Below are 254,028 nucleotides of genomic sequence, written 5' to 3' on the forward strand. Positions count from 1 at the left end.
GTCACAGTGCTCAGATATTCTGCCACAGTGTAATCTCTCTGTAGGGCTCGGTAACATTCTAATTTATTTTGTTTTTCGGTTGATTTTGTCCAATGTGTTAAATAGTTTTCTTTTTGTTTTTGAATCATTTGGTTGGTTCTGATTGGGTTTCTGTCTGAGGGCTCTGCTTGGGAGTACAGTCCCAGAACCAGGTGTCTGAGGGGGCAGCTCTCTGAAGACTCTCTGGAGGTCAGGGCTTTGTAATGGAGTGTGTCTCTCTCTCTCTCTCTCTCTCTCTCTCTCTCTCTCTCTCTCTCTCTCTCTCTCTCTCTCTCTCTATGTCTCTCGTGTTCTACTCTATCACTCCTTCCAACCCCAACTCAATCGAAGCAAATGGCTGTCTAACATGAGTCTGGTTCTGCTCAAGGTTTCTGCCTGTTAAATGGAAGTTTTTCCTTACCTAGCTAAATACTGCGAGGTGTAATGCTCATGATAAGGCTGAGTTATATATGTATGGAAGGCCTAAAAGGGCATGATTAAATCAATGTTATATTCTCTGTTTTCACAAAATAAGAAGCTAATTTAACTTTGTTTGTTTTTTCGAGATAAAGAGAAAAAAAGAAAGCATTTAATCATGTTCTTTTAGGGCTTCATACTAAACATTAGAGGAGCACATTTATACATATGGTAACCAAATAACTTCATGTAATATTAAATGCCTGTTAATCTATTTTTTTATCTAGTTACTTTATATAAATACATTCAGAGAAGTAAAACTAAATCAGAAGTTTAACATCATTTTAATGTAATTTAAAATCTAGAATACATTTATGAAAACAGTTGCTTATATGGTTTAAATTGGCTGTTTCATCCTGTGAAAATATTTTACTTAGCTTTATTTCCCGTTACACAACTGCATCACATGATTTTTGGGGAACTGCAAAACTTTGCCCATGTAATATGTGACAATATGGGGGTCGATTTCTCCATAAAAGAGCTGAATCTGACTGATGTGGGTGTGCATTTCATGTCATTTACGCAGGGAATGGTTTGAACCGTGGATTTTCAGTATGACAGATGTCACATCATCCATGGTTAACACAAACATGTTTACAGATTCCTTCATCAGAGTGACTGAAGACCTAAAATGACAACAGACAGTACCATTATCTCATGGCTGGTGATTGGGATAAATTGTCAATGCAAACATGCTAAACTTTAAGTTACATTCACATTACTCTATGCAACTGACAAAAAGTGTGGAAATGATCACATATGAATATCTGAAACATGCAAACTTAGCATTCCACTTCCTGCTACCTCCTGTACTCACTTTGTTAATCATCTACAGGACTCTTTGGGAAGTTCATTGTATGTGTGTAAGTTATGGATTATGTGTGAAGTAGTGTTTAAAGGCTTCCTTTTAAATATTATTGATCAATTATAAATCATATTCCTCAAAACAAACACTGCAAATGGAAATCACTGTTGAGCTACATTTTTGCAGATTGTGCATTTCTGCTTAAATAGCCTTGAGTCACGCCCTTGGTTAAGAAATGTGAGTTGGTGGTTTGTATGGATACATCAAGGGGATCTCCTCTGAGAGATTGCAACAGTCTTTTTATCAGCTGTTGCAAGACCTGAAATATTTGTATAAAAGCATCTGGACCAAAAAAAAACCTTGTGATTTTGCGTAGATAAGACTTAAGTGACCTCACGACTAATTGCTTTGACTTTAATATTCACAAACAGAATATGTTTTAGGTAAGTCAGGGGAGATCAGACTGTCATTTTTTCCATGACATGACAATTCTGGTATTCTGTGTCTCTTTCGTCAGCAGCTCTACTCAGGAAACAAGAAGTGAGAAGTTGCACCCAGCTGAGGGAAGTTAGGCAGATAGCACTTTGCAGTGATCGACTCCATATCAAGAGTTCAGGTAAGGACTTTTTATGAAAGGATATTGTCTTGTTTAAATAGTAAAGAGTCCTGTAAATGTAGATGATAATTACAAAAGAACACTGTGCTTCATATTTCAGGTAAAGTCAGCAGCATGGATTTGGATTATATTGAAGACCTGGATTACACTGCAGACAATGAAACTGAGAACGACACCAGCACAGTTAGAACTGTGATTTTCAGCAGTTCTCAGCCACGGACTTTGACTCATGTTCTGGTTGCAGTAAATATAATCATATCAGTTGTTGGCCTTGGAGGAAATTCCTTAGTGATCTGGATCTGTGGATGTAAAATGAAAAGAACTGTCATCACCACTTGGTACATCAGTTTGGCCATTTCAGACTTTCTGTTCTGCGCCATTTTGCCCCTTGAAGTTTTCTACATGATCACCTCACACTGGCCTTTTGGGCTGGCATTGTGCAAGCTCACATCCTCCGCCCTGTTTCTCAACATGTACAGCAGTGTGTTCCTGTTGGTCCTGATCAGCATGGACCGCTGTTTAATGATCTCCTTCCCTGTGTGGTCACATAACCATCGGACGGTGCGGAAAGCGTTTGGAGCCGTTCTCTTCATGTGGCTTCTTTCTGCGCTCCTGACAGTGCCTTCATTGATCTTCAGGCAGACCAGAGTCCATGGTACAGTCACTGAGTGCTACACGGGTTACATGGGCCAGTCCAGGCACAGAGCAGTGGTACTGACCCGGTTCATCTGCGGGTTTCTGATTCCTTTCCTTATGATCGTATTCTGCAGCTCTGTGCTTAGCTTCAAGCTGAACCGCCTGACTATGAGGTCCACAAAGCCCTACAAAGTCATGGCAGCACTCATCTTGACGTTTTTCTTCTGTTGGGTCCCCTATCACACTTTCATTCTTTTAGAGTTGGACCTGAACAGCCAAAGCTTGGAAGTGCTTCAGACTGGCCTGAAGGTGGGGACCACATTGGCCGCAGCAAACAGCTTCATATCCCCGGTTCTCTACATTTTCATTGGTAATGACTTTAAAAAAACACTAAAGCGCTCCTTGACATCGAGGATAGAGGAGGCAATGGCCGAGGATTTTCGCACAGGTGGTCTCAATCACTCAAGGTCCAAGTCAATGGAAGTAATCCACAATCAAATTAAACCTCTGACATAGAGGACGAGTGTCTCGCAATATAGACATTTTTGTGGAGCTGAGTGACTTAACCCTGTATCATCACATTTTATGTTTGACCTCAGTTTCCTATTTGAAACATACTATATTTTCATGTAACAGTTGAGGCAGATGGCTGTTCATCATGAGTCTGGTCCTGTTCATGGTTTCTGCCAGTTAAAAAGAAGCATATTCTTAGCAATTGTTGAAGTACTAAGGCTGAGTGCTGCAGGTGAATGAATGTTAGGTCAGGGTACATTCTAGACCTGCCTTGTAAATGAAAGTTGGTTGAGTGATCAATGTATCAATGAATAATTCATCATGATGAAAAGCAAACACAATATAAAACTTGCTTTCAATAAAAAAATCGTATTTAGTTAGTTGGACTGGGATGTGAGCGTTTGATTGGCCACCAACACCTGTCTTGTTTCTATCTTTACATCTTTTTAGTCATGTGTTATACTTGCGAATTAAATTTTTGTGTAATTTTGTGATGCTTTTTTTTTTTAAACATATCATTTTGGGCTTTTACACCTTTATTTTAAAGGACAGCTGAAGAGAGACAGGTAACATGGGGAGTAGCACTTTGGAAGCCGTTTGCTTAACGAGATAGAAAATGTAGGTTAGGCCTATATAAGCATTGTGCTTCTGCCTTTTCAGTCATCACTCACTAGTGAGTGATTACTGTTGCTTTCTTGAAAGTGTCTGTACTTTAAAAATGATTGTGTTGTATAATTAATGTTCCTTTAGTGGTTTTTTGTTTTTTTTTTTAAATAAAAGAAAACTTGTAAAACTTCAAGATGTATGTCATTTTTCTTTAAGTGTATATGTGATTGTTAGGGGAGTTGGTTACAATACAAGGGGCACCAGTTGAAATCTTGCCTAGGGCACCAAGTCAGTGAGGACCAGCTCTGTGTTAAAGCTGCTGTTGGTAGTCACGGAGTAAACATATTTTCAGAGAGAGGGACTTTAAATGTCAACACTACCCCTCCCAACCAGATTTCTGACTTTTTTTCTCAGAAATCTGACTTAAATCTCCGAATTCTGACTTTTTTCTCAGAATGCTGACTTTAATCCACTGGGGGGAAAAATTAAGGTCCAATATACTTTATTATTATTATTATCATTATTTTTCTGAGAAAAAAGTCAGAATTTTTACTTGAATCTCAGAATTCTGACTTTTTTCTTAGAACAATAATAATTAAAAAATATATATTGGACATTAATTTATCTATTTTTTCAGTGGCCCTAATCCTCCTCCGTAATCCGTCGCCTAAAAAGTGATTCATAAAAGTCAACAGAAATACCGACCACGGATCAGTGGAGCCCATGGATCGAGAGGCACCCTACTGCAGGCAAGATGGCGCCGCCACAACATCCACACCGGAAGTCCATACCGGATGTCCATACCGGAAGGGATTCTTTAACCCCCTCTCTACCCAATGCCGGATGCTTCGAACTGGAAGTTTCTTCTTCGTGTAGCGTATTGATTGCATTAGTCTGTCGCTGCTAAATCAATTAGCAGAAAGCTAGCGATAAAACAGCCTTCTCGAGACACGACACTCCAATAATTAAAGTGAACACACATGCACACTGCTCCTTCCATTGTGTGTACTTGTGCTTGCGTATTGAAATGTATATTTATTCCTTTCTTCCAGATGCATCCGTCGATTATTGAAGGAGACCAGGGGTTGGAGTACACAAGTGTGTCACCATCCCACTTTGGCTGTCCCCTCTGCCCCAGCTTCACCACACGGAGTGCAGGAGTCATCAAGAGGCACCTGGAAGCTCATGTGACAAATGCAGTGCATTTCATGGGTATGGCCTTAAAAATTATCTTTTTGAGATCATATACCTTCACATGTCATTTTTAACGATACCTTGGTTTCTGCATGTCTAAGGTCATACTTTAACCAGTGTTATATTGTAGTTGCACTCCTTTGCAACTGTTTATAAGCTTATCACATAAAGCAAGTTTCTTTCAAGTGATCCCTCACAGCACTCAGGGGAATTGTTTCACTTTTTGAAATAGACGTAACTGTTTATAGTAAGGAAAGATACATCTGTATATACTTTATTTATTTTTATATTTAAATATATGATGTTAAATGAAAATGTTTCTCTCAGATACTGGATGATTTTTAAAAACAATTACTCTCGCCCTTTATTTAGAAATGATGATCTGCAGATGCAATCTCCACTGCTCCAGATGAGCCAGATGTGGGTCAGTCAGCGCCGGCTACTGCTTCAGAGGAGCCCATTGCTTCAGAGCCCATTGCTTCAGAGGAGCCCATTGCCCCAACCCACATTAAGTGCCCGTACTGCCCAGTTGTCCTCTTTAAGAGGAATTTGGTTATACATGTTCAATGAAAACATGATAAAGAAAAAGACATCACGGAACTCAAGCTGTACACAGAGATCTATATTCACCACAAAAACAACAGAGGCTCCCCAGAAATGTGTACTGTACATCTATCATCAGTGGCTGACAGTGGTGCCTCAAGTTGAAATATATTAGTCCTAATATTTTATGTTGATTTGGAGTTTGTAATAGCAAAAGTGCATTGTTCTTTTTCAAGTACAACATTATCAATACAAAAGGGTTAAGACATCATACATATAACATTAAAAGAACATAAAATAAAGTATAATTCTACATTTCAAGTAGGGGTTGGATGGAAAGAAACAGTAGCTATGTATACATTTGCAGTTTTTCTAGTCATTCTAATTGAAGGTTCCAACTTCAATGTTTTCATGGACGCCACATAAAGTGATCTTGTTAAGACATTGGTGTACATGCATCAAGCATTCAATCTGAATAAAACTGTTTGACAAGCTCAGAGTGTTTACGCCCATCTAATGTCTCGAAATAGAAGGAGAAACCATTCCCTCCGTTTGTTCTTGTGGTTAATGAACACCCCTGTCACTGTGTCATTGTAACGTGTTACAAATTATGTTAAAAAAGAAACAGTCACCACACACCTCTACATTTTCCTCCTCCACTCGCCCCTGCACCATAGATAACATTCTGCTCTTCTCTCGTGACTGTGGATCTACTCTGGATCTGTATTTCATTCATTCATTAATCTATACATGTGATCACATAGGCAGACAGCATGCAAGGTAATTTAGAACAAACACTACAGCAAACTGTACTGAGGTACAGTCAGGCTAACACAACATAAAATAACATATGACCCAGACAAAACAAGAGAGGCATATGCAGATGTCATCACGGCAGCATCATAATCAGCTTTAAGTATTTCAACACACACTCGGAACAAAAGGCTGTGCATGGCTGAGACGTTAACACTATAACTTAGTGATTCGTGCAGGCTTCTAAGTAACTTGAATTCTCAACAGCCTATACACTTTTGGAGTCAATCAACTAGTCAATAATACTGATACGATTAAAATGTAAGTGCAAAAAAGTTCATAGAATTACGCGTAAACCTACGTGTTTTTGAAGGCTTTTATTTTGCGTTCACGTTCCTGTTTTTCAAGGCTTTTATTTTTGTAACTTCCGGTGTGGATGTTATTGCAACACTTTTAGCTTTGTAACTTCCGGTATGGACTTCCGGTATGGACTTCCGGTGTGGATGTTGTGGCGGCGCCATCTTGCCTGCAGTAGGGTACTCTTGCATGGATCGCCTGATCATAGATTGAGCCTGGCCTGATCCTGAAAGGCACTGCTGAGGGCGACACAATCCCATAGAGCACATTAGCCACGCCCCCTCATATACAGGATCTACTTCCGGTTAGTTCCTCCTGCAGCGGATGTGTGATGCAACCAGCTGTAAGGATATCGTCTTAACTTCTCTCACCAAGTTTTCATATTACATTTAGACAGCTTGGATTATATTTTCGTGTATTTTCATTCGTACTGAATTGATACGTGCGATAATTAAACTCTAATTATCTCCAGTCTGTTTCGCTCATAGGTTTCTCTTGCTAACGCTGCTCTGCTCCGTATCGACACTTTTCTACATGGCAGCTAGCTAACACCCCGTCCATGTTATTCAGTTTCACTCACTTTTAAATACTTTTATCTGTGAAGCTCGGTCCCTCGTCCTCTCCTCTTTTTGCCAGCGATCGACCCTTACCCACTGGGTCTCCCTATGCGCTTATTGTAAAGCGCTGGGTGCCAGTCGAGTCACCCGACCTGAACCTTGTTGTCGACTGGATCTATCTTTAAATGGCCACCGCAGCTCCCCCTCCAGCTTCTGGCTCCACTGCGGCCACTGAGAACCCGAACCCAAATCCCGGATCCAGCAGCTCGAACGCGGCCGAAAGTGGAAACCAGGACAGCACCTTTGAGTGTAATATATGTCTAGACACGGCCAAGGATGCAGTGATCAGCTTGTGTGGACACCTCTTTTGGTAAGAACTATCTCACTCTTTATGTTGTTTACATTAACAGTTCAGGTATTAAAACCCCAGGCATCTATAGGACAGACCTGATCCGGATCAGCCTGGATAATCTCATTTTCATGTGTTATTGAACAAGAGGTGACTTCGGTACAAACCTTATGGTATGCATCCTACTAGCAGTTTAGAAAACCTGAAGTTACAGTCAGCAGCTTGAATAATCATCCTTTATTGATTTTAATTCTACTCTTATCTTAATGATTAATAGATACGCTTTGTCTGTATTGCTGACCAAGTGTCATGCCTTTTGAAGTCGATCAGTTTGGCTTTAAAACAAAACTAAGCATTAAAGAAAGTATGGATCTAATTCTACTTCTAATTTTCAGTATGTTGTATGAACCACGAAGAGAGGTGTCAAAAGTATTCACATTCATTACTCAAGTAGAAGTATAGATACTAGGGTTTAAAAAGACTACTTAAAGTATAAAAGTAAAAGTAATGTAAGGGGAAAAAATGCCATTAAGGACAAAAGCTTAGGTTGCACCACAGGGGCCTAAAGTGCACTCTTCCACCTCCCAAAAATACATGTTTCTAAATGCCATAATGACTATAATGTTATATTAATATATTAATGGTGAAATATTTGGGTTGCACCTGTTTCAACTGAAAATGAACTCATTTTAGTACAATGCAAATACATTAAAGAATCATATATGTATACTATGAACATTAACGTGTTCATGGAGAGGAAGATATGATGACTAGTTGCCTATTAGTATTGTAATGGTGCAAAAAGTCAAATTTCAAAGGCATGTTATCAATAGCCTTTATTGGAATGTCGATGTACATAAATGTGTTTTTTTGAACAATGACAAGCCAGAATGAAAACAAGCCAAAGTGATATAGGAGTAATGAGGCTATTTTTAAAATGTAAGGAGTAGAAGTAAAAAGTCGGCTGAAAAAGAATTACTCCAGTAAAGTATAGATACCCAACATTTCTACTTAAAGTAAGGTAACAAAGTATTTGTACTTTGTTACTTGACACCTCTGACCACAAGCTTCCATTTTAAGGTGTTCTAGCTTGCATGTATTGACTTTTGTGATCTTCATCTCTTCCTCTGAAAGTTTCCAGTCTCTGTAGTCAAGTCCCCCTCCCTGTGTATGTAACCATAGCCAGCATGTCTTCAACACCTGGTCTGATATCAGTGTCTGCAGTACCAAAGTTGTTATTCATTCTCAAAAGAAGATGAATCCAAAGCCGGGGGGCTTTATTTCCCCTCTCCTGCGTAGCTAAGCTCACCCTGACTTTCACATTTAAAGGGATGAATGTATATATGTGATCACAGTGTATATGGACCTCCGATTTTTGAAACTGTAACTAATTACCTCTCTCTTATCATCCACTGCATATCCTCTCATCAGCTGGCCGTGCTTACACCAGGTAAGTGTAACTGATGTTCTCCCTTTGAGTGTTTTCAAACAGCAGAGCATTGCCATGGATAGTGTATAGCTGATGAAGACAGTCAGTCCTAACTATGTTTGTCCCTGCACAGTGGTTGGAGACGAGACCAAACAGACAAGTGTGCCCGGTGTGTAAAGCTGGCATCAGCAGAGACAAAGTTATTCCCTTATATGGGCGGGGAAGCACAGGTCAACAAGACCCCAGGTTGGTACTATTTAACAGAATTACTACAGGTCAGTTTACTCTGACATTCATGTATTTTGTAACCGCCATCCTCCTCTGGATTCTCAGCACAAAAGTCCATTAGGACCCGTGCCCACTAACGCCATTTTTTGCACTGGCAGCATCCACAACCTCAATTTCAGAGAACCCCTCACCTTCTCAGCTTCCCTTAGAAGTCCATGACCATAAAGTCTGATGGACTTTTACAAACACAAAAGTAATTGACAGAAATTGTGTTGTAGCTCTAGACCTGAGAATTTTACCCAGAAAAAGTTGATAGCATAACACAGGACTTCCACCAGATCCGTGTCCGGTCCGTCTTTGATCTGCTGCGGTCCGGCTCTGCGCTCTCTCATCCGTCAACGCCCACCGGTAGCGTTTTCGGAACACAGCGCAGGCAGGACTGCCGGAAAGCTGGAGTCATGTGACTGAGGTTCTTCCACATTAATCACTGAATCAATGATTATCCGACTCCTCTCTTTATCCTTATTCTCTTTATCAGCCTCTGAAACCTCTGACCTGTTGACTCCACGCCTGGCTCCATTCATCATGACGTTTGCAGTTGTAATTATGTGAAAAACGATCTGGTGACAACACTGTTTTTTAAAATATTATTTTCAATATTTACCAGATGTTTTAAATTTGTTTTGGTGCCTGACTTCCTGTCCCGCTCGACCTGCTGTGTGCAGATTGATGCGTCGTGCTCCGGTATCAGGCAAAAATAGAAGTCTTGCATATCTGATCCGTTGCATTCCGGCTGACGGATCAGAGACACAGCCGGAACGCAAAGGATGGGAGTTAACACATTGACTAGAATAAAAATCTATCAGATCAAATCTATCATAGCGTCTCCGATGCTATGATGTATCGGAGACAGACCGGACACGGATCTTGTAGAATTTGGCCATAAGTCCCACCTCTTCTTGACCTTGATTGGCCAGTGATGGATAAGTGACATTGAGGAGCACTGCAGTGTTCTAAAACATAATCTATTTTCAACTGAGAGTGCTGTAAGCAAAGAAAATAATACAAACAGCCGACACTGAGGAAGTTCTTGTGCTGAAGAATGAAACTACATGTTTTTGTGTGGTAATAGGAGCTGTCAGTGGATACAGGCTCTTACTGCTTTGTAGTGCAACATTTTACACCCTTTGTTAAGAGTGACATGTTAAAGTTTGTGTTCTCTAAAATGTTATTTATGTATTAACAGTATAAATGAGTGTAAATAAGGCTTTTACTGAATGTGGTGGTGTTTTACAGAGAAAGAACACCCCCTCGACCACAAGGACAAAGGCCGGAGCCAGAAAACCGTGGTGTAAGTACTTTGTACAAATCAACTTGCATTGAGACAACAAATGTCATGATTCTTTACGTATTAGCTGCACTGTATACTGAGTAACTTAACACTCTCATGATGAAACCTTTCGTCAGTATGATGAAGGTGTTGTAGCTCAAAAGAGAGCTTTATTCATGAACACAATGACAGATCCCTCTGGGATCTATTAGACGCCGAGCATTGAGGTGCTGACTAATCTCCTGAGAATGATCACAAATGTAACTGACTGTTGCATCACGTTTTACTTTGTGAATGAAAAACGACTTCAGATATTGATACTTGATTAAGGGTAGAAATACACACGTGTCCTGGTGTTACTAATGAACTGATGTCTCACAGGGTTTTCAAGGTTTTGGCTTTGGAGATGGAGGTTTCCAAATGTCTTTTGGAATCGGTGCCTTTCCATTTGGTATTTTTGCCACAGCTTTTAACATCAATGATGGAAGACCTCCTCCAGGTATTAATGTTTGACACATCATCATGACCACTCTGTGTTCTTTTAACAATAATGTATAACACTGTTACATTCATTTTTTGTTTTCTTTTAATTCCTCAACAGCTGCCCCAGGGACACCACAACACATGGATGAACAGTTTCTGTCACGTCTTTTCCTGTTTGTCGCTCTGGTGATTATGTTTTGGCTGCTGATTGCATAACTGTGATGGAAGGACAACATGTTTCGGTAACCCAAAAGACATCATCACAGCATGGTGTGCGTTCTGCCTTTCACACACGTGTGTTAAGCTGGTTTATTTTCTGTCTTTGACGCAGAGATCTGAGATTTTAGTTAAGGTTATTTTTTGTTCTAAAATAAAGCTACATGTTCTGCTGCAGGTGTAACACTTTTTAAGATTAACAACATGACACTGGTTGCTTAAAGGTTATTGTACAGTCACAATGTGTCTTTGTAATATCTCAAACCAAAAGTCTTCCTTATATTCTTCATCAACTCGTTGAGCTGAGAGTGTTAACCATCTGACTGTTTGATGTGACCTTCTGTGCATCTGTCTGTCTTTATCAGACACATGTTGGACACACAGGAGGTTTTAAAGGTGGAAAAAAGCTGAAGATATCATGTTTGGTTCATTTTTGATCAAACTGATTTTTTAAGAGTTGTTCTGTTAGCACTGCTAAAAATAGTCTGCTAACTTAAATAGATCATGAGTGTAACGTGTTCATCAAATTATTCATCTGTCAGTCCAACATAAATTTACTGTACAGCCTATTTCTGGTTCCCTACTTGATCCCTGCAGACGTCTTCATTGAATTGTCATGACAAAAAAAAGGCTTAAGTATAACTTAGAGCATTAACAATGGCCCTGTTGATTTGAGTTTCCTAATCTGCAGTCATCATGAATTTAGTTATTTCACCTCGGCCTGTTAAAATGTTTTCTATGAAAAGGCCCACTCATACAGGCAAACGCATTTCTTAATTGTTCCATTGAATCCTACAGAGGTAAACACTGATCACTGGCATAACCATGATGTTTTCATTTTTTTGGGGGAGTGGCATTTTCACCTTTAATGGATAGGACAGCTGAAGAGAGACAGGAAATGTGTGGAGTAGAGAGAGGGGAAAGACAAGCAGTAAATGGTAGAGGCTGGAATCAAACCTGTGACCTCTGCGACGAGCGATTAAGCCTCTGTATATGGGCCGTGCGCTAAGTCCGCTAGGCCAACGACGCCCCCAGATGATGTTTATCTGTTCACTAATGAATTGCAAGGTTTTTTGTTTCATTTTATTTAGCTGTATTTAATAAAACAAATCTGCATCTCATCTGCTACTTTACAAAAATCACACCTGAATCAAAACAATGTCATACATTGTTGTTTTATTTGACAGAAGTTGAAAAATACTTGTTGATGCATGTTAACAGTTGTACAATGAATCTCCGAAACAGTGTTCCTTCCCATCTTGTAAAGTTAGAAGTTTAATTTCTGTATTTTTACTGTAATTAAAATCTAAAATAATGTAGATTATTACAGAGAAACAAATGAACAATGGCTGATTGATTATTAAAGAGCTTTTCTAAGCGTGACAGTGGAGCTATGTAAATAAATGTTAATGCTATTCAGAGTCTGTATGTTGTCCTGTTGATATGTCATTCCAGAAGGGCTTCCTTCTTCAGCTCAGTCTGAACTTGGGTATAAAAAGCAAATAATAACCCGCTGAACAAGAGAGGTGTTAATAACTGTAACAACTTGCTTAATACTGAGATCCTTTGAAAAACAGTAAATGTAGACCGTACATTATTTCACATGAAAAAGGGGACGTACCTCAAACTCAACCACTTTCGGCAGTAAATAACAAAAATAGATTCTTTTTTTCACCTTTGTGTGGAAGAGTTTTTTTTAGAAAATTAAGTTAAAAGAGTCAGTTCAGTCTAATCCTGGGCGTCCGGTTCTGCTTGTTTCTCTTGAGGTTCTGGCTGTGGGACATTAAACTCTGCCTCGTACATTATCTGCTGGATCTTCATTTTTGTCTCGCATCTTTTCTGTGGAGCGAGTCGCTTCAGAGCGGGGACAAAGCTCAGCAGAAAGAGTTCGTCCTCATCCCTCGGCCTGTTTGTAAATGAGGCGCCATTGTCTTTCACCAGCCACTTGGTGGGGGGCATTTGAGAAGAATTCAGTGAATGTGAGTCGGGCATGAGATGCCGCTTTCTTTTGTTGGTGTTTGAGGAGCCTGATGGCGCCTTCGCTGCAGCAGCCAGCTGTGTGTGGGATGAGGGATCTTGAGGGAGCTGTGTCACATACGCTACCTGTGGCTTGACTTCCTGTTGACTCAAAGACCTCGCATGGGACTGCGATGTCTTCATCGTCTCTGATGATGCAGTTTCTCCTCCTGGGCTGACAGCTTCGTTGTCGAGATTGTCGTGGTCATCGTTGTTGCCAGAGATGTCTGGCTCTCCACTTCTCGATCCAGTGAAGGGTGCGATAAAGTTCATGAGTTGTCTGTACTTCCACCTGCTTTGAAAAATCTCCCCTTGCTTCTTGCTTTTGTTCTCCATTCGGACTTCCTTCAGGTACCGGTCCCTCATGTTCTTCCATTTCCTTTTGCAATCCTCAGCTGGAAAAGAAAAAGTGAAATAAGAAAAGAACTGAGGTCAAATTCTTCTGTCAACTCGCACTTCACTGAAAGGATGACAAATAATTAGGAAGACAAAGATGAAGCAATCGTAAGCAATCAAGGCTGGTGAGATTAGTGTTCTTCTGCCTTCACCCCACCAACACTGGTTCAAAAATAAGTAATAATTTCACATTCTGGCTGTACAGACCCTGGTACACAGCCCATATCTCCCTGAATTGCTGGGATTAGAGCAAATCTATAAACCTGCAGAAAACACCTAATAGCTCTATTTTATATAACACCTACATGTATTAAGTCTAGCTGGAAAAATCCAGTCCAAGTCTGTATTGAATTTACACTAATTTAGAAAAGCAGCAAACTATCGCTGTAGAAAAGCTGAAATACAGGAGGGCTTTTTTCACTCTTTAAAATGACTGCATTGTGTACTAAATATAGAGACTGATTCTCTAGTTTACTTTAATTTAGCAAATGAAGACTAATCTGGTGAATTCCGTTATTTAATAATAACAAAATCATCTTTCTTTGTATGGATGTTTACATTGTATTGCCTTTTATAGTAGGGGCGTCGTAGTGGGGGGAAAAGTGGGACTGGCTACCTAGGGCCCAAGTAGGGAGGAGGGCCATTAATGGGCCTGAAATAAAATGTGTTTTCTACTCAATTTCTTTTGTTTTGTTAAAACTGCAATAAGATAACTAGAATTGTATGAATAAATAAACAAACATTCAGGATTCCTCTCTGGAAAAAAGGGGAGTCTCTGTTTACATTTGGACTGCAGCTGTCTGTCAGCAGAAGGCAGCTCCTGTGGAACAGACCATGAGCCTTGATCAATCAATGTGGATGCGCGATTAATAAGTTAAAAGCACTTATACAATGAGCTATTACTATGATTTAAACAGCTGTCAATTTTTCATAGCATGTGGCTGAATCTGATTGAAAGTAAACTAAAGGTTTTTAGAGTTTTACATAAATACAATATAAACAATAATGCCCCCTTGTTATTCAACAAGTCATTTGGCTTCAAATAATCTTGTTTAAAGAGATGGACAGTCTGAAGGTCAATATTGTGCAGGTACATATGGAGAAATTATAAAAAATAATAATACTGATATGTAGCTTAGATTTGAGTCAGTTAACCAGGATAGTTTTAGGCATATATTTTTGTTTAATGTAAATAAACCAGTATTATAGCAGCAATGTTAGGAAACTCATCAGGTAGCCAGGGGGAGTATAACGCTTAGTAAACATGGTATATTATGAGACTTTTGAAGGGGAATGTGAGGGATTAGTTCAGTAAATATTAAAGCTTTCTGTTCCAGTATGAAAAAGTTACACGATAAAAAGATTATAATTTAACATTAAAACGACATTTAAATGGTGACTTTGTCCACGACATCTCCGGAGGTCATTCTAAGTTCAAGTGACAGTCCTAACGCCGCTCTGTCAGTCCCTGGTCCCTGGTCCAGCAGGCTGGGGGCCTCATGGGGGGCCTCCCTTCCCTCCGTCTCATGACTCTGACAGCTCAACCAAACAGGACGTGCTAAATCCACCGCGACGCTTCAACGAGACTTCGACAAGCTTTCCGTTTACCTGGAGCTCGCGCTGGTTAACGAACCAGCCGAAGAGCACGCGGCTTGATGAAGATAGCTGAGCGTGTCTCCTCTTCCTCAGCTCTGCCGTGTTGGTCACGCGGCTGGCGGCGCAGAGCCGGACCGTGCGGTGCAGCGCGGCCTACGGCGCGAGCTGCGGCTGCTACCGCTAGCACGGTGCGCGCGGCTGCATCCTCACCGCCATGATGTGCTCGCGCGGATGAAAACAAATAAAGGCGACTAATTTACCGAGCGAGACAAATTTAACTCAATTCAAAGCTGTTTTTGTCATTTATATCTGTTTATTACCACACATAAACATCCGCTACACGTTAAAGAAATGGCAATAAAGTTACAAAATAACAGATAAATACTCACATGTGAGTCCAAGTACCATAGAGATGTTTCTCCACGCATTTGCTCTACTTTCCGTGCAGCGGTAATTCGGTAAAGTGACATTGTACAGCTCCGGACAATTAAATACAGCTAATATCAACTTATCGTCCATTTTGCCCCAGTGATCTTCTGCCCGTGTTGCGCGGACGCGGAAGCGGCAGTCTTCTCCCGCCTTTTCCGCCCAGCTGCTGCTGACCAAACGCGCGAGTTATCGCGAGTGGCGAGCTGCTTGCCGCGCTGTGTCGCTCTGCTGCTTAGTGGTCGTTGTAGTCTTTTGTCACAGGGGGGCGCACGACTCTACATTGGCTTTCATTACAGCTCTGCCCTGCTTTTGTGTTCAGGTATAACCTATAACAACCTCTTACCCAGTCACAAAACTTGCCTTTGCTTTCAGTCCCCAGAGTGCGTCTTGAAATGGGTACAAAGAGTATTAGATACGCTGCTCCTGCAGCCTGGAACCTGGAACCGGTTTCAGGAGACACTTTCACACCCTACCCCAAAACACACACACTCACAAACACAACTACGCGTACATGCACACACACGCATGCACTCTCTCTTACACACACATACTCAATCACACTCAACCTAACACCCCTTGCATATACAAATTAAGGACTTGCTCTTCAACGTTTCTATTTAAGGAATTTATTGTTACTTTTTATTTATCGTTTTCGTACCCAAAACAACCTCTGCAAATTTATTTTTTGTCACTCCAGTATTCACTTCACACTGCTCTGCACTTTACCTTACCATAACTTCTTTGCACATTGGTAAATTATATATGTATATACTGTCGCCTGTAAATTCTGTTTTGTATAACTATTTTCTTTCTTTTTTACAATTTTTATAATCTAAGTGTCTGCTTCTTGTATTCAATGCTGCTCATACGTGCCTTAAATTGCCCCCAGGGACAAATTAAGCTTTTGAATTGAATTGGGTTTGAGTGAACTTGTCTCTTTAAATGTTATTAAAAGCAGACTGAAGGCTCTTGAGGAACATGCTTCAGTTTGTAGATGCTTTGACTGATTACTTTTGTTCTGAAACCCATGATATGTTGTAATGTTTTGGAGTTGTGTTGTTTGTCTGTAATTTTTCTGGAATGTGCTGCTGCTGATCTTGGCCAGGACACACTTGAAAAAGAGATTTTTAATCTCAATGTGGTTTTCTCCTGGTTAAATAAGATAACAGTTAAAATTAAATAAATAAATAAATCCCAGTGACAGGGGTCATGTCAGCTTTTTGGGGCAGAAACCAGAGCCCGAACATAAATCCTTTCAGCAGCGTATGGCTGCTGGAGGGAAAGGGGCAAAACTAAATAAAGAGGGCACCTCCTTTCAGACCCCTGATACTCAAGTTCACTTAAACATATTGGGGCAAAAGTAATAAGAGGGGAGTCTTGGGATCTTCTCCCAGTGAATATTTTTTTGACAATTTTCAGGGAAAGGTTATTGTGTAAAAGAAAAACACAATATTACTTATTCCCAATTATCACAAAAAAAACATTTCAACTTCCTCCATTAAGCTCACATTCTACTAGGATTTGATCTATTAACTTTTAAAAATTTCAAAACTGAGTTCATTGTAAATCAAACAATTGAATTAACCGTTTAAACACTTGAATTAAAAAAGACTTCCTGCAGTTTTACGCTTAACTCAACCTTGTGACAACCAAACATTCATAACAAGGCTAAGTTATAGAGCACTCATCATGTTTTATTCTCGTAGGGGCATCAATAAATCCCATTTTTATATTTATTTCACTGTAAGGGCATCCAGAGGGCACTTTTTTACATTTTAACCGGAAGAGCTTTTTTTTCTTGTTTTCCGCTGAAAGGGCACCAGAGAGTGCATTTTATAATCTTTAGCTACTACAGGGACATCCAAGAGGGCATTTCCGCAGAATTTCTTTCCAACACTGGGGCGCTAGGGGGGCGACCCCCCCTCTTTTGAGTACACCACTAAGCCCTCTATTGTGCCAGGCGCCAAAAATAGCATATAGACAAGGTGTGTGTGTTCTTCGTTTTCTACATTCTGTTATGTCCCTGGTCTCCTCTTCTTACTAACAGAAGAAAGAATTAGCAAAGGAGAGACTTTAGTGGAATAGAAAGGCTTGAAACGATTAATATGTTTTTTCTGTCCTTTGGTGTTACCTGGCTGCTGGAATCTGAATTTCCTGAGGGAACCTTCCCAAAGGATTAATCAAGTTCCTATCTATCTATCTATCTATCTATCTATCTATCTATCTATCTATCTATCTATCTATCTATCTATCTATCTATCTATCTATCTATCTATCTATCTATCTATCTATCTATCTATCTATCTATCTATCTACAAAAAAAGGATAATTTGAGCTATTCCTTTTTGATTAGTTAGAAGGTAAATATAGTTTACTCAAGTACTTTAAACCTTGCCTAATTTTATATTTCATATTTGCAACAGAGATTTCCATCGTCAGGATTCTGACGTTATTTTTGATGGATGAAAGAACTAAATGCTATTTTTTTGTTCACAAAGATTGTGTTTTTTTTGCGACTAAATGTATAGCTTTTTTCTTCTTTCCCTTATTTATTTCAGTCCTTTTACTTTTGCTGCAACCCATTGTGAACTGACAATGGACATCTTGCCTGTCAAAAATCAATGAAATGCTCTGAAAGATGATGGACAAACAGGTTTCTACATTGTCAGAAAATAGGACTGAGCACACTGCCATTCAAGAAACAACATTGGTTCCTCCTTGTGGTTATAAATTCTGAATTCCTTCTGCAAAATGTGCATCTCACAGCTCTTAAACATACTAACATAAAAATACCTCTTAATTCAGAACAGCACATCTGTTGCTCAGATGTCTGCAAGTTGACAGTGAAGCCTGAAAAAACACCAGATCCCAGAGCTCATTTTCAGATTTCAGCGAAAACATGTGAGCAAAGAAACATGATGTTTGTATTTACACGGATGTAAGACATGGAGATTCTGCAACCACACGGTGGTTTCCTTGATTTCCCCCCAGGTCCCAGGGGTCTTTTTCTTGCACTCAACATCCTGCACAAGCTTGCACACAAGCAGCTCTGCAAAGACACACAGAGAGGGTAAAGTGGTCCTCTGTGTTTCCTGGTCACAGCTGCAATGTTCCATTTCCCATGGGGCTTTGGGCTCTGGTCCAGCAGCAGACAGGGACACTTAGCTTTTTCTTGCATGAATAGTCTGATGCCTTGTAGGATTCTTCTTCTCATTGACCAACACTTTGTGTCTCCTGTGAATTATAGAGACTTTATTTATCTCCTTCTTTCTTCATGTTTGAATTCCTGCTCCCACAGCAAGCTTTTCATAAAATCAGAGCACACAAACTTGAGGTAAAAATTGTCAGAGATACAGAACTGAATCTCACATGTAAGCAACATCAGAAAAGTTCAAATAGCATAAAGTAGCAGAGCAACTCTCTTTTTGTACACCTTTCCCTTCTGTTTAAATGCTTTCCTTGTATCATTCTTCATCTCTTCTGCTATGTTGTTGGCTTTTGTTCTTGAGTAGTGACACTAATCTCTAAATTTCCAATATCTTGGTTGTGTATTTAAAGGATAGTGAGCCTTGCGATATCACACAAAGAGAGACGTTTTAATGGTGTGACATTTTGAGGTGAACTAAAACTCTGGATCGAAGCTCACAGCTACAAAAAAAAAAAAAATCACCAAAAGCTCCATCAGCTTTGGTGGCTTTTTTACTTCTCCTCTAATACCAAATATTGCTCTTACAACAACAAAATGAACCTTTATCATTCTAATCCCCAGTAATGAATTTTGAACTGCTTGAACTGATGTGGATGTGCTACAACTCCCTCTATTGAGAGCTACAATGAGAGCAGATAACAATCTCACATGCCCCACAAACTATACATCAAGAATCTGGCTGCTATTAAAGCCAGGTGAAAAGGATGGGATGGTGTTTATTGTTATCTGTTTTCAAAAGCCCTTATAAGAGGAGCTTAAGACAGATTGTGGAAATCCATTAATTCTCTGTGGAGGGAAAAAAAGGTGTATTCCGTTGTATGAAATCAAAGGATTTGTTGTGTGTGTGTGTGTGTGTGTGTGTGTGTGTGTGTGTGTGTGTGTGTGTGTGGGGGGGGGGGGGGGGGGGGGGGGGGTTGAATGTAACCTGTAATAGCTTTACCTCTGCTGTGAAAGACTGCAGCACACAGATAAGAGAAATGATGCATGATTGGGAATACAAGCCACATGCAGTGGAACATTTTTCCGTGTTTATGCGTGCAGTTTCTGTTGAGATATGCACACAAATCTATTAGTTTGACCAACACAAGTAACTTGCAAGATGAGTCATTCATCTACCTGATCACTGTGTATGATCATTTGCATTGTCGTCAGTGCACGCCACCTCAACTTGTCATTCACTGTACTCATTTGAGCAAGATGATTTGTTAACGCAGCCCAAAAAGGAAAGTGACATTATGAAGGAAATTTAAGAGCTAATCCTCAGATTCAGCATGCACAAGTCTCCGGCCACACCAAAAAAAAAACACGTTCATCGTTAAATCCAGGTTTCTAATACCAAGCAATCCCCTTTTCTCTAAAACCTCAACAATGAGGATCTTAGGGGCTCTCCACTTCTCATTTTATGCAGCGAAATCTGATTTCTTTGGGAGAAAAGGAATGAGGCAAGATTAACTGAATCTGCTGTCCTCCCTAACCTCTTCACAAAACTGCCCAGATTAGCTAGGAATTAAGTTTCAACCGTTTTATGTGTCTGGTCCATCGGGGGGATTATGGTTTTACTTTTTTTTTATGTGCCTCCCAATTTCACTATAAGGGCCTGACACGCTGTGGAAAGAGGAGAAGCAGAAGAGCAGCCGAGCTTGAACAATCTCAAAGTGTTTGTTGTTCATATCCCTTGGTTTTCACGGCTTGTGCTTTCTGGGAATTTCCTTAAAGATGGATGGACTGATCAGGATAGAGAGAGAAAAGTTTCCTTTCACTATCGAGAACATTTTGAGTAAATATCCAAACAGTAATGGAGACAGGCAACCATGTGGGACAAGTGGATTAAAAGAGAAGGTGGTGAGTGCTGGTGGAGGCCAGACAGAGATGGTTCATCACACCTGTATGTGCTGCTGCTGCTGCCCTCACTGTGGGGACATTTTCCAGACGGATTTCATCCATGAAGGTAAGAACATCTCCTGTTTGGACACCTTTTTTTAACTGTTTTTTCACTCTGGTGGTGCTCACTTCAGATCTCTTACACTTCAGCCTGTCAGTACAGATGGCCCCCAGCCATGCTCGGGGACACCTGCAGGCTTGGAGATGCTCGCAGGGAGGAGCAGTCTGCTGGTCAGGTGCAGAGGAGAACCAGGAGGCATCGCACTATTTTTACTGAAGAGCAGCTGGACGCGCTGGAGGAGCTGTTCCTGCAGAATCAGTATCCAGACGTGAACACAAGGGAGAGACTGGCACAGCAAACTCACCTGAGAGAAGAAAGAGTGGAGGTAAGCCAGGTGCATTTGGAAATATACCCATGGCCAATGAAATACTAAAGATGTGTGCATAATTTGAAACATTATGGGTTATTTTCAAACTTGATTAATCTCTGTTCTATCTGTTTTGTTTACCTGATATGTCTGACTATAACTTTTAAATTTAAATGCCATGAACAATAAAGGAACAATTGAATAAAATCACTTTTTTTTGCTGATAGGTTTGGTTTAAAAACCGAAGAGCGAAATGGAGGCGACAAAAAAGACTGTCATTTGGCGTTGGAAACACAGAAAACTAATCCTGTTATGTACATATGGACTATAGGATTGTAAAAAAGAGCGAGCTGTGTGTGTGTTTGTGTGTGTGTGTGTGCTTGGATTACATTAATACAAGGACTTTTCTTGCAATTGTTATAAAATATCATCCACCTTTTGTTTTTTGAACAAGCTTTTAATGCCGATCGAATCATGCGATTGAAGCCACTTTTAAAAACTATTTGTAAATGATCGGCTGAGAGCGAGATAGACAGAGATAATCAATATGCTAATTCTAATTTTGAGGGTTACATCTTGAATATGTAAATGGAATGAAATAGTCTGAACTTGTTGTGAAAAAAAAGTGTCCTTGAGAAGAAATAAAGTGGTTTTTGAAGAGATGAGGGGCTTTATTTTATATATAAGCCAATACAAAGAAAAGTTAAAGCATCATACAGTCTGTGGATCATACTTGAGCCGGCATGCAGAAAACAATTATATTTTATACGTACCTGCATCTTTTGTTTTAGCTAAAAGAAATACATACGTGTAGAAAAAAAGGTATATAACAAGCCAGAAATATTGTTTAATTTGTTGGGGGCAGTTTGTAAGTGGGGTGGGGTCAGTCATCAGGACAAGAGATAATAAGTGGGGTCACGATTACATTTCTGGATCATTATGCAAGAGGACAATACAATAATTGAGCATGAAAACTCTCTTGAATAAATAAGATAAAATAAAATGAAACAATTTTTTTTTGTATAATTAATTTAATTTAATTTAATTTAATTTAATTTAATTTAATTTAATTTAATTTAATTTAATTTAATTTAAAGCTGCTGTTGGTAGGAATGGTGTAAAAACGTTACTTTTTTCTGCTGGGTTGGGTGTAAAAGGCCATAATACCTATCAGTACTCATCAGTAGGTGAAGTAATTTGAGACTATTGTGAAATCTCTGCGTTTTCCAATGCCTCTGTATCAAGCAATGTTATTATTCCCCTCGTTCCCGTTATGACTGACCAATCATAGCTAATCGCCAATCCTCTGTCCTGATTGGTTAAGGGGCGGCCCCTACTACGTCCTCCGATCGGTTATGAGTCTGGCACTATAGTGACTACACCAACGATCTGTGTTGGGGTGCTAAGAGTAAATCTGGTTGGGAGGGAGTGTTGACATTCGAAGTTCCTCTCTCTGAACAGATGTTTAATCCGTGACTACCAACAGCAGATTTAATTTAATTTAATTTAATTTAATTTAATTTAATTTAATTTAATTTAATTTATTGCATTTTATTTTATTTTATTCTATTTTATTTGTATTATCTGAATGTAACATGGCTATAAATTCATGATAGCTTTTGATCTGTCTTGAATATTGTTTTGGCGGAATGCCGGAGCTGCACTTGAAATAACTCGCTTTGAATCTTCAGGTTAGTTTAAAACCATAGGTTAAAACCAGGTTAAAACAGGAAGTAGAATAATTTCCTGTGCGGCAGTAAACATCCAGTGACGTCACGAACAATCAGACTACGTCCTACGTAAGGTGTACGTAAGTTGTACGCGTACGCTGTGTCAAAGTTAGCTTACAGTTACGAGTTAGCTTTAACACTGACTGCTGGTTTTATCAGTCAGTCTTGAACACCCAGTTATCTGCTGTATCTCTACAATACGATATTATATTTCAAGTACCAAAGACTCTTTCTGTTTAGATTCCAATCCGCTTTTACAGGATCACTGTGAGCCGTTAGCCAGGCGAGCTAACAGGACCACCACAATGGAGGGCAGCGCCAGCGTGAGAAAGTCTCTGTCCGGGACTCTCGTTCCTTCTGCGGTCACCACAGTGGCTCTCTTACAACAACCAGAGGAGACAGACAATGAGAAACCGAAGAGGAAAGTCCTCGATGAAGAGGACTACATTGAGGTAACTATCTGATAGTTTAGCTGAGTGTCCGTCAGACAACACAGCAGCAGTGCTGTTTGGGTTAGCATGGTAAATGCTAGCAAACATTGTTGAAAGCCTTTTTAATTACAAAGGATGTTAGGGTGTTGTTTTTGGTGTAATTAGCTTAGTTAAGCGGAGGTTTAAAGCATTATATTTGACAGTATTCAATGACCCCCAAATTGAGGATCCATTTTACTGAGAGGTTGATCAGTGAAGTAGTATTAGATGTTGTAGGTACAGCTATATGTGGTCTCTGACAGATAAGTATTGAATTGATAAGCTTTGACACTTTTCTTATTAGTAATACACAGATAATGGATACAATACCTGTGTCATGCTCTATCACAGATCATCACATATGACTGATGTACTTGATTTCAGACCCATAGGTCCATATTGGCACATGAGTAATATAAAAGACTAAAAATTAGTAAAATACATGTCCAGCGAGAAATATAAAAAGCATAAAAAGGCATTTGTTCCAATGTTTCCAAAAGCAAGAAAAATACCCGGTGTCATTTAATGTGGACGGAATGAGCTCCCTTAGAATTTCATTTTCTGAATCAGCTAAGCAACACATAAATGTATACCTCAAATTTCTCAGTACAGCATGAAATGTAAGGACATTGTTTGATACAAACATAAAACTTGCACTGGCCCATCTTGGTAGTTTAAGGAAAATTCGATATGCATCATTATATGCTACGTGAAGCTTTTTCATTTTAGCTCTACTGTAACTGCACCACAAATGGGCAGTATAAAGAGGAGTACAGTGAGCTCTAAAAAGCTCTGTTTTAACATTATTGGTGCACATTTCAGTTTACTAAAGTCAAATTCCTTGTGTGTTCAAGCATACTTGGCGAATAAAGCTGATTCTGATATTAGAAATTTAAGTGCCAGCATATTTGCCTCTACATAAAGTTTACAGCAGTCACTGCAGATCATCATCATCATCACATAAGTCATTTCTGATAATGTGAACCAGATATTTGACTTTGTCCACCACACTAAGCACTTAGTCAGATATACAGAAAGAAAGGAAGTTTTGTTTCTGATCATCCAGCTGTAAGCGACTTTAATATCAACTAATGAATGGCAGATAAATTAAAGGCTACAGTATTATTAATCCAGTATTAGTTATTGTTAGTTTCTGCAATGTTTACAGCTCCACCTCGCTTGCTTTTGATCTGCCTGGTTGACAAAACAGAAATTAAAACCTTTTATTTGGACCCTAGTTGTGTTTTTTATATTTTCAGACCAACTCATTTGATGATAAGCCAGCAGCGGACAGACTTACCGGAGTTGTTCTTGTATTTTCACTAAGCCGTTTTGTTAAAGTTAAAGTTGATGTAACTACTTTTCCACCCTTCACAGAATTTAGAGAAGATCATCCAGAGAGATTTCTTCCCAGATGTGACCAAACTGCAGGCGCAGAAAGATTATCTTGATGCAGAGGAAACTGGTGACCTAGAGAGGATGAGAGAGATATCCATCCGATACGGGTCGTCTTTGACAAAATCAACACCACGCTCTTCTGCACCCTGTGAGTAACGCCCCCCATCTTCTCTTTACAAATCAAATTTGATTTCACCAAAAATGTGGGGAATATACTTGACACCTTTTTCCCCTTTGTTCTCTTTGTATGTTAGATGTGACACCAGCTAGCTTTGAGACACCAGTGGGCCGTACGGGGTCTCCCTCCTCAACTCATGGCGGTAAAGGATTAGATGGAGGTGAGTGTATCTGTTTTAGAGATGACGACACAACTTAATAATCTGCACTTTTTATGCGTTATCAATCTTTATTTGTGAAGCGCCAAATCACAACAAACGTTATCTCAAGACGCTTTTACAAACATAGCAGGTCTAGACCGTACTCTATGTTAAATAACTAACAAAGACCCAACATCAAGACCGGGTAAGACCAAGCGGCAACCTCCGGTCTAAAAATATAAGTCAATGCGGAAGTGTTAAAAGCTGCAGTTCATCGAGGATCCACTTGAGGCTGGCTCCGGAAGTACCCGAAGTCACATACACATGAATGGGGAAAAGACGATCTTTGCAGCATTAATAAACATGTTTACAGCCTGGTACAAAAGATGAGTGTAGTCTAAATAGCTAGTTTCTCGATGTCCTCTCACTGTGAGGGGGGTGAATTTTTTTCTAATTCGGCAATTTCGAAGATATTGAGATTACCAGTCTTCCAATGAGAGGCACAGCTGCCTGTGGGAACACTGCAGCTGTTGGCTAAGAGGCTCAAAGCCCGCCTCTTTACGTCACACTGGCTTGACAGAAGCAGTATGGCTGCCACAGCCGATTGGTCTCAAAACAGCTCTTCAGAAACAGATGTGTGACGTCAGGGATACTACGTCCATATTTTTTACAGTCTATGGGTAAGACTCAGTCTTTTCTCATCTTAATCCACCAGGAGCATTGCACCTCGCAGTATTTAGCAAGATAAAGCGGCGAGGAAAAACGTCTTTTTAACAGGCAGAAACCTCGAGTAGAACCAGACTCATGTTAGACAGCCATCTGACTTGACTGTGTAAATTCAAATAACTGTTTCTAACCAAAAAGAAAAACAATCAAATAAATGATTGATGTTATTTAGTAACACTGTAACATACAGAGACAGTGATTAATCATGTTTCTGTCAATCTTGCATTTATAGAAAGCAAAGAAGACGAAAAGGAAGAGAAAGAGCTTCCTTCTCTGGATCGCTTCCTCGCGAAAAACACAAGTGAGGATAACGCATCCTTTGAGCAGATAATGGAGCTGGCAAGAGACAAGGAGATGCTGAAGCATTCCTGGTTGTACGAGGCTGAGGATGAATACAAACAGGTATGTATGAACAGAGATCAAAGCATCAGTTCATGAACAACTAATAGATATAATGCTTTGACTTCAGGTTAGCTGATTGTAGAATTAGAAATCAAACATGAAGCATTAGTTTATTAGTTATAAAGAAAGTATTAAGTCTGACATATTTTCCAGCGTCATGAGGAGAACCTCGCCTTACCTTCAGCAGAGAAAGCAGCACTGGAATGTGTCAAAGCTGGACTTGAGACATGGGAGTACAAAGCAAAGAACGCCTTGATGTATTATCCAGAAGGTAGGAACCCCCAACATGGGCTAGACTTCCCTTTCTATTCCCTTCACAGAAATCCTCATTGAAGTTATGTAGCTGAATTTGCTGAGAGTGAATCATGAATGTCATATCCTGACTTGTCCTTTTTCTTGTGAATCAGGTGTTAAAGACGATGATGCTTTATTTAAGAAGCCGCGGGAGGTAATTCACAAGAACACGCGCTTTTCAAGTGACCCATTCAGCAAGGCGCTCAACAAGAGTCAGATTCAGCAGGCTGCAGCCCTCAATGCACAGGTACTATTTATCGTGCAGTATTTGAAGTCCAGAATTGTTGGATGATGTTGCATTGAGTCGCCTTTTACTTGTGAATGAGTGGTCTGAGCATGGTAGTCTTTTGTAACTTAATGTGATGCGTTATGTTAATGATGTAGTATCTTTTCTTTCTGTCCAGTTCAAACAAGGCAAAGTCGGGCCTGATGGGAAAGAGCTTATCCCACATGAATCCCCAACAGTGAATGGATATGGTTTTGAAACAATGCCTTCCCCTGCACCTGGTGAGTCAGTCTTCAAATTCTCAACAAAGCAACAACCCTTAAATTACCGATTCTACCACTTTACCTTTATTTGGATAGTTTTCTGAAGCTGTCTCTGTCTCTTTAGGCATCGCTGAGTCTCCTCTGATGACCTGGGGTGAGATTGAAAGCACCCCCTTCCGTCTGGATGGATCAGACACCCCATATGTTGAGAGAAATCACGGCCCTTCGTTTAAGGTAGTGAATCTTTGGTGGCAGTTGTGGTTAATTTGTGAATAATTCATTTTAATTATTTGTTGAAGTTGAACATGTTTTGTTTGTAAAAGATTCCAGAGCCAGGAAGACGAGAGAGGCTGGGTTTGAAGATGGCCAACGAAGCAGCCGCTAAGAATCGTGCAAAGAAACAGGAAGCCTTGCGGAAGGTTACAGAGAATCTTGCAAGGTACAGACTATTTGCACTCCTGGTTTTACCATCACAAGAAAATAGAGCTGTTAAATCCAAAATTGTTTGAGCTGCAAGTTGTCCAGAAAAGTTTAGGTATGAAAGATTTCTCGCCATAATTAACTGATCACAACAATCTTTGTGTTGCAGTCTTACGCCAAAAGGTCTGAGCCCCGCCCTCTCCCCCGCCCTGCAGAGACTCGTAAATCGAACATCAAACAAATACACGGACAAAGCGCTACGAGCGAGTTACACTCCATCACCCTCGCACAGAGCATCCGGCTGCAAGACCCCCTTAGGTGACCTGTCCACTCCGTCAGGAACACCAACACCGAACAAAGCCAAGACGCCGAGCTCTCAGGACCTCACATCACTCACAGACAATCTGCTCCAACTGCCCAAGAGACGAAAAGCCGCAGACTATTTCTGAGGAGCAGAAGCCGATCACTGCTGAGATTGTACAAAACAGACTCATTATGATGCGGAGAACTCGATTATGAACTCTACAGACCCAGATTTACTCAAATTATTGAGCACATCTTTCATCTGGAGGTCTGGATGAAGACTTGTACAAAGACTGAATTTCTGGATTTATTTGTTACATTTTTGTGAAGACAGATTTGTAAAGATTCATGTGAAATACAATTCAGTGTCCAAACTCTATTTAATAACTTTGTTTTATTTTTTTTTTATATTTCATTTTATGCCAAACATAAGGCTTTATAGACGTTGGTACAGCAGTACCCCTGCAGGGTATGCTTCATTATAATATCATTAAAATGCAAAAGCTGCTTCCAAGAAGCAAACATTCAAATGATGTCTCTACACAATATCCTGTATCTGTTGCCCACTTCTTAACACATGCTGCCATAGACTTTTAGTGACTTAATGTTACATGTTTGGTTAACTTGCAACAGATTCCCCCCTAATAACACCATATTGTTATTACAAATATTACAATCAGGGCATCATTTTGGAAGCTTGCAGTTGCCAACGTAAATGATGAATGTTGTTTTTTGCCCTACTGCCCAGACTTAATGTTCAAGATGTTCACAGAAAATTGAGCTAATTGGTCTTTAAAGCGTTAGATACTATGTATCACCTTGTCATAGTTCTTTTTGTCCTCCAGCTGATACACTAAAAAAGTAAGAACTTTATTATTTTCGTTTGTTTTTTTGAAAGGGTTCACATTTTCAGATGGAGTCTGACAGCCTTTCTTCGACAGCTAAACTCATCACTCTGTCTTCTGTTGTGTTATGTTCCTTTTTTTGAGCCCAAGAGGTCACAGGGTCCCCTAAGACCAGATTTATTAATAGATGAGCTCATCCTCGAGTAAACACAAAGTCAAAACAGGCGCAGCAGCTTGATTTACAACTTGACCTCTTCTGCAGGAGGGTCATAGGTCAGTGTGTTCATAACCAGGGATGTGATTCATAGGCTGGGTCAGACATCGATTTGATTTAGATTAGGTTATAACTCATCCAAAGCTTAGTTTCTACTGTATCACATTTTAGTATTATTTTTTAAATGGCATGTTTGTTTTTTGTAAGACAGTGTGACAACTTTTAAAGGCAGTTAAAACATGTTTCCATTTTAAAATTGTCAAACAGTCATAAGCACATCTGTTCATTACTTTAGTTGGTGTTCCCCACAGTGTGTGTTGTATACTGTACTTAAAGGTACTGTGTGGAATTATAAGCGGCATCTAGCAGAACAGACTTGGTCAAAGTGGAATATAATATATCTAGTATATTGGTTGGTTGGTGCATAATCACCTGAATATTAAACTGTTTGGTTTTTGTTAACCTTTAATGAGCCTTTTATATCTACATGGGAGCTGGACTCCGTCAACGCAAGGCTGCCATCTTTTTAACGTAGCAGAGAACAGACAAACTGATAACACACTTTTTTTAAGTGAGTGTTCATGCAAGATGCTCCAGTTACAAGATGAAGAGAGTGGCTGTTGTAAGCAGAATAACTTGTATGGATAGATTTTTTAATGGCAAAAACTTGAAAAATAGGATATCACACTTCTTCATCACAGGAAGAGGAATAACCCTTGAAGACCAAATAAAAGAGGGGCGAGCAGAGGGGCATTTCAGTCTAAAATCTGACTTCTAAATCTCGCTAAATATCCCCATTTCTACACACTGTACCTTTAAAACACCACAAACTGTTAAAACATTTGACAGATTTCCTAAAATGCCAACCAAACTAGACCATGAAGTTTTTAGGTAGCTCATTTAATTTCTGACAAGGTCAATAAGGTCCGGCTGTCCCAGAAAAGGAAGGAAGACCATTAAAAAGAGCAGATTGTGTAATAGAGAAGGAAAGCCCTAAGAGAACATGAATCTATACATTGTATTTACTCTGTTGTCCCGTGATAACAGGTCATTTCTGTTTGTTTTGAGGAGATCACCACTTCTGTTTTTCTGTTGTGATAAAAAAGCTTGTTTTCTCGTAAGCATGGGACCCAGTTAAGATGAACAACAAGCTTTGTTATTATTGAGATGAGTGAAAAATGAATCTGTAATGCTGGGAAACTAGGTAAAAATAGCTCAATGCCTGGAGTAAATCAAGTAAGTTGAGATCTTCTGTAAACAACTGAAATTAACTTCACAAGAAAACCAGGGTTGTTATCTCAAGATGAGATAAATAGGAGGAAACAAGGAAACAACTGAAACTAAGTAGTTATCACGGTCAAACAGTAAATATATGGATCCACGTCCACTTTGTCTCAAAGAAAACGCACTAAAGTGCCCACTTGGATTCCACTGTAGTTGTGTTTTCCTTCTTCATAATTCAATTTCCAGCACAAATGATCACATAAATATTTACCAGAATGCAGAATTAAGTGTTCCATCCGGCCTCCCCTCTTGTTAACGCTGCCTCAATACATGTGGATTCACCCTAAACTGTGAGTACCAGCAGCCTGTTGCACCAGCTGTGCGTAAGTTGTGTTCTAAGTTAGGCTGTAAAGTCCACACTAAACCACACGTTGAAACTTGTTAGTTTGTAACTTAAGTTGTGTCGTTGTTTGGTTGCACCACAAAGAGGTAAGGTTCATCTTAACTAGTTGACTGAAACATCCAAACTAACCAAAACATTGTCGCAGATATGACGTTTACACTTCCAGCAGCCAATCAGAGCCAATAACAGTGACATCGAGTGGTAAAATGATCAACTACAACATATGTTAATACTCAGGAGCGCAAATCTTGGTCATCATATTATTCCAAAGGATTTAATTTCCCGTGGATAACTAGTTAATATAGCTGGAACCCTCTGTATCTCCTCATCCTCCAAATCATCCCACCTTTCAAAACGACGCACCCTGCAGCAGATATACTATATGGAGGACTTTACACCTACTAGAAGCCAAGTGTAAGAATTACGTTGGAACTATCTCAGCTGGTGCAATGCCCAAAACGTTAGTAGAGTGTAAACTCCACCCTAAATTGCTTTCAAACTAGGCTACGTTTAAACTTACACCCAGTTGGTGCAACAGGCTGCAGGTTTTGATAAGAGGTGCCCTTTTTGGGGGGGCCCAAAAGTTTTTCTTTCTTTCTAATTAATACCCAAATGGAAAAAAAACAGTGGCATTTTAATATTTCTTTAAAAGTATATCTTTTAAAGAAGAGTAAATATTTGAAGTGTTGACGGGTCGTATTGCTTGATGTAACTTTGTGACCTTGATATAATTAATGATGTTGCATGTAATTTGCATTTTTAATTAGTGCAACCATCTTCATCGCTTCTAATACGAGTTACTAACGGACATTACACCGTCCTCTGTGCCAGCAGCTCGCATGATGCAGTGAGATTTAATGCGTCGTTACCATCCACTGAACAACCAGTGCTAATATTTTGGGTTAGATTCATCACGTAATAATAATCTTAAAGGGCACACACACACTCACACACACACTGGTTATCGTGTGTCACGCTGGGTGTAATCTGCTAAACTCCGCCCCGACGGCTCATCCAGCTGATAGCCTGTGTTCCATGTTTAGGATTGTTGTGATGGGAGGCCGCAGCCATCTTGGATCAGCGCCGCTCCGCACCGAGCAGCAGGAGAGGACGTTAGCCGCTCGGCCAGATTAACTCCAGTCTGTGTCGCTGCACGGTGCGAATATGTTTTACACACGGTGGTTCTCTTCCTTAATAGCTGCGTCGAGTGCACAGAAATGGGTTTAGAGTGTTCCAAGCGGGTAACGTTTTAACCCCGGAGAGGGCGGCGACGGTGCAGAACCTCGGTATATGTTTTAAATTTCTGAATAGAGGAGTTAACATGAATGGAGGATAAATGTTGCCAAAGGCTGACAGCAGCAGTTTCGTCCTCTTCTCTCTTCTCTTCGTCCTCACGTTAACGGACCCACCACGGACAGGTAAATAAATCTGTGTTTTTGTCTTTGCACACATTCTCCCGAGGGCACACGGGCTGTAAAGAGGGGGAAACAGAGATTACAGGAGGAGGCAGCACGGAGCGGCAGGTCAGGCGGAAAGGCCTGCTGGATAAACCGGGGACTCCGGTGGTTTCTAAACCGATACTGTGCTAAAGCTGGACAGGGTGCAGGACCACCTCAGTGTCGCTACTTCAGCTCTCATGTTTCTTCATGATAAGTGTTATCACAACCCTCTTTAGATACCGTTTACAACAATAACTTCAACATAATGAAAACACTTTAAGTAGAATATAACGAACGCCATTGTTCTCTGAATATACACCGTTTCTTTCTCTCTTTTGAATAAATAGACCGCTAGTTTGGACAGTTATGGATATGCATGTGTAAACTGTGTTATAAAATGTGTATTCATACATTATTAAAGGTATCTCGTGCAGGCTGATGAAGAGTTCATTTGCAAAAACAGATAACTCACTTTTAGAAAATTAAAGAAATGTTTCAAAAACATGTTTTTTCTATTACTAGCTTTAGGTATTATCAATCAATTGAAGTTGGGTGGCTTTGACTAAGTCAAAATGACATTATTAATTAGAGATATCTTAGAAATGTAACTTTATTAAAAATCTATATTATAAATACATTTTTTTCTAATATTTATAAAAACAGAGATATATGTTTTTGCAAAATGAACTCATGTGTTTTTATCAGAGTGCCTCCTTAACCGGAAAGCTTTAATTTGACATGCATATCAGAGATCCATGCTCCTGGATCACTTAGACTGCCTCACATTGATTCATGTATCAGCTACACATCATTATTGATAACACAGTCATTTGCTTGTCACGACAGCATCCCCCAAATTCCCAAGCCTTGGGACCACATTACCTAGAAATGCATAAATCATGATCAAAATGCATTTATACATTATATTTCCTGCTTTTGTAATAGGTGCAACTCATACTGTGGGTGATTCATGACTTTTTAAAACCCCTCACAAGGGGAAACACACTTTTAATGCTTAAAATAGCATCACACTGAAGTCCTCTGCAGGTAATCATGTTTGACATATAATGCCAGTGTTTTATGAACCAAACAAGGAAATAATTTTACCTCATTTGTCTCGATTGAAAGCCTGGGGCTTGTGCTGTGAATGCAAATGCTCCCTTAGCTCTTTGCTGGATACATTTTAAGCAGCAAGAAGACAATTGTGTGGACCGGAGAAACTGTTATCAATTCAAGTCATGGATAAACACGTTATTGTTTGGCCAAATCCAAAGAAGCAACCAGCAGTGCTGCCCAGAAAACGCATTACACACATCCCTCTTATTGTTTATGCTTGTCAAGGTTTGGGTCTGGGGCAGATATTGAGTTCATAGTAAGAGGCCTGCTGAGGTTCATTTGCACTTAATTGCAGGATGTAATCAAGTATAATCAGGTAGCTTTGTAAAGGTGGATTCATTCAATCCTCTAAGTGTGAGCACAAGGCCTGCGGTTCATTCATCTAAAGCATGAAGGCTATATGTGAGTCATGCATTGGAATAAAAAAGGTCAGTCTTCATTTTGCATACGCAAACTTTTTGTGAGAGGGATGTAGGGCTTCCACACATGGACTACCTGTATAATCCTGTACAGGCTGTGTCACAGAGACTCTCTTCTTGTAGAGCATGATTTTGCACATCAAGTTCGGGCTCCCAAAAGCTTGATGCTCTCATGACTTTGGCACAGAGCTCAAGAATAATCCGGCTTGCTGGCAGATAATTCAATTAAAAAAAAAGTTTGAGCAGCTGTGAACATGAAACACTTCCTGTCACACAAGTAGACAGGAGCCATCCCACTGAGTCTTACAGTATCTGCTAATTTAGACACAGAAACTTGCATCATTATAGTCTCGTCACAGGCCTCCTCTGAAGCTGTTGAAGTTGACATGTTGGCATTAATTGCACTCAACAGGCTGCACTCGGCCTTGATAAATTCCAGACTTTTATAATTGGCTTACCTGGTTTGCCACACTTGTTTCACATCAGGTTGTATCACGCAAGGAAGGTGTCTCCTGGGAGGTAAAGAGGTTGCTCAGCTGTGCTTGAGTCGCTTGTAGGTGACCAGAGTTTCTCACATGTCTAGAAGGCTCTTTGGCAAATCCATCTGTGTGGTTTCCACTTGATTCAGTGTCCCCGTTTGTCCAGGGGTTTTATCAGTCTTCTGTCCAAAGCTAATGCCAAAGTGCAGAATTTAGAGGTTTCAAAGTTTGAGTTTTGCAGCAAGCAGTTGATGTTCTGAACGTAGGGAGGTTTGAAGATATCCAATAATATACTCTGTGATATTGTATCAGTCCTCAAAAATGAGTTTGCTTTTGATTTATAGTTTGCAAGCAATGATTTTAGTGTTGTGCTAACTTTGTCTGGGTTGTAGATCTCACTGTCCTGATTGTATAAAAAGTAATATTTTTTAACCTAGATTTAATTTAGATGTGGATTTATCTCTCATGCCTCAACAATTAGATTAAAAAAACTACTTTCATTATCTCTATGCACTTCAATATCGGCTCCACTTGTACACACCCTATTTCTACATTTCTGTATTTTATCACCACATTCTTGCCAATACACAGCGTATTATCTGATTCAGAGACTGCACAGCAAATATGGGTCATCTAAAGGCCACAGACCTCAGGCTAGACTGAACTACTTGAATGTGGGCTTCAGATAGCTGTGAAGCACCAGATAAAGTAGCACTGTCTGGTTGTGCTCCTATAGTGCAGACATGCCAAAGACTCAAGAGATGGAAATACTTTGTATATACAGACATCGGCTCCAACAAGCAGTCAGCTGAACGCAGTTGTTTTCTGTGGGGCTTAGAAACACTGCAGCTGTTTTATCACTATTTAGTGGTCTACACTTGAACTCCTGACAGACATCATGCATCAGTGCTCTGTCAGATGACTGACGACACCACAGTTACAGTTGATGGTTACCTTGCAGTGAACTACATGTAGAAGACCTGAAATACAGCCAGAAGTTACACAGTGATGTCTTCAGAAGTTTCCATGAGCGAGTTATTGGTTTGTAATGGAAGAGAAGTTATATAACATTGACAGAGTTTAATTCGATTTTTTTCAATTTGTAAAATGAAACAGTTCTGGTGATGACAGTATTTTAGGAGTAATTATTTTTATCATCATTTTGCAGCCAATAGATGCATCATTTCCTGCTAACAGAGGTGGGTGAAACAGCGCAGACCTTTAACATATTTCTGTCGGGTGAAGAAAAAAAACTTTTCACCTTCATGTTTTGAAATATTTTGCAACCTCTTGCTCATGCTGCCTACCTCACCTCTATTGTCAAGCAGTTGAGAGGGCAAGTGAAGGAAATGAAAATGTTGAGAGGAGAGGATTGACAGCGAGGCACCATGGAGAGTGTTGACTGCAGAGTCACACACCTGCAGATATAGATGCTCTTCTTTTTCTGCCCTAGGTCAGGAGTAGGGCCGGGCGATAATTCGATAATGATAATTATCCTGATATAATTTTTCTTAAAATAAATATAACAAATGTTCGATGAAAATTCTATAGATTTAAACCTGCAATTACACCCCCCAACCAATGAGCCTTAAACGCTAGTTGCCACCATAGACTGTATAAAATATGGACGTAGTATCCGTGACGTCACCCATCTGTTTCTGAAGAGCTGCTTTGAGGACAATCGGCGGCGGCAGCCATATTGTTGCTGTTGAGCGATTGTGACGTAAAGAGGCGGGCTTTGAGCCTCCTAGTGGTTTCCGGTACTCCCGGAGCTAGCCTCAAGCCGAATGATGAACTGCAGTTTTTAGCACTTCCACATTGGACTCATATTTTTAGACCGATGGTTGCCGTTTGTTTTTCCACACAACATTACACAGAAGAAGAAGATGACATTCAACAGCCAATCATTTTGCAAGGTGAGAGGTAGGCAGGGCTTAAAGACGTTTGAAGCGGAATGTAAACACAGCTGAAACGAGCGACACGGAAGAAAAAGCAAAACCTAGCAGCTCAAAGCAGAGTCGTTAGTCTAACACTGTGTTGACTAGGCATTAACTATTAACTTAATACACTTGATAAAATCCGCTTTCAGGATGTGGGTAAATAAATCAGATTATGCAAATTCTCTCAAACTGAGAAAAATAAGAATCTACAAACTAAAACTTCTAAAAAATCTCATCTTATACAAAAGACCTGCTTCCTGTTAGAAATGATGGATTCAAGAAGCTTATCAGAAACTAAATCCAGATACAAGCTAACAAACCGTTTTCAACTTTCACTCAGGAGCAAAAATCTGCCATTTAGTTGAAATAATGATTTGTTTTTTATCGTGATAGTTATCGATATCGGCTGATATAAAAGAAATTATTGTAATAACATATTTTTTAATATTGCCCAGCACTAGGTGAAGAGAGATCATCATTTATATCACAGCTATGAATCCCTGTCTCTTAATGAAATACAAATCCACTTCTTTGATAGCAGACGTGACATAATGACTTCCTGACCCCATGCTGTTTTTTTTGTTTGTTTTTTCAACAGAACCAACTGGCCTTGTTTCATGTTCATCCGCACTGTGAAGGAAAATATATCAGTTTGAAATGTTGGCTTGCAAAAAGAATACCAGAGTGCCCGTACCCACTCACTGCTTTCACCAGCGAGCTCTCAGTGTTGATGTGAATCATCGGTGGCTGGAGATGAAGCAGTGTTTTCACAAGGCCAGCTCACTGTGCTGTTATACTTCAGTCGGACTGAGTCAGGGCAGTCTCATAGTCTTTATTGTATTTTCCTCTCCGTTATGTAAGACATGCAGAGGCTCACTTTTCTCGTTGTAGCCGGTGTTCACTCATTTGGAGACAAAATGTAACGCTTGTGAGAGGGATAGCCTCAATAAGAGATGGGTTTAATCCTGTTTTTTCACGGCCGTCACGCAGAAAAAACTCCATTATTCTCAAGCCATTACAAATACTCATTAATGCAGCGAATTCCCTGCACACGTGTCAAGCACGACCTCGTATCGGGCATGTTGTGGTTAATTAGAAGCCATTAGGGGTCTTAAAATCCTCCAAATCAAATGCGTGCTATAAAAATCTCTCTGAAATACAACCACCAAACAGGAAGGGAAAGATGAGCCCTCAACCGCAGTCCGTTTTGATACACTCCATCCTCTTCACCAGAGAGTTCCAGATAATGAAAGGAGAAGTGCATTTGAACTCAGCTGTTACAGATACAGGCTTCTCCTCTCATTCAATGTGTAGTATCTGATAACCCTCAAGTTGGAGGCCAAGCTAGCTGAATAAATTCTACATTTGAGCTTTTCTTCAGCAGCAGTTCTTAGAGAGACTGAATACTGATGAAGACTATGCAGGCGGCAGGGCTTTATGCAAACCACAGGCATCAGAAAGCACAAATCGAGCGTGTATTTTTGAGTCCTGAGCACATGCAGATACCGCTCCAACAGTGTAGTCAGCTATATTTAAATATACAGGGCCCCGGCTGGATTTTGGTTCGGTGATTCGCTGAATTTTCTTGGCAGAAATGTGCTGTCGAGGAAAAAGCTTGAAGATTTCCAACTCTCATCAAATAGTCTTATTCGGTATAGACATTTGGCACATGCATAAAGTACAAGAGTGAGTTAAAGATGATAGGAGTGTTATGGATTTTTAAGTCGTTTATGTCTCTCAAGGCAACAGAATCTGAGAGCCACACATTTTTAACCACAAACAATCACAAACAGCTTCTCTTTCTAAACATAATGCATTAATTATTAACATCACACATCCACTCTAATTTGTTTGGGACACATGGTCTCTAATGTTATCCATCAGTTTGACACTTACTCAAGCTCAGTGGGACCAATGATAATGGATTCAGTCCCAGGAGAGCGACACAGGCCTGTAATGCATCTCAATCCACTTAGCATTAACTAAGACGAGGTGACGTCGGCTTTTGGCAAAGTGTCTGCGACCCGCATTAAGGTCAGTCTTATTAGGTGGGTCAACTTCTTTCAAGAGATGTTTTTTTCACATGTTATCTTTTACTGCCATTGATAGACAACAAGTTTTCCCTCCTGATCACTCTGAAAAAACGAGGAGGCTCATAGATGGATAATATTTAACATAAAACAGGTACATAAACGATCATGTCTTAATCCTTGTTTTACTTGGCTCTATCTGGGTTGTAAAGTGAGCAATGACTGTATTTAAAGAAAGGCATGTGTTTCTACCTCCACCCGTTGAGCTAAAACGAAACCAAAATACTCACATACTTCGCATTTGCAGCCAGAGCTGCCTGTTCACAAGGGATCAGCTGTTGGAGTCGAAGTATTTATGTCCAGCTACTTCCGCCACACTAAATAAACAGAAAAATTCCCTCAGGTTGGCACAGTCCTACCCTAGTCTGTATAATGGATGTGGTCTCCACAAAGTGTTAAAAACCGCAGTTTCTCAAGTGTCCGCTTGAGGCTGGCTCAAGAAGTACTTTAAACCACATACACCTTCATTCATAGAAGCTGATCTTTACAGCAGAACTAAACATGTTTACAGCATGGTACAAGTCGAATAGCTAATTTCTCGATCAGCACACGGGGGTTGAATTTTTTCATAACACAGCAGCTTCAAAGGTATTAAGATTACAAGTTTTCCATCATGAGAGACACAGCCGACTTGATTGACAGGCAGGAACACTGTAGCTGTTGGCTAGGAGGCTCAAAGCCCGCCTCTTTACCTCACACTAGCTCGACAGATATTAGGTTGACTTCAGCATTTCCAATATGGCGCCCGCCGACGATTGGCTTCAAAACAGCGCTTCAGAAACAGATGGGTGACGTCACGGATGCTACGTCCATTATTTATACAGTCTATTGGAAAAACGTCCTTTTAACAGGCAGAAACCTCGAGCAGGACCAGACTCATGTTGGACAGCCATCTCCCTCGACCAAGTTGGTGTTGGAAAGAGGGATAGAGGAGATGAAAAGAAAGAGAGAGAGACTCTTCAAATGATAAGAAGTAACTCTGAAGATCAAAACCACCTCAGAGAAAACTCATTTGATTTTGGTTTTGACCTGATCAAGGATGGTTTGTGACCTTTGTTAGAAAACATAAGATGACCTCTGGGGTAATGTCAGACTTTTAGGAAAATCTTAAGCACAGTTCATAGAAAATACAAATGCTAAGGCTTGTTAATAATTGGGGACTTCTTGTTCTATCTAGTAGTAACGAATTGAATCTCTCATTAAAGCCTTTCCAGGCAACATGACCACCTCTTTCTTCATATGGATCATTAATTAGTGAAGCAGTCTGAGCTCTCGTAAGAAGACAGACAGGTTTTATTAACTGTCTTGTTGACATAGTGTAGGTGGGGGTCTTGGCTGTGTGGTATCATCACAGCTGACGGTCTAGTCTTCTGGTTCATGTCCCCTGCCTTTGTTGAACACACATGAAACAACAGTCCCTTGAAATAGCTCTTAGCCTCTTTTTTTTCTCTTCAAAGTAAAAATAGTGCCGCCATATTTGTCAGGTGAGTGGGTGGTCCAGCTCTATTGAAGGCAAACACTACCACCTTTATCCAAGAAACAGATGGTGGGATGGATGGACCCACTGGGGAAGCAACTGGGGAAATCAGTGAGCTCTGACAAATACCAGAGAAATGTTAACAGAGTAAATGATAGGGGAACATAATGAGCAGCACACACAGGACAGTCACTTTTATTGTTTCTATTCTTTTCAGGTCCGCGGGTAGCTCTGGCAAGATTATTGTCAGGTAAGGAAGCAGTGTACGTGTTAGTGTAGTGGCTGTGGTGTTTCTGTCCGAATATGTTAGCAGCTCCTTTAGTTTGAACCCTGACTGACTTTTAAATATTATCAGATGGTAATCAGAAGCCTTCCTTGAAAAAAACATAAAGCCTCAACTACGGCTGGGCGGTAATTCGATAACGATAATTATCGTGATAAGAATCTACAAACTAAAACTTCACAAAAATCTCATCTTACACAAAAGAACTGCCTCCTGTTGGCACCGTGAGAAATGATGGATTCAAGAAGCTTATCAGAGAAATGAATCCAGATACAAGTCTGGTTTCTTCAACTTTCACTCAGGACCCAAAATCTGCCTTTGAATTCAAGTGAAATAATGATTTGATATTTATCGTGATAATTACAGATATCGGCTGATATGAAATATTGTATCGTGACATCATTTTCAATATCACCCAGCTCTAGCCTGATCAGTTGTTTTATCTATTTATTAACTAAGAACAAAATAGAGATGGTGTATATGTAAATCACACCATATTACTCAAAATTAAAAGGACAAATTAAGTCAAAACTATTTGATTGAAAACAACTTTTCCACTTTATTGTTTTTGAAATACTGAAGTATTTTAGTTCCAACACGGCTAAAATATGATTTATTTATTTTTTTACAAAAACGATATTACGAGTTGAAATATCAATATTATATTGGAGGTCAAAGTATCGCAATATATTGCTGTATCGATATTTTCTCACACCTACTAAATGAACCATATTCTGTGATTATTGACATTGTGGGAATCTGAGTGTCCATATAGTCTTTCTTCACGTGAGAGAACCGGGACACAGCCAGCTTTGTTACAGAGGCATCTTTTATGTTAATCACACGTGGTTTGTAGACTAACTTAGCACAGTCTGTGCTGCTCTAGGACACACACAGACAAGAAGCCTATAGATGGAGTTAATGTGTATGTCTGCTGCAGGTCTAATGAGGATCCTTCTCTCCTCTTGCCTTCATAACTGAAGTGTTGCTTAAAGACATGCGCAAAACCCAGTGTTGTTTATTCAAAGTGGTGTGGTTTTGTTGGATATGGATATGTAATTTTCTCTGAATGAATCTACACATATTCACACACCAAGTGCTCCAGATTTCCCTTTTTTGAATTCTACCACTTCAATGTTTTGTCCTACTTTTACTGTCTCAGTGTATTGAAGCGGTGAGTAAGCTGACAGGCTGACAGACCGTGTCCAGTAGTCGATTTTAGTTTGTCTCAGTGGTGCAGTTGTAGTCCAGGTGTTGTGTAACTGTGATTTTTCTCAGTTTTTGCCCTAATGTTCCTCCTGAAAGATGGAAACTGTGAGGAAGAGAATTAAAAATCTGTCTGTTTCAGGTGTTTCAATATATTTCCTTCCTGATGCTGCAGACCTTAATTTATCAATCTGAATAGACTGAACTGCGTATTATTAATCATGATTTGATTTATGCCTGAAATGTCTTAGCGTGATATTTTGTCCCTTGCAGCACACTGTAGTTAAGCTGCCACAGTGTCTTACTGCTTCCTTCTGCTACCATGATGGCAAAATGACACTGCTGCTCTTTTGAATAAACTCCCTGACGGCTCAGTAAACAAATCAGAAGTAATATGCACTTTGTAGTAAACAGAATTAAAATGTCACTCAAGTACTTTGAGTTTAAGCTACCACCTACAAGCTAAAACAAACACAACACAAAAGCTGGGAGAGCTTTTGTGAATTAAACTAAATCAAAGAAGTGAACTACAGGGTTCACTGAGTGGATAGTAGTTGACTGTAGGCCAATCAACATGTGGAGGCCTTAAGCCTGATTTATACTTCTGCCTCGAAGCGACTGCGTAGCCAACATGCATAGGTCTGTGTAGCTCCTGTGCCGACGCTGAGGCCTGACGCGCACTTCCTCCAAATTGAATTATGCAACGAATTGAAGCAGACCGCAAGCCCTGTGATTGGTCCGCTTGTTGGCATTGTATTTCCTGCATTTACAGCACTTCCAGGATCCCCGCACATCAGCCATGTGTTTCATATCCTCCGGCGTGTCCTGTCTATTCTTCCCTGGATTCATCGCTGTATGATAAACAGCAACATGTATCAGCTGTAAAATAACATGATACATTCAGAATCGCTGTGCAAAAGTAAACTGAGAACAGGGGGAGGGGGCGGAAACGGGCAACTATCAGAGAGGCTACACTGCCCATTGCTGTGCGACACGGACACATCGACGCACAAGTATGTAGTGCTCAAGTCTGAGTCCACCATTGCTGTGTAGGGTCATCACAGAAGTGTAGACCAGCCTTTACTTGCACGAAAAACAATAGTTCCATGCATACAGGACCTATATGAAACAGAGAGCAACCAAACTCATAGAATTTAATTCATTTGATTCCCAAATCAAGACTGGTAAGAATTGCATTGCATCGTAAATATGGACTTAAAACCCGTTTTTAGGGGCATCTAGCGGTTAAGTCATGCACTCAATACAGAAGCTGTAGTCCTCAAGCAGGTGGTCCAGGTTCGACACCGACCTGCTGCCTCACTCTCTCTTAATTTCCTGCCCCGTCCACTTTTCCATCCTTTTTGAACAAAAGTCATTAAAGCCAGAAACATACAACTTTAAAAAAAAAAAAGGTTTTTAAATGCAAAATAATGGAGGTGTAAACATGTGATTATTAATGTGAACAATTGGGATTCAGAAGAACCCTAAACCTAAATTAAATATATAAGGTATAGGATTTTTTGACACATTTCTCTTTTCTGTGTGTCTGGGAAACAGTGTAGGGAGAGACTGATTTATAAAGTTACTCGACTTTGTTTTGTGGCTTTGTGGAAATTAAATTTCTGTGGACAATTTGGGTCCTTCCTCCTGTCAATGATGAACCCTGAGGGAACATCTCTGCTGGAGCTGATCCCAGTGGACGTTGGGCTAGGTTTGGGTACAGACTGGACCGGGCTACCTCATGTAGGAAGACAACCATTCACACTTACATTGAGCAGTTTGTAAAGTGGAGGAAAGATTTCAACCTCCCAAATATTCATCTGTATAAATAAAAACCATCTTCAGGTCTCACTCAGCCCCCCTGCTGGACTCTGAAAGTGTTTTCTCGTGTTTTTGAAAGAGCTTCGTCACGCACAGGTCTGACCACACATTCTCTCTCTTGTTGTGTGACAGAGCAGCGCTGCAGCCCCGGGCAGTTCGCCTGCCGCAGTGGGAAGATGCAGTGTATCCCCATGTCCTGGCAGTGTGACGGGTGGACAGCGTGCGAGGACAAGAGTGACGAGATGGACTGTCCCCGTGAGTATGAGTCACTTAAGCCTTTTTGCACCCACTCTGTTACCTAATAACCATAACAAGATGACTGCTGTAAAGAATAGCAACAACCAGGAGCGGTTTTGCTCTCAGACAATCCGATCATACCTGAACGGCTTTGAATCAAGGTGTGCTGAAAAGAAGAAGCGCTGTGAATCTGAAGGCCAAATTCCACCAGATCCATCTCCAGTCCGTCCCTGATCCGTCACGGCACCGGATCTGATAGGTTTCTATTCTAGTTAATCTGTTAACCCCCACTGGATCCGCTCTGTTGCGTTCCGGCTGCGTCTCTGATCCGGCAGATCGGAACACAACGGATCAGATACGCAAGATTTCTATTTTTGCCGGATGCCGAGGCACGACATATCAATTCAGCACAGAGCAGATAGAGTGGGACAGGAAGTCAGGCACAAAAACAAAATAAAAACCCTGTTAATTTTCAGAATATAACACTCTGAGTTATCGTTAGATCGTTTTTAACTTAACTACGACAACAAAATGTCATTTAGAGCGGCGGCAGGTCTGGAGTCAACAGGTCAGAGGTTTTCAGAGGACCATAAAGACAACATGGGCGAGGAGAGGAGGAGGAGAATTCTTGATTCAGTGATTGCCGTGGGGAAATGTGAGAGAGCCACATGACTCCAGCTGTCCGGCGGCCCTGCTTCATGCTGCATTCTGAAAACACAACCGGGAGGTGTTGACGGCATGAGAGCGCGGAGCCGGACCGCAGCGGATCGGAGACGGACCGGACACAGATCTGGTGGAAGTCCCGTGTAAGCGTGTTGACAGCATGTAAACATAAGATCAGCCTTGTCACATGTGTTGCACATAAACACAACAAAACCCTCAAACATGAGTCAATCCAGCTGATATGCTTAATGATGTGACGTTACTCCTGACTGATGACATCAGATGGCAAAGCGTGGTCCAGTTAAATTCTGAGTGGCTGCACATGTGTATCTGTTTTGTTTACTGCTTGTTGATCTCTTCAACACTGCATAAATGTTGCAGCAGCAGCTTATCCTTTGACTGAAATCCCATTGTTTGCCATCCTTAAGTCCACAGAGACCTTATCCCCAGATCTCTGACCGCATAATAGGAATTATTGAAAGGATTGAGTTCAGCATGTGACCTCCATACAGCCGTGGTCGTGCATGCTTTTGAGTAACTGCTGCAGGCCTGCTGGCAACACTGTATCCTGATTGAGGTTTCACACTGGACTTCATTCATCCCTCACTTTAAACCCGTTTTATAAAACAAGCATTAAAGGCAGGATGTGTTTGTTTAAAGATTACCACTAAGAGCTTGTTCCTTCAGTTAACTACAAATCTATGAAAAGGATAATCAATTTAAAAAAGCTTCCATGTCATGATTCTGCCTCTTTTATGAATGCTTAGTAGATGGAGTGTCTTAGAGAAATGAAAGATAAACCCATAAATAATCCCCGTGTCTCAGTGAGGGGTTTACTCTACACTGAATCAACAGCATACCTTGAAATCAGTGTTCCAGTGTGGGATAAGCTCTCTGTTGAATGCAGCGGAAAAGTGGAGCAATCTGTCACATGGACTCCAGCAAAACAAACGCTTCCACCTTATAACCTCACTGCAGGTTGGAGAGGAAAAGGTGTTACCTAAATTATTACCCAAGCATTGCAGACTGTACAAGAGTGACACAGGCTGCTAACAAACAGACCTGTCACATTAATGGAGTGGTCTTTGTTTTAGTTTCATTGTACTTCAAAGTTAAGTCTAAACCTACGAAAACAAGGTGAAGTTTAATGATAGAGATTCTGAGTTGGGTTTTCCACTCGCTAATGCAAAGTGAAGGAATCTGCTGACAGTGTTGTCCTTAACCACTTGAAGTTGAGTTGGTCAGCTTGTGGGTTATAACACAAACCTTCTGTTCCTTTTTTTATTGACTGACAGAGTCTTGGGTTATGCTTCCCTTTTCTTTGTTATGATCAGCTCTTGAGTTATTAGTAGTTGATTCTTTGAACAGAGAGACATTCAAAAGGTTAACAGATGGAGGAAGTGGAAGTTTGTCAGGCTGTTCTGTATTCTGTAAAACATAGATGTTATATCACAATCAAGCTCTGTAGCTCTACTTTTGTTATTTCAAGTTTCGCTCCTTCCTCCACTCATATCCTTGCATAATAGAGAGTAGGGCTGGGTGATAAATCGTTTGATAAATATCAAATCTGTCACTGGATCACTGGAAAAGGTGACAGTTTTACTTAATAAACTTAACTAATTATACTTTCATGCTGTGCATGTCTAACATATTTCCTGTCCACCGCGACTGTATAACAACTGAACACAGAATGAGCATGTTGCTTTCAATGCACTTTGGGACACATCATCACTTCGCCCGTAACTCTTAGTAATCCTCAAGGGGAGTGCACTATTCAAAACAATACTCAACTAAATTGATACACGGTATACAGTTTGATATTTCTTTGTGATAGATTATACAAATTATCTCAACCTGAGAAAAATTAAAACATCACAAAAATCTGATCTTACACAAAAGACCATCTTCTGTTAGCACCATCAAAATTAGGGATTCAAGAAGCTTATCAGAGTACTAAATCCAGGTACGAGCTAACAAACTGTCTGGATTCTTTAACTTTCACTCTGGACCAAAAATCTGCCTCTAAATTTAAACACATAACTTAACCATTAGGCTAAATCAGCACCCCTTGAAAATCAAGTTTTCAACCTCTAAAAGAAAAGTCTTGAATAAGCTGTGAGTATTTGTATTTGTATTTTAGATTCAGGTTCTTCTTTAGGACGGTAAATAAACTTGACTTATCCACTTGAATTCCTTTATTCACATCCCTATTAGCTGTGCATGAAGAAAGGCTTTGCTTCTGCTTTTATCTTCCTGTAATCATCATCTACTTCCTTTTTACTTTTGGAGAGACAAACAAATGTTTCATGTTTCTAAATTTGTGTCTTCAGTAGAGAACCTTGAAACAGGAAGACACTGATCCAAGGCTTATGAAGCAAAAAAACAACAACAAAAAAAACGAGAGATCTAGAAGTGTACCCAGAGGAATGCCAACATCAGCTATTAAAGTCTTAAGAGCATTTGTCTCTGTGAAATTGAATCTTAGCTATAGATATTTCATGGAAGAAGCATTTGTACACAAAGGATTCAGACTACAAAGGAAGGGGAACATTTGTCCACATGTTTACCTTGCTTGTTTTGTTTTGCAGCTATAAAGGAGGAGAGGTTTCGTTTCGGTAATGGATACGACCAGGTAGATGACGTCATTGGTGTGGCTCAGCCTGTGCGCTTCAACAGTAAGACTCTCACTTCATTTCAAGCTCTTTAAAAAGTCCTTGTGTCTGCATAATGACCCGGCTTTTTTATCAGTTTTTATCAGCATCTGGTTCTGCTCGAGGTTTCTGCCTGTTGAAGGAAGTTTAGCCTCAGTAACTTGCTGAAAGTTGCAAAGTGCTCTGCTCATGGTGGATTAAGATTAGATCAGACTGAGTCCTGTCTGTAAGATGGGACTGGATCTTATCCTGTCTTGATGTTGGGTCTTTGTTAATAACATAACATTGAGTGCAGTCTTGAGATAACGTTTGCTGTGATTTGGCACTAAATAAATAAAGATTGATCGATTGATCAGCTACATCCTGAACTCTTTTTTTTTTTTCATCTTACAGAGAAATGCCCGAGTGGGTGGCATCACTACGAGAAGACAGCCAGCTGCTACAAAGTGTACCTGAGGAACGAGAACTACTGGCAGGCGGTGGATACCTGTCAGAAAGTCAACGGCTCTTTGGCCACTTTCGGTACCAACGAGGAGCTGCAGTTCATTCTGAAGATCGAGGTGGACTTTGACGACAAAGTCTGCGAGCGCAGAGGACCAGTGCAAGTGAGTCCTTAATGTCTGTAGTTTTTAAAGTGTTGCAGAAGTCAAAGCTTCTGAGAGTTAACAAGGTCTGATTTACTGAAGTGCCTTTATTAAGTTAGATTCAGAGCACCCTCCAATAAACGGTAAAAACATCACTGAAAACGACTGTCAAAACTTTGAGTGCTGCTCTTTCTTGGCTGTTCATTTGGCCTTTATTAAGAGAGAAAATAGCTGTCTTAATGCATGCCTGATATCTGAGTTATGCTCATGTATCTACAGAAAAGTTGGCTCTGAAAACTCTACTTTACTCTAGAGATCAATAACTTCTCAAGTTGTGAGACCGCTTTAATTGTATTATTTTTACTTTGCTGTTGCTGACCAATTTAGTCTGACTGAAATCAGATCTACTGATTCAGGGCTCTCAGGGGGAGCGATCATGCTGTGTCAAGTGTTGCAGGCCCTCTAGTGGCCAGCAGCGGTAGTTTAAAGTGTTGAAAGAGTATTCCCAGGTCAATCTAAACATTTTGTTTTTTCTGTTTGTGTTTGCTTCAGGTTTTGGGTGGGGTACCAGTATGTGATCACCAATCAGAACCACTCCCTGGAGGGGCGCTGGGAGGTGGCATACAAAGGTGTCTTATCTGCTCTTTTAAAGAAAAACTCATATTTCTCCCTCAGTCCTGAAATGCTGAAAGGTGTTTCGTCTTGTTTTCCTCCATTAGGGTCCATGCAAGTGTTCCTTCCACCTGAGGGTCTTACCAATTTTGGGGAGGCGTCTCCCACTCAGGACAACGTCTTTTGTGCCCAGCTGCAGCGCTTTCAGATCAAAAGCATGAACGAACGAGGCCTGCACAGCTGGCACGCTGAAAACTGCTACAAGAAGTTTCCCTTTCTCTGCAAGAGGAGTGCGTGCTCATTCGTTCCTGTTTGTCAGAAATGTTAAAACTGTTACCGCTGTATTCTAAACTTGTTCTTGATGTCTTCCACCTGCAGGGCAAACGTGTGTGGATATAAAAGACAATGTAGTAAACGAGGGCTACTACTTCACCCCTAAAGGGGACGACCCGTGTCTGAGCTGCACGTGTCACGACGGAGAGCCTGAGATGTGTGTGGCAGCACTGTGCGAGCGTCCGCAGGGATGCCAGCACTTCCGTAAGGATCCCAAAGAGTGCTGCAAGTTCACCTGTCTGGACCCAGGTACTACCACACCTCATTTACTCGCTCAAATTTTGAACGTGGCTGAAATTAGTGTTCGGCATCTAATTTGTGGTAGCTGCTGAAGAAACTTTTACATGAGGAGAGTTTCCTGTCACAGAAATGAAAGAGATCTTCCTTAAAACCGTTTGTTAAATCTGTCACTAAAAAACTAGATCAAGAAAAATATGAATTAGCTTTTTCCAAGTGAGGAATATATGACTGTTACCTTAAATTAGCAAAGAAAAGGTGTCTTCAAATTATTCAGTCAGTACCTTGAGGTTGTTTTTCAGTATTGAATTTGCATTAAGATAGATGTTGCTTCTACCAAGCAGCAACCTGCGGTCTAAAGTTATGAGTCCAATGCAGAAGTGCTAAAAACTGCAGTTCATCCAGGATCCGCTTGAGGACATACACACCAATTCAAAAAAGCTGATCTTTACAGCAGAAATAAACATGTTTACAGTCTGGTACAAAAGACGAGTGGAGTCTGGATAGCTCATTTCTCCATCGGCACACACTGTACGGGGGGTGAATTCTTTTCTAACGTGGCAACGCGGAGATTACGAGTCTTCCACTGAGAGGCACAGCTGACTTGATTGACAGGTGGGAACACTGTAGGCTAGGAGGCTCAAAGCCCGCCTCTTTACGTCACAATCGACGATTGGCCTCACAACAGCACTTCAGAAACAGATGGGTGACGTAATGGATACTGCGTCCATATTTTATACAGTTCATGGCTTCTACACCTCCTCCTGTTGTTCAAAAGTGACGTCAGAACACCCCCCGCCACTGGTGCTGACATCTGGAGCCAGAGTCTCCACAGTAGCGAATGGGTGGAGCCTTGATGTTGACAATGTGCCACCTTCCAATACCTAGAGCACAGATTAACTCATTGATAAAACAACTGATATCCCTCAGATCGAAACAGTCCACAGGAAAGCCACTTATTGTTTCCATAACTTGCTGTTATGCCCGTCTATGACTTGTATATTTGTGTGCATTATGTTTCCTCTCGCTATTTTACTTCTACTCTGCTAACGCATTTTCATTTTATTGTTCAGTCCATGTCTCATCTGTTTACATGGAGGAAGTAAGCTTTATAACCTATGCTGCAGCCAGCCAGTAGAACACAATCCAAAGGTTTTGACTTTACTTTTGGGAAGCTGTCATGTCATCCATCTTTTTATACAGACTTTTTTTCAGAGCTTATCACATTTTTTTTCAATTCTTAAGAGCATAAATTCATTAGATTATTTTCAACAGATGACCTTGTATGTTGTTCAGCTTTTCTTCCCTTCTTTCCTCAGATGGAAACAGCCTGTTCGACTCGATGGCCAGCGGGATGAGGCTGATCGTCAGCTGCATCTCATCCTTCCTCATCCTCTCCCTGCTGCTCTTCATGGTGCACAGACTCCGACAGCGGAGACGTGAACGCATCGAAACTCTGATTGGAGGAAACTGTGAGTGTTGAGCCTGTTGAACACACACACACACCACACACACGCACACACACACACACACACACACACACACACACACACACACACACACACACACACACACACACACACACACACACACTCGCTCACTCTGTAAATCATGATCATTTGGTCACATAATGAGGCCTTCTTATCATAATTAGTCTCTGTGTAATTGACAGCAGTAATGAATTTCATGCCCTGTGATACACGGGGGCTCAATTCTAAATTACTTTTTCTCAGTGATTTCACGGTGTTGACCGCTGACACCACGCTGTTGCTCTTATTCAATAATGATTGCTTGTATAAGCGAATATTCAGACTCCCCTTGTTGCATAATGGTGTAAAAGAAAACATCTGTCTTTGTAGAAACAGAATCTTTCAATAAAATCCCTTTTCCTCGCTAATTCAATCTGTAAATCAGGATGTTCTTTAAAGTCTGGTTTTATGGCCGTGATGTGATCGCCGTCCATATCTGTTTTTCATTCAGTGCACCACTTTAACCTTGGAAGACGAGTCCCAGGCTTCGACTACGGCCCGGACGCCTTTGGCACCGGCCTCACTCCCCTGCATCTGTCCGATGATGGAGAGGGAGGCGCTTTCCATTTCCAAGAGCCTCCCCCGCCGTACGCAGCCTACAAATACCCCGACATCCAGCACCCTGATGACCCCCCTCCCCCTTACGAAGCCTCCATCAACCCAGACAGCCTCCTCTATGTAGACCTCGGTAAGCGCTGACCTTGTTTTATCAGATCTCAGTGCTTCCAGAGCCACACTCTGATATTTACGTCCCCTCTTTGCTGTTATCTCTAGGTCACAGCGGGGTTGCCATGGTGCCGAGCCAGATGAACACCATGGGAGACGGGCTGCGTGCCGATATTCCCATCGCCTCCGGTCCTGTGATGAACTCAGCACCGTCATCTCAGGAGAGGGAGGACTCCATAGATAGCAGCACCCTGCTTGTTGGGCCTGACACTCCGACAGATGGAAACGCCCCCGCCCCCATGCCTGCAGACTCCTCCCTCAGCACTGTGGTATAGGACTGTGGACATGGAGCTGTATTCGGACATAAACTGCAAGACGAGGAAGGCTGTGTGCACGCTCTGCAGCAAGAGAGGACGCAGCAGACTGTTGTGTAGTTAAAGTTTGTACAGACATATCAGAGGCAGGAGTTACAACGAAGCTAAGACGCCGTCTCTCTGGAGACTCTTCTGCAGTCGGCCTTCTGAGTGTTTGTTTTTTAAAGACAGCAGCTTCTGAGGGAGCACAGAGGACTGCTTCTGTACAGAGAAAGAAGCTGCTCTCTTACTTTTTTCTGCGTTGACTTAGTACAGCTTTTGAAACATCTCAAGGTTGGTCTGATTGGTGGAGAACCCTGATGTAAATACCACTCAGGTCTGTGCCGGTAAGATTTGTAAAACTGGTAAAACTGGAGCGTGGGAGTCCAGCACAAGGCGAAGAATGATGGACAGACGGTGAAGCCAGCCATCGTTCCTTGTGTGTTTTTTTTGTTAGCGTCATACTGTCGTTCAAACTGATCTGAATTATCTCCGGGCTTCAATAACCATCAAATCTGTCTCTCCTGGCATGTTCCAGATCACGACTTCTGTGCCCCCCCCCCCCCCCCCTCACTTTCTTAAGAGTCTGATACATGAAGCGGTCTTCCAGGTTTATAGCGCATATTTGCTGCAAAGACGTTTTGTAATACTGAGGTTTAACCTTACAGAGGGAGGGTACAGTTAGCTTCCTACTATAGGGTTTTTATTAGGTCGTGCTAACACAAGGACGTGCTCATGAGGATTGTGGTGGTACTTCTAAATATCTGAGTTAGGTCTTGTGTTCTTTTGGATTATAATTTATGACTGCAGGCTGTAATCTTGTTGTATGGGGGCATGGATGCAGTCTGAAGTGTCCACTGATCAGCGATGGGGTGCATGTGTGAAGGTGAAGAGTAGGGCTGATATCCTGTTAATGAATTTGAGAAAATCAATTTATTTAACACAACTGTTCCAATCATGAAGTGGTTAAATCATGCAGAAGCTCCCGTTGTCGTTGCTTTCTCATTAACTCTGCAGGATAGTTGTGTGTTTGCTAACTGAACCATGTTTAGTGACTCAAAGCTCAATGTTTTGAATGTTTTGCCCGCTAATCTTCTGATTCATTCAGGGTTTTTATTTTTTGTTTAAATTTTTGAAGATAAATCTGTCAGGTGTTCTATTTGGATGCTGCCCCCCCCTCCATCCCCGATGTGTTCCTTCCCACGTGTGATTCTGTTTTGCAGCTACTGATGAAGATAATGTCGCTGACTGTAGCTGTGTCTTCTTTCTGTGCGCTGTCGTTGATGGGTCAGTTACTTGTTCTGTTTCTCAGTGAGATCGCAGTGAAAGTTCTTGTAATAAAAAGAAAAGTGTAAACTTATGTAGACCCCTGTTATGATGACAATCGTCAAGGATTTCTTTGAAGAAGTTTTTTGATCAGTCGACCTACAACACCAGCATTTGACAGCTTTGTTCAGCCTAAAGACAGCCAGATGTTAAAGTGTGTGTATGACTGTGAACGTCCGTGTATCTCATGTTTGAATGTACATTCTTTGTTGTGCTGAAGCTTTTTTTCCCTATTTTATATTTTGTTTTTATTTTGGCTCTGACAATCCACAGAGGATTATCCAACCAACATCTCAAATTGTGGAAAGTGATAGTAAACAGTAACCTGTGCATGTGTGTAATGGAAGGAGATGAGTCCAGATCTGTTCTTTTCTTCTTTCTCCCATCAAGTTTGTTTGGCTTGATTTTTTTAAAATCTGCTTTTTGGACCTGAGGTGCATGTGTTTTTTTTTATTTGGCATGCTGAGAGATTTTTCTTTTGATGGAAACATTGTTAGCTCGACAGTCTGTCCTGTACAGTAGGTTCAAAGACTCTGTGTGCATTAAAACCCTGCCCATGACCCAAACAGCTGCATTGACACTGTAGTTTCTGTGTAGACTATGGTGGTGTTCAAACTAATTTTACTGGATTTGAAATGTTTTATGTATAATACAACAAATGCTACATTTCATTGTCTTTTATTTCGTAGCCTTTAAATTTAAAAAAAAATGCTTCATTTGCAGGGGGGCTTGTGTTTTTCTGAGGTAGATGTACATCTAATCAAATGCCAAATAAACTGCACCATGAAGGATGACTCATGTGTCAGTGAGTATGAACACAGCATCAATCATGACATTTACCTTCTCTGTGACTCCTTTGACTTTGTGGAGGAAATCCCTCCGTCTGCAGGGACCAAATGTCAGAGGATTAAGGTGGGATGCTGGGAAATCCCCTCTCCCCTCTCCGCTCCTTGAGTCCAAAGATTCAAATAATTTAAAGAAAGCGGATATATCGCACCTCGCCGTGACTCATAAGGCAGCAGTCGGAGCAGATACAGTGATACCCTGAGGGAGAGCACTGTCGCTGAAGAAAAGAAGCTTTGTTCACACGGACTGAGTAGTGACACAACCACATGATCTTTTTCCAGATGAGGGAGATGCAACAGTTTATGTTGAGCAGCTCAGTCAAGATAAATGTGTTTCTAAGACAGTGGTGGAAATCGTAAAATAAAATATATATCAGACTCAGTCGAGGCAGATGTGTGTCTAACATGAGTCTGGTTCTGCTCGTGGTTTCTGCCTGTTAAAGGAAGTTTTTCCTTGCTGCTGTAACTTGCTAAATACTGCAAGGTGCGATACTAGATGATATTAAGATGATATAAGACTGACTTATTCTGTCTTGGTGTTGGGTCTTTGGTAATAATTGAACATAGAGTACGGTCTAGACCTGCTAAGTTTGGAAAAAGCATCTTGAGATAACGTCTGTTGGGATTTGATGCTTTAGAAATAAAGATTGATTGATTTTGAATCAACAAGTTAGACGATCTGACTGGACAATAATGTGCTTTTTTTTATTAATGCAGCTTTGTTTGTTTTGATTTTTCTAAAAGCTTTGATTATTTCAGGTGGAATGCAACCTGAAAACATTTTACTTATGTCCACTGTTACTCTATACTTTATCAATTTGTTACAATATAAAGATTAATGTCTGATCACAGCCGATAAATAAGATACATAGGCATTTAACCGCCTCCCTTTATGAAGCCACATACATTCTGGTACTTTCTAATTCAGCGTGCTACACATCCTGGCTTTCTCATGAGATGAATGGGTCTTGTTACTGGTCACTGGGTATCTATGCTGGCAGCAGTGCAGAGGAAAGGGAGGGCGGAGGGGGGGTGGGGGTTGAAGCTGTCCTGCATCAATGAGCCTGTTGATCAGAAAAGACCACTAGACTGGTAATGACACGGATCACTGATCAGAGCAGGAGCATTAAAAAAAACAAACGTCAGCTTCCACCTCAGGCAGTATTTAAGCAGGACAACGTTCTCCCTGGTCTCCAGTCTACCTCACATCCTGACACCTGTGTGACACCTGTCTGGATTCATCGTCGTGTGTGGGATCGACCATGATTCAGACCGCTGCTCTCCTCATGACTGTTGTATCGTACGTTATTACAGGTGAGGGTGATGCTCCAGACTCAGAGGACAAAGAGCTGTATTTCATCTGCATATTTAATAAATAGAAGTTAATGAGTCTTTTATTTTGTGTTCCAGAGGACTACTGTTACACTGAACCACACTGTGGTGAGTAACTAATGAGCTGCTTTTTCATTTCAATACACACAGATTACAACTTTCACAAAATGTTTGATTTGTACCCTTGATATCAACAACATGTACCCCTAATAAGTGACTAACAAACTGTCGAATAGTAGAAATATTTAACTGAACTTTTTTTTTTCTTGTTACGCAATGTTTTTATCAATGCATCCAATTGTGCAGCTTTTGTTTGTTTGTTTATTTATTTGTTTGTTTATCGAGGCGGTCAAAGGGCATCTTATATTTGTGACCAAATTCTGCCCATCAAAACTTTTGGATTGTGTCATCACACAATTTTTTTAAGGCCTCACAGAAAATAAATTTATTTAGACATTTAAAATGATAAATCTTTAAAGATCAATAGCCTTCCAAACTATGTACAATTCAAAAAATGATCACAAACTACTGTGTATCATTCTGCAACTGTTGTAAGTGAATGTCTTGTTTTAACATGTGTTTTATGGGATTTCCTCCATTTTTATCATTGCAACTTCCTCTGTTTTCCCCTTGCATTTTGTATTTTGTTGTGTAATTGTGTTTGACTTATGTGTCACTCGATGTCACTATAAATGAGGGGAACCTCAGTAGAATTTCTTGAGTTTATTAATATATAAATAAATAAATAAATAAATAGAGTAAGAAGAAATTGGATACAAGTCAGACCATTTCAGTAACATTGTTTTTTTTTATTCTCAGGCAAACTGTCTTACCTAAAAGTCAGATTAGGATCTGTTCAGGAGATGTCGATCATATCATGTGGTCTACTTTTTTTTCTTGCTTAATCTCAAAAACAGTACAAGGGAGTGAAATCTGGTTAATAAACTATTCAATATACATGGCACAATATCAAGACTACCAGACAAAGGCTTTATTTTTATGATCCAAACCTCTGAAACAGCCACTGAATGGACTTCTGGGTGTGATTCTTTGGACACAAACAGTTTCCATCCTCAACTAAATATTGTCTGTTCAGATTTTACACCTATAACAACATAAATGTTTAAAAGTCTAATTCCATCACATCTGGCATTAGAACTCATCTTGAGGACCTTAATGTGTTGTCATCAAAAGCTCCAGAGCAGATACTAAATTGACATCAACCTGAATGTGCTGATTCAACATTTTTCCTCTCCCCTTATGATCTTATGATATGATCTTTTGAATAATCTTTGGACCCTGCGACCCTGAACAAGATAAGAAATAAAATAAGAAATGGGTGGATAATGGATTGGCCCAGTTTTGATGTATGTATTATTTATGTCTTGATCTCATGTGGTTCCTCAAATCCATAAGATCCCTATGCGTGGGGAGACCTGTTTCCGTCCTGCCATCCTTTACTTGAAGAGCATCACTCCCCCATCAATCTGGACCACCACATGGCCAGGAATGAGTCTCTGTATTCTCTGCACCTGGAGGGCTTCGATGAGATCCAAAAAGGCCACTGGACGCTTGAGAACGACGGTCACTCAGGTAAATATACTCCACATACACATAATGTATTTTATTCTGAGTCGTTGATGTTTCTCATGTGTCTGCTTGCTCCCAGTCGTGCTGCATGTTGGTAATGGCATGTCAGTGAGCGGTGGAGGTCTCCTAGATGTTTACCACACCATCCAGCTGCACTTCCACTGGGGAGGCCCGGCAACTAACGGCTCGGAGCACACGATGGACGGGCGCAGATACCCGATGGAGGTACAGTACGGTCAGTAGACAGAACCACACTGTCACCGAGCAACACTTTCAGCAGACTGATGCAGTGCAGACTTCCCTTAATGTCTGTTTCATGTTTTTCTAGATGCACATTGTCAACATGAAGTCAATCCATCCTAATTTGACAGCAGCCTTGAATGACCCAACAGGACTCTCTGTTCTTGGATTCTTCATTGATGTCAGTTTACGATGAAACATCTCTGTTCTGTGATTCTAACTCTGGTAGCTTCTCTCATCCTGATGTTTTCCCCCTCTTGCAGGTTGTTTACGCAGAAAATGTGCACTTTGGACACATATCACAGAAGCTGTCCTCCGTTGCTTACAAAGGTTAGAGGAGGAATATTCAGTCTGTATCCCTGTTTGTGTTGTTTTTAGCTCTGTTCTCATAATGGCTGTGAATCATTTCCCAAGGCCAAACTACTAAAGTCAAGCCATTTCCACTGATGAGCCTTCTGCCCAAGCACAACATGAGTCAGTATTTCCGTTATTATGGCAGCCTCACCACCCCGCCATGTTCTCAAGCAGTTGTATGGACTCTATATGAAGTTCCTATTTACATCTCATGGTCACAGGTGAGTCTTCTTAGACTCATTCAAAAACAAGGACATATAACTGGTCCCCTGAAGACTGTAAAATAAACACGTTGTGTATTTTTCTTCTCAGCTGGCTCAGTTTACCTCACAGATCTTCTCCACAGAAGAAGATGCAGAGCAGGTGACACCTCTGCAGAACAACTTCAGACACATCCACCCCACCTTCAGTCGAACCGTCTCTGTGTCCAAGAATGCCCATCTGCTCACAGGGGCGGCCGGTCTTATCCACAGGTCAGCAGTATCTCTGCTTCTGCTCCAAATCATTTTCCTGGTAGGCTTCATGTTTGGACTTTAGCACATGTTGAGTCCAAATCACTGAACACTTCAACACCAAACAAAGATGATGTACATTTGACATTTTGATTTAGAGTTTTCTCCAGTGGTGGAGCCAGACTTTCTGACTGGGAGGGCCAAATTGAGTCACTGACTGTTGTAGGGGTGGCCAGGTGTGGTAAACATTAGGGGCTTACCTCAAACCAAGGAGGGTTATCTGAACAAATCACATCAACTTCAACTTCTTGTGTGGAAGAATCTAAAAAAATGACATTCTTGTATATAATGTTAAGGTAACTCAACAGAGGCAACATATAATGCTGCTGAGCTTCTTTTAGGACCTTAAAAGAAGACTTGTGTCCAAAGTCTCCATTGAAGTACCAACAAAAGAAAATATTCCACATTTAAATGTATAGAAGCTACGAGCAGCCTTTTGAAACAAACCTGAAATAGTTGATTCAGTATATCAGTATAAGTACCACCTCTGACAAAGCAAATGGCCACCAATGGTTTGGGATTTCAGGGTGGCCAATCAGAGTTCAGGGTTGCCCACCCCCTGGCTCTGCCACTGGTTTACACATCTTTAAAAAAGCCCCAGCAAAGAGTGTAGAAAAACAAGCTGTGAAGATTAAGTACTGTAATATGTTAAATGTTTGAAGATTATGACCTGCTTCTCTGCAACATTAATTCAATAGGTGCATTTAAAACTGTGAAAAAAACATTGTTACTGACGGTTTGAAATAATGTGATTTAGGGCGAACTGTAGCACTGACATTATTCTTATTGCAGTGATGTATGTGAATAAGACTGCAGGCTTTTCACACATTTTGTTGATTCTCATAAATGTACAATCCTAATATATACGCCCTTTTTTATTTTATCTGTTTTTAACTTAGTTTTTTGTAGCTTATCAAATATTAAAATGTAACAGTGACAGGTGTAGAAAATGACAAAACAATTTAATCTACGGTTAAAGTAAGAAGTAACCACAAACACAAACACACAAACTGTTGTTGCTGGAGGCTCTGTGAGGTTGTAGATCACTGCTGATGCTGACACCTGCATGTTAATAAGCTGAGGCTACTTTATGTCATGCACGCCCACCAGCTATTTAATAATTTGCTCACTAAAGTTTTATTTTATTTCTATTTAAAGTTGCTGTTGGTAGGAATGGTGTTAAAAACGTTACATTTTTTCTGCTGGGTTTGGAGAAAAGGTCATAATACCCATCGGTACTCATCGGTAAGTAAAGTAATTTGAAACTATTGTGAAATCTCTGCGTTTTCCGATGTCTTTGTATCAAGCAATGTTATTATTCCCCTCTTTCCCATTATGACGGACCAATCATAGCTAATCTCCAATCCTCCGATTGGTTATGAGTCTGGTACTATCATGACTGCACATGCCGATCTGTGTTGGGGGCTAAGAAGAAATCTGGTTTGGAGGGATAGTGTTGACATTCGAAGACCCTCTCTCTGAACAGATGTTTACTCTGTAACTACCAACAGCAGCTTTAAACTAAAGTAAAGCTGGGACTTCGAGAGAAGGTATTAACAGATCTGACCACCAAACTAAAAAGAAAGTGTTAAAATGTAAACATTATGATGATGCTGAATACATTACGCAGCTAATATAGCAAAACAAAAGTCAGATTTAAGTGTTTACCAATAATGAAGAAGGCTTTTGTTCACATCAGATACTTTCAAAATGCAAATGATTTAGTATTTGTTTTTTAAAATGCAATTTTTTTGGAATACTTACTCACCTTGTAGAGTCTTGTGAGCAGGAATTTAAACTGTGTACACTGTTATTAAAATGATCATCTACTGCTCCAACTTAAAACACAAACTACCTTTCACAGAGATTTTGACATGACATGAAAACCTTTAGTATGACTCATATAATGAAAAAGACTGAAATCCATTCAGCTTCATCTGTTCAGGGTTAATAATTATATTTTACCTTGTGGCTGACCATTAGCCTAATGGCCCACTTGAATAGAGTAGAGCCATTGTTACTCATACATTATGTCACACCTGTGTTTTTCTGGCATATGTAAAAAAAAAAAAAAAGGCTTCATTTAAAAAGCAAAGTTGAGGTTATAGTCTGCCAATGAGCTAGCTCTCCTGTATTCAACATGAAAATTATTTTTTGTGTACGTGGTCATTATTTGCATATTAGCCACTAGCATCAATGTCACTTAGCAGCATGTAGCAAGGGACTAAAAGTATGTGAATAGGTTACAATACTGCCAGTAATGCTAAAATATGAAAATTATATATGTTGTAAATCCTGTTTTAACAATAAACATGTAATGTCTGATACTGTCTCATTTCTTGTTTTTATTTATCTGTTTTATTTCCTGTTTGTTGAGACAGTCGCCTTTTTTCAATCATTGTAATCTTAAAACTACTTTAATTTGTACTGTTAGTCATACTGGCTGTGTGTGTGTGATTGTTTGGAGGACAGTGAGTCACATGACCCTGTTCTCTGTAAAGTTAGCCTGACACAGAGCCATTGTTTGGTCAGCTGCTGCCAACTGTCTCCATTCATGAAAACTCCACGTTGGGAGAAAATATGTGTCGGCCACATTGAATGAATAAATCTGTTCTCAGTTGTTTTTTTTCTTTGTTTCTTTTAAAATGACGATGACTCCATGCTTCAGGAAAAACAACCAGCACTTAAGGATGTATGCAAAAATGCTTTATTTCCACTTTTACCTTTTTCATACATTTTTCGTGTAATAAATAGACATAAGAAACAGGCTGATATCTCAATCCTCTTCTCATGCCAATTCTGCACCTTATTTTTTTCTCCACACCGCAAACAATTTTTCATAGAATTTACAACAGAAAATAAAAAAACAAAGCTTGACACAAGCTGAATTTACCGCTACCAGCTCATCACTCACTTCATATCTTACATAGATCTCTGAGCCGAGTTTGTGTAGCAAATCCCAGGGAACAAAAATATATTTATATATATTTATATAGTATTCACAGTTACAGTATTTACAGATTCTAGGATTATAAAGCAAATGGGCAGAAAATGAAGACGTTTCCACAAGAAACAATCTTTCCAAAAGGGAGGTGGAGACTTTTCTGTGCACAGTGGACCTTTTTCTTTAAATAAACAACCTCTTAAATCCTCAGATTCCTTTTACAGATCCCTGATAACATTTTTAAATACTCAGTCTTTTGTTTTAAAAAAAGAGAAAGAGAGAGATAGATGCATCATAAAAAGTGTTACCCCTGTGTAGATCAAAAAAAAAGCTTTAGATCTTCTGTACAAGTAATCATATACAATATGAACATTACTGGTGAAAAAAAGTCAAACTGATGAAGCAACAACTGACTTGGTCTTGTTGTGGGCAGCTGATTGGCTAAGAGAGGGCGTTAAAGCAGAAGTGCAAGCATCATGTGTATTCATGTTTTAAAGAAAGGAGAACCCTGGCTATGTGCTGGGTCAGAGAAACACTTCTGTGGGAGGAAAACAAACACTGATAGAGTAATAAAGTGTTACAGATGAAGAAGAATCTATCAAAGACAGTCATCTGAGGCACAGATGAAGAACAAACATCGTCATCAAACACCCACAGCGCTGGGAACAAAATAGGCAGCACGTTTTTAGCGCAGGACTTTTAAATGTATCACCTGCTGCTCAGCTTAAACAAAGACAGTTACACATTCATATGGCACTTAAAAAGTGAGAGTTACAGTTCACTTCCATAACTTCCTTTGAACGCTGCCTGGTGATAGAAGACGGGTATGATTCTTTTTTCATTCTCTTCCTCTGCATGATTAGTCAGACTTTTGCTCAGCAGCCTACAGGGGGCAGTGCACTCACATTCACAGGGTGATCAACTCAGAACACATTCACACACAAACACACAAATCTAGTGTCTAAGCATAAGGGGACTACCTATACAAAAAGTGGAAAACACTGGAATAATATTAATTAGTACAAATTCTGCACTTTCATCTTCAATTTCTTTGCATAAAGTAATAGGAAGCAGCATGATCTGTTACTGGCTGGTGAAAGCAGCTGTGATATCGAATCATTCCAGATTTTGTGGCAGGATTTAACCATTTTTTGAAGCTTGACTTTTTACTTCCATCTGTTTGATTTATTCCAATGTAAAACTTGTGCAGAAGAGGCAGGAGCGATAAAGAGGGATAACCTCTGCCGTCTTCCCCCACAGAGAACGTATTTTCCTGGTGGGTTTTGTGCGTCTCAACAGTGTTAGAAAGCAGCTGAACATGTGAGTTTGTGTGTTTTTTTGTACCACATGTGGTGTAGGTAAAGCTTATGAATCAACTTGACAGGAGAAAAGTGTAAAAAAAAAACAAAGGCTGTACAAAATAAGGACTGGATGTGGAAGAAACCGTGCTGAAATACTGTCCTGTGTCGACAGGAGGGAGGGAAATGCTGCACCAGCAAGTCAAGAGTTTTAGTAAATTCTGGGTCACTGGCAGACGTAAAAAACTATGCATTTCAAGAGCACCATTAATCGTAAACAATCTAGATTTTAATATGCAAAGAGCGCCTTACAGGAGGTAAGGAAACTCCCTCTTCCCCTCCTCCTCATCCGGCTCTCCTCTGTGAATCTTCAGTTGAGTTTTAGGACAGAGCCCTGAAGAGGATCCACTTCAAACCGGCTTTAATTGAGCGTCCCTCTGCAGTTCTCCGCCCCGCACAAACATGGTATCTTCTCGTCCTCTATGGGGAACTTGTAGTCGTACGTGATCTCTTCGTTGACATTAATCGGCTGCCTGGAGTAGATCACGATCTTCTTTTGAGACTCCACTGTGATCACCTTCGCATAACAGTTAGGCTGAAAGACAAGTCAGAGAAAGTTAGAATATGTGACGCTGGAGCTGAGAAAGCTGAGGGGAACTCAGATGTAGTCTTACATTGCAGCTGTGGTTGATGAAACGGGCAAAGTTGCCACACTTGGTGGCGTCTATGATGGTGTCGTGGTCGACGCGGAACATGTAGCTGCTGCCGATGCCTTCCTCCTCGTAGCGCTTCTCCCGCATGTCAGCTATCACCTAGTGGAGGAAAAATTTAACTTACTGTAAGTTTGCCAGCTTTAAAATGAAATGATAGAGCTTACCTTGCTGATAGAAAACAAGTCAAAACATAATAAACCATCATGTTTGGTTGTAGGGAAAATATGGACATCATAGATCGCTCAGGCCCTGAGCTCTTTATTGGACGTAGGAGCTGTATAGTCTTTGCTATATAGCTACCTGTGTTACCGATTGGTTCTTATTATTCAGTAAGTTATTTACATTCTGCACTTTGACGCCTATAATGTCATGGGTTTTTTTAAGTTCTATTTTTTGGAGGACAGCTGAAGAGAAATGTGGGAGAGTAGAGACTGGGGGAAGATATGCAGAAATGGTGGCGGCTGAGAGTCGGACCCGCGTCAGACCGCGTCAGACCCCCGCGTTCGACCGGGTCAGACCGCCTCGACAAGGACAAGAGCCTCTATACATGGGGTGCACACTTAAACTACTAGACCAACAAGTACAGAGTTATTTTATAATTTAGAGTTTGTTGGGCACTCTTGCTTTTTATTTTTCCTTTATTGGTTCAGAGTTTGTTGGTGTCAATTTCCAGCTGCTCAATCAGAAGTTACTCTGCTTTAAAAAACTTGAACTCTACACACTCAGAAGTCTTTTAAATATCACATGTAACTGGAATATTATCAATTGGCTACCTGCGTGAGGATGCAAGGTGTGTAAAAAAAGTTCTTATTGTTCAAATTTTGGATGTAAAAAGTGTTTCTAATGTATTCCTTAACAAGTGAAATGCTTCCACATTTTGCATGCTACCAATCATCTTCCTCTCACCTGTCTGATGTTCTGCCCCACGTATTCAATCACCATCTCATCTGCAGCGATGGGCTCCATGGCGAACAGACCCCAGTCGTGGATGTGCGATTTGCAGAATCTGATCTTTTTCTTACGGAACTGAAGGAAAAGCGTTGAAAGAGGAGAGCTGATGTTAAAAAGAACTTCTTGACATGACTTTAATTTAAATGACAACCGTCTGCGTGTGTCAGTTGTGCCGTGTGTTACAGATCTGTGTTATGTACTTGTTGACTGAATGTCTATCTCACTGGAGCAAAGTTCTGTTTGTCTGTGTTTACCTTCAGCTGGTTGAACTTCAGCAGGTCACTGTCACACGCGAACGAGGACAACAAGCGCCGCTGCTCTGACCGCCGCTCTGAGCCGGCTCTGGTGGAGGCGTGGACTTGTGCGGGAATGCTCATCCCCTGCGTGGAGAAGAGGGAGTTAGATTTTTACACCCATATAAGGTAAACAAAAAGAAGAAACATCACTCTTTCTCTCCTGCTCACCTGTGTGTCCATCGGCGGCTCCTCATATTGCAGCTTCGTGCTCTGGAGGTACTTGATCTTGTCTTTCTTGTCGATCTTGTAGTAACCCTCGCTTCTTGCACAGCCGGTCATGTGATCCCTCATGCCGTCGTCTCTTCTTTTCTTCTTCACTCCAGGGATATTGGTAGGTGCACGGAAGTCAAGGAAGAAACTGTAAAGGCTTAAAAGCGGCTGGGATGATATCAGACAACTGGAGTTCTACAGACACTCAATAGAAGCCCAAACACTCCTCGTTTCCACCACCAGAGGGGGCTGCTGTGCACTCAAAATTCAAAACAACAGTGTTATTTAAGTTTTGAAGACTGTGTAGCATTACTTGGAAAAGTAAGAGACACACAGAGATCACAGTCAGTATATAAAGCAGTAAAGGATATAAGGGTGGTTGACCCACAGTGTGTCATTGAGCCAGTCGTTGCCGTTATCCTGCTGCAGCATCTTATCATAAGTGATCTTCAGCAGCCTCACGTCCTCCTCGTCGATCCCGTCGTTCCAGATGTCATACAGGATGGTCATCTCCTCAAACTCGGAGCGTGGAGTGAAGTAAGGCAGGGGCGGCGAGGTGACAGGGGACAGGCTCCCCAGCAGCAGCTCCTCCCAGCCTCGCCTCGTCCTCCTCGCAGGCTTCACCACAACAGGAGCCTCGTCTTCGTAGGACAGGAACCCATCTTCTGCAGGTAGGACTGTCTGAGGCTCCACTTTTCCTTCCCTGAAGTCCAGACTTGGATGATTGGGAGACTTGGCAGATATTTGCGTGGACAGGTCGCTGAGGTGTTGGTCTTGAGGCAGGAGGGTGGACTCTGATGAGAGCTCCAAAGAGTCCTCAGACGCAGAGAGAGCCGGGGTCTTTTTGCCTTTGGGTCGTCCAGGTTTCTTCTTTGATGACAGGGTATCTGATGGCACAGGGATATCTACAGTGAGACCAGGGGGCAGATCTTCAGGGACTCTGGCTGAATGCTCTGATCCAGCTGAGGGAGTTTGGTTAGGCAGGGCGCTGACAGGCGGCTCCTTAAAAACTGGTCTATCATCTATGCTCTCCGAGGAGACTTTCCTATTCAGAGTCAGTGCTGAGGGGTCAGGGAAGACAGGGGTGAAGGTTAAGTCTCTTCCTGGTGTTCGAGGGACTCCTGCGCTAAGGACAGGGGACTGTGCGGGGTAGGAGAAGGGGCTACCGGGGATGTGAGGGGAGCTGAGCAGGAGACTGCTGCCTGACAGCGGGGCGTCACTGCCGGGCGTGTTGGGCACCGTGTCCGTGCTCTGGGACTTGCCCAGACTCCGGGCGCGCTCCAGCAGGTCCCTGCCCGGCGTGCGGGGGATGTCCTCGTCTGTGGGGAGGCGGGGCCGCTGAGGGAGGTCAGGCAGGGGACCGGGGGGAGGGTGTAGGAGGGAGCGACCTTCTAGTGCCGGGTGAGGAGGGAGAGGGAGGTGCATTAAAGATGCAGAAGCAGATTTAGGGACGGGTGTGTTAGCGTCTATGTGAGAGGGGTCTGCTCGGCCTGGGGTGCAGGGGACTTCCTCAGGCTCTGCTTTACCTTTGGCTTTGGTCTCCTGGTCGCTGTCGGGGAGGGCACCTGTGGGAGTTGACGGCCGGAGGTTTACAACTCGCTCCTGAGGTTCAGACTTCACTTTGGGAATGTTGCCGTCTACACCGATGACGCTCCCTTTTTCTAAAAGAAAGAAAATAATTGTTATTCAACTTTAGTCTTTAAATGATTAAATAATCATGTTTCTAATTCTTATGTATCCATAGAAACTCACCTGGGAGTCCTTTGGGGGACAGTGGTTTCCTGTCCTCCATCACCTCCTCCTTGGGACTAGGTGGTCTGCGTTTCACCTTACTGCTAAGCTCCTCCAGGCTCCTCTGATCCTCTTTCTCCTCCTTGACCTGCCCCACAGGCGGGCTCGATGCTTTGGTTTCTGCCTCCTCCGCCTCTTCATCAGAAGACGACGAAGACGTGGATGATGAAGAGGATGAGGAAGTCACCGCCTTTTTGACATCGACATCGTCCACGTCACGTGAAGTCGCCTCCTGCTCCTCCTCCTCTTCTTCCGAGCTTAACTCGTACTCAGAGGAGGAGTCGGAGCTTTCTCCTGAGGAGTCCGAGCTGGCCTTGGAGGAAGCTGAACTCTCTGCTTCTGCAAGAAAGACGCCAAAGTCGTGATAAATAATTGGAAAGACGCATAAATCAGCAAGCTGTTGCAGCTGATATTCAACATACCATCATCAGATGAATCTGAGGAACTTCCACTGGATGATTCACCTTCATCATCACCATCCTCATCACCACTCCCCTGAAAGTGATCAGAAATGATAAAATGTCAACAAAGTTCACGAATAAGAAATCCAACAGAAACACAATAAACTGTCATTTTGGTGTTGTCTTACTTTGCCTGACAACAGCCTATCAGCAGCCTCTGTTACATCAGGCTCCTCCTCCCGGTCAGACAGAGACTCCTCCTTCCCTGAAGTGTCCACCTCCTCCTCGCCCTCACTGTCCAGTTCAAGAGGTCGTGAGTGCCGTCGTTTAGATGCCGCGCCATCAGGGTCCAATTTGGAGTCGTCTGTGGGGAGTCCAGCTGGGTCTCGATCTCGATCTGATAGAAGTGGACAAGATTGATTTGCAACGGGCAATGTAAGAAAACAAATATGTGGATCATAGAGTTTATGGTCTGTTGTTTTGATAGTTTATAGTTACCTTCATCCTCCAGCTCGTCGTCAACAGGCGTGGAGGGTCGGGCTCGTTTGTTGTCTCCTGCTGCTGCAGCCTCAGGTGGGTCCTTCCTTTTCACCTGAGCACAAGAGCAACATTGCAACAGTTTAGTATTCCCAGTGGTGGAAAAAAAACTCCTTTCTTCTCCATAAAAGGTACAATTAAAGCGCATACCTTGAAGGAAGGTAACCTAATGGCTCCTCGCAAACCGATTCCCAGGCCCATTCCCTCGTAGCCCAGCCCCTCCCCCTTGTTCCAGTTCTCCAGCAGACTTGAACCCATCGTTTCTTTGGGTTTGGGTCTCTCCTCCTCCTTTCCCTCTGCACCTTTCACTGGAGTCAAAGTCGCCTGGAGGTAGAAGGGAAGGATTTTCAATGCTTGGTAGTGATTGTTTTAAACCCTGTGGTCAACTTAAAGCCTCTTCAATAAGTTATGCTGATTTTGGCACCCCCCCAAAAAAGTGTGTCAGCAGCGTGCAGCAAATCACCCACTGACACAATTTTGACACCTGATCTATAAAATAAAATGTTTCCTTTAAAAGGAAATATTTAAGGATGTTTCATTACCAGAAAAAAATCCTTACAGTAGCTTTAAAAGAAAAAAAGGAAAGTCATCATTTCATTTTCCTGATAACTTATTGAGGCTTTGAAGTGCAAGAAAAAATGTAAAACATGTCAGGTCTTTTAAACTAAAACTGCAGAATTTATTTAACATCAAATCTTTAATTTACTTGATTTATTGAGCAATCTTTTGTATCCCAAAATGATATATATATTTTTTTAGTCAACACCTTTTTGGAAATGTCATGAAACTTATAAAAATGTTGTTTTTTTAATAAATAAAAACTACATTAAAGTGTTGTTTATGTTTTTTCTTTTTGAGTATTATGAAACAAAACACTTCTGGTTTTATCCATCAAATGTTTGAATTGTTGAACATTTACTGTATTTATATATTGATGCCTCTGCATTAAATCTTCTGTTTCATATAATTATATCATATTACATGGACAGTGTTAAAATGTTAACTCAATTTAGGACATTTAACATCAGTTCATGAATACTGTCTCAATTTAAACATTTATGTGTGGATATTTTAAATCTTGTAGGGTAAAATAAATGACCTACCTTAGCTGAGCGTTCCTTCTTATCCCACCAGTCATCAAAGGCTCTGAAAGCCACCACCTCCACCATCTTACGGTTGAGGTCCCTCTTCATGATGGCCTTCAGCTCTTTGACAATAACCAGCAGCACTCCATCAACGGTGGCCTTGTGAGGATCCTCCTTTTTATTCTCATATCCAGGTGGAGGGACAGTCGGGTTGAACTTTGGTACACTGGGATGCTGCCACTGTTGTCCAGGTACTCCTGCTCCACTAGTAGGCGTAGCACCCAAAGACAGAGGCTGGTAGGGTCCCACATAGGGCCCCGACGCACCACTGTCCAAAAAGTGTGGAAAAGGAAACGGCCCTCGAGTCTGTGCGATGCGGCTCAGCATCTGCTGCTGCATCTGGAAGGACATGGGGACAGTGCTGCTCCACTGCTCCCAGCGCAGGCAGTTCATCAGCTCCATCTGCATCAGAGGCACCATGCTCTGAGCGTAGGGGCCCATGTGTGCCAGCAAATGCGGAGGCACCCCGGGGTGAGTGGCCAGGTGAGCGGGGTGTCCCTGCACAGCAGAGTGGTGGGTCAGGTGGTGGTGTGGGAGGGAGAAGCCAGCTTGATGGGTGAGATGGGGGAAGCCTGGGGGAGGCAGGGTGATGGTCTGTATCGAGTCAACAGTGATGGGAGTCCCAGGCATCTCGTCTTCAGAGATCTCCATGTCTTCTCCTGACGACTGATGACTCTGTGGAATAAAGAAGGAACACAGCAGGGCAGCTCAAATTATACGTCCTTTTGATCCTCATGACATCTGAGCATTGTCCCATTCTTACAAAGACCTTAACGACATGGTCCAAAAGCTCAGCTGCAAGCTTGTAAAGCTAATACTCTATACATCTCAGGTATTGGTATTGACTTGATAAACAAAAGCACTCTTCAAAACAGAGTTTTCCTAATTTTTTTTTTTCTCAGCTAAACATGAAATCTTTCATAAATTAAGAATCAAAAACCTTTTGTTCCTGAGGTAGAAGTTCTCAGGAGCAGCATGTGATTTCAGGAATGATCCAATTCAAAGTTTGCTCGCTCAAAGTCAAACACGGCTGACCCATGAAGTTGGTCATGTATCCAAACAGGTGTGTTTGCTTTTCTTCACTGTTTTCTCCTGAACTATAGTTTATATGAATGCTAGACCTGCTCTGATAACACTACAACTAACAACAGTCACTGTGACTGTTGAAATTTGTCAAAGTTATATATTTTTCTGCAGAAGCTCAGGTGATAAACAGACTTTTCCTGTGTGTGTATTTTATTCTAAGATTGTTATTCTATCAAAGATGAGAAACACAAAAGAGTCAGAAATATTTATACCTAGAATGGCAATAACAGCCAGTTTGATCGTATCTTATTTTATCTCATCAAAGTGGAAATATAGTCACAAGGATTTTATATTTCAGCGTGTTCTCAGAAAATAATCAGGTTCTTAAAAAACAAATACTGCCCTCTAAATCAGTTTGTTTTCCTGCAGTTTTTTGAATTTGTGTGTTCTCTTCCTGTTTCAGTCAAATTGAAAGTTTGGCAATTTGAGCACTTATGCATTTCATACAGAGGTATGTGCAAAAAGATGAAGAAGAAAAGGAAAACAGTTCACTAAGGCATGAAAAACAGAGAGATTTCAGGGTGCTCAACCAGAATTTGATGGTTTATGAATCATATAAATCCTATATTTAATTGAAAAAGTGTTGAAATGTTGTTATTATTTGATGAAAAGCTCATGCCCATTTTAAATTTGATGCCAGCAACACTTAAAAAATTGGTACTAGTATTTTTACCGTTGTGTTGCATCATCACCTCTTCTTTAAACAACACTCGATAAATGTTTGGAATCTGAGGAGACCAGTTCCTGAGTTTTGAAAGTGAAATGTCCCATTTAAAACTGATATAGGATTTCAGCTGCTCCACAGTTTGTTGTCTCTATAATGCGCCAAATGTTTTCAATGGGTGACAAGTCGAGACAGCAGGCAGTCTAGTTTAGCGCCTGAACTCCTCTACTACAGAGCCATGCTGTTGTAATACATGCAGAAAGTAGTTTGGCACAGTCTTGGTAAAATATGCAAGGTCTCCCCTAAAAAGGCATGGCAGCACATGATGGTCCAATTCAGTTCAGCATTAATGGTGCCTCCCCTTATGTGTAAGCTACCCATGCTATAGGAACTAATGCATCCCTATACCATCACGAATGCTGGTTTTTGAACTGTGCACTGTAAACAAGCCAGGTGGTCCCTCTCCTCATGAGAGCAGAGGACGCAGAGTCCATGATTTCCAAAAAGAACGCCAGGTTTGGATTTATCAGACTACAGGACAGGGCCCAGACAAGTTTCCAGTGTTTCTGGATCACGTTTATGTATGGTGTCTTCTTTGCATGGTAGAGTTTTAACCTGCATTTGTGAAACTGTGTTCAGACAATAGTTTAAGGAAATTATTTTGAGCCCATGCAGTGATTTCCACTACAGAGCCATGTCTGTTTTTACTGCAATGTCTATTTGCGTCATGCCTTTCTCCTTTTATACAGGGATTTATCCAGATTCTCTGAGTCTCTTAATGATTTTATGTTTTGTAGATGATGAAACCCCAAAATTAATTTTCAACGCTGAGGATCGTTATTCTGCAATAGTTGGGCTATTTGCTCACGCAGCCTCTCACAGAGTGGTGAACCTCTTCCCAGCTTTACTTCTGAGAGACTCAGCCTCTGTGGAATGCTGTTTTCAGTCCCACTAATGCCACTAACCTGTTGCAAATTAACCAAACTGGATGGGAGATGGTCATTCAGCAATGTTTTTAGCATCACAACTTTTTTCAGGGTTTCAGTGTTTGTTGTACGAAAAAATGTGTATTGATAAAATGTGATTTTCTTTTGTTTCAACATTTGATATGTTGTCTTTGCACAAATTTCCAATTTGATTGAAAACCATCAAATTCTGTTTTTATCAACAATTCACAAAGCGTCCCAACTTTTCTGGAATTTGAGTAGTGATTTCACTTTCATTAGAAAATACATTTTGTGTTGTACATCAGGCCAGGCCTTTAAAGGGCTTTTTCATTGCATTCCTAACATTACAGATCGATTTGGTCTATATTTTGTATTATTATGATAGTTAAATATATGAGCAGTCAGGCTGACTTCCATGGCTAGCCTTGTTGTTTTATATAATTCCAGTAGTTGAAGTGTTAAACGTATTAAATGCCTCTCTGATGACTACTACTCTTAAAGGTTTTGCATTACAATTGTTGCAGAAATGAAAGTGAGAAGAGTAAACGCAACATGGGAGTGGCATCGTACCCAAATGACCTGTTTCCACTGTTTGCTTTGTGATAACCTGAAATGCAAGAACGTGAGACGCTGCAGGGCCAGTCCTGACTGTCAGACTCTGCAAAGCCAGCGAGTGTGCTCCTGAATGGGGCCCTCAGCCAAACTGTGTCTTCCTGCATGTGAGTGTGTGGTTAGTGTTAGAAAGAGGAAACAAGAGTGTTCCAATTCTCTAACAGCAGAGCGGCTCTTATTCCTCCTTTTAGAGCACAAAGTGTAGAAACTCGGCTTCACAGGCCAGATGGTGTTTACTGAGACTTCAAACAAATAGAGTTACGTTTTCTGAATGTGAAGGTGTTTGTAAGGCTGTGAGTTACGCATTTTAAAGTTTCCATTCATAACTCTTTGAGCTGTTTACTTGCACTGAGATAACTAACTCTTTTCTAGTGTAGTTCTTAGTCTAAAAACTACATTACAGCTGTCTTACAAACATTGTATAGTCTTTGCAGAAAGAGAACAAGACAGCAGTGAAAGTGATTTTGCTTTCAGACACTGTAGCTGATATACTGATAGAAACTTTACAAGGCAGAACTTGCACAATGAAACAAAAGGGAAAGTTTACTACTACTGCCTTGCTTTGAAAGTAGACCTGACTTCCTGTGTCTCCTATATAACCGTCATTCAGAGCTGGGAGTAAACATCAGCAATGTGCTTCTGCAAACTAACCAGGTCTATCAAAACATGCTCATTTTAACAACATTTGACACCTTAGGGTGATGTTTTGAAACATAATATACTAAAATACTTTTCTATCAATACTTTTAGACAAGAAGAAAGTTTTAAATTTTGTGCATATACAAGAAAAAATCATGTGTCTTACCGTTTCCATTTTATCCGTGGGTGTGTGTACTCGGTAGTGTCCATCCTTGAGGTCACTGTTGCTCTTCTTATCTTGGACAGGAGAGCTGATTCTCTTTATCAGGGCAGCTGTTCCAGGAATTGGCTCTTCATCGTCCGAGTCTGGCAGCGGGGTAGGACTAATGTCCTCCAACCCTGTGCTGGAGGGTCGGGAGTTTAGCTGCCCGCCTTGCGAGCCGCTTGTGAAAGGGGGAATTGGGGAGAGCTGTGAGGACGAAGATGAAATGGGACTCCCCTCCATCCTCACCTCAGTGTCCGAGTCTCGCTCCTCCAGGAACGGCAGCAGTTTTGTCCTTTTTTCCTTGAGAAGCATCTCGATGCGGGAATCCAAGCTATTGCGCTCTGGATCCAGTGCCGGGGAGCCGGGTGAGGGGCAGTGCTCTGGCGTTTGAGGTGGAGGAGTGGTGGGATGGGGAGAAGGCTCGGGTGGGGGTTCTGGGATGGGAGGAGTTTCAGGTCTGTCCTTGACAGGTAAAAAGTCTGTGGCCGCTGCAAGAGGAGGCTGCGGCGGTCGGAGGTATTCACCCTCCCTTTGCGCCGGTGGTTGGAAAGCTGGCTCTGAAGGGGGGAACGCAGGAGGTAAAGGGGCCTGGTAGGGTGAGAAGGCTGACTTAAAGTTGGGTGTAGCAGGCAGGGGCGCTGTGTAGGTATAGGAGGGGGTTGATGGAGGAGGTTCAGGCGGGGTGAGTTGGTGCTGTTTAAAGGGCTCCGACGTGGATGAACCTCGGTACATAGAACTGCGGTACTGCGGCCTCTCCGGTCTGCGGTTGTACGCGTCCTGGAACTTACTCTCATGTCTGCGAGATTTGTAACCTCCAGAGCTCTCGGCCCGGCTGGATTGGTACGCAGGCGTGGACTGCCGACTGGAGAAATTAGAGTCTTGAGAGAAGGGTGTACCGGTCTGGCGCGGGGTATGAGGGGTTCCCTGGGATTGGGGTGTGTCCTGCCTTAGGCTGGAGTAGCCCGTTTCCAGGGACAGAGGAGTGGTGGAGCTGCTGGGGGGCAATGTTCCTCCAACAGCAGACATGCTGCTTTCTGACAACCTGCGGATTGGCTCGCAGGCCTGACAGGACAGAAGAATCAGGATAAGTCAAAGTGTCAGAGGCAAACATTTACTCAGTTAATATTCCAAACTGAGAGTGTATTTAGAAACTTTTGTGTTAATGCAATCATGAAAAACAGGATTGCATAATTTCCCCAAAGAGACAAATTTTACAGTCAAAGATCTTTAAAAAAACAAGTGGATAAGAGTCTGTAGGTACAGTGCCTCAGCAGACTCATGCTACAAGGCCAAAGTGCATGTTTCTTTGTGATTTCAATGCACAGGCAGGGGTCGGGGTAACATTTCCTCTGCTCTACTCCACCACCTGCCATGCTGATAAACTTACAGATAAGGATGTCAGTTCAGTTGGACAGTGTGTTTCAAAAGCGTAAAACTAAAGTGAAGCCACCACAGAATGCAACTGCTGCTAACAACAGTTTACCAAACTGTATTATCATCCACCTTCCTCTGTCATGAGTAAATGAGCAGTATACCACAAAAAACAACATACAAATAAAAATGTTTGCACAGAAGAGGAGAGTATTTTCTTTACCAGTAAGGCTTCTGCCAGGCTCCGAGGGGAGACTTCTCTGGCCTCCTCTCCACCAACAGGCAAGGTCCGAGGGGTGTAGCTGCCATTCATTAGGAGCTGGAAGTACCTGAGGCGATTCTCACCTGCAGAGCAGAAAACATGCTCATGCCAAGTCTATACAGCAGGAATAATGCCAGCAAGATTTAACACAACTAACGTGGCATGTTTTGAACAACAAAGCCTAATATAAATATTTGAAGAGAGGGATTGTCTACACTCGTGCAGCATGGTGTCTGAGCAAATATTTGGGTTGAATGCTTTTATAGGCTACTATACTGTTTATTCCTGCTTATGTGTGAGATCTATCAAGTTCAGTCATGTCAGAAAGTTAATGTACTCAGTAATATGAATAAGAAGAATCAATGTGTAAACATCACCCACGTGTCTTAGTTGACTTTAAATGAACACATGTGCAAAGCATGCAAACCATATTTCTCTTTACATAGAAGTGAATAAGCTGTGAATATAATAATATGATATATAAATGGGCATATCATACGCTAAACAAACTGTTATATTGCATACTGAATAAGCATGGGGTGTTACTAGTCTAATTATCAATACTCAACATTTTGTAACGGGGTCCGGCTGCAGTGGATGTCTGTATCAGTCTGACAACAGCAAAATCTTTGCATTTTATTCACTACACTGTGCAATATCCCTGCCACTTCAACATCCTGTATACAATACCTTCATTCCCTGTGCTTTTGTGCATAGCCAACTGTAACTATTCTGCGTATATACATATTATTAATCCAAATTCTATTATTTCATTCGTATTTATATCTTATTTTATACCTTCTTTCTAACTGAATTTCCCCCCAGGATAAATAAAGTATTTCTGATTCTGATTCTGAAAATGTCATTGATGTAAAACACTGACTAAAGTCATAATGAAATCAACAGACAGGATCTGATCGGGGCTCTGGCAGATTGGTTAGTGTTTGTTTACATGTTTGAATTATGCACAGAGGGAGTACACAGCACCCTCAGCTCTGGGCTTGAGGGAGCACGCTCACATTCAATGAAATTCAATTACCACACGTTACCAGGCAACGAACGTAAATTTACACACGTGACAGCCGCCCTCCTAATGACTCAAAACAAACCTCCACTCCACTTTGAGGATATTATTTTGTTTCTGCAGCACAGAGAACGCTCGATCATGCCTAAATGTAGGTTACAAGTCGCTCTCTTTGGAAGGCTGAAACACTGTTTACCTTTCGGGTCCAGCTCCACGTGGATGATGTTTCCCATAACAGACGTGTCGTGGAGTGACTGCACGGCCAATTTGGCGGCTTTCACGTTCTCAAAAACAACTTTGGCAATTCCCAAGTGCTTTTTATTCTTCGGATTATACAAGATCTCCACCTGCTCGATGTCTCCGTATTTCTTGCACATGTCGGTAAGAAATCCTTCCCTGATGTTGTCGTTGAGACGGGCGAATGTCACCTCCTTTGGAGGCACAGGGCCGATGTAGCACTCATCGATCTGCAAGAAGAATGAAACGAGTTAATGTAAAAGGTGCTTTCGGGTTAATGTTGCACTGTGTGTGGTCACTCCTGGCAGCTGAGCTGAGGACAGCAGCGGGAAAGTAGTAACGATGAACATGCAAAACCTGGCAGCCATGTGCACGCCATTTATTTTAGTTTTGATCGCCATCCGACAATCAAACTTTCACCCCACATCCCAAAGATGAGTGAGGGGGGTGTGTCTGCAACTTCTGACAGCCCCAATCTTCCAAAAGGAGAAAAAGCCATCCGCCTGCTGCCTCTCTGTTTGGGCAGGTACCTTAAATTTCGGCACCGGTAGGTCCGTCTCTTTGTACTTGGTCCAGAGACGACCGATTCTCGGGTCCCGGACCATATCCACTGGTGGCATCCCGGGGTTCTGTGGGAGATGAGAAGAAGGAGGGTGGAGAGTGTTATCATCCCATTCACAACTTCACACAGCCTTAACTTGTTGCAAAGTGTTTTCACACAAATGTGACGCCGTGTTTGTGTGAAGTGAACCCCTCGGACACGCTTGCTCAAGATGCTGGATCATCAGACACATTGTAACCTATCATGGAGGTCGGCTGCTCGGTTACTATTGTAGCCGATCCGCCGCGTCGAAGGGGAAGGGGGGTCCACTTACGGGCATGTTGAAAGTCTGTCCATCGTAGCGATACAGTTTGTGGGATCCCTTCTTCAGCGCCGGGTCGATGATCAACTTGTAACTTCTCCAGTGGTGACTCCGCTTCTCCGCCGAGCCGCAGACGGGATGACTGTCCATGCCGTTCGCCTGAAAACCTGAAACGACAGGCAGCGACAAGAAGAGAGGAGCTACCGTGAGGGAGGCAAGGCTAAACACGGTCCCGTTACCAGCCCCCAACACTTTACAACACCACACGGTACAGATGCATGGTTATCACAGGGGGGGGACCCAAGTGAGAGGGAAAACGCTAGATTCCAGTTACGGAAAACAGGCTTTAGGAGGGCTGTGGAGAAAGAGGAAAAAAAAGAGCAAGCTTACTTGAACTCTGCTTTCTGCCATGGTCTTCGTTCAGTCTGTTTCTCTCCCCTGGCTTGGACATGTTTTGTCCCTATCGAGTGATTTTCCTCTAATTGATAAAAAGACGTAATCGCTCTCCTTTCGCCGCTTACATTACATGATTTAGCTTGAAGAATACTGCCTCCTTTACGGCGAGAGCCAACACATATTGTGTGCCTCTGGTCTGTAGCTTCTGTCTCTCCCACAATACACCGCTAGGCTTGCCCACCTCGTATGCTATAGTCGCACTTTCGTTACGCGCTTATTTGTGTCTCCACCGTTTACTACACCGTGCTGCTGCTTCATATGAGGTTGTTATGTTTTAAAGATTACAAACATGGGATCATTCGTATGCATACATAAGACTATCAGACCCCCGGTGACAGCTGCGGGTGTATGTAGCTGTAATTCATTGTGTGTGGAATCTGCTGATTGTATTTACCTACATGGCAAACACAAGATAGACACAAGGGAATATCTTCTTAAAAGCTCATAAACACTTGGAGGTTATTTAGCACATGCATGTGAAAGTTAAAATATCAAATTATACATGGTAACTGAGAAGAAGCTTAGCGACAGAGCTCGTTGTTTATTCCTAAAGGGAAATATCTAACAGAGCTTTTTGGTAATACGAGCTTTAGTGAAATATTTTTCACTTTTAACATATTCTTAATCCTCTGTACTCTGGTATTTATGCATTATGTTTTTGTATTTGTATTTTATCGAACAAACTGGATATTTGTTTGACATTGCCTGGTGTTTTGCAGTGCTCGGGCAATTGGCTGGTTAACAGCGGCAGCTCAGCGGGCCAATCAGAGCGCAGCAGCAGTGGAGCTGTCTGCTATTAGAAGCACGGCTCAGGAGTCCTTCAACAGAGAGCAGAGAGAGGGGGCTGAGCGCTCTCGGCAGCCATTTTCCTAAAACAGGACTCAATGGCCTATATGGGTTTCCTTTGTTCCAAAAGGGATCTTTACACTTGATTTCCTCATCTCTCACGGACTATGATAAAACTATGATTCCTCCTTTTAAAGGATTGAGAAGAAGGAAGAGAATGTACTGGATGTAATACCCTGTGACATTTTGAGCCTTTTTTCCTCTGCCTGGAATCCATCTTTGTCTTAACTAGGTCATGGCACACCCATATAATTATATTTCTTGAGTAAAAAAGAAATCAAATGTTTTGAATAAACAGCATTATTGTTTTGGAGATGTAACTAAAGGAAAAACACAGTGACAGTGAGAATGTGTAATGACTGGTTGTGGGCATTGCACTTATGGCCTTGTAGGATAAGAGTAGCAATGAGTAAGTTCAACTCTTTTATCATTCTAAAAGTTTTGATAATGTATCCATGTAACTGTGAGGCATGCAAGTACTGTAAGTAAAATTATTTCCTGTCATTTTATTCATTGAGCTATCACTTTAATCAAAGAAATGTTGGCACCTAAAAAAGCCTCCTTAGTTAATATGTTCACTGCATGCTGATATATAAAGTATAAATCTCACAGTACAGATCAGACCTAACTCCACAAATGACAGAAAGCAGGCCATGGACATCTAATGGCATATTGTAAATTAGTTTACTGTGCTGCTTGTAGTTCTGACTGTTGATTGATAACCCTATTTCTTTGATTAATGACTTTAAACATGTCCTCTCACTACAGCAACGTTTAACACCCTGGTGGCTTGTGCTGTACCCTACCTACAGCTGTGGAGACAACCTCAAGCACGATTAGGTTTGTGCTGTCCATTTGCCATTTAAGAACCAAATGCATCCAAAGTGTAAACGTCTGGCTTGACCTTGCTTCGATGGCATATTTAAATGTCTAAATAAGCCTATTCAAGTGGCCCTTTAGCGTTTTGTACAGTTAAAAAAATAGACCGTCACACAGAGGAAGCAGATGGAGGGAAAGCTCTTATGTTAAAAAATATTTACCTCAGCACTTTGGTGAAATGCAGTTAACAGGCCTAAACGCAGGGACAGGAGGACTGTTTTCAGCTCCATCTTCGGATCCTTTAATAATGGCATTAATAAGGGGTGGGAAAGCGTCTCCTGCAAAGGAAGGAATCCATTAGCACGAAAGAAAGCTCTTTTGAAAACTTTTTGATCAGTGGCAGCAGGCATTGCTTCTCAGCCAGCGAATATGCATCTTCAAGCATCATCTGTGTGGGCAATATGCAAACCATCTCCTCTCTCTCCTTGAAGACAGGATTGCAGTCAAGCATAAGCCTCTTCTATTTCGACATTTCTAACTGAGCAGCATCACATAAAAACAAAAGGAAATGTTTTTGTCGAAAGGTAATGGATTTTTTAAAGCTATTTCACTTTAACAGTTATATGCCTACGTGTCATATAACAGCACAGACAACACGAACGACAATTAATCTTGGTTAAAACGTTATTATCAGAACAAGGCTGTATTATTGTGTGCAATTTTACTTTAAAAAACACATTTTGTGATATTGCAAACTTACAGTTCGTATAGAAATACATGTAATCCAACTATTAAACGAGTAAATAATTTTCATAGGGATACTTTTATATATATTTACTACTTCCCTTTTCGAAAAATAACTATAGGTGTTAGAAATCTACTCTTGCACTGTGGTTTCTCTGCTGTTCTCTGTCTCAAAATGGCTTCTTTACAGACAAAGGGGAGCAGTGTGCTGTATAATGTTGCTGCGCCATAACTGGGTGAGGCTCGTTCACTCGAAGAGAGGATATTTTTTCGGAGGACGTTTTCTTTGCTGATTCATCTGGCAGTGTTTAAAGCGACCGACACATGCAGCGGGATTTTACTCGGTTTTGTAGGTTTCCTGAGAAGTCGTCTTAAATAAGAAGAAAAACAGTGGACGGTGCTTGTGTGGAATGAAACGTTCACAGGGTTGCGTATTCAGGCTGACGCGCCCTAACGACGGTAATCCCAGAGCTCTGGACGTTTGCCATGAGAGCTCGAGCGAGTTGATGCACCCCCACACTGCCATATAAGGTCATGAGGAATCTGCGGTGGTTTGTATCCGGGCGAAAATAACACAGGGGTGCCTCAGACTGCTGTGTGCGCTCTCTCGTTCCAGAATACAGTCGATGGTTGAGTTTGCACTCAGATTTGAAACAACAAACTAAGACACGTTTCTGTATTTTATTCGATAAAGGAGTTATAAATAGACGATGGGGGAGACTTAATTTGTGTAAGTTAATAAGCTCTTCTTGTGCGCCACTTGGTTGGACTCATTTTCAGCTGTGCGCGTGTGTGGTGTGAGTGAGGACAGCTGGTGTGTCGGGCCTGTTTTTCCAGTTATCCACTCTGCCAAGGGCGCGCACTCCTCCATTAGCTGGTCACGAGGCTGCAAACAGCATTCCTTCATCTATCTTTCCTTTATGCTACAACATTCTTAGTTTAACGGAGATAACATTATGAAGTAACTTTTGGGTGCGTAGAAGATGTGGTTTTGAGAAACATTTTGCGTTCAAATCAGTGAGGGTATTTATAGGCCTTTGTTTCGAGGTTAAAAAAACAACCTCCCCTGTGGGTTGCGCCATTCAGCTTTGCGCGCGGCAGACAGACTGGAATATTCCACACAGAGGATTGGCCTCTCTTCATCTGGACAGCTGTTTCTGCACGACGACAAACTTTAAAACCATTTTTAAACTATTTAAGCTTTGATTACAATTGATGAACATGGCTTACACACTTATGGACATTTCTTACACCTACAGGATCCTTTTATAGGCTACCTTGTTTTAAATAGGCTGCCAGTTTCATGCCAAGTAAAAAAAAAACAAAAAAAAAACACTTTAGAATCTTTATTAAACCTTTTTATATCGTTTGCAACTCCACACGGTATTGTGGAAGCATACAGGGCATTAGAGAACGGTTTGTATATTCCTGAGGAGCCAGAGTAATCTGGCACACTGCTACATGACATTTTCTCTCTGTATTTCTTTGTGTCCAGGCTGAAGGATTGTTCAATGGATTAAACCTGGTGTCTTCTTCGCTTTGTATTTAATGATTATTTATATTGGCTTATCCAAGGATTCATGAAGCAGATTGGTGGTACTGTACTCCTTGGTTTTCCTTCCTCCTTGCTCTTTACATCTTTGCATGTCTAATATATAATCAACTATATTTCAGTGTCATTTAGTCACTATTTTATCATCTGTCTGTTTTTATGATACATTTAAATAAATATTATTTACATACATTACATGTTTCATTGTTGTGGAAACTGAAGGAAGTTTATATTATATTTGTTCATGGGTTTGTGTTGCAATTATTAACCTATAGCTGGACTTACGAGCTCATGTTTAAATATAGTTTTAGCCTTCACAACACTTTAAATAAACAAAAGTGTAAAGTATGGTGCTTGGTGGTTTGAGTAAATTCCTTCAGGTGAAAAAAAAAACCCTTTGGCTATCCCAGAAAATGTGCGTTTCAGGCAAAATTCACAGAATACATGTATTTTCTTAAAATAGGCGAAGGGCAGAGTCAGTTTTTCCTCTTAAAGCGACAGCTTGTTCACATTTTCAGCACTCCTATTGCATGTTCACCACAAGTGACTTAAAATGAACATACAACTATAAAGCTACAATGGTCTTAGTTTGACTGTCTGGAAATGTGAAAATGTCCCAGAGCATCAGTAAAATCTTGACATACAATATCCTTGTTTATTATGTGTGGGTTATTCTGTGTTATGTGTCCTCTCTTGACAACCAGGCAACCCACCTTCATCAGATTCCTGTCTCTATCATCGACATGAGACATGTTAGCAATTCTAAAATAGCCCTTTATTGCATATATACATACATACATGAAAATTCAGAATCAGCAAAGTCCAGATAAATCCAAAGGTAAATGGAAAGACTTCAAACTGCATGTCAAGCTGTCTTTTGTTATTCAAAGTGCCTATCCCTGCTTGAAACACTGACAAACTATGGCTGTGTGCAATTTGTCTGCCTCACCCGAAGACACACTAGCTTCCATTTAAAGACTGCACGTACATGTTTTTACCTCATCACAGCTAATATGACATACCCTCCTATATTACACACACACACACACACACACACACACACACACACACACACACACACACATTTATTTATTTATATTGCAAGCCTAATGAATTTGTTCCTTCATAACATAACCTGGGGATATGAGAGAGAATAGTTTGTTCTGAACGCCCAGTGTGTGATGTCACTGATGTATTCAGCCAAACAGACTGAACAGAGGTATGACTGACATCCTGCTTGTGAATAACCCTGGGGATAGAAAATGATAACATTAAAGGTAAAGTAACAAAAGCACCATTTATTTTTGATAAATTATTTGAAGCATTTCTAAGACAAAACATTCAAACGGTGAAAAACACGAACAGCAACAACAACTGAGAAGATTTAGAAAAATGCAATATGCACAGTACAAAAAAGGACGAAAGAAAATAGTCATTATTAGTCATCTGTTTATAGAATTCTATTTCTTTTTTTTTTTAGAATATATGGGGGAAAAAAACAGCAGAAATGTAAAGGCATTGAGTTGTCGTGTGGGTCCCCTCTGAGTTGTGACATCTCCCATTGATTTTTATTTCATATATGAACTCCATAAGCCAGTCTTGATAGCATGGGGATGTTCTCTGTACTTCAGACGTTAGTATGATTGTCTTTGAAATTCCCATCCTATACTGGATTGAAAAGGACTTCCGGTGTCTTAGAGTTTTAGCTGTTGAGACCAGTCTAGAACAATCCTCTCTGGGTTTGGAGGGAGATCATGCCCATAAACATCTGCATAGACGAGAGCTTTATTTCTATTTTGAGAGTTCAATTTTGAATCATATATTTTGCATTTTAATCGTTGATAATGGTCACAAGGTTTACTAAAGACAAAATTCACAAAAATATACAACATTTTAAATAAATTTTTTTGCAATCAGTTAAGTGAGTTTTTTTGTAAAACACCAGGAAGATGGGATCATTTACATGTTAGACTTATTTTTGTATATTAAATTATAAAAAAAATATATATTGAAAGAATCCTCCATGTTGATTCTGACACTCATGGCTAACAATAAAGAGTGAAAGATGTCAAAAGAAGCCGCATACATACTGGTCTATTCTTGTTTTATGATGCTGTTTTAAAATGAAAAAAGGTTTCTGAGAAAGCTAGTTCCTTAAAGTGAAGTGTTGTTATGGAGGTAAAAGGTTAGATGCATATGTTGGCAAGCATCTGCCCCATTCACTGTCATCAGAACATCTCCAGCACACACACATGCATAACTTCAAAGATAAAAATCTTACTGTGCATGTTGACAAAAACTGGATGAGCATTTTTTAGTTTTATCTCTCATACAGTGGAGGCAGAGCCTCAGAATGTGCACCAACCCTGAATATGAAATAGACATGCACATGCAATACAGGAAGTATAACAGACGGCAGACTCAAGGGCTCCATATCTGTGGCTTTATTCTTACCCAGAGGTTCTTTCAGTGGGCAGCATGCTGATAGGACAGAAGAGGAGTATAGTGCGGCGGGGTTAATTGGAAACAGCATCAATGTGACAGGAACAGGAAGCGGTGAACAGAGCGAGCTACCTGGTAAAACATGAGGCTGGTCTGTTCCTCTCTCTTCACTCTGCCTGTAAATCGTCTCAGCTGTTCCATAATTAGATCAACCAGGTTTCATTATGTATTTAAGTTAAATCTGAAAGGAGTATTTTCAGCCTCTATTAGCCGGGCACCTGCTTGATGGTGTGAAGGCGAGAGAAAAATGACACAAAACGGTCCTGGCACAAAAAAAGGAGAAGAACTTAAAATTGTGATAGTGGGAGATGGAGGCTGTGGGAAAACATCGCTGCTGATGGTTTATGCCAAAGGTGATTTTCCAGAGGTAAGCAGAGCCCTCTTGTTATTGAATTAGCCTCATCACTTTAAATTGCAGTACTTTATTTGTAAAGATATCCTGACAATAACTGTGGAAGACGTTCAGTAAATGTGTTCCAAATATAATGAAATCCAAAGCAGGGTTCACTAACAACCCTGTCATAAAAGAGCAGGAGTATATCAACATATTCATACAAATAACACAGTTTTTTCATAAAACAGATATCTTCCCCTTGTGTGTTAAAAACAGAAATATGCGCCATCAGTGTTTGAAAAGTATAACACCACTATCTCTCTCGGAGGGAAAGAGATCAAGCTCAACCTGTACGACACAGCTGGTAAGACTATCAACAATCACCTCCATGTTGAATATCTTTGATTCAGCCTATTTTTATATTTCAATTGATTTCAAACCTTCATTTATTCTCAAAAAGACATTGAGGTTTCCTTCATTTCCATTGTTGTTGAGATCACAGGCTCATTAGAAAAAATTCAGGGTTTGCAAAATGAGACACACCCTATCTACTGGATAGAATACAGCAGCACTGACCACTTAAACAGCACATACACTGACACATAGGTCGTGCAGGTGTGACAGCCAAGGGTGGACAACTTTATTGGTTGTTCTTTTTTTAAACCTGTTTGAGTTCAGACGTCTGCCCAGTATGTTTATCTCACTCTGACACGGACAGAGGAAGTGCCATAGGTCACAATCATCATGTTTTCAGGAACTGACCATTTGCATGTGAGTAACCTCTAACAATCCTGTGATGCATTCACAGGCAAATTCAGTGCAGAGAGAATTCTTTTTTAACTGCTGAGTCAAAGTAAAATCTCAAGTTCCTCCTAATTTGTTCATACTTCAGCAATTCACTATGACTACTTAGTGTGCTTAAGATATAGATTGATAGTAGAATTAGACTCTTCAGTTGTCATCATTAAGAGTTGACATTATACTGACAGTATTTTAAAATAATGCAAAGGAAATGCTGATAAAAGTAGTATTTCTGCTATCACAGGTGCACTTTTAGTTATTTTTGTACATTATCAGAGATGGTGGAAAAGTTAATGTGCTTAAAAATGCAATTATTTTGAAGGCACACAAGGCTATGAAGAATGAGACATATAGAAAAAAAATGGTACAAGTACTGAGGAATTGATTGAGAAATAGCAGGCCTGGAAAACCCACAAAAGATCATTTTCAGGAAAACCCATGACAGACTGAGTTGGCAGCTTATCTTGAGTGTACTTGCAGAATTGTGAATTACATCAGAGGAAAAGGAAGCTGAAGCCAGGATGTGGTTTTTAAACATCTACACCAACTCTGAGACATACGTCTTATCTTTATGTTCACAGTTTCCCTCCCAAAACAGAGCACTTTTTCTACAATTCTACTGTCCAGTTAAACACAATAATTACTGATAGTCTCACTAAAAAATATGTATCAGCTATCACATATTTTGTGCCTTCATATTTCAGGACAGGAAGACTACGACAGACTGCGGCCCTTGTCATACCAAGAAGCTAATCTGGTGTTAGTCTGCTTTGATGTGACCAACCCCACCAGCTTTGAGAATGTCATGATAAAGGTAATCTGTCTGTATGCCAAGTTAAACAGATCTAATGAGACAGGAATGTCAGCTCTTAACCCGAGCTCTGGTTTGCTGCTCTCACACACACACACAGTTTGTCAATGATTGTTAGAGGCTGGTAAGTTGGTGTTGGCAGCATTCTTTTAAGCTATGATTAACTCATGCATCTTAGCCTGCATGTGGACATTGACCCTTCTCGTGCATGTGGGTAAAACAGTCTAAGAATGCTGGTGCAAAACAGTCTGATGATAAACAAAAAACAGACAGAAGTGCAATGCTTCCTTTTTCTTTCTCCTGTGTTTATGTAGTGGTACCCCGAGGTGAAGCACTTCTGCAGGGACACGCCAGTCATTCTGATTGGTTGCAAGACCGACCTCAGGAAGGACAAAGAGTGTTCAAGGAAGCTCAAGGCCATGGATCTGGTCCCTGTAACTTACATGCAGGTAAAACAACAAGTGTGCACAGATGTAATAAAGATAGGAGCTTTTAAGACTGCAACTTGCAGGAGGAAGCAGCCCAACCAGAACCATAAACCACATGAACTGTGCTACAGTTACAGTTTGAATGCATCAACAGATCCCTTACAAGTGTACTCGTTCCTGTTGATTTCTTTACACTCTCAGAGATTAATTCATGGTGTTAATGCTGATATGTGTTTTTTTTTAGGGTGAGGAGACAAGACAGCAGATGAATGCAGAGCTCTACCTTGAGTGTTCAGCAAAATATCAAGAGAACGTCCACGATATTTTCCGAGAGGCCACAAAGAGAACTCTGGCCTTCAATCGAAAACAGAGAAACCACAAAAAGAAAAAGAAATGTGCCATTCTGTGAAGTGAAAGAGGACAAAGGCCCAAGGACCAGGTTAGGCATTCTGAGACATAGAAAGCCTGGGTGTCTTGGACAGGTGGAGAAACAGCTGTGTTCAGAGAGCAATTTTAAGCCCTGGTCCATTTGGGTCCTGCTGAATCAACTGTTACAAAACATGGCTGATGGTGATTCTCGAAAAGCTGCAACTGTTTGGAGAAAGAGTTACGTCATGCAACTTGAAAAGCCCTCTGTTATATATTTGTATAACAATATTTTCTACAAGTATTTTACGGTTACTTATTTTGTATATTTCCATTTAAACTGCACATTTTTAACGGTCAAGTACGATTAAGTCGTTTTTTTAGTACTGTAGCTTTAACAATCTTGATGAATAGTGAATGGTAAATCCCAGTAAAGACTGAACAGGTGCTCAGTGAGAGCTGTAAATTCTTTTCTTTACCAGCAGCGCCCACTAGTGTTGAAAAACATGAATGAGCAACTGCTGCAAACACCAGGTACACGGTGACATTCTCTCAAAGAAATAAAAGGTACGAATGATTTTTACAATTTTGCTTGAGTGCACAGTCAACAAAGTGAAGAAGGGTTTTTTAATTTAGTGTTTAATTATCACCAATGATTTTTTTTTTTTACAACAATGTACACAAATTACCAAATGTCTCGGTTACTGATCAAACTCAGGCACCAGTTACAGAGTTGAATTGATCCATTTTTTGTTTTAGCATCAGCTACATTGTTAAAAACTAGAAAAAAGAACATTGCTTTTGAGCACTCTGGCAGCTCTGGTACTGAATGTAACATTTTGGTTCATTTTTAACTCCACATGCTTCATTTCCCTCTCAATAAAAATGAAAACTGATTCGCCGCAGCACGATTGCTTCGTGGGATATGACAGAAATGAATGTAATGCCACTGTCTTATGCCCTTTAAAGCCATTGTGAGGAGTTTTTAAGTGGTTGTGAAACAGAGTGATGCTCCTTCATGACCAACAAAAGCATATGGCAGTTTTTAGTTAGGAGGTTTTTTTTAATGCCTGTAACAGCTGTGAGGGGTGAGTCAGGTGTCAAAAGCAAATATTCACAGTGAGTGATACATTTCAGTGTTTAAAGAAAGCAGGATGGGGTTTTTAGTCAAAAATGCTGCCTTGGCATGTACAGGACAGAATCGGAAGAGAGATCAGATGTACATCTTTGTTGACACACACCAAAGGTTCCCAACAGGAGCTTCAAAAGGACATTTTCCCCCCCGATGGGCTGAAGGAACAATAAGGCATTAGAGACCTCACAAAAATATAGAAGTTTTGTTTTACTGATCTGAATCTTATCAAAACAAACAAACACAAAACAAACAAACAGACACACAAAAAACAAAACCCTTTTGTAAACTGAAACACAAACCGGACAACCCTACAGTGAACGAGAGCTTCAGTTTAAGATTTGACCGTGAGTTTATTCATAGTGATATCTTTTACTGGGTTGATTTGAATTAGAAAAAAACAATCCAGCATGTTGTTCCCATGATCTTGTCTCCTCTTCTCACAGTACCAGAAGCAATAGCAGCCTTTAATCATTTCTGCAACATCATGTAATGAGTGGGAAACTACCACCAGAAGAATCCTACTTCCATGACTGGACTTTGAACACCTCATATCTTAGCTTTGTAATAAAATGTTTGACCCGCTCATACCAAGTCTTAACCGTGAAACTTCATAAACCTTTGAGTCCTTTTAACTAGTTAGCATTATTTTTGTATGTGAGAGCAGACGAGTGTAACCGCTCAGATAATCCTCACTGGAGACAGCTAGTTTTGTAAAACAGTTGAGATCTTACTAAAAAAGAGTTATGGCTTTAATAACCGCTGCCTGAATGGATCATCTGTGTTGCATTCCCTTGTAGTCCTCACTCTTTCACAGAACTAGTAAACAATAAAATAGAGCTCCAGACAAACAACATCTACATCAAGTGTTTTTTTTTTCCTGATTTTTTTTCGTTTTTTTGGGCAGATTTATGATTACTAAAGTTTGGGACATTTTCTGTACGTCTTTAAAAATACTGTTTAGCAGTGAAATGGCACAAGAGGAAAATGAGGACCAATAAAAAGCTGTGTAAGTGCAGTGCCAAGTTGACCAGCTTTGTTCAAGCCAAAGACAGTTTGACCATCACTACTTCAAAAAAGTATGAAGTATGAACACGACAGACTTTAGGTCTTCAAAGGCAAACTAAGTCCTGGTCTGTTCCCTCTCTCCCTCTTTTAGTTGCACATGATTTGAATAAACGCTCTCTGATGGACTCATGCACTGACACAAACACCCAAAATAAAACACATCCTTCCCACTAAGTACAGGAGAAAGCAACAAACTGTTCATTTGCACGTGAACACAACTTTGTGTTGTGACAGACTGTTCGGCAACATCGACGACAGGTCATTGGAAGCAAAAAAGCCTGCTGGCAGGATACTTTGGCTGGACGCTGCTGCTGTCGTCAAAGCCTGAGAGGAAGAGCGGTTTCGTCTTCTCCCCGCCTGATCGTACCGTGGTCAGTCTGTGAAGCGATTGTGCGTGTTGCTTGAAAAATACTGGCCGGTCGCAGAATCTGAGGTGTGTCGCTGAGCTTTGTTCTCAGTCCTTTTTTTGTACTTTGTCCTGGTTTTTCTGAACTTTTTGTCGGACAACTTTCAATGTGGTGAGAAAATTTCCCAGGAATAGAACAAGAAACGTCAGCGCCAACATAAATACCTAAAGAAAAAGAAAAAAAAAGTGGTTTATTCTAAGAAAGTCACAACAATCTATATCTGTACAATTGTATTTCTAGATGTAGACACACTCATTACCAGCAATGCTGCTTGGACAGTAAAAGTAACTGATTTTACCTGTAAACTACACATTCAAATTGAAACCAAAATATAAGGGCCTGTATCCACTAACAGCTTTTTTTGGCTCTGTCAGTGCCACAACCTCAATTTCAGAGTGAATCTCACTGGAGCTTACTGATGCTAGGTAACAGAAGTTGTCTCACATCACTTCTTCTCTCCTTAGTAGTGATCATTACATCTTTTTTTTCCAATTGCAATATTTGTTGTGATGTTTTCTTTGTAAAATGTCCTTGATTAAAAGCAATGGATGGAAATTGTGTCTTAGAATTAACAGCAGCTGTAGACCTGTAAATTGTACCTTGATAAAAAACAGTCTCGTTAGTTTCTCTTTTGCCATTGTTGCTGACAAAGTTGATATCCAGAGCCCCTCCTCTGTTTGATTTTGATTGGTTACTTAGGGGGAAGTAAATTTAAATATATTTGACTTAAAGTGTTGAGAGTGCAACAACAAAAAACAGCTGATTTTGAGAGTTTTTGCCCCCAAAATGCTGGGTACTGAAAATGCTGAACTGCGTTGGTTTTGTATAAAACTTAGGTGCTGCTAGTGCAAAATAAACCCTTAACTGTTATGGACACAGGCCCTAATGAAGCCATGAGGCTTGATTAGTATCTGCACTCTCCTGTATTTCTGTTTGAATTGACAGCATAAAATTTTACTGTGTGATCCCTAAATAATGGCGTGTTAATTGAACAGTAGCACCCACAACCGTGATGACGACAAACATACACATTCTCCTCCATCAACAATGTGGAGAAGTTACTTCAGGGTCTCACTTCTTATCCTCAGGGTTTTGGAACAATCAGAAGAAACAGATTGTAACATCCCTCCTCTCCCCCTGCTGTAACTTGTGTCACGAGGGAAGTATAGAGCGAGTGGTTGAGTGAGGGAGAGGGGGGGGGAAGTGCTGCTGAATGGAATGGAGCAGGGGCTGACAATCTGCCAGTAGGTTTACATTTTTTGCATTCGGAGCTGCAAGTCAGGAGCAGCCACTGACTCTGTTTTGAAAGGGGTAAAGCCAGGACTCTAGCGGTGCTGCATTCACGAACACTCAAATATTGGAGTTTCGCTCTTTCAAATTTCATACCCCATATTTCCACCCAAATTTTGGGGTAGCAAGGAACTTTTCCACCTTTTGGCCATTTAAACAAAAAGCTATGTTATGATATTTTACGTATGGTCGGTCGAGACTTTTCTCTGTGTTCTATTATTTAAAGAGTTCCAACATTGATCCATCAGGGTGCATACACTTTGCAAACAGCCACAAGGAAAAATTTCCTTGTAACAGGAAGAAACCTTGAGCAGAACCAGAATCATTAATGAACAGTCATCTGGGGGGGGGGGGGGGTTATGTTACACCTACCTGCCACTCCTTACAGTCCTCATGTCCTGCCAAGCGAAACAGGGTCACTGAGTTGTAAAGCTGCCAAAACTGTGGAGGAAGGGCACATTATCAAACACAAAATTAACTTTGAACCCCATCTTCCTCCTCAGCTGATACAGTCTGTCCCAGATGCAAACATCTGGGTAATCATGTGCATTTATATGCACTTAAAAGAGATTAAACAATGATGAAATGATGCATGTGAAACTGCACCAGGAGCTTGGAGGATTTATGCATTATCCTCTCTGATTGTCAAATATTTGGAATAAATAAATGAAGCTTTAGCTTGATGTTAAAGGAAGGAGAAAACTTTGACTTACATGGCCAAAAAAGAGAAATGGCAAAAGAAACGTGAGGCCTCTCCACATCCAGGACTGAAATCCCTCTGCAGAAACACAAAACTGTCACGGTGACCTTTGGGATAACTTGACACAGAATGCTTCACAAACATCTCTGCACAACAGTCTGGCATTAAAGCTGTGTGAAAGGCAAATTCACTGAAGCAATACTCAAATTAGTCCAAACATCTGTGCAGCAGCACGCTGATGTTGGCAACCTTTACCCTATTTCTCCCCAGACATGGCTCTGCAGATGGCTCAAGAGTTCAAACGATCGAAATGACTTGGACCAAAAATAGCTTACTACTCACCCACTGTGAGGTCCAGCTGATTTCTCTCTCCTAAAGCTCGCAGCCTGTACAAGCAGCCGCTCTGGTAGTAATACTGCAGGAACTGAACAAAGCCTGAGAGACAAAGGGATCATAAAGAACACTGATTACTTTACTATGTTGAACTTGTGAGGTTTTTAAACCAAGTGACCGTCAGTTTGTTAGTTTGACCTATCACTGAAAACCTCATCACGTCAGCTGTCACACCACAAGGCATCATGTGATGTACTAGTTTATGACTTCAACCAAAAGTGTGTGAAATAACTCCATTTCTTTTTTCCACTGAGAACAACACTAACAGGAGAACAGTTTCATTTTGAATGCAGATAGTATGAGCAGACTCGCAGTGGAGTTTCTGCAGTGTGGCAGAACATCAAAGTAAGGGGATTTCCTGTTAGCTTGTACAAACACATGAAAGATAATAATGTAAATCTACAATTATCACCCTTAGTAATCGGATAATGTTATTTAAGTGTTTGTAGGCAATTTTTTTAAAGGAATGCTACACGCCACAGAACGTCTAAAATGTTTCATACTAGATTCAAACTTGTACAAAGTCAATAAAAACCTGTGAAATGCAATTTCACACGACGACCGTCTCAGATCAGATGATGATCCCAGCTTGTAACCAAAGGTGATTGGGATTTTACAGTTAGAGCCACAATAAGACGGGGCACATTCTTTTATAAAAGCTTTTCAGAGTCCTTAAATGATCTGCTTCTTGTATGTTTCTTATTATCTCATGTTTTTTTTATGTGTATTTTTCTCTGCCTTTTTCAGCTTTCTGTATTTTTTTGTTTTGAAGCAACTTTGTTAAGAACATTCCTATACCAATACAGTGATTTAGTATGTTCCATGTAACATCACTGCAAAGAAAAAGTCCCTCCTGCTATTTAATGATGATGCTCACTTGTTGGAGTCAGGGTTAAAGTAACATGTTTTACATTCCCCTCAAAAAGAGGAGATTAAAACAGGTTCAAGTTCAATAAAATGACATCAAACCAAAGTTCACTCTGACCAGATTAAGAGAAAATGTTACCCTCTGACATTTTACACTTAACAACTACATACACAACAAACAAATGCACACTTATCCCCAAACGTAGAAAGCAGGTTTATTTCTTACTTTGATATATGGAGAAAGCGAGGAACTGGCTTCTGAACATCTGATACATGGGCCCTTCTGGCCTGTGAGAAGACATAGAAACTTCAAAACGTAGCAAAGAAAATGCAGTTTTTAGTAGTTTAACAGCCTTAGTCATTTCTCAGCTGAATGTGTTTGTACTCAAATAATAACATGAGACTAAATCAAAGACAGAACTCACCAGGTGAGCATCACACCTGACAGAAAGGTTGATACGTAATGGTGAGACACCCACCAACCTTTGATCCTGTGAAGCATGACAAATGTTGTAACTGTAAAACTCAAAAACACAATGTTTGTCAATCAGGAAATCTTATTTCACAACCAAACACACCTGGAGCCGTTACTCATGAGGATGCTCTCCCTTATAGTCAGTGTGCAGTAGTACCACACCAGCAAAAAGTTGAAGATTTCATCAGTGACTCTAAAAAAAAGAGAAACAGTAAAATATGAAGCCAGCTGTTTCAATCAGAAATAAAAGATTGATCAGGAAATAATCAGTTATCTCACCGACAGTTGAGAAAGAAGAGGCAGGTTATTGCTCCGAACATGAGGATTATTGTCATATAAAGCTTAAATTTCTCATACTCGTCTTTGTAGGCAAATCTGAGTGAAATAAAGAAAGACAATATGAGGATTAATAAGAGTCTACGCGTCTTTTAAAGCTGTTATTAAGCCTGAGTACTTTACTTACTTTGCCTGGTTGCTGAGAAGAGTAACGTTCACATTACCCAGGACCAAATTCAGGTAGAGCCTTGGAACACACACAGATAAAAAACAACATTTGAGAAAAACTAACAAACACTGAATATCTGGAATGGACAGGTTATTACAAAGTGATGAAGTACAGACCCGTTTTTCTTTGGTAAATACGCTTCCATATCAAAGAACACATTTTCCTTTTCTTTGATTTGACTCTTGATGTCCGTTATAAGTTCCAAGTCTTTCTCGTCACATGCTTGTGCACACCTGTGAAGACAAAGCATAGACTGTATAAACAATGGACGTCGTATCCGTGACATCACCCATCTGTTTCTGAAGCGCTATTTTGAAGCCAATCGTTAGCGGGAGACATATTGGAAACGCTGAACGCAACCTAACTGCTGTCAAGGTAGTGTGAGGTAAAGAGGCGGGCTTTGAGCCTCCTGCCTAGCTACAGTGTTCCCGCCTGTCAATCAAGTCACCTGTGCCTCTGATAATGGAAAACTTGTAATCTTAATATCTTCGAAATTGACGCGTTATGAAAAAAATCACCATCTGTATTCTGTACAGTGCGTGCCGATAGAGAAATGATCTATCCAGACTACACTTGTTTTTTTGTACCAGGCTGTAAACGTGTTTATTTCTGCTGTAAAGATCGGCTTTTCTGAATGGATGTGTATGTGGTTTCTGGTACTTCCAGAACCAGCCTCAAGCTGCCGTTGCCGTTTGGTGTAAAGGTATTATGGGACTTCCACGAACTCAAGTAACAAATAAAAACTGCTTAGTAACTTGCATAAGAAAAAAAAATTGCAAAAATCCTTGAAGTCGTCCTCAACTCATTGTTATATCCAGAAATAATCTCCATTAGTAATCCTGTACAGCCTCTTAGTGACATAATATCAACTTCCATGAACTTCTCTCCTTACTAATGATGCTGCAACTTCCCCAAAACAAACAATTTGTAAGAGAAACAGGCAGTCTCAACCAGAGAACACTTACTTGGTCAAGCTGAACCGTAGATCCTTGAGGCATTTTCTCTGTTTACTGATCGAGCTGCTGCACGTCCCCTGAAGATTAGTGAGCTCCTCCAGTTTTTGTCTGTATATTTTGTGGGTTTCCTAGTGACCAAAACAAAAACACACGAACATAAGTATGAGTTTTTCAAAGATTGGGGAAGTGTGTCTTTTTACAAATGAAGAGAAATGCAGTGAGAAATACTTCAGAGTGGTTAAAAAAGCATTGCTGATTGGTGATTACAATTTACATGGAAGCAAACGAAAATGTTGTCATATTCCAAAGAAAACACATCTTAGAAAGATGGAAAATGTGTCCTAATCTTGGCCAAGCTTGATTAAATCTCAATTGGGAGCAAGGAGGAGGCAAACAGCGTCTCTACTCAGCTGAGATGGAAATGCCTCAACCTGTGAAATCCCGTTTGACCCAGCAGTCGGAGCATGAACAGCCCATGAAACTGAATTATGTGGCAAAACATTCCAGTGTTTATCCATCTATACAGGTACACCGGACCAAAGCTTGGACTGTGTTTGTGAGTGCTCTGGACTAAAGATCCGAGACTCACTCCGTATGATTCCAACAACCAGAACAAACCTTAAGTTATTCAGTATTCACGAATGAAGACTCTACAGGAGAATGTCTGACTGATTTATCTATAGGATGATAACATCCGACTGATAAGGGCCCATCTGAGATGAAGGTCTGGATTTTTCTGGTATATGGCAAATAATGTTTGGGGCGATCTAAAACTAAGTATTCGACCTCCTTAAAGGCTTTGACTATTAATATTATGCCTGAATCTCATCACCGTCTACTTCGGAAAGGTCTATTTAAGTTCACTGCCAGCGATCAGTTCATTTCTTTCATCTTATAATGGTGCTGGTATCCATGTCAAAAATCCTGTATTAGTCTAAATCATCATCCAATATGTCCAGAACTCAGCTGCCCGCTTACTCACCCACTCCCGCTCCAGAGCTCACATCACACCCATCCTTCAGCACCTCAACTGGCTCCGTATCAACTTCAAGATCCTGCTCATTACCTACAAAGCCATCAAAACCTTGCCCCATCATACCTGACCAACCTCCTCAAACGCCACTCCCCGTCTTGCCCCCTCAAATCACCAGATGCCAATCTCCTGTCACCTATCTCTAAGACCAAGCACCGCACCTTGGGAGACAGAGCATTTGCCATCACTGCCCCCCAACTTTTTGGAACTCTCTCCCTCCAAACATCTGCAACTCTGACTCACTTCAATCATTTTAAAACCACCTCAAGACCTTCCTTTTCAAAAAAGCATACAACACATAACCTCTACTCCTGCCCTGCCTCTGTCTTTGTTCTGTTTTATTTATTTGCACTTTCTGTAAAGCGACTTTGAGTACCCAGAAAAGCGCTATACAAATCCAACAATTATTATTATCTTTGATAGTCCAAAGTGAACTTTATGTTCAAATCTGACAAGTAAAGATGAGAAAACACTGCCTTCTCCAAAACTGGATCCTGAGACATGTTTGAAGTCTATGGCTCTGTGATCTGATGCTAATTTGTCTTCTCTGCAAAACGTGCCTTAGTATCAGCAGCATCTTAAAAACCAAGCAAAGATCCAGACAACCAGGGAGGACAATGACATGTGCAACTAACTGCACTGTGTTTTCCTCTATTTGCATGACACCATCATCAGCCGCCTCAGAGCGCAACTGGTCCTTGTTTGGTAACACGCACACAAAGGTGCGCAACAGGCTCACAAATGTGAGAGTGGAAAAATGGGCTGGTATTCGGGCTAACCTGAGGCTCTTTGAGCCTGACACAGAGCCATCCTCAACAAGGCTGGACAGTGACACTGAAGAGGAAGAGTTGGAGTTGGATGTTGAGGAAGTGGACGTGGAGGATGTTGATGAGACCCAGGAAGAGCCCATTGCCTGAAAGGGTTTAGCAAAATTGCATAGGCTAGGCTTGAGAAACCTGAGGGAAGATGCTTTTTCATTTAAAATGTTGAATGGGACTTTGTTGGGATTGCATTTTTGTTAATTTCTGAATGGGTTGGGTCGGGGGGGATCTGTAATATTTTACTCAACATTCATGTTTTTGTTTGATAAAGTTCTACTTACAAATAAATCTTTCCATTAAATTACCCTCCATTCCCAGTTAATTCCCATAAATTCCCATAACTCCCATGGAAAGTTTCTAATTTAGAATATTCCCAAAATCACCCGGCTTAATTTCCCATGGACATTTACCTGAAACTTTTCACCCCTTTGCAACCCTAATGACAGTGTCCTCATATGAAAACATGCACATAACCAATCAAAAAGATGGGTTACTTCAGGTTAAACCACAGCATCTCTTCAAACCCTCTGATTGAAGATGTGGCTGATCTGGAGGGAAGTAATTCACTTTGAGTGCATGTTTATTTGCAGGTGACATGTTAGGCTACATTTCAAAAAAGATGACTGTCACCTTCAACAGCTTTCCCTACGGAGCAGCTCCAGATTGTGTATTTTGATTGCATCATAGCTCCACGTCTCAGTTGCATGAGGAGAGGAATGGTTAGGCCACAAATACACACAGACCACGTCCTGACACGCTGAACCACAAAGTGAGGGGTATTCTTTAAAGTTATCCACTTCTTCTAACAGTGCTGTTTCAAGTTAGCCAGTTAGCAAACGTCTGCTAGCTTTGGAGTGATGCGTTCACTGGCCAGGAAAGTGTCTAAAAGGGCAATTCCGTAGTAGCAAAAAACATCTGAAGTTTCCTTAAAAGCCTCAAGGCAACTTCAATAGCATTTATTGACAATAAGAATCACACAATGGTTAGCTAAGTTAGTGTAGCTGCTCATTAGCTGCAGCTCCAGCAGCAAAGAGAAGCAACCTGCTGCTAGCGTTAGCTCCTGTAACACAGATGTTCCAAGTTAAAAGTTCAGGATGATAACATTTCAGAGAGATATATTCCATCCCTTGGATACTGCTACCAACTGAGCAGTTATTGGCCCAATGCTGCCTTTACGGCTGGGCTGAGAATGAATGACGAATAAGAAAGAGCCATCCACAGTGATCGAGTATCTGCTGTCAGTGTCATTCTAAGCGTGTTAAAGGCAACAATCTATGGATGATGTGCTCGTGTCAGTGTGCTCTGTCACCTGTAGTTGTTGGTATTCCTCGTCGATTTCCTCCCATTCTGTCTGAAACTTCGGTTTGGACATTATGGTACAGTCGCTGATGTAGCAAGGAGGACGGCTTCATGCGGATCCACCCCGAGTCTCTCTCCTCACACTGACTGTCCACTCAGACGCCGCTTTAACCGGGGTGCACGGAGCATGCGCACATTGTATTCTGCTGTCTGGACAGAGGTTACAATAGAATATTAAAATAATACAGTATTTCTCAATTGCTAAAACACGAAACCCTCACTGCTACACATTTCTAAGTGTTATTGGTATTCATATTGTTAATGTATGTTATATCGTCAGTATTGTGAATGTCATTATCACTGTCATTATTATCACAATTCTTATTTTATTATATTATATCATTATTGTTGTATTTTATTTGACTTTATTCATTTTATTTACTTTACTTACATTATTTATTTTTATTTACTTGTCTTCTAGTTCTGTCTCTTGGCTTATGTATCTGTTCCTTAAAGTACAATTCTAAAGAAGGGCCAGTTGATTTATATGACTGAAAAAAGAAAAGTGACTTTAGAATTGACACATTTGGATATATATTTTCATAAAGGTAAATTCTCACTAGATGTGTTAACGACATCCTATTATCATTTTTTTGTGTGTGTTTTTATTTATTTATTTTATTTTATTTTTATTTACCTTATACGTATTTTGTTTTACTAAAAAAGAAAAAAATATTCATGACTTTAAGATGTATTGTAAAGTGTTATAATGAATAGATATCTCAATAAAAGAGAATTACAAAAAAACAAACAAAAAAACACTAAACCCTATTGTCTGAACCTAATTCCTTAGGGGCCTGAGCCCATGTATTGAATCAGTCACTCTTTTGGCAAAACTCTAAGCACTTTTCACCTGTTAGACACAACTTGTTAACACAAGGTAACACTTGGTTAAACACAGCCATTAGGTGTGCAAACACATGATTGCTTTATTGTAGACACACCTATCAGGGTTAAGCATTATAAAAATGTAGCATGTGAGTTCACTTGCAACTGGACACAGTATTTTATGTTTTTCTGATATACAGTGTTATGCACACTACTGTAGCAGCATGAAAACTGGGACCTGTTTTGTTGTGATTCTCGATGTAAACATGTTGACTGATTTGGGTATTTAGAGAGAAATAAATGATATGTTCATCAGTCTGCAGCATTGGTCTTGTGTAGCGTTTGGTGAATTTGTTGTATATTTGCACTTTCTCTGTATACTTCACTTACAGTACTCTTATCACTGAGAAGTAGAGTCGCTAAAAGTGTTTTAGGTTAGCAGCAGCAGTGTGTAACTGGTTCAAACAGAATTCAGAGTATAGTTTATACATGAGTGTTTAATTTTTCGAAGGATCGGAGGTGTTCTGCCACTTGTGTGTATGGTTGTGTGAATTGTGTGTAGTGTTTTGGTTTTGACAAAATGGGCCCTGTTTAATAATTATAATAATAATAATAATAATAATAATAATAATAATAATAATAATAATAATAATAATAATAATAATAATAATAATAATAATTTTTAAAAACAACAAAGACTTGTTTGTTAACTTTACCCTTCAGACATATTTAACTTCTTAAATTCGGGGTTTTACTTGAATCTGCGCTACACCCACAAAACTACAGAGCTCTGTTGCTAGGAGACAACAAATACTCGGCTCCCTCGTTGCTAGTAAAGTTTATCCTGTTAGCTGTGTTCAACGTTCTCCTAGTTTCTTACTTTGCTTCATGGCGGATTGAGTTAAAGTAAGTGGACACTTCGCTGAGGTACATTTACTTTGCTTTGAATGCGTCTTTGACGTACTATTTGGCCTTATTTTGAGTTACAGGATATTGGCCTAACTAAATGACTAGCTCAGTAGATAGCAGACAATGGTGTCGAAGCTAACTTGATCATCTAAACTTGGCTAAGTATACCCTAAATGTTCACTGCATTTGCACCCTATTTTTTTGTTTAGTTTATTTTTTATTTTTAGTGTATTTATTTAACAGTTATAAACAGTGGTGGTCAGTAACAAAATCAATTTAGTTGAGCACTGTACTTAAGTACATTTTTTGAGTATATGTACTTTACTTGAGTATAATTTTTGGGGGACTTATGACTTTTACTCCACTACATTCAGAAGACAATTATTGTTCTTTTTACTCCACTACATTTCTATCAATGCTCTAGTTACTCACTACTTTAGCTTTGAAGTCAGCTCATGAATTTCCTCCTCTTTTCTGAAATCTGATCCCTAAGACAGTAAAATGTGTTTGTGTAGTTCTCTTTGTCTCAGTGGTGTAATCATACCTGTATATCGTGTGTCTCCACAGTTGAACGTGGAGCAAACACAGCAGATTTAACTCAGATCAGGCAGTTCATTTAGAGGTGGTAATGATGGCTATAATTCTCCACCTGAGCACCCATGGCCATATCTTCAGCCTGTGTTAGAGGTTTTGAAATGAAGAATGATACGTATTGTCTGAAATGTTCTCCCTGTTTCCCACTCTGCCCAAACATACAAACATTCACAGTCCAACCTGAGAAAGCGTGTTGAGCTCTTTATTTACAGTCTATGGTTGAGCTATGTAACATTTGTTTCATTCCAGATGAACATTTCAAACTAAGGTGTCTTTGCTTGGAGTAACTTAGTTTCTGTTTTTATTCAATGGTATAGTTTTAAAAGATTTCAAGTAATGTTTTCTAGATAAATATAATGTAACAGAATGTATTCCTATGTAGTCTTGACTGCATTTATGTATTTTGAAAATACAATGTTTTAAGAATTTTTAAGAAGTACTTTGAATACTTAAGTATTTTTAAAAGCAAATACTTCAGTACTTTAACTCAAGTGATAATCCGACAGAGCAACTTTCACTTGTATTGGAGTCATATTTGACCTGGAGTATCTATACTTTGACTTAAGTAATGAAGCTGTGTACTTTGTCCACCACTGGTTATAAATAATTATTGGATAACAAAAATGTTTCTTAAGGTTTTTACGAAGGTATTTTGTACAACTTTCAATATTTGCTCCCATTCTGTGTGACCTATTAGATAAATATCTGCATTATAAACGTTTTCTCACGTATTTGAATACAGAGGATTACAATGTTTCTCTTCCCATTGATATTTCAGGAGAAAAAAAATGGTTGAACTGTGCAGCTTAATGACTATAACATGATATTTATGTTCCAGGGTTTTTCATCAAGCTCTCCTCCACCATGCCATATTTTAAAACAGTAAGAAATCAGGCACCACCTTCATCATTGTTGGATATTAAGTCACAGAAATGTGGACTCCGGCACACTGTGTTCTCAGCCAATGGGAATGAGTATACTGGAGAATGGAAAGACAACAAGAAGCATGGTATGATACTTAAGTATCCTTCTTCTACAAAAAAATATTTGAACACCTGGTATCATATTGTAATGTAGATAGGCTATGCTACAGCTTAAATGTAAGCCCAAAAAATGTTTCTTTCAGGAGAAGGAGCTCAGATTTGGAAACAGTCGGGGGCCATTTATGATGGAGATTGGAAATTTGGAAAACGTGATGGATATGGTACCTTCAGCGTGCTTCTCCCAGAAAGGAAGGAGTATTTGAGGAAGTACTTTGGGGAATGGAAGAATGGAAAGAAGCATGTATGTATTAGAGATGACTAAATAATGTTTAACTGAGTCTGTCAACAAATATAAACAAACAGAAAAATATGCTTGGGACAGTTTTGAGAAGGTAGGGATAAAGATGCCCTCTCATGCACCCTGCTACAAATGTTTGCCTAAATTTCCTCAGTCACCATCCTCTCTACTAAATGATAACTTGGTTTTCACATCCTAAATGACAGCATATCAAAGTTATCGCTAGTTTTTGATATAAATTCTGTTATGACGTATAGAATAATGTGGTTTGGTATTGTTTCTAACATAAATAAAGTGCTCTGAAATCTACAGCATGTATTTTTTAGATATCACAAATTAATGAAACATCTAAAACATGTTACTGGCTAAAATAACCATGTGTATTAGATCATAATTTGGATGGAATAATATAATTAAACATGAAGTTGTTTCTAGCGCTGTTGCCTCACAGCAAGAAGGTTCTGGGTTCGAGTCCCCGGTCTGGGTCTCACCAAGTTAATTGATCACTCTAAATTGCCCGTAGTCGTGAGTGTGTGCGTGAATGGTTGTCTGTCTTCTGTCTTGTCTGTCTTGGTCCCTGCCTTCTGCCCAAAGTCAGCTGGGATAGGCTCCAGCCCCCCGTGATAAACGGTCAAGATAATAGATGGATGGATGGATGGATGAAGTTGTTTCTCAAATGGCATTATTAAATTGTTGTTTAAATCAAATACAGAAAAACAACTACAACAGGATACATTATCCATGGGCTGACCTGCTCTCTAATTAACAACATCAGCTGTTGAAAAAAACAATATGGGTTGACCACTAGTATGTCCTAATATTCTGTTATACATGCACACTGTAACACATGTATTGCCTATTGTCTGTGTTCACATTGTCTGTGTTGTATATCTTGAATCATTCCTGTTCTCTATAGGGATATGGCACATATGTCTACAACAACTCAGCAGTTTATGTGGGGGAGTGGAGTGAGGACCAACGGAGTGGCTGGGGAAGCATGTACTATGAGAATGGAGAAATCTATGAGGGAGAGTGGATGAAGGATAAGAATCATGGACACGGCATCATTCAATTTGGTAGGGGAACTTTGCTCTCGTACATTATGAATTTTAAATCAATGGTAATTGAGTGGCGCAAGGTCTGGAGATGTAAATTTTGACTTTTTATCTTTTCCGAGTGAATGGAAACTGGCATGAAGGCACCTGGAAGGATGGCAAGAAGAATGGGACTGGAAAATTATACTACTGTGACAGAGGCCAGCTTTATGACGGCTTTTGGGTGGATGGAGTAGCTAAATGTGGGACTCTGTCTGATTTTGGAAGGAATGAAGCACCAACACCAACAAAATATCCAATTCCACAGGTAAAACAAGCAGCCTCATGTGACATACCAAATAACCATGGATAGTAAAGCATCTTCTCAATGCATGTTGTGAAAAAATAATGCATAATATGAAAATGTTCTTTATTTTTCAAGGTTCAACTGGCGGACATGCAGTTAGTTATAAGGGAAGCCCAGTCAACCTACCAGTGTTGAAGGATAAGAAGAGGAAGACCAACAGCAAGTTTCCACTCCTCCACACACTCACTGACAGAAAATAAAAAAATGGCACTGTTATTCAGCATGATCAGATTTGTTTGTGTATTCACAACTAAATAATTTGATTTTGACTGTGACTCAAACCAAAATCATTTGGACATACTTTAAATTATGGTAAATATAGGTTTTATAAAATAACATATGGATCCAGTTTACTGCCCACACAGGTAATCAAACAGTACCTGTTTCATTACCCTTGAAAACTATGCCACAGCTCTATGTTTATCAACAGATTACATGTATGAAGAAAAAAATAATGAATGAAACAACACTGTTTTTAACCTTTTTTATTCTATTCAAAAACAGCATCAGATTACAAAAGCTCATGATAAATACTAGTATGAATGGAATATTTAAATAGATGCATAACTGATTAAAGCTCCTGTGAGGAACTTCAAGTGTTTTTTTTAAACACACTGAAATTAACGGTGATGCCTCTTTATGAGCAACTAAAGCAAATATAGCAACTAGCAAAAGGATGGACCATTTCTGTACATTAATTTTAATGGCTGTAACTGCTGCGAGTGGGAACTTGTTGGACATGAACAGCATTGTGAAGAAAACTCCTTTTTAAACTTTATCTACTTTCTCAGAGAGAGATATGTTTGACTGATTGAGAAAGCAAGATGAGATTTTTTGTTGTAAAATACAACTTACAAATATGCAGGATACAAGATTAGCGAAAAGATAAGGGGTACCAGTTTGTCCAAATGCGGGCACCAAAATAAACACAAACAGAAAATCCCTTACTAGAGCTTTAAGCATAAGCCTTGAATGTATTTACTATTTCCTGCAGTATAAACAAAGTCACACACTGTTGGAAATCTGTGTGAACCAATGACAGTTTAATATTAACCACACCATTAATTCTTTATTCTTCTTGTTGCCATTATTCAATTCAAGAGCTCTAATCCTGAGATATAAAGGTTGTGATGTCATATATTTTCTCTACTATATCCCATTACTTTTACTTAGAAACCGCACCTGGACCTCTCTATCCACACCTGGTCTTTGGCAACTCCAGTATAGACTGCTACCTCAGATTGATCTGTTCTGAATTGTTGAGGATACCTTGTGACATTATTGTATGTTTGAATAAACGTCAATTTGATTGATTATATATCAATCTGGTTGATTAAATATCAGTCTGGTTGAAGTGCACTTCATGCATACATTTGACTGATTAAGTAACATGCTGATTCAGGATATCTGACCAAAGTAAAGTGCTCCGGCTTTATAAAATAACACACATGGGAACAGTAGTTTCTATTATTAAGGAACATCGCAAAGAGGTCATAATGTGATAATAGAGTGTGTAAGGAATCTGGCATATGTCACACAGGATTAAGGTGATGCTCAATGTGAATAGATTTGTATTAAGTAAACTAATGAACTTGGAAGTTTTTCAACTTGTTGGATATTCTAGGTGTGGCTTGAGTAACCTGTTATTGTTAAAAAATCAGCACCAACATAGATACCACATTCTCATATTGCACAATAAGGTTAAACTCTAAAACAGGGGATGGTAAAAAAAAAAGTGTTTATTCTTGCAACAAAGCCTGTGCTACTGATGTCAGCGTGTAGTCTTTAATAATACTGTAGTTTCAGCAGTATGTCTATGGAAACAGCACGCATTACATTCATGAAAATTGTGAACTTTACAACAAATCAGGTACACAGTGAATGAGAAGGGGTTAAATACTTGTGGTTAACACAACCAGGTAATATATATTAACAATTTCTCACTGACAAACAGGTAAATAAACACAGCAGGCAACAGACAGGATTCAAGTTATTGTTCTGATTTTTTTTTGTGTGCCATAATTTCAGCGACAAATCAAGCAGCTATCACAGTTAAGACTTTCAAATTTCAAGTTACATGCTAACTGGCAGATTTGTGAGCTCACAGTTTATCAAATGTATTCTAAAAATACAACTCTTTACACAAAAAATTCACAACAAAGAGGTGAGGCATCTTCACACCTGTAAAAAATAGAAGCCAAAATGTGCTTCTAGTTTGGCGAAATCTCAAGGACACATAGTTCTACCAATAGTCCATCATATGTGTTGCCTAAGGGAAATGTGAGCTTGGAGACTGCAGGATGGAAGAATCCCCTCTGTTATCCAGCTCGTTCTGTAGCCTGGTGAGATTAGACAGCTCCTCCAGCTCCTGAAACTGTCGATCAGTCTTATGGCTGACCAGAGAGCGGTAGAAATGCACAGCAAATACTATGAAGACCAAACCAAAGGGGACCATGATGGAGGTGGATGTGATAGCAGCAGCTACACCAGATGAAACTGTGCTGTTGCTGGACTTGTTAGGCTTCACAGGCAAAAATTTCACCCAGCAGAGCAGAACAACCTCCGCTAAGAAGAGCAAAGTGCCAATAACAGTGGAAAAAGCCCACGCCAGTTCAATGTGTCGGTGCATTCGCTCATGTGGGGACTCCTTCACAGAGTTAAGGTTGTGGACATTGCTGACCGCCTCTATGTTGGGCAAAATGCAGGTGCTGACCATGAGAGCGAACAGGTGAACGGCAACAAGCACAGTGGTGCAGGCACTGAAGGCAATGAGAAGGGCAGGTGGGTATGGATAGCTGTTGTCCAGCTGCACTTCCACCATGGCCACCTGGAGAGAAAAAACCAGGAAAGAACTTTATGCACATGTCAAAACTGCGTCGTTAGACAAACAGAACTACAGAGGAGAAAGACAATGATTTGAAGACAATGTTACCATAGCAAATCCAGAAAGCAAAGCTGATGTCCGGCTTGAAGCCTTCAGTTTAGCTCGGCTGAGGTAGAGCTTTCTCCAGGAGAGAGCCTGCAGTGAATGCTCGTTCAGACTCATGTTGCTTGTCTCACCAAAGGACTACACGAGCAGCGCTGACGTAGTTACCTTGTTACTTGAGAAGAACACGACACAAACACACGTTCAGCATGCTAACAGTGTAATCAACATTTAACCTCGCCTGCTGACGGAACTGCGGAAGCTATTTTTCCCCACCAGTCTCCGGCGTGTTGTGCTGCCTGCTGCCTTCTGCCTGCACCTTACATTACCCATAAGCCTGCGCGCTCCGACAGCAACATCCGCTAACTGTGGGCAGCTTGTGCTCACTGCTCAGTGAAGAGATTAGATTAGACACCAGCTCCGAGATAATAACGTGATAACGACCTCGACTTGAGACGGAGACATTTATAAACCAATGTTTTGGTCTCTTTTAAAGGTTAAACGAAATCATGCACAGATCCACGTGACACACGTAACCTTCAAAAAGATGAAGTTATTCATATTAAAATGAATGAAAGTCGATAGAGAGCTATATTTAAGTATGAGCAATTGTATCGAGTGTTGTCATTAACATATGTCATACCTTTTACAGTATGTCTCAATTGCTAAAACACTAAACCCGATTGTCTGAACTAGTGCTGGGCAATACCACACTTTTAGGATTCGATACGATACCCAATACTTTTTTGGCAATTTATTCGATACCCGATGCCCATGCCGATACTTTCAGTGATTTAAAAAAATAATAAAATGCAATGCTTGAAAGACAACTCCCATGACAAATACTGTTCATCTAACAACTTGAATATGCAAATCCTTTTGGTGGCCTTTTTTTAAACAATGAAATACATTTAGAAAAACACATACATAATTAATATCTTTTATTCAAATTCTCTTGAGTGGAAAGCTTAAAACAGCCTCTTCTTTACAAAACTTTAGAGTAAGTTACCCTAAAAGAATCAGAAGTGACACATGCGCTTTTATTTTGCATTTATTAATTAGTATCAATATTTTATTAGAGTAATCGATACTCAAATGAGTAGTGTGTGAGAATCGATATATCAATACCACATAATCCATCCGCCCAAGTTTGAACCAAATTCTTAGCGGCCTGAACCCATGTGTTGAATCAGTCACTCTTTTGGCAAAACCATATTTTCACCTGTTAGACACACTTGTGGCTAATGATGTGAGGAAACCAATATAAACCAGTTCAGAGAGCACTGGTTATTGAAGGTTGTACAATGGAAAGAAATAATCTGAGAGGCAGAGAAAGAGTGCATGTAAGAGGTGGTCGAGGAGGGGAGCGAAATTGATAAAGACAAAGAACAGTAACTTCTGATGAAATCAACCATCTTCTTCTCATTTATATTTGTTTTTACTTTATTTTTTACTGTATACAGGTGCTACATTCAAAGATGATTTTTGTTTTGTTTTGCAAAATTCATGTAGCCTCCTGTGAACAATAAACATTATTTCTACAGCTTCATGTCCTGAGCATTGTGCTTTCAATCATTTGATGTAGTGTGACTGCTCAGTGTTGTTTTTCATTTTGATTGACTTGGGGTATGATCTGACAACATGGTTTGGTTTTGCAGGAAGAGTCAGATGTTTTTGTGAATGTAGTTTGAAAATTGGATTTTGTTCTTATAGTGTTGAGAAAAGCGTGGTGGATGTCAAGAAATGTGTTTTAGCAATTGAGAAATACTGTAAGCATTAATGGATAATGCGTCATTTTTAAGCTTTTGTCCACAACAAAAAGCATGCAGCTGTATGTGAATGATGCCTCCTCTTTGTAGTAGCAGTGAAACGCTGTGTGCACTAACACGCCGTGACGTCGTCCAACAATGTTTTGGTTCCTGACGATGACGTAACACACAAAAACATGGTTCCCTTGTTTTGAACCTGAAACGCGTGCTAAGTGTATCTCTAAGTTCACTACGCATGAGGATGCTTATCCGAACCTGAATGAGCGGAAAACATTCATAAGAGACGATGGCTCAGGCCGTGGAAACGTGTGCTGATTCGGGACGCAGGCTGGTGTGTACCATCTGCCGTGTTACATGTTAGCTTATGAAGCGAGATTGGCAGCAAGCTAATTAGTTAGCTAAGCTAACGTTTGCAACTGTATTGGTATTTATCAAGTCACTTGAGCTGCACAAGTTTGAGGCTACACGGGAAAAAAATACAGCATTTTAGATTGTATACACCTTAGTATAATTCTTAAAGGAAAAACGAGCGTGCTGTAGTTAAATCAAGATTGAACACCTCTATCAGTGAAATCTTGCAACACTTTCATTTATTGTTATGGAGTAACAAACAGCCATCTTTGCAAAGGATAATTGCAGTTTAATGTTTATCCTAATTGACGTCACATTTAGGACAAAAGTGTGTCAGTGCTGTAATACGAGCCCCTACTCCAGATGAAAAGTTAGGATTAAATGCACGTTCAGTGGAGTTTCTATCACCCGTCCAAACTGGTTGTTTATGAGAGACAGTGGTAGCTTTCCACGCGTGTTGCAGTTTGGGGAATGTAAATAATGTCGTTTTCAATGGCAGCGCTCCATCTGCCGGAGGATGTACGACGAGAACGAGGATCTGTCTGATGTGGAAGAAATTGCAAACATCCGAGGTTTCAGCGTGGAGGAAAAGCTGGTCAGTGACAGCTACAGCGCGAAATTTGTGCACTCCATGGAGGGCAAAGGTAAAGCGTCACAAAACACATCATATTTCCCCAACAAAAGCAAATATGTGTCATGATTTGAAGTATTTGATTTGTGTTTAGTAAGAAAAAAAGCATGCCTTTTCCTACAATAAATCAATGCTGTTGTGTATTTCACACTCTGTCTTGCAGATTTCTCTTATGAATATGTGCAGAGGGAGGCTCTCAGGGTACCACTCATTTTCAAAGAGAAAGGTGGACTAGGGATCAGGTGAGAAGACTTTTCAGGGAACTCTCCAGCTTTAAGTGCAATATTGCAGGGGTTCCCAAAGTGTGAGTTGCGGGCCACAAATGGGGGGTCGTGAGATGTCTTACAGAATGTATTTTCTTTAAAAAGCTATCTAAAAAAAGTACATTTCACTCATTCTAGTAAAAAAATGTTGACAAAAATAGTAGCTAAACTTGAAATAAAACCTTGAAAATAGAAAATGCAATGAGTTTTCTGCCTTTCTTTTTGCCAGATGGCTCCTGAGTTTAGGTTTATTGAAAAGTTAATTATCAAAAGCATCAGTAGCAGTAGGTTAATTCATAACGTCACAGGAAACACAGACACATGCTCATATAGGTTGGCTAATTTTCTGCAGACCAGATAAACAAAGCCACATAAAATCACTTTGAGGGACAGTGGGGGTCTCAAGTCTTTGGCACTTATATTTTGGGGGTCATGGGGTGAGAAGTTTGGGAACCCCTGCAATATTGCACAGTGTAAAATGTTTTGATTGAATAGTATTTTACTTGTGTATTGATGTTCTGAACCTCATGGTACTATTTCTCTTTCTTACACAGAATGCCTGAACCTGAATTTACAGTTAGTGAGATTAAAGGCTTAGTTGGTAAGTGTAATGCGACATACACGCACATACAGATGTATCCATAGATCTTTAGTAAAGAAACAATTTGATTGGTTAAACTAAACAAAAAAGGTTGGGCAACCATTCCCAGCTGCTGGTGCAGAAACAAAAACAGGGGTGGAGCAAAATAGTAAGGGAGGTCAGTGAGTTTGAGCTTCTGGGAAATATTAAATCAATCCATCATCGTGGAGGGAAGAGGCAAGCCTGTATCATCACACTTTATGTATTCTAAAATGATCAGTCTCACCCATGGAAATATGTTCTTCCACAACACAGTACATGGAAGATTCAAAACTTCAATAACATTTTCACATTAACCCTATGACTATGTTGATTTGAATTGAGTGTTTGGTTTTGTATCTAGAATATTTGTTTCATCAGCCATCACTCTTTTGCATGATGACGTAAAGTTCATAATTCCCAAACGTTTAAATATAAATCACATAGAAGCTTAAAGTCAAACTGACTTTATTTGTTCAAATATGTTATGTTTTTCCTACAGATATAAGTCCATTTTGGCTTCTGATTTTCACATATCTTATTTGAACCCTAACTAACTAAGTAACTAACCCTAACCCTTTGCCTTTTATGTATTATTTTCCCTATGCTTCTTTAATTTATTTAATCTATTCTTATTATAATTATAATAAACATTATTATTATTATTATTGTTATTGTTATTGTTATTATTGTTAGTGGTTTTATCATTATTATATGTCTGAAAATATGTTGAAATTAAACTGAAAAGAAAAGAAGCAGGAAAGAAATGAAGTTGACAGAAGACCGGTGTGTAGTTGCTCCACCTAGTGGTGAGGATGATGCATTGTATACAATCTATTTGTTCTTGATCAAATCAATAAAGCACACATTTTCTCTATACCAATAACAAAAGTATTGCGTAAAAGAGTGTCTTTAAATTTAATTACAGACATATTATTTTTTTTAAAGTTAAATTCTTGAGGCTTTTACACCTTTATTTGGAGAGGGCAGGGCAGGGGATTGGGTGATCTGGGAGAGAGTGGGGGAATGACATGCAGGGAAAGGGGCCGCAGGCTTGAATCGAGCCTGGGCTGCTTGATGGGCGTGTGACGTACTATCAGGCCAAACCCCAGACATACTTTTGAACTTGTCAGTGAAAGTGGAAGTGCTAATATGTTCATTAAACCTCTGTTCTGATTGTTGCATGCAGGCAGCCGTCGGTCTGTGGACGTTATGGACGTGAGCACCCAGAAAGGCTCTGAAATGAGCATGGCTCAGTTTGTCCGTTACTATGAGACACCAGAGGAAGAGAGGGACAAACTCTTCAATGTCATCAGCTTAGAGTTCAGCCACACAAAGCTGGAAAACCTCATCAAACGGCCCACAGTGGTAATTTTCACAGCATTTTTTACATTAACATGGAGATCACTCATCAGGCACCATATTCAGAGAGACTAGGGCTAAGAAGCAGTTTTTGTTTGCTCACTCTCACCAGGTGGATCAGGTGGACTGGGTGGACACCATGTGGCCTTCTGATCTTAAACACAGCCAAACTGAAGCAACCAATGTCATCTCAGAGATGAAGTACCCTAAAGTGCAAAGGTATGACTTAACTGCATATTTCAGTTCCAAAAAAAGAAAAACTCCCGGGAGCATTACGTCAGTCTGTGAGTGAGAATAAATTGAAATGTGTGAAGCATAATACAGAAAATACTTGGAGAAAATTGCTGCTTCCTTGGCAGCAAATTCAATTTCTCTTTTCATCTCAATCTCTCATCTAATGCTCAGCCGAGCAGAGTGCTGCACACTGTTGGTGTTATCCATCTCCTGAACATGCTCCTGATTGTTGCTAGGCAGCAGAGTGTTCCACAGTGGAGGATGGGTTTATAACAGCTGTAGTCCGACTGCACTGACACCTCAGCCAATCAGCTGTCGGCATGTGCACATAGTAAAAGAGTCAAATGTTATTATGCCTTTCCTTTTAACCTCAGTTGTTAGTATTGCCTCCCATCAAACGGAAACCTTTATTTGTTTATTTATTTGAATTGTACTTTACTGAATAATGTTCATAATTAGGTGAGCTCTGGCAGCAGAGTTGGATTGGAAACAACTGAATAAATAAAGAGTGTGGTCAAAATTCATCAACAAATATTTTTTGGTATTGTTCTTGTGTATAAAGACCTGATGCAGGAACCTGAACATCATGAGTGTCAGCAATACATCTTCAACTGTGGATTCACTTATTTTTTAGCAAGAGATTGAACATCTTCACTCCAGTAGCAGAGCATTATTAACAGATCCTGAGCCTAATTTTCTCCATATAGCCTGAAAAACCTCCATGCTGTCTTTTAAACTATTTTGTCATGTAAATACTGGGTATTTATATATTAGTTATGACTTTGAAATATGGGTTTATTTTACATTTATATGTGTATGTCATTCTTTTTTACATTATCTTCTTTTTTTTCAACATTATTATTTGTTCTTGTCACGTTGTAGCTGATTAGTTTGTTGTAATAAAAGTATGCAGTTATTATCCAGCTGAAAAATATTCCTTCATTAATTATTGGACTATAAGATCAATAATTGGCAGCAGCTGTCTCAAGAAACGATGTTTCTTAATATGTTACCAAGAATACAAACTAGTCCGTAGTTTTACTTCTCAATTTGGTGGATTCACTTCTTTTTTGGTCTGATGAGATTTATGATTGGTCTTGTTTTGCATAGGCAGTATCAAAATGTCAATTTGAGCACAGCGTAATATGTGATGGCAAGTTTTCCCATTTTTTGACTAATTGTTCAACCATGAAAAAAAATCATATAGTAATATACATTAGAAATAGATTTACTGTATGTAATATATACCAATAGATAAATAAATAAATAAAGTTTAAATATGATCCTTGAAACAACAGGATCAGTCTGAGCAAAATTTTTTCATATGCACACCTGATGACAGTCTGAATATGACAAAAAACTTCAAGTATGTCTGAATAATGAGTTGTGGTACGGTCAGATATTGTTCAGAATAAAGCAGAAAACTCTGCACACCATGCACTTGCACCTTTTCTCTTAACGACGTATTAATTAAATCACTGCTTTAACTATTTGTTTTATTGTTGTATTCTGACCATAGACTGTATAATTAATGGATGTAGGTCATCCATCTGTTTCTGAAGCGCCGTTTTGAAGCAAAATGTCAGTGAAGTATTGGAAATGCTGAACTCGACCTAACGTCTGTAAAAAGGTAAAGAGGCGGGCTTTGAGCCCCCTAGTCAACAGCTACAGTGTTCCCGGCTGTCAGTCAAATCAGTCATGTCCTTATTTGGGCAAAACTCGTAATCTTAATATCTTCTGAACTGTCGTGGTATAAAAAAAAATCACCCCCCGTACAATAAAGCTTTTCAGACCAAAGCCGTTTTTTGAACCAGGCTGTAAACATGTTTATTTCTGGTGCAAAGATTGTCTTTTTTGAATGGGTGCGTATGTGGTTTCTGGTGTTCCTGCAGCCAGCCTCAAGCGGACACTCAAAGAACTGCAGTTAATAACACCTCTGCATGGGCTTCATATTTTGAGACCAGAGGTTGCCGCTTGATTCTGACCAATACCTGACTTACACCGCTCTTTTACCTTTATGACCGTTTTTTGTCGCTTGTGTTTGTTTCTGATATGATTTTGTCTCTGTCTTGTTGCACTATTTTTTGTTAACTGTTGCGCAGGGTTTAGAAAACAACATTTTGATCATCTATATGACCTGTACCTAAATAGAATTGAAAATAAAGTTACTTATTAGTCAAAAAGTATCATTCATTTTCCAGATTTCTTCACTAACTTCTTCGCTAATGTTACGTTCTGTTTGTGTCTCCATTTTTATCTGAAGAAAGTGCCTCATCACCTATCTGTGGGACACGCTACATACAGTAGTACTGTTTACCATCCTGAATAGAGCTGCTTTCATCCATCTAAATTACTGAGTCATTCGTGTCTTGGAGTGCTAATCATTCCCCAATTAATATCCAGAGGAGCCATCTCCCATTGTGAACAATTGACTCTTTGCAGTAGTGCTTCTCTGATTGATCCCTTGTGGTGTTTTCTAATGGTAGCTGTTGTTCTCAGCAAAACACAACAGAGAAATCAGCAGCTTTGTAATTGATTCTGATTGCATGGCTGTGTTTTTTCTTCTAAGATCTTTTAATGGATCTTTCTGGAGTCTGTTTGCTTTTACCTCTTCTCCGTCTTTTGAATGATTTTGTGTCTCCCTACCTGCTTTAGGTATTGTTTGATGAGTGTGAAAGGCTGCTACACAGACTTCCACATTGATTTTGGGGGAACGTCTGTTTGGTATCACGTATTTAAGGGACAAAAAGTAAGTCCATTTTCACATCTTATAGTTTTAGAAAACAAATGTCCGGTTATATTTTGAACAATGTTGGGTGTCTTTAAGACTCAGTGTTGATATCTTGTTGCTAAAGTTGCCCGGCGTAACCTCTAAAATCTAAATCTCTGCTCCTCCTCAGGTGTTTTGGCTTGTGCCTCCGACCCCTCATAACCTTGCCCTCTACGAGGACTGGGTCCTGTCAGGAAAGCAGAGTGATATCTTTCTGGGAGATCGAGCCGATGGATGCCAGAGAGTGGAGCTTAAGCAGGGCTACACCTTCTTTATCCCATCTGGTGTGTTGGCATGGATGTTTTAAAGTAGCCAGCAGGAAAAGATTAGCTGCAGCTTCAGTGAACACTAATGCTAAGCTTTACCTGAGTATCATACTGTATATTCAGCTCTGTGCATGAATCCTCCACATCTCTTTATATATGTCTTTCATTTTTACTTTTGACACAAGGCTGGATTCATGCTGTCTACACTCCAGAGGACACACTGGTGTTTGGAGGAAACATCCTGCACAGCTTTAACATTCCTATGCAGCTTACCATCCATGAGATAGAGAATAGAACCAAGGTAGGAGTCTTACTGGATAATCCAATGTGAAATTAGACCATTAACTGCATATAGATATGGACGGTGCGCCTCCATCTCCTAAAATTCTCAAAAAATGAAGCCAAATTACTTCCTTGATGGGTGCTTACAAATTGTGCTTGTGACGTTTTTTTGCTGGTGGAGCTATGGAAATTTTGTACTAGCTCCTTTTGCTAACCAATATGCACGTATAATTTACTGATTGAACTGCAAAGATCCTTCAGGTTGGTTCAGTCCACAGCAGAACAGACTCTTGTATTGATTTAAAGCTGACTCTTATGGCTATGGAAAGTTCACTGACTCTTTTTATTAAGTCTCATGATGAGTTTTCTCTCACTGTTCCTCTTCTACTCTGCTAATTGAATAAAGAAAACTACAGGAGCCTCCATTTGTCAACAGAGCTGTCAATCATGACATCACATCAGCTCTTTTTACCCAAGCGGCAACCTCATGACACGAGAATTGAAGCCAATGCGGAAGTGTTCTTCAAGTGTCCACTTGAGGCGGGCTCCGGAAGTACCGGAAACCACATACACACCCATTAAAAAAACAACAATCTTTACAGCAGAAATAAACATGTTTACAGCCTGGTACAAAATAACGAGTTTAGTCTTGATAGCTCATTTCTCAATTGGCGCACACTGGACGGGGGGGAATTTTTTAAAAACGCCGCAATTATGGAGATATTGAGATTACGAGTTTTACATTATGAGAGGCACAGCGGACTTGATTGACAGGTGGACACTGTAGCTGTTGGCTAGGAGGCTAAATGCCACCTCTTTATGTCACACTAGCTTGACAGCAGTTAGGTGGACTTCAGCATATCCAATATGGCTCCTGCTGATGATAAGTCCATTACTTATACAGTCTATGTTTTTACCACTAAATCTGAATTTAACAAATATTAACCTCTTACACATAAATCATCGTGATAAAAGCTTTTCTGACAGAAACCATGTTTGTGAAAAAATTGACACAAGTCAATTTTCTAGTTTGACCCACAGGGGAGCTCTACATTATGTTGGTTTCACTTTTGGGGAGTGGGTTGTGCTGTCCATCTTATATAGATTATGGATTTCACTATAAACTTTCACTTCAGTAAAGCTAGCTCTTTTTGAGATTATGAGTCCAAATGATATAAATTTTAGTTCATATTTTTTGGAAAAAATAAAAAATATGACCTCCTTCTTTAAGTATGATTTTTGGACCAGTAGGATTGTTTTATTGTGTAGCTCAGTTGCTTCTTTGTTGCTTTTTAAAGCTGAATCAATTTTAATAGTTGGTTCTGCAGCTTGTTCCTGTAGAAGTGTTCATTAGAGATACAGAGTACAACATATTGCTTATATTAATTAACATTTGGCCTCATCTTTGTACTGCTGATGCCTCCAGCAAGAAAATCTAAAAGAAAACATAACAATAAAGTGAATGCATGAAAATCTGATGTGTTTTTTTAGGGTAACATTAAAGCTTCTTTTGTCCTTCTTTTCAGGTTCATTCAAAGTTCCGTTTCCCCTTCTACTATGAGATAGCCTGGTACGTCCTGGAGAGATACATACACTGCCTGACTAAACGCTCCTACTTCTCTCAGGAGGTCCGTAAAGAGCCTGTAGTAACTGGTGAGCTGTTTTCCAATATCTCCTGTGTCCCTGGATACTTAAACTGCGACTGTAATCATCTCTTTCAGGTTATTAAATCTCTTATTAAATGTGTTAATGAAAAACCTTTCTGCTTTCAACCTGCTCTGCTGTATTCTGACAGGCTTTGCAGCTACATTGAAGCCACTTCAGCTCATTTTTAAAGCGGGATAGCCTGATTCTGTTTGTGAATGCTGTTTAAAAAGAAGTAAACAATGTGGGAAAACGTGAAGTTTATTGTTTTGCTTTTTCTCCTCCCTTCATCCGTCAGACAACGAGACAAAGGCAACCACAGAAAGCCCCTGCTCAGACTCCAGGAGCCAGGACACAAATGAGGAATCGTGTGAGACTCAGGTTAGGGATGAGCAGGGTGAAAAACCAGAGAGAGTCGCTCAGGATGGCTCCTGCTCTCCTGACAACCGGAGGGGCCAACACCTCAAAGCTGTTTTATCCGTGGACTCCGAGGACAGCTGTAACCCCGGCTCCACCTCGATAGATTGCCCTCAGACCCCCTCTGACTCCCCAGCCTCAGAGTCTTTGAATAAATGGACGCATTTGACCGAGTTTGAACTGAGCGGTCTCTGGACGCTGGTTGAGAAACTGGAGGCGCTTCCTGAAAATAAGAAATGTGTTCCAGAGGGAATAGAAAACCCACAAGGCCTGCTGGAAGATATGAAGGTATGCAGCATGAAAAGTGACACAGTGACAAGTCTGTAAACAAGCAATGATTTAAGCAACAGAGGATTCTCTTTTACTTACTGTTTGTTTTCTTTCTCTTTCAAGGCTGTATTAAAGGAACATGCAGACGACGACCCTAAATTAGCAATCACTGGAGTACCTGTGGTGTACTGGCCGAAGAAAACGTTAAAGGTAAGAACATTACCGCTGCAGAGCAAGACATTCTCCTTGCTTTGACACCAAACATTATCTTTTACCTGTACTTGTGGGTTTACCTTAAGTTGTTGTTTGCCTCAATTTCAATGCAGAAGCATAAACCAGGCTTAAGTCTTGTTGTCTGACAAAAAGTCTCATCCTGCTTTTGTGAATATTTTCAGTGGAAAAATAGAGAAGGATTTTTCTTCACTGTGCTGTAAATTGGACACCTACCCCCTCACAGTGGATACAGACATTAAAAACTAAAATACAGGACTCAAACTTTTTGCTAACAGCCTTGTTTACTTTTATTGGTCATACAGAGGCTTAACTGTTAATTTCAGTCTGTTCCATAAATAGTAAAAAACTCCTCACAGGAGCTTTAAACAAGGTATTAAGCTTGATTTTCAGAAGCGGATTTGTGTTACTTTAGTAAGGTGACAAAATACTACATTACTGAAGAACGAGACCGTTTTTTGTTTTAACTTCTAGCAGGTGGACCCTGTTTGGTTTTGTGTGTGCTTCCAATCTGCTACAAGCTGTGCTACTACAAGAGTTTTAAACATCCATAAATATCTGTAGGACTGAAGTGTATTTGATCTGTTTATTATCTACACAATCTCTAATTTGAACATGTTTAGAGCTGAATATGATGGAAAAATGTCAAACACTATGCTCTGAAATGTATCTACTAAATGTATAAAGACAAATTATGACTGATTCTGATTTACAGTAATATCCAGTATGAAAAGACCAATACATTATAATGAAATTATTCACTGGTGTTAGTAGTTAAAGCTCCTGTGAGGAACTTTTTGTTTGTGTACTCTTTGGCGCCCCCTCTGGACAAATGTTGCGTTTTTTCTCTCTGTCGATTTTGTCCTACATATGTGTAAGTTATGTTTGTGACAAAAAACATCATTCTGCTTCCTTTTTTTTTTTAAGTTATATTTTTGAGCAGTTTTGCCTTTAACGGACAGGACAGCTGAAGAGAGAGACAGGAAATGTGGGGAGTAGAGAGTCGGGGAGGACATGCAGTAAATGGTCAAGGCTGGAATCGAACCTGCAACCTCCGCTAGACCAACAGCGCCCCTATGCTGCCTCATTAAACAGTCAAATGTAGTACTCACTGTAAATTTTTGCATTAGCACATGAAAAAATAAGAAGCTATTTTGGCAGTGGAAAATAATTATATAGAAATACCGTGATATCTGGAATAGAGGTCTAGTAGAATATAAAACACAGTCTATTTATGGGGTTCTCCTTAAGAAAAAAAAAGGTTTTCCATAGATATTAATGATTAATAACATGAATACATTAAAACACATTCAAAATACCGTCAAATTACTGTATAGTGTTATAGTTTACTGTTTTGGGGTCCAGTAACAAGCAATTATCTTGTTGACACTAAACTGTCTTTCCTGCATGACGACCTCTACTGCAATCTGCCAAGTCCTCAACACTGAACTCTCTATCATCTGTTTCTGCCACATGGAGTTTACAGTCCTGCTAGCTACCGGTACAACAGTTGAGCTCAGCCTGTTGTAATGTTGATCGTTATGAGGGTTGCGACAGAAGTGGCGGTCATGATGGCTCATGTCGGTGATGAGACTTTAGATTAAAATACTGTAACATTAAAAAAAAATCCTCTGTGCAGTATTTTTAACTGATGTTTCGGTTGCACTGGTATGTCAGACGCAGCCCACTTTTAGATGGACAAAACGATATGTCAAGTGTGTCTTATACACTGAATTTAACGGTAATGAATCTCTTCTTGTGATGTTTTTTTCTTTTGTAAATCAAATAGAGGTATAGGAACACATTTTTAGTCTGTTTCATAACCAACTAAAACCTCCTTACTGGAGCTTTAATTTCTCTATTCTTTTTATTTTTTCTAAGATGTTTATTTAAATTTTTACACATTACATACAGAAGATCACTGAAAACAATGAAAGCAAGTGATGTTTTTTATGTATAAGAAACAAAATAAGTGAATGAATGAAAAAACAACCAATAATAATAAATGCTCATAATTTAAAATAAGAGATACATTAATAAATAAAAAGAAAATAATTAATAGTGAAAATGCAATAAAGTATTTAGGCTAATATTTAAAAAAATGAAAAAGTACGAAAGGGAGAAAAGCAATAACAATAATTTTTTCTTAAAAAATACCAATTTTAAACTGAGAAATAATAAAAAAAAACCTCCTCTTTTCTTTTTGATGCATTATTGTATGACCAAAATAGGAAATGGAATATGTATAAAGGGTAAAAAAGTACAATATCTGCTCAGGAATATCTGTGAAAATGATCTAACCTGTGAGTGACAGTGATGACTCTATTGAAGTTGAAAGATGGTTTCATATTAAATATAATCATCCATTAAAATACATTGTGCAGACCTGAATTGTGTAACAAGTAGGGAAACCTTTATGTGATTTGAATGATGGAATTTGTTACATATGAATGTATGGAGGTGATTTCTATACATTTTTGGAGCCTCTGGATCCCCCCTGCGGTCCTTCTAAAGGCCAGCTGCTGTTTTTTTCGGAGCCTCTTTGTGTTTGCCTTTTGTAATGAGATGCCATCTGGCTCTATTGGGTGTGCAGATCCTGCTTTCCTCTCCCTGCGATGCTCATCATGAATATGACAGCACCTTTTCTACATATTTCCTCCCCATTGGATACAAGCTGACTCCCCCCACTACATATTCTGATCCACAGCTGCCTCCCATTGGCCCTGTGTTTCCCCAAACCCCTCCTCTTTTCCATGGAGCTCATCCATATTAATGAGGCAGGCTCGGCTGTGTTTCCTACATCTGCTTGTGGTATTGTGGAGCTGTGGAGTAGGAGGGAAGGCTGTAGGCTAGACAGCGGTAGCAGGAGTAGAAGGAGGAGGAGACTGCAGCCATGTCAGTTTGCCGTGTGCTGGACGTTGTGTGAAAAACCAGCCATGGCCATGTCGCTGAGCGCTGATGATGAGGACTACGACTCAGACTCTGAGCAGGTTAGCACACCGAACCCCTGCAGGCAGGCAGGAAGGCAGGCAGAGCGAGGCCACCAGAGGAATGCTTGTACCAGACAGAGCGGCGTGCAGCATCACAGGGCAGTGAGGAAATGGAGCTACCTGGAGAGAAATGCATTGATTTAGTCTGCCTCTTTGATTTCTAATCTTTGTGGTTTTTTATTGGTTTGCTGTTTGTGTTTGTGAGCGTGTGTGTCCGGGGTATGCTTGTGTGTTTTCATCAGGTAAAACCAGCAATGGGAGAAGGCTGTGTTTATATAGCTCAGAGCCTCAGGGCTGCTATTGGTTGTTTCAAAGCAGAGAGGCAGAGGTATGGGAATTCACGTAGATGCAGAGGATGAATTTTTCATGGGTTGATTGTAAAGCATCAGATGTGTGTGGTAGAAGATCGCTGAAGTTAAACAAATCAGATTCAAAGGTTTCATTTTGTGTTTTTTAGAAAATGTCGCCATTTTTGATATTGTTCAGTCTTTTTTTCCTGAGATCTAAGATGTGACCTGCTTCCACAGCACACAGTGTTTGATTAATTTAGATATTTCTCCTTTTTTAACTCTGAACCACGCCCCCCGCTTACATTAAATCTGGGGCTGCTTTTGGATGTGGAAAAGATTGACTGCAGAGTTCATTTTGCTGTTTGACAGATAACACCAGACACATGCAGTTCTTTTTCCTCCAGTCAAGTAATTACACATCTTATGTAGTTCACAGCTTCACTATTTCAACAGCAAAACAAGACGCCAACATAAAGACAAATATTAACATGCTGAATTTTAAAACACATGCGTTTTTTCAGTAACTGAGATTATTTGTACTGCGGCCTGAAACTCAAATATTAAGAGAAATATCCAGCATCAGATTGTGGACACATTTTGAGCATCGAACACATTCTTACAGTTTATTCTGAATGTTTGCAAAGCAGTAAGATGTTTTTTCTCTCCTGATTGACTGACTGTTTTCAGTTCTCAGCGCTGGTGGAACTGCACTCTCCAGAGGTTTTATTTGTGTGCAACACGTGCTCCACTTCCTTTGTCACATTGGGTAAACGCCAAATGATCTGTGCTACAGCAAGCGCATGTTTTTAACTTGACAACATAAAAGGCCACCTTGATAGCATAACAGGAAAATAATCATTCAAGGAAGTAAAAAAAAAAAAAACACAAGTCAGCAGCATCCTGAAAGATGTGTGACAAAATCCTAAATCTTTGTGAAACATCTGGAAGTCATGTGAAGGTGTGATTTGTTTGTGCTCGTTTGGACCTCGTTTCTGTCCTCTGCTCTGACGTACAGCCGATCCTGTTATTTCTGTCCTCAGAACATGCTGTCTTGAAAGTGTGTTTAAGGTGATGTTAAGTGTATCCACAGTAATTGATTTTCAATGTTCTCCACAGTAGCTGAAGAGGCTCCAAGGCTGTGTCAGTGAACATTAGAGTCGGATTCTCATTATGTTTCGCAGCTCAATGAGCTTTTGAAGAGCCAAGAAATTACTAGTTGTTACTTGTACTCTCTTTGTATTTTTACAAAGAAGACATATATACTCACTATATTCTGTTTTGAGACTGCTACCACTGACAAAAATCATCAATGTTACTGCAAAACAACACACTTATACCTGAGATAGAACGCACTTGTTAAGGCGTAAAGGGCAGCTGATTTGTTCGCTGTTGTGGTCAACCTTTCCTCTCATTTCAGAGATATCTGCTTCACTCACTTAGCAGACACAGAGGGGGTTTAGAGGGGATTTAAGGGACAATATGGACAACTATTTTAAGTGTGTTTACCTCCTACACCTGCAGTTGAAGTGACAGGTGTAATCAGTCACTAATACACATTTGCTGATTGTAACTCTGACCTCTTGTCTCATTCAGAAGCTTGTTTTTAGATCACGCTGCTGGAGTTGAAAAAGCAGGAGTGTGTTTTTTTCTAGGATATTTGGTCTCATTTCAGAGTCCTTATGGAACAGACCCCCTGTGTATAATCCGCCTGAATACCCCCAGACCAGTCCAGTGTAGATTGAACAATCCCCACCCCCCCTAATATCTGACTCTAATCCTGTCTGGTTAGCACATATCTGACTGCCTATGTCAGTCTATTTCATGGCTATTGTTGGAATAAATGACTGTAATGTGCCTAAGATTGAGCCTGCTTTCTTTTTCTGTCAGAGAGTCTCATTACAGTTCTTATTGGTTACAAGTCTGTGTGTCATAGACTGTTCTGTTAGGGAATGGGACGTGGCTGTTGCTATGCTGACGCTAGGAAAATCTGCACTGCCGATGTAACTAAAGAAATCTTCATTTCCAAGAGCTGCAGTCTTGTGCACTCCTTGTTCTTTTGCATCTCACACACCGCCGCACGTTTTCTCACGTGGCTTGCTTGGCAGCCTTTTTGACATGGGGCTTGCATGTTAAAAATACATTGTTGTGCTTCTGATTTGGAGCCTGAGAAGAAGCAGAATGTATAACACAGGAGAAATAACGATGGAGATCAAAGGCCTGCTTTCCGTCAATGTGAAGTGTTATAAATGAGTCTGCACGCCGTCTTACAGTGAATAAAGGGTGCTGGTGATACATGTGTGAAATGCAGCCATAAGTGCAGCTTCCCTTTGAAGAAAAAAACATGCAGGCAAGTAGAGGGCTAAATTTGGAAGATGCCTTCAGGGGCATTCTTGATGTGTTTGTTTTCTCCTGGATTCTGCTGCTTTAATAACCATGAAAAAAATGTGAATGCACATAGCCCTTTTTTAAATCACATTTCTGTTTGTTGAAATGGCTTGTACGGATCCATTTTTTCCTTAATAATGTGTATGTTTGAAACTATTGACCCAGAGTTACACAGAGCAAGGAGAAGATTAGGCAGAGTCGCCCACGTCCACCATAACAATGACCCGTGCTGAATTCACTAGAATGCTTTCAAATGGTTCTTATTGCATAACATGAATATAAGAGCTTTTTATACAGTCATATGAGCGAACTACTTGATTAAGTATAATGCAATTCTGAATTCAGGACTGTTGGTGATATATAAAGAAGCTTGTTCACAATGGTATATTGTTATTCTGAAGCATGCACTGACTTCAGTGTTGTCCTTTTTGAAGCTGATAAAATACACAGCAGGTACCCACATTTTCATGTCAGGGTTGCTTTATCATTGCACTTATATTTGCAATACTCTACTTCTTTGCTATACTTTAATGACAGTCTTTTCTTTTTCTCAGCACAACATTTCTAAAGATTCAAAAAAAAATCCCCAAAATGAAATATCTAACCTTCTTATGCCTGTCTGAAATATTTGACTCTTATGAAATGTCTCTTTTTCTCTGAAGCCTCGGCCTCCAAACCGGCCGAAACCTAAGATGGCAGCGTCTCCTGCATCAGCAGTCAAGCTGTCAGCCAGTCGAGGAACATCTGGTGCCAGGAGGAGAAGGACGCGCTGTCGGAAGTGCGAGGCGTGCCTGCGGACCGAGTGTGGAGAGTGCCACTTCTGCAAAGACATGAAGAAGTTTGGCGGGCCGGGCCGCATGAAGCAGTCCTGCATCATGAGGCAGTGCATTGCAGTAAGTTCGTCATGAGTAATGTCCCTGGGGAATTTTTATTGTGATGTACAGACAGCGTTAGAGTTTTATTGTGTTTCATTGAGTTTGATGAGACCAAAATCATTATCACGTCTGTATATGAAGCTAAGACCAGAGGGTGATAAGCCTAGCTTGCTGCTAAGACTTAAAAAGGGGAGACCCAGCCTGCCAAAGGTGAAGAACAGTAGCATCTTTAATGCGTACTACACAAGAACATATTAAAGTTAGGTACAAGCAGATCCTTTTCTGGAGGAGTAAACTGTTTTCATCTTAAACTTGACAAATCCTCAATTTAAACACCATACTCTGGAACATCATCTGACTTTGATTTCATTCATGTTACATTCCAACCCTGTCTTACCTTTTTACTTATCTCAGTTTCTTGCTGTTAAAGCAGCAGAAGTGGACTTAGACATGCTCTTGACTTGAAGCCCATCAACCATGATTTAAAGAAGTAGCCTCTCACAATACGTCTGTGTGCTCAGTGCAGCCACCCGAGCAGATATCAATATCTGGGTTAGGACTCCCTCTTCCTCCACCATGTGGTGTTTTTTTGTTTACATTCACATGAACAACTTGACACCTGAGTTGTACTGAAACCTAACATGAGACCTTAATTCAGACATATATGTATTTATATTATTTCAAAGCTGAAAGTGTGAAACAGAACCATTCTGATACAGAAATCTCCCTTGACGCAGACGCTGCATTCAAATGCAGATGTCTGTTTATAGAAATTCGACACGGCCTAAATGCGCTTGACAACGTGCTATAAATAGTTTCAATAATGCTGTCTGTGTTTATAGCTGTAGGGGATATAGTCTGACCACTTCCCAAAGAGTAACCTGTGTGATATTAAATTATTTTGTCAAGCTTCTTTCTTTTTTTTAAACAAATCAACAAACTACTGGACCATTTTTTATTCCACCACATCCCACTGGTTGACTCATTCAGTTCATCTCAGGGACTCATTGGACGCTGTTCTTCCTGGCAGTGCTTTGTAAAACAGTCTGACATCACAGCTTTCACATATGGCTGACTTTTAATCCAAGACAAAACAAAAGTATACCCTTCGTATCAGTTCCGTTTGTTTTGCGATGAAGTTCCTCACACAGGGCTCATGAGCTGGTTCTTTGTTTGTCCTTAAGTGCACTAATGGAGAGCGTTGCTGCATCAATAACACTCAGCTTTCACTACAAGTTCATTACCATAACTTTGTTTACTATATAGAAAGTGGCTGCATGGAATATTGAAATCAATGTAAGCTCACAGTGTGGTTGAATGTTTCAGCACCATGGACAGAGACATGGTTCTACTTTCTCTTTGGAGTAAATGAGAACGGCTCATCTTGAATGTTTGACTTCTGTACACAGGACAGTCAAGAGAGTTGGCATCCTTCCTGACATCTCACACTTTTGGGTTCAAGTTCTTTAGCAACTTTGCCCCATTGATGTTCACCTTAACTAATACTGCTTCAGTGAATGACACTTTTTTATCACAGTGAGCTGTGCATGCGTACAAGAAGGGAATCAATAAATTAGAAAAACATTACAATTATTTGGCAGAGTGTTAAATATAATGGATTTAAATAAAAGATATATTGAAAGAGCAATGATGATACAAATATTTTTAATATACTAGAAAACTAACCATACACCATATTGATTGAATTATGAATGAGCTGCAATTATGGAACTGAGCGAACCCTCAGACTGCACATCAGATTTCCATCATTTATCAGTCATTGTATGTTTTTTTTCAGTTGATTCATGTGAGGCTGTTGTAAAGCCAAGGCGGTGACATTTCCTATATCCGTCAAAATACTGTGAAACCCACCCAAAAGTATAGGTGCTTTTCATCTGCCGGAACTAGGGACTTTCCTCTGGAACTATGTGCTTTTCGACTTCAGGAACCAGTGTTTAAACTTCGTTCTGGGGTAGTTAATCTTCCCCTGAAAAGTGCTTGGGGGGTAGTACTATTCAAAGCTCCAGGAACTCTGATTCAGATTTATTGTCATTCACCATGTTAAGAACACGACAGAATGAAAACAGTTTCTCAGGTCCAGCATTAACTAGATAATAGATAGACAACAAATACCCTAAAAAACAATATAAAAAAAATCCCAAAACCCCAAATCATACACTATAATATATCAATAATTACCACTCAACCACTGTCCACAATAACATCCAACACAACTCTAATTCACTTGATTTCTTTTTCATTCATTAGTTTTTATTTGCTCTATCTCTTTTTGTTTGAGTATCCCTGTCATTTTGTTATATTTACAAAACTGTTTCTGTTTATTCTTCTGTTTATTACTCTCTCCTTATTGTTAAAAATCAATAGATATATGATACATATGATGTACTCAAAACAGCGCAGATAGCTAACCAACTCCCATGAGTGCATCATTGTAGAGTATTGGAAGTATGACAGGATTGTGAGTTTTTTTGTAGTTTGTCAATGACTTGGAGGAACTGGGTTTTAATTTGAATCATACATTCAAGCCCATGTTTGTTTTTTTTTCCTGCAGCCTGTCCTGCCCCACACAGCGGTGTGTCTGGTCTGTGGAGAGGCAGGGAAAGAGGACACAGTGGAGGATGAGGAGGAGAAGTTTAACCTAATGCTCATGGAGTGCTCCATCTGTAATGAGATTGTTCATCCTCACTGTCTGAAGGTAAAACATATACCAATATGTATTGAATGCACCTCCATAAACCTGCTCTCAGAATGACTGGGCTATAATTGAGCTGTATTTCATTAGTGTCTGGTGCTTTTGAATTGTCCCTGCGCAAGATTTACTCTGAATTTGTGGCAGAAATGTGTGTTTTCATTAAGGTAGTGGCTGCAATGTGAGCATATTTGGCATCTGATTTCCCCATACATCAGATCACTACAGAGCCAGCTCTTAGACGAGGCCTCATCCTAAACTTAGGACACACTCTGTCAGAGAAGGAGAACAGTTTGTAAGTGGGCGTTATATGACATCACAGCCGGGCAGAGGAGGTGGAGTTGTAGATGTGTTTGTTTTTCTCTAAGAATGTTTTTTACACAAAAAAATAATTGTGGTCTTGTAAATACTGCATGGCTACTTTCATGTCTCCTTTTCCAGAGATGGTACTTTTTTCCAAAACAGAACTGATATATGTAAAATGTTGGACATCTGCTGGTCCAGTAAAATACAGAATTAGTCTTTGTTCAAATGTCTCCTCATGAGGTGCCATTGGCCTTGCGGTCTAAGCGTGCGCCCCATATACACAGGCTGTCGCAGAGGTTGCAGGTTCGATCCCAGCCTCGACCATATACTGCATGCCCCCCCCACTCTCTACTTCCAACATTTCCTGTCTATCTTCAGCTGACCCATCCATTAAAGGCAAAAATGTCCAAAAATCTAACTTAAAAAAAAAAAAAATAGTCTCCCCCTGTGTTTATGTGACAATGAAAAGAAAAACTACAGAGGGAGAATACATAAAATCTGTGTGTCTCTGTGTTTAGGTGAAAGACTCAAACGGAGTTGTCAATGACGAGTTGCCAAACTGCTGGGAGTGTCCAAAGTGCAACCACGCTGGGAAGACAGGGAAAGTAAGCATCTGTATGGACTTGTGTTTGTGTCTGAATCATTCCGTGATTAAACTGTTAATTTTGTCTCTGAATCTCAGAACAAGAGAAATAAAGTTGTGCTCTCCTTTTTTTTAACCTTTTGGCCTCAAAGCAAAAAAGAGGTCCAGGGTTCAAGTACGCATCAAACCTTCCCGGCTCGCTGCTGAAAGAGCCCCGGCTGAACCGAGACTCCAAAGAGGAGCCTGACGCGCCAATGATGGCTACGGCGACTGTTACTGCTCTGACTCCCTCGTCTGCCGTGAAGAGGAAGGCGGAGCGGGAAGAATGCCCGAAGAGGAAAGAGGACGAGCCTCCAAAGAAACGTCCCCCGCTGCTGTCGCTGGATGGTACGGCCCGACCGCGACTTGAAGAGAACCCACTGAGGAAGAAGAGGAAACTCTTTGACACCAATGATGAACCTGTCATCGTGAAAAAGAAGGTAAGACCATCATCACTTATTCTGGATCAAGGAAAGTCAGTAGTAATCCTGGATATATCTACTCATACACATTTGACCTGAGAGCTGATTCCTAAGTGTATGACAGTTCCTCTAAGTGACAGCTGAAAATCAGTTTGGACAGTTAACTTGATAACCTCCCAAAAAAATATAAATGCTTTATGCCGTTATTATAGACTGTAACACATGAAGTGGAGCTGGATTTTTGTGGGAAATTAAAGGTCTTAGCATAATTTGATGTGCAGTAGCAGAATGTTTTTTCCCTCCCAAAGTTAAATGAGTTTGGGTTCTTTGAGAAAGCAGCGGACATAAGTAATTTAAAAAATACCATCTGCTCATATCATCATCTCTTTGTAGCCTCAAACTTTCCTTGAAATTCTCACCAAGTAAAAAATTCAGCATCTTCAAATGTAAGATGAATAGGCCAACTCTGGTGGTGTTGTTGTCAGTCATTTCAATGACTCTTTCCTGTATCGTTCTTAATTGGCAAAGGAAGAACAATGGTGTTAAAAAGTATAATGTACAAAAGTATAATGTACAAAAGGAGAAATTATAGAAGAGATTAAAATAAGCAGAAGCACTATCAAAGAGCGATTCAACCTTTGGGTCGAGTTTAAAATTACATTTCATATGTCAGCATTTCATAAATCTGTTAGGAGCTCATTAATTCTCTTGAAGGTTAAATCTACAGCGCACTAGAAAACGCTGAAACTTAATAATCTCAAATTCACTCTAATGATTTGACTGCTTTGAAAAAGATAATCATATTCCTTCTTCTTTTTTTCAGAAGAAGCTTTCAAAACCAGAGGATCCTTTGACTCCAAAGCTGTTGCGACACATCAAGACAGAGAACGATCACGGTGATGAAGAAGATGACCAGGAGGATGAAGATGGATTCGCTTTAGACAGGATTCGTTTCAAGCAGAAAAACGAGTTTGACGATGAGGACCAAGAAGGAGATGAGGACAGAGAGGAGGAGGAGACAGTAAAGAGGGAAAGAGACAGCAGTGTAGAGGATAAATCAAAGGTCCTGTTAAATCCACTGCTGAGGACATCAGCAGGCAGAGAAAGTGACTTATCCACCTCTAACTCTCCCAGAGCAGGGCCAAGCGGAGAATCAGTGGACACTCAGGAGAGGGTCTCTGCTCCGGTGAAGAATCGTCATCAACGCAGACGCCTCGCCAACAAAGAGCTGAGCAAAGAGTTCAAACAGGAGATTCCCAAGAAGGAGGACTGTCCGTCCAACCAGAAAAACATCTCAGTGAAGACAGAGGACAGCCCGGCCAATAACAACAGACGGCCGCTCAAGAGTGAGGACTCTGTGACCAACCACAACCGTAAACCACTAAAAACAGAAGACTCCAGCACCAATCAGAGCCGCAGAGCCATTAAAACAGAGGAACACTTGTCCAATCAAAACAGACGGCCACTAAAAACGGAGGACAGTCTGGCCAATCAGAACCACAGGCCTGTAAAAGCCGAGCCTGAGAACGACGTAGACGACCAAAAGCCAAGATGGCCTCTAAATAATGGAAGTGGTGATCTTGGCGATTGGCTGCGTCACAGAGGGCGGGAGGTAACTGAGACTCAACGTGGTTACTCGCCACTCAGCTGGAACAGAAACCCACCCATCACACCAATTTGTCCCCGCCCACTCCCCTGCCGCTCACCGCCAAAATGCATCCAAATGGAGCGTCACGTGATCCGCCCGCCTCCCATCAGCCCCCCGCCTGACAGGCTACCCCTGAACGACGGCGAGGCACATTTGATGCGAAGAGAGATGTGGATGAAGGTGTTCAGTCACCTGACGCACAGAGATCTGTGTGTGTGCATGCGTGTGTGCAGGACGTGGAACAGATGGTGAGTACAGGATGCACCGCAGAGTTTAAAACATGCCGTTCACACTTACAACCAGTCTGTTAACGTCTGCTGCGGGTCTCACCAGGTGCTGCGACAAGAGACTCTGGAAGCAGATCAATCTGAACCGCTGTAAATCCATCACTCCTCTCATGCTGAGCGGAATCATCCGGAGGCAGCCGACAGCTCTAGACCTCAGCTGGACCAACATCTCCAAGAAACAGCTCAGCTGGCTCATCAACAGACTGCCTGGTAAATGTCTTTAATCTCCCTGAAAGATAATTTTGTTGTTTTTTTTTTATATATTTTTTTGGGGCCTTTTTGCCTTTATTTCATACGACAGCTGAAGAGAGACAGGAAATGTGGGGAGTAGAGAGTGGGGGAAGACATGCAGGAAATGGTCGACCAGCCGGGAATCGAACCGGCGACCCCTGCGACGAGGACTGTAGCCTCTGTATGTGGGGCGCTTAGACCACTAGGCCACCAACGCCCCCTGAAAGATAATTTTAATGAGAACTCTGAAAAAAAAATGAACACAACAAACTAACAAAACAAAATATATTGACACAATAAAATAAACTGAGACTACAGTGGTAAATTACAAAATTAAAACATACCTTGTTGCTATACTTGATGATACATTACAACATGATATGACGTGATACGATACGACGTGATACAATATGACACGATACGATACAACATGATACAATACGACGTGATATGATACGACGTGATACAATATGACACGATACGATACGACATGATATGATACGACGTGATACAATATGACACGACACGATACAACGTGATACAATATGACGCGATACGATACGACGTGATACGATACAACGTGATACAATATGACACGATACGATAAGACGTGATACGATACAACGTGATACAATATGACACGATACGATACGACGTGATACAATATGACACGACACGATACGACGTGATACAATATGACACGATACGATACGACGTGATACGATACAACGTGATACAATATGACACGATACGATAAGACGTGGTACGATACAACGTGATACAATATGACACGATACGATACGACGTGATACGATACAACGTGATACAATATGACACGATACGATACGACGTGATACGATACAACGTGATACAATATGACACGATACGATACGACGTGATACGATACAACGTGATACAATATGACACGATACGATACGACGTGATACGATACAACGTGATACAATATGACACGATACGATACGACGTGATATGATACGTGATACAATATGACACGATACGATACGACGTGATACGATACAACGTGATACAATATGACACGATACGATACGACGTGATACAATATGACACGATACGATACGACGTGATACGATACAACGTGATACAATATGACACGATACGATACGACGTGATATGATACGTGATACAATATGACACGATACGATACGACGTGATACGATACAACGTGATACAATATGACACGATACGATACGACGTGATACGATACAACGTGATACAATATGACACAATACGATACGACGTGATATGATACAACGTGATACAATATGACACGATACGATACGACATGATACGATACAACGTGATACAATACAACGTGATACGATACGACGTGATACAATATGACACGATACGATACGACGTGATACGATACGACGTGATACGATACGACGTGATATGATACGACGTGATACAATATGACACGATACGATACAACATGATACGATACAACGCGATACAATATGACACGATACCATACGACTTGTTACGATACATGATACGATACGTGATACGATACGACATGATAAGATACAACGTGATACGATACGACATGATAAGATACAATAAGACACGATACGATATGGCATGATACAATATGACATGATACGATATGACATGATACAATAAGACACGATACGATATGACATGATACGATATGACAGTGCGATACAACACGATACAATACGCTAAGATACTACACGATACTACACAATACGACATGGTACGATACGACACAATACGATACAATAGGATAGGATAGTATGTGATACCATATGATAAGATAAGATTCAACACGATACGACTCAACTCTACACGACATGACCCGACAAGGTAGGATATGATACAATATTATACGACACGATATGACAATAAGATATTACACAATGCAATACGACACCACATGATACGATACGATACGGTACGAAACCATATGATAAGATACTACACATAATATGATATGGTACGATTCAACACGATCTGACAAGATACGATACGACACGATATGATTCAATGCAATAGGATAGGATAGTGTATGATACGATATGATAAGATAAGTTACAACTCGACACAATACAAAATTATGAGATACGCCACGATATGACACGATAAGATACGATTCAGTACAATACCATATGATAAGATACTACACGATACGACATGGTACGATACGACATGATACGATATAATATGATCTGATACGATATGTTTAGAAAAATATGATACTATATGATGTGATATGGTGCCGTTCGACTTGATACAGTATGACATGAATTGATGCAATTTGATTTGATCTGATACTTTACGTTAGCTGTGATATGATATGATATGGCTGGTACAACACTACTTTTTATTGTACCCCTAGGTGAACTTACAATGGACCAATTAGCTGCGTACATTTAGCAGTCTCTACAGTTGTATAAATAAATCAATACAGTCCAAACAAATCACATGTTAACAGAGAAGCATGTTCCATTGAAAGCCACAAACGTGCACCAAACACTACCCATAATGCACATGTTACACATAGAACAAAACGAGTAGGGTTTACAGCTGTCTGTGCTGTACACTAGTGGTAGTTTCCTGACAACTTGTACTTTCGGCACCTTTATTCTAACAGAAACATGTTCTATTTTTACTCCCTACAAATGAAACAGCTCCTTTACTTTAGCTTTAATTTTTTGAAGTTATTTCTGCCTACTTTCCCACCATTAAGTTCACAGTTTACACACATGAGTTAAGCTAACGCTCTTTTTTCTGTTTCTTGTTTTTTATTTTCTTGTAGGTTGAATTATTTAAATCAGATAGATATAAAATATGATGCAATGTTCAGTTAGCTTTGGGCACACTTGAATTTCAGAGCCTTGGCTTTTTAAATGTTACTGCAGTGAAGAAGTTGAATCAGTATTTCTTCTTTATGTAGTCTTTTTATACAAGTATCTGTAGGTCTACCTGAGAAAATAATGTGTGTAATAAGCGATTATTTAACCAAAGCAAGCACATATTTAACCTTATATTGTCAAATAAAGTGTGATTTAAGTCATCTAAATGAAATGAAATGACTCTTACAGATTTCTTTGATCAAAATATTTACTCCGACAAAGACTGCATACCTGCGTGAACCTCAGGCCGCTACACGTCTGCTTCAGGTGTTGATAAAAGTGTGTGTATGTAGCGTGTGCGTTTTTTTCTCCCCATATGTTCCCGTATGGATCATCCATCTGGATAATTGTGTCCCCAGAGGTTTGTGAATTTAGATGGTTTACTTTGGAAGTTTTCTTTGTTCCTTTTTAAGGTCTCTGCTGGATCATTCAGCTAATTAGTTTCTGCATCAGTTTATTTTGTAACCTCAGATTAACTCAAACTCTGGAGACGGAAAACTGAAAAATAGGACACATTCCTTCAAGAGACTAAAAATCAAATCTGCAGTGGATTTAGCTGCTGTGTTCCAGCTCATAGCTGCACACAGGACAGATTCTTTAAAATTTACTGAAGCAGCTTCATTCAAACTCATGAGCTCTGCTACGTCTCTGTTTTTCCCTGCAGGTCTACGGGTGCTGCTGCTGTCAGGATGCTCCTGGGTGGCTGTGTCTGCTCTTTGCACGTCCAACTGTCCTCTCCTGAGAACTCTGGATGTTCAGTGGGTGGAGGGACTTAAAGACGCTCAGATGAGAGATCTGCTGTCGCCTCCTACTGACAACAGGCCAGGTACTGAACTGCCATTCACAGACAGTTCCTGAACAGTCACAGATTTTAGTGGCTCAATGAATTAGCATGAATTAGAAGCCCCTCATGTCTTTTGTTGTGAAATTTAAAGACAGATAATACTTTCAAAGTTGAGTCAAAAAATCTGATGATATTGTTCATTTTTAATTGTTAACAAATCCCATAAAAAAGGGTCAACAAATCTTCCTCCACAGCCTTTTTTTTGGTCCATTGGTTCCTGCTGGATACCTACCGTAAATACTGTAAAAGATGAGTCTCAAAATATGCTCACTTTTAAAGACATAGTAACAATATTTCCTGTACTGTTGTATTTTGAGTAATTGTGACATAAACAGGCATGAATAGTGCATTTGTTTGAGACTATTTTCAGCCAAGGATTAATAAGCAATTTGGTCTCTAGTGGTTATTTTCAGCGGCAAGGGGGTGAACGTGGGATTAACTCAAAATAAACTACAGACCCATTTTCATCCTAGTGGATAAAGGAGCATCAATACAGCAGTGTGGCTCATTAAAGACTTTTTAATGGTTTTTGAACAACAGTGGAGCTCTGTGGTGCCGAGGAATAAGCTGTGTGAGGCTCTGAGACAGATTAAACTTGTTAGAAGGATCCTTTGTATTAATCTTCATTTAATTTATGGGATTAATTGAACATAAGAAAAAATACACAATATCACAAGACCGATTCATAAGCATCATATACAGAGAATAAAACGAGAAAAATAACCATGAAAGTGTTACAAACACTTGAGTAAAAGTCTTGTTCATGTGCTAAGACATGTTAGATATACACATTTCCTTTCCATCCCTCTGATGGTCCTGGTTTTGACCCTCTGTAGGTCAGTTGGACAACAGGAGTAAGCTGCGTAACGTGGAGGACCTGCGTCTGGCAGGTTTGGACATCACAGACTCGTCTCTGCGTCTCATCATTCGCTACATGCCGCTGTTGTCCAAACTGGACCTCAGCTACTGCAACCATGTCACCGACCAATCCGTCAACATCCTGACCGCTGCGGGGACGACCACTCGAGACTCGCTCACGGACATCAACCTGTCAGGTATGAAGAAGCCTGTTTGTCATTTGGAAGTCTGTCTGCATTCGACCTGCTCCCTCTTGTGGCTGAATATGGAACTTTCTAGATATTCTAAACAATCCCTGAGGGACATATCTTAATGTCTAAGTTTGCACACTAATTAAAGGACCACACAAGTGCATTTGAATGTTTTAAGTACATGTATACTACTACTTTCTAAGCAGATTTCTTTCAGACCGTGACTCTGAGCTCATCTTTTTGAGGGTCATGTTGTCAAATGGAATAAAACACAGGAAATGGAACTCCTCCTGTAACTACATCATCCACATTATACATGGAGAACCTTTTTATTTTCCACAACTAACGCAATCTATTACAGCAATCCTACAATCAATCACTCCCACCTGAGTGGTTTCATGATCATTTTTATAGAACATGTTTTAGAGAAGCTTTTGGTGTTGTTTCTTGTTGTGCTATCGGAGGCGTGAAATTAAATAAAGATTGTAAAATCATTTTTTATCAGATTCTGTGCCATTTGTTGCAGAGTACACAAATGCTTAAAATAATCAGATCTTACACTCCTCATCCCTTTGGAAAAGCATTACAATCTAAAAGCAGTGATTTAAAAGGCCATTATGGAAACAGCTAAAAGGCAAATGCATTTTCTGCAGGGTGCAACTTTCTCCTCATTTATCCTGCAGCACCTCCCACCGTAATGAGAGTCTAGATTATCCTAAGAGGTAAATAGATTCCTTCGTGTGGTTTCTCTGGTCTGCACAGGTGACCTGTCATGCTTCATTTGCTCCTTCTCTGCCCCCAGTCTGTAACAGGGTCACGGACCAGTCGCTGACCTATTTCAAGCGCTGCGGGAGCATTTGTCACATCGACCTGCGATACTGCAAGCAGGTGACCAAGGAAGGCTGTGACCAGTTCATCGCCGAAATGTCCGTCAGCGTGCAGTTTGAGCTGATCGAGGAGAAACTGCTGCAGAAGATCAGTTAGGCCAAGGAACTCAACCACTCATGGTAAATCTACTGTCCACACGGAGGCAGCAGACGACTGCGCGCTGTTTCATAGACATCTGCAGACTACTAAACAGACACGCTGTCTGTGTCTGTAAAGGGAAGCTGTGCTGCTCAGCCAGAATGTAAAAACAGAAATCTCGTCCTGTGAAGGCAAAAATGCAAAAATTATTTTGTTGTTGTTTGCACTTGTTTCTAAGTTATTTATTTCTTTATATTGATTGTATTGTATCATGTTTATCTTTTGGTGTTAATAGATTATTTTTTGTTCCAATGCAAAGTTTATTGCATTATAGAGTAATATTTTTGTATCAGAAAGTGTTTCATACATTTAAGTGCAGTATTGATTGCACCATTTACCATTGAAATTGATAATCAATCGGCATTACTGTTAAGCTCTTTATTGTCGAGAGGCAAAAGTCTATTGATTTGTTGCCAAACTGTAGGATGTAGCTTGTGTTTGTGTGAGTGTTTTTATATTTGTATTATGTTTCTGATTTTTTTTTATTTCCAAATAACGACTCCATGTCCTTTTGGGTGAGATATGTCCAAGAAAAGTGATTTGCACTGATACAGAAAATGGGAATACATGAATGTATTCACACTACACTACACATTATACAGTGTATAAAGCTTATTTTTTCAACACTAAGATGTTCAGCTTATTCTACTAACAGCTTCTAGTTAACCAGGCTTTATTAAAACAAACCTGCCAGCCTCCATCAGTCTTTAGCAGTATTGGTGCTTTGTGACAGGAAGCGATTTAGCTCTGCATGCAGCAAAGAAACAAGTTCACTACACAATCAATAGGTTTATAACCGTCAGACAATACGCCATCTGTTTACTCCTGTTGTAGCTGAACTCCATATGAAAAATAGAGATTTAGGCTTTAATCAGGCAAGAAATAATAACATCAAGGAATCAGAGAAACTTACAGGATTCTTAAAGAACAAGGAGTGTCTCTCTACTCATTCTCATTTCAGACCTTGTTAACGCATGGTCTGTACTGTGCAAAAATCTCATGATCCAAAAATGTTGAGTATTTCACTGTGATGTATTCTGTTTTATTTTGAAAACATATCCAGCCGGTATCAGTACATTAGTCACAATCTGTCAATCTTGACCAAAAACTTCAAAGTCAAGATCCAAACTGTACATTATCTACAGTGTCTCTTTACTTTATACAATATAAGAAAGGGTCTTGCATCCTTCATACTGTGCTGTAGGAAGAAGAAAAAGCACCTTCCCTGAGAGAATATAGGATTGAAACGAATAGTTTTGCTCTGTTGTTCTTGTTTCAGTGGTTCTACTGTAAGACATTTATTAACACTGGTTGTGTCACAACGTATTTAAAGCTCCTGTTAGGGTTTTTTAACTACTTATAAAACAGACTTTAGTTACCAGTGATACCTTTTTGTGGGCTGCACTAGCAAACAGGGCCATTAGCAAAAACATTGATGTCTATATTATCATTTTTTATAAGTGGCTGTAAACAGTGAAGGGGGTAGGTGTCCAAAAAATATTCTACAATAAAAGTTGATAGTTATAAATTGGACTGTTGAGGAAAGTGAGATGAGATTTGTGTACTGGACAAGATCAGCAAATAAATGAAAGGTATCACTTTGACCACAAGGGGCGCCAAAGTCAACATAAACAAAAAATGACTTACAGGAGCTTTAAATAGTGTTTTTTTTGTTTTTTTTTAGTTAAAACGTAAATGAATAAGGTACATTGCAACCTTTTGCATTCATAAGTATTTTTCTTACCATTTTTTTATCATGTTTTAGTTTTTAAAGTTATTAAAAATACTAAGTTTGCTATTGGAACCTGGAACTCAAGAGTTTTTTTAATACTTTTTTGTTAGAAATAAGATATTTGTGTAACTTCTAAGTGGCACTTGATACAGTGGATGCATTTACATTTAGTTTTTCCCATTTTTTTTTATTAAACCATGTCTTCATTGTATCCTTTAATACATTACTGCAAGTGTTCAGTCTGTACATAATGTACATGTAAAGCCTCTAGGAAAAGTTAAGTCAACCTTTTGGTACATTAAATTCATTTGAAATACTGATCTGTGTGTGCATACGGTCCTTTAGATTTTTGTAAACAGTTCTATGATTATAGTAATATATTGCTGTTGTTACATCTGAGTGGATGTTTGAGTAAGTTGTATGAGGAGATCCAGCTGAATGTATAAATGAAGACCAGGGTTTTACTTTCTGGTTTGTAATACTGCATTTTATTGAATCTAATAAATCATTTTCTCTTGTTTACCAAAATAAAAAGGTTCAACATTCCAAAATATAAAGATCCAGGATTATGAGTGCTCACGATGACCTCCTACTCTGATAATACTGTAGCTGCCTGTGAATGACATCTTGGAGAAACAGCAGCATCAACACACAGACTAACAGAGTTACAGTGTTTGTTACAGTGCATGGTGTCGGTGTCTAGTTGGGATCTGAAGCAGAAGACGACGACGATGACGACGACATAAAAGAGTGCTGGAAACCAAAAACCGTGACTGCCGCAAGTTTAATGATGAGAGTGACACGATCAGAGGAACTCATCCAACCCACACCAGCAGCAATACATTCTGAAAAAGTCATCTTTTATTTCTAAACCTCAATAGTAATTATTAGAATCTCAAATCATGTCATCTCCAAAGTAGATGGAAAAATATACATTTAATAACTTATAAATAAACAACAATATAAGCTATCTATGCAATTCACTTAACAGCTTCTTTTTTTTACCACAGGCATATTGTACACAGATATTTGAGTGACGTCTGAGTAAACTGGATGTCAAGACAAGAAAACAAAAGTGTTTAGTTTGCATAACAGGTTAAAGTAAACCAGGCTTCCTCTACCTCTCAATGCATGACGTCAGGATGCCATGACTACAGGTATGTCGATGTTAAACGCAGACAAAGAGGAAGTAGCACCCGTTACCTACCAAGGATTCAACACAGTAACGGACAACACAACCAAAGAAAGACACTTGGTAGAAGTGGAAACTACATGGTATTGCTTGGTGGGTGTCGTCTAAAGTCAAAGAGGAGTTATTGTTAGAAAGATGAATTTGAAACTGTCACCAAAACGAACTTAAGGTCCACTTACATGCTTTCTCCGGAGCTTTCAGCTGCATGCTGTTTGTTATTTGAAAAGCCGTTCCAGGCAATCATTCACAATCATATGTGACCCGTGTGAGCTGACCTGTCTCTGACATCTGAGCAACCTCACTGCTGAAGAAGATCGTGAAGTGGCCTACATTTTGAAATCGAGTCTGTAAGGGAGCCTTTAGTCTGGATTTTTTCTAAGTCAGACTGCTGTTTTAAAGCTACAACTCTTCTAGGACCACATTAAAGAGGTTTTGAGAATAAAGTTGTAACATTGCAAACATAAAGTTGTAATTTTGAGACAAACGTCATAATATTGCACAACCTTTTCAGTGTCCTGGCAGTGACAAACTTGTGCTTACGTGCCAAAAGATTATTCAATTACTTACAAAACTTCAACTTAAGTAGGCTATAACTTCAGGGATGCCGGAGTCGTGCTCCCTCCCCTAACCCCTAAAAGTCACCTCGGTTGTAACAATTCACATGGTGTCAGGGACACCATTTATATCAGAGATAAGTGCCTTGGCATGACCTCAGAGTGCGTGCACCTATTGCAAAGAAGCTGTAGTCCTTGTGGCATCAGTCGCAGAGTCAACACCTGGCCTCGACCCTTTACTGCATGTCATCACCCACTCTTTACTCTCCATGTATCCTGTCTCTCTTCAGCTAACTCATCTAATACAGGTCAGATAGCGCCCCAGTTTAAAAAAAAAGGGGGGAGGGGGAGCTGTTAGCCCAGCAGTTAATCCCACACCATATATCCAGATGCTGTAGTCCTTGAAACATACAGCCTGGGTTCAAGTCCAATCCAAGGCCCTTTGCTGCATGTTATCCCTCACGGTCCAATGGTCTTATTAAGGCATTCATGAATAATCTGAATAAATACATACATTTATAAATTAAGTAGAATTTCTCAAGATGCTCCTCACTTCTCATTTTCACACATGCAACTGGCTGCTGTTCTGAGGCTAACCCTAGCCTGAAAGTATGACTTTAATTTTGGCTTTATTCTTGTTGTATTATGACTCTGTTCTCAAAATATTACAACTTTATCTTCATGGCTTTACAACTTTATTTCTTCAATCTCTTTTTTCCCCCATGTGGTCCTAATACTTCATCATTTATCGTACAGCACTGACCTCTTAACTTTAACTCCTCTTTGAATGTTACAGGAATGTATTGCAGTTGTTCTGCTGGTCACTTTCTCTTCAGGAATAATATCTGCGCACTTCAAATGAATGAAATGCCAAAACAATCACATCCTTCACACAGAAAGTGCTCAAATATGCACTTGAACACACCTTATGTCTCTAGAAGTTAAATAAAGGGTAAACTATCAAACCAAGCCTGCTGGTAAATGGATGCATAAACTGTGAAATCTTAATCAAATATGGATAAAAGGCATGACGTTTGGCACCTTACACCCTCCTGTGTGTTAGACGAGATGACTAAAGGTGCATGGTAATCAGATTTACAGATAGACGTTTTCTTTAAAAACACAGAAGTCTCTTTTTTCTGGTATTGCACACCCTAAAGAACACTGAGGGAGATAATACGGTGTCATGTGGCATGACTGTGTAAACCATATTGACTCTAACCCTGGGATCTTATATTTTTTTATCACACTGCTTCTTCCCGCCGCACAGAACAACCCAATCCTCCTTGAGTGTCCACGGGACCACCTCCTCTCCTCTCCTCTACTTCCCCTGTCCTCTCCTCTCCTGTGAGTAAAACTAAGCAGAGAACAGAGAGCAGGAAGTGATGGCAGGGAGTTTTGCTGTGTTTTTATCATACCGATGAGAAAGAGGGTCCCGGTGCAGCAGGAGGAGGAGGAGGAGAAGTGGAATGGGAACACGAGTTAGTAAAGGAGAACAAACTGTGGTAGGCAAGAGGCAACAGTCTGGTTCCAGAGACCTCACGCCTGCTGCAGCATCAGACTCCGCCAGACGTCATGCACAGTAGTTCATCCTCAGTGAGAAGTTCCTTTCTGGCGCGCACACACAGACACACACACACAGAGTTTTAAGACTTGAAGACGTGCACGGCCCGCACCACGTACTGCCTGCAGATGGGACACTCGCTCATCCTCTTTCCGCACTTGGTGCAGGTGACCATGTGACCGCATTCCAGCAGCACGCAGTCGATAATGGCGTCCATGCAGATACGACACAAGTTTTCGTCCAACGTCAGCTGAGGTTTGACTCCATCTGTGAACAGAAATAAAATAATTAACTTTCAGATACAACAGTTCTCTGAAGGATCAGTGAACTGTGTGGATATTTATGTGCAGCCAAAACATTACAGACATGTTTAAAACAGAAACATTGAAAAGAGAATAGAATTGTAAACAAACCAATGACAAGCTTAGGACAAGAGCAGTAGATGGAAAATAAACTTTTTGCAGAGTGGTGGTGATAAACTGTTAGAATCAAATGAAACATACAATAACTTCGGTCGAGGCAGATGTGTGTCTAACATGAGTCTGGTTCTGCTCAAGGTTTCTGCCTGTTAAAGGAAGTTTTTCCTCGCCGCTGTAACTAGCTAAATACTGTGAGGTGCAATGCTCATGGTGGATTAAGATGAGATAAGACTGAATCTTATCCTGTCTTGGTGTTGGGTCTTTGTTAATAATTGAACAGAGTACGGTCTAGACCTGCTCTGTTTGGAAAAGCATCTTGAGATAACGTTTGTTGTGATTTGGCGCTTTACAAAAAAAGATTGATTGATTGATAGCTGAATTCACTTTCAGCTGGTCCCGGATCATATGGTTTTTTAAAGTTTCTGTAAGATATTTTTAAAATGATTTTGATTTTCTATGATTTATTTATAAAGGAACGATGTACAATATTAGACATAAATGTTACCATTAGCTGCATTGTACCGGAGTTAGCTACCATGTGTAACATGTTTATATACCTTTACAATTGTATTCTTATTTTTTATTTTACTTCATTTAAATGTTCTCTTTATTTGTGCTCCATTATTCTTGTACTACTCTTGCTGCTTTGTCTGTGTTGCTGCAACAACTGAAATTTCCCCCAAGGATCAATAAAGTATTATCTTATCTTAGTTTACTGCTAATTTAAAGTAGTGAAATTTATCTTCCAAACAAATACTGTAAACAATGTAGAAATAACATTTCCGTTAAAAAAAGCAAAAAAGAAGAAAATAGTTCTGGCATTTGTACCCAATACTCTAAAACGACTGAAAATAGAAGCTAAAGGTTGAACACTAAATAAGGAAGTGACACATCATATTTCTGTGATTGTTGCAATTAAAACTAAATAAATGAAGTCTTTGTCTTTATGAAGCTTTCATTTTTCCAAGCCCCTGAAGTCCCCAAAGGTGATAATACTAATCCTCTGCACACAAGTTAATTATCGCACACAAGATCATTTTGTGTGCACAAGTCATTATCTTGTGTGCACAAGATAATTACCCTGTGGGAACAAGTTGTTATCTTGTGTGCACAAGTTATTATCTGGTGCGTATGAGACATTAGCTTTTGGGCACAAATTAAAGATATTTAGGCACGAGTTATGAACCTGTGAAAACGCAGCAGTGGTAATAATTCCACTCTCCACTAACCGCCGTTATTCATCACTTAGTTATTTAATTCGACAGTAATTTGCTGTTCTGATTGTGTGAATACTGTCCAGATTGTATTCTTATGAGTTGTGCAGAGGGGTGCACCTCAATGTGTGTTGATTTGCTAATAAGCTCTGCTAAAATATGTTAAATAAAGTCAGCTTTCCTTGGTGGAAGAGTTATTTATTAAAGTGGTCTGTTAGAGTTAACCTTTGAATTCCATCTCAGATTATTTTGTGATGATATGGATTCACTGGAGAGAAACTGCCTCTCACCATGCCATGCTTTGTTAGCTAGAACCTTCAAGAGGTAGCAATGCTATCCCACAGTTAGCTACTTTATTGCTTTTTGTGTTCAAGCATTTTCCAAAGCTTATTACTACTACAAAGATGGCGCTGAGAGACCCACTATGCTTCTGTTGTTATCAAAACAAATGGCGTGTTGGAGCCAGAAGTAAATGTTTGTACCTGGCAAGAGAGAGCGTACACATCTGCTTCCCAAACAACTTATCGTCTAGTGTGCACAGGATGAATTTCTTGTGCATACAAGAAAATGATCACCTTTTTTGGACTTGACGGACTCTAAATAAACTGCTTGGAAGTGTAGAGAAAAGAAAAAACACAAAACAAGCTAAATATTGCGTTATCTTGTTTTATTTTTATTGTTATAAGCTGTAGAAATAAACCGAAGAGAACGATGACTGAGTAAACGATTCCAGTGCTTAGAGGAGTTTAATATCTGATGACTGTTAACAGCTCAGTGGTCACAATCTGCCTCTTGCTGCCCACATCTTTTATGATGAGGAAAAAGCAAATCCATCTGCATCCTGTCTGCCGTCGCTGCATCTACGTCTGGCTATTATGGGCTAATATGGCTAATGGGTTAATATGATCCACCAGCCCTTTATGTCAACAAGAGATCCTTGAGGAAGCACATAATGTAATTACACCTGATGGAGACACACTGCCAATAAAGTAATACCACAGCTCATGGAGAGGTAAAGCTCTCAGAGAGGGCATTATGACAGGATGTGAGGCTGCCCTTCAAAATAAAATGAAATGGAAAGCTGGAAAAGAAGCAGGAGTGACAGAATGCAAACACACTGAATCAGCCAGGAGATAATGACTGGAGTGAGCTTAATATGATAACATGTGGGATGAAGTAAATGACTAAGTGGGTAAAGATGCTTCAGCATGCCTCTACTGCTCTCAGATGGTTTACATCGGTGTTTATGGAGGAAATGGAGCTGTGAGGTGTCGTTTTTATTAAGATATCTTACCTCCAACTCCACTGTTGCAGAGAGGTGGAGGATATGCAACCACTTTATAGATAAAAGCGGGCAATAATAAAGAACAGCTATTAGTTTAGGACACAAAATTGACCCTTTGATGTAAAGTAGCAGCATTGAAATCACATAACACAAAGGGTTAACTGCATTTGCACGTTGGTTTCATACGTCAATATAAGAGTTAAATTAAAAGGCAATGTCCTAATTTCAAACTTGGAAATATAACAATGAAAATGAATAGTTACCTGCTGTTATGCTGACATTTTCCACTAAAAGAAAAGAGAAAAAAATATGTTTTTATCATAAAGAATATTAAAGGTTAAAGAAATTTTGATGCAATAACTGATGAAGTTGAAGGAAAGCATCTTACTGGACTTCCTGTTCAGCTTGTCTTCTCTGTAGAGTCGGTGCACTCGCTCCAGCAGCTCCCACTTCTCACAGCAACCGGAGTAATTGACAAAGTTCCTGGCGAGGATCTCTTTGAGCTGGCGGACGGAGAGGTTTTCTATCGCCTCCTCGTTGTCCAGATCAGACAGTGAGGCCCGGATCCGCCTCTGTGTCGCCGGACTGACCTGCAAACCACACAGGAAACATGAGGTGTGGTCACTGACGCTGTGTGGGTTCCCTGAATGCCTCATCAGCATCTCATTAGGTTTGTTAAGTTCTCTATGAGTGTCGTACCTCCATCATGTTTTCAGTGGGCTCCAGATTTAAGAGAGATGCTGTTGGAGTGTCCTCATGCTCCTGTAAGACAAAAAATCAACACAGTTAAAACCTTTATTCAATGTTCAACTAATTATTTTAACTTCTAACCCCCAAATATCAAATTCATGTTAAAGCATGAACAGCTTAAACAATGTGGACGATAAAGTCAGAATCAACTGTCAAAATGTAACCTTGATTCAGATTTGAGGTCATCTTTTTCTCCTTTCTTCTTCCTCATTCCTTTACACGATCACATATTTGTTGTGCCTGATTAAAATGTATAATTTCCTCCGCCTCCATATTACTATCAATGCCACGATAATACAACTTCACAGCTCCCAGTGATCTCATTCTTTAAATTGCAGTGGTTCAGATATCTAATAAAAGAACAGAGACTTTGTTGTTGCTCTTAACTCAGCGGTTAATTATTCTCTTTGAAGGTGGAGGTCAGGATTTTTCCGGATGAAAGGAGAATAAATGAAGCTGCAAAAAAGAGCAGACGCTGTTTGGTGCACTGCTCTATTTTATCTCAGCCATTTGTGTGCTTTGAAGAGAAGATATGGCCTCTTTATTCATTTATCTGCTTAACAAAAGAGCTGGAATAAGTCAAAAATGTGTGATATCATGCTGTTCTACACTGTAAAAAGTGAACTCCTCTGTCTCTGCTGCCATCTGTTTCTGTGTCTGTAAGCTTTAGCAGACCTGGACAGAAGTTGTGTGAATAATGTATTCTTCAGCGTCGAGGTGTAAGATGCCTCCCCTCACACAGACATCAGGTTTTTGCTCGAGCTGGACTCCTCAGAGACGAAAAGCAGAGGAAGTTCTGACTTGAAGTGTCAAACCTCTCTGGAGCTTCTTTGACTCACAGCTCGACTTCATTCAACCTTTTTTTTAATATGTAGAAGTATAAGGAAACTAATTCTGTCAAGGCTGAACAGGCTGCTAAAGTTCTGATTATTTATATAATGAAAATGTTATGAAATGTGTTCCTTAGGTCAGATTTATCTTATTGAAATACTCAACAAAATACTGAAAGGGAAAAAAACAAATCTCTGATTCTTAAGCCAATAACTTTACTGTATACCAAATGTTACTAAAATGTGTTCCCACATTAAAAAATGAGCAGATAACACTAGACTACTGTATACTAGATACACTTTAACTAATAACATCCAGCCAAAACTGTGTGGGTTGCATTGTTAACAGTCCAACAAGCAACTCATTGGGTTGAAAATCAAAGCAAATTCTCCCCTCTGGATACGTCTACAAGACAAGCGGTAACATTTCTTGGTTCATTACATACCCTAGAGTTATATCCATTCATGTGTTTCCTGTGAGTCTCAGTTTCACTGTAGATACTGAATTACACAGAGGTTTCACTGTGGCTTATTTCAGCAGTATTAGCGCAAAAAACAAACATATTTTCTTGTGATTTACTTATAATTAATGGTACTTAAGTCTGCCAAAATAAAAACATCATGATGAAGATTTGTAAAATGTTAAGTTAACTAGTCTGTGAAGGAGGAGTAACTGACTTTTAAAATGTTTGTTGTTTGAGTAGGGGTGGTTATTAGGTCATTTCTGATGCACTCCAGCCAGTGTTCATTTTGCTAATGAAAATTATAATGATGTCACAATATTATAGTAAGACAGTTGTAGTTACTACACCAGGACATAGGAGGAACAAACCTCTATAAACCAGCTGACAGACAAGTCACAACAACATCACGTGACTCTTCTGAAGAAGACTGCAGGAAGTTTGTAGTCGAAACATGTCAAGGTAAAAAGAAAAGCACACTGGTCTTGTAACAAAAACTGTCTTACTGTAATATACAATGTGAGACCTAATGTATGTTTTTGGACGATGTCAACAGTAACCGCCATCATTGACCTTTTTCCAGTGTCAACTTTTTACTGCAACAAGCATAAACAAGTGTTACAGCCAGAAACCTTTGCAAAAGTGTAATACAGCCCTTTTTATTAGGTCACATAAAGTGTGTTCCTTCCTCGACTTGGAGTAATGATCATTCCTCTATTTTACTACTTTTGTGTGCACTGCTCTTTCCTTATAAGATCAGCAGGGACAGCACAGAAACATTTCATTGGTGGAGAGTTAGGAGGCTAGATTATTAAGCTATGGTATTACAGAAGTAAAAGTGTAAAGGATGTGAAGTGTTGCAGATTTCAACACTTGGCACAACCTTGATACGAATGTCTGATCGACTAAATGATTCAGTTTAGCGAGAGAAAATGTTTTGACGTAAAGTAACGACTAAAATGTTAAGTTTCAGTCGACTTAAGCTATACAGGGCTAAAGAGACTAAAATGGGACTGAGGACATTTTCATCGCAAGACTAAGACTGGTTTCGAAACAGCCTGTTACATACTACCTACGTATGTAGTAGGCAGTAGGTACTTCCTACTACATACTGCGTTTGAATTTAGTATGTAGTATGACTGTTCTGTTCGATTTGTGTTGCAGTACGCTGGGCCAGACGTCACTGGATTTCCAGTTTCGGAAAGCGGAAGTAAACAACGACCATGCTGATAGCAAAACTGCTTCATTAGCATTCATTAATAATTTTAAAAGTTGAGAAGTGGTTCATATGGAATTTAATAATTTTCACAGCAGCAAAAACTGAGTTCCCCTGTCAAAAAAAAAAAGAGAAAAAAAAAAGCGGAACAAGCGCTGTGCATTTTGGGAAACAGTACGCCAGGCAGACTGGTCCAAATTCTCCCGAATCAGTAGACATCTGGGGAGCTTTGGCATACTGCAGATTTTGCTCTTGTTCACATACTACATATTGAATTTTGGCCAGATCAGTACATACTGCTTGTATAGTAGGTGGTTTTGAAAACAGCCTAAGACTATGACTAAATCTAAAATAGCTGCAAAATGAATACTGACTCCAGACATTATGTTGCAAAAAGCTAACCACAGATAGACTTTAACAACACAGCATCAAGAAGAGTTGTTACTCTAATTCAAATTTTTCAATCCAGAACAGATTATCAGCTGCACATGCATCTGTCTGAAGAGATAAATTCAATTTAAAAATAACACAAGGTACTTTAATAAGACAGATAACTGCTCAGTAAATCACGCCTTCATGCCAAAATCCTCCTCAAATCCAATGATGTTGTTGAAGTTTGCCATCAAAAATGTAAGCCTGTTTTATGGTAAAACATCCAAAGCAGTGTTACCAAATGGTCAAGGTGGTTACAATGTCAATAACTGCAATAACTCTTCAAAGCTTCAGTAGGATAAAGTGGTTATTTCATGAGAGTGTGACCAACATAAAAAATGCACCATGTCTTTGATTTGCTGAATCAGTAAAAATAGTCTTTGCAGCAGAAACTTTACTCTAGGTGAGGTAAAAGGATGTTTATATTGTAGGTGAGTCATCGGGCTGAATTTATGGTGGATTGCTGTTCTATAAATGATGGATTTTTATGCTAAAGAAGGAATATACATTTCCAGTGTAACCATTTTTAGATTGGTTTGGGAGATTTATTTCCCAGTGTACTCAAACATAAACAACCCCAAAACTCTTCAAGCTTTCATATGCCAGAAACTTAAAGGTGGAAAAAAAGGGATTATGTGTGAGGGGGTGAGAGCAGAGATGTTCTGTAGTGTCTCTGTTGTTTGGCTGCAGCTGTGACGCTGAGGGGAGTTCTCAACCTGTGGGCCTGTTACGTAACAGACTCAGCCATGTAACCGACCTAAAAAAGGCAAAGAGCTTAAGCTGCGTTGCTGGCTAGTCTAAGGGCTCTGAACAGACACACACACACAGACACACACAGACACACACACACACACACACACACACAAACACATGTGCACACGCCCACAAACACACAAACACACACATATACACATGGCTATCACAGCTGTTTCCAGCTGTCACGTTTGAATGCTGCAGAACACTGGAGCCGGGCTGCAAAGCTGAGTGCTTACGGTACAAAATACAATCGAATGAGGACGATTTTCAGGGAGAGAGAACCAAAGCATAACAAGGCGATAACAAGAAAGAAGGAACAAAATACAAAAATTGAATTACATCAGACATCTAAAGACGTACAGGAGAGGGTGTTTGTTTGTCAGTTTGTAGGAGGATCTCCTGACTTACAGCAGACACGCTGAGACTTGTAAAAAAGCAGATTTTACCTTTGAAATTAATTATCTTTGATAGAATTGGGACAGATGTGAAGGAAGCATCGCATATGTAAATAAGGCTGTAACACACACCCACTCACACACACACATACACACACACAACACAAACACACAGACCTGGCTGGTGGTCCCTGAGCTGTCACTGGGGCTGAGCACGTCTCCCTGAGAGGCGGAGAGCACCGACTGTTCAGAGGCGGAGCGCGTGGCGGAGGGAGGCGACGCCGGCTGCGAGTTGGGGAGCGAGTGCAGACTGTCTGTGTCGTCATCGCCCCCGTCATCCTCCCCCTCCTCTTCCTCCTCCTCTTCCTCGTCCTCGTCCTCCTCATGTGCATCCTCCTCCTCTTCCTCATCCTCCTCTTCGTCTTCGTCCTCCTCGTCCTCCTCCATCACAGGTCTCGGGGTTTCCCTCGTCCCTTGATGACACAGCACCAGGTCTACCAGGTCCTCCTTCTCCCTGCACGTGTCTGTGGGGATATTGCGCAACAGCAGGTATTGGCGCAGGTCTTTGACACGGAGCTGCATGAGCCGCGGCCTCTGGAAGGCGGTGCCGCGCAGCAGGTGGCAGGTGGTGCAGCAGCGCAGGTTCTCCTGCAGCACCGAGCACAGGGCGCAGAAACTCTTCTTACAGTCACAGCAGATGTGCTGAAGGAGAGATGAGACGTGATTAGAAGTTATTTTTCTCCTGACTGAAGAAACCAAACATTTTCAACAACATCGTTTGAGAAACTTCATCACTTCTGAACAGGCCTGTGTTTATTCTCTTCACTCTTCATGAATAAATGAACGTCTACTGAGAGTGATTTCAAAGATTTAAGTGCTGAAAAATGGGCCGAATGATGGAAGCAAAGCTGCTGTTTGTATTAATGATAGAGACAGGCTCATTTGCATCAGAATGAGCAATCAGCATCTCCCGTACATGACTTGTTGTATATGCTGCAGTATATCATTAAGACAGTCTGGGTGATAAGAGGAGATTATAATTTATGGACTGTGAGCAGAACCATGACGTGATGAAATCTCTCGTTTATTCATTCCATAAAACTCTTATTTTTCTGAGTCATCATTTATTAACAAAGTGACTCAAAACTCTTTGAAGAGTTTTGACTGATATAATGCAACAGGGAACAAAGTGGATACTGTTCATCAGAGGATGCATTTTGCATGCCACAGTATCTTTTTGCATATTTTTACCACATGTTTATGTTAAAACTGAGACACTGCTGATTATTTATGAAGCAGTCAATCAGCAGAAAAAAACCCATCAATAATTGGCTGTTTGAAGCTCATTTGAGGATTTTTAACGGATCATGAAACAGACTGAAATTATTATTGATGCCTCTACAGGACCTACAAAAGCAAAAGAGACTGTATATAGTTGTTTTTTAACGCCTGCAGATTAGGCTGGTAGGGAAGGTGTTAATCAATGCAAATAAAGCACGCTGACAAAACAGTGTTTTAAACTTTCCCACATCACAGTGATCCATAGTGATCTGCACACAAGACATTTAGAATAAAGAGGAATTAGATTTTTTTTTTTCTCGAGAAACAAAACTTCTAAATGTTAGGACAAGTTTAGCAATGGGGGTGTCAATTCAACAAAACCCTATAGTTACTCACAGGAGTGTCAAGTAAAATATGGAGCGAGAATACAAAATATTTGCATGTGCTTTGAAGCACCTGGGAGTAACTTTCTGTTTGTGTTGACTTTGGCGCCCCCTGTGGACAAACCTCACATTTCTTCACTGATTTTGTCCTATACATGTTTAAGTTGTGTTTTCTTTCAAAAAAAATAATCCTCCTGCTGTATTTTAACTATCAAATTTGCTGTGGAAAAATAAAGTTTAAAAAAAAAGGCTGATTCTTTAGCACGCTGTCAGTCATCTCAATATCTGGTCTGTGCAGGTCAGTGCAGGGCAGGACTCGGACTCCAGTCCAACTCAAGTCATGATTTTCCAGACTCCTGACTCCTCTTGAGCACTTGGACTTTGGATTTGGACACAAAAGATGACAAGGAGGACTTAAATTAATTATCCCCAAAGACCAGTCCAAAAAGATTAATATGGTCTGACACTGTATATTACAGTTAGACTGTTCTTCTGACTGTCTGAATAAAATATAGAGTGTCAGACCAAATAAACCTTTTTGAACAAAAGAAAACACACTGTTCTATTCACAAGAACTGTTTTATTGTTTTTGTTTGTTTTGTTTTCTTTTTTTTTCTACATGGCCTTATTTTTTTTAATATTTAGTGTTTATCTACTTGTACATTCACATGCTATCTTGTTTAGTAACAGTTCCTGTCAGGATGCCTAAAGAGGTGCTGCAAATTATATTTTACTTTCAACGATTTTACAGCAAATGCAAACAACCCCAAACGTCAACAGACATCTGTCCAGGATGTGCTCAGAAAAGTAAGTGAGCTAGTTTAGTTACTCTGACTGTTGATAATGTTGTTGTTAGCAAGCTACTCGCTGATGTTAGCCTCTAAAGTTACTCAATCGATCCAAGATGTTTGGTTAGTGAAACTTCTGACTGACAGCAGGTGGGTTGCAGGTATATTTGAGTGTATTAGACATCAATGAACGTGTTTCTCGTGCTCCTAAGACAGAGGCAGTAATCATTTCCACATGACTCACAGTGCTGCAACTTCATTTAAAAATCCCCAGACAACTCACAGGCTCAGTCAGAGTCTGATGTTAATAAATGAAATGTGTTTTTTACACATCCAAAAAGGTCCAACACAGTCATTCCGGGTTCATGCAGTGAATAGTCTGGAGTCAAACCGCGGCCAGCTCAATAAATCAACCCTGACTCTACTTGAATCCTTCTTTGGCGACCTTGACTCAATCCTGACTCTAGCACTGAGGACTCTACTCAGACTCAAGGTTATGTGACTTCACTAAAGCATTGGTTGGTGGTGAAAATAATTTAATATATCATGATAATCCATATATTACCAATCATTATATGCATGTTGGCATTTGGACTTCAAACCATATACACCGACATATTTTAAATAATGTTCTCCCAAAAGTCAGTCGCCTCAGAGTGAATCCTCGGGTTTAAGAGAAACATTAATAACTAGGAACACATCAGAAACTGTGGCCTATATCCTGTGTGCTGTCATTTCTTAGAAAGACCAAAGAAAAGAGAAAAAGCTCTGTGCAGCTCCTGGTGATGTTTGACATTTCACTGTCTTCACACTGTCTCCTGATAGATAGCAGCGAGTAGATTGACACTTGAAATGAGCAGAAAGCAGGTCAGCACAGCTCTGAACACTTTCTTATCACTCTGCACAAATGTGCTCCGGTCCAGCAGAAACATATTTCACACCACAACACATACTTTTCTTCAATCGTTTGTTGATAATCCCACTAGCTCCTCTTTTTTCACACTATGAAAATATCACGCTGATACACTAATGTGTGTGTGTGTGTGTCTGTGTGTGTGTGACGGGGGAGTCGGAAGCGGTGTGTATGTGTGCTTGTGTGGATGGGGATAAAGTGATCTAAGAGGAAACCGCAGCGATTCATCAGTGTCTCTGAGCGTCTGACTGCCAGACAGAAACACTCTGCCGTTCAACTCTGACACGCTTAAATGCCACGGTGAATATGCATGGTGTGTGTTTTCAGAAGGAGAGGCTCGTGTTTCTGCTTTTTCTGTTGCACATCACCAACTAGACTTTCCTGATTTAAAAGAGCAAACAAACTACTGTGCAGGTTTAAAGGTCAACCTTAAAATTTAAGCAAGCAGCAATGGGAAAAGTGTCTAAAAATGTGTAAAAATACTGACATGAGAGCAAGATTTTGAATAAAGATGTACACGAAATTGAGAATTTCTAACATATATTTGAAAAGTACAGAGGTAGTATTACAAAAGTGTACTAGATTCTAATTACTTGATCTCTAGAGGTAAGTTTTGTCAAGTTAAGCTACACCCTTCGTGAAAATTCAGGCTTTCATGAAAAGATCAATAAGATAGATAAGACATTTAAAAAAGAAATACACATGTGCATCAATTACCTATTTGTACCTTTTGAAAGCTAGAAAATGAACCATGCCAAAAGGTTACAAGACAAATCCCTCTTTGCTGGAACTGCTAACAACAACAGACAGTAGTTTGAGCTTTAATTACAGTGACGCAGCGTGTCAGTATAAAGTTGCATTGACTTGAATTATTCAAATAAGTACAGGTGCCTAAGAATTGCCCTGATTTTGGTTTCTATTTATTTAGGTGCAGCATAAAAATAAAGTAACAGTGTCTTTAACTTGTTTCCAGTTTAAAAATTCATCAACCATCACCTGACCATGTTATACTCCTGTGGGTATGATGGCCAACGTCTCTGCATTTACAGTGTAGCCAGCAGTTAGCCCTAAAAGACTTCCTGCTAAGACTTCCTTTTCTGCATGCTACATTGTTTCCAATCCAATTAGCAACCCGTGAAGCTACAGTGTGTTCACATCAAACGTGAAGCTAAATCCATCCCTCCAGCTACATCTTCAAAATAAACACCATCAAATATGCAATTAACCTATCATTTATGGGTTAATTGCATCTCCCTGGCATATATTTGTGTTGGGTCTCAGTTTCACTGTAAATAACAAGTAACACAGAGGCTACTCTAGCTCTAACGTCAGCAGTATGAACATGAAAAAGAAAACACTTTTTGGTGATCCCCTTGCAGTTAATGTCTTAGGTATACAGAAATAACATCATGATGCAGATTTTAAGTAAGCTTGGTGTTTCCTTCTCCAAGGCGAGAAGGAAACAGGATTTATGATGCATTCCTGGTAGTCAAGAAATCTAAACGTTGGTTAGCTCTAGCAACACAACATCAACTCCCTCTCTCTCTCTCTCTCATCAACCAGATGCATTGCTGGATTAAAATATTTGATCTATGATGGAGCTCTTGCATGAGCAGCACATCTTACATGCAGATATGTGTTTACAGGGATAAATAAGTCGTTGACAGATTACGTTTCTGTGGATTGCTCTCCATATGGATTGTTTATTCTGCATACAACAAAGCCTGCTGGCACGTGATTGGTCAACACTACTCTGACAAGCATACTACAGATGACCACTTCTCGAGCTTAAATCCAAACCCAAAAGTCCAATGTGCAAATAAAGATTGACCAGCTTTAAACAATTGTACAATCACTTTGAGCATCTTTCTTTCTTTCTGTCTTTCTTTACATTTATGACATTAAACTCAATCATCCTGGAGCTAACTCTGTCAGCTTAATGTAAGGCTATGTTTTGTTTACAGGCCTGTATTTCCTTCGGTTACCATCCATCTGTTTCTGCTATTTTAGTCCCATTAACTGTTACCATCATCCTTCTGTTTCTATGCAGAGAGTGAAAAATAAAATTACATATTCATTTTTTACCCTGTAAGCCGCAATCATTATCATTTGGAGGTCTCTGTTTAGCAAGTGACTCAGTAATTATGAATGCCGGTGTTTCCTTGAATGCATCACGGAGTCCCTGCTCACAAGTGCACGCAATGATTACATAATTCAGACAGAATAAAAAAAAACAGCTGACTAAACCTTGGCTGTGAGGGATTACTGAAGCAGGTTTCCTCTCTGCACATTGGTTTCCAGAAACGCTGACGTGAAGTGAAACCAGGCAGCTGCTTTTCAGTTCAAACAGTTCAGGGTAGAAGAGGCTCAGCACTGATGGACAGAGGGTTGGGTTTGTATTTAACTGTAGCTTACCTTGCGTCTGAAGACAGAGAAAGCCAGTCCGCAGGCTTTGCACAGCTGTCCGGCGCTCCCTGAGTTGGTGGGGGGGTAGGTGGAGTACCCAGCGCTGGGGGCGAAGCGGAAGGGCCCGGCCCCTGCTCCGAACCCCGGCTGCTGCGCCCGCACCGTGCCCGTGCCCATCACCTCGTTCAGCAGCCCGCAGCATGATGCCCACATGGACGAGGCCCCCGCCTAGAGAGGACACACACGGGAGAGAAACACTTTAACAGACACTTCACACGAAGAAGTTGGGACATGTTACAAAGTCTCTGATATTATTTGTTAGAGAGACTTTTTTCAACATATGCTGCATAGATCCTGTTCATTTAGTGTTATTTTTATAATCATTTAATTTAGTTTTCATGTATTAAAACCATTTAGTAATAAGACTAGATAGGAGAAAAACTGAAGAAAAAAAAGATAAAGTCTTGGTAAGGTGTTTGGTTTTATCATTATCATGCTAATCGAGCCGCTCTGTGACTTCTCGTACACTGTGTTCAAGTTTCTGTCGACTTACTACTATTCCCCTTAGTAGTGCTGTAATATCACACCCTTCCTAGCTTAATGACACAAAAAAAGCTTGCAGTGTCTTCCTCATTGAGAAAGAAAATGAATGAGTTAGAGAGACAGAGATATAAAGAGGATGACAGGGAGAGAGAGAGAGAGGGAGAGAGAGGGAGAGAGGGAGGGAGGGAGAGAGAAGGGGGGGAGGGCACAGAGATATCAGGCAGTGCATTATTGAGAGTGCTCTTTACCAGCCTGTGAGGTTTGAGATAATTAGACTGAAGTAGACTCTAAAAGCTCCTATTAATGACAATCTACAAATAGGGCTCCGGTTAAATTCCTCAGTCAGTTGCTGCAATTTTTTTTTAACCATTCAATAAACAAACCAGTCAGAAAGAAGCAGAGGATCTGCTCCAAGTCTCAACCACACGACAAATACCTTGTGGTGGATGTTATGTTGCATCTAAGTCCTCAGGAAAAAAACTGAAACTAAGTAAGTCTCCTCATCCTGTGAAGTTAAAGTGAGCATTCAGAGATGCATTCACTGACCACGCGGCCGGATGGACGCAGGGAGCAAAGATGGCGTGATGGGAGCCACGACTCCTTGGAGCATACTGATGAGGAGGGAGAGAGAGAGGAAGAACAGAGAGAAGAGAATATGTCTTCTGTTGTCCCCCTCCCTCCGCCCTTTTCTCCTCCTCTTCCTCCGGCCTGCAGAATCAATAGCTGACATGAGCATAATGTTCGCCCTCTGTGTTCCCTGGCTCTGTGCGGGGGGGAGAAACAATGGAATTCACAGGGCAGCGCCACATCTCTTCTTTGCTCTGACTTGTCACAAACACCCTGTGATCTGACCTCACCCATCTGCTTAGGGAGTGCTTATGTAAGCACAGGAACGAGGCACTATATGTGGAGTCACGGTGAAGAGGAGGAGGAGGAGGATGAGAGTGAGGGGGAGGAGGGGGAGGTTTTCCCTTTGCTGCACTGAGGCAGCCAGGGTGGATTTTTAAAGGTTAACTCTGTCATTACGCTAGATATGTTGGATGGTTTGGCGAATGGATTACCTGCAGGCCAAGGTGGCATCTTCTAAATTGCATATCCTTTCAAAATAAAAGCCTAAAACAAGGAACTTACAGAAAATAAAGCACAAAACATCAAACTTAAAAAAATTGGCAGCAGTAAATGTTGAATTATTGCTTCTTGAATGACTTTAACATTCATGTTTTGCTAATTCGTAAATGTTTCAGCTCTAATATTTCACATTATATGCCTTAAATCTACTACATGCAGCTCACTTTATCATCACGCTTCAAGCTTTATGCCCATACTAAAACTATCTTCCAAAACAACTTGAATTATTTGCCCCTGGCATAAACTTGACCTGATGTTCAGCTGCTTAAAAAGTTAGACACAGCCTCCCTGGTACGGCAGTAAAGAGCCACTAAAAGGAATATTTACTGCGTTCTCCAGGATGGCGATCCGCTGCAGTCTGCCCATGAAACCAGACTTGTGTGGCCGTGAGCCAGCAGCACGAGTTCCCTCTGTCACTTCAATTAGCACACTGTAAGCTCTGGAGGCAGGGAGTCCCGAACAAACAAGCGACACCAGCAAACATCACATGGACTACATTGTTTTTTTTACATTTTTTCCCCTTGTGGCATTTATTCTCCCTGCAAGGCTTCATCACTTAAGCAACGCCTCCAGGGGGAAACAATTTTGTATTTATGTATTTGTCCTTCCAGTCACCTCTGGACGCTCTGAGTGACGGAATAATTGAGATATTTCTCACGTTGCTGCTGGATTTTTAACATCAAACAGGAGCTGCCAGCAGCCTTCAGTGTGCATATAAACAAACACTGAGAGGAGGGGAGAGCAACTGAGGCACAGATTTATACTGAAGAACTTAACAAGACAAGCAGGCCTCATGTGGACAAACAGCGATCTGACCCCATAAAATCAGCTTTCGAGGATAAGATCTCAAAAATTGCATCAAAATAGAGACAGAGTTTAACCATAAGGGACGGAGATGGAGCTGAAATGGGTCATGTTGTTACTGGATGTCTAACTAGAACTGAATTATGTCTGACTACAAGAAGGAAGACGTTTTAACCCTCATTTAAACAGCTTCATGAACTGTGATATTGGTTTCTGTGCATTACAGATGAGCTGATTTTTTCCTCCTGAAAAGTGATTCATGTCTTTGACGGCTCTGAGCTTTCTGATGATGTCATCAGTGTTAATAAAACCATCTCTGCGTAGGTTTTTATAGCAGAAAGCCTTTCATTACAATCTGGAGGTGTGGGGATTGAAAGAAGGGGCAGACTGTATTATGGGAAATGAAGTCTCTAATATTTTTCAGAGAATGTAAGAGTCAAATTAAGGTTTTTTTTAAGCAGTTATTTATACATTTTTGTACCTACTGTGGGTGTTGCTGTGCAGCTGCAGGCAGGGTATAAATATGAGTTTGATCACTGTCTAGGTCAGGTGTACGATCGCTGAAGGGCAGACAGATTTGGAAGTCTGGTTGTCTGAGTAAGTTGGGAATTAGTTTTGTGCGTCTGTCGTGAACTTTTTATTCATGGGGTCTCTCCGAAGGATTAATGTATGAACTATTTTAGCTAGGATGCAGTCTGGCTGATGATCGATCTTTTGTTTGTAACTGCAACCACAGCAAAAAGTGTCGACTAGGTCACTCCTGCATTTTACACCTCAGGATCAGACTGACCTCCTTTAATAAACAGTGATTGGGTCAGCAGTCAGCCTTGTTTTTATTGTTCTTTTTAAAGCTCCAGTGAGAGTTTTTTAACTGGTTATGAAACAGACTGAAATTAACAGTGATGCCTCTTTATGACCTTCAAAAGCAGAAAAAGAACATTGGCAGATGTATTGACAATATCTTAATTGTAATTCTTAATTCCAGTAACTGCTGCAGGGGTGTAGGTGTCAGGAGCATAGACTGTATTAATAATGGACGTATTATCTGTGATGTCACCTATCAGTTTTCCCGCCCGTCAATCAAGTCAGCTGTGCCTCTCATAATGGAAAAATCGTAATCTTAATATCTTTAAAATTGCAGCGTTATGAAAAAATTCAACCCCAGTGCAGTGTGTGCTGATCGAGGAATGAGCAACAGACTACACTCGTTTTTTGTACCAGGCTGTAAACATGTTTATTTCTGCTGTAAAGATTGTCTTTTTTGAATTTGTGTGTATGTGGTTTCCGGTACTTCTGGAGCTAGCCTCAAGTGGACACTTGAGAAACTGCAGTATTTAAAACGTCCGCATAGACTTCAATTCTCGTGGCACACATTTCACATTTAACTGTTTAAAGAAACAGGATGAGCTTTTTTGTCAGAAAACATGACTTCCACATGTACAGGAGAAGATCATTAATGAGTAAAGATCGCTTTGTCCACAGGGGGCGCCAAAATCTACACAAACAGAAAGTTCCTCACAGGCCCTCTCTCTCTCTCTCTCTCTCTCTCTCTCTCTCTCTCTCTCTCTCTCTCTCTCTCTCTCTCTCTCTTGTCCCCAACTTCGAGGGAAGTACCATTTTGGACCACAAGCCTATGCTATGGGTGGATAATTTATACTAAACATATATCATGGTATACTGTATGTGACTCCATGCCATATGGATATTTCAGGGATTATTTCATGAAACCTAGCTGCATGTGTTTGGTCAATCCCGTGCCTGAAAAAAATACATTCACAAGCTATTTACAGAAATATGTTGTTTGTTCGGAGATCAAACTTGGGAAACTTGTTTTTGTATGACAGCTCCAACTAAATTTTTAATCATCTCATAGTGCACATTGTCGATATATTCCCTGGCATCTTCCTGTGATCACTGCAGATACCAAACAGGCAGATTTATGATAGTTTTCAGTCTAAACAACAGAGTAGTCTCATACACTTTACAGCCATCTTTACTATCTCTCCTTCATCCATTCTCTCTCTCTCTCTCTCTCTCTCTCTCTCTCTCTCTCTCTCTCTCTCTCTCTCTCTTTCTTTTTTTTTTCAACACTCTTTTATTTCCTCTCTCTTTTATTTCCTCTCTCTTCTTCTTCCCTGGCATCATACTGTCACTCATACCGAGAGAGGGGAATTCAGCTGCATCACTGCTGAGTCTAGAGAGTAATGTTGACACTTAAAATTTAACTAATTCACAACTGTCTTTTTTTTTAGCCCCCAGAACAGAAACAACAAGTGAATTATTTTTCTAAATCTGACCTATATAAACACTTCAGTGATGTCTGCTGCAGCCTGCAGATGCCAAATGTAGACGTCCAGAGAGATGTGAACATAAAACTCAAGCTGCCACCGGCTAAGTTTGGATTTGTGTCTTCAAACGCACAGATTCACACGGTTTACAGCAAAGACAGGAGAGGATTTAGCCTGGAGATTTCTTTTGGTGCATTAATAAACAGAGACGTGATTCTACTGCACAGACTGTCCTGTGATGTTGAGACGGGACAAGACTAATCTACAGCAACAAGAAGAAGAATCAGCTGACCTCGGGTCCTCTCTGTAGCTTCTGATGTGTTGATCTACTTTGGGAGATCCACTACACTACATTTGTGCTGCATCGTTTGATTGCATGAGAGACTTGAGAGTATTTACGTCCTGAATGTACTGAATGTATGGGGAAACTAAACAGTAAGAGGATTTTGAATGCAACGTATATAAAAATCCAACATGTCCATCTAATCATCTAACTCTGATTAAAATGGCATCGATAACATACTGTAGAGCAGTTTCTCCTGTTTCACATATATGCATGTACCCACTTCAGCTAACGCTGTCCCACAGGGGCCGAAAAGCTGCTTTTCAATTCCAACCAGATTAGTCAATAAAACATCTCGTCCATTTTGTTTCCAAGGGACACAGTGACTGATGATGATGGGCCTCAGGAAAATGAACTAGGCTGCCCCCTCAGAGTGAAAATACTTGACCTCGCTGCATACAAAATAAATGACACAAGCACCAGTGCATGTGCAGAAAATACACACTAGCTTAGCTTAAATGTGGGTGTTCAGTGTTTATTTTTGTTGCATTATTTATGATTGAAGATACTTTTTGTTGGTTTAAGCTGCAGAAATGTACTGTAATGATCTTGGCCTAAAACAGTGCAGTGATTTAAAAGGTGTCATACACCTCTGTTACATTTATTCTCCCATTTTTATGCCCTTGTAGATTTAAAAAGTGAAACACTGTATAGTTGAAGTGTACAGTTGATTTAGAAATCATTGTTATGCAGTGTAGAATGGAAGAAGTTAGATCTAGATGACATCAATAATCAACTGAAGGATGCTGTTTTTGTCCTGCAATTTGGAGAAAACATGTAATACTGAAATATGTATAAATGCAGAGTGGGATTGCCCTTTACTATACATTGTACATTTTGAAAAGGAGGGTTCAGTAGAAGTGTTTTCATCCCAAATTTTGTAGTAGCAAGATTTAAAGTATATCTGAGTCTGAGCGGAGCAGCCAGCTACTTAGCTTGCAGCTGCTGCTCTGGGGAAACCCTCCGTCCTTGCACATAAATTACAAACTTTCATTGTAAGAAGGAGCAAATCTGAAGGTCTCAAACAGCTACACATACTTCAGACAGAGCTCAGGTCATAGATTATGCTAAATATTTGCTTAATTGTGTTGTATCTCCTGGTTTAAGGGGGTTTTGCTCGAGAAATGAGTCACATTGATGCATGTAGTCCTGTATTCTTCATATTGTTTGTTCCCTGAACTAATGATGGGGATAATGATGAGGATGATGATGAAGGTTGTAGTAATGGCCCTGCCTGCACCTCACCTTTCACCGTGACTGTCTCCACAAACCTGCCGCCACCACGGCACCAATGACATCATCGCCATCATCTTCATCGTTATCAGTCCTCAGAGCTCAAGCAGCCAGACAGCATCATCACCTGCTTTTCCTCTCTTCCCTCTGCTGCAGCACAAACACACACAAACACACACAAACAAACACGCACAAACGCACACTCCTCACAGAGCAGAAGGAGACTCCTGACACAGCTCAGTTCGGACCTGAGAGGTGAATCTCTCTCAATCACACCGAGACATCCCCCAAACATCCCCTCACTCTCTCACTCTGTCTGGATCTCATTAGAGCGGATTAGAGCCTGACGATGAATGGACGTCGCTGCAGCGGCTTTAGTCCACTGAACTATCACACTGGGGTCAAAGTAGGCTCATTAGAAGGCTACACACTGTACCTACTGTTCGTGAGGACGGCTGGAGACGCAGGGGAAGCCTAGCCAGGATTGCACGCTTGCCAGGAAATTAAAAAAATCAAACTGACAGGGTTGCAGAGACAGCAGGGAGGAAGTATGACAAATTGAAATCAGGCATTAAATGCTGCATAGAATCGCAAGCCTGTTGATTTAATCCCATCGAAGTGCACACAAATACGTTTAATTGACATTAGGATGGAGGATACCCTGCCTGTCGGTGCAGCACAAAGCACCAGAGATCTGCATTTGAATCCAAATCGTAAAGAAACCACGGAATAATCACGTACCTTCATTGAACCTCCCGTGTGAGGAATCTGCCGAGTAATGTCAGGACGACGACCATTGCAAGTGCACAGGGAATCAAACCATTACGTCTTCCCTCTCTCTCCAGCTGCCTGATGCCTCCTGTGTGTATGGAGTAAGCATAACGTAATGGCCAGCAAAGCTGCAGCCAACCACAGCGCGCGCACAGAAGCTGGTATCTTTAGCAGCCAATCCGCGTGAACACACAGCGCTGAAGTGGGCGGTCAGTGCGCTTGCGTAAAGACGCATGTGTGAGGCTGACAGACGCATCATGCTATTTTCACAGCTTCGGGTTATTCTGTGGTGAATTAGCAATTTTTTAAACCTGTGTGTATTTGTCTTCAAAGGAGATCAGCATCACCTGCCATACATTATTTTTATAAGGTAACTTTTAAGATTTTTTCCTGAAATATTCTGCATCATTGATTTGTTGCAAAGCCAAAGTAAAAACATGTTTTTTTATTAGATTTAGGATTTATCACTGTTTTTTTCATTTATTTCTAAGCTTAGTCATAGGATTGGTGATCCCCTTCCCTCTATGCATGTACTGTTTGTGTTGTACCAAAACTAAATGCGTCCACAATCTTATTTACCGCCACATTTAGCCCACAGTACATGTTTGCATGTGTGCATGCTTGTGCCAGTGCGCGCGCTGTCTGCAGTAAGGAGATTAGAGGGGTTTTCTTCCATGCATCGTCAGTACCGCTGTGAGCCCACAGGTGGCAGCAGATAGTGCTTCCACCACATCATTATTATCATTGAGACATAACTGAGCCGCAGGGGGAGGAAGGCAGCTCGTGCGCTTCATTATGCTCTCACTGTGTAATGCATCTGAAATCAAACAGAGTTTTAAGTCATGCAGCTGTTGCAGCAGATCGGCACGAGGCAGAATAGTGCTTTCAAGGTGCTGAGGAATCACAATGATGCAAATGGAGTTTTATGCTGCAGCCCGAGTCGCTTTAAATTCTCTGCCATTTGCACAAGATCAAACAGGGAGCCTACTATGTTGATTTTATTTCACACAAGCACATTAAAAGATATGCGGAGGCCTGCAGGCCAGCAGTGACACACATTACAGCTTTAGATCTGGCCTGAATATCCAGTCCTGAGGCTAAAACATCAAAGTTGTGTTGAAGTATGGATGTGTGAAAACTTCTCTCATTTGGAAAGAGCAGACAAATCACTAATGTAGGTACATGTAGCCATAACTTCACCTTTTACAACATGTCTTTTCTGACAAGCAGGAACTCATTTTTACATATCCATCTTTGAGATTTCTTCCTCCAACTGATTTAGTGATGGATAATAAGATTATATTTGTGGGGCCAAAAGCATTGGAAAATCCACTGTAATATCTTCCATTGTTACATAATTCACTGCCAGCAGTTTTAAGAGGGACTATTTCTTCAGGAAAAAGTATATCCAAAGACATCGGTCAGCAGATAATCTATAGTAACTGGGACACTGTTTCTGAAAAAAATCCTGCTGATTCTTCTACAGAGAAGAACTGACTAGAACCCTTTGCTTCTTTTTAAAATTTTAGTTAAAGCTCCTATAGGAGTTTAAGCTAGTTATAAAACAGACTGTTAGGCAATACTAATCTTGTGAACCCAAGAGCAGAACACAGGGACTGAGGCAGGTTGAGGGTGTAAATAATTTATTCCTGGTGATCACAATGTAATCGAGAGTCTTAGCTTGCTTCCAATGAGGAGTCCTGAGGTTCGTTTCTGCGTGCGGGTCCAGAGTAGGAGAGGAATGGAAGGAAGGCAGGAGTTAGACGAAGCAGCACTGCTGGCAAAGGAGAACAGGTATTAGTAAGTATTCAGTACAAAACAAAGAATTTCAGGAAAACTGGCTGGAGCTAGACTGACTAGGTAGAAGAGTCTAACAATCTGGCAGCTTGGTGGAGTAGGAGCCCAGTATATGTAACCCTGTCATTGGCAATGAGCTGCTGCCCAACGCCTGCACACCTGATTCCACTCATGCACACACAGGGAGAAAGATGAAGCCTCCCAGCTAGGATGAGGTGGGGGTGTGACAGACTATAAAATAGGGCAGGATGACAATATTATACACATACAGCACAAAATCAGCAGAGTCTACTTTGTCCACAAGGGTGCCAAAACCAACACAAACTACAAGTTCCTCACAGGAGCTTTAAGATACCTGAAGTGAGGCTGCTAAGAAAAAGTTGATCCATTAGATGACATCTGCATGCTGCATAGTATTTGTAACTTTTTTTCCATTCATTCAAATGCCCAGGAAATTTACACCTCATCTGTATTCAACAACAATTCTCACTTTGGGGCTTCATCAGACCAAACTCCAAGACCTACATGTCTAAGCATTCACAGTAAAACAGCACTGGTATCAAGCATTAAAACTGCACAAAAATGACAGCATAAGACGTGGGCTCTGAAAATATGCATTATAGTGTCTTGTGTGATAAAGAACTAAAGAGGACCCACGTGCAGACAAAGAAAGCAAAACTCTGAGAACTTTCTTCAAAAGTCTAAAAACACAGAATCCAAACAGTCCAACAGAAAAATCCAAAGATCAAAGGGAAGGAACAAGAGCCACAAGAACAACTACAGAGACCCAGAGAGATTTGATGACAAAGTGACAGGAAAAGGGAAACCAGAGAAACTAAATACACACAGGGTAATCAACACAGGTGTGACAAAAGACACAGGTGAAACTGATTAGTGTAATCAAGCAGGAGGGAAACTCACAAGGACAGGAAGTAAAACCAAACCAGACACCCAGGGAGCAAGAACTACAAAATAAAACAGGAAACACTAAAGACTTGGAAGAATACACAGACATGAGGGTTTACAAACTCTATCAAGAGACAGTTAACTAAGGAACATTATTACAAATGCTCACACAAGGAGAACATTAACAACACACTCAAAAAATTGATAACTGGAAAACAACATCAAGAAAACAAACACTGGGCACAGACTTGGCCTACTGGTTAAGTTGTGCGCCCATGTAGCGGGCGGCCCGGGTTCAAATCCAGCCTGTGGCTCCTTTCCCGCATGTCATTCCCCCACTCTCTCCGTTTCCTACACTATCCACTGTCCTCTCCCTCTATCAATAAAGGTGTAAAAAGCCCAAAAAATATAAAAAAAAAAAAAAAAAAAAAAAAAAGAAAACAAACACCAAGACATGAGACAAAAGGCAATAAAACTGAATTACCATGAACTCATATCAAGAATAACAAAAAACATTCTAACAAAACTTAGAACAGACCATACATGACATGCAGTTTATATCATGACAGCACAGTCGAGACGAGTCAATAATGTGTTTATGTGTAGTGGAAATACTACTCTGCTGTGAGTCCAACCACTTTGCAGATTGTCTTAACCTTTATTTATCAGTTGAGAGTAAACATACAAAATCAAAATATAATCAATCACATGTTCCAGTATTCTATACAAATGTAATTTCAATTATTGTTTGTAGACTGTTGATTTTATTATGTCTGATTTGAGGTGCAGCACTCAGCAATCCCACTCCTTGTGGCCAAGTCTCCCACATGGCAGTGAATAACTCTAAAAACGTTTTTGTTATAAGAAGAAGACCGTCAGTATGATCATTTTAGACCGCTCTAATGTGACTAACTCAGAGTTATTGTCTGAACTTCTAGCTGTTGGTGGTTTGGTAGTGATGATGAAGCAAAGTTTGAGCTGGTTGCACCACCTTTGACACTTCAGGGATGTTGAATTAATTTATGTTTATTCTGTGAACCCACATACATGACATGGTGCTGACAGTACATATTTAAAGACTTTCATGGGAACAGTTTCTTTATTCTCAGACTGAATCAGATCAGAAACATCTGTAACATCTGGTAAACATGTTTGAACATCTCCTGTCATTTCCAGCTTTAAGGGGGCTGAAAGCTGAGAATCAACGTCATCTTCTCAGAATCAAGTTTGTGAGTAAACTTCACAGCAGCCAACGTTTAATAGGAGAAGGGTTTTTTTTAAAGAGGCATGTGTTGGTGCAAGATGTTCAGAGATCTTATCAACAGGGAGATTGTCAACAGCACAGCAGAACCAAACATGCAGGCAAGTAAGTGAAGTCAAATCCCCCAAACAAACAGACATCAGCTATCTGGATGAAGCCAAAATCAAAAGTTTATATTAACACTTGTACACAATGTAGAGTGTTAACCACTCATACTGTTGATGCCTCCTCTTAATCTCTCTCTTAACAGCTTCTTCTTCTTCATTTAGGTATACTGACACTTTCAGTTTCTTCCTATAAAACAGAGTGAAATCTCCTTTTACATGAACTCATTTAGTTTTTGGTTTCAAGTAACACACATTTTGTAGATAAAATAAATGTTATACAGTACATTCAGGCCCAGCTCTACAGAGGGTCGTTTTATAATTAATTATTTGGTTTTTTTTATAGATTCATTGATTTAAAATCCCCTCTTGACCTGACCCATTTTGAAAGAATGTCTGATGTGGTTTTAATTTAAAAGTTCTAATTTATTTTTTACAAAAGTCCTTAAAATTACATCTACTCGCCTATCAACAACCCAGAAACTGTGGATGTTCAAATTATTGTGCATTTTAAAAGTTTAAGCCAGGGACAGAAGGTCTCCTCTGGGGATGTTCTGAAGCTATTAACATCTTAGTCGTTTAGTCGGGAAAATTTCTCAGTATGCAGTGGACCAGTCTACCTCGCATACTGTTTCCCACAATGCACAGCACTCATTTCGCTTTTTTTTTCTTTTTCTTTTTAGCCGGGGTCACTCAGTTTTTAGGTGCTGTGAAACGTATTATATTCCATATAAACCTCTTCTTAACTTTTAAAATCATAAGTGGATGCTACAGAAGTAGTTTCACTATCAGCTTGGTCGTTGTTCACTTCCGCTTTCCGAAACTGGAAATTCAGCCTGGCCCTGGCCCAGCATACTGCAGAACAGATCCATCAGAACAGTCATACTACAGATTACCTTCAAACACAGTGTGTTGTATGCAGTACCTACTGCATACTACATTTCTGAATAGTATGTAGCAGGCTGTTTAGAACAGCCTAAGACAGCCCAAGAGGCTTTAAGGGTGAACAAAAAAGGCTTGGGGGAAGGTCCAGTAACAACCAACTACTGTAGAAAGTAGAAACTGCGATCAAACCTGCAGAAAAAGATTTTATTTCCTTTTATACAGAAATACACTTTGATCACACACACCGAGGGAACCTCACACTATCTCTGAAGGTGAGACAATGAGTCAGCAAAGGACACTGAAACTCAAAGGCTGTTTTCGAAACTGCCTGCTACTCATACCTATGAAAGTAGTAATCATTTTCACAGCACCTAAGTGCCACCCATCAAAAAAGAAGAAAAAAGAAGAAGCATAACGTTAGGGCTGTGCATTCTGGGAAACAGTATGCAAGGGAGACTGGTCCGATGCATACTGAGAAATTTTACCGAATCAGTAAGACATCCAGGTAGTTTTGGCATACTGTAGATTGTCCTCTTGTTCATGTACTACATACTGCATACTGAATTTAGGCCAAATGAGTACGTTCTGCTAGTATAGTAGGTGGTTTCAAAAACAAACACAGGTATATATAAGCTATTACACCTGCTCTCAATCAGGACCAATCAGCCACACACACACTTGACTCTGCTCTGAGATGACCCCCCAAACTCAAAAAGTAGCCAGAGTGAGTGAGACCAGCATTTCAGGTCTAATAAAAATATTACTAATTTGTGAACAAATAAGTAATTCTGATGCAGACTAGCAAGGATGCTGTCGTTTAATCATTTCACCAGCTAAAAGTACAAAAATACTATTTAACGTATTTAAAAAAAAAAGTAGTTTTAATGTGACAGAGACATTTCAATACTTAGTCTTATAGTTCTATACCCTGGGTACATCATCTTAAAGAGAAGATACTCTTCTCTTGCAGTTCATAAGACGTGGAAATATTAATAACATCCCATTCTATTTCTCAAAGACCCCCCCCCCCCCCCCCCCCCCCCAAAACATTTTGGTTTCAATGATACAAAACAGCGATTCTGAGAAGCTGGAAGTAGACTACCCCTGGTGTTGTTGCTTAAACAAGTACAATATTGATTCAGAACATACTTGAACATGTAGATACTTATGATTCTCATACTCATACAGTGCTTTTGGAGTACACGATCCAAATGATGGAATGAAAAGACCTACAAAAGTAAGTTCATCAAAGCAGCCCTGTAGTATAAGGTGGTAAAAGGTGGTGTAATACATGTAATTTGATTAAGTACATACTTGAACAAGTACATACTTTAAGTATATACTTAAAGTACATACTTGATTAAGTATATACTAATTACCTACTTGATTTTGTACATACTTGTTTAGGTACATACAGATTGAAAGGTAGCAGGCCCATACTAGTACATACTTAATCCTTCAATGAAACACCTGATAGTTAAACTTTGTATGGAATTTTTGGTTTAGTTAAAGTGTTTCCGCTCCAAACAAACCATATGTCCCTCTACTCTAAATATACAACATTTCTAGACCCATTAGCTATAACAGACTCTGGAATGTTCCTCTTCTTCTCAAGCTCTCTCCCACTGATATCTGTGTTTTGTTCTCACAGCTGCTTACCATGTTCAGCCTTTTGCACAACTGAGAAACGTAATCTGATTCACCCCATCACCCTGTTTCTACTCATGAAAAGTCCCACCAAGTCATGGAGTTTACGGTCAATAATTCACTATCTTACTGGAAACTGCTTTTTGTTTTTTCAAATCTGCAACAAAGTGTAATAATTAGGAATGCAAAACTTCGACACATAACCCTCATGGTTGTTCTTTTTGGATTCCTCGCACCTCAGTTTTTTTGTTTTTTTTTATGGTCCATCAACTCTACAAAGTAACATTGGATGAAAACCAGACAACAAGTTGAAACGCTGCTGGGAGCACAAGACTGGGAGAGTATCCAAACAGCACATTTGTCTACAGGATTGTGCAACATGAGCAATAACAACCCCACATTGAGACCTTATGATCACCTCACTGCAACCCTGCTGTCTGCCTCCCTACATACACACACACAGGCCAGATGTTACATGTTGTTGAACACATCAGTGAAATACAGATGAAATGTAAAAACCTTGGAAACAAATCATTCTCAACCTTCACAAACACTTTATCCTCATTTATGGCATTACTGCAACAATCTTTGTTCTTGCTATGCTAACATTTATAAACTGTGGCCCGTGTGTCTCATAATTCAAGCTAACACTGATATCAAGTTTCCCCACAGCTCTCCTGTTAAAGCCACAAATCCTTAAAGAGCACAGCAGAAGGTCAGATTCAATTCAAGTTTGCAGAAAACTTGAGCTGCTTCTTGTCCCCACAAGCCCTGAACAAAGCAGCCATCCAGAAATAACTCTGCACTACCGTCAATCACCACTAGATGAAGCCTGTGTGCTTTCACAAACAGATCCATCTACTGCTCCCTGAATGTCCAAAGAGCTAATTACTACGGATTAGACCAAATAAGGGCAAGAGAAAACCGGACACAGTAAGTACTCAGATGGTTTTACTTTCACACAAAAAAATGTGTACTCAAGAGGCCCTTTTTCTCAAGCTTCTCAAGACAGAGTGCTTTCACCAGCACACTCCAACTATTGTGTTGATAACACTTCTCTATGTTAACATGGCTAACACTTACATGCAGGACTTTTATCTATATTTGCACATTTACTCTAATATATGAATAAAAATGGATAAGTCTTAGGGGCCAATTTTCAAGAAAGCTCTATTACTCAATGTAAATTCAGTTGATGACACTTCCATTTGCTCTCTAATGACAGATTTGATGCAAGCCTTGTTCTTGTACTTGTAAATTGAGTGTTTTCCCTCTTCAGTAGTATCATCATCATCGCTGTAATAAAAACAATGAATGAGTCCTTGGGGCTGTTTTTCATGAATGGCTGTTTTTGATGTCTGTACTTTATGTTCATTTAAAATACCTCTCTGTATTGGCTGAAGACAAATTGCATATGACTTACTTGTGCTGGTGTATTGTTACATTCACTTTTATACATTATGAAACGTTATGAATCCCATTAGCCATTTTAAAGAGTAAGTACTTCATGTTCACCTGATATGATTTATGTGCAGGAGGTGTTCTCGTACTTGTGTTGGAGAATTTAAACTGTTGAGTGTTGGTATATGAACTGTGCTAAACACTATGAAAATGTACTAGTCCAAGGGGCCACATTTCCAGATTGAATTGAATACTTTAAAGCAGGTGTTCTCAAACTTTTCAGCGTGCGACCCCCAAAGTAAAGGTGCCAGAGAATCATGACCCCCACTGCCCCTCGAGGTGGTTGAATGTTGCTCACAGGCAAGCACTAATAGGCCAATTCAAAAAACAGGCATCAAAGCAACACAAAAAAATACAACGGCCTAAAAAGCACAATATTATTTTATAGTAACTTATAAACGGTGAGAAGCACAACACAAGTTATCTGGCTGTTTTGCTGCAGCAGTGACAGGACTGTTTGTTATGCAAAAGCACAGATGAGTCTGTGTGTTGGCTTCAAGATATTCCACTTGGGTGCTCTGCAGAAAATTAGCCATTGTGCAAATTTCACTGTGTCCTTTGCTGCTGTGAATTAACCTGCTAAATGTATTGTTCATTTGTCGTATTCACCTCAAGAGTCATCTGGCAACAAAGAAAGGCAGAGCACTAATAAGAAATGTTGTATTGGCATGTTTTAATTTCAAATTTGACTACTATTTGTGTCTATATTTTTACAATTATGGGTAAAATATGCAATTTTACAGGATTTTACAAAAAAATATTTTGGAAGGCATCTTATGACCCCACATCAGTTTCCCACGATCCCCCAGGGGTTCATAACCTCCACTTTGGGAACATCTGCCTTAAAGCTGCAGTAAGGATTTTTTACCTGGTTGTGAAACAGACTCTGACTTGCTTTGACGTAAAAACAAAACAAAGAAAGAGACCATTAGCTGAAAGACTGACAATGTTTTAATTGTTATTGTTAATGCCTGTACCTGCTGTGAGGGTGTAGGTGTCAAATGAGACAGTTTATATTGCGGTTAACATATTTCCTTTTTTAATATTTCAACAGCAAAGATTCACAGTGAGTGATACAGTTGTCTGTTAAATGAAGCAGGAGGAGATTTTTTAACATGTACAGGACCATATCAGAAAAGAGATGAAGTCTCACATTGTCTACAGCTGCGCTAAAATCATCACATACAAGAAGTTCCTCACAGAAGCTTTAAGTTGGTAATACTTCTCTGAGGTGACCTAAATGGGATTTGGCTTTTTGATATTGTAAAATCTACTGTAATAATATTTGGGACATAGGTGGGTCAAAGGAGCCGTTGAAAAAAAAAAAAGTAGTTTGTTTGATACCCCGCTTTTAATAGCAACATAAGTGGGATTTGGATGTAGAACTTGTGCTTGTACTTGTAATGGACTACAATAACTTTGCGGTATTGGTATATCTACCATGATTAATGATATGACATATGGATCTCAATGGCCATTTTCAAGAATGAGTACTTTTACCTTTATGACTTTAAGTAAACAAGTTGATAGTACTTCTGGACACCTTAGTTGATTCAGAAAATGACTTGTTCTTGTAATAAAAATATGAAAGGCTGTTTACAAAATGCAAGGTAAAAACAGAGGAAGTTAATGCAAAAGAAATTATAAAAGACGAGTTGGATAGGGAACAGAGATCCAATCCAGCATCAGAGTAACATAAAATGGTAAATTACCAACGAGGGCATTATAAATGAACAAAAAACAATCTTTAGAGAGGACCAACCAACTTTATCCTACAATTCACAATGGTGAGTTTCGTAGCCATCACCAGTGATGAATCTGAGGACTGAATGGTAGACTGCATATGAAGGTTTCAGCGTAGAAACAGCAGCATGTCTATAAACTACACCACCTTAATCAAGAATCAATAAGAAAACGGCTTCAATAACTCGTATCCTGAAGATCATTGGAAAGTTGTTTCTGTGTCTGTACAAGAAGCCAATTTTCTGTTGCAGTTTGCACACAAGACAGACAAGTAATAAATATTGTAAAAACATATGAATTCAAGGGGAAATTTTTCAAGAATAAGTGTTTTTACTTTTTTAACTATGTGTGAATTTATTCAATTATACTGATGTATGATTTTGTTGAAACCTGTAAGTGGATCAACTTATGATGGAGTATTTTCCTTTTTGGTAGTGGTACATTTATCGTAAATACCATAAAAATGTATGCGTTACAGGATCCAATTTTCAGGATAGAGTATTAACCTTTGGTTTTCTAAACATTTTATTTTGATTTTATTTCAGTAGGTTTTCTTAAGAGGTTTTGGATGCAGAGCTTGTACGAGTAAGGAGTATTTAAACTTTTTGAATTGGTACTTTTACTATAAGCAAATAAGCTCTACGAATAAGTGGTGCATTTCGTATAAGACACCAGCCAAAACAACTGAGCTACAGCCAAGTAGAGATACCGTGAGACAGTTTCCAAACCACAGGATGTAAGAAGCACAAGAGCTGCTTTCTACATCAGTGCATCACACTGTGTACTAACCTGTGACCTGTTACTGCACACATCCATTGACCTGGCCTGAGTGTTAGTTTGGTAAACAAGGAGTGTAATCTTTAGTGGAAATCCGTGTCAGCACTTAGAAATAATGAAGCCTGGGAGTCTGTCGGGAGGTGGCCCAGTCGGCCGCCCCCCCCCCCCCGCCCACCGCAGGGTCGGGGGGGGCGGCTGTTGTTGGGTTACCACTACATCACCATCCATACCGGGACAATAAGAATTGTAGGAACCCAACAAAATCGGGGGAAAAAAATTATAAAATAAATAATAACACAACAACAACAACAAACAAACAAACAAACAACCCCCCCCGCCCCCCCAAAAAATTAAAATAAAAATAAAAATAAAAAATAAAAATAATAATAAATGTGTGTGTGTGTGTGTGTGTGTGTGTGTCTCTCTGTGTGTGTGTGTATATATATGTATATATATGTATATATATGTGTATGTATGTGTGTGTGTATATATATGTATATATATAGAATAAACAGACAAAAAAAAAAAAAAAAAGCGAGCTTAGGGAATTGGAGGGACTTCCGGGTGAGGGGAAAGGGCGGAGATGATGATGGTTAAGGTCAATGTGTAAATGGTACAAAGAATTCTGATAAGTTCTACAGATATTATTACCTTTAGTATTATCATGGCTATGTATATTTACTATTTGGTTATAATATCTTTTATTTTTTATTTTTTTTAGTGGTGGTGGTTGTGGAGTTGTAGCCCTTTGTTATGGTTGAACGGGCTTCTTGCTTGCCCACTGAACTAGTTCACCCCCCCTCTATTTATTTTATTTAATTTAATTTATTTATTTTTATTTTTATTGTGTTATCTATTATTGTAATGATTTGGTTTGGGATGTCCCGTGCGTTATTATCAGACAGTTTGCCCAGATGACATATAGCAGTAGAGGATCAAACCGTCACTATACTCAGCCTAATGACTTCTTCTTTATGTGGGTGAACTACATCTGCTACAGAAGAAGATAATCTGGTGCTTTTGTGAATAAAGCTGTAACTCCTAACTTGTCTGCTTGGTCAGCAGCCCCAAACTTCAATAAATGCCAATTCACTTTAGCGCAAAAACTAGTGTCAGTTATTGCACATGCAGCAATATGTCCCAGCAAAGGCGGAGGCTGCAGATTCTGGACCTCATTTCTGGGACCACATCTCGTGTTTTGTTGTGACAGTTACGGTAAAGGTTAGGGATACGGATAGACACTTCAAATTGTTTCATTATTACATTAAACATGAAATGGTTGTGTTACACAATAAAACCCTAGCAGAAACTCAAAATGCGGTTCTCGGCAACCACTAGGTGGTGCTATGGTAAATAAGAAGGGTCTTTGAATTGAGGTCCCAGAAATATGATCATGAATCTGCAGACATTTGCAGGGCTCCTCAAACAAGGCAGTCAGAACAGGTATGCCACGTTGGTAAGACCTCCAATCAAAACCTGCAATCTGAGGTAATATGAATGAGCAACACCTGGTCAGATTTTTGACAAGTTTTGACAATTTTACAACTTAATATATATTTTGTTTGACGATCTGTGGTGATCCATCATCTCCAGGCCGACCTTTAGGGTTTTCAAACTGTCACCTGACTTCAATGCAAATCATAACTGAGTTTGGCCACTAATCCTATTGAGGTATTTATAGATTTGTATGCAAGAAGTTTCAAAACACCGCAGAACTCTTAAGCTAGGTTTGAAAATGTCAACTCAATGTGTGTGTGTGTGTGTAGGTTTTTTCACTGCAGGCCTAATTTTATTTCAGTGTATGCCTTGTTACTCCTCACTGCTGCGGATAAGACATTATTTATGTCTGATAAACTGCACTGACAGAAAGAACCTTGACTGCTAGAGGTCTGCGGGGTGTTGCAGCAACGGCTACAAACCACAACAGGATCCTCTGTTATCTGACACTCCTCAGTTTCTTTGAGAGAGACGAAGAAGGATGGAAGATGGATAGCCTCGGGCTCTCCCCCTGTGAACACGACAATGCCTTGCTTGCAGTGCAACTACAAGTCAGCAGGATGTTGATATTATTCTGTTCCTGACAGGTCCACACAGAGAACCCATCTCATCCACACACAGTATTAAATGCTGACATGGAAACCAGCTGCTGTAAAAACCCCAGAGTCATCAGACTTTCTTTAATGTATCTCTGAGGTATGACAGTAATTAAGTGTTAGGGCTTTAAATATACTGTCCAAAGTATGGATATAAAAGATACAGGTATAAAGGAGGATGGCATTTTGTGATTTTAAAATGATAAAATACTGCATCCTGACCTTTTATTCAAAATGGTACAGTTACATGAAAAAATGAACCCCTTATATTACATTTAAAACCTTGCTAGTATGGAATCTCCTATAGGTTGAATGGGAAGATTTCTTTGACTGAAAATATTAAGCAAACAGGCAAATCAGTCATATAGCAGCTAAGAGACAGATCTTCAGAGGCTGGTGAGACCAAAGACAGAGCTAAAAGTGACTCACCATTTATCAGGTGGTTGGTTCTTTATGTCATGCTACCTATTCTGCCTCAAGAGCATACATTGTCAATTTCTGTCTCCACTTTTCATATTGACTTTAACTACTTAAATTAAAGGACTAGTCTGTATTTTTTAAGTTGGGTTATATAAGGTACATGTCAATGTATCACCCACAGGGGATACCGGTCAGCTCAACATCTTTGTTGGAAATCAGGCAAAGAACTGGCATGAAAGCTAGGCTATTAACTGCTGCAGGTAGGGCTTATTTTATAGCATTATTAGCTTATCTAAAGAAAGTCTAATCAAAACATACATGGAGGTGCAAGTGTATGCTCTATTTACATACAAAAGTGAAAAAAAAAATATATATAACCAAACCAAAGGCCCCAAAAGCTGATTTGAAAATAAGTCCCACCTCTGACATTGTGTTTAGCCAATCCTGGGGAGGGTGTCTTGAGTGGTACCTTGGATGGCAAATCGGATTTCAATGGTGGTGGGTTGGGGGTCCGCCACCTGGTCATGCCCCTGGCAAGTTTCACTGTTGGCAGAAGCTTAATCAGAACATGAAAAGGTGAACTACTTGAATAAATTGATCAAAATTAAAGCAGATTGGGTTTCTACTTCATACCTCCTTATACGTGATTATAATAGTTTGATATAATTGCAGTAAAATTAAGTGATAAGTATTTGGTAATGTCAATCTCTCACAGATGTGTTATTTCACTTTTCCTCACAGAATAGCAAAATGCACAAAAGTGTTTTAAATATGGAAAAAACATTAACTCCTTCATCCAACGATAAAAACATCAAAAGAGAAGATTTTATTCAAATCATGTTTATTTCTGAAGCAACGGCAGGCAAACAACACTTCTACTTTAAAAGTGGGCCATGGTTTAATGAGGCAAAGTCAAGCTTAAGTAAATCTACAAACAGTTTGAATATGACAGTGATTGGAATGAAAGTTGATGGTTGATCTATCAAACCAAACAGTTAGGATAAAACATTTATTTCAGCAAGACGTTTTATGTCAGCAGCGACCCATAAAAACAAAGCTTGAGCAGTCAGGGAGGGAGCCTCCTTAAAGTGCAAATGAGTAAACATTCATTTCTACGATCAAAGGTAGTAATTTTCTCTGCATGTCCACAACGCACCCATGCACACTGACACACACTGACACACACTAATTATGCTCTCGTACACACACATAGAAACACACACAGGCACAAACCAAGCATCCTGTTCATTAACATCCCTGTGGACACAAACAGACAGACTTTCCTGAATAATAACTGGAAATAGGACAGGTCACATTAACATCTGTAGGCAGGATAAAGTGTTGTGTTCACATGCTGCAGTTTTTATCAAATGCCTCCCAAAAAATCTCATAATAATTGCAATAATAATATACATGTAAACATGCTCTCTGATGGTGGGGGTCTAGTGTTTAGCTACGGTAAACAGTCAGGTCCATTAAAAAAAAATGTTACAAAAAATAAGAACTTCACATCAGAAAAGAGTCAGAGACTGTTGCATTGTTTCATGCCACGACAAAGGTTAAAACTGTTGCACCACATGACGTAAATGCAGACATTTTTCAGTTCAATTCCTCAGTTTCTTGTTGCTGATGTTTCAGATTCATAAATAGAATCACTCATAAACCCAGACTGGACAAAATTATCTGGGCTAGTCCTATTTGCTGAGAAAAAATAGATTCTCTGCTCACCATCTGGGCCTGAAGGAGCCTAACGAGGCCTGATAGCAGAGGTAATCAGTTCATTGCCAGCTCACACCATCACTGTGTGTGTGTGTGTGTGTGTGTGTGTGTGTGTGTGTGTGTGTGTGTGTGTATGTGTGTAGTATTGTATCACACTGTGGCTTTCCTACATACAGCTTAAGCATTAATAAATCCATACTCACTGAAGCAAACAGGATGTTTAAATTAAATGGATTCAGTCCGCTTCATTATGTACCATAACTCTCCATTATTTCAGAATAAGAGTCAACAAATACTGTTGGAAAAAAACAGAAGCCTTTTATGTAACTCATAATAAACTCAAGTTGACATTGAAATAAGAATGAATAATTTTTTTAGTGATGTATTTCGCTACTATTTCGGACTCCTACTTCTCATAAAAATGTGGCAGCAGGGTTGAAGTTGTAGAGGTGCCCTTGTCAAGGCACTTTAACCCCGGGATCCTCCAGTGGACAGTGGAAAATAACTTTGACTTTTAACCTGTTACAGCACAAAATGCTCAAAACTCGAAGCTTAAGTTCAGCCGCCCCTGGAAAATGAAAGTTAAATCACTGTGAATAATTTCTTAGTGCCTGACTTGCATTGCAGAGCTTCCACGAAGACACACAACACTTCTTTTAAAGTTATTTCCAGAAACATGTGGGTCACTGTAAGCCTCTCTCACAGTGACACCTGCCAACACAGGAGGCTTGACTCAGTACTAAGGGATCACCTCCCACAGAAGTGCAGTGACACACTTTTTGATATGTTTTCTTCTCCATAGCCCCAGGCTTGAAGCTCCAGCCTGTCCTCCTCCTCCTCTCTATCATCCTCCTCTCCATCGCCCTCCTCACACAGGCTGGGCTCCTCCACAGAGGTCTCCATGTTTTGTGCGTAGCCAGTGATAGCCTGAGCCTCTCTGTATTCGTAAATGGTGGGAAGGCTGCTGCGTAAACCGAAACGGCGCCGCAGGGCAACAAGCAGTGGCTGCGGCACGGTGAAGATATCCAGATTGTTGCCCAGGTCCACCCAGGCCAGTTTAGGGAACTTCTTGGGATCCTTTACAGCGTCTGTCAGGTCTTTCAGGATGGCTACAGTCAGACGGTTTCCGTTGATGGCTAGTATGGACAGTTTGGGCAGGGAGCCGAGGGAGGGCAACAGCAGCCGTAAGCTCTCGTCCTGCAGCTCGGTGAAGCTCAGGTCCACAGCTGACACTGCGTCACTGCTACTCTGCAGGTAGAATGCCACGCGGTGAATGTCTCGGCCCGACAGTGGGATGCCTGACAGGTTCACCACGTCACCGGACAGTTTCTTCTTCAGGGTGGTCTTCAGACTGAAAAAGATGAAAACACAACAAACACACTTTGTCAGTGAGTCAGATCCTGGCGAAAAAAAGGCAGTTGTCGCTGAGTTAGTTTAAACAGTGTGTAAAGACAAACAATCTTTACTTAATGATGCCATGGTTATTGATTTTAAAGGCCCTGTTATGGGATTCCAATCTGTCCCGCTAATACAGGGGAACTGCAAAGCATGCAAAAAGAAAAACAACACCCACAAGTAGAGTGTGTAGCAATCAATAATGTAAAGGAAGAAATTTGCATTTAGATGTGTCTCAGTAAGAGTCTCTCAAATAACAAATTCTTTCTCCTGGGCTGAATGTCAGCCACTGAAAAGCACCAGCTGTTTCAGTTCGGGTTGTCACTTCTTTCCTGTAAAGCCGTCTGTAAGGCAGCATCTCCAGACACCAGAGCACAAAACAACCATCAAAGGCAGTAAAGAAATGAATCAATGATTGGAAAAAAGACAGAACAAGGAAAACAGATAATTTCCCTTCTGTTTGGGTCAGTTGGTAAATGATAGATAGGTCATGTTGTCTGAAACTGGAGCTGAGGCGTCAATGTGTCAGTTTGACAGCTTCATTCAGGACAGAGATTCATCTTTTTATTTCGATTTTTTAAAATCAGGTCACATGTGTTTGAAGTTTTGAGAGTGATACAGGAATAAACCACTTGAACTGAGCATAAAACGTTCAAGGCCTGCATCCATCACAAGTAACCATTAAAGATTCAAAGAAAGAAGCTAAAAGATAGATATTGCTTTCACATCTTTATGTCAGTAGACTTCTCCGGAGTCAAGTACTACACTAAAACACTGTTGCTCTCAATTTTTCTCTGGTGCTAAAACAAATGCAGCAGAACCAGACATGTTGTCCATTTTCTCCATGCAGACATAACCTATGATGCAAATTGACCACAGACGGATTTGTGGGAGATGTTGGTGCTATGTGCTAGTAGCTGCAAATGGATCCTTACAACTTTTTACTAGTGAAGCTTTAAGTGGACACACATGCATACATTTGCTCAACTCAGTTCTCTAGTGATAATGACTTAATTTCAGTTACTTCCTCGAGATCTAAGTTATCATAAGTAGGGCTGGGCGATAAATCAATAATTTTTCGGTATATAAATATAAAAAATGCTCAATAAAAATTGGATATAGGGGGCGCTACTGTGCCTTAAACGCTAGTTGCCACAGAACATAAAACAGGAGAAGAAGGCGGCATTCAACAGCCAATCATGTTGCAGGGGGTGAGGTAGGCGGGCTTAAAGATGACAGCTGAAACCAGCGACAGCGACACTGAAAACCTACCAGCTCAAAACAGAGTCATTAGTTTCACACTGTGTCGACTCAGCATTAGCAAGTAACTTAATACACTTGATTGAGTAACTTTCAGGATGGGGTAAAGGAAGAGCATGGTACAAGCTAACAAACCATCTGGTTTCTTCAACTTTCACTCAGGAGCAAAATTCTGCCTTTAAATTCAAATGAAATAATGATTTGATATTTATCGATATTGACTGATTTGAAAAATGTTATCGTGATAACGGCTTTCTTAATATCACTCAGCTCTAATCATAAGGTTATCTTATCAGGTAAATTCTATTTTGTGGTTTGTTTTATACTTTTGCTACTCTGGGGATCCATCTTTACCAAACAAGGTCAACAAACAATTTTCATGCAGCCTTTTTCAGGTTGACTTTCTCTCAGTTTTCCATCAGATACAGAGGACATCACTTTTGAACAGTTTACTCAGTCATATATCAACTAGTATAAACTCATTCAAGAAACAAATAGCACACTTTCTGTTAGGTCAGTTAATCAATGCAACATGATAATGAGTCCAATCCTGAGAGTAATCCATATTTACATACACAACATCTCCCTACTTTCCTAACTTTTTTTTCTTCTCTTTTCTTCTTACCATTTCTTTTAATATCCATCCTTCTTATCAACATTGTTTTTTGTTTAGTAGTATCTAGATTTTCTGTTCTACATTGATGCTTTGTCTTTATATTCAATGTTTTTATTAGGAATGCCAGTAGACAAAGCCGTGAGTGATTTTTTTGGCTCCTCTCAACTCAACTCAACTCAACTCAACTTTATTTATAAAGCACTTTAAGAACAACAGCAGTTGGACACAAAGTGCTGTACATAAACATAATGGATAAAAACAAACATAAAATCATAAAATCAATAAGAACAATAAGATAAAATAAAGTTGAAAAATAAAAAATAAAAATAAAAAGGCACTAAAACAAGAGCAGGGTCTCATGCTGAGTCGAAAGCCAGGGAATAAAATGGGTTTTAAGACGAGTTTTAAAAGTGGACAGTGAGGGGGCTTGTCTGACGGCTAAAGGAAGATCGTTCCACAGTTTGGGAGCAGCGACAGAAAAAGCCCTATCCCCCCTGAGCTTCCGCTTGGACCTCGGTACCTCCAGGAGCAGCTGATCAGCTGACCTGAGGCACCGAGCAGGGGCGTAGAGATGGATCAGCTCAGAGAGTAGGGCGGGGCGAGACCATTTAAAGATTTAAAAACAAATAAAATAATCTTAAAATGGACTCTAAAATGCACAGGCAACCAGTGGAGGGAGGCTAAAATGGGCGTTATGTGCTCCCTTTTACGTGCTCCAATTAAAAGGCGAGCGGCTGCATTCTGGACCAACTGGAGACGTGCGAGGGAGGACTGACTGATTCCTAAATAAAGTGCATTGCAGTAATCCAGCCGGGATGTGACAAAGGCATGGATTACTGTTTCAAAGTGCTGTCGTGCAAGGAAAGGCTTCACCTTTGCCAGCTGCCTAATGTGAAAAAAATGGACTTTACTATAGAGCTGATCTGCTGATCCATCTTAAAATCACTGTCAAGCTTAAAACCCAAGTTTGAGACTTTCGACTTAAAATAGACGGCCAAAGGGCCCAGATCAACCGGAGGGAGTTCACAAGGGCCACGTGTTCTCTCACTTAGTTGTTCGCTATATTGTTGAATTAACCTGTTATATCTTGGCTCTTGTTATTGAGCAGTTATTTTTCCTTTTTTCTTTTATTTGTGCAATACAATGAATACAAAATAAATCAAATAAAAATATAATCCTCTGATCAAACTAAAATGAACTCATTATGGAAGAAAAAATGAAGTCTATGGATGCATGTTCATTTAGGACTTCCACAGCATCCTACAGTTTGGACACCTCCATTATTCAGGTTTCATACCCTAGGCCAAATTGTACGCCTCGAGTGACATCCCTTGAGGTAACCGGAGAGCCTCCTCCAAAGCTACAAAAAGCTTTCTCCAATTAACATTTGCAATACTTAAACCAAAGATGTACAAACTGACTAATGTGATTAGGTGGTGCTGGAGTTCCACAACTGGCTGACTTAGCATAGCATAGATATATGCAAGGGTGGAAGCAGCTAGGTTAAAAAACACAACACTTATGAGGCCATTAGTGTAATTCATCAGTGTGTTCATCTAGTTTTATATGTATTGTAAACATGAGAGTTGTACCTACACCTACAGTTTATGTTCCAAAATGTCAATCTTTTTCTTTCTTCTTCTCCGAGAGATTAGAAATGAAAATCTGAGATGTCTTGTGTAACAGGCAGGAGGATAAAAGCCGAGCTGATTGATGGACAAACTCATGATAATGGGACAAAAATGGGCGAAAGACAAGAGTAATAAAGGCAAGTGATGGTCTCTTTCAGTCCAAATGACTTCAGACAACAGGTGTGAGGTGAACCCATTCTGAAGAAAAACACTGCGATTACTATCACAGCTGTCAGGTTGGATCATTGCATCCCTCACTGCCTGGGATAGTACAGAGCAATCTGAAACAAAATGTTCTCTCCACACCAGTATTGTTAAATATGCATTGGAGGGCTCTAAGTAAGCTCCCTGCATGAGATGGCGGCACTGGAGGATAAGAAAGAGCCTGCTGCAGTGCATTAGAAATCTTTTGTTTGTACCAGCATTCAGACTTGGAAGAAGTCAGCGGGAGGAATCTGCCAAACAAATGACAATGAGGTGGAAGCGTGGGAGACTTTGTTTAAAAAAATACGACAAACAGTGGAAGAATGTTCTGGTTAAGTGGCCTTAAGTTTATCCTCTCTTTGTCTTAGTCCTGTTTGCCTTTGCTCGTCCCTCTGCTTCCTCAGGCACACTAAGGATTATCATGCATCTCTCTCTGCTCTCTGCTCTGTCTCAGGGCTTATAAATCGGCAGGCTACACGCTTTACATCTGTCACCCTTTCTGCCTGGTTAGGGGAAAGAAAAAGATCTGTAGCACTCCAGGGCTGTGATTCGCAGGATTATCGATTCTAGGAACAGGCTATAATTCATCTCTCCCTCCTTCACTTTCTTCTGTCTTGCTCACTGCCTCTCATGTTCCTGCTCTTGTTATTTCTTGGCCTCTTTCTTGTTCATATTTAATCTGCAGAAAGACCTGCATCAAATTTTCCTAATCACTGGATCACTTTACTTCTTCAGGCCCCTTAACAGTATTCAAACTTAAGGCTGCAGAAAAAAAAGGAGTCCTAGTTGGCTGCAGTGGAAAGTGCTGTTGCCACATAGTTTGCGTGATTTCCCCTGCAGGTATGAGGTCCCCTCACACACTCCAACAATCCAAAGACATGCTCTTTAAATGAATTGGTCACTCCAAGTTGTCCTTTTGGTGACTGGGACCTCTTCAGGGCGTACCTCACCTCTCACACATTGCCAGCTGGGAAAGGTTCCAGCTCCCTGATATCCGAAAGAGATATACAGTACAAATAATGAATAGCATTGGGACCAAGAGGTTCAGTCCTTGAGAAGTCAGATAATGTAGAAAATGAGATTACGGGTAAACAATACCAAATTGGTTTGTCTTGTTTTACTATCAACAGCAGAGCTAGTACCACCAGCCTTTGGTCCCCTTTGCTAGTTAACGTCCACCCCTGTGCTAACTACATATTGCTCCAGCAGAGAGGTTATATGTTTGACCTGACACAGCCTAGATACAACATTATCTTTATATTCTGGATCAAAATATTGATGCTACGACATAATATCTGTCAGCTGTGCTAGTTTACATCTAGGTAGTAGAGTGTTATAGCATGATGGCAGTGTAGACATTAATAAAGGCTGTAGCTCTGGTATAGCTTAGGCCTACAGTGATAGAAACCTTTACATTTTTTAAACTGATTAGTAATTCTGATACTGACTAGCGAAGGTGATAATGTTTAATCATTTCATTGACTAAACCCACACATCCCTCAGAAACAGAAAATCCTCATACAGTAAACAGCTGAAATCAGTGAATTTGAAGTCTGATGATGAACAAATTCCTTGAAAGATTAATTATAAATCAGAATGGACTCATTTTGAACACGATTTTGAAAACAGGGCCCATTTTGTCAAAACACTACACACAATTCACACAACCATACACACAAGTGGCAGAACACCTCAGATCCTTTGAAAAATGAAACACTCAGTAAAACTATACACTAATTTATCAAAACTGTATTTTGTTACCATATGAAACAAACACATTTCATATGATTGAATTCTGTTTGAACCAGTTACACACTGCTGTTGCTAACCTTAAACACTGTTAGCAATTCTACTTCTCAGTGATAAGAGTACTGTAAGTGAAGTACACAGAGAAAGTGCAAATACACAATAAATTCACCAAACACTAAACAAGACCAATGCTGCTCTCTAAATACCCAAATCAGTCAACATGTCTACATCGAGAATCACAACAAAACAGGTCCCAGTTTTCATGCTGCTACAGTAGTGTGCATAACACTGTAAGCTCAGCAAATATCAGACAAACATGAAACACTGTATCCAGTTGCAGGTGAACTCACCTGCTGCATTTTTATAATGCTTAAACCTGATTGGTGTGTCTACAATTAAGCAATCGTGTGTTTGCACACCTGATGACTGTGTTTAACCAATTGCTCATAGGTGTGGTCATTTAACAGTCAGGCTTTGGAATTGCAAGGAAGAGACATCATGACATACTTCTGTGTCTAATGTATACAAGTGTGTTAGTGTTTTGCAAATCACTTTGTGTATGGTTTTGCAAAAAGTGTGAGGCTGACCATTGGCTTATAGTGGTGTAGATCTGGGATGATGTTTTGCTCCTTGAGTGTAAGGTTTGATAATTTGATTTTAGTTTTTATTCAGTCGTAAAAACTGTAATAAACTAATAGGTACCTGGGTAGGCTAATTATTGTAACGATTCAAACCTCACTGACTGCCTGTAGCTTCTACAGTGACGGTGATGTCGGCAGTTTCTTGGCACACTGCCTGTGATTCAGAGGTTTACTGTACCTCCGAGCAGCTCTGCACTACACTGTAAAGGAATGATAATGAGCATAGACTTTTGCTGTCTTGGAATTATTTATAGGAGGATTTCCTACTCTGCTGGGGCCCTCTCCTCTCACCTGTGCTGGGTTGTTTTTTGAGGTAAAGCTGTTCTATATATTGTAGCTGTGTGGGTTTTGCAGGATAAGGGTGGGCTATAATGGGCTTTTAATGAGACAGAGTATATGAAACATCATACTTCCTTCCCAAATCCTCTGCCTCCTGGCTCTGTGGGCGCAGTTCCACCCACGGGCTGCTCAGCTGGCCGCAGGCCTGGGGGCACAGCTAGCAGTTCTAAAGCCCACAGTGTACACTATAGTCCATCAAATGATTGACAACATAAACAACAAAACGTCTCATCTCGGTCCCTCCAATTGTAGGCAGTAGTGCACATCCTCTTGGACCAGCTCACACACAAACAACTTCAAAGGATAGTCTACCCGCATACACATGAAGAGAAACAAGAGCGTCCCCCTGCAATGGGACTCATTTGAAAGCAAACAACTGAGGGAAATCCATTTATTGACATCCTCGGGAGCAACTGATACAACAGTGCAGGAATCTAATAAGAGCTGACTCTCATGTGTCAAACCATTGGCTGCTAAATGTGGGTTCAGGCAGACTGTCTAATTGCTTTCCATAGCCTGTCTTCCCTCTGGGATGTTGTTAACTTTTATACACCGAACAAGGGTCCTCTCTGTTCTACAGTTATGTAAACCCCAGAGGTGGGAACTAAAACATGTGGGGTTTGTGATGTGTAAATGGAGTGCAGGCGAAGAGACCCAGCTTACAGAAAAGGTCACAACAAAACAAGTGAATGTGTCTTTTAATCATCGGCTGCAGAAACTGTGTTTTGAAAAGTACACAGCGCTGTAGAATCTGTGATTGAAGCTGTAAACCGCAGCCTGAAATGGATAGAGGTCAGACTGGAAAACAAACCTACAGTGGCCCAATTTATCCTGCAGGCCGCCTGTGTCGATACAAAGATTTATTCAGAGAGCTTCAGCTGATCAGCCTCTGCTTTAATAATGCATAAAACTAGTCTGCTACAGCCGGCCTTTTTCCACCGCCGAATGAAAACTATTTCTAAGCATACATGAACTCTTTACATCATCCTTGCAACTCATGTGGACTGACCTGCACAGATCTTGTATGACTCATGATGAACAAGAGATCATGTCGGGGGTAATGGATAGGGAGCTTTCATCTTCTATAGCAATCAACTCACTATACATCATCCTGTTTTTTAGACAGCCACTTAATAAATCAATAATTTTACACCAAATATTGATTTGGAAATAATTGTATTGATCTAAAATGATCACATCTCTTCCATTGTAAACAGTATGTTATGGTTCCAGCTGCGTCCATACTAAAGTAACTGTAAAGTCTGTAGCCTTCTTGATTTGAACTATCTAAGCTGTTATCACTCACACAAAATGGAACATCTCCTCTGATGTGTGGTAAAAACAAGGCCAGCAGGAACACAAATATCAGCACTGCATCTGTCTCTGTCAGTTTGTGGCATTTTCTATTACATTTACCAATCCTGATACATCGCCGTATCCTTCTCCTGTTCTGCTGAGCGTTTACTTCATGCACAATCTTTAATTTTGAAGAGATCTCCATCTGGCCTACAGTTTTCTGTCTTTTGTGTCAACCTCTTCTGCCTTTCCTCTGCTGTTTATGCCTCTTTCCTTTTTTTCCATCAGTACACAAACCAAACCATCGTCAAATCAAATGTTTTTATTTTGTTAGGCTGATATCATAACTGCAAGTCTACCGCAGTCTGTTATAGTTGCATCCATAGCAACTGTGTACTGCCAAGAAATAATAGACCATTGCTGTGGAGTACTGACCTATCAGAAACAAGTACTAAACACAATCACCTATTTAAAAAAAACAACAAACTTTAAAACTTAAATATTCTCCTCCCAAGCAGATCCTTTTCAACTTTACAACTATGTCCTCTTTAAATTCTGTACATAACATCTTCCTCTTGGTGGAGTAATATGTGATAATGATATTTCTTTAATTGATATGCTAATAGTAAACACTTCTATGTGTCTATAAAATCAGGAACTATCACCAGTGGGATTTATTTAAATATCTTTCTGACAGAACCTCAAATGGAGAGATTTCAGAGCAACCCTGTTTGTCTTAGAAGCTGAGCTTTGGGAGTCCTTTGTGGTTTTTCATCTTCTGCAGATATCATGTTACTGGCGTTATTTATTCATTACCTGACATTATTTCAGCTTTTCGTGGAATAATTCCAACTCTCTTTTCACCTCCCCAAGAAGCACCCCCTCTCCCTAACTTGAACAGAAGCTGCTGCCAGACTTTTACTAGAAACAGAAGAGATCCCCACTACTCAGTTTTAGTCTATTTGAATCGACCCCAGTGATTATAAATTGATTTTTAGGGCTTAACTCATTATTTAGAATGAAGTTCAGAGATAGCCTCCATTATAACTGCACCTAACCTAAATGCAGCAAATTCTCCATCAGTTTCTCAATCTTCACATAAAAAAAATCATGCTTGGATCTGCCTGAAACCCAAGAGAAACCCAAGTAATTTTCTTAAAATCTAAACTTTGCCCTTAAAAGTTTTTTACTATTTTATTAGTCATTCGATTAAAATTCTGTTTTTCGTTTTTTTTGTGGATGTCTCTTTCTAACTTTTTCAACTTTGTTTTGAAAGTTGGTGTTCAAATAATTGAAAAACAGTAATCACTTCTTCCATTTCAATAACTCTATTATATTCATCCCCAGACAGGATTACAGCCTCTCTCTTTACGGTCAAGGACGGTCCATTGATTTCTGTAATCACTATTTTCTGAAACATGTCTGGCACCACTCTGAGTCAGGTAAGTCACCACAGAGTACAGAAGTCTCCCTAATGTTACACAAGTTAAGTGCTCATCATCAGGTTTAGTCTGCAGCTTCTCTACTTCACCACTCAGCTTATCAGCTTCCACTTCAATGCACTGGAACACTCCCACTACACTTAACCCGGAAAGAGGAAGAGGGCTGGAGAGGTGAGCGTTTTAAAAAAGGGGTGAAAGGGTCAATCCACCATGTAGATCCTTCTAGACTAAAATGCAGCTCTTCAATCATCTGCGACCAGGGTGAAAGTTAAAAGCAAATGGCAGGAGAAACTTGTAATCTGTCCTCCCACATATTCGAACATGTTCCCCTTCATTTACCTCATGAATCAGTAATAAATCAAGGGTTAGGGTTTTTCTTTCCCTCATGTTCATTTACGTGACATTAACAATAGACTAGTGGTGAGTGTTATGAGATTTGGTTAAGTAAATATATTAACTGTTCGACCTCTCTCTTTTTCCCTTTGCCAGAATATTCCTGCTCCTTTTCAAACTTGATGTATGATTGGACTGAAAACAGGGGAGCATGGTAAACTTGTCTCAAATCAAAGGTAAAAAAGTCAATGCTCCTGAAATTAATTCCGGTCGTTCTGCGCATGCTCGTTTCCTTGTCCTGTTGCGATGACGCCAATATTCTGCGCTGGCGGGCACATATTCCAGGATGGTCACCCGAAGCAAGCGTTGGACTCGAGCGATACTATTTATTAATAGGAGCCTTAGAAGAAATGGATACATGAAAAGAGTTGATGGACGGAAGCATAAAAATGTGGACCTTTTAAAGCTGTAGCGTCCAAGTTAACGAGGGAGGTTTCCTTGACAGAGACGCCACCCAGGTAAAAAACAAGTGGAAGTTGTTGAAGCAGGAGTACAACAAAGCAAAGGCACACAACAACAAAAGCGTCTCGGGCCCAAAATTGTACTTATTGTGTGGTCTTCCATGTTGTAACCGAACATAAAAGAAGCAGGAACTGGAGTCTGTCTTCTTCTTGTAGACGTAAATACGTCACACCCATCCCTTGTCCAATCAGAACCCTTCCCAACCCCCAGACCGTAAGCGGAATTGAATAAAGACGATTGAACATCCATGTAGAGCTCAATTCTTAATTACTATTTCCATGTAAACGCAAAGGAGAATACTTCAATTCCGAATGATTTAATTCTGAATAATTAATTCCGAATTAAAAAACATCATGTAACCGTGGCCAATGTACATCTTTTTTTATTAGTCTTTGTATTGCTTACTAAACATAATAACACCAAACATGTTGATTTGTGGGGTAAGAGGTGTTGATGTGCAGGTTTGTTGCCATTGGACTGAGTCAGGCTAGCTGTTTTCCCCCATTTCCACTCTGTATGCTAAGCTAAGCTAACCAGGTGCTGTAAATGAATATTGAAATGACAGACGTTAGCGGACGTTTAGTATTCTCATATAACTCTGGAGATTGATAAGTAGGGTGGCTTAATACAAAGCAAGATAAGTTAATATAGAAGTCAGCAGCCAGAGGGGGATATCCTCAACCTGGCAAACCCATGCACTCTTATTCAAGGCAAATGTTGAGCTGATCTCTAAAGCATTAGTTAATTATTTATTAGCCGTTAATAACATATTTATGACTTTTAAAACTCTAAAAATATCTGTCACAAGAAGCTGTGACATTTATTAATATTTTGATTAGGTTATTTTTTGTATTCAAACAAAAATGTATGTACAATAGTAGCTCAGCGGATGACAAGCTCTAACATAAATTCAATGGCCCTCCTGCTGAGTATGCAGAAACACTCATTTCAGGGGAGTGGAATAAAGCACTTGAGAAACGCTGGAAGTGGATGCTGTTCCACAGACCCGTGGGATTGGTCAGATCAATGTCTGCTTCATCAACGCTTTGGTCCTGACCTGTTTATTCCTCTGATCGATCTAAGCTGTTTTGCCTTCAGGCACCTGTATAAAACATGCGTGGTCGTCTTGCTCAGTCGTGGGAGAGCCTACCAGGGTCTAATGTACAAACTCATCCTCGAAAAGTGAGCAGCTTGTAAAGAAATACTGCTTTATTCCTCTGTTTCTGTCTTTTGTCTGAATTTGCCTTAAGGCCGGTGACCGCGGGCTATAGCGCAAAACATTTCCTGAACTAGTTTGTTTAACCTTAGCATCAAAAATGTGACTCTTCCGCCTCGGACAGTTTGCCCTGCGTAAATGAGAGTCATTTACAGTCACTCTAAGCTGAAAATGAAGTTAAATTTGCCTCATCTATGCAGCTGTCACACTGATACTACGCTTGAGAAGGAAATGTGCTTGGAAACATGAAAGTGGGGATTTCATACACCAACCATGTCCTCCAGTTTCATGAGGATAATGGCACATTTTCTGGGAAGGAAAAAATAGTCCTGAAGCTAATTTGGATTAAATTTCAGTGAAACATTTAAGGGGAAGTGCTGATAAAACCTCCCTCTGTGTATGTGGGAACCCAGCAGCTTCAGGCTGTGAAGTGCTTTGAAATTGCAGATTTGTTGCTCAGTTCTAGGAGATTTTGTTTTGAAGTTTGGAATGAAGTAGTAAAGTGGACTTCAAAACGAAGCGAACAACAGCGACAGGAACAATACATGTTAAAAAAGAAAAAGAAGAAAGAGGGAAAAAAAGGAACCTTTCACATAGAAAATAATCAGTAAAAAGATTCTTCAGCTTGCAAATAGTCAAATCCTTGAAGGTGTAGAGTTAGTCATCCGTCATGTGTGGCAACAGATGTGAAGGTGGAGTTTAATGAGTTCAGAGAAGGACAGAAAAGAGCTCAAGGGAGTGCAATAAATCTTATTTAGCTATCAGTTACTCCGCTTTAAAAACTTTCATGAGTATGGGGCAAAATGTCAAATCTTTAATATTTTTCACAGCACAACATACAACATACAAGTATGACAGATATAACAGGGAAAACATGGTCCACTCACCCCTGAAAATATGAAATGTCTTTACAGAAATAAGCACAACACAAACAGCCCACTATGTATGTGACATAGATCATTTCTAATAATATGCGACTTTGACTAAAGATAAAAGCATATTTTTTGCCATCATGCCAATGATTATGAAACCTCTCGGTACAGAATGTACCCTAATGCAACTATGCAGTGTGTAAAATGCAAAATGTACTCCACACTGAGCTATAAATTCACCCATGATGTGATTCGATGTGACAATCTAGACGCTTATAGGATAGAAGAATACTGCGACAGAACACATAGGAAACAGTTTGCATTACATAACTGTGTATCATGGAGGAGTGCGCCTGAGTGTGCCACACTGTGTCAAGGCACAGTTATGAAATCAGCATTAAAATGCAGGGCTCCAAGCACACACCGAGGGGCTCGATCGCGGGGAGTGATCTGTATCAGGCTCAAAGCAGAGAGACCCACAGATTATCAAAAGCAAAACAATCCTGGTTTCTGGTATTGTCCCGCAGCAGCAAATCCAATCAATGAGAGGTTAAGAGAGGTTTAATCCCTGGATAAGAAACAAGGAAACCCTGATATGCTGTATTTAAAGCTGACGGTCTTAAAGCTGCTGTTAAATCAAAACATGTGTAACTTTAAGTTTACCACTTAACACAATTAATGGTTCTTATTTCATTAAACTTGTGCCCTGAAGTTGGGAGGGACGGATTGTAAGGATCTTTTCCTCCTACTCCTCTTCATCCAGCAGCATCTGAGTCAAAACCGCGGGAAGCCCTCAATTATTCATGGATGAGGATGGTGGCTAGATCTTTAAGTCTCTATTAAAAGTGGAGGTCAAACAGAAGCAGATTGAGTGCATGGTGTACTCAAGTGGAATGCTCCATCTCTGAATGGAAATATGACCAGAGAGAGGAAAAATCCTGTGATTGTCCAGTCAAAACATAATAAACATAATATTTCTTTCTATATTACTTTCCCTGTGTTGTATGTTTTCTTCTCACTCGCCCTCAGGAGTCAACTTTGCTTGTAGGTACTCCGAGGTCACAGCTGCAGAGTCAGAGCCTGTTTGGCCTCCCAGTGAAGACCTCAGGGGGGTGACTTGGCTGAAGAAATGGGTCACACACTTGTTTAAGTCGGGTGACAAATGGCTGAGCGCACACATGTCACATGTAAAGTCACAACAAGGGATAACTATTAGCTTCCCTTTTCCATGCACTGCAAAGCAGCTGTGAACAAAAAAGCTGGTGTGATAAGACTATAGGTGGTGGACTATTATTATTATTATTATTATTATTATTATTATTATAGGGGCATCACCTCAAGGTAAGAACACAGAGCAACAGAAGATACCTTAAGCTAGTGATACACAACCCCCAAGACAAGAGTCTGTTTTTGATCCATGCAGTAAACCAAAAGTAAAATAATCATGTACACTCTTAGAATGTCAAAACAAGCCATTTGTGCACCATATGCCATCTTACATACAAAGAAAGCTACTGCCTGCTTGTTAACACATACCAGATAGGGGGTTTTAACATAACTCCTGTCTCTGACACAGAAAATAGTCCACCATAGTCCAGGAGTTTGGGGTGGCACCCAGAGTGTGCAGTCAGATTTCAAGGGGGCTGGTGTCACTCCTGGCCACCCCTCTGGACATGCCCCTGATGTTAATGGGCCATTTTAACATTGGTGTTAAAGGAGATTCATGAGTCTAATGTGGACAGTCTAGTGTTGTAGTACTCGAGTTGGACTCGAGTCCTGTTTTGCAGGACTCGTGACTCGACTTGGACTCGAGCAGGGATGACTCGGACTTGGACTCGGATGATAGAGAGGACTCAGGCTTATATATTGATATAGACTGTTTTAATGTTCATGTTAGGTTTTGATTATATTTTTTTCAGAAAATGTATTCCGTTCAGAGGGAAGGCTGACGCGAGCGTTCGCCTCCATGCGCAAAAAGAAGAAGAAAACATTGGAGACAGTTGCTGGTAATACGTGTGTAGTGGTATGAGATTTAGAAACGGAGATATTAGCAGGCACTGAGCATGGCTGTGAAATTTAAACACACACACCACTCTGCTGTGTCACAGGAACACTGACATAAAGATAGACGTGTCTGCCACACAAATGGACACGGTTAACAGTCCGTTAACAGGACAGGTGTTCCATGGAGTGTTCACTTTTACTGTCTACACCTGCATCACAACAAATGTTGTGTTAGTTGTTGATCTGTCAACTTGATGTTTCCCACGTGCTGTCAGAGAGCTCGATTACGAATAATCACTGAATAAATGCCAATGATTATTGAATAGTATTTTTGCTTGAAATGCCCATCCTTATTAGAGGTGTGACTGTGCTGACAGACCTTTACCTCATTGTCAGTGTCTAGGTGATCGAAAAGTAGCTTGGGTCAGCATTTCCAATACGACCTCCATCTTTGGGCTTTACCATGCGTCTGTAGAAACCAATGGTTGATATCAGTGAGGACTAAATCGTTGTTTCATGTGTCGGATGATTTTTAATGTTGGCATTTTGTACAGGCTTTTCTGGAAAAGGACATAGACTTCACTGTCATGCTTAATGCTAACATCCTGTTCATCAGAATTTGTGAGGGGAACGGTAATGTCAGCACGTCAACATGTCAGCATATCAACATGTGTAAGGGAATGTCATTAGTTTTGCTGGTGTTTGGTAATTGTTGGCACTCTTTTAAAAAATGACAAAAAATGTCTTTACAAAATATCATTGTGTCCCATTCAACAGTTGCTGAGACATTTCATCAGAACAATGAATGTTAAGCACGTCACGTGTTATCTTGGCTGAGCCTGCCATCAAAGAGTCATAGAGAGCTTCATCTCCTCCACACAGAGCTGGTTTCCTTGTCTTCTATTCAAACAGTATGTAGACCACTTGGATCTACATCTTTACCATCCGTGTCTTGTGTCTGAAAGCTAAAGTATTTATGCTCGATGGTGTAAGTCTAGAACTCAGGATTTTGAAGCTATTCCTCTTTTTAACTAAATATATTATTTAATTACATTTCCCCGAGGTTTTCTTGCAACACTTTCATCCTCAGAAGTTAAAATGTGTTCTTTACTTTTGTATATTGAATCCATCCGTTCCTCTGCTTCAGAAAAAGAAAAAGAAAATAGCTGACAAATACATGCGGCCAAAGGAACATTTTAGGGATTGTAGCTTGCTATGGAGGGATTTCAAAAGCAAATACATAAAATTGACTTTCATATATACCTTAGGACAAATCGATGCAGCTATGGCCTGAAAAAATGGGTCAGTCAAACATATTCAACAGTTAGGACTGCAAAGGTGGAAGCTGTGGAGCTTCAACAGTATTGCTGTGGACCTAAAAGATCAAGTAAAAGAGAGGGCTTCAAAATAACAGTGAGCCGGAGAGGTAGAGGGGATTTCTTTAAAGATTAGAGCAAATTAGCCTGAGCAGAGCTGGGAGGAAACTGCAGACAGAATATCAGTGAGCACTTCTCTGGTGATTAGTCTGTGAAAAGACGTCAAGGATTCTGGACTAGAAATGTCATCGTTAAAGAGGAGAAACTGGTCATAAGCATCCTCCACCGCACAGATGTCTAAAAAACTTTCACTTCTAAACCAAATGCAGTCAAAGCCAGGATTTCCAGATGGCTTCCAACCGCCTAATGCTTCACAAGGTATGATTCAGAGGCAAGAGGATGATGCCACCAGAGGAAATCAGTTTTTTTTAGTTTATGAGCAAAGACAGGTCCTTATCTTGTTGATATTGGAGGGACTTTTCGATTCCGGAGTTAAGGGAGAAAGAGACATGTTTGTGAATAATCAAAAGTGGGTCACAGGTGGGCGTGTCTCTTCTTCCTCCAGGATTTCTGTGGCAGCAGGAGGATGAATCGATAAAGTAGAAGTCATGCAGCAAACTCCTGGGTGTGAGTCTTAAGGAGTTAAAAAAGAGGAATCACTCCAAGAGATCCCTCCCAAAATAGTAAGGATGAATATGCTGTGCTGGCATCTAGAAAAAGAAGAGAAAAGAAAAAGCGGAACGAGTGCTGTGCATTGTGGAAACAGTATGCAAGGCAGACTGGTACGATGCATACTGAGAAATTTTCCTGAATCAGTACGACATCCGAGGAGTTTTGTCATACTGCTGATTATGCGCTTGTTCACATACTACTTACTAGATACTGAATTTTGGCCAAATCAGTACGTACTGCTAATACGTGGTATTACATAGTAGGCGGTTTCGAAAACAGCCCCTCGTTATCCGACTCCGGACTGAATAATGTTGTCCTTATTGGCTTCTGAAAACCTCACACCTGTTGACTTCAAACCTGGCTCCACTCATCATGACGGTTTGTTGTTGTAGTTAAGGGAAATACGATCTGGTGATAAGAGTGTTTTATACTGAAAATTAAACTGAGGTTTTAACTTTTGTTTTGATGCCTGACTTCCTATACGCTCTGTGCAGTTTGATGCGTCGTGCTCCGGCATCAGGCAGAAACAGAAGTCTTGTGTATCTGATACGGAGGGCTCCGGCTTGCTGGATCACAGACGCAGCAGGAATGCAACTGAGCGGATCCAGTGGGAGTTAACACATTGACTAGAATAGAAAACTATCCGCTGCCGTGAAAGATCAGGGACGGACTGGACACGCATCTGGTGGAAATTGGCCGTAAGTCCTCTTTTAGAGTCCATTGTGGAAATATGCAACTGTTCAGAGAACATTAATGTCAAATTGACCAAACTGGTTTTTATATTCTCAACATTTGAAGGCAGGTTGTCTAAAGTTAGAGAAATTGGCTGCATAGGTTTCTGTGTGTTGGCCTTTTTGGCTCACAGCTAGGTGGTGGGGTGTTTGAAATGCTGTTTGACAATCTGGGAGACTATCATGTTTGAGGTGTTTAAGGGTTTAAGTAGGAGTTTGATCAAAAATTTAGCTGAAGTTAAACCAAAACAGGAAATTTAGAGAAAAAAGCCAACTGCTTTTAAAGTTTAGAGACTGGTCCTTGGCACATATGAGCTTCAATGTTTTGTAAGCCTGCTTTAGCAATAGTTTTATTTTGCAAAATGAAGACTATCAAAATAAGATGTGGTGAAACTGTTATGTTCACACGTGGGAATATCAGATTAGTGCTGTTATATTTCACTAAGTCAAACCTAGGCAACATTAAAAATATGTTTTCAAAAAGTTCATGATGTCAAATGAAACTAAATCTTGTTCCGTTTCGTTTTTGAGCTTTGAACAGAGATTAATAAAGTTACAAAATAACTTTGGAACTTCCTTTGCAGTGTGAACTGTGGGAGGAAAGTCACTGTGGGTCAAATATCAGAACTCACACTGACTGTCAAAGCTTGCCCACTGTTGATTACACCTGCCCAAACAGCTGTCATACCCATGATGCCTTTCACTCTATCATCAGCACAACCAGCAGGACTGAACATTAGCACTAAATCCTGTGAGTGGTTCTGATGAACGGTGTGTTCTACGCTGACTCAAACAACGCAAAAATGGCCAGACGCACAGATTTTCTTCAGTACTTGGAGATCCTTTTCTCTCCAAAGCTTAACTCAAGAATTCTGTCGTCTTCTTGAACCAAAGTCATCTCTTTAAATGTGCTGTAATGTCTGCTGCATCAATAGCTTCCTTGTAGTAAAGAGAAGAAATGAAACAGCATCTGCAATCAAAATCCAATCTTTTCAATATGTGCTGGAAGGGCAATTCTAAGTGTAATAAAAATTATGAGCTTAATCAATCTGAGATTCAATACCAATTACAATAACATTAAACCTCCTCTGGGGACTCAGTACTTCTCTGAAAACTGGATGCAGCAGATACCAAAATGGCATTGCTTAATAATATATTTATATTGACAGTTGCTTTGCAGAACAAAGTACTGTATTAAAAACAATAAAGGCTAGAGTAATGAAAGCACAGATCATGATTTATGTGTTTTTGCACAGGGATTAGAAACCAATCGCATATATTTCATTCAAATAATTCAATTTAATGTGATTGGAGGGCAGGCAGCAGTTCATTTTTAGAATGATGGGACAGACTGTTCAATGTCACTTGAAGAAATAAAAGTCTAAGAATACAGTAAGGATATATATGCTTTTTCATCCCTAAACATGAAGAGATCAAATTCCCGATCGATTCCAAGCGAGACGGGAAGAAAAAAGAGGGAAACACAAGGCTTCTAATCGGCAACCTTGCAGTGATTCCACCTCCCCCTCTTTTTTTTTCTCTCCATCTGACAGAGCGTTTCCCTAAAGAGCCTCGGCTCAAACTGCAGAACCGCTCTGTGTGGCAACTGTTGAACAAAATGGACTCTCACAAGAAGAAAGAGGAAAAAAATCCCACAGGAAAGGAAGGGGAGGAAGGAAATCAATGCAAAGAAGGGAAATCAAAACAGGAGAAATGAAGGAGTTTGTGAAAAAAAAAGGATTAGGTAAGCGTAAAGGTGAGGATGAGGAGAAAAACTGAAAAGAAAAGATCAATAACAGAAAAGTGTTTGATACTAGGTAAACTGTGTTCAAATGCATGAAAAATGTCCACTTTAGCTTGTTTTAGTGAGCTTTATATTCACAGAGAGAAGAAACAGAGTAAGTGCAGCTGTCTGGATTCTTGCAGCAAAGGCTGTGGGAGAGACAGAAGCTTGCTAATGAGCACACTGGGAGAGTCTGCCTTGTTGTGCTGTTGAGTGTTATTTCAAAAATATTGCAACCAGGAGACTGGGGCGGGATGTTCGCTCCAGCTGTCAAAAAAAATCTTTCAATCTGGGTTAATTGCTCGGGGAGAGGGAGCCGCATCATTATCATTGGAGTGTTTTTCTTTAATAACGTCTCCTAAAATGTACCTGTTACTCCATTTGAGTTGGAGGGAATATTTATTTATTCACGCTGCTTCAGCAATCAGTGTTCAGTTTGTTGCTCCTGCTTGATTCTCTCTGGATAATCACTCTCTGCCCTGTGATGGCCTGCAGTTTGAGGATAGTTGGTCCATTTGTCCACCTTCACATCCAGCACAGACTGCACAGTCATGCCTCTCGTTTAGGTTTGTTTGTCTCTCGGTCCATCCTTTGAGGCGCTTACGCAGTAAACATTAAAGCCGTGGCGTGGTGTTGGAAACACTCTGGGTTGTTAGAATCTCAGCAAACACATCACACTTTTCTCAGCTGGTGTTTAAACTGGTGTGAGGCTGTTTCTGTCACCATAGTATCAGGTGGGGATCTGTTTTTGCAGCTGAGAAGCAGGTGTGAAAACAGAAGACAAGATGATGGGAGTTGATGATTTGACTTTCCTCAATTAAATATTGACTTTAGTTTTGTTTTAGAGTATGAAGGAACACTGAGTTTACCAAGAAACTAAATGAATGAATAAGTGACATAGGGGAGAGAATATTGAGAAGCACATCCTTAATGCATTAAAAAGAAGCCACATGTTAATCATTTTGCTGTTTTTGAGTAGAGCTTTTCTTCTGGGGCATTCAGAATTACTATAATTATAATCATCATAATCATAATCATAATCATAATCATAATAACAGCCTGATCAGAATGAAAATGCCTCATGTGAACACCTCAATGAGATGAGACTGGTATGATCTGGCTACAAGAAATCTCTCCCTGATTAAGAGAGATGGTTCATGCTTACTGTTATTCAAATCAATACTCATGTAAATATTTGATCTGGTATGTTCTTCTTGTTTGGGGTAAAATTATTCTTTTTTCGTATGTCTGCACCTTGCAACATGACAAGTTCTCAGTTGTGTCTTAGCTGGAATTTGATAGAAACATTGTGGTAAACCAACAAAACTGGTGGCTGACACAACAGATTGAATGTCTTGGTGGTCAAAAATTAATCCATAAATCAATCTTTATTTATACATAACAAACGTTTTCTCAAGACGCTTTTACATAGCAGGGCCAGACCGTACTCTGTTATATTAACAAAGACTCAACATCAAGACAGGATAAGATCCAGTCCATCTTACAGACAGGACTCAGTCTGATCTCATCTTAATCCACCATGAGCAGAGCACTTTGCAGCATTAAGAAAGCTACAGTGGAAAGGACAAACTTCCTTTAACAGGCCAAAACCTTGAGCAGAGCCAGACTCATGTTAGACAGATATCTGCCTTGACCGAATTGGGGTTGGAAAGATGGACAGAGGAGATCAAGAGAGAGAGAGAGATGATAGTGGTGAGATGAAAAGGAGAAGAAAGAAGATATAAAAAATCACAGATGTAAAAGAGGAGGAGAATGATCTGTGGTGCTCAGCGGAGCAGTGTGTGTTTGTGAAATGACAATAAAAACTGTCAAAGCCTTATTTTGAAATCAGTTTTCATCATGATAAGGAATCCTTCAACTAAAGAAGATGTAACCTCTCTCTGTCTCTTCTCTTCTCTCATTTAAATGTGGGAGTAGGGGAGATAGAGCGTGCAGGCTAACCAGGCGAGCTTCAGCTGAACAAGCCTCTGGCTCTGGCTCTGCCTCCTTGTCCTCTTTCTAACATCTCTCCCCAGGCTCTGTTTTTCTTTTCTTTCCCCTTTTCGAGTGTGGGTATGATGGGAGGGGAGAGTGAGCATGCAGGGTGGTGGTTCTGAGGTTTATTCTAAATGAAATACTGGATTGAAACTTCTTAAAAGCTGTCACAGAGCTTCTCTAAGTCGGACCATATTTGTTGAGAATATCATTTTGAGTTGTGCAGATCCTTTTCATATCTGAATGTATGTGTGTGAACTCTTGCTCATCCTCTGTCCTTCTGCGGCAGAGAGGACACACTCACCAGGCCTGAGACTTCCTCCTGGGCACGCTCTGCCTCGTCCACTTGGAGTGAGGGGTCAGGTGGTAGATCAGCTGGCGGCAGATCTTGGTGGTCGACTTGAGCGAGTCTGTCTCCTGCGACACACAAAAAGGACTCTTGAGGGATAACAAATGTGACTCTGGTTCATGTGATAAGGTTCAGAAAACTGTTGCAGCTCAAACATCAAATGTTTGGAGTCATTAAACAAACAGATCAACTGTATATTTTCCCTGTGGCACAGCAGAAAAGGAGCTGTTTTCAAAGGTTAGATAAGTCACTTATGAATGCTGAATGTCTTATCTCCTGTCCTTTCTTCCTGCAAACTTCAGATGTACTGATTCTCACACAGTCACAAAGTATCTCTGTCTTGTCCTTTGAATACAGCAGCCTCAAACATTTCCTCCACAGAAACATTAATTTATTTTCCTTCTGCCTCCCTCTTCGCTCCATGTCTCGCCTCCCCCTTCTCTCTCTGCTCTCTTCCTCCTCCGTCAAAGACTTTAAATGGAATGGGTTGTGCTGAGCAGGGCAAATCTAATTAATGGTACGACACGACAACAAGAAAGAGGCAATGTGGCGAGAGAGGAAAAAAAAAAAGAAGGACAGGGGCAATTTACCTTAAGGCGATTAACCATTCGTGCTGTCGCTTCTTTTCTCAGGCGACAAACAAACATGCCTCATAGTTTCTAACGTTCAGTACTGCTGTTTCAGCCACTTGGATGAGTGAGCACTGTGTTACAGCAGCGCATACTGATTGGCAATGAGGAAGTATTCTTAGAAAATGTGAGTTTGTGGTCTGGAAGTAAATGTGCGGTACTGTAGCTCTATAGACATTAATCATGGGTCTGTAAACCCGAGTGCATCAAACTAAACATACATCAGATGAGCTGTCAGAAACTTGTGACTAAGATGTCAAAACGTTGAAAAGAAATATATCATTTCATCCTCAACACGTCCTTGAATGTACAATCTAAATAAATGCCAGTCTGGTGGAAAATAGTGGGCACACTAGCAGCTGCCAAGCCTTAAATCCAACACATTGCTCCTCTACATCCACGTCACGTCTGACACAGTCTCCTGCCACGGGTTGCCAGCCAGTCAGGAGAACATTTCTGCCAGTTTCCTCCTGGGCTTTCCTCGGCAAAGCAAACAGCGATAAGATTAGAGTTTCTAACAGGTGATTATCAGCTGGACTCTGCAAGAGGCCTCTCTATCTTAGGGCAGTCCATCTTTTCCTTAAAAGAGATAAACGCAGACTTGAGATAAGTGTAAAGGCTGCCGGCTTTATGTTTTACAGCCACTCGGAGCTGTATCTGTGGCGTCCTCACCCTCATATCTGAGTTTGGAATGTAATTTGAATTCTATTATCTCTGATTTGTATGCCATGCTTCAAGTAGAGTCTTAGACACTGACTCTGAGTCTGGAAAAGTCATGATATATATCACAATGCACAACGGGATAGTCCCTCATTTAATTGTCCATATCAGTCTGAACTTATCTCATACACGATGCATATGAGATAAGAGTTTATCTTCACTGAAAAATTTAGTCCTGACTTCTGTTTAAAAATAATGCTGATATAAAGAAACCTTTCACAACAGCAAAAACATGAATAATTTAACCTTTTGAAACATTCAGCATTTTCAGGTTCAGTGTGTGGATATCAGAATATTTAGAGCACTCCCCTGCTCACCCCTCCCATCTGTGAAGCGATGGTGGCCTTCAAGGACAAAAAGCTCCTGATAAGTATGAACCTCCATTGTCAAGATTTTACCATCAGAAACGTCTATCAGTACAATAACACTCTTCTTCTTTGTCTTGATACATCTTCTGCAGCCACTCACTAAAGGCAAAAACACACAAGTTTGACCTTCTCTGCTTTGGGAGAAACATGGCAGTGCAAGATAGCAGTCTGAGTGGAAGAGGGCCTGTTCACGTGGATATAACAGGCTCATTCATAGTTAACTAAAACACATGTTTTTTATAGTCAGTTGATATACACTAATTTAAACATACTTGTGAATATTGTTTCATTTCTAACAAGTCTTTTCTGCTAAATGCTGCTAATTACTACACACTGTGCCTTTAAAGATCACAAGAATTATATAGTGCAATTAAGGGACTGTTGAAGATGTATAGGGTGTTGACATATGGATAAAAGTTGATGTGTGGTGAGCATAGTCATGGCTCATAGCTTAGCGTTAGCTAATAGCTAGGTGTAGGCTAACCCTCATTCATCTACAGCTTCAACCTCTCATTCCTTGAGGGGGAAAGCCAAACTTGTGCCTTTAAAAATAGCAGCCCATGAGTGACGTCTCAGTGGTTACGGCCCCTTGTGATAGACAGTCTATGATTAAAAAGGAAGGCTGAAAGGAGCTCTTCACATAGGACCAGAAAAAACAATAAACCCACCCTGCTCAGGCTGCCCTCCCTTCAGCCAAAAGACAATTTCTTCATCTCTTTCCCTCTCTTATATCTTTTTTTTACAGTCTCTTAAAACAGTAAGAGGATTTTGCAGCCGAGGACACCATTGACTTCACAGCACCCACTGGACTCCAGCAGCACAATCGTCTCAAGTCTGATCCCACTGGCCACCTGCCACCTGTTAGATCCCTCAAAGCACTATCAGTGTTAGTGCCAATGCCACAACCCTCTGAGTCCCTGGCCAAGTCCCTGGCCCTGTCAACTCCAGTCTGACCACTGCTGGGCATCTGCCCACACTTTCCAGCATGAAGCAGCCATGGCAGATAATCCCATGCACCTGCAGGTCTAGAGCACAGCTGCGGCCTGTTTGCAAGCGAGCTGAGAGAGCACAGGAGCAGCAGGGACGACAAACCACATGGTGCCACTGCAGAGTCAAACCTTGACCCAGAGTCTCCCTTCAGCCTTTCAACTCACCCCTCACCTGTCCGGGGCATGCATGTGTCCACTCTGTACTCTCTGTAGCAACATCTAAAACCAAAGATCATACTGCAAGGAAATTAGTAAAAGGATGAGTTCTGTACTGTACACTTAATACAACTTACTAATTTAATATGAGTGGATGTGTGTGACTGTGCAAAAAATAGCCCATTAAACAGCCCTGTTTACCAAAACAAATGATGCTGTTTACACTCTGGTTTATGTATGTCGAAGATTGAGATAAAATGTTGGTGAGTAGAAAATTATAGGAGGATTTTTCCACTTTGTCAAAAGCCATGCTTTTTTATCTGCAGCTGCTACTGCCACTAATTTAGCACTTTCACACACAGGCGTGAGAAAGATATTAATGAAGGATCCAACTGTAAAATAATTTCCTACAGGATAAATATATATAAAAAAAATTTGCTGGGTCTCTCACCTTTCCCCTTTTAAATATGATCCAGTCACGTTTGGTGCACCTGTCAATAGTCTACAGGATGCTCTTATGTAAAAGTTAATACGTCATCTGATGCTAAACACATTGCAGAGACACATAGGGGCTGTGCAGCGGTCCAATGTGCTAATTTCTAAACACTTAAACTATAATATTCCATTCTTCATAGCATCTTTTCTCGTGTCTCAACAAAAGCAAACTGACACTTCATTGTTGTCACAACATTGAGACAACAGCATGGCAGCAGCATGACTACAGCATGACAACAATGTGACACATGCACTTATGCATGGCTAATAAATGCAGACACGTTGCAGCTCGCCTCTCAGGTCCTTGTTCTCGTTAATGAATCTGAATGAGATCTGTTGTGTTTGGAACAAAGAGCTGTTGTTTCATAATTCATGAATGTAACAGTTGAAAACATAAATAAAACTGGATCAGTCCAGGTTTTTACCTTTTTGGGACACTGCAGGTCTCGGGCGAGACTGAGCAGCAGCTCATGGGAAATGGGGTCCACCAGGTTGAGGAAAGCTGCGTTCTTGTACAAAATGTCATTGAGTGACGTTCCCTGGAGTCCCAGATCCTGCAGTGGAATGAAAGAGAGGGAAGTGACTCATTTAACTTACATGTAAGGAAGAGACTCATAGATTAGTTTGATTAAAACATGCGTACAGAAGCTTAATTTAATATTCAAGAGACATTTCATGGATAGTTTAATGAAAGTAGATTATCACTTTCTATTAGCTCTGATAGTAATCCCCTTCCATCTTGCTCTCTTATCACACTGCAGCTGATATGGAAATGGGTGTTAACATCAAGTGTATACATTACTGTGTGTGTGTGTGTGTGTGTGTGTGTGTGTGTGTGTGTGTGTGTGTGTGTTCCTACATATATGTGTGGGCACGTACGTTAATAATCTGAGACGAAATCTTGTTCCTTTCTGTCCTCAGATCACTAAAAGACTAAAACTCCTTTGCTTCCTCTAATCACATTTGCAGGTTTGGTTTGTAGTTCTCTCGCAGGAGATTCAATAATTTCCACAAAAACTCAAACCTTAATCACCGGGGAAAAACACCTTTTGGTTCCAGTTAAATGCACTTCAGCCCTCTCCCTTCCATTTTCAGAACTCAGTAAAAGGCTGAGTGCAATACTGAACAGTTAAATATAACAGGGAGCTGGGGTGAAACATGTTATCTGCATCATCCTCTGGCTGCTTTGATTTAAGAGTAATGTAAATATATAGAAGCTGCATCCTCAGGTAATGCTTTGAGTGCTGACATGTCATTACCAGACAGTTTAAGACCTAACATTTTCAGACACATCAAATAGACTCAGCAGCATGCGGCATCCCCCGCCTTTTCAGGGAAGATACCCACATACAAATACACACTCACACACACGGCACAAAAAAAATGCAGGACACAAAACTGAATACATGAAACAAAATGATGAGAAGATGAAAGGTTTGAAAGGGGAAAGAACGTCAAAGAAAATCTCTTACTCTAAGGCATAATTCTACCTAATCCAAAACAACTGTTAAAAGATGATTTCCAGCATTCAGCACAACTTAAATGCGGCTACTCTATAAAGAGGCACAACAAACATGTTCCACTGGACCTCTTGCTTCAAGCGATGTGTGCTTTCTGTCATGTTCAAGTGAGCAACCAGAAGCCGTGGAGCTGAAGAGGTCAGCTTTATTTGAACTGAATAGCTTTTTCAAATAGCCGGCTGGAGGTTGAGGCTGTGTAAAACACGCTCTACACGCTTTGACAGCTCTAATACTTCGGGGCACAGTGGAAGCAAAGAGGAAAACTCCCATCAGCACTTTCTCCTCCTCCAGCTTTTGGCTTGATTTATCACAGCCAAGCTCTGTGGGATTCCCTGACGCTGGACTATCCTCCAGACCAGCTCCCGCGTCAATAAGAGCTCATTTAGTGAGACAGAAGGCACCACATGTGTCCTTAAATGGATGCACAGAGTAATTTGAAGATTATTTTATGATGATGATGATGTGTCTTAAGCAGCTGCAGCGTTTGATAGAACTGTTTTTGTGCAGCTATGAGTGGGATTCACAGCTGAGATGAAGCCCATTTTTAAAATATCTGATCCATGGGATTAATTTGACTGATCCTGATCATAAAAGCATGAAATGTCTTCCTATTTTTGCCTTCAGATCTCGCTACATATGTCTTTGTGAGAGCTGCATATCTAATCTGATGTCTGCCTTGTCAAAAAACGTCTGAATGAACCGATGTGCTCCGCAAACGCAGAATGTCATCCCACACATGCAGTTCATTAGAATCCAATTAAGTTTATTGCACAGTGTGACAAATCTAGTCCCACAGTTTCCTGCTTTAGAGAACGCAACTTGACACAACTGTCAGGTGACGGAGCTTCTAAATCCAGTTTTGTTTACCTTTATTTTTTCACTTCTTACTGAATTTTTTGTGACCTTTAAGCAATTCTCTAAAAGCCAAAGTTTAATGGTTGTAACAAAAATAGCGAAATGCTGTTTTCCTGAAGACACAGAGACAAATGCTTGGGGTAAATATGTCAGCAGAAAGGGGGATCTTTAAAAAAAATCCTAAATCTGCACTGTTGAAGTATAATTCACAATCTAGTAGCTGAATCTCTAAAGTTAAGAGTTTGAATTACATATTGAACTCCAGCACAGACGTTTTCATATTTTGTGACGTTAATGCTGTACCTACAAACCTGAAACACGGTGTTCCAAAGAACATGACCTTTCAGGTTCCCAAATATTCAAATAATTTCAGTTTATGGCAAATACACCAGGAGCTCATCTTTTTCCAACTTATAACAGTCAGACATTTGAGTGGATTGTCTCATTGTTTTTTAGTGGGGCTGAAAGTGTGTTGAGAAGATAGGTACCACTCTTATGTCCGTGGGTTTAACTATGGCTGAGGGCAGGTTAGCTTAGCATACCATAAAGACTCAAGCTACTTTGCAAAACGCCAGCCTTCGAAAAATAGAAAAAATGGGGGTATATTACTTAAACTAAGCAAAATTATCTGCCAACAGAACAAGAAAATTTGGCCTGGCAAGACTTTCTAAAACAAGTAGAAATATCTAACCTAAATGAACCCAGAAATACCTTAAAATAAGTGTATTTTACTAATAACAAGTGCATTTCTCTTGAAATAAATAAAAAAATATGACACTTCTATTCTCAATATGTTGAAAAATATTCTTAAATGAAGTAAATACTAATCTTCCATCTTTCTTTTTGATTTTTTTGTGGGGCTTTTACACCTTTATTTGCAGAGGAGAGGACAGTGGATAGTGCAGGAAAGTGGGGGAATGACATACGGGAAAGACGCCACAGGCTGGATTCGAAACGGGGCCAATCACTTTGTGCATCTTAACCATTAGGCTAAATCCACGCCCAAGTGACACTATCTTGACATAATGACATGCAATAGGCATTACATTTCTTGAAACCAACAAAGTGATTACTTTGAAAAAGCAGTTTTATACTTGTGAGTGTTGATGAAACAACTTTGTAACAGTTGATATTCTAGTTGCAAGCATATATTACTCAATATAGGTCATAAAATCTCAGTAACAAGCTGTAATATCTTACAGAGATCATTTAGGACCAAAACACTCAAAACAAGTGAAACACTCTAACATCAGAACTGCTTAGTGAGAAAAACGATCTTATCAGGCAAAAAATAAGAACATTTCACCCTTATCTGAGATATTCAATCTTACTTAAATTTCAGTTTTTGCAGTGTAACTGTTTCCTGCTATTTCTGGCCATTATGCTAAGCTAAGCTAACTGGTTGTGCTCGTACCTGACAGACACAAGAGTGATATCAATTTATTTTGTAAGTCCCTAGTCAGTCTTTTCATTATTGAGGAATTTTTGCTTTTTTTGTGTTTAAAAAACTGACAATGGTCCCTTGTAACACAAGAGGCAGAAGCTTCACATCTCGCACTAAGAGCATACAAAACAGATGTTGTAATCCTGTTTCATTTTGAAAACTTGTGCAGTGTGGCAACATTCTGATCTTCTTGGCTACTACAGGACTTAAAAAGAAGATACTAATAGGAATTGAAAAGTGAGAGTACTGAAAAAAGAAAATGTGCCACATTGAAATTCAAAGAAAGCTACTAGCTGCCAGTTTCAATACAGCTAAAATAGTTCATTCTCACAAAGTCCACCCTCTGACAAGGGAAATAACCAGCCATAGTTTAGGATTTGGGGATTTTAGAATTTTTTAGGATTACAGCAACCCCTCTGGATCCGCCTCTGTATCAAGCCTTCATGTATATGTTAACATTAACATGTTTAAATCCTCTGTATTTTAAACCCTACCAAAATCCTAGGACCAGAAACCATACTTCTTTCAAACCTACATTACTGTATGAAGAATATGATTTAGTTGGCACAAGATCTGACCAGAAGTTACTCAAGATGAATTACTCAAACAAGTAGCACATGTTGAGGAAAGTGACCTCAGACTTCAGAAAGGTTGTTCATACGCTACAGAGACCACCTTAATTAGTCTCTTCTCCATGACTGCACATTGGTTACTAAGTGCTCATGTTGTGGAGCATACTTGATATGAGTAGTTGCTGATTCTTTGTTTACTAATGAATATCTAGAAAATCCCAAACTAATTAACTTAATGGCCCAGAAGGCTGATATGGGATGTAGATACCGGGTGGGGGTTGATGTTATTGGTTCGTCTTCGTAATGACTTCCTCTAAAGAGACATGTTCTAGCATCCATCATCTCAAGGTGATTATCTGCAAATCCATCCGTCTCTGAGAGGAAAAGGCAAGAGCAACAACAAGAAATCTCCTGCCAGTTCTTTTCCCTGCTCGAGTATTGTTAGTCAGACACTTGGCTCCGGCCCCAACAACATACAACAGAAGCAGTTCGCAGGCTTCACCTCGGTGAGGGATGGAGAGAGCATTGGTGCTTCGTGAGCAGTTTAAATGCGGAGCTACAAGGAAGAGCTGCCCCTGCTCACGACCAACAAATGCACAAGTTGATCTTTCTTATGAGATATCACAAACTGCAAGAGTGCTTTAATAAACCTGGACAGACATATTGAGGTCTTAAAGGAAGCTATGCATGAGTCATATCCCCCCTGCTTCTCACAAATATGAATATGAATGTTTACAAATAAGTTTAAGGCTTTCTTCAGAGCACAAGAGATGTGATACCTACAAATCTGTCTACAATGCAGACACCCACAGCTTTTCCTCAGCATTGTTTCCTGCTTTAATCTCCACACATCTGTATAATTGATTCTATGGCAGCGTACAGATGGGCAGGGAGTTTTCCTGACAGAGGGGCTCTCTTGATCACAACTGCTTTTGTATGAACTTCAAAACTGTGCTCCTTTGATCCGTGCACAGCTACCAGGAGGCAGAGGAAAGCTCAAGCTGAGCTCTAAAGACTGTTCTTTTCCCCCCCTCTCGCTAGTTTGGATAAATCTTTAGAAAGTGAGGATTAGACTGGGGAAGGTGCTACACGGGAAAGTGTAACGGATTTAAAATGAGGATAAAAACCTACCTTACCTATAGCTGGGAGCTATGAAGCTAATAACAATGAAGCGTTGCACAATGCTGTAAACAGGGGCATATAGCTGTTTCATAATACAAGCACCAGCTGAGTTTTTTAAATGGCTTCATTTGTATGGATCTGTGGATTAAAACATTCGCCCATATTAAAACCTCCATTAAAAAGGAAACATTGAACAATGGCAGAAAAGAGAACAGAAATAACTTGCCATTCTTTTAAGCAAGGATTTATACACTTGAACAAAACAACTCATTACCAGGACTCTGTAGGGTTGTATGGTATATGTAAGAAACAAATAAAGCCTATCTATACATTTAACCAAGATTACAAACTTCACATTGAAACAGCAATGTTGATTTGACTAAAACACCCTTACCTTTTATGGCTTCTTTTCTCTCATTGTTTGAAAGGGCTATCACATAATACAGTCAGTGTTCAGTGCTTATTGGAGCTAATTAGATATTCACATCATGAACTTGCTGGCTTTCTTCCCTCTCAGACAAACAGGTGGTTGATTCAGACCAGACTCTCACCCACTGAGGCTAAAACCTCATTATAAACTCTCCTTTTTTCCTCCGAATTATAAACAGAAGGCGACAGGGTAAAGTCTTTTTTCACAGTTTGACAGTAAGGCTTCCTTTCATGGTAACATTTATATAAAAAGGGTGAATAAAAACCTTTAAATTAAAAATAAAATGACTAACTCACTGACACCTGCTGATACATGAAAAGAAGGACAGCCTCCAATGAATGCTATCAACTGAGCTGAGTTTGCTACATAATATAGACAAACCTAGCAGCTATTGTTTGTCAACAAAACAAAACTGTAATTTATATTCCTCATAATTTAAAGAGCTAGTAGACGCACACTAAGAGAAGAAGTTGTTTTATTAACTTGCAGATAAAACGATAAAATGCTTTTTACGCATGTATCCAGGCTAACTTTGTGCCCACGCGCTCATACGCAAAATTAACTTATTGCCTCATTTAAACTGGGCTCTTCCATTATTATCATGTTTAGGGTAAAGGTTTTTTTCAAACTAAGCGCAGTTAAGTAATGTTAGACTTCTACCTTTCTCAGCAGTTTGAGCACTTCGGCCGCCTGCTCCGTCTTCTGCTCCCTGAGAAGCCGCTGGATGTCCCGAATCCAGGCCACCCGGCGGACGTACGGGCAGAGGTTGGTTTTCCGCAGCATCCCCGGGAGCTTGTCGGACCTAAGCATCAGGGAGGTAAACAAGAAGTCTCCGCCGCTCTTTCTGTCGCTACTTCTCTCGCTTTCCACCTGGTTGTCATTCCTCTGCCGTCTTCTCTTGGACAATTTGCTTTCAAAATCGAGACTTCTCTGTCTGGTCAACTTAGAACCCATCACTCCTGAGAGGATGTGTCGACGGAGGTGGAGGTGGTGGAGAGAGGGATTTTACAACATGCAGACAAAACATTACACTTGATTTCTAGAGTAATGGCCGAAATATTTATGTAACGTCAACGAAAATAGTGAATTAAAGTTTTAAAGCAACTCCGATGTGTAAAGCCGTATCATAACAAAGTAAGCCCAGTCTTGCCGTCGTCCCTTGCTTACATCCGTCCATGCACTGCCTGAGCACTCAGGCATCCTTTGCTTTACTCAGAGCTCATGCGCTCCTCAGCCAATCAAATCGAGTTTCTCCACACAGCCTGAGACTGAGAGGCATGGAGGAAACTGTTAGCAGCTTCAGAATTCTTATTTGACCCCACAGCATAACACACAGGTGGTTTATTTGACGCTGAGTCAATAAGAGAAAGTAGACTTATTTTCTCTAGTGTTTTTAGGGTGTTATGTAACAGTTGCATAATGTAACATGAAAACTAGATAGATAGATAGATAGATAGATAGATAGATAGATAGATAGATAGATAGATAGATAGCAGTAGTATTTATTTATCTGTTGTATTGGATTAAGTAGTAAATGTGTTAATATTGATTTACAAGCCCATGATTAGTTCATCATTTATGCATAGAATACTTTTAGTACTACTTTTCTGAAATGTAGGGGAAATGAATATTTCTCTCTGGGTGAGTTGATTAAGCCTGAGCAGTCTGCTGATTCTTAGTAGTAAGACTAAAACCCCCTTGTCTAAATTGCAAAATAGTCTCCAACTAAAGTACACCCATCAGCTATGCAGACTGCACACACTCAAGTTATGGGGGTCCATTAAATCAGCAACAGTATTGATCAGGTCCAGACAGATAGGCTAGTAGACAGATTTAATCACATACTGAGAAACATGGCCCGTAAGTTTGAGCAGGAGCAGGAGCAGGGCTTTAAGAATTTAAGATGAATAGATTATTAGTGATAGAGCTGTAAAAGTAAATAAAACAGCACATGACTTTTGTAGTTTTTATCGCTACCTTGCTGCAGCGATGTGGAAGTGTACTCCAGAGTGTGTCAGTACACTGTTATGTTACTTCCTGTCGTGCAACAGGCTTTTCAGCTTGATATTATATCACTTTTTCAGAGTACAGCTACTTCCCCCGGATAATGGGACTTCAATAGGCTTTAGAATTTACTGCAGGCACAGGAGCATTGACACCAGGGGGCTTAAGTGTGACAATTTACACAGTGCGATGACATGCCTGCTTTGCCACCTTCTTCAGGCTGTTAAACTGCACTAACTGTCACTGTCACAGGGACATCTTGTTAAAGCATGTGGTGAATCTATGTTCCTGGTAGCTAAGTATAGGAGAGGAGTTCAGGCCTGAATTTTCAAAACCTAATCCACTGTCAGCCCTGTGTAAAACAACAGTGGATACCAGCTGGAGGCTCACAACACAACCTCCAACATCAAACAACTAGCTGTGTAATTGAGTGTAATAAGTTTTATCAACTCCCAGAAAAAAGCAAAGGTATTGGAGCAGCTGCAACTCTACACAGGAGAATAGACTAATGGATTATAGTTGTCCCCCTGCAATATGCATTCCCATTATGCTTCTTCTGAAGTGTAAAGGTTCTCGCTGGCTCAGACTGGATTTAATGATTTCATCACCCACTTCTTTCTCAGGTCCAATAACAATTTCCTGGTTTTATTAGGTCCTGTTTCTTCTTGACACTTGATTTCAGCAGGTACCAGAAGAAAGAACAGCTTTCCACATTCAATATGTAACTCTATGTAGAGGTATTAAGAAAATCAATATGATAAGACACCATATAAAATGGGATTATATGATGCCATGTGATGTGATGCAATGCCATCAGATGTGAAAAGATATGATTCAATTCATAGACTGTGTAATACATAGACGTAGTCTCTATGACGTCACTCATTGGGTTCTGAAGCGTATAGTTTTAAAGCATATTGTTGTAGTTGCCATAGTGAAAATGCAGTCTCGACCTAACTTTTCGGTCGACCTAGCCAGAGGCAGAGAGGTGGAGTTTTGGCTGGCTTTTAGCCTCCTTGCTAAAAGTTGCAGGGTGCCCGCCTAAGCTGTAAAGATCAGCTTTTCTGAATGGGTGTGTGTGTGCGGTTCCTGCTACTTCTGCAGCCAGCCTCATGATATGGAATATCTAAAAGATAATACTATAACATACAAACACTTTCTCTACAAGGTAACGTTTCTACCAACTAACTATCTTCATTGGTGGTGTAAGCGTCTGTAAAGCATCTTGTGTGGTTTCTAATGGTATCAGAAGGTACCAATACATTTTGTGGTCCAGGTTTTTCTAGTAGATGAAACTAAGATAATATTACAAGATTCTGGTCAAAACGTGTTGTTTAATGGTTCGTGTGAAAGCTGGTTTTGTTTGTTGACTAAATAACTGTATTGAGTCAGATTGCTTCTACTTAGAGGGTGGCTTCAGATCACATCCAGTAAAAAGAGTGTTGAAGAAGTTGTTACAGTTTAAAACAACTCTCTGACCCTTGTCCCAAACATATGTGAGGAAGTCTGGGATGTTTCAGTTCAAGATGTCAGGGTTTACAGCCAAAAGTACACTCTACTCCTGAGATTAAGTGTTATCGCCAAGGCTGCTAGTTCTTGTCCTGGTCTGCTTCGCACTGCATGAGGGACATCAGGGTCACTCTGTGGAGGGAGTGCTTATAACCATTTTAATTCATGGTTTGAGGATAGCTGTGACATTCTTGGTTTCTTAGTTTTTCTAGGAGGTATTCTTCTCCATACAACATCAAGTCAAAACCAGGACTCATTTTTTGTTTCAATGTTTCAGTGTTTCAGTACCTCGGCTTACACGCCGCCAGCAAATGAAATGATTTACAGACTAGCACAGCCAGTAAGTTGTCATTGCACCACCAGTGCAATATCGTCGTATATCATCAGGACCTGCCATATATTCAAAGTGATTATGTTTACGAGAGAGGAAGTGATGGACAAAAATGATGCAGAGGACAAGAAAAAACATTAAAAGGCTACAATGTTGGAAGAGGAGGAAAACTTTTTTGCATTACATGCAGGAAAACAAAAGAATGTAAAACTGCGGATACATTTTGTTCTGCCTTCAATGAGTAAAAGAGGAAATCAGCAGAAAACAGATGCTGGCTTGGCAGATTTAGACCACTGCACACAACTAAATGTTCAGCTCAAGGTGTCACTTCAAGTACTAAATGATTCAGTGTATCATCTTCACTGAGCGGCCCTGTACATTGTACTTATAACACCTAACTTCTGTCATTAACAATAGCTGGTAATTGAATAGTTGGAGGATGAATGTGAGAGTAGAGGTCTAATGAGTCTATTGTAGTAGGAGAAGATTTCCCCTTGCTTACATTCATCTAATTCTAAATGAAAAAAAGTATGCTGTGTTTCATCAGTTACATAGTTGCCCAGATGAGAGCATTATTTTCCTACATGTCATACACATTTTTGTTTCAAACAAAGCTAAGTAAACAGCTAACTCTGTATGTTTGGTACAGCTGACAGACCACAGCTGTGAAAACACAAACTTTTCGTGTTGGTGTTAACACAGCTGCCACTGAATGGAGCTCTAGTTAAAGTTCAGTCAGCAAGACAATATTTCACATGCCTTTTCCTTGTTCAATTCAATCATTGAATGTTCAGTCCTCCATGCATGCTCACTCATGTTTCCCATAGTCATCAGCTGATTAGGTCACCTCCAAAAGCACAGCATCTCACCCTCATTGTTAGCCTATCATATACAGTCTTTTTTAAATATGGCTGTCTCTCCCTCTGGATCATTCATGCATTTGTTACAACACCCTTAACCTCCATATCACTGCAGCAGTCATCACAGCCTCATCTGTTTTATCAGCCTACTACTATTTGTTCATTAATCTCACCATCAGCCTTCACAGTTTTGATCAGCTCCATCTTCTCATCAGCCTCAGGCAACATCTCCACCACCTGTGTCTGAACTCCACAGGGGGGACAGGTTATGCTGCTGCTCAGTGCAGAAACCCTTCGATCACTCTCCCTGTAGAGTTCAAGAGCCAATGAGACTCTCACAATAATTCAATATCATAATTTATGTAAAATAAATATTCATCTTTAATTAATTAACTTATCTGACTAAATTGTTGTACACAAGAACCAAATGAATGAAAAATAAACTGCATTTATAAAGATGCCTTGGATGGTGCATTCACTTTCAGCTACATCCATCCAACAATCTTCCTCCACTACTTTAAGCTACAACTGTAAGCAAATTTGTATTTTTTTACATTTAAACCAGTGCTTCAAGAGAGCTGGTGTGTTATCATACACAGTGCCATCACCTCTACATTTAACTTCTTGGCATACAGAGGCTTTTCCAGCATACCAGGACCTCTATCTAGCTGACAGAACCCTTTCCTGTCCTTTCCACATTACAGTTTCTATGGCGTCCTTTCACAGCGTAACACCTGCTGGAGTGGAGTCAGCTTCTTTTCATCACTCTCCAGTAGAGTCCTCCAGTGAAGGCCTGATGACTTCTTTGCAGCACACACCAAAGTTACTGCATATGGTTTATACAGCCTGATGGAAAACTGATTGCAGAGATGCAGAGGTTCTTTGTTTGTGTGACACACTGAGGTAGTTTTTTCTGTGCATGTACAGTATGTTATGAAATTAGCATTATCTTCTGGTATCTCTTGTTAACTGTTAAATGTAGAACATTAAACTAATGTTTTACTGATACTTGACGCTTGATACACATGCCAACAAATGGATAAGTGGAACAACACTTACTTTTTTCCACACAAAGCACTGATTTAGAGCTAAAAATGCACAGTCTGTCAGGATGAGTGGGTGTGGGACCACAGGGCTTCTTAAAGTTAATCCAGAGGGGAAAACCAAAATAAAGAAGGCTGAAACCAAGAGACTCGAAAACCTAAACATGGCCTTAATATGAGAGAAACTAAACCATTGCTGCAAAACTAAAAGGGCTGTTAGAGATGCCTTCAAAGAAAACCAAAAGACTAGGGTAAAGACCCACCTAGCTTTAACTAAGTATTTACTCAGGGATTAATAGTGCTTAGGAAAACTATACATGCAGAGATCACAAGAGAGCTCCTCTCAATAACTAAGAAGGTGCGCTAATGAATCAGCACAGGGAACTGGAGCCCAGGAGTATATATAAGCTTCCCTCACCTGCTCCAGATCAGGGGCAATCAGGCACACACACCTGACCCTGCACTGTGATGATTAGTTCACCAAACTCAGAGAGTGGCAAAACTGAGAGTCCCTGCTGGATTTTGAAAGTGGAGAGATTTTCTCTTTAAGTGTATCATGTTTCAACCCTTTCTAATTAAAAAACTCTGTAAACCTCAGTAACCTGGAATGTAAACATCATTATTTAGTAGGGAGTTAAATTCAAGGCTGTCTCAAATTGCCTGAAAACATAATTCCTTTTCATCCCTTCAAGGCTACCTGGAACCTAAACAAATTAGACTTTTTTCTCTTTGTTTATTTTCTGTGAGCCATTTTATTGGTAGAGCAGGAGATAGGTTATTACCTGGGTTAACAAGCCCAGGGCCTCCGTGTCAAAGCTTAGACGACATCTGTCTCGTGCCGGGTTGTTTATTTAAGTGGTCCCCTCGTGCAGCTCTGCACCCTTCACAGTTTCCCCCTGCAGTTTGTTCTTAGTGTTCTTCCTCCCCTCGTGGCAGATGTGATCATCTCCCCTCGCAGCCCAGAAGGCCTTCATCTTCCTGGTGAGGAGTATTTCAAACTTACACATCAAAGGTGTTTTAGATCTGTCATGCAAAAAAAAAAAGGAAACAGTGATTGTTTTAAAGCTATGTTACATCATAGCTGTGAAAAAAGTCCCTGCTTTCAGGTTTTATGTGACTGTTGACAACTTAGAGTCAAATGTCAGGTCTCTGAAATGAACCAGTAAACTGAGGCTACTGCTTGTTAATCTTTGTCTCGGAGAAATGTAAGTACCATTGAAAGAACTGCTCACCCTGTAAACTGTGGTTGCCTCTCAGTTTCAGGGTCACACAATTGCTACGAGGTGTTTTAGAAAGTGATGTGTAGATTGAGTACAGATGACTAATCATTTGACTGATGATTCAGTGTTGTCTCGAGTATTTTCCTCTGTCTCCGTCTGCATTTTTTCTTACCCCTGGTAACGCAAGATAGGTGTTTTATGATAGGTTGGGTTAAAGTTTAATGACTTTGTCATAGTTACATATTCAGAACCACAGTAAGCCTTTAGCTATTACTGCAGATCCTGGCTCACAGTGAGCTTACTGCTGCTGTGGCCCCTGAACATTAAGGTAAGACAATTATTTTACAGAGGTTTATTTGAATCATCCAGGTGGTTTAGTGTTGAGATCTTGATCTGAGATGAGGGTTTGGTTTTACATTTTCTCAATAAATTTGTTTTCACAAAAAAAATCTACCTTTTAATCTTTAATAGTGAGATAACTTTGTACTTTGAGATGTCAAGCTTGCTGACTGTTGACTATACAAAGCTCCTGTTTTATGCAACTACATCAAATCCTTGTTACGTAATCTTGATTTAGTCCTTTGACAGACCAGAGAATCTGCATGACAGTAGGCTTTAGGGTTTAAGGAGAGCATGGGAGGTGGAGTTAAGCTGAAATACTGTCTGTTTCTCCTTTTTGTATTTACCTTATTACCAGCTGAAAGCAGAGCCTGGAGGATACACTGCATCAGATTCAGATAAACAAACACAAAAATATGATTCAGAAGACTTTATTTTAACTCTTAATAGGAAGAAGAGCCTAAAGACAATTTTAAAATTCTCTCTCTGTTGCTTTTGAGAGGCTCATTATTTTAAATGTACGTTTCAGCACGGGTCATGCTTTGATTGACAGCTGCAGTTAGATTATGTAATGTTTCATAGGAAGTAGTCTGAGCCTTGAACAAGCATGAACGAGCAATACACTGTTTTACTGTAGTGTTAATCTTTAGTTTGATAAGCAGACAGGCGGCATGTTTCTAGAGGTATGGATGGTAAAATCTAAATTGGTGTTCAGACTGAAGAATGCAAGGTTAGAAATGTGTAGCCCGCTGCTCATCTCATCCCTGCTGAAAACTGGCACCTCAAGGCTAAATTATCTGCTACTAGCATAACACATTTTGCATTAGGGGAGATGTGCTCGAGGCAATAAGTGTGTGTGAGTTAATGAGTCTTTGAAACCCAAACTTACTTTTGCCTTACTTCTTCTGTTGATCAATGCTGTGACTTGCCAATTAATTACTAACAGCCAAGGACTCAGAAACAGTCATGAAGTGAAACAGAGGTGGGCTTCAGCACTACCATGAACCAGATTTTAGTAAAACCAAACTTTCTAAACTCTTGATTCCTGTTTAGAAATATTGTGTAACTGTCTGTCTGTGCTTGTAATAACTTCTTGAATACAAGCTTTACTATCTTGAGATAATAGGATAGTGAATGTGGTATCAGAAGAAAACATACAGTAAAGTTATTTTGTCTTGTTATACAATGTACAGTAGTTTTATACCTGAATATGTCCATGTCCAATGATCAATACATAAATAAACTTCAGTCAATGCTCAGTTTTGAATTCTGTCACACAGACAGTCATTACAGAAAGAAGATGTTTTTTTTAGCACTCTTAACCTGTTATCTCAGGGTAGAGCCCCGTTTTTACATGAGCTTATTTCTGAGAAATCAGCCTGCTGTTTTCTTATATTCTCAAGAGAAAGAAATAACCAACGTGTAAAACCACGAAAATGGCATTTAAAATTATTAAATCAAGCAGCTGATCTTGGCTGTCACACCTGTCCTCCTTTATTAAGACACCAATGTTTCAGCAAAACTGATTTCATTGAGGTATTAAACAAACTTTAAGTATTTCATTTTTAGATGCACATAAACTTGATTCTGAAACATATGCAGCACAAATCTGAGTTATTAATGTGAAAGGTTTTGTTTTATCCTCTTAAGAAATTTGCTTTGTTCATGCAGTGGCTTTGTTCTTTATCAGGCACATTTTCTGAATTTGAAATTTTGCATTCTGTAGGATTTTTCAGAAAATGTATCAGCTTTGTAGATTTTATTTTGGTCACATGGGTTTTTCCAGTGTGTTGGCCACTTTTATATTTGATCTTTCATGTGAGATCTCACATTGCTTCAGATTTCAGGATATTCCAACACTCAGGCATTTGTAGTGTACATCTAAATGTTTAGTCTTTGGATATGTGTACGGTGTCATTTTAGGATATGGAGTCACATTTCAGTGATTTTGCTCGTTTCATATGTTTGAAAGTGCAGCTTCTTGCAGGTGCAATTATATCAACTGTTAACACAACCAATCTTTTTTTTCTTGACAGGCAGTAAATAAAGGATTTATTGTATTCAAACTGTCAAAATGCCAAAGACGACAATAATCGTGGCCTTGGCGCTGCTACTGTTGGCATCTGTCGCCACTTTTGTGGGTGTTTTCTTTGGTGTTGGGGGAAGGACTCAAACGAGTGACCATGTGTACCAGAAGGCAGCTGTGGCAGCAGATGCCGGGCCGTGTTCAGTGGTCGGCAGGTGAGGCATGCTACACACACGGAAACATGCTCAAGGAAAGGAACGAAGCTGTGAACAGATCTATACATGCATGCAAGCAGATCCCATGCACACACAGACACAACTTAAGAATACATGCAAATCCCTGTGAACCGGCTGTATTTGATTTATTTATGTCTTTGCCAACTCAGGGTCTTAAAATCTTTAGTGTGCTAATAAACTAATCTTCTGCTCCTCCTCTCCTTGTGTGTGTTTTAATTCATTTTACCACAGAAACATACTGCAGAAGGGGGGTTCTGCAGTGGATGCTGCTATAGCTGCTTTATTATGTGTCGGACTTATGAACGCTCACAGTATGGGCATCGGAGGAGGACTTTTCCTCACCATCTACGATGCAACGACTGGTACACCTTTACTCTGACAAACATCAACCCCACACCCTTTTACCACTGAAACATTGGATCAATATGTAATAAGTCCTTATCTGTGTTTTACACACAGGGAAAGTTGAGACCATTGACGCCAGAGAGACGGCACCACACAATGCAACAGAGAACATGTTTGGGAACAGTACAGATTTATCCCAGAGAGGTAATGTTTCACCAGCACTATCAGACATAGAAATGAGCTGTGGTTAACTTTAGAGGTTGACCTTGAACAAGTTGAGAGCGTTTCAGCTCATAAGAAAGTTTGTACAAGTGTCTTTATGTAATGAATAACATCTTTGCTTACTTGGTTTGCATGGTTGCTAGGAGGGTTGTCCATTGCAGTGCCTGGAGAGATTCGAGGTTATGAGATGGCACACCAACGGCATGGCAAACTGCCTTGGAAAGACTTGTTCCAGCCCAGCATTGAATATGCAGAGAAGGGTTTTCCTTTGGGCCGGGCACTCGCCACCGCTCTGTCAGGACACAAAGACACGATCATTAAGGACTCTGCTCTATGGTGAGTTGGAGTCGTTGCAGACTAAAGATAGATGTAGATGTACCATATACATTTTAAAAGAAGCAGATGTAGCCTACTGATTTCAAAAGTAAAGCCAAAGAGCTTTACATCAGCATTTGCATGGATTCAGAAATGAAAATGACACAGTAAATATCTTCATAATGACTTTATGGTTTCATGCTTTGGGTTTGAGTCTTCTTCAATACATCCTGATGATTTGTCAATCATGGTTTATTTAGAGTAAAACTAAAGGTGTGCTTTAGAGTTCGACTACCTGTGATTGACAAGTCATCCCCATGGCAACATGCCAACCAGGATAAAAACAACCTTCTAGTCAAAATATGGACGCTTCTTGCTCACAAAAACCTTAACGGTGACACCCAAAGCCCCCAATTCTGGGTTTCGAAATTACATTTAATAAACCAGACATTTAATAAACCAGTGATGTCAAGATGGCTATGTTCATCCATCCATCCATCCATCCATCCATCCATCCATCCATCCATCCATCCATCCATCCATCCATCCATCCATCCATCCATCCATCCATCCATCCATCCATCCATTTAGTGATGGCTTTGTCACTTCTAACATAAAGTCAATTTTTTTTAAAGTCTAATGACTTTCCCTCTTTTTTTCAGTGAGGTGTTTTGTGGGCAAGAAGGAGACATCCTAAAAGAAAACGACAATATAAAATTTACCAAGCTAGCAGCTACCTACAGGAAGATAGCCGAGGAGGGTCCTAATGCTTTCTACAATGGAGAGCTGGCCCAGAACCTTGTAGCTGACGTTCAGGCAGCAGGTAAGTTTTATTATTCTATTTTAAAGACTGTCTGTCTGTCTCCTTCCATGAGTGCACTTACATAGACTTGAGTATACCAGTTTTAATCCCAGTTTTGCTACCTGGAGAACTCTGAAACAGGATTCTCTGACATGCAGATGTGTCACGGTGTACACACTGACGGCTGTCAAGATGCCTGAAGACATAATCCTCTGCATTGTTCATTTACTAAATAGTGCACCAGAGATTGCTGTAAATACAGGATTTTTACATAATAAGGGAGAAAAGTTGAAAATAAAAAGTGGACTACCAGCTTGAGCCACACTGCCAGTTATCCCATCATGCTTTGAGCAGTGAGGTGTCAGTTTGCCACACAATTAATTAGGGCAAACTTTCAGGTGAGCTATGCTGGGTGAGGTAGATCTGTACTCTAACTCCAGTTTCAAGCATTTAGAATCCCAGATACACGCATTCAGCATGGGATTTGAACATACAGGGATATGAATTACCAGGTTTCTCTGTGTGCATGTAAACACCATCGCCCTAATTTGATCAAAAGCAAGATAAGGCTCATAACTGGGATACTCAAGTCCATTTAAACAATACTACTAATCTTTCGGGTGCCAGTAACTTCAGCAGAACTGGATTTAAACAGCAAGTCTGGTTCTGCTTTAGATTTCTGCCTGAAATGAGGAAGTTTTCATTCATTAATTTATTTTTGTCATTGTTGCTAAGTTTTACAGCCAAGTTAGGTTAATATTGGATCTATTAGAATAAAAAAAGAGTATGGTCTAGACCTATGTCCTGGGATTACTTCTGTTTTGATCTGTATAAAGAAAGACTGATCATTTGAGTGGATGAATAATCTGAGGTCACATGTCATGTTGCTTTCAAAGAAACATCTTTATAATGGTTTGTCCCGTCAGTTCAACATCAAAAAAGCTGCACCAATTTAAATTGGATCTACCGGCCTGCTATTAATAGTGGCAATTGCAAGTTTCCAGTTCTGTCATTTACAGTGAATATGTTGTATATTGCACTATGTTCCCCCACACACAGAGACACTATCATCTCCATCACTGCCACTGACATTCTCACCAAAAACAGTATGCTGAAAGACTTCAGGACATGTATTTAAATAACACTCTGCACAGCTAATTTCCATGATAAGCAGGATTTAAAATTCCAATTCTGTCTAAGAGCACATTGACAGTGTGTTTCAATCTGTGTTTAGGCGGTATCATCACAATGGAGGATCTGAAGGATTATGAGCCTGTCTTGGATGAGCAGCCTTTAAGGGTGAATGTGGGGGAGTACACCATGGCTGTTCCCAATGCCCCCGCTAGCGGCCCTGTGCTCTCGCTGATATTAAACATCTTGAATGGTAAGCCTTGATGCTTTGTCCAAAAACACCCTGAGTGGGAGAGGATGTGCTTTAATGTGAGCTGCCTTCACTTCGCCAGTCACTCTCTTAAAAAAGGACTCCGCTGTGAGCAGCATGTTGATCCATTGTGCACTAAACCTGTTCCTATAAAAAGATTTGTTGACTTCAAGTTACCTAAGAGTATCTTGAACTACTTTTTAAAAAACAACAGCACATTTTATTCAGGCAGCTGCATACACTACTGTAAGATAACCTCTTCCATATTAGACTACAGCTGACTGCAGCACAAATACTGTGATGTGATAAAAGTCCACGCAGTATCATGTGGAAACATATTTGTAAAAAATTGACCTGTATTTCATTTTTCAAGTTGACCCATGTCCCATTCAAAAATATGTGTCTGCAGAGCCAGAGGCTGCAGTTTCAGGACCCCAATTCCAGGACTGCATCTCTAGGATGAATATTTTGCTGCCACAGTTTTAAGTAGGGTTAGGAATAGGGTGAGACATTTCAAATATGGTCCTTGGGGACCATTAGGTGGTGCTCTCACAAACAACGTGGTCCTGAATCTGCAGACTCTACCTCTGCAGACACATGCTGCTTGTCCCATCAGTTGTAATGGAAGAGGCAGGCTTTATGACCCATTCTGCAGCCAGTCATAAAGTTTTGGCTTTACTATCAGGGAGTGGTTGTGTCGTCCATCTTCTTTTACAATCTGTGGTCTTGTTATGTCATACCTAGCAAACATGCTATGTCAGGAAAACATTTAGATCATGCATATAGTCTCTGTTATTGTCCAAACCAACGTTTGTTCTTCGTAAAACTCTTTTAGTTTGAGAAGTATCCTCTGGCTTTTCAAAAGGCATTGATCCACTGCTGGAACACAGTCTTCATGGAGAACAAAGTAGGCAGAACATATCAGCTGTAATGCACTTCTGCAAACTAAATATTAGCTTTAAATTAACGTCTGTAAACAGACATCTGCATTTGAGTGAAGTTGGCAACAACTTTGTTGATTGCTAGTTTCACAACTCCAACTTCATTTTTGTGTCCAATGCGACAAGTTTGGCCGTAAATATTGACAACCTGTATGAAAGGTGATCTTTAAGAAAACCACTGATCACCTATATGACTTATGGCAACACTGTAAGCCCTAAACAGTTAGCTTAAGCTCTCAGAGGCTACATTGTCATCAAAGCTAACCCAATCTAGACGAATGATGGATGTGAGTGTACAATCGTCAAACATGTTCAATAACTAAAAGTGTCATTATTGGTCCATAGTGGAAAAAGATAACGTGTATGACAACAACAAAAAGTAATGTGAAGTACCTGTTGATAAATCAATTACATCAAATAATGAAATAATGATGAAAAAAGAGATGACTGTATAAGTTCCAGTCAGTCCTGATGAGGTACCACGTCGACTCAGTGCTCTGTTACTGTCATGTTACATCCCTCCCTCCTGGTTCCTGTCACCCACAATATCCTTTGTTTTAATTGAAGCCAGGAGTGCAAGCTGTCTTGATGGTTTCCTATTATATTTTATACAGTGTCTTGTGGTAATTTGTCTATATCGATCTGTTGTGGCAGAAAGATTTGGACCAGATTCAGACAGCCTCTCCAGCCTGAGCAAAATTAATTTCCCAATCCAGCTTTCAACCAACAGCAGTCTGTGAGATGTATGGTTTTGTTAGGTGTGACAACTCAGGGCTTTCAGTGCAGTAATTAAGATTTCATATTGACTAAAGTATAATGACAGTGTTTATGGAGTTACATTGTATCTCAACTATTATTTCACAGGTTGCTGTCAAGATGTGATTTACAATGTTACATGAGCCATATAAGCATCTTTGTATAAAGTGTTACTCTGGATTTATCAGCTAAATTACAAGCTTATTGCTTGGACACATTGTTCAAGAAAGAGAAACTTATACTTAAGAAATGATATGAATCAGGCATCAGCATAATGCAGCAAATGCAGCAGCCAACCAAAGTGAAATGAGAAATAAGATAAGATAAGATAAGATATACATTATTGTATCTGATATGTACCTTAATGCTGTCCAATAATACTTTTAAGATGAAAAAACAATAATTTGATGAAAGACAAGCACAAAACACAGCCTGCCTTGGAAAGATTCCCCACAGAATACATAACTTTATTCATGTAGAATGAAATGTAGTCAGTTCCCTCATCCCCAGGCTGTTAATCTTAAATTATTACATTACTATTCATCTAACATTATAATCAGTTCAGCAGTTCAAAATATTATTTTGAAAAAAAAGTTCTACATTCTCATAAAAGTACACAAAACGATTGATGCGATAAAGTCTGTTTGCTTTGTAAGAAGCTGCTGCTAGCAACTTGTTGTTTTAGGTAGCATAAAGACAAGGCAGGGAAATGTTAATAACTAGTAATGGGATCAAAATTATTATGGGACCATTATGTCTTGTTGCTAAAAAGTATGTTACACATATTAAAGCATGGAACAAACTATTGTTGATGTTTCCCAACCTTTTTTTGATGACGACTTATCCACAAAAATGTGAAAATGTTTATTTAAAAAGGTGTTAACCCTCCTGTTATGTTCCTTTCTCTGGAACAGCAATAATGTTACTGGATCAATTTCACCCGGGGCATATTCAGTTATACAAAAGTGTCAGTACCCCAAAAAATCCCAGTGCATATCTTTTTAAAATCTAATTTTTAGCGCCATTACTAACCATTTAAATCAAGATTTGGTTCATTGGTGTTCTTTAATTATCACAGATCATGGTTCAACTTTTTTAATGTACAATGGAAAGTCCTAAATCTAAATACAATAGTTTTACATGACATCATTTTTATTTATCTTATTTTACATTTTGAATTTATTAATTTTTTTATGAAGTGATGTTGATAAATTAAGATGACTTCTCTTTCATCACATGCTGCCCAGTTTTTTTGCTGCATTTAGCTGGTTTGGAAGGCATATATTGTCTAAAATATACTTTAAAAAGGGTCAATTTGACCCGCAACATAACAGGAGGGTTAAGCTATTTATTCTACTGATCATAAAAAACTTGTACAAATCGCTTTAAGAAGGGTACAATATGTCCTAAAACAATACAATATGATACAATATGATCATGTATGATGCTACACGATATGATATTAAACAATGAGATACGATCCAACAGGACACAATACAATGTGACACAATGATAGGATACAATACTATACAATACGCTATGATACAAAATGATAGGATTCAAATAGAAGCCATACAACACAATGCAATAAGATATGATACAATGATACAATACGAAACAATTTGCTACGAAATGATGCGATAGATAACATGATAACATGTGACTTTTAAACCATATGAAGCAATCTGATACCAGAAAATAAGTCCACATTTCACTCTCCCTTAATGATACATGGAAGCTGAAACCACTGCAGGGAAAACTCTGTAACCCTGAGAGTAGAGTTTTTGTCTGATAGTAATTAAGATACAAAGATCAATGTAGTCTGTCTTCACACCTGGGAGATTCAGAGTCTGCGCAGCAAGTTTAAGGACCATACTGCTAATAAAATCATTGCTACTTTACTGTATCATCCTTTCAATCATATAACCGTATATAATCTCTGTGTAAAACATTATCACTCCATTTTGACTTTAATTGCCGGTCACTGCAGGAAATGTAAACTGTTCTTGTTTCAGACAATTTCTCTATGCTGCTTTTCAGTACAGTGACAGTGTCTGCCTCTGAGGATTAGACGGTAACTTCCCTCTGAAGTAATTAATCTCTCCGAACCTTCCCTTTTCCTCTGACTGGCCACCCACTCACTGCAGCCCCCTGCCTCACACACTAACACTAATCTCACCAATTTAACTCTAATTGGACACAGTCGAGTGGCGAGGGCTTCAGAGGCCGCCTGAAACTTTCATCCTGCTGATTTACTGTGACTCCTGTCTCTGTTTGACAGCTGAAACTCATCAAACCAAAACTCATGCTTCCCTTCTTGCTGTCAGCTCAGGCCAATACTGTGGTCTGTGAACAGCAGCTTTTAGACTAAATAAACAGGAACAAGCTGGGTCAAGTCTGCTTTAGCTGTCTCCTTCTCCCCACCTGAGCTGCCATTTGAGTTTGTGGTTACAACTGTGTTACTCATGATTGTTATATTTTCAACAGGGTACAACTTAACTGCAGATAGTGTGGCAACCACAGAGAATAAGATCCTAACTAAGCATCGCATCGTGGAGGCTTTTCGCTTTGCTTATGCAAAGAGGACCTTACTTGGGGATACGGAGTTCCTCAACATCACAGATGTAAGGATGACTGCTTATAACTGTTAGTCAACTTTGACTAACAGTAGCTAATGTTTTCGTTAATCTACACGCAGCCCTTCTGTGAAAGAGTAACTTAATGCTTATGCTGCTGCATCTGACACATACTCTGTTTCCTGTAACATACAAAATATAAATGCGTCCTATAGTACAGCCATACATTGTTACAGCAAGGTAAGAAGTAAATCCACTAGGAGTTGGAAAATATACAGTTTTGAAGGAGTTTGAAGGTACTCTGTGAAATTAGTTAAAAGTTAAACATATTTATACAAATTTGCAAAAGTTATACAAATGATTCTCTTTTGTTTAATATTAAACAAAATTTTAATTTTTACTTAGCATTCACCAAGTGTTGCATGTGCCTTATATGGCAGTTACAATCAAGTGTGGTCATGATTTCATTACAACAAGAAAATGAAACATATTTTTAAGAAACCCTAAATACACTGAAAGCATCGCTCACTAAACAAAGTACGTTTTCTTTCACCAGAATGTTTTTTGTTGTTGGAAACTTGAAGTCTATAAACAGAGATCCAGAAAATTGCTATGGGAACTCCTTTTTGGCTTAGACTTTGAGACTAGTACTGATACTGTTTTTACATGTGATCATTTTAGAGGGTCAAATTCACAGATTACTGAATATCATGCATCGATTTTGTATCAACTGAGTGAGAAAATAATATTCACATGACTGCTTTACATTTGTAGCACATTCAGAATGCTCAGGTAGATTTTCTGTGAGGTGTGCTGCAGAGAGTGTTCAGAGTATTATTAACAAATTGAGTAAGAATGCACAAGTAAAAATATACATTGGCATGATTTAGCAGTCACCTCAAGTCTTGTTTTCTGCATTGTATCTACTGTAAATAAATACAGTATATAAAGACATGTTAACTGATATAACAGCATACAGTTTATCGTCCTGATAATGTTGAGCAAACTGATTTATTCTTCGGGCTCTAACTTGATATTGACTTGCTTTTTTAAGTGCAGTTTGATAATCATTGAATATTTAATTTGTCCTTGATAGTCAGTGATGTTGTTGAAAGATGGATCATCTAGATTATAACATATTTCAACAGACCTTGGTTAGCATTTCTAGGCTTTCTTTAGACCAGATAGCCGTCATATAAACTGAATAAGAAGAAATAATCATACAAATACGCTGAACACAAATCAACCAATGAAATTTATAAAGGACAATGTGATTCATTTTCATATCCTTCTTTTCTCTTTCAAAGCTCATCCAAAATATGACTTCAAATTTGTTCGCCGATGGTATCCGTAAAAAGATCACAGATGACACTACACATCACATAAACTACTACGAGCCAGAGTTCTACCTGCCTGAAAACCACGGGACCGCACACCTGTCAGTCGTAGCAGAAGACGGGAGTGCTGTGGCCGCCACCAGCACCATCAACCAATTGTAAACCATCCTAATTCAACAGGACACATGTTTTCAGTGATGCCAATTAATCAGTCTCCTCTCTGTAACTCAATTAATGTCATGGCTGTTGTTTCTTTCAGTTTGGGCTCCAAAGTCATGTCAAGATCAACAGGGATTCTTCTCAACAATGAGATGGACGACTTCAGCTCCCCGCTCATCACAAATGGCTTCGGAGTGCCTCCTTCACCCAACAACTTCATCAGGCCAGGTTAGATTTGGATCAACACCCACACAAAGTGTAACACACACACACACACACACACACACACACACACACACACACACACACACACACACACACACACACACACACACACACACACACACACACACACACACACACACACACAAAAGATCCTTTTTTGTTGTTTACACTATGTTTTGCAAATTTGAATGAGGTAAAACAGGACAGTAAAACTTCATGTAGGATTTTTTACTTTTTAAGGCTCTGCAGAGGCTGAACTGTGTTTTTTATCTTCCTTGTTAACTTGGACTACCATGTGATTCTTTTGAAGGAAAAAGGCCAATGTCCTCTATGTGTCCAACCATCCTCTTTGACAATAACAACAGAGTAAAAATGGTTGTCGGAGGCTCTGGAGGAACAAAAATCACAACTTCTATTGCTCAGGTAGGACACATTAGAAAGTTCACAAAAGCTGAAAATGATTCCCAGCAGGTAGTGTCCTGACTGCGAAATGATCTCTTGGCTGACACATGTCCTGTTTTGCAGGTGATACTGAATGCTCTGTTCTTCAACTACGATCTGAAGAAAGCTGTGTCAGATCCAAGGCTCCACAACCAGCTGAGTCCCAACACTACTGTAGCAGAGCCGGGCTTTGACAAAGTGAGTGTCACATACAGAAAACAACTCTGATATGTGTGACTAATAGCCGGGTGGTGGAGGAGGGAGGAAGACAATCCTTCAAACAAAAGCCCAGCGTACGCTGACATCGTATACCTCAGCCATGGTCAGCACTAGGGACACTGTTCCCTGACTTTACCCTCAGAGATGTATTACATACAGTGATGGTAGAGTTTCTGTCTGATAAAAGTCTGGCTAAAAGTTGTCCTGCATAAGAGAAGCGTTTCAGGGGAAGACAAAGTAAAGCAAACCCTGTGCGGTTCTTTGAAATGTATGTTTTTAATGAGGCGATTGGCTTAGAGCAGGGCTGTGTTTTATGTGGTCTTATAGACATTAGAAGTCTTGAGACAGAGTAGTACAAGTTGCCTTTTAAGTTGTCCAACAATGCCAAGATCTAATCGCTGATATTGCAATTTTAAGAAGATGTAAAATCAGTTTCCCCTAAAGATTATCGATAAGGTCTTTACTCCTCCTCCACCAAACTTGGTGTTGAGTCTACATTTTCAAGTACCTGATTTTACTTCCCATTGATTGTGGCTGATTTTCCAAATTGATGCTTATTATGAGGGATGTCTTCTCTGAGTTAACTCTCAATAAATTACTCAGGAAGGATTTAATTCCCCCAGACCGAAGTAATAGTAAACAAGCAGGCAGATGCATTCTGCCGTGCGTTGACAGGAGGAATTAGACATAAACAACACGCCACATCGAATTCAGATTTTGTTGGCTTGCATTGAGTCTACATTGATTAATTCCTGTTCACAGGACGTCTTGGATGGTTTGGCACTGAAGAACCATGAGACGGAATTCCTCAAATCTTCAGGGGCTGTGGTGCAGGCAGTGGTTCGCCATGATGACGGACTCCACGCTCAGTCTGATCCTCGCAAGTGGGCGTACGCTGCTGGCTACTGAAGTCATTATACACACCGCCGACTGCACAGAAAGACTGTAGCTGGGTGAACCTTGACACCTTAGGCACAAGCTGTGAGATAAGAGACTTAATGGAGAACCAGGAACCACCGTCAGCTGTTTGGATACGGCTTGTTATCTACAACTTGTTCATGTACTTAACATGGAGTAACTCAGATAACAGAACAAAGACTTATTTCCCCTTATGACAGGAAAACAAAGTGCCTTAGTCTGAGATTAGCTCTTAATATTTACTCTTTAATCTAAGTTTACTGTGGAATTTAAATTGAGAGCAGACGGCAGAAGAACTTGAATATTTTAAATCATTTTACTGTCAATGAAGAACACTGTGTAATGTCATTAGTATGAAAAATATTCTTATTTATGAAATGCTTGTGTAAATCATTAGCATTGTAGAGTTGCTTTCTGTTGTTGAGATCCTCAAAATATGTTTTGTTGTGACCACAGAAAAACCCTCAACTCTTAAAGAATGGAAAAACTCAACTCAGAACTAACAGAGAGACCTCATAAATCAGCATTTAGCCATTTTAAAATTTAATATTTTACACCAGGATCATGTGAGGTGACAGGAAACAGAGACGAGAGAGAGAGAGCAGACAGAAGCTATTGTCCAAATAAAGGTCTATAACACCTCAGGGACCAGCACTCCCACTTAATGACTTACTGTAATTTAGCACAACCCGGAGTGCAGTGGCCTATAATGACCCCATAACAACATTACAGCTGTTGCTGCTCACTGTCACTGCTGGGATTCAGGGCTCATCTCCTCTCAGCTGGAATGTAAATGTGTTTCATAATTACCGAGATGTAAAACTGTGTAGAATAATAACGCTTTTACAACCTTTTTACTCCAGATGAATGGTTCAAAAGTGATTACTATAATGTTGTTAGACAAGGTGGTTTAACTTTCACACTTGATAGACATATATTTATTTATAATAAAAGGGTAATCTCAGTGTGAATGCATCATGTTTTTGATTTCTGGCAATAATGTTTTGACTGCTTTTATTAGATTACAGTTGATATTGAAGATATATATATATATATATATATATATATATTTTTTTTTTTTTTCAAGGAAACACTTGAAAGTAATAAACGATAGTGGCGATCACCACTGCTAGGACAAAATAGTTAACAAATGCTTATTGGTTTTCTGCTTATAAAAACGTACCAGGCTGTGTTTGACTCAGATTATCTGAGAATATAAAGGCTTCACAGATCGTAAAGTGAACTTTTGACAGCCCACAGACTTGTCTGTACTTTAAAACATTTGATATTGACATATTTAGTATTTAAATACTCTCCAAGCTAACTTTATACATCTCAAACAGTTTGTGCAGAAGAAATGTCATACAGTGTTTTCTGTGTTTACCCAGACATTTTCCAACCAGGACTTGGTAAGCATTCACTTTTTTCTCACCTCAGGGGGTTGCTACAGAAGATTGAAGTCAGTCTTTGTTTACATGGAATTCACAGCAAGATCATTTTAGTTCATTTGATGTCTCTTGAGGTTGCATGCTGCTCCCTCTGGAGCACACCAATGATACCCCGTTTGGAGTGTTTCACATGCTGTAGCATGCTCATGTTTGAAATTAGACAAAAGAATATCCAAGAAGTCTCTCCATAAAAATCTCAGTGTGCCTGATGCAACAAAATTTGAAATAGGTGAGATTTTCTACCCCTGAAGTTTGATTCAAGCCTTAGTCGACTGGGACTCCCTGCAAAAATAAGCTCTTCAATTGCGTTACCTTGTGCGCTGCAATTATTTTTTAGGAGTTGGAGAAGCAAAAATTAGCAAGTCATGGTGGAATTTTCCTTTAAGGCCCAATTAAGCACAATCTCATTTCACATAGTTATAATGAGTGGTGGTATTATGCAACTCGGAGAGGCCAATTCACTCACCCTTTGGGCATGAGGAAAGTCTAAGGTTGTAATTCAACCTTCTGCTTTGCATGACATTATGAATGTTACAAAAACAGAATGTGGGTAGAGTACCGTTAAATAACTTCTGGGGAGGTAATTCGCTTCATCAGGGGACTTTGTGACTGAAGGCGTGAAAACACTGGAAGTCACAGAGTCATCACAGGTTTATTGAACTGACTTTTCTTCATATGAAAGATGATCAGTGGAGAGACATTTCCTGCATAGTGTACAATGATACTAGCTTTAAATGGCTGTTAAAGTCGTGACACCCAATATAGAGTCACAACGTAACCAGATTAACTCATTTGTCATACAACAAAGGCAACTGTGCCTCTCACAGATTCAAATTTGCATCTTCTCATAACTCACATCTATTGCCTCAAAGGAAAACGGAGCAGAATCCACTTAAGAAATCATTACTAATTCATAAGTCCCTCTTCTTCTGAAATGTATCTCATTACTGCTTCCTTTGTTTCAGAGCAAAAGTGCTGCCTTAAAACAAGGCAAACAGGAAAACAGGAGGCAGATTATTGCTGATCATACAATGCTAAGAATAAAGGATACATGTTTAATATCAGGGTTGTTGTACTGTGAAAAGTGTATTGGTTAAATTAAGTGTGGCGTTGGTCTTGTGGTTGGTTACAAGTCTGGTAAAAATCAGAGAACCCTGACTTGGACTTAATGTTTTATTATTAAAACACAGAAATTCCCAGTTAAATGCAGTAAAAAAGTGGATTTAAAAAACATAATGACATAATAAAACAAGTGAAATACAAAAATATTTGTAAGTGACATGAAAATAAACTTGTGTTTTTATATAATTTTAATTATAAATGCTTGTTTTTGTCAATTACACCTTTTCTTAAAGCTCCTGTGAGGATTTTTGGCTTCAAATGAAACAGACTTAAAATAATAATTTTGCTTCTGCATGGTCTACAAAAACAAAAGAGACCACCTTCAGAAACACAGATTATTTATATATAGCTATTTTTCATACCTGTCAGTTAGGTAGGTAGGGTAGGTGTCAGGCAAGGCTGCCAAAACAGCCATTTAACTTCCATGCCAAAGGTCCATTGTGAGCTACATATTTCCTGCTTTTTCCACAGGGGACACTAAAACCATCACAACCAAAAAGTTTCTCACAGGAGCTTTAATAATTAAAGAAAAACATTACTGGCTCAGGGATCTGCATCTTTTTGTTTTTAATTAACTAACACCGCTAAGGTCACAGTAAAAGTTCTCTATTTGAAGCAGATATGTCAGTCAGGCTCTCACTTTCAAAATGTTAAACACACATAGTTCATATACAGCAAAGTGGTCTTACATAAAGTTACACAAGTCAGTTATAAATGTAAACATACAATGATATTGAAATATTGGCACTGTAGGGTAGTTGGTTTTGTTTTGTTGAACAACAGTAGATTTGCTTTTATGGCTCATTCTGCAGAAACACTTTGGTTAGAAGTTTGTCATTCTATGATACATAAAAACTGATCTCAGCAGTAAAAGTAACAGCCTCATGGTGCATTCAATGTGCGTTCATGATTCACAAGTTATAACATTGTTTGGTTGTGCATAACAACTGATTGGACTTAAAAAGTGTTTATAGCAAGAAGTCAAATCAGCTCAAAGTATAAGTCAGTCAGAGATGATTATCACACTGACAAAGCAGGAAACCTCAGTAGTCAGATGAAAAAAAGTTTTGAAAAGTCCCCAGTAAGTAACGCATTACTCAGGTCCACTCCAGAGTTTATTCAGAGATTTCTAATGATGACAATGGAGCAAAGACCATTTGGTGATGTGGACAGGGAAATGTTAGGAAAAAAAAGTGCTATCGCCATGGAACGCTCACTGCTGTGGAATGACTGGGACTATTTTTTAAAGACTGTATACATAAATCATTTGAGATCGATAAAGTAATATTGTAATCATGTTTTTTGCCAATGTGTCTGTATCTGAAATTAGTAGCTGGGTAATACGTTTCGGGATTCTATTTCCCCCAACTACCTGCTAACCATACATTATCCCTTTCTTAAAAGCTCCAGGAACAGCTAGTTTAGTAGAAAGACAAATATCATTAGTCACCAATTTTACATTTTTTGTGCACATAGTTGTGCATTCTAACAAGTGTCACTAATGGTAAATGGTAAATGGAATTGTACTTATATAGCGCTTTTCTAGTCTTTCCGAGCACCCCAATCGCTTTTACACACTACTCATCACATTCACCCATTCATACCCATTCACTCACTAATGGTAGAGGCTGCTAATGTAAGAAACCATCAGTATCAGCTGATCTCATTTGTACCCATTCACACACCACTGAACAACAGCGGGAACAGTTTGGGGTTCAGTGTCTTGCTCAAGGCCCTTCGGCATGTGACTTCCAGAGGTGGGATCGAACTACCAACCTTCCGATTGATAGACGACCGACTCCACCCATTGAGCCACAGCCGCCCCCGGCTAATGCTTTTTTGTATTGGCCCTCCCCTCTAACAAAAAGACAATCTGCCAATAAGGGTGAGGGTAAAACTTCTTACTGGGGTTGCTAAAGAAGAAAAATATCATACATCTAAATTGGATGAAATTTGACTTTCAGACTTCTTTTTACAGAGGGATTGACATAAGCAGAGGGTGGTGCACACACTTTAAAAGCATTTACCCTCTATGTCTTCACTATCTACTTTAAAAACTATCATTTTAGTATCAAACAATTGTTGTCTTTCTGTGTATATATTTTTTTCATCAAAAAGAAGGGACATCGGATTTGCAACACGTAAATCTTCTTATCCTAATTCCTGACGGGCTCAAAAAGAAGATGTTTGTCCGGGGTCAGAAATGAGGCAATAATAAAAGAAAGTGTAGAAAGTGCTACATCAAATTACAAAGAAAGCTACTGCAAGCCTGTTACGAAACAGCCAACTTAGTTCATTTTAAAATAAGTCCCAGTGGTGATGGTAGGGGGAGTGCCACCCCAGGGCGCCCCTCTGGACGTGGCCCTGTTCACGTCCAAATAGAGTACTTTACATAAACATTTAATCTGACCACTAGTGTTTCCTTCTAAGATCTCTGCGAGCACTGTGGTGTTGTGCTTGATCACATTCATTGTTCTTTCTTAAGGCTAAAGGTTAAGTTAGTCTCTAGAGAGGATCTAAGTGGGAAGCTGGATCTTCCTCACCAATGTTTGGTCAGTAACCAGCTGACTTCCCCAGCTTCCTGCTGTCAGACACGGCAACAATGCATCCTTTCTCCTTCTCCACAGCATTTACAACATTGAGAAAAAATTGCGAGCTCCCGAGTTTGTGTCCGAGAGCTATGAGACCATCCCTCACGGGCTGAGGACACACAAAATCCCTGAATTAATACCACTTATCCTTTCCACTTCAGACTACAAAATGCTAAATTAAATGTGACTTTGTGGGATTATGTCTCAGTAATCTCCATCAGAATCCATCAACATAATGCTAGTCATTACAGTATAGAAAATCTGAATGTCATTAATGGAGAGTGAAATGAAAATATGTGTTCCTTACCTGTTCAATCTTTTCAATATTTTCGAATTTCTCAAAATTCAAATTATTCTTGGAGTCGATGAACACTATAGGTGCCTCAATAGCATCTGTGAGATTCATCCCCAGCCACAGGCGATTCATTATTGACTGTAAGAATAGAAGGGTAACATGTAAGGAAAAAACATTAAGAAAAAAAAGAGTTGCAAACACATTTCAGTTGAGTTACCAAGGCCACTGCTGCTATTATCATACTCCCACCAGATCCACCAATCACAAGGAGACCTCCAGACTTTGACTCAACTATGACTGGAGTCATCGAGGAAGGAGGCTGCTCGCCTACCAAAACAACAACAGACATAACAGACTGAAAAAAGACTGAAAGACTATGTTCAGAAATGTCTTTACATGAGTTGTCTTATGTCAGATGGCTGCGTTCATTTTTTTGACCTCACCTGCCGTCAACGAGTCCACTCTCCCACAAAAGTCAGACAGCTCATTGTTGAGGATGATGCCAGTACGTGATGAGTAAATGGCGCCTCCAAACCTAGAACACAACACAGAAGTCCAAACAATACATCTCACAATGTAGTACATTCGATTTGATATGTAGATACCACAAAACTCTTATTTTGAAAAGACTTCCTGCTCACAGATGGTTTATGGTGCTGGTGGCAGAGACTGCAAGTCCATCCTCATCCAGCACTGATACATGTGTTGTCCCGAAGTGATCAGATGAGGGTTTCACATTATAGTAAGAGTTGTTATGAGTGCTGTTGGAAGAAATCATGTCCCTGATGCGATGAATGAAGGCAGGATCAATCAAATGTTCAGCAGTCTAAAGAGAGAAAGACAAGACAAGCCTGGATGAGGAATTAACGACACTGTATGGTGTTATGTTGACATAAAACTTTGCGAGAACATTATTTTTTATTTATTTCATTATTTCTTTCGGTTTGTTTTGTTATTTTAAGATTGTGTCCCATTTCTGGACTGCATGCAGTGTGTATAAAGACAGCAAGTATGGGGAGAGATGTTATAAAACAGAGGTCCACATTTTAGTGAGAAACAGGGCTACTGCAATTATTAAAAGTTAAAAAGAAAAAGTTCAACATGTTGAGTAACAGACCAGATTACTTCCATGCCAAGAATAACATTGGAAGATTACTTCCAAGAGCATGTCTTGAATCATAGGTTTGGTGTTTTAGTTGGAAATGTTACCGCAGTCTCATGTCTAGAAACAAGTTTTTTCACATTCATTTAGGGTTACATATCACTATACAGCACACTTAAAACTATCATCTGTCCATTTCAATCTTTCATATCCAAACCAACTCTAGTCTGAGTTCTACTGCCCAGTTTGTTGTTTTCATCACCAATTACACGCCTCTGTTTTTTTTTGTTTTTTTGATGGACAAGATGAAAAGTGTTGAGGTGGAACACTAAAGTTGGATTTTGTAACAATTAGACAGAGCCTTGTGAGCTATATCCCTCTGTTTCAGCCTTGTGGTAAGCTTAGTCAGCCAGCCGGTACAGTAGCTTCAAACTTAGCATACTGACAAAAAAGTGGCAGCAATGAATTCAGCAAACAAAAAGAATAAAATGATGGACTTTTCACTTCCTCCAATGGCCAACTTGTTTTAAAAGATGCTAAAAATGCTGTTCAGTGAGAGCAATATTAGGAAAAGGAAATAAATCTGGTCCATACCTTTATGTCATTAAAGAGAGGGTCCCGGATGTTTCTCTTCTGTCCATTTGCAAATTTAGCTGCCTCTATAAAACGATGGTACGTCTGAATCTTCTGCTCACCATGAAAGGAGCTTGGAGTCAAGGAGAATCCTGTTTAAAAAGGAGAAGAAAAACAACCTTAAAACTTTTAAGCTCTACAACCTGTTGTGTTTAATAAAACTTCATAATGCAGGATAGAAATGCATAAGTTAAAGTTCAGGTCATCATTAATTGCATCAAACCTTCCAGCAGTTTGAGAATGAAAGCCAGCAGAGGGCCCCCAGTTGGTGGTGGAGCGAAGTGCATCTTTGTATCTCCAAGAGGGACTGTCCATGCATCCTCCACTCGCACTTTGAAGGACTCCAGATCCTCCATTTCCAACGTCCCACCTGAGAGAAACAGGTAGCATTTATATACAGCTTGTCTTTCTATATTCTGGTTACATTTAGTCTTTATAAAGTATGCCCCCTCAATGCCCTTGCTCAATCCCACACTAACCTGCAGCTTTTACATCTTGGATTAAGTCCTGTCCAATCTTGCCAGTGTAGAAGGCATCTGCACCTTGTGCTGCAATCACTTCCAAGCTGTCTGCAAGTTTGGGAAACTTAAGGATGTCCCCTTTACTCAAGACCGTTTTGTTCTTGTTGCAGATAACTTCACTGGAGAACATATTCAGAAAAAAATCATATGAGAACATACAGTACTGGAATTATAAAGCAGGGGTGATAAACCCCCTTTTTAAACATGTTTACTTTTGTCATGGATTTCAAACATTAAAACATACACCATCTTTGTTCTTTCACAATTATAAATTAATCATTTTACGAGCAAATGTTTTTTTTTTTCCAGTTTCATGAACAACCTGTATTTATTTTAGTATAACCATCATTCCCTGTCATCCAAGAAGAGTTAAAATAAGCCAGTCAGTGGGAGAAACTATTATGCAACATGAAACCCTGAAGAGTCAAAGGTTAACCCAGTGGTTACATAATACTAGCAAAATGATTTGCTAGTTTGAAAGTAATGACTAGAAAGGATTTAAACCATAGTTTTATAGGAGCGTCCTTTGCCCGAGACTTCTACACACTTTTACAGGGCTAAAAAAAGTTCTTCAGTGACCTCATTACAGAACATTTATTAAGAGAAAGTGAGATTCTGTACCAGAGAGAGGAGCCTTCCAGGTGTTTTTTTGCAATGGGGACTTTTAGGATATATTCCAGATATGGAGGCAGAGGGATGCCCTCCCTGGCAAGTTTAATTGTTGGTTCAAACAGCCTGGCCCATGAAAGCTTTCCATACTGTTTGTGAACAGACTCATAGCCCCGCAGCTCTCCAGGAACACCAATCCACTGTGTGCCTGCAATGTACGGGAGGGCAACAGTGCAGCAATGAAGAAATGATGGAAACAAATTATCAAAACTTCCCTAAAACTTGAATACAAGAAGAAGCAATACAGCAAATATGAGTGCTTATACAATATACAAATACAATTAGTACAGAAATCAAAGCCAAAAATCGAGCTAAGTGATGCATTAGAAAACTATTCCTGAGTTTTTTTAATGACTTTGCATTGAGTGTATGAGGAAGCATGAATAAGAAACCTATACCATAAGCTACTGTACACTTTATAGACCATTATTCGTACCTTTGGTCATTTTGAATGTAGTTGGACAATCTTCTAACAGGTTACTTTTGAAAGACTTTGGGACCGTCTCTCTGAAGTTGAACACTTTAACTTTGCCTGGAAAAAGATCTACAGTTAGAAAGATTGAAAGTGAATCATTATCAATAAATGAGAGAGAGTACCAACCTGTTTTATCTCTTATAGTAAATATAGACCCTCCTCCGATCCCCATGCTCTGAGGATTGACCACAGACGTGCACAGAAGAGCTGCAATGGCGCCATCTACTGCTGACCCTCCCTCTTGCAGCATGTTCCTGTAAAACAGACCTTTTTCATTGGATTGGGAACACAGTCAGTAATAAACTACTCACCATGACTCACATCTACTTTTTTTCTATTGGTGCATGATGCAGACCTGGATCCGATTGCTGCCTGCCAAAATGCAAGTTTAAACCCCGTGATGATGTTTGAGACTTCAGCAACATACCAGGAAGTCACTGGCCATGGTAAAGTTTTTCTAAAGCATGATTCTTGTCCGTCTAACTTAGAGATTTACAACTCATTGGTTTTGATTAAGCGTACCCAATCTAATTATACAACACAACAGATCCTGTAAGCTTAATCCGAACGGTCTCTAAGGACCCTGAATGGCTCCTTTCAACTAAGAAGCTGGCATGGAGTCAGATGTATTCAATGAGAAAGAAGTGGGAATGTTCTGGCTCCAGTAAGGTCAGACAGACTCAGAGCTTTTGTAGCTTGATGGGTTTAACTGGGGTAATAGGCTGAGAAGGAAGATTGACTGACGAAGGATTCTCGTAAAGGCTGATTAGACAGAAAACAAATGCATTGATTTAATATTGTAATGAAAATGTCGTTAACTGATTCGTTTTCAAATGGGATATTATCTATAGAAATTCTCTATTAAAAGGGGGTTACATGCTTTGTGTATAAAGACTTAGGTAAAAGACACCAGCAATTATATTCATAAGAACTGTGTGTTTTTAGTTTCTTAAAACTTGAGATCATACTAAAGTTTATGTAAATAAATAAGATTGAGAAAGTTAAAGCTGCTGTTGGTAGTCATGGAGTAAACATCTTTTCACAGAGAGTGACTTGGAATGTCAACACTACCCCTCCTAACCAGATTTCATCTTAGCCCCCCCATACAGATCGGCGTGCGCAATCATGATAGTGGACTAATCACCAATCGGAGGACGTAGTAGGGGCTGCCCCTTAACCAACCAGAACGGAGGATTGCAGATTATTGGTCCGTCATAACGGGAACGAGGGGAATAATAACATTGCTTCATACAAAGGCATTGGAAAACACAGAGATTTCACAATAGTCTCAAATTATTCCACTTACTGATGAGTACAGATGGGTGTTATGACCTTTTCTCCAAACCCATTTTTTACACCATTCTTACCGACAGCAGCTTTAAGATTGGTACCATGCAATACGACATGATATGATACAATATGATACAGGGCCTACAATACAATAGGATATTGGACAATACGTTACCTTACAATACAATATAATACTACACGATATGACAGTACGATACAATATAGGCTTTATCTGACATGATATGAAATGATTTGACATACATGTGTTATGTTACTACTATGCAAGGGATGTTTACAGTTAAATGATTATCGACTAGTAATCGATTGTTTAGAACACGCTTCATCATCGAACGTCTGCAACCAACGACGCGGACACAGGAGTTAAAAACCTTTTGAGGACATTATCAAGTTTTTGGATAGAAAGCTAACAGATCTCTGCAACATCTGTGCCTTCTGTGGTGTTATCTGCCACTGGACTGGTTGTGACGCAGTTGCGCCCCCAACTGACAACAGGTGTGCAGAAAACTGGACACTGAGTCTGAAATATTTTCTGTTCAGTTCTCTTGTTGCAGTAATTCAACATTAAGGAGTTTGAGCCTCGCTCTTTATGACTATATGCCCGTGGAGATTATTTTTTATGAACCAACTTTGCATATATAATATATCATATACGATATGATGCAACAATACTCGATACGATACCATATAGAAAACAATACAATAATATGTGATAAAATGCAGAATTTGGTCGTGGACTCAAGTGTTCCATACATTAACTGCCTCTACAATAATATTAATAAATACAAACAATAATTCCACTGTAAACAGAGCAGTACCTTGCAGATTGTCTACATATTGGATGCCAGCTCACAAAATGCTGGGGTAAGTTGCATGCAAATTGTATAAATTCAAGAGAACAGGCTGTTCATGCTCTGTTCTACTTTACAGGATCAGAATACATTACATTTTTTCTCTAACCCCCTCTATAATCAACGTTCAATTGTGATGTACGATTATTCTTTATCTTGCTCCTTGACAGATATCAGCTTTTGTTTGAAAAAATCAGCACATGCCCTTAAAGATATCCTCACCCGATGAACATGTTGCCTGTTGCTTCATCGAGCTCAGTGTCTTTGCTGTGAAGAAATGAACCCCTGACAAATCTTGGCAGAGCATAGGAAAAGAAAGAACCTGAATACAAAAGCCGGATGAGCTACATGCACATTCCAGTTAAGAGAAAACAACTTTCTCCTATATTTAGAGATGGTGTGATGAAAGATTAATGGAGTTCACACTGTGGCTTGCACTGAACAATGACAGCATCAAAGACGGAGACGAGTCTATTCACTCCACAGAGATAAACATCAGTGAGTGGGTTTGGAAATCTTACAATAATGTCAAACAGCAGAGTGGGGAAATAAATCAACAAGGGGTGAGGAGAATCACAGCCTGTCTGCACCCTGCACACACTTCTGCAGGTATTATCTCCATTCTTCGAACATAGCCTATCAAATCTTTTAAACAGCTTATCACATTGCTCGGTTCAGCTTTTTATCTCAGCCACAAGAGCAGATAGCCTCTGGAGTCTTGTGTAACTAAAGTTTTAGATTGAAAGTGTTCAGGGAAAACTTGAGACATATTCTTCACTAATTATCCCGGATTGAATCAAAGTTTTTTTTTTCAAGTGAGAAGGAGTCAGAAAAAGTGTCTTACCTGCCAATCTGGGAGCACCTTAAAGAGTCTGCAGCCACAGCCGCGTGCTTGAAGCTGCCGCTGGGACATTTTCTGTCCACAAACGTGAAAATGCAGAAAGAGACGAGAGCAACTGCGCAAAATAAAACAATCAAGGTGAAGCAGCAAACCGTCCAGGGCTTGTATTTAGCCATTAAACTATCTGTGGAGGAAACTTTGTGCGCGCGTAAAATACTGTTGCTGCTTCTCAGTGCGCACACACGCGCTCAATGAGGAGTGTGTTAATCCCCACCTTGGCTTTAGCCCTCCCTCCCCTCCACATCCCTCTCACTGTCCTTCAGTGAACAGCTGTAGGATGGACTTACTGGACTTCTTATGACTCTGTCTTTCGTATTTAGGGTGCTTTACGACCCCCAAATTACATGGGAAATAACGCTTTACACACCAGCAGTCACATCACGGAAATTCCCACTTTCCGGCTTTTAAAATTAATATAAAAGTAACTTCAAAGATGACACTGCAACATGATACCAAAGTTTCCGACAATTAAGATACGTTTATGATTAAATCATTTATACAAAAAAGTAGGAGGTGAACGGGTGTAAGTTTGACTCTTGCGCAACATTGATAAGTTATGTTGGCAACCTATTATGTCGGCAAGTTATTACGTCCCTAAAGTTTCAATTTTACTAACCCGAAAGTTCTACAAAACCCCTTAGTACAAATGTATCTCTACTCTGTTGGATTGCACTATAGTAGATCAAACTGAGAAATTTGCCTTCTCTGGTGCAATTTCAGAGGAAAATGCAATAAAAAGTGCCCCCTGGATGCCCCACATATGTAAAAAGAAAAAAAAAGAAAAAGAAAACCCCTTAAATAAATAGAACACAAAAAAGTTCCCCCTGAATGCCCCTGAACTGTATAAAACGTTAAAAAGTGCCCTCTAGATGCCCCCAAATGTATGAAACTTAAAAAAGTGCACTCTGGATACACATGTAGTTAATTATGTTATGTTGATTATGTACTACAATAAATTACAATAAATAAATAGTTTTGTGTTTTCCTTTTACATAATTTAATATCAAGCACACATAGTGAAATAAATATTCACCAGAATGCAAATTTATTTAGACCTACTCTGTTTTTCCTCTGTTAGTTCCAGAGGCAGTTCTGCTCTGCATGCATACTGTAAGCTTTAGTGGTAACACTTTACAATAATGGTACACATTTTCTAGTGGATTAAAGCTGACTTCATGTTGAAGTGCTGCATAACTCATGATTAATTTCTTTTGAATTCATGTAAGATGCACCATAAGTTCCTGATACTCATCATGAGTTAATATTCAGTTACTAAGACTTAAGCTAATGACTTCCTGTTGAATCTTAGTCACTTATGTCATTCCCTGAAGTCATAATAACTTGATTATTGGTTCATGATGAGAAACAGGAACTAATGGTACATCTTTCTCGTGATGATTTAAACAGAAATTCATCATGAGATAATGCATCACATAAATGTGAAGTAAGCATGAATTTGTTAAAAAAAATGTGTACCATTAGTACATTGGTCAATCTTTTGCAAAAATGGCTGCATCATGTGTTTGTTTAAGTTTGCATATTACACTATTATTATTGTGTCAGCCTGTTCTGTGGTTAGCAATTGTTGAACAAAGTAAAATAGCAATGTGAAACATGTACTATGAACTATTTAGATTACTTTTTTTGGTAAAAGTGACATCACTTTACTGTTACCTGTTCTGTTATATTCAAACCACATACTCTGTAATTATTATTCCATCCTAAGTTCATTTTGAATGTGTGTCAACTGAACCATGGAGGTTTCATTTCCAGGCTAATTTTAGGTGAAGGCACCTTAAACACTAAGGTCATTCAGAACTGCTTTTAACATAGAGAAGGAGAGGCAGAGGAGCAGGTGATCACGTAGTGAAGTGATGACGTGAAAGGAAATTTAGTTGGATAATGAGATTAATGTTAGAAAATGACTGCATCCTCACTGGGCTGCATTATCAAAATGATGAGCCACTCGTTTCTAACCTTATGATTGAAGCATGTAGCCTATAGACATAGATCATATATTAAAGTGGGCTGGATGTGGACATAAGGGACAGACAAACAGACAGATCCACAATATATATGCAAATCATCTTTATCTTCACTGTTTCATTATAAACTGATCAACTAGCCTTTCATCACATCTCTTACTTGCGCTCTCACTCTCTGTCCTCGTCAATACCATAGACTGTAAATAAAAATGGACAGCATTGCTCCGCCTCTTCCCGTTGTATGGTCCTGAAGCCAAAAAATCCCACTCCTGGGCGCAGCCAATGTGCAGCCAGAGCCTGTGAAGCCACTGTAACAAGATGCTGTGTGTCCTTTGAAGTTTCCCTCTACGGCGGCTGTGAATCAAAGGAAACCTGGAAGTAAACCCTGTTTTTTAAACTCTAATAACTAACAAAAAATAAACTTTTCAGGAAAAAGAGGTCTTGGACACAAAACAGTCAAATACTAACTACATATCACCACAGCATACGGATGTGAGACAGATTTTTTGACCTCTACTGCAGCCATCCACCAGGGGGCAGACACTCTGCTGAAAGCTTCACCACCAGGGGAGCCGGATGCTCCGCTTTGGCTTCAACTCTCACGGCCGGAGGTTACCGCTTGATTCACACCTGTGGTTAAGATTGTAGGTGTGTGTTCCAATCTCCCAGGACGGATATTGATACTGGGTGTTAACATCCACTATTGTCCAAAACATTTGATGTGACTTTCTGTAGGTCTGTCTTTAGTTTCATCTCAGTTGAAAGTTTAAAGTACTGGTTTGTACAGCCCCACAGGGCACATTCTGCTTTCTATTTCTTACAGTCATGATAACAATGACAACACAAATCATGATAAGTGTTCAGTTTAAACATTTATCCTTTTACTTTCACTGATACTAATAACAGACTCTTACTTGAAGACAAAACTGAAACCAATACTTAGAAATATTTCCCAGAGTTGCCAATTTCAAAAGTTCATCCACTTTGTCACTTAGTCAAAACAAAACCAATAAAAAAATCTGCCTAAACTTGAAGCAAGCAAATAAATCTCATTTGATATAAGCGTGCCGTCTTTAAATTTAGACATCAGAGCTCCAAAGAGTTCTTTCCTGAACAGCAGCAAAAGACTTTATTGTATGTGTTGGTGTTAGGTAGTTTGAGTTTATGCCTCTCGAGACTTGATAGAACAGAGAAAGCAGGAACCTTTCAGATGTGAAAACCTTTTTCAATTTCAACTTGTTCATAACTACACGGATCAATAGTTAATTATATACTCCCACATTAAAAAACTGGAGTGATTTCAAAGGAAGAATCCTAACCTGTCAATTACCTTCCTATCTCCAAAAGCCTCTTGTAAATGTCAACATCCTCACACAACTGATGTGTCAAGGTGCAAAAATGGGAGTGAATAATGTATTGTGATGTAACTCTTCTAACACCTGTGCTCTTTAGATCAACCTGAACACAATGAGATTTCTTTGTATTCTTTGTGTTTTTAATTTTGCGTCATATTTTGACTAAGAAAAATTCCGTCACATGGTCACTTTACCCTCGAGCTGTGTACAGAAGGGTGCAAGCTCAGCCTCTTACTCTTATGGAAACAAATCTTGTGCCAATACTTCCCACCTTCAGCTTGACTGATTTAAGAGGCTTGAACCAGTGACTTTATCCCTTTACATCTTTGATTTCTGCCTGCAGGTAACTGCAGAGGTGGGCAACAAGTCTAAGCATGTTGGGTTACAGATTACCAGATCTGTCAGCGAGGAAGCCAGTCCAATAATCCATTTGATAAAAACACATGACCCTACATGGATAGCATGTTGAGGAAATGTGCAATGTCATGTGATAAATCTTGCCCTGGCAGAGATGCTGCTGTATCTTCGTCAACGATGAGTCTAAATGTGTTTATGCTTTAAGAGGAAGTCCTGTTTAAAAGACACCTCAGCTTGTATTAAGTTTTTATTGGCTTCCACCCAAACCCATTGTTAGCTCTGGTTACTTTTTTGTAGGCTTGCGTTTGGGCTTTTATTGGCTGTCGCTACAATCCCAACACAGCTCTAAGGCTTTGTCTGCAAAGGAAGGAGAGTTCACAGAGATATGAAAATTTGGCAGTCTCTGTCTATGATGCTGACCCTCAGCTTAGGGATAACTCCAGGACATTATGATTCCAGCACCATAAAAGTGAGCTACTCTGTCCCTGTCCTCCCTTTATTTAGTGCTTTTAGAAGTTATTTCCAGTTAAAAGTTAGTTGTTTTGATTTTTTAGACATTATTTGAATACTAATCTCTTTAATTGTGCTAACTTTAATTCCTATTTTTAGCTTTATGAAGTCATTTCCTGCAGAAAGTTCATGACCTAAATCAAGATTATCTTTAACGTTAATTCTTACCCTTTTTATGTATATTAACTATTTATATTCTTATTATTTTGATGCTTCAACTTATTCTAACTACATATATTTTATTGTTGCTGGTGTGCATTAGTATCTACTTCAAAATCCCCTTTTGTTTTTAATATTTAATATGTTTGGCATTGTTTATTTCTGCTTTTTAATCACTGTAAAGCACTTCGAATTACATTCATTTGTATGAAAGGTGCTATTTAATCCATTGCTACCCATGACCAGGATAAACTTCACCACAAGGGGGAGATGGTGTGTATGTTTTAGGTTTAAACCTCTTCACTCCTGAGTTTACTAAATAAACATTAACCCAGGGTTTTGGTTCTTCATAGGCAGAAGCAGTTTAGAGATTATTAGTCTATTAAAGAGGGAGGAAATCTGAGAGTCTCCAATTATTTTGATTGGAAAGGCTTTCAAGAAAGATGTATTTAAATAAGGATATTAAATATTAATGTTAGAGGAGCCAATTAAAAGGATCAGGGGTAAAGTTCATCTCTTAGTGATAAGAAGCAGATCCAGTCAGCAGGTAGGTAGGTGATGGTATTTAGAGCCAAGAGACATGGATGTCTGCAGTTTGGCCAGCTGTCATTATGGCCGTCGACCTTTAATGCATGAAACACCAATCAGCCATAACATTATGACCACCGATGGATGAAGTGAATATCATTGAAGGTCTATTTAGAATGGTCAGGGGATGGGATATGATAGGCAGTTAACACTTTGTCCTCAGAGTTAATGTGAAGGAAGCAGGAAAAATGGCCAAGCATGAAGATGTGAGCAACTCTGACAAAGACCAAATTGTGATGGCTTGGGTAAGAGTGTCTCCAACAAAGCAGCTCTTGTGGGGTGTGACCGGTCTGCAGTGCCAACCAAAAGAGGTCCAAGAAAGGAATCTGGTAAACATGACACTTTCAAGGGCTGCCAAGGCTCACTGGTGCAAATGGGAAGTGAAGGCTGGCCTGTGTGGTCTGATCAAACAGAAGAGCTACTGGAGCTCTGACTGCTGAACAAGTTAACACTGGTTCTGTTAATCAGGTGTCAGAAAACCCAGTGCATCACAGTTTGGTGTCTATGGGGCTGTGTAGCCGTCCACCATTGAAACAGCCTCCAATGGGCACCTGACCCACGCAGAACTAGACCACAGAGCAATGGGAGAACTTGGTCTGAAGGAACACGACAACTATTGAAATTCAGCAATTAATTGTGATAGAATTCTTAATCATGTGAAAGCCCCACTTTTAAATTAAATGGACACAAACTAGTGAGAATAATATACTCATATACATAAAAATTTAATGGGAGAGCTATATTGCCTGGATAGACAGGCCATGTATTGACAGACAAGTGTTTAAGTAAGTAAGTAAGTAAGTAAGTAAGTAAACTTTAGTATCGCACCTTTCACAGAGCACAGTCCTAAAGCGCTTCACAGTATCAATATAGGACAAGACAATTAAGTTTGGAATAAATAAAATAATAAAAGACAAAATAAACAATAATACAAAATGCAACAGATGGTCAAAAGCCATAACAAACAAATGTGTCTTTAGCTGCTTTTTTAAACTCTCAGAGGAAACAGCACAGCGCATTTGGGCATGAAGATTTATTGAGGCTGGTGAAAAGAGAATTGCAGTGATCGAGCCGTGAGGAAATAAAAGCATGAACCAGCATTTATAACTCTGTGTGAAACCATAGACTATATAAAATATGGACCCAGTATCCGTGGCATCACCCATCTGTTTCTGAAGTGCTGTTTTGAGGCCAATCGGTGGCAGCCATATTGCTGCTGTCGAGCTAGTGTGAGGTAAATCCGCATGTCAATCAAGTCCGCTGTGCCTCTCATTGGAAGACTCGTAATCTCAATATCTTCGAAATTGTCGCATTAGAAAAAAATTCACCCCCCGTACAGTGTGTGCCGATTGAGAGATGAGCTATCCAGACTACACTCGTCTTTTGTACCAGGCTGTAAACATGTTTATTTCTGCTGTAAAGATTGTTTTTTTTAAATTGGTGTGTATGTGGTTTCCAGTACTTCTGGAGCCAGCCTCAAGCGGATCCTCGATGAACTGTAGTTTTTAGAACTTCCGCATTGGACTCATATTTTTAGACTGGAGGTTGCCGCTTGTGTGAACCAAGGATTTAATCTTCGCTATGTTTCTTAAGTTGAAGAAGCATGACCAGGTTACATTGATTTGATGTGTTGGTCAAAAAGCATCATCAAAAATTACACTGAGATTTTTGGGGGATTTTTTTTACAGAGGTAAAAATATAACCCAAATAATCAGCAACCCTGGCTTCATTGCTGTCGGAAGCAATAATGACAACCTCTGTTTTTTTTGTGTTTTACTGAAATAAATTCTCATTTATCCAGCCCTGTATGGCAGTCAGACAGCTGAGTAGAGTGGATAGTTTTTCAGTGTCATCAGGTTTAAAATAAATTTACAGTTGAATGTTGCCAGCATAACAGTTATAAGAGATCTCCTGAAACTGTCTGATCACATGGCAACAGAGGCTGTCTTAACAAATAAAGTATCTCATTCTTAAGCAGGATCATCTGATAAGTTGGGAATAAAGAAAGAAGTTAAGAAAAAAGGGAGGGATTTAGCCAGTGACCTTGCTCAGTGACTCCGACATGATTCCCTGGATTTTATATGAGGAGAATACAAAGAGAGATAAAGGAAAATAGAGCTGTAAATGTAGTTGAAGAAAGGTTCAGAATTACACAAACAAAAAAAACAGGTTGAAATAAAGATGACTCAAATGAGCCTAATAACAGAAGTTGTTGTCCTAGTTTTTAATATTAATAACCTGGGGACAAAAGGTATTTAAAAGCTGAGATATGAGGTTTTGTGTTGGCATTGTTCAGGGAAGAGCAAAATGAGCTAAAATAGGGTCATGTGCTCAGACTCATTATCAGCACTGGTATCTTTGCAGTACATCTTATTCCAACAGACCAGGTATATACCCTTTTTAGATGACATCATTTAGAAACAGCTGCCAGGTTAATATGGATCACAGCTCACAGGGGCATTAAGGAGAATGAAATCTAGCGGACCATCCAACATATCTGCTCTGAAAATGGGCAGAACCATGGAGGTGGCTGACAGTGGAGCTGACACTAAAGGAGTAATATGTAGCATTGTCAGGACTGCCTGGCAGGAGTGCTAGGGTGAAGGAATAAAAGGCTGCCACCTATAGAATTAAGTAGGGGAACGATATATATAATTTAAAAAGCATTCGAGCAAAAATCCACATTAAGATAGGAGTTAGGATACATAGGGTTGAATAAAACAGTGTTTTTCCAAACAGAAACAAAAAAAAGGAGGAGATGACAGCTCCCCAGAGGTGAAGCCAATATTTATCAGTTTAACCTGACTAAAAGGCCAAGGTGGTGGGTTGGTGATTTTTTTTTGTAGCTGTATTCACACATGGACCACACTACTGAAAATTTCCCAAAATTTTCATGTTGGGCTACTTGTGTAAACCCAAACAGCCGAAATCTTCACCCTGACATTACTGGGAAAATGTCCTTTCAGCCCCTGACAGAATAACAACAATGTTATGCAAGGAGGACTAAAGATTCATGGTGCTAGCTCTGCTAACGTTAGCCCCATTCAGCAAACTCAATTTGACATTGTTTGGCCATAGACTCAGTGATCCTCTGTTTAACTGTGTCAAATAAATGATGCTCAATTTTGATTCTCATCTCAGTGTTTTATTGTCTTTAGACTATTCAGTTACTGCCAAATAATAAGGGACTCTTAGTTAAGCAATTTAAATTAAAATACTTTTATCTTTTTATCAGCAAGACTAGATTATACTCTGGCTGAATATTTCCAAAGGGATATTAAAACCAAGCGGCAACCTCCGGTCTCAAAATATGAAGCCCATGCGGAAGTGTTATGAACTACAATTCATCGCAAATCCTCTTGAGGCTGGCTACAGAAAAATCGTAAACCACATACACACCAATTCAAAAAAGATGATTTTTGCAGCATTAATAAACATGTTTACAGCCTGGTTCAAAAAACGGCTAGGCTCTACGTAGCTAATTTCTCTATCAGCACACACTGCACAGGGGTTGAATTTTTTTCCAACGCGACGGTTCAGAAGATATTAAGATTACGTCATTTTGCCCAAATAAAGACATGACTGACTTGACTCCTGGACAGGCGTCAGCTGTTGGCTAGGAGGCTCAAACTCTGCCTCTTTACCTCACACTATGCCTGGCTGAGTTCTGCATTTCCAATATGGCTGCCACCGACGATTAGCTTCAAAACAGCGCTCATGAACAGATGGGTGATGCCACTGATACTACGTCCATAATTACAGTCTATGATTAAAATGCAATTTATGGAATTGAACCTATCCAGAAAACATAACCACATTAATGCGGCCCATTGTTGTTGAATTAACTAAGCCTCAGTGTCACAGTCACAGACCTATTCTTATCTTCATCATTAGTGTTAAATCCAACGGCACAGTGTTACAACAATCCCTTGGGGTTGGGTCCTTAACTTAATTTAAAATACCAGGCCAATTACCCTCAGTTAATAATGCATCATCATTTCATTTTCATTTTCATTGAACAGCACACAAAGACAGTGCAGGGGCATATTTTGCAAGGATACTACACTGTAGGTCATTGTGTTCTATAAATAGTGCTTTGTTATTATTCTGCCCTCCCTGCATGAAACCAAAGCCAGCCCCTTTTCACCTAAATCCACCATCCCACAGTATACGTACAGAGCACCTTTATGGGTCTTAGTCCTTGGGAAATTCCAGTGGCCTCTTTTTTGCTAGCTTTCTTTGTTTCATTCTCCAGGAAATGATTCATAAACTTCATCAGACACTGTCTTTGTTAATGTGTAGTTGGATCATATAATTGCTAACATGCTCTTCAATCCACTCTGAAGGTTGATGAGGGACCATAATATATTTTATCCAAGGCATAAATAGTTACAAAACTATTTTCATCTCACTGAGTCACCCCGGAAGAGCAGAAAGACAGAGCAAAATGTAACAGAGCAGCAGCGGTAACATGGAAGAGTACACTCAAGATAATCATGATTATCCACTTATTTGACAGATGATGCATCATCCCAAAGACAAACAGTCCCACTACGTCACAGGGGTATATCTGCAACTAATGCTGAAAATAGCAGATCAGGAGCAAATGTTCATGCTAATTACTTTTTTACAGAACACAGTGAAAAAACGAAGATATTTCATGTTAACATACAGAAGTAACAATTTATTTGCTGGTCTGAACGTGATTATGTTTCCATGAAATCAAGCAAAACTCTAAATCTGAGCAGACTAAGTTGGATTAGTTTTAAAAAGAGTTACTTGTAAGAAACAGCGGTCTTTATTGCAGTCCTTTTATCCATCACATTTAAAGTGAAACACACCTGCTGTGTTTGGTAACAGTAACACTGATTGAACTGCGCCAGCCCTCCATTTGCTGAGATGAAACCATTATTGGAGTGGGTGGAAATTAAGCAGTTTAAGCTTAAAGGAATTAACGCCTTCCTCATACAGCTGAGGCCGATTGGAAATAAGCACATGAACATATCACCATGTGTTTAAACCAACTCATTCAGAGAGTCAGTTTAAGAAAATTGGACACTTTGGTTTAGTCTATGAAGAGACAAATGACTTCTGTGTTAGTGAAACATCCTGTGACTTTCAGGGGAAACAGTGGAATATGAAAGCAGCTGCATGCTGATGTCAGGGTAAGTTTGTATTGAGAATAAAAAAAAAACATGCTTATCCACGTGTTTTCAAATCATTGTCTCTACTCCACGAGGGTACACTGAATAGAAGGTTTATGATTTTCAAACTAGCCTTTTCCACAATGTCAGTTAAAGGTGAGATATTTACGACCCTGTAACATCTCACCTTCAGTATGACTGTCTCAAAGGCATGATGGTGGGCCCATGTGGTCACGCTGCTGTGTCAGCATCAGAGGTAGTAACAAAGGCATTATATTAGATCACTGTGAGCCTGCAGAGCTGGCAGGGAAGTGTGTGTGTGCATGTCTGAGTATGTGTTTATGTGGAGCTCCCGCCGTTGTTTACCTCCCATGCCTCTGCAACGCCATAAGGCAATGTGAAATGGTACATTGGGGCACCAATAGTATGAAGTACAAAGTCATGATGGTGGTGAAGCTACATTTTGATGCTGTTGCGTTCTGTATTCTGAATTTAAAAGCTGAACAGGATGACAAAGTACTGTCAAAATTGATGCCGCTATTGTGGTATCATTAATTTCTTTGATGATTTTCACGTCTTAGTCTCAAGTTTGGCATTTTGGCTAATTCTGTTTGCATGAGAATCCTTAGTAGGCATATAAACAAAGCCGCAACCTCCTCTTGTTGTGAAGTTGATCTGAAAGTGCACAAAACTACAGTTCCTTGAGTGTCCACTTGAGGAGGCTTCTAAAGGCCAATGGGATCCCATGTTCAAATGTTCTAGCCAAAATAACAATGTAGGGGTGCGATGATTCGTTGACATATGAGGAGTGGTTGGTGACGTCATTGTACATGTTTTAATGCTGTGCATGAACACGAGATCGTTTTTCTTTTTTTTTGTCATGCATCAGTTAAGACAAGAAGGTTAGAGGATATACATAAATCTCACATAATTAGGGGCACTGCTGAGTTGACAGGCAGATATGAGCGTGTTGCAGCTCTTTGCCTGGGAGCCTAAAGTTGCCTCAGCTCCACCTCTTTGCCTGTGTCTGCTGACCAAAAGTAATGTCAAATCAGCGTTTACAAATTGTGACGTCCAGCTTTGGACTTCAAAATATTCCCAAAGATTATTTAGGGATATTTCATGAAGCTAGTTATTGTACACTCTGGATCAACAAATGTCATTTGCAATAGGGTCTGTGTCCATTAAATGTGCTTTTTGTGCCAACAGCACCTATTTTCTGTACAAGACCAACAGTTCACATTTTTAGTCCTCAGTGTCTGAATTGTACAAGTGCACTCGGTGCAAGCTGCTTTTTGTTGCTCCGCTCACAGCGCTCTCAGTTGAAAATGGTTTCAACCCTAGGAACACCGCTGCGCTCATCAATGTCACCTCTCCTTCAGAAACAATCAAAATCAAGAGGGGGTTGGACTTCTGATTACAACTTTGTCACAACATTAGCAAAGATGAAGCTACAAATGATTCATCTCCACACACAGACTAGTGTTTTTGAGGCTAAATTTTTCAGGTCTAGAGCTGCTGCTAATGCTACAACATGATTCCTTTCCATTGTTTTTTTTGTTTTTTGGGGAATAAAACCAAATACTAAGTACATAGAGCAACTTTTAATAAAACTAATGGTTACTACAAGGGAAGCGGAAGTGCTGTTAGACAACTTTTCTAACCTAGCAAGCATTGGTGAACAGTACTGCTGTTAGTGGACACAGGCCCTTGTTCCATTAGTGAAGAAAGTTTGCAACCTTTACACATCGTAAACCTGGAAGACATTCTTGGTCACAGATATTAAATGTTTGATCACTGTTGTTTAGAAAACTGAACTAAGAGTTAAAGTTAATGGAAACTGACTGGCTTAATGAATAAATTAATATTTAAATGAATGGGCTTTGGTTCATTGGAGCAAACACTTAATTATCCTGTCAGTCTTTTCATGACATTAAGGCCCTCATCTGAACTTGAAACCTGAACTTTGGCTTTCATTTGAGCTTTGCACAAGAACACGTTTCTAGCCTCATGCTGTAGTGTCCGACAGAAAGTGTTCATTAGGTGAGTGGACAAAATGTTTAGATGATTCAGATGACAGAGCTCTTCTTCACCTTGTAAGCCCCAAGCTGCTGTGTGGTTAATTATTTACCACTCTGATGAATCTTTCAGTGATACCAAACTGCGCCAGGGGACAAGGTTGATAGGGATGCAAGATGTGATCAATGATACAGTTAACGTCAAGGAATTATTTAGGACGGAAGACGAAGAAGTTCACAAAGTCACTGCACCACTACAGGTACAGGTCAGCATGGGTCAAATACAAATGTGATTTACTGGCAGGAGTTATGTTACTTACAGTTACACAGCATTGTGCATTATAACATGCCTCACTCAAACCCTACCATACTTTTGAGAAAGGATCCAAGAGAAATCTTTTTAAATAGTTCAGTTGTCTTAAAGATGAAAAAGCGATATTGACTCCAAAGTGAGACAAGAAACTCGTTTCAAATGAGTGGACCTCTGCACCTTTTTGAAAGCTCGCAAATGCTGTTTCAGCAGCAGCGACCAGGTTTAACAAATGTTGTGGGGAAAACAGTGAAACTGAGACCTGGTTACTAAAGAGCTTTTAAAGGAAAGAGGAAGTAAATCATTTTCATCAACAACATATACTAATTTATTACTAAATATCCCCATTAGTTTGTGCTGTTTGTGGACACTGAGAAGCAGCTGCGTGCAGTGCAACACTTGGCATTAAAGATAGTTTGGCCAGCTGACCCCACTGAGTGTTGGTGATGCGGGGGTTTGCAGGGGTTGAAGGAATGACACATTTTAAAGATACTTGGCCCTAACACTTGTTACAAAAAATACATAATTCGTACACTTAAGAAACAATTTCCACTGAAGCAACTTTTATGTTGTTTGTCTTTTTTTAAATACTCTTATTATTTTCTGCACACTACATTTTCTGTTGTTTTTCACTCTCTCTGTCTCTGTGGACATTAAATGGGCCATATTGAACCCTGAGGCTTGCACGGCCCCCGCTGTAGTCCAGTGTTCACAGGGAGAGCAAGAGCGAGAGGGACGGGTGTATGAAGAATAACACAAAAAGAAACTGCATTTAGAAAATGAAAATAACTGCTATTGTAAATGAAAAACCAAGATTGAAAAAAAATCAGCATTTCTATTAGTATCAGAATGTTGAAAGGACAATGAGGCCTGCAGTTTTTCTGATGGGGTTAAAAAACTCCTGATAAAGAGCGCACACAGTAAGAATGTCTCAGCATTGGTGATACTTTGTGCACTTGATGAGGTGCACAGAGGATGAGAAGGTAGCAGAGCAGTGAAAGCAGGCCGAGTTGGAGGGGGGATGGGAGCGATGGAGTGAAGATACTTTGCCTTAGAGGAGGCAGAAACACAGATGTCAGAGAACCCAAATTCTCCAGAGAGAGAGGAGGGTAAAATCTGCTCGTGTCTCAGCTTTGCTCCGTGTGACACAGTTCGTGAGGCTGGAGTGTCTAATTGGCACTGTACATTAACATCATTACATACGTTTTTTTTTTGCCCTGCATCCCCTGACATCTGTTGTGAAGATTGACCCAGGTGTGCAGATGGGAGGAAACTGAGAGATTGTCACGCTTCTTTTTTCTGTGATCTTTTTCCTTTTGAAACTTAGCTGTTCTTATTTTTGAGTAACCCCCAGTCCAAATATTCCATTATGTCACAACTTTGCACCTTTTTTTTACCCTGATTATGCAACCATGATGTTTTTTTTTTCTATGTAGGCACAAGTTGGAAATCTCATTGAGGCTGGATCACATTTGTTTGCACTGGTCTAATAAGCAGATAAATGTAACAAATGGTTACTACTATTCAGGGAGAGAAAACGATGTATATTCAAATCATACTACTTAATGGCATAAGAAAATGTTATATTTCAGAAAGGTTTTTGCAGGGCTTTAACGATCATAATAATAGACCAATGAAATCTTTGCATGATCAGTTTTGGATGTTTTTCATCTAGGTGTATAAAATGTGTCGATAGTTTGTTTGATTTAATTTTTTTCTACAATAAAAAGACATTGTTCTCTCTTTTGTCGAGACTTATGTACAGCTCCAGAAAAAAACAGGAGACCACTTGAAATGTTTCCTTCAATCACAGCTCTACATGCATGGAAGTGGTTCAAACCAGTGTTTGTTGGTTTCAACAAAAGCAACCTCATCCTCATCATCTACTTGATGGTCTACTGATTTAGTGATCACCTGACAAGCCATTGAACCAAACTGAGCAGCTTGAATGTTTGTGTTGAGTGGCATACGTCACCAACATGCCAATAGCATACAAACGAATAAAAAGCTGTAGTTAAAAATCAGGGTTATTCCACAAATATTCCCTTGCGTTAAATAAACAATTTACAGCTGTGGCTGGTTGGAAATAAGCACTGAACACATCACATGTGTTATAAACCAACTCATTCAGAGAGTCAGTTTAAGAAAATTGGACCCTTTGGTTTAGTCTACGAAGAGACAAATGACGTCTGTGTTAGTGAAACATGCTGTGACTTTCAGGGGGAAACAGTGGAACTAAAAGCCCAAGTGGTCACCAATGCTGTGTCAGCATCGGAGGAAGTACAAGGCATTGTATTAGATCACTGTGAGCCTGCAGAGCTGGCAGGGAAGTGTGTGTGTGTGTGCATGTCTGAGTATGTGTTTATGTGGAGCTCCCGCCGGTTGTTTACCTCCCATGCCTCTGTAACGCCATAAGCAATGTGAAATGGTACATTGGGACATTGATATTATGCTATCACAGGGTCAATATGGAAGTACAAAGTCATGATAGTGGCAAGTTAGTTAAGATTGGGGTTATTCCACAAATATTCCCTCGAGTTAAATAAAAATGTTTTAAATTAAATAGTTTTTTTTCTTTCCATTAATTGAAGTCTAAAAAAATACAGCATCTTTTTGTTATCTTAACTAGTTTTAATTTCCTGAAAAAAAAAACACCTAAATGAAATTATTTTCAGGGATGCATGGCGTGTATCTTTTTAAGCTGAAGCTGTAACCGATATTACATTCCTGATGGCTGCCTGATAACATTATCAGTATTTAATTTTACATTCTGTTTAAATATGTGTGTAACCTGAGGGACAAGCTAAGATTGAGAGAGCTATGATGCATATTCATTTATACTATACTTATCAATTCTAGCTGAACTCACTTTTGCTAACACCCTAAACCAAAGAAGAGATTTGACTCTTCAATTGCCATTCTTTAATTGTTAAACTTTGTCACTGAAGTTGTTGATCAGACTGTGAATGTGTGAAGAGATCACATCATACAGAGCAGGTTGGGACTGTAGATTCTGCAAAGTAGCAACAACTCAGGATGCTGCTCCAACAGCAACATTAGCTGCCGAAAGTCTCTGTCTTTATCTCGTATAAAAGTGGGACATTGAATGCTGCAAATTCTTTTCATTATTGGCTTCAGCTTTGTGTTGTCTCTGGTAAACTTTCCACAGTACAATGCAATCGCTGCTTTCTTGGTGCTAATGCTCGCTGTGATGACTGTTGCTTCGTAGTCCTTCAGTACATCTTCTTTGGAATGATGTCTTTTCAGGTTACAGTTAAAATTAAGCACTGTCGACCACCTCTCAAGATACTGTGCCTGTTTTAACATTGCAGTCATGTTATCCTGTGTAACAGTGAAAACAATACACACAAAACACACACACACGTGACACTTTTGACATTCGTTAGCTTGTTACAGCTGCACTTGTTCTTCCTAGAATTTGTACGAAATAAGATTGTAATATCGTAATAATAAATAATAATAATATATTCTCATAATTGGCTTGATTTAGCCTGCCTGATTTACATTGTGCAAGCCTAATTTTATTTTCAAGGATGGAGATTTGACTCAAACACAAACATAAGTAGAACAAGAGGAGTACACGTTTTGCAGTGGTCTCTAATTTTTTTCTGTAGCTGTTTACATAACCCTTGTTTTAATGTCCTATTGAAGATTTTCTACTCTGTTCACGCAACAGGAACACAAAACAGTGTATCTCATTTCCCTTGTTTACCTCTTGAGGCTCACTAATGAATAAATGTTGCTTTAGTTTTCATTCCAAAAAGGTCATGTTTCTATGTATAGCCCAAAGACCCTCAGGTGATTTAACTTTGCTGTCCAATTGTAAGCTGCTCTTAAGTTTTTTTTGTTGTTCTTGTTTTTGGTAACTGGCTTCACTGTAAGTGTGTTTAGCATTAATTCAATTTAAATGATTTCTAATCTGTAGAAAGCAGGGCAATTCTCTATCATGTCTGAAAAAGACCCTTGTCCACTTGCATTGATGACACATCAGCCACTTGTTGGGTTTAAGTTTCATCTGTGGGTCTCATCTTGTGTCCTTTGTTGCTTGTGAGGCTTTTCGGATCTTATGATGCGTTTACGGGTGTGCTCCTGAGTGTATGGTAACTAAAGCTCCAAACAGAGTCATGCAGAATTAACAGTGATAATAAACATGCAGCACAATATGCTATCTGCAGTGACGTTGGTCTTAATGAACTTAGCGCGGTGAACTGCGCG

At 39.9% G+C, this 254,028-nt stretch overlaps 17 protein-coding genes and 3 long non-coding RNA genes across 32 annotated transcripts; 12 read left to right on the forward strand and 8 right to left on the reverse strand.

Annotated features, from left to right (window-relative positions):
* Positions 1–1,696: 1,696 nt before the first annotated feature.
* Positions 1,697–3,862, forward strand: LOC117831176 (chemokine-like receptor 1). The gene is made up of 2 exons (XM_034709722.1): positions 1,697–1,916; positions 2,017–3,862. The coding sequence occupies exon 2, from the start codon at positions 2,031–2,033 to the stop codon at positions 3,066–3,068; it is 1,038 nt and encodes a 345-aa protein (XP_034565613.1). The 5' UTR covers positions 1,697–1,916; positions 2,017–2,030; the 3' UTR covers positions 3,069–3,862.
* Positions 3,863–4,500: 638 nt separating this feature from the next.
* LOC117830913 lies at positions 4,501–5,516 on the forward strand. The gene is made up of 3 exons (XR_004634863.1): positions 4,501–4,641; positions 4,724–4,883; positions 5,238–5,516. It is a non-coding gene; the product is annotated as an uncharacterized LOC117830913 (long non-coding RNA).
* Positions 5,517–6,799: 1,283 nt separating this feature from the next.
* rnf185 (ring finger protein 185) lies at positions 6,800–12,534 on the forward strand. Its single transcript, XM_034709266.1, has 6 exons — positions 6,800–7,445; positions 8,856–8,874; positions 8,987–9,099; positions 10,378–10,432; positions 10,793–10,910; positions 11,013–12,534. Exons 1-6 carry the CDS (start codon positions 7,261–7,263, stop codon positions 11,108–11,110), a joined length of 588 nt encoding a protein of 195 aa, XP_034565157.1. The 5' UTR covers positions 6,800–7,260; the 3' UTR covers positions 11,111–12,534.
* Positions 12,267–15,748, reverse strand: LOC117830911 (transcription factor Adf-1-like). 2 transcript variants are annotated; one of them, XM_034709264.1, is made up of 2 exons: positions 15,508–15,748; positions 12,267–13,521 (listed from the first exon to the last, which is right to left on the reverse strand). In XM_034709264.1, the coding sequence occupies exons 1-2, from the start codon at positions 15,635–15,637 to the stop codon at positions 12,839–12,841; spliced, it is 813 nt and encodes a 270-aa protein (XP_034565155.1). In that variant the 5' UTR covers positions 15,638–15,748; the 3' UTR covers positions 12,267–12,838. The 2 variants fall into 2 exon arrangements, with proteins under 2 accessions (XP_034565155.1, XP_034565156.1); XM_034709265.1 differs by lacking the exon at positions 15,508–15,748 and adding an exon at positions 15,131–15,260.
* Positions 15,749–20,624: 4,876 nt separating this feature from the next.
* LOC117831499 (homeobox protein goosecoid-2) lies at positions 20,625–21,634 on the forward strand. The gene is made up of 3 exons (XM_034710218.1): positions 20,625–20,703; positions 20,787–21,022; positions 21,232–21,634. The coding sequence occupies exons 1-3, from the start codon at positions 20,625–20,627 to the stop codon at positions 21,307–21,309; spliced, it is 393 nt and encodes a 130-aa protein (XP_034566109.1). The 3' UTR covers positions 21,310–21,634.
* A 1,059-nt stretch (positions 21,635–22,693) lies between these two features.
* Positions 22,694–29,074, forward strand: ess2 (ess-2 splicing factor homolog). Of its 4 annotated transcripts, none has more exons than XM_034709984.1 (11): positions 22,694–22,810; positions 22,995–23,186; positions 24,582–24,750; positions 24,857–24,940; positions 25,878–26,047; positions 26,201–26,318; positions 26,455–26,588; positions 26,746–26,848; positions 26,955–27,064; positions 27,154–27,269; positions 27,420–28,426. In XM_034709984.1, the coding sequence occupies exons 2-11, from the start codon at positions 23,040–23,042 to the stop codon at positions 27,697–27,699; spliced, it is 1,431 nt and encodes a 476-aa protein (XP_034565875.1). In that variant the 5' UTR covers positions 22,694–22,810; positions 22,995–23,039; the 3' UTR covers positions 27,700–28,426. The 4 variants fall into 4 exon arrangements, with proteins under 4 accessions (XP_034565875.1, XP_034565874.1, XP_034565873.1 ...); XM_034709983.1 differs by having other exon boundaries at positions 22,695–22,814; XM_034709982.1 differs by having other exon boundaries at positions 22,704–22,810; positions 22,975–23,186.
* Positions 29,075–31,248: 2,174 nt separating this feature from the next.
* Positions 31,249–52,494, forward strand: dgcr2 (DiGeorge syndrome critical region gene 2). Its single transcript, XM_034709611.1, is given in 11 exon segments — positions 31,249–31,657; positions 42,642–42,764; positions 45,998–46,084; positions 46,454–46,653; positions 46,655–46,665; positions 47,197–47,273; positions 47,364–47,546; positions 47,635–47,838; positions 49,146–49,298; positions 49,807–50,043; positions 50,130–52,494. Coding segments are annotated over 11 exon segments (1,584 nt in total). The 5' UTR covers positions 31,249–31,575; the 3' UTR covers positions 50,357–52,494.
* A 2,804-nt stretch (positions 52,495–55,298) lies between these two features.
* car15 (carbonic anhydrase 15) lies at positions 55,299–58,897 on the forward strand. Its single transcript, XM_034710021.1, has 6 exons — positions 55,299–55,470; positions 55,547–55,692; positions 55,796–55,888; positions 55,971–56,037; positions 56,122–56,282; positions 56,374–58,897. The coding sequence occupies exons 1-6, from the start codon at positions 55,377–55,379 to the stop codon at positions 56,596–56,598; spliced, it is 786 nt and encodes a 261-aa protein (XP_034565912.1). The 5' UTR covers positions 55,299–55,376; the 3' UTR covers positions 56,599–58,897.
* A 366-nt stretch (positions 58,898–59,263) lies between these two features.
* setd1ba (SET domain containing 1B, histone lysine methyltransferase a) lies at positions 59,264–75,505 on the reverse strand. 3 transcript variants are annotated; one of them, XM_034709180.1, is made up of 19 exons: positions 75,160–75,505; positions 74,782–74,936; positions 74,437–74,535; positions 73,866–74,136; positions 72,607–72,728; positions 70,974–72,074; positions 66,818–67,534; positions 65,865–66,038; positions 65,676–65,769; positions 65,366–65,574; positions 65,199–65,271; positions 64,738–65,115; positions 64,512–64,646; positions 63,357–63,872; positions 62,944–63,110; positions 62,734–62,859; positions 62,435–62,554; positions 61,490–61,627; positions 59,264–61,410 (listed from the first exon to the last, which is right to left on the reverse strand). In XM_034709180.1, the coding sequence occupies exons 1-19, from the start codon at positions 75,218–75,220 to the stop codon at positions 61,237–61,239; spliced, it is 4,830 nt and encodes a 1,609-aa protein (XP_034565071.1). In that variant the 5' UTR covers positions 75,221–75,505; the 3' UTR covers positions 59,264–61,236. The 3 variants fall into 3 exon arrangements, with proteins under 3 accessions (XP_034565071.1, XP_034565070.1, XP_034565069.1); XM_034709179.1 differs by having other exon boundaries at positions 63,357–64,376; XM_034709178.1 differs by having other exon boundaries at positions 63,357–64,646.
* LOC117830869 lies at positions 73,680–79,378 on the forward strand. 3 transcript variants are annotated; one of them, XR_004634856.1, is made up of 3 exons: positions 73,680–74,050; positions 75,945–77,474; positions 77,825–79,378. It is a non-coding gene; the product is annotated as an uncharacterized LOC117830869 (long non-coding RNA). The 3 variants fall into 3 exon arrangements; XR_004634857.1 differs by having other exon boundaries at positions 73,688–74,050; positions 75,945–76,480; positions 76,840–79,378; XR_004634855.1 differs by having other exon boundaries at positions 73,688–74,050; positions 75,945–79,378.
* Positions 79,379–81,601: 2,223 nt separating this feature from the next.
* rhof (ras homolog family member F) lies at positions 81,602–85,324 on the forward strand. The gene is made up of 5 exons (XM_034710319.1): positions 81,602–82,055; positions 82,299–82,386; positions 83,528–83,637; positions 83,949–84,083; positions 84,307–85,324. The coding sequence occupies exons 1-5, from the start codon at positions 81,936–81,938 to the stop codon at positions 84,469–84,471; spliced, it is 618 nt and encodes a 205-aa protein (XP_034566210.1). The 5' UTR covers positions 81,602–81,935; the 3' UTR covers positions 84,472–85,324.
* tmem120b (transmembrane protein 120B) lies at positions 85,050–95,538 on the reverse strand. Its single transcript, XM_034710314.1, has 12 exons — positions 95,385–95,538; positions 92,231–92,349; positions 91,382–91,498; positions 91,224–91,283; positions 91,040–91,135; positions 90,864–90,953; positions 90,711–90,776; positions 90,512–90,573; positions 89,368–89,460; positions 89,039–89,103; positions 88,698–88,766; positions 85,050–87,199 (listed from the first exon to the last, which is right to left on the reverse strand). The coding sequence occupies exons 1-12, from the start codon at positions 95,445–95,447 to the stop codon at positions 87,083–87,085; spliced, it is 1,017 nt and encodes a 338-aa protein (XP_034566205.1). The 5' UTR covers positions 95,448–95,538; the 3' UTR covers positions 85,050–87,082.
* Positions 95,539–97,036: 1,498 nt separating this feature from the next.
* morn3 (MORN repeat containing 3) lies at positions 97,037–100,663 on the forward strand. 2 transcript variants are annotated; one of them, XM_034710315.1, is made up of 6 exons: positions 97,037–97,168; positions 98,604–98,774; positions 98,892–99,049; positions 99,963–100,122; positions 100,224–100,408; positions 100,523–100,663. In XM_034710315.1, exons 2-6 carry the CDS (start codon positions 98,630–98,632, stop codon positions 100,580–100,582), a joined length of 708 nt encoding a protein of 235 aa, XP_034566206.1. In that variant the 5' UTR covers positions 97,037–97,168; positions 98,604–98,629; the 3' UTR covers positions 100,583–100,663. The 2 variants fall into 2 exon arrangements, with proteins under 2 accessions (XP_034566206.1, XP_034566207.1); XM_034710316.1 differs by having other exon boundaries at positions 97,057–97,189.
* Positions 100,664–102,166: 1,503 nt separating this feature from the next.
* orai1b (ORAI calcium release-activated calcium modulator 1b) lies at positions 102,167–103,782 on the reverse strand. 2 transcript variants are annotated; one of them, XM_034710318.1, is made up of 3 exons: positions 103,650–103,763; positions 103,380–103,548; positions 102,167–103,274 (listed from the first exon to the last, which is right to left on the reverse strand). In XM_034710318.1, the coding sequence occupies exons 2-3, from the start codon at positions 103,491–103,493 to the stop codon at positions 102,717–102,719; spliced, it is 672 nt and encodes a 223-aa protein (XP_034566209.1). In that variant the 5' UTR covers positions 103,494–103,548; positions 103,650–103,763; the 3' UTR covers positions 102,167–102,716. The 2 variants fall into 2 exon arrangements, with proteins under 2 accessions (XP_034566209.1, XP_034566208.1); XM_034710317.1 differs by having other exon boundaries at positions 103,380–103,782.
* A 1,442-nt stretch (positions 103,783–105,224) lies between these two features.
* Positions 105,225–135,137, forward strand: LOC117830876 (lysine-specific demethylase 2B). 2 transcript variants are annotated; one of them, XM_034709196.1, is made up of 21 exons: positions 105,225–105,473; positions 105,993–106,137; positions 106,288–106,366; positions 106,942–106,988; positions 108,196–108,374; positions 108,481–108,587; positions 111,258–111,351; positions 111,503–111,656; positions 111,824–111,939; positions 113,447–113,573; positions 113,863–114,269; positions 114,375–114,461; positions 120,810–121,040; positions 123,595–123,738; positions 124,557–124,643; positions 124,765–125,100; positions 125,906–126,978; positions 127,064–127,227; positions 130,831–130,992; positions 131,847–132,065; positions 132,862–135,137. In XM_034709196.1, the coding sequence occupies exons 1-21, from the start codon at positions 105,429–105,431 to the stop codon at positions 133,041–133,043; spliced, it is 4,185 nt and encodes a 1,394-aa protein (XP_034565087.1). In that variant the 5' UTR covers positions 105,225–105,428; the 3' UTR covers positions 133,044–135,137. The 2 variants fall into 2 exon arrangements, with proteins under 2 accessions (XP_034565087.1, XP_034565089.1); XM_034709198.1 differs by having other exon boundaries at positions 124,774–125,100.
* Positions 135,138–135,452: 315 nt separating this feature from the next.
* Positions 135,453–158,894, reverse strand: rnf34b (ring finger protein 34b). Of its 2 annotated transcripts, XM_034709199.1 has the most exons (8): positions 158,737–158,894; positions 151,666–151,884; positions 146,063–146,587; positions 141,745–141,807; positions 141,434–141,635; positions 141,309–141,332; positions 141,055–141,096; positions 135,453–138,394 (listed from the first exon to the last, which is right to left on the reverse strand). In XM_034709199.1, the coding sequence occupies exons 1-8, from the start codon at positions 158,740–158,742 to the stop codon at positions 138,210–138,212; spliced, it is 1,266 nt and encodes a 421-aa protein (XP_034565090.1). In that variant the 5' UTR covers positions 158,743–158,894; the 3' UTR covers positions 135,453–138,209. The 2 variants fall into 2 exon arrangements, with proteins under 2 accessions (XP_034565090.1, XP_034565091.1); XM_034709200.1 differs by lacking the exon at positions 141,055–141,096.
* Positions 158,895–160,392: 1,498 nt separating this feature from the next.
* Positions 160,393–161,383, reverse strand: LOC117831208. The gene is made up of 2 exons (XR_004634957.1): positions 161,221–161,383; positions 160,393–160,540 (listed from the first exon to the last, which is right to left on the reverse strand). It is a non-coding gene; the product is annotated as an uncharacterized LOC117831208 (long non-coding RNA).
* An 11,303-nt stretch (positions 161,384–172,686) lies between these two features.
* Positions 172,687–206,492, reverse strand: lrrc75bb (leucine rich repeat containing 75Bb). Its single transcript, XM_034709926.1, has 4 exons — positions 205,906–206,492; positions 199,728–199,856; positions 195,901–196,013; positions 172,687–174,930 (listed from the first exon to the last, which is right to left on the reverse strand). Exons 1-4 carry the CDS (start codon positions 206,197–206,199, stop codon positions 174,327–174,329), a joined length of 1,140 nt encoding a protein of 379 aa, XP_034565817.1. The 5' UTR covers positions 206,200–206,492; the 3' UTR covers positions 172,687–174,326.
* A 5,001-nt stretch (positions 206,493–211,493) lies between these two features.
* Positions 211,494–226,414, forward strand: ggt1b (gamma-glutamyltransferase 1b). Its single transcript, XM_034709921.1, has 13 exons — positions 211,494–211,973; positions 214,588–214,792; positions 215,045–215,175; positions 215,273–215,362; positions 215,524–215,716; positions 216,358–216,518; positions 217,732–217,881; positions 222,063–222,199; positions 223,459–223,646; positions 223,748–223,875; positions 224,183–224,295; positions 224,398–224,511; positions 225,295–226,414. Exons 2-13 carry the CDS (start codon positions 214,626–214,628, stop codon positions 225,439–225,441), a joined length of 1,719 nt encoding a protein of 572 aa, XP_034565812.1. The 5' UTR covers positions 211,494–211,973; positions 214,588–214,625; the 3' UTR covers positions 225,442–226,414.
* Positions 226,415–227,536: 1,122 nt separating this feature from the next.
* ggt5b (gamma-glutamyltransferase 5b) lies at positions 227,537–237,554 on the reverse strand. The gene is made up of 12 exons (XM_034709922.1): positions 237,310–237,554; positions 234,433–234,560; positions 234,268–234,363; positions 233,784–233,979; positions 233,121–233,281; positions 232,865–233,011; positions 232,603–232,733; positions 231,548–231,732; positions 231,350–231,441; positions 231,124–231,233; positions 230,919–231,044; positions 227,537–230,720 (listed from the first exon to the last, which is right to left on the reverse strand). Exons 1-12 carry the CDS (start codon positions 237,480–237,482, stop codon positions 230,574–230,576), a joined length of 1,692 nt encoding a protein of 563 aa, XP_034565813.1. The 5' UTR covers positions 237,483–237,554; the 3' UTR covers positions 227,537–230,573.
* Between the last annotated feature and the right edge of the window lie 16,474 nt (positions 237,555–254,028).

Source organism: Notolabrus celidotus, chromosome 19 (genome assembly GCF_009762535.1).
Source record: "Notolabrus celidotus isolate fNotCel1 chromosome 19, fNotCel1.pri, whole genome shotgun sequence".
In the NCBI taxonomy this organism is placed as follows: Eukaryota; Metazoa; Chordata; class Actinopteri; order Labriformes; family Labridae; genus Notolabrus; species Notolabrus celidotus.

Excerpts from the sequence above, each read along its gene's own strand:
- LOC117831176 (XM_034709722.1), top strand. The coding sequence starts at position 2,031 with ATGGATTTGGATTATATTGAAGACCTGGATTACACTGCAGACAATGAA.
- rnf185 (XM_034709266.1), top strand. The coding sequence starts at position 7,261 with ATGGCCACCGCAGCTCCCCCTCCAGCTTCTGGCTCCACTGCGGCCACT. Across the intron at positions 10,433-10,792 it reads CGGAGCCAGAAAACCGTGGT|GGTTTTCAAGGTTTTGGCTT; the intron begins GTAAGTACTTTG and ends GATGTCTCACAG. Across the intron at positions 10,911-11,012 it reads TGATGGAAGACCTCCTCCAG|CTGCCCCAGGGACACCACAA; the intron begins GTATTAATGTTT and ends ATTCCTCAACAG.
- LOC117830911 (XM_034709264.1), bottom strand. The coding sequence starts at position 15,637 with ATGGACGATAAGTTGATATTAGCTGTATTTAATTGTCCGGAGCTGTAC. Across the intron at positions 13,522-15,507 it reads TATGGTACTTGGACTCACAT|CTGAGGATTGCAAAAGGAAA; the intron begins GTGAGTATTTAT and ends TTTCTTTTCCAG.
- LOC117831499 (XM_034710218.1), top strand. The coding sequence starts at position 20,625 with ATGGTTCATCACACCTGTATGTGCTGCTGCTGCTGCCCTCACTGTGGG. Across the intron at positions 20,704-20,786 it reads GACGGATTTCATCCATGAAG|CCTGTCAGTACAGATGGCCC; the intron begins GTAAGAACATCT and ends CTTACACTTCAG. Across the intron at positions 21,023-21,231 it reads TGAGAGAAGAAAGAGTGGAG|GTTTGGTTTAAAAACCGAAG; the intron begins GTAAGCCAGGTG and ends TTTTGCTGATAG.
- ess2 (XM_034709984.1), top strand. The coding sequence starts at position 23,040 with ATGGAGGGCAGCGCCAGCGTGAGAAAGTCTCTGTCCGGGACTCTCGTT. Across the intron at positions 26,048-26,200 it reads CTGAGGATGAATACAAACAG|CGTCATGAGGAGAACCTCGC; the intron begins GTATGTATGAAC and ends CATATTTTCCAG. Across the intron at positions 27,065-27,153 it reads ATCACGGCCCTTCGTTTAAG|ATTCCAGAGCCAGGAAGACG; the intron begins GTAGTGAATCTT and ends TGTTTGTAAAAG.
- car15 (XM_034710021.1), top strand. The coding sequence starts at position 55,377 with ATGGCCAGGAATGAGTCTCTGTATTCTCTGCACCTGGAGGGCTTCGAT. Across the intron at positions 55,471-55,546 it reads TGAGAACGACGGTCACTCAG|TCGTGCTGCATGTTGGTAAT; the intron begins GTAAATATACTC and ends GCTTGCTCCCAG. Across the intron at positions 55,693-55,795 it reads GGCGCAGATACCCGATGGAG|ATGCACATTGTCAACATGAA; the intron begins GTACAGTACGGT and ends ATGTTTTTCTAG.
- setd1ba (XM_034709178.1), bottom strand. The coding sequence starts at position 75,220 with ATGTCCAAGCCAGGGGAGAGAAACAGACTGAACGAAGACCATGGCAGA. Across the intron at positions 72,075-72,606 it reads GCCTGGCAGAAGCCTTACTG|GCCTGCGAGCCAATCCGCAG; the intron begins GTAAAGAAAATA and ends CTGTCCTGTCAG. Across the intron at positions 65,272-65,365 it reads ATAGGCTGTTGTCAGGCAAA|GGGAGTGGTGATGAGGATGG; the intron begins GTAAGACAACAC and ends GATCACTTTCAG.
- rhof (XM_034710319.1), top strand. The coding sequence starts at position 81,936 with ATGACACAAAACGGTCCTGGCACAAAAAAAGGAGAAGAACTTAAAATT. Across the intron at positions 82,056-82,298 it reads CCAAAGGTGATTTTCCAGAG|AAATATGCGCCATCAGTGTT; the intron begins GTAAGCAGAGCC and ends TGTTAAAAACAG. Across the intron at positions 84,084-84,306 it reads TCCCTGTAACTTACATGCAG|GGTGAGGAGACAAGACAGCA; the intron begins GTAAAACAACAA and ends GTTTTTTTTTAG.
- tmem120b (XM_034710314.1), bottom strand. The coding sequence starts at position 95,447 with ATGTCCAAACCGAAGTTTCAGACAGAATGGGAGGAAATCGACGAGGAA. Across the intron at positions 90,954-91,039 it reads CTCTTCTTTCTCAACTGTCG|AGTCACTGATGAAATCTTCA; the intron begins GTGAGATAACTG and ends TCTTTTTTTTAG. Across the intron at positions 89,461-90,511 it reads CGCTTTCTCCATATATCAAA|GCTTTGTTCAGTTCCTGCAG; the intron begins GTAAGAAATAAA and ends TTTGTCTCTCAG.
- morn3 (XM_034710315.1), top strand. The coding sequence starts at position 98,630 with ATGCCATATTTTAAAACAGTAAGAAATCAGGCACCACCTTCATCATTG. Across the intron at positions 99,050-99,962 it reads GGAAGAATGGAAAGAAGCAT|GGATATGGCACATATGTCTA; the intron begins GTATGTATTAGA and ends TGTTCTCTATAG. Across the intron at positions 100,123-100,223 it reads ACACGGCATCATTCAATTTG|TGAATGGAAACTGGCATGAA; the intron begins GTAGGGGAACTT and ends ATCTTTTCCGAG.
- orai1b (XM_034710317.1), bottom strand. The coding sequence starts at position 103,493 with ATGAGTCTGAACGAGCATTCACTGCAGGCTCTCTCCTGGAGAAAGCTC. Across the intron at positions 103,275-103,379 it reads TGCTTTCTGGATTTGCTATG|GTGGCCATGGTGGAAGTGCA; the intron begins GTAACATTGTCT and ends TTTTCTCTCCAG.
- LOC117830876 (XM_034709196.1), top strand. The coding sequence starts at position 105,429 with ATGGCTCAGGCCGTGGAAACGTGTGCTGATTCGGGACGCAGGCTG. Across the intron at positions 108,588-111,257 it reads AAGTACCCTAAAGTGCAAAG|GTATTGTTTGATGAGTGTGA; the intron begins GTATGACTTAAC and ends TACCTGCTTTAG. Across the intron at positions 123,739-124,556 it reads TTCATCCTCACTGTCTGAAG|GTGAAAGACTCAAACGGAGT; the intron begins GTAAAACATATA and ends CTCTGTGTTTAG.
- rnf34b (XM_034709199.1), bottom strand. Across the intron at positions 146,588-151,665 it reads TCTCTGTCTTCAGACGCAAG|CACATCTGCTGTGACTGTAA; the intron begins GTAAGCTACAGT and ends TCTCTCCTTCAG. Across the intron at positions 141,636-141,744 it reads CCACTGAAAACATGATGGAG|GTCAGTCCGGCGACACAGAG; the intron begins GTACGACACTCA and ends TGTGGTTTGCAG.
- lrrc75bb (XM_034709926.1), bottom strand. The coding sequence starts at position 206,199 with ATGGGTTCTAAGTTGACCAGACAGAGAAGTCTCGATTTTGAAAGCAAA. Across the intron at positions 199,857-205,905 it reads TGCTCAAACTGCTGAGAAAG|GATCTGGGACTCCAGGGAAC; the intron begins GTAGAAGTCTAA and ends ATTCCACTGCAG. Across the intron at positions 196,014-199,727 it reads ACCTGCAGTGTCCCAAAAAG|GAGACAGACTCGCTCAAGTC; the intron begins GTAAAAACCTGG and ends TGTGTGTCGCAG.
- ggt1b (XM_034709921.1), top strand. The coding sequence starts at position 214,626 with ATGCCAAAGACGACAATAATCGTGGCCTTGGCGCTGCTACTGTTGGCA. Across the intron at positions 215,363-215,523 it reads TACAGATTTATCCCAGAGAG|GAGGGTTGTCCATTGCAGTG; the intron begins GTAATGTTTCAC and ends CATGGTTGCTAG. Across the intron at positions 217,882-222,062 it reads GATATTAAACATCTTGAATG|GGTACAACTTAACTGCAGAT; the intron begins GTAAGCCTTGAT and ends TATTTTCAACAG.
- ggt5b (XM_034709922.1), bottom strand. The coding sequence starts at position 237,482 with ATGGCTAAATACAAGCCCTGGACGGTTTGCTGCTTCACCTTGATTGTT. Across the intron at positions 231,442-231,547 it reads ACCAGCACCATAAACCATCT|GTTTGGAGGCGCCATTTACT; the intron begins GTGAGCAGGAAG and ends GTTGTGTTCTAG. Across the intron at positions 230,721-230,918 it reads ATATTGAAAAGATTGAACAG|CCCGTGAGGGATGGTCTCAT; the intron begins GTAAGGAACACA and ends GTGTGTCCTCAG.